The sequence below is a fragment of the Podarcis raffonei genome, chromosome 17 (assembly GCF_027172205.1).
Source record: "Podarcis raffonei isolate rPodRaf1 chromosome 17, rPodRaf1.pri, whole genome shotgun sequence".
Taxonomy (NCBI): Eukaryota; Metazoa; Chordata; class Lepidosauria; order Squamata; family Lacertidae; genus Podarcis; species Podarcis raffonei.
The window spans coordinates 30,772,595-31,057,518 of record NC_070618.1 but is presented as its reverse complement, the minus strand read 5'-3'; the positions used below and the strand labels follow the sequence as shown (position 1 = coordinate 31,057,518).

Below are 284,924 nucleotides of genomic sequence, written 5' to 3'. Positions count from 1 at the left end.
GAGCAGACTTGGTTTTTTTTGACTGAATGCCTTTTTCACTTGTCTTATAATTTTGGCCAGAGATTTAAATGCCTGTGTAGGAAAAACTCTGTTGTTCCCTATTTAATTCATATAAACTATGTCTTTTGTTTTATTATGATTTTATTAAACTGATTTATTTATATATCTATATCTCTTTTTTTTAGTATTGTTTGTGTTTCTTTATTGTAAGTTGCTTTGCGGGCCGCTAAGTGGGAGAAAAGTAGTCTAAAATAATGCTGTGATTACAATGATGCAATCTGAGAAGTGTTTTATTAGCTCGTAATATATAAGAAAGCCACTTGCCAGGTTTCTTGTATACCCTGAGGCCACCCCAGAATAGACTCCGGGTGGGAATATGTTCCAGGTCACCGATATAATGAAATCGTGAGTCTCCAACAACATTTTCACTTACTGAAACTTCTTTCGGATTCTGCCAGTTATTGGCGTTGCCCAAAAAACCATAACACACGTTGCTGATTTTTGTTAGTAAGAACACACATGAACCTTTTGGGAGGAAAATTCTGAGAACGCTCATCAGAAACAGCTGTGAACTGCATTTACAGCATGCCATGGCAGCGTGGGTGTCAAGTAGACCTCTATATTTTGGGCCTGTAAAGCGGCAGCCCTGTCTTCTACTGTGCCCCGGGATCAGTTTCACCAGCCTTTCACCAACGGTTCCTCCATGCAGTCTATTATGCACAAGGAACTCAGGGGTTGTTTGTTCTTGAGAAAGCAAGTCTCATAGGCAAGCACAAATCTCTCTGTATCTCAAGCTTCAGGTCCTCATTTAACTGCACAATCTTTCTCCATTCTGCAGAACAGCACATCTCACAAGAGCTGGACAGGAGGCACCTACATACATCTATATGAGCTACAATTTAGCATCACTCCCCCCCACCCCCACCCATGGTAATGGGTTTGCAGTCTGGGCTGGGAATCCTTGCATCTTGAGGCTCCAGAAATGTGCACTCTTTCTCTTCTGACAGATGCTTGTGTTATAAGCAATTCCCCATCCTTGGAAGATGCCACACTGTCCAAACTGGCCTGGGAAGGGTTGCCCCAGCCTGTGCAGCACCGAGAGAAGCCAACAAAAGGTTACAGATAAAAATAAGGCAGCTGAAAACATGGGGGGGGGGGAGAGAACCACAATCATTAAAAGACAATCCAACACTGATAGAATTAAAACATTGTTGTTGATCCTCTTAATTGAAGCATCATGTTTTAGGCCCTTGCAAGGGCCATCCATGCCAACAAAATCATAAAAGAAACGATTATAAAATAATAATAACATTATATAATAATAATTTATTATTTATACCCCACCCATCTGACTGGGTTTCCCCAGCCACTCTGGGCGGCTCTCAACAGAATTTTAAAAACACAATAAAACATCAGACATTAAGAACTTCCCTAAACAGGGAAATACACAGTAAAAATGTCAGAATCCTCAGTTCAGGAAAACTTTTATTTGGGACAAACCCAAATACTACCCAAGTGGCAAGTGTTTAAGTTCTCCAGGCAAGATTTCACATAAGGTATTTGGGGTGGGGGTGGAGAACAAGGAAAATAATAAATGCCAAGATTACATCAACCAGCTACAAGAATTTCTAAATAGGCCAATGTAAATTTGCTGCTACAGAACAAACAGAGCCACCTTTTTGAATATCCTTTTCCTGTTGGCAAGTGAAGGTTTTTGGTGTTGTTGATTGGGTCGGTAGCCTGATGCAAGCAAAATGTAAGCCAGGTATTTGGACTCCTCCAGTTCCACTTTTACTGTGGATGGAGAGATGGACCAGCATCTTGGCCCCCATAGCTAGGAGGATGTGGATCAGGGGTCAGCAAACTTTTTCAGCAAGGGGCCGGTCCACGTCCCTCAGACCTTGTGGAGGGCCGGACTATATTTTGAAAAAAAGAGAAAAAGAACAACTTCCTATGCCCCACAAATAACCCAGAGATGCATTTGAAATAAAAGGACATGTTCTACTCAAGTAAAAACACGCTGATTCCCAGACCGTCCACGGGCCAGATTTAGAAGGCAATTGGGCCGGATCCGGCCCCTGAGCCTTAGTTTGCCTACCCATGATGTGGATAATGACAAGGGGAAGGCATTCTGAGTTAAGCAAATCCTTGCTATTAGAAAAAGAAGCTTAGAGATACTTTTATGATAATATCTGAATGCCTGCACCAGTAGCATACTGGAGTAAATTTGGAAAGCATTTGTAGCTAATCATATGGTCAGTAAGATTTCCTTTCTCAAACATTTTGGCTCTTGTTCTTCCTTGTTCCCCATGTATTGTCAGCGCATTCCTGGGAGTCAAGCTGTTAAATCCAGTGATCAACTCATCAGAGAAGTCATCAATAGCGCTAAGCCTGGGTGAAAGGGGGGGGTGAGGCTCCTCCTCAATATATGTGCGTTATTTGGCAGGGAAAGAAAAGGTTTAGGGGTTTCAGCTTGGGTGACATAGCCTGATGGAAAACTGTATTTGTTTTTAATTACAAGTGCACAGAGTAAGAGAAGACACAAAAAAGAAGAAACAAGAAATAATACCCATGTCGAAAGCAAAAGAGATCAACAACAAGAAGATACTGTGTATATTTTAAAAAGGCGGAAATTGTTGTTTTAGTTAACCAGACATTAATCTAATATGGTATTTATAAAAAATGAACTTCAAATGTCCTTGAATTGGTCTGTGGGAGGGTTACCTGCCTTGGTTGGGTCCCATGAAGCGCTTCACATAAGTTGGGATTAAGGAGAGAGAGAGAGAGAGAGAGAGAGAGAGAGAGAGAGAGAGAGAGAGAGAAGGGGGGTCTGGGCCAATTGACTCGGAAGAAGGTGCCCCCTGAAAGGGACTGGGGGCAGGACTCTGATCTGTGGTTTGGGGCTGTGGATGGACTGGGCCAGGATGTAGAAAGATGGAGAGGACCCCCAGCAGCCCCTCCAAGTGTCCTTATTTTCCAGGGACAGTCCCAGATTTACAGAAGCCGTCCCGGTTTTTTATTTGATCCCGGAATGTCATGCTTTTCCTTAGGACGTCCCTATCTTCATCGAAGAAATATTGGAGGGTGTGGAGTTATGTGACCCCCGAGCCAAGGAGATAAGTAACTATACAGTACAACCTTTAGGAGACATTTGAAGGCAGCCCAGTATGTGGAAGTTTATAAATGTTTGTTTTATTATGTTTTTATATATGCTGGAAGCTGCCCAGAGTGGCTGGGTCAACCCAGTCAGACGGGCAGGGTATAAATAATAAAATGATTATTATGGAATAGGACATCACGTCTTTGTTTACAATAGAGAAATGTTGGAGGGTGTGCTAGTGAGAAAGCAGATTTGATCCTGGAATTGTGTCTTGATGTGGCTGCAGAGATTGTTTCAGAACTGGGGTGCGAGTTTAGAGCTTCTGACCCACAACCAGAGGGGAGGCCAAAGCAAAACAGATGAGGTCCAGGAAGATTAATTTACTTGGACCGAGAAATTTGTGACGATACCAAGACAAGGAGCTCTGTGGAGGCCCCAGGACAGAAGACCATGCAAGCAGCTGCCCCCCGGTGGAGCAGGGCAGAGGTTTGAGTCTGTTATCTGAGACTCTTTTACTTTTCCTGCTGGTCTTAGCAATGGATTTTGTAGCACAGTGCTTTTTTGCATGTTTATATTTTTTAACTATTTTTTAAAACACTATTGCGATTTTAAAAAAAGAATTGCTCTGGTAACTGTTAGTGTGTTTGAAATCCACCTTTGAGATGCAGCTCTGACTGAACTATGCACAAAGGAGGAGGAAGGAGGAAGCCTGGGGAATTCACGAGGGACTGGAAATTGCTGCGTGGGGCTAAAAGTATTGTATTATGATCTGCTTTGATTTGTTCTAAATGCCTCTACTTACATTTTCTTTTTACAGGAAAGTTGTGTACTGTGTTAGGAATTTTTAGGTCTTAGATATATGTTAAATGTTCATGAGCGTACCAACCAAGCAAGTACATAGATCAGCACAGGAAGACCGACCTGGAACTATTTTTGATTCCCAAACTGTCCCAAACTGACCAAATGTTTTCTCTGCAAGGTCAAAGGAAAATGGAAAAGCCTCCCCATTGTCTTTTCCTTCACAAATCCTGTCTTAAGGGTATGTCTCTTGTTTGAATAGGGTGAGCCTGTGACCTGACTCAGGAATTAAGTATTTATCATTACTAAGTATTTATCATTACAAAAGACTGGCCAGGCTCCCCAGGGTATCCAACCAAGTAACCTGCCAGACAGGAGATAAACAAGGACAGGAGAAAAACAACATTCAAATTTCTGTTTTAGACCGCCTTTTCTGTGATGTAGATATGATGTATCTGAGGGGTAGTCTTAGGTTACACCCCTTCTGTGATGTATGTATGATGTTTCTGGGGGTGGTCTTGATCTACAGGGTGGCAATTTCAAAATGTCTATATAAGGCCTTGCGCGCCATTGTTGTGGGTTCCTCCTCCCTCCTGTGTGTAGTGAGTGAGGACCCTGTTGCAACAGTTTGATAAAGATCAGGCCTACTAGCTGCTTTGCTTCTCAATATTCTCTTGTTGGCCTATGTTATTTTCTCCTACCAATAGGGAACCTATGTAAGGACTCTCTATGGGCTCTTGGATACCCCATAAAGGAAAAAGGGCAATTTTTGTTTACGACAGTACATTTCCTTTCCGTCGGCACATCTGGGTCAGATGTGTGCTTCAGGAAGAGGTTGATGTTATGGGGTTGTGGTGCCCTGATCCCCTCTAGATTCTTTAGTGATGGTTTTAGTTATGTACTGAGTTGAATAGTATCCAAAATGCAGCAGTCTGATTGGTCCTAGAACAATAGGATACAAAATGAAGCAGCCTGATTGGTCCTAGAACAATGCAGCAGTATGATTGGTCTGCAGGAGCCACCCAATCCAGCTCTAGATGGAAGTGAATCCACAACCTGATTGGCCTACAGGAGAATTCGGGAATTAGCCAATCACGTGCAGCCCATTGTGTAAATAATGTAGATAAAGCAGATACTTTGGGGAAACTTTCATTCCTCTTCACCATTATAAGCTGAATAAAGAGCATGAAATCCACTCTCGACTCAGAGTATATTTCAGTGTTTGATCAGTACTTTTGAGAATTAAGATGAGCTGACAGACATTTTATTCAGCCGTGTAAAAATGTGGGCCAACCTGGTTTTTCTGGACCTGGGCATCCTGGGGAGATAAGCCCTTAAGCCCAGTCTTCAACGCATCAGGGAAGTCATCAATTGACAGAGTGGAGTGGGGTTTCCCCAGCTTATGCTTGTTAGTGGGCAGGAAAAGAAAAGGTTGAGGGTTCCAGCTTGGATGATGTAGGCTGATGCAGAATTGTTTTCTTCAAGCTGTTTTCGAAGAGACACAGGACTGTTTGGCTGCCGCTGAATCCAGTGCTGCGCCTCTGTAGCAAGCAATCAAGCGCCTCCTGAGATGTGAATGCTGGGAATCCCTCCAATGTAGACTCAAGTTGCATATATACGTTAATAAATAATTGTCCAAAAGGGAGCATAGACCCTGTGTAAAGCATGCCCAGATCCCTGGACTCAGAGATTGGGGTGGCCTGTTATTTTTCTCTGAACAATAGAATCTTACGGTTTGCAGGAAGGGATTTTTGTGTTTTTTAAAAAATAAAGACAAACTGGAATACTTAGATCCAACAGTGAAACAAAAGAATTCAATGTTGTGGATCATTATTTGGAAAGGGGATGAAAACTAAAATGTGAATATCATAATATTGTTATACAAATTTCTGTTGCAACAACCACTTGGATGCTGCGTACAGTACTGGTTGCCTCATCTCACAGAATCGTAGAGTTGGAAGGGACCCCAAGAGTCATCTAGTCCAACCCCCTGCAGTGCAGGACTCTCAGTATAAAGCATACTGCAGACCTGGGGGCGGGGAGGGAATCAGAAACGGACAACCCAAATGAGCAAGGAATTGGAGCGACTTCCCTATGAGAAAAGGTTACAACACTGGGGGCTTTTTACTTCAGTGTAGATGGGAGGTTGCAGAACCCCTTGGTGGCATCTTTCCTGGAACAAATGTTTCTCCAGATCCCTTCCAGCGCTTCATTCTGCAATCACATCCACCCCAAGCGTGATAATCGGACCCCACAAATTTGTGGAGGATACTAGGCATGGGGCTATGTATTGCCCACAACAAGCCTCTAAACCAGCAAGCCTCTACAACACCCATCATCCCTAGCTAGCAGGACCAGTGGCCAGGGATTGATGGGAGATGTAGTCCAAAACAGCTGGAGACCCAAGTTTGGGAAACACTGGTCTAAAACATTACAATTTTGGTGAGGAGCACTCATGTCAAGCATGTGGGGTGATCTAACCTTAGTTAAATCAGATTGCCCTAATGCTTCCTTGGTTGCTAAGTAACTTATCCTCTATTACAGTATTCCAGCTTGATGCCATAGAGTCTTCCACAGGACAAACAAAAGTTCTCTCACCTTGGCAACGCTGGGCTACGACAAACAGGACCAGTCTAATGTGTGAGGGCAGGAAGGAGAATGGAGGCGACATTTGGATCTCATATTAGGGTGACCAAGGGGGCGGGGATGCCAACTTGAATAAAATATTGGGGGTGCGGAGCGAGGTAAGCCTATCCCTTTGATATACAACGGATAATGGAGCTCATGAGACAGAACAGAAAATCATTGGGCTGTTCCAATTTATTTGCTGCAGAGACTGATCCGCCAAAGACTGGATGACATCGATTTACAGCGAAATTATACGCTGGGGGGAGGTGTTTGTTCGCCCCAGAACATTGGTATCACTTTAACTTACTGCGTTCCATCATACCTCTCCTCCCTTTCGTCTGTCGCACATAGACTGGCCTTCACCAAAGCGAGGTTTAACGTTTTTCCCTCTAATGTCCTGAGACATAGGTTCTCAAAGGGCCAAGCCCCCGCCGTGTGCGAATGTGATAAGGTGACGCCGGAGTCGCTCCAGCACATTATGTTCACTTGCCCCTTGTTTAATGTGCCACGGGCAAATTTGTTGGGATCAATCATACAGAAACTAGAGGGTACCCCACCAAAATTCCACCTTGCCCAAATCTTGCAGGACAAGGATATCCACATGACCCTGAAGGTGGCTAGGTTCCTAGTTGCTGTCCTTTGCCAAAAGCGACGCCAAGGAGCTCTACAAGCTAATTAAGGCGTAGCATGCCTTTCCATTTTATAGTATTTTATTGTTATAGTGGTGTTTTAGCGATTGTTTTTTTTCTCCTTACGGCACAAGCTGTTATTTATGTGTTGTTTTTACCTGTATGGGCCTATGGCCGTAATAAATGATATTCTATTTGCTGCAGAGTCTCCATGTCTAAATCTGTGTGCGACAATACCATCTCCGCTCAATATTGTATTGAGAGATAGCAACACAGTCAAGAGCTTGCAGGGCAGCAGCTGAAGAAGGAGCAAAAAGGGTTTTCTTGTGTGTGTGTTTCTTTGTGGCTGATTAGCTGCTCTCCCTGTGCAAAGGTCAGAGGGGGCAGGGTTTCTGTTGAGGCAGGTGATTAGCTGTGGGAGGAGCTTATCAGAGCTTGCAGGGCAGCAGCTGAAGAAGGAGCAAAAAGGGTTTTCTTGTGTGTGTGTTTTCCTAGCGGCGCGCGCAGTTTGATCCATCTTTTAGATTTAGGGGAGCTAGTCTCAAACGTTTGTTGGGGGAGACCTAGGTTTTTTTGGGGGGGAGTTATTTGTCCTGTCTTCACTGTTTTTATGATGGAGGACCGCTGTAGCCACCCCCAACGACACGTTCTCAAGATGGAGGGTGAGGGAACAGCTGCCTGTGGTTCCTGCACAATGTTTGCCATCTTGCCAAAGGTTGCAGGCAGCTTTACCTGCAGCAATTGCATGTTGATTGCCCTCTTAGAAGACAAAGTCCAGCAACTGGAGGAACGCGTAGCTATGCTCCAAAGAATTAGAGAGCTGGAGCTCTTCTTGGAAGCAACAGAGCACACCGTCTCCACCAAGGAGGAGACAGGGGACTCCCCTGAGAAGGAGGCTAGTTCACCAACACAGGAGCCAGATATATGGAGAAACGTGACTCAAAGAAGTAGGAGGCCCAGGGTTTGCTCTGTTTAGAAATACACAATCGCTTTGAGGTCCTCTCCCCTAGCATGGAAGATGAAGAGCAGACTCCATTTGAGGATCTCTCCCTCATTACAGTCGATCAGGTATATGAAGACGAGCAGCAAAGTCAGTCCTCAGGGAATGTGCAGGCGACCTTGGAATGGACAGCTCACGGAAGAACCCCGACCAGACCTAAGAGGAGGTGTGTAGTGGTGATAGGGGATTCCCTACTGAGAGGAACAGAAGCAGTGATGTGTGGGCCTGACAAGATGTCTCGGGAAGTGTGCTGTCTCCCCAGGGCTAAGATCCAAGATGTAACTGAACGACTGCAAGGAATCATAAAACCCACTGACAAATACCCCTTCCTCTTGGTTCATGTGGGAACCAATGACACTGCAAGCAATAGCCTCCAGAAGATCAAAAGAGACTACGAGGCTCTGGGCAGGAAATTGAAGCAATTAAATGCACAAATTGTCATCTCATCTGTCCTCCCAGTTGAACGACGTGGCCCAGGGAGAGAGGGAAAATTAGTGGAAGTGAACAGCTGGCTTCGCAAATGGTGTAAACAGGAACGGTTTGGATTCTTAAATCACGGACTGCAGTTTCTTGAAGATGGACTTCTGGCAAGCGATGGGCTGCACCTCACAACGGTTGGGAGGAATGTTTTTGCCAAAAATCTCAGAAACCTCATCAGGAGGGCTTTAAACTGACTAATGTGGGGGAGGGAGACAGTGCTCCTGAAGGTAGGAGTCTATAAATTGATGAAGATGATCATCCAAATGTCATAGACCAAATGGAGCAAACAGCACGCAGACCTAGTGGTGGGAGGAAAAAATCCTTAAATAAGAGACACGGGGGAATGATTAATAGACTTCAATGTCTGTACACTAATGCGCAAAGCATGGGAAATAAACAAGATGAGCTTGAGCTCTTGGTACAGCAAACTAAATATGACATAATAGGCATCACTGAAACCTGGTGGGATAAGTCCCACGATTGGAATGTAATAATGGAGGGATACAATCTATTTCAGAGAAACAGACCATACAAGAAAGGAGGAGGAGTGGCGTTATATGTCAGGGATGTGTATACCTGTGAACAGATCCAAGATTTAGAACCTCAAAGCCAAAGTGAGAGCATTTGGGTCAAAATTAAGGGAGAGAAGAATAACAGTGACCTCATTGTGGGAGTTTACTATAGATCCCCAAGCCAAACGGAGGACATAGATGATGCCTTCCTGGAACAGATGGCCAAGCATGCAAAAGGAAGGGAGATAGTAGTAATGGGGGACTTCAATTACCCGGATATTTGTTGGATGTCAAACTCAGCCAAGAGCATAAGGTCAAACAGATTCCTCACTGGCCTTGCAGACAACTTCATTGTCCAGAAAGTGGGAGAAGCAACAAGAGGAACAGCCATTTTAGATCTGGTCCTAACCAATGTTGATGACCTGGTTAGTGGGGTAGAAGTGGAAGGATCATTAGGCGCGAGTGATCATGCTCTTCTGAAGTTTACTATACAGCGGAAAGGAGCAGCCAAGCATACTAGGACTCAATTTCTTGACTTTAAGAAAGCCGACTTCATAAAACTTAGGGAAGTGCTGGGTGAGATCCCATGGACAGTAATACTAAAAGGAAAGGGAGTTCATGATGGCTGGGAGTTTGTTAAGAGGGAGATAGTAAAAGCACAACTTCAGGCAATACCAATGAGACGGAAACATGGAAGGTGCCTAAAGAAGCCAGGGTGGCTATCTAAAGAACTTTTAACTGAGTTAAGATTAAAAAAGGATGTGTACAAAAAATGGAAAAGGGGGGAAACCACCAAAGAGGAATTCAAACAAATAGCCAGCACGTGTAGACACAAAGTCAGAAAAGCTAAAGCACAGAATGAACTCAGGCTTGCTAGAGAGGTTAAAAGCAACAAAAAAGGCTTTTATGGGTATGTTCGTAGCAAAAGGAAGAACAAAGAAACAGTGGGGTCACTCAGAGGAGAAGATGGTGAAATGCAAACAGGGGACACAGAAAGGGCTGAACTCCTCAATGCCTTCTTTGCCACAGTCTTCTCCGATAAAGAAAACAATGCCCGACCTGAAGAATTTGGAGCAAATGATTCAGCAGAGGAAACACAGCCCAGAATAACTAAGGAGATAGTACAAGAATACTTGGCTAGTTTAGATGTATTCAAGTCTCCAGGGCCAGATGAACTCCATCCAAGAGTATTAAAAGAACTGGCAGATGTGATCTCAGAACCACTGGCAGTCATCTTTGAGAATTCCTGGAGAACAGGCGAAGTCCCGGCAGACTGGAGGAGGGCAAATGTTGTCCCTATTTTCAAAAAGGGGAAAAGAGAGGACCCAAATAATTACCGCCCAGTCAGTCTGACATCAATACCAGGGAAGATTCTGGAGCAGATCATTAAGCAAACAGTCTGTGAGCACCTAGAAAGGAATGCTGTGATCACCAATAGTCAGCATGGATTTCTGAAAAATAAGTCATGTCAGACTAACCTGATCTCGTTTTTTGACAGAATTACAAGCCTGGTAGATGAAGGGAATGCAGTGGATGTAGCCTACCTTGATCTCAGCAAGGCATTTGACAAGGTGCCCCATGATATTCTTGTAAAGAAGATGGTAGAATGCCATCTTGACTATGCTACCACTCAGTGGATTTGTAACTGGCTGACTGACCGAACCCAAAGGGTGCTCATCAATGGTTCCTCTTCATCGTGGAGAAGAGTGACTAGTGGGGTGCCACAGGGTTCTGTCTTGGACCCGGTCTTATTCAACATCTTTATCAATGACTTGGATGATGGACTCAAGGGCATCCTGATCAAATTTGCAGATGACACCAAACTGGGAGGGGTGGCTAACACCCCAGAGGACAGGATCACACTTCAAAACGACCTTGACAGATTAGAGAACTGGGCCAAAACAAACAAGATGAATTTTAACAGGGAGAAATGTAAAGTATTGCACTTGGGCAAAAAAAAATATGAGAGGCACAAATACAAGATGGGTGACACCTGGCTTGAGAGCAGTACATGTGAAAAGGATCTAGGAGTCTTGGTTGACCACAAACTTGACATGAGCCAACAGTGTGACGCGGCAGCTAAAAAATCCAATGCAATTCTGGGCTGCATCAATAGGAGTAAAGCATCTAGATCAAGGGAAGTAATAGTGCCACTGTATTCTGCTCTGGTCAGACCTCACCTGGAGTACTGTGTCCAGTTCTGGGCACCACAGTTCAAGAAGGACACTGACAAACTGGAACGTGTCCAGAGGAGGGCAACCAAAATGGTCAAAGGCCTGGAAACGATGCCTTATGAGGAACGACTAAGGGAGCTGGGCATGTTTAGCCTGGAGAAGAGGAGGTTAAGGGGTGATATGATAGCCATGTTCAAATATATAAAAGGATGTCACATAGAGGAGGGAGAAAGGTTGTTTTCTGCTGCTCCAGAGAAGCGGACACGGAGCAATGGTTCCAAACTACAAGAAAGAAGATTCCACCTAAACATTAGGAAGAACTTCCTGACAGTAAGAGCTGTTCGACAGTGGAATTTGCTGCCAAGGAGTGTGGTGGAGTCTCCTCCTTTGGAGGTCTTTAAGCAGAGGCTTGACAACCATATGTCAGTAGTGCTCTGATGGTGTTTCCTGCTTGGCAGGGGGTTGGACTCGATGGCCCTTGTGGTCTCTTCCAACTCTATGATTCTATGATTCTATTCTAAGATAAATAAATAAAACCTATAAATATAGGTTTGTTTGATGGTGTTGTTTGTTTAGTCGTTTAGTCGTGTCTGACTCTTTGTGACCCCATAGACCAGAGCACGCCAGGCACTCCTGTCTTCCACTGCCTCCCGCAGTTTGGTCAGACTCACGTTAGTAGCTTCGAGAACACTGTCCAACCATCTCGTCCTCTGTCGTCCCCTTCTCCTTGTGCCCTCCATCTTTCCCAACATCAGGGTCTTTTCCAGGGAGTCTTCTCTTCTCATGAGGTGGCCAAAGTATTGGAGCCTCAGCTTCAGGATCTGTCCTTCCAGTGTGCACTCAGGGCTGATTTCCTTAAGAATGGAGAGGTTTGATCTTCTTGCAGTCCATGGGATTCTCAAGAGTCTCCTCCAGCACCATAATTCAAAAGCATCAATTCTTCGGCGATAAGCCTTCTTTATGGTCCAGCTCTCAGTTCCATACATCACTACTGGGAAAATCATAGCTTTAACTATACGGACCTTTGTTGGCAAGGTGATGTCTCTGCTTTTTAAGATGCTGTCTAGGTTTGTCACTGCTTTTCTCCCAAGAAGCAGGCGTCTTTTAATTTTGTGACTGCTGTCACCATCTGCAGTGATCATGGAGCCCAAGAAAGTAAAATCTCTCACTGCATCCATTTCTTCCCCTTCTATTTGCCAGGAGGTGATGGGCCCAGTGGCCATGATCTTTGTTTTTTCACCCTCATTAAAAGGTTCTTTAATTCCTCCTCACTTTCTGCCATCAAGGTTGTGTCATCTGCATATCTGAGGTTGTTGATATTTCTTCCGGCAATCTTAATTCTGGCTTGGGATTCATCCAGCCCAGCCTTTTGCATGATGAATTCTGCATATAAGTTAAATAAGCAGGGAGACAATATACAACCTTGTCGTACTCCTTTCCCAAATTTGAACCAGTTGTTCCATATCCAGTTCTAACTGTAGCTTCTTGTCCCACATAGAGATTTCTCAGGAGACAGATGAGGTGATCAGGCACTCCCATTTAAGAACTTGTCATAGTTTGCTGTGGGCGACACAGTCAAAGGCTTTTGCATAGTCAATGAAGCAGAAGTAGATGTCTTTCTGGAACTCTCTAGCTTTCTCCATAATCCAGCGCATGTTTGCAATTTGGTCTCTGGTTCCTCTGCCCCTTTGAAATCCAGCTTGCACTTCTGGGAGTTCTCGGTCCACATACTGCTTAAACCTGCCTTGTAGAATTTTAAGCATAACCTTGCTAGCGTGTGAAATGAGTGCAATTGTACGGTAGTTGGAGCATTCTTTGGCACTGCCCTTCTTTGGAATTGGGATGTAGACTGATCTTCTCCAATCCTTTGGCCACTGCTGAGTTTTCCAAATTCGCTGGCATATTGAGTGTAGCACCTTAACAGCATCATCTTTGAAAATTTTGCACCGCCTCAGCTCATAGCTGTCAACTTACAGATTTGAAAATAAGGGACCAGCAGCCTTGAAAATAAGGGACCTGCAGCCTCACCTGTTCTAGGCACTCCAGTCTTCCTGTCCTCCTGCAGCCTGGTCAAACTCATGCTGGGTAGCTTCAAGAACACTGTCCAACCAACTTTGTAACCAGAGGTTCAACTGAACAGAATCTGAATCACATGCACCACAAGGCCTATGCAGCCTCAGCTTAAGATGGCTCCCCGGCCTGGCTTTGCACTGCAAAGTTTGCAGCAGCACATGCAACAAAATGGCGTCCAGCATTCAAAAAACCCCTCAGCTTGCATTAACTAGCCACACACAAGGCATGCAAGCTCCACCCCCCAGTCATTCTTAGACTTCTTATTGGGTGAGCAACACAGCCAAGCAACACAGTTGGAGCCTCCCTCCTCCCTGGCCAGCAGGGAGGGAGGGAGAGGAGCTGCTTCCTTTGAAATTTAAGGGACATTTAAGGGACATCCATCAATAAGGGACAGCAGCGGGACATGGCGCTGGAATAAGGGACTGTCCCTTCAAATAAGGGACACTTGGCAGCTATGCCTCAGCTCAGTGCCCTTTACAGGGATACTGCTCATGCTGCCCTAAATCCGGCACTGCAGTTAGCATTACCGTATTGGCCAGTGATTCACCTGGTATGCACTGGCATGGATTGGATCCTTAGTTTAAGTTATGAGCACAAAGCTTGGACTTGCATGTGCCTTTTGCCTCTTCTTCCTCCTGAGAGTGAGGGGAGGCCACTGAAAGCTTCTACTTTTCTTTATGAATAAATCAAGCTTCCCATTACAGTGGTACCTTGGTTCTCAAACTTAATCCGTTACGGAAGTCTGTTCCAAAATCAAAGTGTTCCAAAACCAAGGCATGCTTTCCCATAGAAAGTAATGCAAAATGGATTAATCCGTTCCAGACTTTTAAAAACAACCCCTAAAACAGCAATTTAACATGAATTTTACTGTCTAACAAGACCATGAATCCATAAAATGAAAGTAATAAACAATGTACTGTACTATAAAATAAATAAAACAGTATTGTAGATGATAAAAAATTTTAAAAAAATATTCTTACCTGCACTGATGATAGTCACTGTATGAATGGGTGGCTTTTATCCATTTCCGCAATCACACAATCAATCAATCAATCAATCAATCAATCAGTAGTTGAACTGGGATCCACACAGTCACCAAAAAAAATTAGCTGAAGGGGCCTCAAAACAAAAAACGCAAAATAAATAGCAAAAACAAAAGCACCAAATATAACTCCAAATATCACCTCAGAACACTGCAATCAGAAACGGAAGGCTTGAATTACAATGGGAGGACGCAAATCAGCAGCGCAACAAGAAACACGGACTCAAAACGGAGGACGTTTAGCTTCCAAAAAAAAAAGTTCAAAAACTGGAACACCTACTTCCGATTTTGCAGCATTTGAGTTCCAAGTTGTTCATGAACTAAGTTGTTCAAAAACTGAGGTACCACTGTACATTGAAACTTCAGAAATTGTGGTCATTCTGACTCGTTATTTAAAAACAAACAAACACCTAGGAACAAGCCATGGTTTACCATCCCAGTGTGCTGTCTAACTGCAACAATCAGGTTTCCTGAGTGTGGGTTGCTGGGTTTCACATCTTTTTCCATTGTTGTCTGCACAGATGTTTTCCTCCATGCCTGCCAAGACAATTGCCACCATATAGTGGCTTCTGTGCTCCACCTTCTGGCCAAAAGACTTGCTGCTCATATAAATCAATATGCAGCTATTCTTCTGCCTCCTACACTTGGAACTACGGTACTTTTCTCAGCTCTCTTCCTTCAAATCCCTGCTCAACATTATGATTTCTTTGTGGACTCTCTTATCTGCATTGCAACAGTAGCAAAGCTGTAAGTCAGAGATGGAAAACATGTCCATGCCCTCCAATATGTTGCTGGGCTCGAGGTTCCATAATCTCCAGCCAGCATGGCCAATGGTCAGGGATGATGGAACAGTCCAGCACCTGTAGGATCACAAGTTCCCCATCTGTGCTTTAAATACATGCAATGCAACCTCACCTTCCCACATTTTCTCTCTCGCAATAAAGGAATGTAGGACTTCGATCTTAGAACAGTGCCTTGTTTTATTTGGCCATACTTGGCCACGTTCGTTGGTGCAGAGAGGGGGCAAAGGCTAAAAAATGTAGGCATCCAAGACAAACTGAAGTGAGTTGATGGAGGGCATTTTCCTAAAGGGGGAAACAGGGGAGAAGAGCAGTCCAGTTTCTGACGCCATAGCAACACCTAGTGCCAAAATCAGGCATTTTGAGTACCTTGACACTTTTGCCTTTTCTTTTACTGGAAAAAGGGAAGGGGTAATGCTGACTAGAGCTGGTGCAAATGCAAGCTAAGAGATTTAGTTAAAGTTAAACCAAAAAAAAGCTGCTTTTTGACAGTATGCCCTTCAAAATGGCTGAAAATATAGTAAATATAGTTTCGATTTTAAAAAATACATTGCACACATCTCAACAGCAATATTCCATCGTGTTTATAAAGAAACAGGTGCAACAGAAAACTTCAGTAATAATAATTTAATAATAATAATTTATTATTTATACTCCGCCCATCCGGCCAGGTTTCCCCAGCCACTCTGGGCAGCTTCCAACTGAATATTAAAGACAGTACAGCATCAGACATTAAAAACTTCCCTAAAGAGGGCTGCCTTCAGTTGTCTTTTAAAAGTAAGATAGTTGTTTATTGCTTTGACATCTGCTGGGAGGGCGTTCCACAGGGCAGGCGCCACTACCGAGAAGGCCCTCTGCCTGGTTCCCTGTAACCTTACTTCTCGCAATGAGGGAACCGCCAAAAGGCCCTCGGCGCTGGATCTCAGTGTCCGGGCTGAACGATGGGGGTGGAGACGCTCCTTCAGGTCTACAGGACCGAGGCCGTTTAGGACTTTAAAGGTCAGCACCAACACTTTGAATTGTGCTCGGAAACGTACTGGGAGTGGAGAACCTGTGGCCCTCCAGGTGTTGAATAATTGTATGTGTGACCGTTGATTCGGTAAGCTCCTCCCCCAAATCTAAAGCAATGGCTTGGATCAGAGAAACCTCTCCTTAGGATCAACAAAATTCACAAATAGGGTGGCCTGTGGTAGTAACGGCTAGGGTGGAAAATAGGTGGGAGCATGTTTACTTCTCTTCCATGACTGCCAATGTTTCTTTTCCTCAAGGAGCTTTCGAGTCTGTCACAATGTGTGAGAAGCTTCGTGCAACATCTTCAGCAGCAAATAATGATGCTAAACAGGGAAGCCAGAAAATGTTTCCATCTTCCTCTGTTTAGGTTGCTGAGTTGCAGCACTTCAAACAAAAGTGCAGTGACAGATATGCTCATGGATGTCCGCATGGGTATTTCAGGGAGAAGCTATGCCACAGCCATCTTTGGGACGTTGCAGGAACAAGTGAGGCAGGCACCTTCTCTGGGACAGAGACAACAGAAGGCATTTGCCTGGCAATCCTGGCTGATGGTTCCTATCAGGTCTAGAAAAGGAACGTGCGTTGCGCTGTGGTCTAAACCACTGAGCCTCTTGGGCTTGCCAGTCAGAAGGTTGGCAGTTTGAATGCACATGAAGGGGTGAGCTCCTGTTGCTCTGTTTTACTGAAGAGGCTCCTCATGAGGCCGGAGGAACATCGCCTGGCTGTGAGGCATGAAGGCTGCTCCCTACAAGGTCCTTTCCACATGGCCTAGGGGGCAGGGCCCATACTCACCAGCCATACTAAAGAGGCTAATAATAATAATCGTTATTATTATTATTATTATTATTATTATTATTTCTACACCGCCCATCTGGCTGGGTTTCCCCAGCCACTCTAAGCGGCTTCCAACAGAAGGTTAAAAATACAGTGGTACCTCGGGTTACATACGCTTCAGGTTACAGACTCCGCTAACCCAGAAATATTACCTCGGGTTAAGAACTTTGCTTCAGGATGAGAACAGAAATTGTGCTCCAGCGGTGCGGCAGCAGCAGGAGGCCCCATTGGCTAAAGTGGTGCTTCAGGTTAAGAACAGTTTCAGGTTAAGTACAAACCTCCAGAACGAATTAAGTACTTAACCTGAGGTCCCACTGTATATTAAAACATCCGTCATTAAAGAGTTCCCTAAAGAGGGCTGCCTTCATGTGGCCGGAGGAAAATTGCCCAACTGTGAGGCATGAAGGCCGCTTCCTGCAAGGCCCTTTCCACCTGGCCTAGGAGGTGAGGTCCACACTCACCAGCCCCACTGAAGAGGCTCTTCATGAGGCCGGAGGAACATTGCCCAGCTGTTGTTTTATTGATTTAATATGCTGTAAACCACTTTGAGATTTTTATTAAAAATATAAAGCGGTATAGAAATTAAATAAATCAATAAGGTTATCCACTATTATTTATTCTTTCCATTGAACCCTTAACATCACCAATAAAACACAATGTAAACTTTTGGAGTGTTGATATAAAAGGTTAAAGTCCAGATGATCACTTTGTTCTCACATGAAATTGTCTAACCCAGAGGAAATGATGCCTGAAGTTTGGGGAGAATTAGACTAATGAAGCAAAATCTGTTTTGCAACTTAGCTAGCTTCAACGTTTCCCTTTGATAACTAAAGTATTTGGGAACATGTAACTGTAAGGAAAATAAATTTTGCTCTCTTGCTCTGGCAGAGCAAACAGAAAATGAAAAGTAGGGGGAACCTAAAACTCTCATGCCTTGGATGCTTCACCACAGTGAAGATGTCAATTCTTGCAAGGTTTCTTCCTTTTTATTCCAAGTTTTACCAATTGTGATTGCTCCTCAGTGACAGGGTCCAATTCAGAAGTACCCTCAAGCTGTAGACCTGCTCCTTCCAGCAGTTTATAAAAATTATGCATAGCATAGAGAAAGCGTGGGTCTCCAGCTGTTTTTGGACTACAACTCCCATGAATCCCTGGCCACTGGTCCTGCTAGCTAGGGATGATGGGTGTTGTAGAGGCATGCTGGTTTAGAGGCTTGTTTTGGGTCCTAGTAAATTAATCTTCCTGGACCTCATCTGTTTTGCCTTGGCCTCCCCTCTGGTTGTGGGTCAGAAGCTCTAAACTCGCACCCCAGTCCCGAAACAATCTCTGCAGCCACATCAAGAAACAATACCAGGATCAAATCTGCTTTCTCACTAGCACACCCTCCAAGATTTCTCCATTGAAAATAGAGACGTGACATCCTATTCCATAATACAGTGGTACCATTGGCTGAATTTCAGGAAACCATCCATGCCCCCCGTCTCGCAAACTATCGTTGCCCATTATTACTCTATGCTGATGGTGCTGTGATTTTATCCTTCTCAAGAATTGGCCTCAGGAGAGCATTAAAACTCTTTGTTTCATAGTGCAAAACAAATTTCCTCACTATAAATCAATCTAAATCAAAAGTACTAATTTTCTCAAAAAGTCGGAAATCCTGTAAGTGGCAATTAGATGGAAAACCTATTGAACAGGTCTATAAATTTCAATACCTGGGAGTTTTTCTCCAATATAATCTGGGTTGGAAGGCGCATATTGCACATATTTTAAACAAGGCCAAGGCCCTATCCTTTGCGCTTTTGCGCTTTTTCTTTTCGGACGGGGCTCTTCATGTTCCATCCGCCTTGAAAGTATTCAAAGCTAAAGTAATTGCAACATTGGCATATGCTGTTCCTTTATGGGGGACCGCAGTAAACTTGATGCCCTTGGAGGTAATTCAAAATCAATTTCTAAGACGACTGCTAAAACTTCCTCAGTGCGTTAGTAACGCAGCTATTCGCTTAGAACTAAAAACTACATCTTTAGAAAATAGTCTTTGGAGGCGCAGCCTTTGTTACTGGTTGTCCTTAAGGCATAGGCTCCCGAATCTGTATTTGATCCAATGCCTCTGGAGAGATAATTTCCCCGTCCTAGGGGCAAAAGAGATCCATTCTAAAGTAGTGACCTATGGATTGTCTCCATCAGAAATATTGGAATTGGACCTAGCCACAGCAAAAAAAAACCTCACTCAAAAACTTGAGGAGATTGACCTACAACAAAACACCATTTTGGGTAGTGGCACTTGCTCACCATTAAATCTTGGCATAGTGCCCTCACAGCAGATACCATCTTATTTGACTTCTTTGTCTGTAGCGGCCCACAGATATGCCTTTATTAAGGCAAGATTCAACGCCTTTCCTTCCAATGTCTTGAATAATAGATTCTCCAATGGACAGATCTCAGCGGTGTGTGTATGTGATAATAGATCTATAGAATCTTTACAACTGTAATGGGAAAAGGTGTTGCTCATGCGTAAAACTCCAAACTGCCTCCAAGCAGGTTTGACAGCGCCTAGCAAATGCCACTGTCTTAATCACTGCTAGATTCCGTCAGTGGGCGTTTCCTGAACTTCTTCCAACATAAGAATTCCTTAACCGCCAGTCTCCGCCTAGCTTCTCTGCGCGGAAGCCTTCTGCGCAGAGTAGGCGTGCCAAGCGGAGGTCCTGCGCTCTCCCCACTGGTCTCACTGGCAGAGTCTCGGAGCCTTCCCTCCGAAGTACTCTCAGCCTCCCCTTTCTTCCTGGTGTCACCTTGGTTTCCTTCCCCAGCCGAAGCTCTCCCTCTCTCCTTGCTGGTCCCCTCCCCTGCATCCTCGGAGCGTCTTCCCTCTCCGTTGATTTCCGATGTCAGTTCCCTGACAACAACATATACTATTCTGTTGTTCACTACATTCAGTTTCTCGGATCAGATTTTGGTCCCCTTTATTATTGGAAATTTCAGGTGACTCCTTGGAAACACAGCTAATACATTTATTGCAAGATTCTGATCCGAGTAGGTCCCTTTCTGTTGCCAGATTTCTGATTACAGTATTAGCTTATAAGAGGAAAAATGGATTACTCTATGATTATTGATTTTGCCTAAATAATACTGATTTATACTGATAATCTGATATTTTAAGCGTTATATTGTTCTTATTTTAATGGAATTTAGAAACTTACAGTTTGAGATGTATTTGATTTAAACGTATTTTAATTAATTAATTTTATCTTGTTATACCTGTTTTACCTGTTTTGCTGTATGATGTATTGAATATGGGCTTATGGCCGTAATAAACTATCTATCTATCTATAAAGAAACAGGTGGAACAGAACATCTAAAAATTCAGTGGAGAACCTGTCGCCCTCCAGGTGTTGAATAATTGCATGTGTGACTGTTGACTCTGTAACCTCCTCCCCAAAATCTAAAGCAATGGCCTGGATCAGAGAAACCTCTCCTTAGGATCAACAAAATTCATGAATAGGGTGGTCTGTGGTAGTAACGGCTAGGGTGGAAGAGCTGAAAAACAGGTGGGAGCATGTTTACTTCTCTTCCATGACTGCCAATGTTTCTTTTCCTCAAGGAGCTTTCGAGTCTGTCACAATGTGTGAGAAGCTTCGTGCAACATCTTCAGCAGCAAATAATGATGCTAAACAGGGAATCCAGAAAATGTTTCCATCTTCCTCTGTTTAGGTTGCTGAGTTGCAGCACTTCAAACAAAAGTGCAGTGACAGATATGCTCATGGATGTCCGCATGGGTATTTCAGGGAGAAGCTATGCCACAGCCATCTTTGGGACGTTGCAGGAACAAGTGAGGCAGGCACCTTCTCTGGGACAGAGACAACAGAAGGCATTTGCCTGGCAATCCTGGCTGATGGTTCCTATCAGGTCTAGAAAAGGACCGTGCGTTGCGCTGTGGTCTAAACCACTGAGCCTCTTGGGCTTGCCAGTCAGAAGGTTGGCAGTTTGAATGCACATGAAGGGGTGAGCTCCTGTTGCTCTGTTTTACTGAAGAGGCTCCTCATGAGGCCAGAGGAACATCGCCCGGTTGTGAGGCATGAAGGCTGCTCCCCACAAGGCCCTTTCCACCTGGCCTAGGGGGTGAGGCCCACACTCACCCAGCCCTATAAAAGAGGCTCCTCATGGGGCCAGAGGAACATCGCTGTTATGTATTGGGTTTAACACTTTTTATGTTACAAGGCGCATTGTAGACGAACGTTCTAATGGCAAGTAAGCGCATGCACTTTCAACTGTCAACTGTCAGTTCATGTTGGGGCTTTTATTGTGTAGCCCTGTGAGTTTGGGTTTTGTTTTCCTATGAGTGAGTCATTATCACTGACAATGTTGAATAAACGTAGTTGAGGAACTTATACTGCCTTGGGCTTCTGACTTTTTCCGAACATTTATCCATTGGCAGTGACCCCTTCCATTGGCAGTGACCCCTTCGGAGCTGACCGCCCCACTCAGACCACGGGTACCGGAGGAACCTCCTGGGTACCCACTCAGGCACAGGAACTGCGACGGTCCCAGCGGGAGCGGAAAAGGCCGGCACACCTTGATGACTATGTTTGTTCCTTTCGTTAGGAAGTTGGGGGGGAGGAGTGTTATGTATTTGGTTTAACGCTTTTAATGTTACAAGGTTCGTTCTAACCGATTGTATAAGCGTTGGTAGACGAACGTTCTAATGGCAAGTAAGCGTATGCACTTTCAGCTGTCAACTGTCAACGGTCAGTTCATGTGGGGGCTTTTATTGTGTAGTCCTGTGCGTTTGGGTTTTGTTTTCCTATGAGTGAGCCATTGTCACTGACCATGTTGAATAAACGTTGTTAAGGATCTTATACTGTCTTGGGCTTCTGACTTTTTCCGAACGTTTAACTATCGCCTGGCTGTGAGACATGAAGGCCGCTCCCTGCAAGGCCCTTTCCACTTGGCCTAGGGGGCGAGGCCCAAACTCATCAGCCCTATTGAAGAGGCTAATAATAATAATAATAATAATAATAATAATAATAATAATAATTTATTATTTCTACCCTGCCCATCTGGCTGGGTAGAATTTATTTATTTATTTATTTATTTATTTATTTATTTATTTATTTATTTCTACCCCACCCATCTGGCTGAGTTGCCCAAGTCACTCTGAGCAGAAGGTTAAAAATATATTAAAACAACAGGCATGAAAAACTTCCCTAAACAAGGCTGCCTTCATGAGGCCGGAGGAACATCGCCTGGCTGTGAGGCGTGGAGGCCGTTCCCTGCAAGGCCCTGTCCATGTGGCCTAGGGGGTGAGGCCCACACTCACCAGCCCCACTGAAGAGGCTCCTCATGAAGCTGGAGCAACATCGCCTGGCTACTGTTTTATTGTTTATCCACTATTATTTGCTCTTCCCATCAAACCCTAAACAGCATCAATAAAACACAACGAAAAGTTTTGGAGTGTTGATATACAAGGTTGAAGTCCACACAATCACTTTGTTCCCACATGAAATTGTGCTTTTCTTGTCCAACCCAGAGGAAATGATGCCTGAAGTTTGGGGAGAATTAGACTAATGAAGCAAAATCTGATTTGCAACTTAGCTAGCTTCAACGTTTCCCTTTGATAACTGAAGTATCATGTATCTGTAAAGAAAATAAATTTTGCTCTCTTGCTCTGGTAGAGCAAACAGAAAATGAAAACTAGGGGGAATCTTTTTTTTTAAAAAATCCTTTTTATTGAATTTTCTATAACATATACAAACAAAATAAATACTCTAAAGTTCAAACAATCATATTTCTACTTATTTACTACACGCTCTATCCCACGCGGACTTCCCTCCCTCCCTTCATCCGGCTTTCATATTTAATTTTCTCTTTCACAGATTTTTAATTGCATTCTACAAGACTTATTTTAATCCTGCTACAGTCTTTAAACTTCTACAGTTATTACCTATATATTCAACAGATTTACTCCATTCCTTTTTGAACTTTGTTTCCTCTTGGTTACAGATCCTGTGGGTCAGTTTTCCTAATTCTACATATTCAACCATTTTTGTGTGCCACTCCATTAGTGTTGGTCTTTCCATTTTTGGGCTACTAAGATTCTGGCGGCAGTAGTAGTGTACATAAATAGTTTATGATCTGCCTTTCTTAATTCATCACCTATCATCCCCAGCAGAAAAGCTTATTGTTTCTTTGGGAAGGTATATTTAAATAATTTTTTCAATTCGTTATAAATCATATCCCTTTTTAATGTTTTTTAATGTTTAAAGGTAAAGGGACCCCTGACCATTAGGTCCAGTCATGGCCGACTCTGGGGTTGCGACGCTCATCTCGCTTTATTGGCCGAGGGAGCCGGCGTACAGCTTCCGGGTCATGTGGCCAGCATGACGAAGCTGCTTCTGGCAAACCAGAGCAGAGCATGGAAACGCCATTTACCTTCCCTCCGGAGCGGTACCTATTTATCTACTTGCACTTTGACGTGCTTTCGAACTGCTAGGTTGGCAGGAGCTGGGACCAAGCAACAGGAGCTCACCCCATCGCGGGGATTCGAACTGCCGACCTTCTCCCTATTTGGAGAAATGATGGAGGGTATGCATTATGATAACACCCATTGGCACATGTATATAATTTGTATAAAATAATCATTTATATAAAATACATTTATATAAAATAAATGTATCCCTTTCATCTTGTTCTTGTGCTTGGCTTTGGGTTCTGAGGGGCATGTTCTTCTTTTCTGGTGTGTGTGTGAGATTCAGCATGGGATTGGCATGCAGGTGGTGAGTCCTTCCAGGTGCTTCAATGGTCCTGGAAAAAAGACTCTCCTGGAAGCAGAGTCCCTGCTCCCTCCCCTCTGTGTTAGCTGGATGACGTAGGCGTTGTCTCTTCCCCTTGTGCCACACCCTCCCAGGGAAAGGTAAATTGCAGCTGACAAAGGCAGGTGGCAACCTTGAGTGAACAGCACCTCGGGCAGGTAAGTGCTCACCTGAGATGCCACAAAAAGCACCTCAGAGAAGAGAATGGGAGAGGGGTAGAAAGGCCCTCAAGGAGGGAGAGAACAAATACCTGGAGCACTGAATGAGATTTCCTTTGAAATTGATGATGGCAAAGCAGAGCAGGCATGTATTTATTTAACCATTTGCTTGGTCACCAAAGGTGACAAGCAGATGTATGCAGGTGAGTGAGCTGGGGGCTGAGCACTCTGTCTCTCATATGGCAGCCCCTTGTGTTTTTATACTGTCTCTGGAGGAGACCTAGTCTAAGGTTGCCATATTTCAAACAGTGAAAATCAGGACACAAAAGTTGCTGAAGTGGCTTTGGGGGGCGGCAGTTGTTGAATTTTTGGGGGCGGGGGCAGCTGCTGAATTTTTGTTGAGGGGAAGTTGCTTGTTGAGCTTTTTGGCAAAATTGCAAGAAAGAAAAAAGACGTGGAACCACCCAAAACAAGCGCAGGTGTGCCTGGACCATTTCTCCATATTCAGCAGAAAGCTGTTGCTTCTACTGGTGGAGAAGCAGAAAAGGCAAGTCAGCTCAATCTGTACTGGAGCCAAGACTGAAGTCTGGAGAAGGGCAATAGTAATAATTTATTTCTACCCCGCCCATCTGGCTGGGTTTCCCCAGCCACTCTGAGCGGCTTCCAACAGAAGGTTAAAAATATATTAAAACATCTGTCATTAAAAACTTTCCTAAACAGGGCTGCCTTCATGAGGCCAGAATAACATCGCCCGGCTGTGAGGCGTGAAGGTCGCTCCCTGCAAGGCCCTGTCCATCTGGCCTAGGGGGTTAGGCTGAGACTCACCAGCCCTACTGAAGAGGATCCTCATGATGCTGGAGGAACATCGCCCGGCTATTGTTTTGTTGTTTATCCACTATTATTTGCTCATTCCACCGCACAGCATCAATAAAACACAATGTAAGGTTTAGGAGTGTTGATGTACAAGGTTAAAGTCCACACGATCACTTTGTTCCCACATGAAATTGTGCTTCTATTGTCTAACCCAGAGGAAATGATGCCTGAAGTTTGGGGACAATTAGACTAATGAAGCAAAAACTGATTGGCAACTAGGGGGAATCTAAATCTCTCATGCCTTGGAGGCATCAACCACAGTGAAGATGTCAGTTCTTGCAAGGTTTCTTCCTTTTTATTCCAAGTTTTACCAATTGTGATTGCTCCTCAGTGACAGGGTCCAATTCAGAAGTACCCTCAAGCTGTAGACCTGCTCCTTCCAGCAGTTTATAAAACTTATGCATAGCATAGAGAAAGCAGATTCAGAAAGCCTTTTCTCCCTCTCTAATAACACTTGAACTTGTGGACTTTCAGTGAAGCTGAAGGTTGGAAGATTTAGGACAGATAACAGTAAGTACTTATTCACTTCAAACTATGGAACTCTCACCCCATTATGAGGCAGGACTCGGAATTGCTTCGTTTTTCATTAATGGTATTCTGAGGCCAAATATAGCCTATGTAGCCTGCTAATGAGAACAAGTACAGGAGGTTGTTGACATTTCTTCCAGCAATCTTAATTCCAGTTTGGGATTCATCCAGTCCAGCCTTTCGCATGATGAATTCTGCATATAAATTAAATAAGCAGGGAGACAATATACAGCCTTGTCGTACTCCTTTCCCAATTTGGAACCCATCAGTTGTTCCATATCCAGTTCTACCTGTAGCTTCTTCTCCCACATAGAGATTTCTCAGGAGACAGATCATTTATCAGTAATTAAATAGTTCCACCCAACATGTATAAAGTCTGCCATTTTAGCATCACATGTACAACATGTAAGCTATTCCTGTTTCAGATGAATAACGTAGCGCTCTAAACATGTTGAGACTTAGACTACCTGTATTGCTCAATTTGCCTCCTGCACCTCATGAATTTTTGTTTATGCTGCTGTTCTTTCAGCGCAGTCCAAATTTTACGGCCTAATTTGGAAGAATTCCATATAGCATAATGACAATTGTTCCATCAGTGCAAGCTCTTCAGCTTACCAGACACCCTGGCACACACCCAGCTGGGCCCTTTACCCAGAGTTTGTGTTTCCTTTTGGAAGTGAGGCACAGTGGAGACTGTGTGGTCTTTACATGGTTAATTGACACATACATATATACAACCTGAACCTATGATGGAGAGGGCCGGAGCATAATCACCTCAATAAGTTATTGTTTCTCCCGTAGCCACAGCTTGTGGATCCAAGCAGAAATCAAACATCATGCTCTGACTCTGTGCCTTTCCATCCTGCAGCTTTTCCTCTAGTTCACACCACAGTCCCCCAAAACGTTAACTTTGTCTTTCTAGCTGGGGGAGGCTGGGGGAGGGGCCCTATCCATTTGATGTCCCAGACAGAGCCCCTTCCCTTTGTTCTCCTTTAACACTTACTGGATCCAGTAGTTCAGGAGTCTGGCACCCACAAACTCATATAACAATTTATTCGGATTCCAATGGATCTGTAAATAGATGGGTTGAGTGAATAATGCCAATCCCTGAGAGTGTATATTTTCCTTCCAGAAACAGATAGCAAGGGCAAGAAGGCAGGTGTTATGAGCAGGTCCTGAGCGTGTCGGCAGACTGATTCTATGTGCGCCCAGCCTGATCCCCAAAGCTCCCCTTGTGTGCGTGTGCACACACACACACACACACAGAGAGAGAGAGAGAGAGAGAGAGAGAGAGAGAGAACAGAATTCACCTCCCTTTCACTGGGCTTCTCTTTTGCAGGTTGTCATTGAAAACAGGACAGAGCTGGCCAGGATCTCTCCCAGCTCACATACAGTCTGCAAGTGCCCTCCTCCTGCCCACCAAAAGTATGGAAGGTGCCAGGAAGATTCTCGTGACCAAGCTGCAGCATTTGCCCACCATGGTCCTCTTCTGCTCTATTTTCCTTTTCCTACTTGTTGCAAAGAACAAATGGGAATCTGCACTGGAGAGGACAAAGGAGACCAAGCCCTCTGGTCTGATTTCCCCACCACCACCAGTGGCCAAGCGGCATCCCTTGGAGGTTGTCTATTCCACTGATTATAAGTTCCTTCTCAACGAGCCAAAGACATGCCAGGAGAGGAGCCCTTTCTTGATCTTGCTGGTGATAACTGAGCCCCAGGATTTTGCCACGAGGCAGGCCATCCGGCAGACGTGGGGCAACGAGAGCTCGGTGCCTGGGGTTACCATTCTTCGTCTTTTTCTGACGGGTGTCCACCCAAAATTTGGATACCTGCTCCAGGCCCTTTTGGAAGAGGAGAGTTCCATCCACAAAGACATTATTCAGCAGGACTTCCTGGATACCTACAACAACCTTACCCTGAAGACTCTGATGGGCATGGAATGGATAAGCAAGTTCTGCCCCAATGCCACCTACGTGGTGAAGGCAGACAGTGACATCTTTCTCAATGTGAACTACATGGTGTCCCAGCTGCTGCAGCCTCACCTGCCACCCAAGAAGAACTACATGACAGGGTACATCTATTGGAAAACAAAGCCAGTGCGTGAAAAGGCCTACAAGTGGTATGTGCCACGGGAGGTGTACCCCAATGAGACCTACCCGCCCTTCTGCGCAGGCCCAGGGTATGTGTTCTCTGCGGATCTGGCCAAGAAGATCTACCAGGTAGCAAAGACCATCAGGGTCATTAACATGGAAGATGCCTTCATGGGAATCTGCCTGTATGAGCTGGGCATCAGTGTGACAGAAAGCCCCTGGCGTCTCTTCAACGTGAACAAAGTCAAGTATGAGAAGTGCAAGTTCTCCAAGGTGGTGGTGGTGCATCACTACGGGCCGGAGGAGCTGCTGCAGATTTGGCCTGGCTTTCAGGACCAGAACCAGCCTTGCAAGGACCTGCCTCTTTGGGTTGCTGCCAGTTGTGCAAAAGACGTATTCGTCATCTTCTGTTGCTTTTTCATATATATAAATATATATGCACACTCTGTTTTCAAAGAGCTTCTCTCAAGACACAACGCAGCATCATTTATACATGAATCACCATAAAGCTGTTAACCCAGCCATTCCCTGTTCTCTTTGAAGGATGAGATAAGGTTGAAAAGGTGAATCCTCAACCAGGGAAGAGCATTCAGAAAAAGCACCGTATTTTTCACTCTATAAGACACACCAGACCATAAGACGCACCTAGTTTTTGGAGGAGGAAGAACTGGGAATGCCCAGAACCCCCCCCCCAACCCTAAAACACTGCACCCTGCAAAACAAATAAAAAACATTAGAAAGCAGGCAGCACATATCAGCCAACCCCCCCCCAAGCCAAAAGAGCCTAGTTCATCATTAAAAATTGATAGGGGCAGGGGGGTCTTGATGGGCCTTGTAGTGCCCTTGGAGCTACGCTGGGGATCCCAAGAACAGACTTGTTTTTTTTGACTGAATTCCTTTTTCACTTGTCTTATAATTTTGGCCGGAGACTTAAATGCCTGTGTAAGAAAAACCCCGTTGTTCCCTATTTAATTCATATAAACTATGTCTTTTGTTTTATTATGATTTTATTAAACTGATTTCTTTATATATCTGTATCTTTTTTTTTTAGTATTGTTTGTGTTTCTTTAGTGTAAGTTGCTTTGCGGGCCGCTAAGTGGGAGGAAAAGTAGTGTCTAAAATAATGCTGTGGTTACGATGATACAATCTGAGAAGTGTTTTACTAGCTCGTAATATATAAGAAAGCCACTTGCCAGGTTTCTTGTATACCCTGAGGCCACCCCAGAATAGACTCCGGGTGGGAATATGTTCCAGGTCATGGATATAATGAAATTGTCAGTCTCCAACAACTTACTGAAACTTCTTCCTGAAACTTTCACTTACTGAAACTTCTTTTGGCTTCTGCCCAATTATACTCTGGTTGGCCTGTGTTATTTTCTCCTACCAATAGGGAACCCGCTTAAGGACTCTGGTGTTGCCCAAAAAAACAGTAACACACGTTGCTGATTTTTGTTAATAAGAACCCAAATGAACCTTTTGGGAGGAAAATTCTGAGAAAGCTCATCAGAAACAGCTGTGAACTGCATTTACAGCATGACATGGCAGCGTGGGTGTGAAGTAGACCTCTAGCATATATTTTGGGCCTGTAAAGCGGCAGCCCTGTCTTCTACTGTGCCCCGGGATCAGTTTCACCAGCCTTTCACCAACGGTTCCTCCATGCAGTCTATTATGCACAAGGAACTCTGGGGTTGTTTGTTCTTGAGAAAGCAAGTCTCATAGGCAAGCACAAATCTCTCTGTATCTCAAGCTTCAGGTCCTCATTTAACTGCACAATCTCTCTCTGTTCTGCAGAACAGCACATCTCACGAGAGCTGGACAGGAGGCACTTACATACATCTATATGAGCTACAATTTAGCATCACTTTCCCTCCTCATGGTAATGGGTTTGCAGTCTGGGCTGGGAATCCTTGTACCTTGAGGCTCCAGAAAAGTGCACTTTCTTTCTTCTGACAGATGCTTGTGTTATAGGCAAAAAAACTGCTCTCTTTCCCTTATGGGGTATTCCAGAGCCTGTATAGAGTCCTTAAGCAGGTTCCCTATTGGTAGGAGAAAATAACACAGGCCAACCAGAGTATATTGAGAAGCAAAGCAGCTAGTAAGCCTAGTCTTTATTAAAGAAAATAAACTGTTGTAACAGGGTCCCCACTCACCACACGCAGGAGGGAGGAGAACTCTGAACCATGGTGTGCAAGTCCCTCTAAAAACTTTGAAATTGCCCACCCTGTAGCCCAAGACCACCCCCCAAAACATTATATATACATCACAGGCGGCGGTCTCCAAAGAAATTTGGAAGTGTTGCTTCTCTCCTGCCTGCCGGGGTACCTGATAATGCCTTACCTGAAACTGTTCTTAACCTGAAGCACCACTTTAGCATTCTGAAATAAAAAATTTAAGGTCTTAGATATATAATAAATGTTCATAAATGTAACAACCAAGCACGTACATAGATATGTGGACCTCTTGTCTGGAGCAGCACAGGAAGACATCCTGAAACCATTTTGACTCCCAAACTGACCAAATTTTTTCTCTGCAAGGAGCGAGGGGGTGAGGGAACCTCCCGATTGTCTCAGGAATTGGGTAATCACCATCTCAAAGGAATGGCCAGACTACCAGGAAAGGCAATCAGATAAGGCATTCTCAGATAACCTGACAGACAGGAAAAACAAGAGCATTCAAATTTCTGTTGTAGACCACCTTTTCTGTGATATAGGTATGATGTTTGTGGGGGGGGGGTCTTGGGTTACACCCCTTCTGTGATGATGTATGATGTATGGAGGGGTGGCCTTGAGCTCCAGGGCAGGGAATTTAAAATGTCTATATAAGGGCGGGCACACCTTGATTCTGGGTCCTCCTCTTTTCCTGCATGTGAGGGGAGCACCCTGTTGCAACAGTTCTGAAATATACTCAGAGTCGCAAAGTGATTTCATGCTCTTTATTCAGCTCATAGTGGTGAGGAGGAATGAATGGAAGTCCCCTCAAAGTATCTGCTTTATATACATATTTACACAATGGGCTGCACATGATTGGCTAATTCCGGAATTCTACTGTAAGCCAATCAGGTTGTGGATTCACTTCTATCAGGAGCATGATCGGGTGGTTCCTGCCAACCAATCATACTGCTGCATTGTTCTAGGACCAATCAGACTGCTGCATTCTGAATCCTATTGTTCTAGGACCAATCAGACTCCTGCAGTTTGGATCCTATTCAACTCAGTACATAACAAGTTCAATAAAGATCAGACTTACGAGCTGCTTTGCTTCTCTGGTGGCCTCTGTTATTTTCTCCTACCGATGGAGAACCTACAAAGCAGATTTTGTTTACAAAAATTCCTGGGAGGTAAGCTGTAAAATCCCGTGATCAACTCATCAGGGAAGTCATCAATAGCGCTAAGCCTGTGTGAAACAGGGAGGGGTGAGGCTCCTCCTCAATATATGTGCCTTAGTTGGCAGGGAAAGAAAAGGTTTAGGGTTTCAGCTTGGGTGACATAGACTGAAGGAAAACTGCTTTTGTTTTAATTACAAGTGCACAGAGTAAGACAAGACACACAAAAAAAAGAAACAAGAAATAATATCCATGTCGAAAGCAAAAGAGATCAACAACAAGAAGATATTGTGTATATTAGAAAAAAGGGGGAAATTGTTGTTGTAGTTAACCAGACATTAATCTAATATGGTATTTATAAAAAATGAACTTCAAATGTCCTTGAATTGGTCCGTGGGAGGGTTACCTGCCTTGGTTGGGTCCCATGAAGCGCTTCACATAAGTTGGGATTAAGCAGAAAGAGAGAGAGAGAGAGAGAGAGAAGGGGGGGGTCTGGGCCAATGGACTCGGAAGAAGGTGCCCCCTGACAGGGACTGGGGGCAGGACTCTGATCTGTGGTTTGGGGCTGTGGATGGACTGGGCCAGGATGTAGAAAGATGGAGAGGACCCCCAGCAGCCCCTCCAAGTGTCCTTGTTTTCCAGGGACAGTCCCAGATTTACAGAAGCCGTCTCGGTTTTTGATTTGATCCAGGAATGTCATGCTTTTCCTTAGGACATCCCTATCTTCATCGAAGAAATATTGGAGGGTATGGAGTTATGCGACCTCCGAGCCAAGGAGATAAATAACTACAGTAGTACCTCGGGTTACCTACGCTTCAGGTTACAGACTCTGCTAACCCAGAAATAGTACCTCGGGTTAAGAACTTTGCTTCAGGATGAGAACAGAAATCACGCAGCAGCAATGCAAGGCCCCATTAGCTAAAGTGGTGCTTCAGGTTAAGAACAGTTTCAGGTTAAGTACGGACCTTGGGAACGAATTAAGTACTTAACCTGAGGTACCGCTGTATACAGTACAACCTTTAGAAGACATTGGAAGGCAGCCCAGTATGGGGAAGTTTTTAAATGTTTGTTTTATTATGTTTTTATATATGTTGGAAGCTGCCCAGAGTGGCTGGGACAACCCAGTCAGATGGGCAGGGTATAAATAATAAAATGATTACAGTCATACCTCGGGTTAAATATGCTTCGAGTTGAGCGCGTTCGAGTTGCGCTCCTCGGCAACCCGTAAGTAACGGAGCGCGTTATTTACGGGTTTCGCCGCTTGCGCATGCGCAGACGCTCAAAATGACGTCACGTGCATGCGCAGAAGCGGCGAAAAGCAACGCGCGCGTGCACAGACATGCTGTTGCTAGTTACATTTACCTCTAGATGCGAACGGGGCTCCGGAACGGATCCCGTTTGTATCTAGAGGTACCACTGTATTATGGAATAGGATGTCACATCTCTATTTTCAACGGAGAAATCTTGGAGGGTGTGCTAGTGAGAAAGCAGATTTGATCCTGGAATTGTGTCTTGATGTGGCTGCAGAGATTGTTTCGGGACTGGGGTGCGAGTTTAGAGCTTCTGACCCACAACCAGAGGGGAGGCCAAAGCAAAACAGATGAGGTCCAGGAAGATTAATTTACTAGGACCCAAAACAAGCCTCTAAACCAGCATGCCTCTGCAACACCCATCATCCCTAGCTAGCAGGACCAGTGGCCAGGGATTCATGGGAGTTGTAGTCCAAAAACAGCTGGAGACCCACGCTTTCTCTATGCTATGCATAATTTTTATAAACTGCTGGAAGGAGCAGGTCTACAGCTTGAGGGAACTTCTGAATTGGACCCTGTCACTGAGGAGCAATCACAATTGGTAAAACTTGGAATAAAAAGGAAGAAACCTTGCAAGAATTGACATCTTCACTGTGGTGAAGCATCCAAGGCATGAGAGATTTAGATTCCCCCTAGTTTTCATTTTCTGTTTGCCCTGCCAGAGCAGGAGAACAAAATTTATTTTCTTTATAGAAATACTTTCCCAAATACTTTAGTTATCAAAGGGAAACGTTGAAGCTAGCTAAGTTGCCAATCAGATTTTGCTTCAATAGTCTAATTCTCCCCAAACTTCAGGCATCGTTTCCTCTGGGTTAGACAATAAAAGCACAATTTCATTTGAGAACAAAGTGATCATCTGGACTTTAACCTTTCATATCAACACTCCAAAAGTTTACATTGTGTTTTATTGGTGATGTTAAGGGTTCAATGGAAAGAATAAATAATAGTGGATAACCTTATTGATTTATTTAATTTCTATACCGCTTTATATTTTTAATAAAAATCTCAAAGTGGTTTACAGCATATTAAATCAATAAAACAACAGCTGGGCAATGTTCCTCCGGCCTCATGAGGAGCCTCTTCAGTGGGGCTGGTGAGTGTGGACCTCACCTCCTAGGCCAAGTGGAAAGGGCCTTGCAGGGAGCGGCCTTCATGCCTCACAGTTGGGCAATTTTCCTCCGGCCACATGAAGGCAGCCCTCTTTAGGGAACTCTTTAATGACGGATGTTTTAATATACAGTGGGACCACAGGTTAAGTACTTAATTCGTTCTGGAGGTTTGTACTTAACCTGAAACTGTTCTTAACCTGAAGCACCACTTTAGCCAATGGGGCCTCCTGCTGCTGCCGCACCGCTGGAGCACAATTTCTGTTCTCATCCTGAAGCAAAGTTCTTAACCCAAGGTAATATTTCTGGGTTAGCGGAGTCTGTAGCCTGAAGCGTATGTAACCCGAGGTACCACTGTATTTTTAATCTTCTGTTGGAAGCCGCTTAGAGTGGCTGGGGAAACCAAGCCAGATGGGCGGTGTAGAAATAATAATAATAATAATAATAATAATAATAATAATAATAATAATTATGATTATTATTATTAGCCTCTTTAGTATGGCTGGTGAGTATGGGCCCTGCCCCCTAGGCCATGTGGAAAGGACCTTGTGGGGAGCAGCCTTCATGCCTCACAACTGGGCAATGTTCCTCCGGCCTCATGAGGAGCCTCTTCAGTAAAACAGCCCAAGAGGCTCAGTGGTTTAGACCACAGCGCAACACACGTTCCTTTTCTAGACCTGATAGGAACCATCAGCCAGCATTGCCAGGCAAATGCCTTCTGTTGTCTCTATCCCAGAGAAGGTGCCTGCCTCACTTGTTCCTGCAACGTCCCAAAGATGGCTGTGGCATAGCTTCTCCTTGAAATACCCATGCGGACATCCATGAGCATATCTGTCACTGCACTTTTGTTTGAAGTGCTGCAACTCAGCAACCTAAACAGAGGAAGATGGAAACATTTTCTGGATTCCCTGTTTAGCATCATTATTTGCTGCTGAAGATGTTGCACGAAGCTTCTCACACATTGTGACAGACTCGAAAGCTCCTTGAGGAAAAGAAACATTGGCAGTCATGGAAGAGAAGTAAACATGCTCCCACCTATTTTCCACCCTAGCCGTTACCGCCACAGACCACCCTATTTGTGAATTTTGTTGATCCTAAGGAGAGGTTTCTCTGATCCAAGCCATTGCTTTAGATTTGGGGGAGGAGATTACAAAGTCAACGGTCACACATGCAATTATTCAACACCTGGAGGGCCACAGGTTCTCCACTCCCAGTACGTTTCTGAGCACAATTCAAAGTGTTGGTGCTGACCTTTAAAGCCCTAAACGGCCTCGGTCCTGTAGACCTGAAGGAGCGTCTCCACCCCCATCGTTCAGCCCGGACACTGAGATCCAGCGCCGAGGGCCTTTTGGCGGTTCCCTCATTGCAAGAAGTAAGGTTACAGGGAACCAGGCAGAGGGCCTTCTCGGTAGTGGCGCCTGCCCTGTGGAACGCCCTCCCAGCAGATGTCAAAGCAATAAACAACTATCTTACTTTTAAAAGACAACTGAAGGCAGCCCTCTTTAGGGAAGTTTTTAATGTCTGATGCTGTACTGTCTTTAATATTCAGTTGGAAGTTGCCCAGAGTGGCTGGGGAAACCCGGCTGGATGGGTGGGGTATAAATAATAAATTATTATTATTAAATTATTATTACTGAAGTTTTCTGTTGCACCTGTTTCTTTATAAACACGATGGAATATTGCTGTTGAGATGTGTGCAATGTATTTTTTAAAATCGAAACTATATTTACTATATTTTCAGCCATTTTGAAGGGCATACTGCCAAAAAGCAGCTTTTTTTTGGTTTAACTTTAACTAAACCTCTTAGCTTGCATTTGCACCAGCTCTAGTCAGCATTACCCCTTCCCTTTTTCCAGTAAAAGAAAAGGCAAAAGTGTCAAGGTACTCAAAATGCCTGATTTTGGCACTAGGTGTTGCTATGGCGTCAGAAACTGGACTGCCCTTCTCCCCTCTTTCCCCCTTTAGGAAAATGCCCTCCATCAACTCACTTCAGTTTGTCTTGGATGCCTACATTTTTTAGCCTTTGCCCCCTCTCTGCACCAACGAACGTGGCCAAGTATGGCCAAATAAAACAAGGCACTGTTCTAAGATCGAAGTCCTACATTCCTTTATTGCGAGAGAGAAAATGTGGGAAGGTGAGGTTGCATTGCATGTATTTAAAGCACAGATGGGGAACTTGTGATCCTACAGGTGCTGGACTGTTCCATCATCCCTGACCATTGGCCATGCTGGCTGGAGATTATGGAACCTCGAGCCCAGCAACATATTGGAGGGCATGGACATGTTTTCCATCTCTGACTTACAGCTTTGCTACTGTTGCAATGCAGATAAGAGAGTCCACAAAGAAATCATAATGTTGAGCAGGGATTTGAAGGAAGAGAGCTGAGAAAAGTACCGTAGTTCCAAGTGTAGGAGGCAGAAGAATAGCTGCATATTGATTTATATGAGCAGCAAGTCTTTTGGCCAGAAGGTGGAGCACAGAAGCCACTATATGGTGGCAATTGTCTTGGCAGGCATGGAGGAAAACATCTGTGCAGACAACAATGGAAAAAGATGTGAAACCCAGCAACCCACACTCAGGAAACCTGATTGTTGCAGTTAGACAGCACACTGGGATGGTAAACCATGGCTTGTTCCTAGGTGTTTGTTTGTTTTTAAATAACGAGTCAGAATGACCACAATTTCTGAAGTTTCGATGTACAGTGGTACCTCAGTTTTTGAACAACTTAGTTCATGAACAGCTTGGAACTCAAATGCTGCAAAATCGGAAGTAGGTGTTCCAGTTTTTGAACTTTTTTTTTTTTGGAAGCTAAACGTCCTCCGTTTTGAGTCCGTGTTTCTTGTTGCGCTGCTGATTTGCGTCCTCCCATTGTAATTCAAGCCTTCCGTTTCTGATTGCAGTGTTCTGAGGTGATATTTGGAGTTATATTTGGTGCTTTTGTTTTTGCTATTTATTTTGCGTTTTTTGTTTTGAGGCCCCTTCAGTTAATTTTTTTTGGTGACTGTGTGGATCCCAGTTCAGCTACTGATTGATTGATTGTGTGATTGCGGAAATGGATAAAAGCCACCCATTCATACAGTGACTATCATCAGTGCAGGTAAGAATATTTTTTTAAAAAAATTATAATCTACAATACTGTTTTATTTATTTTATAGTACAGTACATTGTTTATTACTTTCATTTTATGGATTCATGGTCTTGTTAGACAGTAAAATTCATGTTAAATTGCTGTTTTAGGGGTTGCTTTTAAAAGTCTGGAACGGATTAATCCATTTTGCATTACTTTCTATGGGAAAGCATGCCTTGGTTTTGGAACACTTTGATTTTGGAACAGACTTCCGTAACGGATTAAGTTTGAGAACCAAGGTACCACTGTAATGGGAAGCTTGATTTATTCATAAAGAAAAGTAGAAGCTTTCAGTGCCCTCCCCTCACTCTCAGGAGGAAGAAGAGGCAAAAGGCACATGCAAGTCCAAGCTTTGTGCTCATAACTTAAACTGAGGATCCAATCCATGCCAGTGCATACCAGGTGAATCACTGGCCAATACGGTAATGCTAACTGCAGTGCCGGATTTAGGGCAGCATGAGCAGTATCCCTGTAAAGGGCACTGAGCTGAGGCATAGCTGTCAAGTGTCCCTTATTTGAAGGGACAGTCCCTTATTCCAGCGCCATGTCCCGCTGCTGTCCCTTATTGATGGATGTCCCTTAAATGCCCCTTAAATGATGTCCCTTAAATTTAAAAGGAAGCAGCTCCTCTCCCTCCCTCCCTGCTGGCCAGGGAGGAGGGAGGCTCCAACTGTGTTGCTTGGCTGTGTTGCTCACCCAATAAGAAGTCTAAGAATGACTGGGGGGTGGAGCTTGCATGCCTTGTGTGTGGCTAGTTAATGCAAGCTGAGGGGTTTTTTGAATGCTGGATGCCATTTTGTTGCATGTGCTGCTGCAAATTTTGCAGTGCAAAGCCAGGCCGGGGAGCCATCTTAAGCTGAGGCTGCATAGGCCTTGTGGTGCATGTGATTCAGATTCTGTTCAGTTGAACCTCTGGTTACAAAGTTGGTTGGACAGTGTTCTTGAAGCTACCCAGCATGAGTTTGACCAGACTGCAGGAGGTCAGGAAGACTGGAGTGCCTAGAACAGGTGAGGCTGCAGGTCCCTTATTTTCAAGGCTGCCGGTCCCTTATTTTCAAATCTGTAAGTTGACAGCTATGAGCTGAGGCGGTGCAAAATTTTCAAAGATGATGCTGTTAAGGTGCTACACTCAATATGCCAGCAAATTTGGAAAACTCAGCAGTGGCCAAAGGACTGGAGAAGATCAGTCTACATCCCAATTCCAAAGAAGGGCAGTGCCAAAGAATGCTCCAACTACGGTACAATTGCACTCATTTCACACGCTAGCAAGGTTATGCTTAAAATTCTACAAGGCAGGTTTAAGCAGTATGTGGACCGAGAACTCCCAGAAGTGCAAGCTGGATTTCAAAGGGGCAGAGGAACCAGAGACCAAATTGCAAACATGCGCTGGATTATGGAGAAAGCTAGAGAGTTCCAGAAAGACATCTACTTCTGCTTCATTGACTATGCAAAAGCCTTTGACTGTGTCGCCCACAGCAAACTATGACAAGTTCTTAAATGGGAGTGCCTGATCACCTCATCTGTCTCCTGAGAAATCTCTATGTGGGACAAGAAGCTACAGTTAGAACTGGATATGGAACAACTGGTTCAAATTTGGGAAAGGAGTACGACAAGGTTGTATATTGTCTCCCTGCTTATTTAACTTATATGCAGAATTCATAATGCAAAAGGCTGGGCTGGATGAATCCCAAGCCAGAATTAAGATTGCCGGAAGAAATATCAACAACCTCAGATATGCAGATGACACAACCTTGATGGCAGAAAGTGAGGAGGAATTAAAGAACCTTTTAATGAGGGTGAAAGAGGAGAACGCAAAATATGGCCTGAAGCACAGCATCAAAAAAACAAAGATCATGGCCACTGGGCCCATCACCTCCTGGCAAATAGAAGGGGAAGAAATGGATGCAGTGAGAGATTTTACTTTCTTGGGCTCCATGATCACTGCAGATGGTGACAGCAGTCACAAAATTAAAAGACGCCTGCTCCTTGGGAGAAAAGCAATGACAAACATAGACAGCATCTTAAAAAGCAGAGACATCACCTTGCCAACAAAGGTCCGTATAGTTAAAGCTATGGTTTTCCCAGTAGTGATGTATGGAAGTGAGAGCTGGACCATAAAGAAGGCTGATCGCCGAAGAATTGATGCTTTTGAATTATGGTGCTGGAGGAGACTCTTGAGAGTCCCATGGACTGCAAGAAGATCAAACCTCTCCATTCTTAAGGAAATCAGCCCTGAGTGCTCACTGGAAGGACAGATCCTGAAGCTGAGGCTCCAATACTTTGGCCACCTCATGAGAAGAGAAGACTCCCTGGAAAAGACCCTGATGTTGGGAAAGATGGAGGGCACAAGGAGAAGGGGACGACAGAGGACGAGATGGTTGGACAGTGTTCTCGAAGCTACTAACATGAGTCTGACCAAACTGTGGGAGGCAGTGGAAGACAGGAGTGCCTGGCGTGCTCTGGTCTATGGGGTCACAAAGAGTCAGACACGACTAAACGACTAAACAAACAACACCATCAAACAAACCTATATTTATAGGTTTTATTTATTTATCTTAGAATAGAATCATAGAATTGGAAGAGACCACAAGGGCCATCGAGTCCAACCCCCTGCCAAGCAGGAAACACCACCAGAGCACTCCTGACATATGGTTGTCAAGCCTCTGCTTAAAGACCTCCAAAGGAGGAGACTCCACCACACTCCTTGGCAGCAAATTCCACTGTCGAACAGCTCTTACTGTCAGGAAGTTCTTCCTAATGTTTAGGTGGAATCTTCTTTCTTGTAGTTTGGAACCATTGCTCCGTGTCCGCTTCTCTGGAGCAGCAGAAAACAACCTTTCTCCCTCCTCTATGTGACATCCTTTTATATATTTGAACATGGCTATCATATCACCCCTTAACCTCCTCTTCTCCAGGCTAAACATGCCCAGCTCCCTTAGTCGTTCCTCATAAGGCATCGTTTCCAGGCCTTTGACCATTTTGGTTGCCCTCCTCTGGACACGTTCCAGTTTGTCAGTGTCCTTCTTGAACTGTGGTGCCCAGAACTGGACACAGTACTCCAGGTGAGGTCTGACCAGAGCAGAATACAGTGGCACTATTACTTCCCTTGATCTAGATGCTTTACTCCTATTGATGCAGCCCAGAATTGCATTGGATTTTTTAGCTGCCGCGTCACACTGTTGGCTCATGTCAAGTTTGTGGTCAACCAAGACTCCTAGATCCTTTTCACATGTACTGCTCTCAAGCCAGGTGTCACCCATCTTGTATTTGTGCCTCTCATTTCCCCCCCCCCAAGTGCAATACTTTACATTTCTCCCTGTTAAAATTCATCTTGTTTGTTTTGGCCCAGTTCTCTAATCTGTCAAGGTCGTTTTGAAGTGTGATCCTGTCCTCTGGGGTGTTAGCCACCCCTCCCAGTTTGGTGTCATCTGCAAATTTGATCAGGATGCCCTTGAGTCCATCATCCAAGTCATTGATAAAGATGTTGAATAAGACCGGGTCCAAGACAGAACCCTGTGGCACCCCACTAGTCACTCTTCTCCACGATGAAGAGGAACCATTGATGAGCACCCTTTGGGTTCGGTCAGTCAGCCAGTTACAAATCCACTGAGTGGTAGCATAGTCAAGATGGCATTCTACCATCTTCTTTACAAGAATATCATGGGGCACCTTGTCAAATGCCTTGCTGAGATCAAGGTAGGCTACATCCACTGCATTCCCTTCATCTACCAGGCTTGTAATTCTGTCAAAAAACGAGATCAGGTTAGTCTGACATGACTTATTTTTCAGAAATCCATGCTGACTATTGGTGATCACAGCATTCCTTTCTAGGTGCTCACAGACTGTTTGCTTAATGATCTGCTCCAGAATCTTCCCTGGTATTGATGTCAGACTGACTGGGCGGTAATTATTTGGGTCCTCTCTTTTCCCCTTTTTGAAAATAGGGACAACATTTGCCCTCCTCCAGTCTGCCGGGACTTCGCCTGTTCTCCAGGAATTCTCAAAGATGACTGCCAGTGGTTCTGAGATCACATCTGCCAGTTCTTTTAATACTCTTGGATGGAGTTCATCTGGCCCTGGAGACTTGAATACATCTAAACTAGCCAAGTATTCTTGTACTATCTCCTTAGTTATTCTGGGCTGTGTTTCCTCTGCTGAATCATTTGCTCCAAATTCTTCAGGTCGGGCATTGTTTTCTTTATCGGAGAAGACTGTGGCAAAGAAGGCATTGAGGAGTTCAGCCCTTTCTGTGTCCCCTGTTTGCATTTCACCATCTTCTCCTCTGAGTGACCCCACTGTTTCTTTGTTCTTCCTTTTGCTACGAACATACCCATAAAAGCCTTTTTTGTTGCTTTTAACCTCTCTAGCAAGCCTGAGTTCATTCTGTGCTTTAGCTTTTCTGACTTTGTGTCTACACGTGCTGGCTATTTGTTTGAATTCCTCTTTGGTGGTTTCCCCCCTTTTCCATTTTTTGTACACATCCTTTTTTAATCTTAACTCAGTTAAAAGTTCTTTAGATAGCCACCCTGGCTTCTTTAGGCACCTTCCATGTTTCCGTCTCATTGGTATTGCCTGAAGTTGTGCTTTTACTATCTCCCTCTTAACAAACTCCCAGCCATCATGAACTCCCTTTCCTTTTAGTATTACTGTCCATGGGATCTCACCCAGCACTTCCCTAAGTTTTATGAAGTCGGCTTTCTTAAAGTCAAGAAATTGAGTCCTAGTATGCTTGGCTGCTCCTTTCCGCTGTATAGTAAACTTCAGAAGAGCATGATCACTCGCGCCTAATGATCCTTCCACTTCTACCCCACTAACCAGGTCATCAACATTGGTTAGGACCAGATCTAAAATGGCTGTTCCTCTTGTTGCTTCTCCCACTTTCTGGACAATGAAGTTGTCTGCAAGGCCAGTGAGGAATCTGTTTGACCTTATGCTCTTGGCTGAGTTTGACATCCAACAAATATCCGGGTAATTGAAGTCCCCCATTACTACTATCTCCCTTCCTTTTGCATGCTTGGCCATCTGTTCCAGGAAGGCATCATCTATGTCCTCCATTTGGCTTGGGGATCTATAGTAAACTCCCACAATGAGGTCACTGTTATTCTTCTCTCCCTTAATTTTGACCCAAATGCTCTCACTTTGGCTTTGAGGTTCTAAATCTTGGATCTCTTCACAGGTATACACATCCCTGACATATAACGCCACTCCTCTTCCTTTCTTGTCTGGTCTGTTTCTCTGAAATAGATTGTATCCCTCCATTATTACATTCCAATCGTGGGACTTATCCCACCAGGTTTCAGTGATGCCTATTATGTCATATTTAGTTTGCTGTACCAAGAGCTCAAGCTCATCTTGTTTATTTCCCATGCTTTGCGCATTAGTGTACAGACATTGAAGTCCATTAATCATTCCCCCGTGTCTCTTATTTAAGGATTTTTTCCTCCCACCACTAGGTCTGCGTGCTGTTTGCTCCATTTGGTCTATGACATTTGGATGATCATCTTCATCAATTGATAGACTCCTACCTTCAGGAGCACTGTCTCCCTCCCCCACATTAGTCAGTTTAAAGCCCTCCTGATGAGGTTTCTGAGATTTTTGGCAAAAACATTCCTCCCAACCGTTGTGAGGTGCAGCCCATCGCTTGCCAGAAGTCCATCTTCAAGAAACTGCAGTCCGTGATCTAAGAATCCAAACCGTTCCAGCTGTTCACAGCCTGCTGTTCACTTCCACTAATTTTCCCTCTCTCCCTGGGCCACGTCATTCAACTGGGAGGACAGATGAGATGACAATTAGTGCATTTAATTGCTTCAATTTCCTGCCCAGAGCCTCGTAGTCTCTTTTGATCTTCTGGAGGCTATTGCTTGCAGTGTCATTGGTTCCCACATGAACCAAGAGGAAGGGGTATTTGTCAGTGGGTTTTATGATTCCTTGCAGTCGTTCAGTTACATCTTGGATCTTAGCCCCGGGGAGACAGCACACTTCCCGAGACATCTTGTCAGGCCCACAGATCACTGCTTCTGTTCCTCTCAGTAGGGAATCCCCTATCACCACTACACGCCTCCTCTTAGGTTTGGTCGGGGTTCTTCCGTGAGCTGTCCATTCCTTTTTTTTTTTTTTAAATAATATTTATTAGCATTTTCAAAAAACAAACAAGAACGAAAAAAAACAAAAAAATAAACAGAACAAAAGAAAAATACAAAAATACGTAACAAAATTAAACAACAAAAGAAAGATAGAAAAAACACATAAATTTATCGTTCTTAACCTTATTTCTCAGACTTCCTCACACTTCCCCTTCTTGTATTCCAATTTAAATTGTCAGTTCAGCAAGTCCTTAACTTATTTCTTTACCTTAACTTATACATTTATTCTAACATACCATTTTTTACTTTACTTCCTTTTTTCCATTTCCTCCATTTATTTTTACCAATCTTATTTTCAATTTAATTTAAAAAAGAAGAAACCAATTTTACCTTATTTAAAACACACATCAATACTTATACCTCATTAACTATTCTTAGACCTTTTTCCTAAAGTCGACCAAAATTTCCCTTCCACGATTTACCCAATTTCCTTACCACTAATTAAAAGTAAAAAAAAGAAAACAAATTATCCTTATGTGCCCTTTGGATTCCCAACCTCCACCCACCCTTTTCCCGGTTCCAATCCCCGACCAATGTCCATCAGTCTTTGTGTTATTTATTTAACCTGGAGACCTCACATCTGAGGCCCTTTTATCTCTCTCAGTTCCTTTCTGCCGGCCTCTTTGATAGTCCTTAATGTTAGACCCCAAGTTTCGAAGGGGCTCCGGACCAGCAGAGTCTTTGTTACTTCCAGCCAGTCTTCCATACTTAAAAGTAAAGCCTATGGGGGACTCCAACTTTTGTTTCAAATTTCTTACAGATCCAAATATCCCCAAGGCTCCACCTTTCACCTTCCGCAGATTTATAATCCTCAGGTCTTCAGGTCTCCTCCAAGGGAGATCTCTCCTTTTTCCAGGCTCCCATTCAGACCAGGCTTTCCACATCCAATTTTTATTATCCTTTTTTATCATCATGTCAGGCCTCATATTGTAACTCTCCTTTAGCTCCTGCACGTCTCCTGCTTCTCCTTCATTTTCTTCAAAAACAGCACCTTGCTCCATCATTTCTGCACTTTCAGTTTCATTTATTTGTTCAGTTGAATAGGCTTCCTGTTTCAAATCTTTATCCAGCTCAACACTGTTGTTTACTGACCGGTGTAGTAGTGATATCTTTGTAGACATAACATTGTATTCATCTTTCAAGTTTCCCAAGAGAGCGAGCGTTCTGTCCAGTTCTGCTTGGAGTTTACATACTCCAGTCATTTTTGTAATGTAGTATCCCTATTACCCCTCTAGGGGGATTTTAGTTCCTTAATGCTCCTTTCAACTCGAAACCAAAAGTCCAGTTATTTTGTATCAGCCCTCGTTGTTTTCAACAAAGTTATACCAGATGAACCAACAAAAACAGCAGAAACAATGTTCTCTTTTTCCAGCTTGCAACTAGCTGACTAGCAGCTCTCTTGACAGCTGTCAAAATCTTCCATGCAACAGACTTTCTCTTGGGGCGTTCCCGGGTCTCGGGGGGGGGTGAAATTCCAGTCCCCAAATTCTTTTTATCCTCCAGTAAATCCTTATAATGTCAAAACCGTGAAATCAAGATCTTTTCACTAGAAAACAGGTTCTCTCGACCTTAGTTGCCCAGTCCTTTGCTTTAACTTGTTTACAAAGAGGGGGGGGGGGTGACTTCCTTTTTAGCCCCTTCCCGCTCGTTCCAAATTCAAGATTAATTTTTTTTTTTAAAGTCCCAATCTCCGTATTACTCACGGGTTAGTATTTTAGAGTCCAGTCGATCTTGGAAGAAGTTGGCGCTCTCTGTCAATGGCTTGCGGCTTCACTCCGTAGGCGAGGGAGTACTCTCAGCACCGCGCCTCACCCTGCCTCCGTTCCGAAGCCTTTAAAAAGGCTCCGTCGCGGATTGGGGGGGCGCAAATGGTGCCCGCCGAGTCTCTGTGTTCACAGGCATCCGCGCCTGTGATTTTAAGGGTCCCCGCTTCGCCGCAGCGGCCAGACCCAGACGCTACGGAGCCGATTCCCTCCGGAGCTCGGAGGGAATCCGCCATTAAACAATGGCGCCAACCCGGAAGTCTCCGTGAGCTGTCCATTCCAAGGTCGCCTGCACATTCCCTGAGGACTGACTTTGCAGCTCGTCTTCATATACCTGATCGACTGTAATGAGGGAGAGATCCTCAAATGGAGTCTGCTCTTCATCTAGGGGATGGACCTCAAAGCGACTGTGTATTTCTAAACAGAGTGAACCCTGGGCCTCCTACTTCTTTGAGTCACGTTTCTCCATATATCTGGCTCCTGTGTTGGTGAACTAGCCTCCTTCTCAGGGGAGTCCCCTGTCTCCTCCTTGGTGGAGACGGTGTGCTCTGTTGCTTCCAGGAAGAGCTCCAGCTCTCTAATTCTTTGGAGCGTAGCTACACGTTCCTCCAGTTGCTGGACTTTGTCTTCTAAGAGGGCAATCAACATGCAATTGCTGCAGGTAAAGCTGCCTGCAACCTTTGGCAAGATGGCAAACATTGCGCAGGAACCGCAGGCGACTGCAGCTGTTCCCTCACCCTCCATCTTGAGAACGTGTCGTTGGGGGTGGCTACAGCAGTCCTCCTTCATAAAAAGCGTGAAGACAGGACAAATAACTCCCCCCCAAAAAAACCTAGGTCTCCCCCAACAAACGTTTGAGACTAGCTCCCCTAAATCTAAAAGATGGATCAAACTGCAAGCTCTGATAAGCTCCTCCCACAGCTAATCACCTTCCTCAACAGAAACCCTGCCCCCTCTGACCTTTGCACAGGGAGAGCAGCTAATCAGCCACAAAGAAACACACGCACAAGAAAACCCTTTTTGCTCCTTCTTCAGCTGCTGCCCTGCAAGCTCTTGACTGTGTTGCTATCTCTCAATACAATATTGAGCGGAGATGGTATTGTTGCACACAGATTTAGACATGGAGACTCTGCAACAAATAAATTGGAACAGCCCAATGATTGTCTGTTCTGTCTCATGAGCTCCATTATCCATTGTATATCAAAGGGATAGGCTTACCTCGCTCCCCACCCCCAATATTTTATTCAAGTTGGCATCCCTGCCCCCTTGGTCACCCTAATATGAGATCCAAATGTCGCCTCCATTCTCCTTCCTGCCTCATACATTAGACTGGTCCTGTTTGTCGGTAGCCCAGCGTTGCCAAGGTGAGAGAACTTTTGTTTGTCCTGTGGAAGACTCTATGGCATCAAGCTGGAATAATAGAGGATAAGTTACTTAGCAACCAAGGAAGCATTAGGGCAATCAGATTTAACTAAGGTTAGATCACCCCACATGCTTGACATGAGTGCTCCTCACCAAAATTGTAATGTTTTAGACCAGTGTTTCCCAAACTTGGGTCTCCAGCTGTTTTGGACTACATCTCCCATCAATCCCTGGCCACTGGTCCTGCTAGCTAGGGATGATGGGTGTTGTAGAGGCTTGCTGGTTTAGAGGCTTGTTGTGGGCAATACATAGCCCCATGCCTAGTATCCTCCACAAATTTGTGGGGTCCGATTATCACTCTTGGGGTGGATGTGATTGCAGAATGAAGCGCTGGAAGTGATCTGGAGAAACATTTGTTCCAGGAAAGATGCCACCAAGGGGTTCTGCAACCTCCCATCTACACTGAAGTAAAAAGCCCCCAGTGTTGTAACCTTTTCTCATAGGGAAGTCACTCCAATTCCTTGCTCATTTGGGTTGTCCATTTCTGATTCCCTCCCCACCCCCCAGGTCTGCAGTCTGCTTTATACTGAGAGTCCTGCACTGCAGGGGGTTGGACTAGATGACTCGGGGTCCCTTCCAACTCTACGATTCTGTGAGGTGAGGCAACCAGTACTGTATGCAGTATTCCAAGTGGTTGTTGCAACAGAAATTTGTATAACAATATTATGATATTCACATTTTAGTTTTCATCCCCTTTCCTAATAATGATCCACAACATTGAATTCTTTTGTTTCACAGTTGTATCTAAGTATTCCAGTTTGTCTTTATTTTTTAAAAAACACAAAAATCCCTTCCTGCAAACCGTAAGATTCTATTGTTCAGAGAAAAATAACAGGCCACCCCAATCTCTGAGTCCAGGGATCTGGGCATGCTTTACACAGGGTCTGTGCTCCCTTTTGGACAATTATTTATTAACGTATATATGCAACTTGAGTCTACATTGGAGGGATTCCCAGCATTCACATCTCAGGAGGCGCTTGATTGCTTGCTACAGAGGCGCAGCACTGGATTCAGCGGCAGCCAAACAGTCCTGTGTCTCTTCGAAAACAGCTTGAAGAAAACAATTCTGCATCAGCCTACATCATCCAAGCTGGAACCCTCAACCTTTTCTTTTCCTGCCCACTAACACGCATAAGCTGGGGAAACCCCACTCCACTCTGTCAATTGATGACTTCCCTGATGCGTTGATGACTGGGCTTAAGGGCTTATCTCCCCAGGATGCCCAGGTCCAGAAAAACCAGGTTGGCCCACATTTTTACACGGCTGAATAAAATGTCTGTCAGCTCATCTTAATTCTCAAAAGTACTGATCAAACACTGAAATATACTCCGAGTCGAGAGTGGATTTCATGCTCTTTATTCAGCTCATAATGGTGAAGAGGAATGAAAGTTTCCCCAAAGTATCTGCTTTATCTACATTATTTACACAATGGGCTGCACGTGATTGGCTAATTCCCGAATTCTCCTGTAGGCCAATCAGGTTGTGGATTCACTTCCATCTAGAGCTGGATTGGGTGGCTCCTGCAGACCAATCATACTGCTGCATTGTTCTAGGACCAATCAGGCTGCTTCATTTTGTATCCTATTGTTCTAGGACCAATCAGACTGCTGCATTTTGGATCCTATTCAACTCAGTACATAACTAAAACCATCACTAAAGAATCTAGAGGGGATCAGGGCACCACAACCCCATAACATCAACCTCTTCCTGAAGCACACATCTGACCCAGATGTGCCGACGGAAAGGAAATGTACTGTCGTAAACAAAAATTGCCCTTTTTCCTTTATGGGGTATCCAAGAGCCCATAGAGAGTCCTTACATAGGTTCCCTATTGGTAGGAGAAAATAACATAGGCCAACAAGAGAATATTGAGAAGCAAAGCAGCTAGTAGGCCTGATCTTTATCAAACTGTTGCAACAGGGTCCTCACTCACTACACACAGGAGGGAGGAGGAACCCACAACAATGGCGCGCAAGGCCTTATATAGACATTTTGAAATTGCCACCCTGTAGATCAAGACCACCCCCAGAAACATCATACATACATCACAGAAGGGGTGTAACCTAAGACTACCCCTCAGATACATCATATCTACATCACAGAAAAGGCGGTCTTAAACAGAAATTAGAATGTTGTTTTTCTCCTGTCCTTGTTTATCTCCTGTCTGGCAGGTTACTTGGTTGGATTTCCTGGGGAGCCTGGCCAGTCTTTTGTTATGATAAATACTTAGTAATGATAAATACTTAATTCCTGAGTCAGGTCACAGGCTCACCCTATTCAAACAAGAGACATACCCTTAAGACAGGATTTGTGAAGGAAAAGACAATGGAGAGGCTTTTCCATTTTCCTTTGACCTTGCAGAGAAAACATTTGGTCAGTTTGGGACAGTTTGGGAATCAAAAATAGTTCCAGGTCGGTCTTCCTGTGCTGATCTATGTACTTGCTTGGTTGGTACGCTCATGAACATTTAACATATATCTAAGACCTAAAAATTCCTATCACAGTACACAACTTTCCTGTAAAAAGAAAATGTAAGTAGAGGCATTTAGAACAAATCAAAGCAGATCATAATACGATACTTTTAGCCCCACGCAGCAATTTCCAGTCCCTCGTGAATTCCCCAGGCTTCCTCCTTCCTCCTCCTTTGTGCATAGTTCAGTCAGAGCTGCATCTCAAAGGTGGATTTCAAACACACTAACAGTTACCAGAGCAATTCTTTTTTAAAAATCGCAATAGTGTTTTAAAAAATAGTTAAAAAATATAAACATGCAAAAAAGCACTGTGCTACAAAATCCATTGCTAAGACCAGCGGGAAAAGTAAAAGAGTCTCAGATAACAGACTCAAACCTCTGCCCTGCTCCACTGGGGGGGGGGGCAGCTGCTTGCATGGCCTTCTGTCTTGGGGCCTCCACAGAGTTCCTTGTCTTGGTATCGTCACAAATTTCTCGGTCCAAGTAAATTAATCGTCTTGGACCTCATCTGTTTTGCTTTGGCCTCCCCTCTGGTTGTGGGTCAGAAGCTCTAAACTCGCACCCCAGTTCTGAAACAATCTCTGCAGCCACATCAAGACACAATTCCAGTATCAAATCTGCTTTCTCACTAGCACACCCTCCAACATTTCTCCGTTGAAAATAGAGATGTGACGTCCTATTCCATAATAATCATTTTATTATTTATACCCTGCCCGTCTGACTGGGTTGACCCAGCCACTCTGGGCAGCTTCCAGCATATATAAAAACATAATAAAACAAACATTTATAAACTTCCGCATACTGGGCTGCCTTCAAATGTCTCCTAAAGGTTGTACTGTATAGTTACTTATCTCCTTGGCTCGGGGGTCACATAACTCCATACCCTCCAATATTTCTTCGATGAAGATAGGGACGTCCTAAGGAAAAGCATGACATTCCGGGATCAAATAAAAAACCAGGACGGCTTCTGTAAATCTGGGACTGTCCCTGGAAAATAAGGACACTTGGACCGGCTGCTGGGGGTCCTCTCCATCTTTCTACATCCTGGCCCAGTTCATCCACAGCCCCAAACCACAGATCAGAGTCCTGCCCCCAGTCCCTTTCAGGGGGCACCTTCTTCCGAGTCCATTGGCCCAGACCCCCCCTTCTCTCTCTCTCTCTCTCTCTCTCTCTCTCTCTCTCTCTCTCTCTCTTTCTGCTTAATCCCAACTTATGTGAAGCGCTTCATGGGACCCAACCAAGGCAGGTAACCCTCCCACAGACCAATTCAAGGACATTTGAAGTTCATTTTTTATAAATACCGTATTAGATTAATGTCTTGTTAACTAAAACAACAATTTCCGCCTTTTTAAAATATACACAGTATCTTCTTGTTGTTGATCTCTTTTGCTTTCGACATGGATATTATTTCTTGTTTCTTCTTTTTTGTGTCTTCTCTTACTCTGTGCACTTGTGATTAAAAACAAATACAGTTTTCCATCAGGCTATGTCACCCAAGCTGAAACCCCTAAACCTTTTCTTTCCCTGCCAAATAACGCACATATATTGAGGAGGAGCCTCGCCCCCCGTTTCACACAGGCTTAGCGCTATTGATGACTTCTCTGATGAGTTGATCACTGGATTTAACAGCTTGACTCCCAGGAATGCGCTGACAATACATGGGGAACAAGGAAGAACAAGAGCCAAAATGTTTGAGAAAGGAAATCTTACTGACCATATGATTAGCTACAAATGCTTTCCAAATTTACTCCAGTATGCTACTGGTGCAGGCATTCAGATATTATCATAAAAGTATCTCTAAGCTTCTTTTTCTAATAGCAAGGATTTGATTAACTCAGAATGCCTTCCCCTTGTCATTATCCACATCATGGGTAGGCAAACTAAGGCTCAGGGGCCGGATCCGGCCCAATTGCCTTCTAAATCTGGCCCGCGGACGGTCTGGGAATCAGCGTGTTTTTACTTGAGTAGAACGTGTGCTTTTATTTCAAATGCATCTCTGGGTTATTTGTGGGGCATAGGAAGTTGTTCTTTTTCTCTTTTTTTCAAAATATAGTCCGGCCCTCCACAAGGTCTGAGGGACAGTGGACCGGCCCCTTGCTGAAAAAGTTTGCTGACCCCTGATCCACATCCTCCTAGCTATGGGGGCCAAGATGCTGGTCCATCTCTCCATCCACAGTAAAAGTGGAACTGGAGGAGTCCAAATACCTGGCTTACATTTTGCTTGCATCAGGCTACCGACCCAATCAACAACACCAAAAACCTTCACTTGCCAACAGGAAAAGGATATTCAAAAAGGTGGCTCTGTTTGTTCTGTAGCAGCAAATTTACATTGGCCTATTTAGAAATTCTTGTAGCTGGTTGATGTAATCTTGGCATTTATTATTTTCCTTGTTCTCCACCCCCCACCCCAAATACCTTATGTGAAATCTTGCCTGGAGAACTTAAACACTTGCCACTTGGGTAGTATTAGGGTTTGTCCCAAATAAAAGTTTTGCTGAACTGAGGATTCTGACATTTTTACTGTGTATTTCCCTCTTTAGGAAAGTTCTTAATGTCTGATGTTTTATTGTGTTTTTAATATTCTGTTGAGAGCAGCCCAGAGTGGCTGGGGAAACCCAGTCAGATGGGTGGGGTATAAATAATAAATTATTATTATATAATGTTATTATTATTAATTTCATAATTGCTTCTTTCAAAATTTTGTTGGCATGGATGGCCCTTGCAAGGGCCTAAAACATGATGCTTCAATTAAGAGGATCAACAACGTTTTAATTCTATCAATGTTGGATTGTCTTTTAATGATTGTGGTTCTCCCCCCCCCCCCCCATGTTTTCAGCTGTCCTTATTTTTATCTGTAACCTTTTGTTGGCTTCTCTCGGTGCTGCACAGGCTGGGGCAACCCTTCCCAGGCCAGTTTGGACAGTGTGGCATCTTCCAAGGATGGGGAATTGCTTATAACACAAGCATCTGTCAGAAGAGAAAGAGTGCACATTTCTGGAGCCTCAAGATGCAAGGATTCCCAGCCCAGACTGCAAACCCATTACCATGGGCGGGGGTGGGGGGGAGTGATGCTAAATTGTAGCTCATATAGATGTATGTAGGTGCCTCATGTCCAGCTCTTGTGAGATGTGCTGTTCTGCAGAATGGAGAAAGATTGTGCAGTTAAATGAGGACCTGAAGCTTGAGATACAGAGAGATTTGTGCTTGCCTGTGAGACATGCTTTCTCAAGAACAAACAACCCCTGAGTTCCTTGTGCATATTAGACTGCATGGAGGAACCATCAGTGAAAGGCTGGTGAAATTGATCCCAGGGGCACAGTAGAAGACAGGGCTGCCGCTTTACAGGCCCAAAATATAGAGGTCTACTTGACACCCACGCTGCCATGGCATGCTGTAAATGCAGTTCACAGCTGTTTCTGATGAGCGTTCTCAGAATTTTCCTCCCAAAAGGTTCATGTGTGTTCTTACTAACAAAAATCAGCAACGTGTGTTATGGTATTTTGGGCAACGCCAATAACTGGCAGAATCCGAAAGAAGTTTCAGTAAGTGAAAATGTTGTTGGAGACTCACGATTTCATTATATCGGTGACCTGGAACATATTCCCACCCGGAGTCTATTCTGGGGTGGCCTCAGGGTATACAAGAAACCTGGCAAGTGTCTTTCTTATATATTACGAGCTAATAAAACACTTCTCATATTGTATCATTGTAATCACAGCATTATTTTAGACTACTTTTCTCCCACTTAGCGGCCCGCAAAGTAACTTACAATAAAGAAACACAAACAATACTAAAAAAAGAGATATAGATATATAAATAAATCAGTTTAATAAAATCATAATAAAAGAAAAGACATAGTTTATATGAATTAAATAGGGAACAACGGAGTTTTTCCTACACAGGCATTTAAATCTCCGGCCAAAATTATAAGACAAATGAAAAAGGCATTCAGTCAAAAAAACCCAAGTCTGTTCTTGGGATCCCCAGCGTAGCTCCAAGGGCACTACAAGGCCCATTAAGACCCCCCTGCCCCTACCAATTTTTAACAATGAACTAGGGTCTTTTGGCTTAGGGGAGGGTTGGCTGATACATGCTGCCTGCTTTTTAATGTTTTTTATTTGTTTTGCCGGATGTAGGTGTTTTAGGGTTGGGGGGAGGTTCTGGGCATTCCCAGTTTTACTTCTGTGAAGTGGGTTCAGTGGAGCATAAAAAATTTTTGGACTTGTATAATGATACTTCAGTTACTTTTTCTGAATCCTATTCCCTGGTTTAGGATTCACATTTTCCTTCCTTTTCATCCTTATCTCCCTCTTCCCTCCTTGTTCATTCCCCTTGAATGAGTGCAATCCAAACTCCTCAGAGCCCTTCTACAAGTTCCTAGATGCGTTTCAAATGCATGGGTCAGACTAGAAACAGGGATGATGAAAGTCGAAGCTCATGTTAGTCTAACATCGATATATAAGTGGCTAACTCTGAAACTGCTCCCCCAAGGAATAGCCCCATTGATTCTGAGCGACCAGTTTCAGTCTGGCTGAAGTTTAAGCAGTCTTAAACACTCCTCAGAAACTGGGCCTTGCTCCCCAAACCCTCATAACTATTGGCCTGGGCCAAGCTAGATCCATGGTTAGGCAAAGAATCATGGGCATAGAGAGACAACAGGACTGTACAACGGTCCCCAATTATAAAATCATAGAAAACGGGAGATACGTAGCCACTCCAGCAACATATCTCTATTGCATCACATCCAGAAACGCAAGAAGGGCTTTCACTCTTGCTAGAAGCTCAGCATTGCCCTCACCTGTTCTGGAAGGCTCCTATAGAAGAGTCCCATATGCACAGAGACTTTGCGCCTGCCCATTAGGAGAAATAGAAAGCCCCGAACATATATTTTTTAGATGTCCTTTTTATGCTGAGATTCGTAGAGACACCATTGACCTTTTGCTGAAGAGGCTCGCCGATCTTTCAGACAAGTCAAAAAGACTCTCCTCCCTGCAAGTAAGGGGAGTGGTTGTGGGCGGGAGCCGAGCACCGCCCCTAGCAGGGGGCGTTAGTCCCCTGCCTCCATCTCACCTGGCTGGCGCCCACGCCCCTCAGCAGGCATCCAACCAGGTGCCTGAGAGGGGGCGTGTTCAGCAGCCTTTTGCTGCGGCGCCAGCCTCTGCCCGGCCTCATTCTTCGTCGTCTCGCCGCGAGTCACCCACCCTCCACTCCCTTTGAGTTAGGGCTTAGGTCATTGGCCTTGCTATGGACCTTAGGTTGGTCGCCCTGGTTGTCTAGGGGGCCTGGTAGGAGTTTTTCCATTTGGCATTAGGCTTTTTGGTTTTTTCGCCTACCTCGTAGCAATCGTCACAACTTTTGTGGTATTGGTGGGTAGGTTAGGCATTGGAATAATGTGTTGTGGTGTGTCGAAGAGCTAGGTGTGGCCATCGCCTATGCCTTCAATTTAGGGGTATTCCGTTAAAGGAATCTGGCGGTCGTGTATTCCGTCCGATGCCTGCTTGGCGGGAGGCCATGGCACGACCCTCGGTGACATCAGGGGTGAGCCTATAGTTGGATTGGCATCAACAGGCTCCACCTACTGGTGAATAAACCCACTTGCTTGAGAGATCCAATGCCTAAGCCAATACCTTTTCACTGCTGTAATCAATAAAGTTGTGGCCTTTCATTGCCCATTAACCTTATATAACGTCTCCTTGTGTATTCTTTCCACATCGCGGGGGTCGGGTCCTCGAACCACAACTTAATTCTCTCCTCTTAGGCAAAGATCACAAGACGACCTGGCTGGTAGCCAGATTCTGCGCTCAGATCTGTAGGCACAGATCATCCTCTAGAATAATATAGTTTACAAGGGAAAAGCTGAAGCCGCCCTTTGGGGCGCCTCAGGGTCAGTTTTTATGGTAGCCCAAATCTCCGTTGTACATGTGTATGTATATATCTCAATTTTAACTCATGAGCTATTGCTGCAATCTGCTCTAATTGTATATTTTATCTTTATGAATGCTGCTTTTATTGTTTTTATTTATTATAAATTATCTATCTATCAACATCTCATCCTTCAAAGAGAACAGGGGATGGTTGTGTTAACGTCTTTATGGTGATTCATGTATAAATAATGCTGCGTTGTGTGTTGGGAGAAGCTTTCTGAAAACACAGTGTGTGTGTGTGTGTGTGTGTGTGTGTGTGTGTGTTTATATATATGAAAAAGCAACAGAAGATGGCAAATAAGTCTTTTGCACAACTGGCAACAACCTAAAGAGGCATATCCTATGTGGAGTATGGCTTCCTACTGTGGAGGAAACTTCTAATGATCTGCTTTAAATTATTCTGAAGATGACCAGCCTGCATTTCAATATGTTGGAGCAGGTGAACTCTGCATTGCCCTAGTGTAGGGTTTGCGGACACAAAAATTGTTGAGCTTTTTTTGGTTGCCATATTTCAAGAGGTAAACATGCAGAACATGTATATATATATTAAAACCCAAAATCCCGAACAATTGCTTTAAAATGTATAATTCCCCCTGGATGGGCATGTAGGACCCCAAAAAGAGGATATTTCTGGGAAATCTTGGATATATGGCAACCCTATGCCTAGTGCCACACCTGCATGGCCGAAGGGTTGCTCTCTTCCAGTAGGTGAGGTGGTGGCTGTGATGATCTCAAAACCCTGAGGTTGTCAATTTGGCGCATTAGTAGCACAATGGTCAGTTATGGGCAGCTGCAGAGATTCTACGGGGAGGAGAGCCGTATGAATGGCAACGAACCACATGGCACGATGAGCATGTTATGTGGGGCCAGCTCGCTTCTGAGGGCATAAATACCGATTTTGACAAGCACAGAATCTCCCTTCATCTCTGAGCCATCCTTCACTTTCCTCATTGCAATTTGTTGGCATGGATTTGTCCATTGTACAGGAACATGCCCGCATGTTGCCAGTCCTCTGTGCCAACTTCTCCACAAGAGGCTGTGTGTCTGTTCACCTCCCTCCCTTTTAACTCTTGCAAGTCTGGTTCTGGTCCTGAAAGCCGGGCCAAATCTGCAGCAGCTCCTCCGGCCCGTAGTGATGCACCACCACCACCTTGGAGAACTTGCACTTCTCATACTTGACTTTGTACACGCTGAAGAGACCCCCGGGGCTGTTTGTCACACTGATGCCCAGCTCATACAGGCAGATTCCCATGAAGACATCTTCATTGTTAATGACCCTGATGGTCTTTGCTACCTGATAGATCTTCTTGGCCAGATCCCCAGAGAACACATACCCTGGGCCTGCGCAGAAGGGCGGGTAGGTCTCATTGGGGTACACCTCCCGTGGCACATACCACTTGTAGGCCTTGTCACGCACTGGCTTTGAATTCCTGTAGATGTGACCTGTCATGTAGTTCTTCTTGGGTGGCAGGTGAGGCTGCAGCAGGTGGGACACCATGTAGTTCACATTGAGAAAGATGTCACTGTCTGCCTTCACCACGTAGGTGGCATTGGGGCAGAACTTGCTTATCCACTCCATGCCCATCAGAGTCTTCAGGGTAAGGTTGTTGTAGGTATCCAGGAAGTCCTGCTGAATAATGTCTTTGTGGATGGAACTCTCCTCTTCCAAAAGGGCCTGGAGCAAGTATCCAAATTTTGGGTGGACACCCGTCAGAAAGAGACGAAGAATGGAAACCCCAGACACCAAACTCTCATTGCCCCATGTCTGCCGGATGGCCTGCCTTGTGGCAAAATCCTGGGGCTCAGTTATCACCAGCAGGATCAAGAAAGGGCTCCTCTCCCAGCATTTCTTTGGCTCGTTGAGAAGGAACTTATAATCAGTGGAATAGACAACCTCCAAGGGATGCCGCTTGGCCACTGGTTGTGGTGGTGAAAGAAGACCAGAGGGCTTGGTCTCCTTTGTCCTCTCCAGTGCAGATTCCCATTCAAATACCATGGCACTTTTACGATCACCTGCGAAATTTGGGCTGCCCTTGAGCTTGATGTCGGGCGGTGAGGAAATCATCACAAGAGACTCCCATTTGTTCTTCGGAACAATTAGGAAAAGTAAAATAGAGCAGAAGAGGACCACAGTGGGCAAATTCTGCAGCTTGGTCATGAGCATCTTCCTGGCACCTTCACCTGCAGACTATGTGGGTGGGGGAGAGATCCTGGCCAGCTCTGTCCCGTTTCCAAAGGCAACCTGCAAAAGAGAAGCCCAGTGAAAGGGAGATGAATTCTGTTCTGTTGTGTGTGTGTGTGTGCGCGCGCACACACACACACACACACAAGGGGAGCTTTGGGGATCAGGCTGGGCGCACATAGAATCAGTCTGCCAACTGTCGACACACTCAAGACCTGCTAATAACACCTGCCTTCTTGCCCTTGCAATCTGTTTCTGGAAGGAAAATATGCACTCTCGGGGATTGGCATTATTCACTCAACCCATCTATTTACAGATCCATTGGAATCCAAATAAAGTGTTATATGAGTTTGTGGGTGCCAGACTCCTGAACTACTGGATCCAGTAAGTGTTAAAGGAAAACAAAGGGAAGGGGCTCTGTCTGGGACACCAAATGGATAGGCCCCCTCCCCCAGCCTCCCCCAGCTAGAAAGACAAAGTTAAAGTTTTGGGGGACTCTGGTGTGAACTAGAGGAAAAGCTGCAGGCTGGAAAGGCACAGAGGCAGAGCATGATGTTTGATTTCTGCTTGGATCCACAAGCTGTGGCTACGGGAGAAACAATAACTTATTGAGGTGATTATGCTCCGGCCCTCTCCATCATAGGCTCAGGTTGTATATATGTATGTGTCAATTAACCAAATAAAGACCACACAGTCTCCACTGTGCCTCACTTCCAAAAGGAAACACAAACTCTGGGTAAAGGGCCCAGCTGGGTGTGTGCCAGGGTGTCTGGTAAGCTGAAAAGCTTGCACTGATGGAACAATTGCCATTGTGCTACATGGAATTCCTCCCTGTATTTCCAAATTAGGCCAAATTACTATTACTATTACTATTACTATTACTATTCCTGTACAATTGTTATCCTGACATACACCTTCTTGGTGGGAAAAGGACCATTCTTAATTTTACTCGCACTGGCAAAGCCTGAAAGTGTATTAACATAGTGGTTCTACCATCCTTGTGCTGGTGGAGCCCCTATGTTGGTGGCTCAAAGGGGTGGAGGGGGAGACATGGTGGAGTTGGCACAAAGCTCAGTCATGGAGTTACATTTGCTCAGAGCTTTCTCCTTCCCCCTGCCTTGTTGGCATAAAGCTGCAAAAGGTCGGGTACCCATTAGAACATTCACTTTAAAATCAATGGGCTGCTCTCCTCTCCATCTCAGGACAGGAGTCCAAATAGTAATAGTTCAATCAAAACACCACCCCTTTCCCTTTTCTTTTTGGTTAATATCCACCCTGAGGAGAAGAATTCTGATGAACTTAGAAGCTTGCTCATTACTTTCAATCCATCTTAATAAAGGAGCTTTGCTGCTGTCTCTCTTTGGGTTTTATCCCATGGGCCGCCATGGACCAATAGGTGTGTCTGTATTGCTTTCAGATTCACAGTGATTAATATGTTCCCTTCTCTAGTTCTGTTATTCATGTTACTGTATTTGTTTAAAAGGTTGGGTTTTTTGCAGCTCAATAAACTGGAGACTCTCCTCTTGGTTCAAGAACTTGTTAACCCTATTGTTAAATATAGTTTTTGATAAACTACTTATAGGTCTTAATTAATTGTGAGGGTTTTGCTGAGATTCTTTGCTGCCCTTGCCCTTCTCCAGACTTCATTCTTGGCTCCAGTACTGATTGAGCTGACTTGCCTGTTCTGCTTCTGCACCAGAAGAAGCAACAGCTTTCTGGTGAATATGGAGAAATGGTCCAGGCACACCTGCGCTTTCTTTCGGGCAGTTCGGACGGTTTTTCTTTCTTGCAATTTTGCCAAAAAGCTCAAAAAAAAACTTCCCCTCAACAAAAACTCAACAACTTTTCCCTCCCCCCAAAATTCAACAACTGTCCCCCCGCCCCCAAAGCCACTTCAGCAACTTTTGTGTCCTGATTTTCACTGTTTGAAATATGGCAACCTTAGACTAGGTCTCCTCCAGAGACAGTATAAAAACACAAGGGGCAGCCATATGAGAGACAGAGTGCTCAGCCCCCAGCTCACTCACCTGCATACATGTCCTTGTCACCTTTGGTGACCAAGCAAATGGTTTAATAAATACAAGCCTGCTCTATGAAACACCTTTGCCATCATCTATTTCAAGGAAATCTCATTCAGTGCTCCAGGTATTTGTTCTCTCCCTCCTTGAGGGACCTCTTAGTGGTGCCTTTCTACCCCTCTCCCATTCTCTTCTCTCAGGTGAGCACTTACCTGCCTGAGGTGCTGTTCACTCAAGGTCACCAGCTGCCTTTGACAGAATACTCCAGCTGCATGTCAGCTGCAATTTACCTTTCCCCAGGGAGGGTGTGGCACAAGAGGAAGGGACAACGCCTACGTCATCCAGCTAAAACAGAAGGGAGGGAGGGAGCAGGGACTCTGCTTCCAGGAGAGTCTTTTTTCCAGGACCATTGAAGCACCTGGAAGGACTCACCACCTGCATGCCAATCCCATGCTGAATCTCACACACACACCAGAAAAGAAGAACATGCCCCTCAGAACCCAAAGCCAAGCACAAGAACAAGATGAAAGGGATACATTTATTTTATATAAATACTAAAAATCAATTAAGCACAACTTTCTGGAACAAAGAGCTGCCCAGCTTTTAAATATTGAGGATGAGAGTCTGTATCAAGTGGAGAAACTGGAGCATCACCTGAGTTTCTCAAACTCTCCAAGTGGCCCTATGTTCCAGGGACATCCCTGATTTAGAAAAGCCATACTGGTTTCTGATTTCATCCCAGAATGTCCTGCTTTTCCTTAGGATGTCCCTATTTTCATTGTAGAAATGTTGGAGGGGATGGAGTTATCTGACCACGGAGCCATCTGAAGGCATTTCTGTATAGGGAAGCTTTTTTGTGGGGTATAAATAGTAAAATAATCGTTATGGAATGGGACGTCCCTATTTTCATCAGAGAAATGTTGGAGGGTATGGTTTCTGCCAGTTTTCAACCTCTAGTCACCCCCACAAGTGTTAGGGCACACTTTCTCTGTGGCTTGGCTGAAAGAATAAAGAGACTAATGTGAGATGAAGTAAGATGTGATTCATTTAAACATATACCGTATTTTCCGCTCTATAAGACGCACCACACCACAAGACACACCTAGTTTTTGGAGGAGGAAAACAAGAAAAAAAATATTCCGAATCTCAGAAGCCAGAACAGCAAGAGGGATCGCTGCACAGTGAAAGCAGCAATCCCTCTTGCTGTTCTGGCTTCTGGGATAGCTGCGCAGCCTGTATTCGCTCCATAAGATGCACACACATTTCCCCTTACTTTTTAGGAGGGAAAAAGTGAGTCTTATAGAGCAAAAAATACGGTAATTCTCCCGGACCTGAACACATTCGTTTACCAATGTGAGGTTTATTATGCATACACCACATTCAAGGCAATAAAAATATAATAAAACAATTGTTGCTTTCTGTACTTGCCCTAATTGGCAGGCTATATTTGTCCACAGAATACCATTAATGCAAAAGGAAGCAATTCCGAGTCCTGCCTCATAATGGGGTGAGAGTTCCATAGTTTGAAGTGAATACGTACTTTCTTTTATCTGTCCTAAATCTTCCAACATTCAGCTTCACTGAAAGTCCACAAGTTCAAGTGTTATTAGAGAGGGAGAAAAGGCTTTCTGAATCTGCTTTCTCTATGCTATGCATAATTTTTATAAACTGCTGGAAGGAGCAGGTCTACAGCTTGAGGGCACTTCTGAATTGGACCCTGTCACTGAGGAGCAATCACAATTGGTAAAACTTGGAATAAAAAGGAAGAAACCTTGCAAGAACTGACATCTTCACTGTGGTGAAGCATCCAAGGCATGAGAGATTTAGATTCCCCCTAGTTGCCAATCAGTTTTTGCTTCATTAGTCTAATTGTCCCCAAACTTCAGGCATCATTTCCTCTGGGTTAGACAATAGAAGCACAATTTCATGTGGGAACAAAGTGATCGTGTGGACTTTAACCTTGTACATCAACACTCCTAAACCTTACATTGTGTTTTATTGATGCTGTGCGGTGGAATGAGCAAATAATAGTGGATAAACAACAAAACAATAGCCGGGCGATGTTCCTCCAGCATCATGAGGATCCTCTTCAGTAGGGCTGGTGAGTCTCAGCCTAACCCCCTAGGCCAGATGGACAGGGCCTTGCAGGGAGCGACCTTCACGTCTCACAGCCGGGCGATGTTATTCTGGCCTCATGAAGGCAGCCCTGTTTAGGAAAGTTTTTAATGACAGATGTTTTAATATATTTTTAACCTTCTGTTGGAAGCCGCTCAGAGTGGCTGGGGAAACCCAGCCAGATGGGCGGGGTAGAAATAAATTATTACTATTGCCCTTCTCCAGACTTCAGTCTTGGCTCCAGTACAGATTGAGCTGACTTGCCTTTTCTGCTTCTCCACCAGTAGAAGCAACAGCTTTCTGCTGAATATGGAGAAATGGTCCAGGCACACCTGCGCTTGTTTTGGGTGGTTCCACGTCTTTTTTCTTTCTTGCAATTTTGCCAAAAAGCTCAACAAGCAACTTCCCCTCAACAAAAATTCAGCAGCTGCCCCCGCCCCCAAAAATTCAACAACTGCCGCCCCCCAAAGCCACTTCAGCAACTTTTGTGTCCTGATTTTCACTGTTTGAAATATGGCAACCTTAGACTAGGTCTCCTCCAGAGACAGTATAAAAACACAAGGGGCTGCCATATGAGAGACAGAGTGCTCAGCCCCCAGCTCACTCACCTGCATACATCTGCTTGTCACCTTTGGTGACCAAGCAAATGGTTAAATAAATACATGCCTGCTCTGCTTTGCCATCATCAATTTCAAAGGAAATCTCATTCAGTGCTCCAGGTATTTGTTCTCTCCCTCCTTGAGGGCCTTTCTACCCCTCTCCCATTCTCTTCTCTGAGGTGCTTTTTGTGGCATCTCAGGTGAGCACTTACCTGCCCGAGGTGCTGTTCACTCAAGGTTGCCACCTGCCTTTGTCAGCTGCAATTTACCTTTCCCTGGGAGGGTGTGGCACAAGGGGAAGAGACAACGCCTACGTCATCCAGCTAACACAGAGGGGAGGGAGCAGGGACTCTGCTTCCAGGAGTCTTTTTTCCAGGACCATTGAAGCACCTGGAAGGACTCACCACCTGCATGCCAATCCCATGCTGAATCTCACACACACACCAGAAAAGAAGAACATGCCCCTCAGAACCCAAAGCCAAGCTCAAGAACAAGATGAAAGGGATACATTTATTTTATATAAACGTATTTTATATAAATGATTATTTTATACAAAATATATACATGTGCCAATGGGTGTTATCATAATGCATACCCTCCATCATTTCTCCAAATAGGGAGAAGGTCGGCAGTTCGAATCCCCGCGATGGGGTGAGCTCCTGTTGCTTGGTCCCAGCTCCTGCCAACCTAGCAGTTCGAAAGCACGTCAAAGTGCAAGTAGATAAATAGGTACCGCTCCGGAGGGAAGGTAAACGGCGTTTCCATGCTCTGCTCTGGTTTCCCAGAAGCAGCTTCGTCATGCTGGCCACATGACCTGGAAGCTGTGCGCCGGCTCCCTCGGCCAATAAAGTGAGATGAGCGTTGCAACCCCAGAGTCGGCCATGACTGGACCTAATGGTCAGGGGTCCCTTTACCTTTAAACATTAAAAAACCTCCCACTTCCAGGTCTCTGCAACATGGCAGGCAGACCACAAATCTGATAGCTATGTCAGATTCAGCTTTGTGGAGTGAAGGAGAAGAGTGCGAGGGTGATACGCCTACCCCCAAAACCCCAAGAGGAGCATTGGGGTGTCCCGGGATCCTGCGGCTCACTGATGGTGCTGCAGCAAAAGGAACGGAGTGGGGGGTGGGGGGAGCCAAAGGTTCCTGAAGCTACCAACATGAGTTTGACCAAGCTGCGGGAGGCAGTGGAAGACAGGAGTGCCTGGCGTGCTCTGGTCCATGGGGTCACGAAGAGTCGGAGACGACTAAACAACAAATTACTTCATAAGAGGTTTGTTGTGAACCAAATCCCTCCCCCCTCATTTAGGGCTTATTCTGGCTTGAAATGCATTGGGGCTCATCCGTCACACACCCCAGGCCTATTTTGCACACCTTTCTCAATTATTTTTTGAATCCGTACTTGTCTGCAAAACACTGCAGCATTCTTAGAGACCTTTGGAGGGTATTCCTCTAAGTGCTCTGGCACCTCAGAGGTCACTTGGTAAAAATGGGTTGGATGAGGGTTCAGCTGGAACCAACCCTACCTTGAAGCACACTAAAAATCAATTAACCACCACTTTCCGGAACAAAGAGCTGAAGGTTTTTTGTGGGGTATAAATAGTAAAATTATGTTGGAGGGTATGGTTTCTGCCAGTTTTCAACCTCTAGTCACCCCCACAAGTGTTAGGGTACACTTTCTCTGTGGCTTGGCTGAAAGAATAGACACTAATGTGATATGAAGTAAGATGTGATTAATTTAAACATATAATTCTTCCAGACCAGAACACATTGGTTTACCAATGTGAGGTTTATTATGCAGACACCACATCCAAGACAATAAAAATATAAAACATTTGTTCTTGCTTCCTGAATATATAATAGTAGATAAACAATAAAACAATAGCCGGGCGATGTTCCTCCGGCCTCATGAGGAGCCTCTTCAGTGGGGCTGGGTGAGTCTGGGCCCTGCCCCCTAGGCCAAGTGTAGTATCCAAACAAACCCCTGTCATGCAGAAGAGAACGTCAACAATATTTAGGCAACACGATGACCACATGCATACTTCATAGACAATCTTTATAGAATTCCTTCAAACAATAACAACTTTAAAATGGAATCTCAGTCTCAAAGTCTCTGAAAATCTTATTTCGAATGAATATACGTGAGTGAAAATATCAAACGCTGTGGAGCAGTGCTCATGTAATAATGTAGTCACTGTGACTAACAATATTTTTTGAGAAACATCTAAAGCCAACTCCAGGTGATGCTAATAACAATGAGTTTGAGTTTAAAGGTACAGTGCAAAGTAACAATACAAATACAAGGAGATTGAGATTAAAGAACCAGTACAAAGAAAATACAAATAATCAAATGAAACAATTAAGAAACAACTCAAGAGTTAAGAGTTAAGAGACATTATATTATGTGTGCGTCTTATGGAGCGAATGCAGGCTGTGCAGCTATCCCAGAAGCTGTGCTGGTCCCATGGGCTAACCAAATGGCGAGGTCCGAGTCCAGTCCGATGTTGAAGGTGCAGTATGGAGGCAGTCCGTCAAAGCTGATGCTGGGTCCAAGGCAGGGAGTCAGGTGAGGTCAGGAGCTCCGGCAGAGAGGCAGGACAGGGTGCAGTCAGCAACAGGCTACTAACAACGTTGCTTCCGCAACTTGGGACTGGGGCCAGCTGGCTTTTATCTGTCCCAATGCACAGGGTGGCCCCAGTCCACAGGTGACTCGCCTCTCCTGGCCTGGAGGTGAGCACTCCTCCTGCGGGAACTTAGTTCCCTCCGCCTCTCTGCCCTGAGCCTCAGCAGCTCAGGAGAGGCTGGAGGGTTACTGGACCCAGAGGCAACCTCAGCTTCCCCTAACAGGGCTGAGAGTGGAGCACCTGCAGGCAATGGGTCCTCCATCACCTCAGGAGCCAGAGCAGACTCAGCTGGTACCTGCACCTGAGGATCCAGCACAGGTGAGGACCCTTCAGGCTCAAGCCCCAGCCCCGGCTCAGCTGGTTCTGGAGGCGGGGAATCCTGTGCAGGCTGGGATTCCTCAGGTTCAGCATCCGAATCCCAGGCCATCACAGAAGCCAGAACAGCAAGGACTTTGTAGGACTTTGATTTTAGAACAGTGCTTGTTTTATTTGGCCATACTTGGCCACGTTCGTTGGTGCAGAGAGGGGGCAAAGGCTAAAAAATGTAGGCATCCAAGACAAACTGAAGTGAGTTGATGGAGGGCATTTTCCTAAAGGGGGAAAGAGGTGAGAAGAGCAGTCTAGCTTCTGACGCCATAGCAACACCTAGTGCCAAAATCAGGCATTTTGAGTACCTTGACACTTTTGCCTTTTCTTTTACTGAAAAAAGGGAAGGGGTAATGCTGACTAGAGCTGGTGCAAATGCAAGCTAAGAGATTTAGTTAAAGTTAAACCAAAAAAAAGCTGCTTTTTGGCAGTATGCCCTTCAAAATGGCTGAAAATATAATAAATATAGTTTCGATTTTAAAAAATACATTGCACACAGCTCAACAGCAATATTCCATTGTGTTTACAGCAATATTTCATCGTGTGAGAAGCTTCGTGCAACATCTTCAGCAGCAAATAATGATGCTAAACAGGGAAGCCAGAAAATGTTTCCATCTTCCTCTGTTTAGGTTGCTGAGTTGCAGCACTTCAAACAGAAGTGCAGTGACAGATATGCTCATGGATGTCCACATGGGTATTTCAAGGAGAAGCTATGCCACAGCCATCTTTGGGACGTTGCAGGAACAAGTGAGGCAGGCACCTTCTCTGGGATAGAGACAACAGAAGGCATTTGCCTGGCAATCCTGGCTGATGGTTCCTATCAGGTCTAGAAAAGGAACGTGCGTTGCGCTGTGGTCTAAACCACTGAGCCTCTTGGGCTTGCCAGTCAGAAGGTTGGCAGTTTGAATGCACATGAAGGGGTGAGCTCCTGTTGCTCTGTTTTACTGAAGAGGCTCCTCATGAGGCCAGAGGAACATCGCCCGGTTGTGAGGCATGAAGGCTGCTCCCCACAAGGCCCTTTCCACCTGGCCTAGGGGGTGAGGCCCACACTCACCAGCCCTACTGAAGAGGTGAATTATTATTATTAATTAATTTATTATTATTATATCTACCCTGCCTATCTGGTTGGGTTTCCCCAGCCACTCTGAGTGGCTTCCAACAGAAGGTTAAACATCAGTCATTAAAAACTTCCCTAAACAGGGCTGCCTTCATGATGCCGGAGGAATATCGCCCGGCCTTAAGTATGAAGGCCACTCCCTGCAAGGCCCTGTCCACCTGGCCTAGGGGGTGAGGCCCAGACTCACCCAGCCCCACTGAAGAGGCTCCTCATGAGGCCGGAGCAACATTGCCCAGCTGTGAGGCGTGAGGGCCTCTCCCTGCAAGGCCCTCACCAGCCCTACTGAAGAGGTGAACTATTATTATTATTACTATTATTATTATTAATTTAAACCCCGCCCACCTGGCTGGGTTTCCCCAGCCACTCTAAGCGGCTTCCAACATAAGGTTAGAAATACATTAAAACATCTGTCATTAAAAACTTCCCTAAAGAGGGCTGCCTTCATGAGGCCGGAGGAAAATCACCTGGCTGTGAGGCATGAAGGCCGCTCCCTGCAAGGCCCTTTCCACCTGGTCTAGGGTGTGAGGCCCACCAGCCATACTGAAGAGGTGAATTATTATTATTATTATTATATGGACACAGTGATCCATGCGGTGGTCACCTCCAGGCTTGACTACTGTAATTCACTCTACACGGGTCTGCCCTTGAAGCTGTCCCAGAAACTCCAGCGGGTGCAGAATGCTGCAGCGAGGCTCCTCACGGGGTCTCTGCCATGGGAGCATATTCACCCAGTGCTTTTCAAGCTGCACTGGCTCCCGGTGGAGTACAGGGTCAGATTTAAGGTGCTGCTTTTGACCTTTAAAGCCCTTCACGGCCTAGGACCCTCGTACCTACAGGACCGCCTCTCCTGGTATGCCCCACGGAGGACATTAAGGTCCATAAATAGCAACACCCTAGTGGTCCCGGGCCCTAAGGAATTTAGATTAGCCTCAACCAGAGCCAGGGCCTTTTCAACTCTGGCTCCGGCCTGGTGGAACGCTCTGCCTCATGAGACCAGGGCCCTGCAGGGTCTGATTTCTTTCCGCAGGGCCTGTAAGACAGAGTTGTTCCACCTTTGGCTCAGAATCAGTTTGATTCCCTCCCCCTCTTTCTTTTTCCCTTCTCCTCCCATGAAGAGATTGCTCCCTAATTGTTTTAATGTTGTATCTTAATCTTTTAAATTGTATTTTAATCAACTTGTTTTTATTATTGGTTGTTAGCCGCCCTGAGCCCGGTCTTGGCTGGGGAGGGCGGGGTATAAATAAATTGTTGTTGTTGTTGTTGTTGTTGTTCTTCTTCTTCTTCTTCTTCTTCTTTTTATTATTTATTATATCTACCCCGCCCATCTGGTTGGGTTTTTCCAGCCACTCTGAGTGGCTTCCAACAGAAGGTTAAAAATACATTGAAACATCAGTCATTAAAAACTTCCCTAAACAGGGCTGCATCATGAGGCCGGAGGAACATCGCCTGGCTGTTGTTTTATTGATTTATTGATTTAATATGCTGTAAACCACTTTGATATTTTTATTAAAAATATAAAGCGGTATAGAAATTAAATAAATAAATAAGGGTATCCACTATTATTTGCTCTTTCCGTCGAACCCTTAACAGCACCAAAAAAACACAATGTAAAGTATTGGAGTGTTGATATACAAGGTTAAAGTCCAGATGATCACTTTGTTCTCACATGAAATTGTGCTTTTATTGTCTAACCCAGAGGAAATGATGCCTGAAGTTTGGGGAGAATTAGACTACTGAAGCAAAATCTGATTTGCAACTTTGCTAGCTTCAACGTTTCCCTTTGATAACTAAAGCATTTGGGAACATGTAAGGCAGTGAGAGATTTTACTTTCTTGGGCTCCATGATCACTGCAGATATGTAATCACCTGATAGAATTAATTAGGCCTAGGATTAAATTGGAATTAAATATATAAATAAGAAAATGTATGAAAAGTTAGGGAATATGATTATGACTGTGATATGGTTTATGAAATAATGATATTGGAAACTGCTATATATAATTACTAAGAAATTCAGATGGAATAGATTTGAAGAAGTCAAATAATATATTTATGAAGATGGATCTTAATTGATTAAGTTTTAGTCAAGTGATGATTTGTTGTATTGTATGTTTTATATACTTTTTTCCTTGTCTTTTTTTTCTTTTTTCTGTTTCACTCATTTTTTCTTTTTTGTTATGTTCATATATGGAAAATAATAAATATTATTGTGAAAAAAAGAAAAGAAGTTATTGTTTCTCCCGTAGCCATGTAGCCTTATGAGGCTTCCTCACCTTCCTTCAGCCACAGCCAAGCAGAAATCAAACATCATGCTCTGCCTCTGTGCCTTTCCAGCCTGCAGCTTTCCCTCTAGTTCACACCACAGTCCCCCCAAACTTTAACTTTGTCTTTCTAGCTGGGGGAGGCGCCCCACCATTTTGCTGTCTCAGACAGAGCCCCTTCCCTTTCTTTTCCTTTAATGGCTCATCACCCAGGTGATTACCTCATCAGGAAGCTGGTCTGGCTTATAGTTTAACATTTACTGGATCCAGGAATTCAGGAGTCTGACACCCACAAACTCATCTAACACTTTATTCGGTTTCCAATGGATCTGTAAATAGATGGGTTGAGTGAATAATGCCAATCCCCGAGAGTGCATATTTTCCTTCCAGAAACAGATAGCAAGGGCAAGAAGGCAGGTGTTATGAGCAGGGTTTGAGTGTGTTGGCAGTTGGCAGACTGATTCTATGTGCGCCCAGCCTGATCCCCAAAGCTCCCCTTGTGTGCACGCACACAAACACACACACACACACACACACAGAGAGAGAGAGAGAGAACAGAATTCATCTCCCTTTCACTGGGCTTCTCTTTTGCAGGTTGCCTTTGGAAACACGATAGAGGTGGCCAGGATCTCTCCCCCACCCACATAGTCTGCAGGTGAAGGTGCCAGGAAGATGCTCATGACCAAGCTGCAGAATTTGCCCACTGTGGTCCTCTTCTGCTCTATTTTACTTTTCCTAATTGTTGCGAAGAACAAATGGGAGTCTTTTGTGATGATTTCCTCGCCGCCCAACATCAAGCTCAAGGGCAGCCCAAATTTCGCAGGCGATCGTAAAAGTGCCATGGTATTTGAATGGGAATCTGCACTGGAGAGGACAAAGGAGACCAAGCCCTCTGGTCTTCTTTCACCACCACAACCAGTGGCCAAGCGGCATCCCTTGGAGGTTGTCTATTCCACTGATTATAAGTTCCTTCTCAACGAGCCAAAGAAATGCTGGGAGAGGAGCCCTTTCTTGATCCTGCTGGTGATAACTGAGCCCCAGGATTTTGCCACAAGGCAGGCCATCCGGCAGACATGGGGCAACGAGAGCTCGGTGCCTGGGGTTACCATTCTTCGTCTCTTTCTGACGGGTGTCCACCAAAAATTTGGATACTTGCTCCAGGCCCTTTTGGAAGAGGAGAGTTCCATCCACAAAGATATTATTCAGCAGGACTTCCTGGATACCTACAACAACCTTACCTTGAAGTCTCTGATGGGCATGGAATGGATAAGCAAGTTCTGCCCCAATGCCACCTACGTGGTGAAGGCAGACAGTGACATCTTTCTCAATGTGAACTACATGGTGTCCCACCTGCTGCAGCCTCACCTGCCACCCAAGAAGAACTACATGACAGGTCACATCTATAGGAATGCAAAGCCTATGCGTGAAAAGGCCTACAAGTGGTATGTGCCACGGGAGGTGTACCCCAATGAGACCTACCCGCCCTACTGCGCAGGCCCAGGGTATGTGTTCTCTGGGGATCTGGCCAAGAAGATCTACCAGGTAGCAAAGACCATCAGGGTCATTAACATGGAAGATGCCTTCATGGGAATCTGCCTGTATGAGCTGGGCATCAGTGTGACAAACAGCTCCTTGGATCTCTTCAACGTGTACAAAGTCAAGTATGAGAAGTGCAAGTTCTCCAAGGTGGTGGTGGTGCATCACTACGGGCCGGAGGAGCTGCTGCAGATTTGGCCCGGCTTTCAGGACCAGAACCAGACTTGCAAGAGTTAAAAGGGAGGGAGGTGAACAGACACACAGCCTCTTGTGGAGAAGTTGGCGCAGAGGACTGGCAACATGCGGGCATGTTCCTGTACAATGGACAAATCCATGCCAACAAATTGCAATGAGGAAAGTGAAGGATGGCTCAGAGATGAAGGGAGATTCTGTGCTTGTCAAAATCGGTATTTATGCCCTCAGAAGCGAGCTGGTCCCACATAACATGCTCATCGTGCCATGTGGTTCGTTGCCATTCATACGGCTCTCCTCCCTGTAGAATCTATGCAGATGCCCATAGCAGCTTGTTTGGTCTGCTCTGAACTGACCACTGTGCTACTAATGTGCCAAATTGACAACCTCAGGGTTTTGAGATCATCACAGCCACCACCTCAACTACCGGAAGAGAGCAACCCTCAGACCATGCAGGTGTGGCATTACGTAGCCATGCGTAGGATTGGCACTACGTAGGATAGCCATACGTCCAGGAATTCCTCTTTTGGCGGTCCTAAATGCCCATCTGGGGGAATTTTACATTTTAAAGCAATTGTTCGGGATTTTGGGTTTTTTAATATATATACATTTTTTGTGTGCAAGCAGTTCTGTATGTTTACCTCTTGAAATATGGAAACCAAAAAAAGCTCAACAATTTTTGTGTCTGCAAACCCTACACTAGGGCAATGCAGAATTCACCTATTCCAACATGTTCACACTGCTCTCCTCCTCATAGAATCTCTGCAGCTTCCCATAGCAGCTTGTTTGGTCTGCTCTGAACTTACCATTGTGCTACTAATGTGCCAAATTGACAACCTCAGAGTTTTGAAATCATCACAGCCACCACCTCAACTACTGGAAGAGAGCAACCCTCGGGCCATGCAGATGTGGCACTACGTAGGGTTACCATATATCCAGGATTTCCCGGAAATATCCTCTTTTTGGGGTCCTACATGCCCATCCAGGGGGAATTTTACATTTTAAAGCAATTGTTCAGGATTTTGGGTATTTAAATATATATAATTTTTTTTGTGTGCAAGCAGTTCTGTATGTTTACCTCTTGAAATATGGCAACTAAAACAATTTTTGTGTCTGCAAACTCTACACTAGGGCAATGCAGAGTTCACCTTTTCCAACATGTTAAAGTGCAGCCTGGTCATCTTTAGAGTAATTTAAAGCAGATCAGTAGAAGTTTCCTTCACAGTAGGAAGCCATACTCCACATAGGACCTGCCTCTTTGGGTTGTTGCCAGTTGTGCAAAAGACTTATTTGTCATCTTCTGTTGCTTTTTCATATATATATATATATGCGCACACACACACACATACACTGTCTGTTTTCAAAGAGCTTCTCCCAAGACACAACGCAGCATTATTTATACATGAATCACCATAAAGACGTTAACCCAGCCATTCCCTGTTTCTTTGAAGGATGAGATAAGGTTGAAAAGGAGGCAAAAGGTAAATCCTCAACCAGGGAAGAGCATTCAGAAAAAGTACCGTATTTTTCGCTCTATAAGACGCACCAGACCATAAGATGCACACATATTTCCCCTTACTTTTTAGGAGGGAAAAAGTGCATCTTATAGAGCAAAAAATGCGGTATTTTCTAGTGCAGTACAGTGGTGCCTCGGGTTAAGTACTTAATTCGTTCCGGAGGTCCATTCTTAACCTGAAACTGTTCTTAATCTGAAGCACCACTTTAGCTAATGGGGCCTCCTGCTGCTGCCGCGCCGCCGGAGCACGATTTCTGTTCTCATCCTGAAGCAAAGTTCTTAACCCGAGGTACTATTTCTGGATTAGTGGAGTCTTTAACCTGAAGCGTATGTACCTGAAGCGTCTGTAACCCGAGGTACCAATGTACATTTCTTATTGCTTTCATTTTATGGATTCATGGTCTTGTTAGATAGCAAAATTCATGGTAAATTGCTGTTTTAGGGGTTGCTTTTAAAAGTCTGGAACGGATTAATCCATTTTGCATTACTTTCTATGGGGAAGCTTGCCTTGGTTTTGGAACACTTTGGTTTTTGAACAGACTTCCGGAACGGATTAAGTTTGAGAACCAAGGTACCACTGTAATTGGGAAGCTTGAATTATTCATAAACAAAAGCAGAAGCTTTCAGTGGCCTCCCCTCACTCTCAGGAGGAAGAAGAGGCAAAAGGCACATGCAAGTCCAAGCTTTGTGCTCATAACTTAAACTGAGGATCCAATCCATGCCAGTGCATACCAGGTCAATCACTGGCCAATACGGTAATGCTAACTGCAGTGCCGGATTTAGGGCAGCATGAGCAGTATCCCTGCACTGAGCTGAGGCGGTGCAAAATCCCCACCACCACCACTATCAAACAAACCTATATTTATAGGTTTTATTTATTTATCTTGACAGTGTTGCTATCTCTCAATACAGTATTGAATGGAGATGGTATTGTCGCACACAGATTTAGACTCCTCTGCAACAAATATATTGGAACAGTCCAATGTCTGTTCTGTCTCATGAGCTCCATTATCCATTGTATATCAAAGGGATAGGCTTACCTCACTCCCCACCCCCAATATTTTATTCAAGTTGGCATCCCCGCCCCCTTGGTCACAATAATATGAGATCCAAGTGTCGCCTCCCCTCTCCTTCCTGCCCTCATACATTAGACTGGTCCTGTTTGTCGGTAGCCCAGCGTTGCCAAGGTGAGAGAACTTTTGTTTGTCCTGTGGAAGACTCTATGGCATCAAGCTGGAATAATAGAGGATAAGTTACTTAGCAACCAAGGAAGCATTAGGGCAATCTGATTTAACTAAGGTGAGATCACCCCACATGCTTGACATGAGTGCTCCTCACCAAAACTGTAATGTTTTAGACCAGTGTTTCCCAAAGTTTTTGGACTACAACTCTCATGAATCCCTGGCCACTGGTCCTGCTAGCTAGGGATGATGGGTGTTGTAGAGGCTTGCTGGTTTAGAGGCGTGTTGTGGGCAATACATAGCCCCATGCCTAGTATCCTCCACAAATTTGTGGGGTCCGATTATCACGCTTGGGGTGGATGTGATTGCAGAATGAAGCGCTGGAAGGGATCTGGAGAAACATTTGTTCCAGGAAAGATGCCACCAAGGGGTTCTGCAACCTCCCATCTACACTGAAGTAAAAAGCCCCCAGTGTTGTAACCTTTTCTCATAGGGAAGTCGCTCCAATTCCTTGCTCATTTGGGTTGTCCGTTTCTGATTCCCTCCCCGCCCCCCAGGTCTGCAGTATGCTTTATACTGAGAGTCCTGTATTGTAGGGGGTTGGACTAGATGACTCTTGGGGTCCCTTCCAACTCTACAGTTCTATGAGGTGAGGCAACCAGTACTGTATGCAGTATTCCAAGTGGTTGTTGCAACAGAAATTTGTATAACAATATTATGATATTCACATTTTAGTTTTCATCCCCTTTCCAAATAATGATCCACAACATTGAATTCTTCTGTTTCACAGTTGCATCTAAGTATTCCAGAATGTCTTTATTTTTTAAAAAAAAACACAAAAATCCCTTCCTGTAAACCGTAAGATTCTATTGTTCAGAGAAAAATAACAGGCCACCCCAATCTCCGAGTCCAGGGATCTTGGCATGCTTTACACAAGGTCTGTGCTCCCTTTTGGACTATTAAGATGAGCTGACAGACATTTTATTCAGCCGTGTAAAAATGTGGGCCAACCTGGTTTTTCTGGACCTGGGCATCCTGGGGAGATGAGCCCTTAAGCCTAGTCATCAACGCATCAGGGAAGTCATCAATTGACAGAGTGGAGTGGGGTTTCTCCAGCTTATGCGTGTTAGTGGGCAGGAAAAGAAAAGGTTGAGGGTTCCAGCTTGGATGATGTAGGCTGATGCAGAATTGTTTCCTTCAAGCTGTTTTCGAAGAGAGACAGAGAGGACTGTTTGGCTGCCGCTGAATCCAGTGCTGCGCCTCTGTAGCAAGCAATCAAGCCCCTCCTGAGATGTGAATGCTGGGAATCCCTCCAATGTAGACTCAAGTTGCATATATACGTTAATAAATAATTCTCAAAAGTACTGATCAAACAGGGCACCCGCAACCCCATAACATCAACCTTCTCCCAAGGCACACATTTGACCCAGATGTGCCGACAGAAAGGAAAAGTACACAACTTTGCTGTAAAATGAAATAACAGAAAATGTAAGTAGAGGCATTTAGAACAAATCAAAACAGATAATATAATATTTTTAGCCCAACCCGGCAGTTTCCAGTTCCTCAGGAATTCTCCAGGCTTCCTCCTTCCTCCTTTGTGCATAGTTCAGCCAGAGCTGCATCTCAAAGGTAGCTTTCAAACACACCAACAGTTATCAGAGAAATTCTTTTTTAAAAAATCACATTAAATAGTAAAAGATCATAAACATGCAAAAAAGCATTGTGCTACAAAATCCATTGCTAAGACCAGCAGGAAAAGTAAAGAGTCTCCGATTAACAGACTCAAACCTCTGCCTTGCTCCCCCAGTGGGCAGCTGCTTGCATGGCCTTCTGTCTTGGGGCCTCCACAGAGCTCCTTGTCTTGGTATCGTCACAAATTTCTCGGTCCAAGTAAATTAATCTTCCTGGACCTCATCTGTTTTGCTTTGGCCTCCCCTCTGGTTGTGGGTCAGAAGCTCTAAACTCGCACCCCAGTCCCGAAACAATCTCTGCAGCCACATCAAGACACAATTCCAAGATCAAATCTGCTTTCTCACTAGCACACCCTCCAACATTTCTCCGTTGAAAATAGAGACATGACGTCCTATTCCATAATAATCATTTTATTATTTATACCCTGCCCATCTGACTGGGTTGACCCAGCCACTCTGGGCAGCTTCCAGCATATATAAAAACATAATAAAACATTTTAAAACTTCCCCATACTGGGCTGCCTTCAAATGTCTTCTAAAGGTTGTACTGTATACAGTGGTACCTCAGGTTAAGTACTTAATTCATTCTGGAAGTCCGTACTTAATCTGAAACTGTTCTTAACCTGAAGCACCACTTTAGCTAATGGAGCCTCCTGCTGCCACTGTGCCGCCGGAGCACGATTTCTGTTCTCATCCTAAAGCAAAGTTCTTAACCCGAGGTACTATTTCTGGGTTAGCAGAGTCTGTAACCTGAAGCATATGTAACCTGAGGTACCACTGTAGTTACTTATCTCCTTGGCTCGGGGGTCGCATAACTCCATACCCTCCAATATTTCTTCGATGAAGATAGGGACGTCCTAAGGAAAAGCATGACATTCCGGGATCAAATCAAAAACCGGGACGGCTTCTGTAAATCTGGGACTGTCCCTGGAAAACAAGGACACTTGGAGGGGCTGCTGGGGGTCCTCTCCATCTTTCTACATCCTGGCCCAGTCCATCCACAGCCCCAAACCACAGATCAGAGTCCTGCCCCCAGTCCCTTTCAGGGGGCACCTTCTTCCAAGTCCATTGGCCCAGACCCCCCTTCTCTCTCTCTCTCTGCTTAATCCCAATTTATCTGAAGCGCTTCATGGGACCCAACCAAGGCAGGTAACCCTCCCACAGACCAATTCAAGGACATTTGAAGTTCATTTTTTATAAATACTGTTATGTACTGAAGTTCTCACCCTGGGCCAGCAGGATCTTGGATGTGGTCGGGTGAAGGCTGGAGGCATCTATAAGATAGCCCAGGAACTCCACCCGACCACATCCAAGATCCACGCTATCTATAGTATCCCCCTGCTGGCCCAGGGTGAGAACTTCAGTACATAACAAATACCATATTAGATTAATGTATGGTTAACTACTACAACAATCCCCCCCCCCCTTTTAATATACACAATATCTTCTTGTTGTTGATCTCTTTTGCTTTCGACATGGGTATTATTTCTTGTTTCTTCTTTTTTGTGTGTCTCCTCTTACTCTGTGCACTTGTAATAAAAACAAAAACAGTTTTCCTTCAGTCTATGTCACCCAAGCTGAAACCCCTAAACCTTTTCTTTCCCTGCCAACTAACACACATATTAAGGAGGAGCCTCACCCCTCCCTGTTTCACACAGGCTTAGTCCTATTGATGACTTCCCTGATGAGTTGATCACTGGATTTAATAGCTTACCTCCCAGGAATTGTTGTAAACAAAATCTGCCCTTATGCCCTTATGCGGAGCACAAGAGCCCTTATAGAGTTCTTTATAGGTTCTCCATCAGTAGGAGAAAATAACGGAGGCCAACCAGAGAATATTGAGAAGCAAAGCAGCTAGTAAGCCTGATCTTTATTGAACTGTTGCAACAGGGTGCTCCCCTCACATGCAGGAAAAGAGGAGGACTAAGAATCAAGGTGTGCCTGCCCTTATATAGACATTTTAAATTCCCTGCCCTGGAAATCAAGACCACCCCTCCATACATCATACATACATCACAGAAGGGGTGTAACCCAAGACCACCCCCCACAAACATCATACCTATATCACAGAAAAGGTGGTCTACAACAGAAATTTGAATGCTCTTGTTTTTCCTGTCTGTCAGGTTATCTGATAATGCCTTATCTGATTGCCTTTCCCGGTAGTCTGGCCATTCCTTTGAGATGGTGATTACCCAATTCCTGAGACAATGGGAAGGTTCCCTCACCCCCCCCCCCTCCTTGCAGAGAAAACATTTGGTCAGTTTGGGAGTCAAAATGGTTTCAGGATGTCCTCTTGTGCTGCTCCAGACATGTGATTCACATATCTATGTACGTGCTTCATTGTTACATTTATGAACATTTATTATATATATAAGACCTTAAATTTTTTATTTCAGAATGCTCTGACAATACGTGAGGAATGAGGAAGAACAAGAAGCCTAAATGTTTAAGAAAGGAAATCTTACCGCATGATTAGCTCCAAATACTTTCCAGATCTACTCCAGTATGCTACTGGTGCAGGCATTCAGATATTATCATAAAAGTATCTCTAAGCTTCTTTTTCTAATAGCAAGGATTTACTTAACTCAAAATCCCTTCCCCTTGACATCCACATCATGGGTAGGCAAACTAAGGCCCGGGGGTTGGATCCGGCCTAATCGCCTTCTAAATCCAGCCCACGGACGGTCCGTGAATCAGTATGTTTTTACATGAGTAGAACGTGTCCTTTTATTTCAAATGCATCTCTGGGTTATTTGTGGGGCATAGGAAGTTGTTCTTTTTCTCTTTTTTTCAAAATATAGTCCAGCCCCCCACAAGGTCTGAGGGACTTGGACCGGCCCCTTGCTGAAAAAGTTTGCTGACCCCTGATCCACATCCTCCTAGCTATGGGGGCCAAGATGCTGGTCAATCTCTCCCTCCACAGTAGAAGTGGAACTGGAGGAGTCCAAATACCTGGCTTACATTTTGCTTGCATCAGGCTACCAATCCAATCAACAACACCAAAAAGCTTGCATTTTCACTTGCCAACAGAAAAAGGATATTCAAAAAGGTGGCTCTGATTGTTCTGTAGCAGCAAAATTACATTGGCCTATTTAGAAATTCTTGTAGCTGGTTGCTGTAATTTTTGTATTTATTATTTTCCTTGTTCTCCACCCCCCGCCCCAGATACCTTATTTGAAATCTTGCCTGGAGAACTTAAACACTTGCCACTTGGGTAGTATTTGGGTTTGTCCCAAATAAAAGTTTTGCTGAACTGAGGATTCTGACATTTTTACTGCGTATTTCCCTGTTTAGGGAAGTTCTTAATGTCTGATGTTTTATTGTGTTTTTAATATTCCTTTGAGAGCCGCCCAGAGTGGCTGGGGAAACCCAGTCAGATGGGTGGAGTATAAATAATAAATTATTATTATATAATGTTATTATTATTTTATAATCGTTTCTTTTATGATTTTGTTGGCATGGATGGCCCTTGCTAGGGCCTAAAACATGATGCTTCAATTAAGAGGATCAACAACAATGTTTTAATTCTATCAGTGTTGGATTGTCTTTTAATGATTGTGCTTCTCCCCCCACCCCATGTTTTCAGCTGTCCTTATTTTTATCTGTAAGCTTTTGTTGGCGTCTCTCGGTGCTGCACAGGCTGGGGCAACCTTTCCCAGGCCAATTTGGGCAGTGTGGCATCTTCCAAGGATGGGGAGACCTTCCAGAAGGCAACTCCAGGCAGTGCAGCAGAACAGAGAGAGATTGTGCAGTTAAATGAGGACCTGAAGCTTGAGATACAGAGAGATTTGTGCTTGCCTGTGAGACTTGCTTTCTCAAGAACAAACAACCCCAGAGTTCCTTGTGCATAATAGACTGCATGGAGGAACCGTTGGTGAAAGGCTGGTGAAACTGATCCCGGGGCACAGTAGAAGACATGGCTGCCGCTTTACAGGCCCAAAATATAGAGGTCTACTTGACACCCATGCTGCCATGGCATGCTGTAAATGCAGTTCACAGCTGTTTCTGATGAGCTTTCTCATCATTTTCCTCCCAAAAGGTTCATTTGGGTTCTTATTAACAAAAATCAGCAACGTGTGTTATGGGTTTTTGGGCAACACCAATAACTGGCAGAAGCCGAAAGAAGTTTCAGTACGTGAAAATGTTGTTGGAGACTGACAATTTCATTATATCCGTGACCTGGAACATATTCCTACCCGGAGTCTATTCTGGGGTGGCCTCAGGGTATACGAGAAACCTGGCAAGTGGCTTTCTTATATATTACGAGCTAGTAAAACACTTATCAGATTGTATCATCGTAATCACAGCATTATTTTAGACTCTACTTTTCTCCCACTTAGCGGCCCGCAAAGCAACTTACAATAAAGAAACACAAAAATACTAAAAAACAAGATATAGATATATAAATAAATCAGTTTAATAAAATCATACAAAATAAAACAAAAGACATAGTTTATATGAATTAAATAGGGAACAACGGAGTTTTTCTTACACAGGCATTTAAGTCTCCTACCAAAATTATAAGACAAGTGAAAAAGGTATTCAGTCAAAAAAAACAAGTCTGTTCTTGGGATCCCCAGCGTAGCTCCAAGGGCACTACAAGGCCCATTAAGACCCCCCAGCCCCTACAAATTTTTAATGATGAACTAGGCTCTTTTGGCTTAAGGGAGGGTTGGCTGATATGTGCTGCCTGCTTTTTAATGTTTTTTATTTGTTTTGGTGGTGTAGGTGCTTTAGGGTTGGGGGGGTTCTGGGCATTCCCAGTTCTTCCTCCTCCAAAAACTTAGTGCATCTTATGGTCTGGTGCATTTTATAGAGCAAAAAATATGGCACTTTTTCTGAATCCTCTTCCCTGGTTGAGGATTTACCTTTTCCCTCCTTTTCAACCTTATCTCATCCTTCAAAGAGAACAGGGAATGGCTGGGTTAACGTCTTTATGGTGATTCATGTATAAATAATGCTGCGTTGTGTCTTGGGAGAAGCTCTTTGAAAACAGACAGTGTATGTGTGTGTGTGTGCATATATATATATTTATATATATGAAAAAGCAACAGAAGATGACAAATAAGTCTTTTGAACAACTGGCAACAACCCAAAGGGGCAGGTCCTATGTGGAGTATGGCTTCCTACTGTGAAGGAAACTTCTACTGATCTGCTTTAAATTACTCTAAAGATGACCAGGCTGCACTTCAACATGTTGGAAAGGGTGAACTCTGCATTGCCCTAGTGTAGGATTTGCAGACACAAAAATTGTTTTAGTTGCCATATTTCAAGAGGTAAACATACAGAACTGCTTGCACACAAAAAAATTATATATATTTAAATACCCAAAATCCTGAACAATTGCTTTAAAAGGTAAAATTCCCCCTGGATGGGCATGTAGGACCCCAAAAAGAGGATATTTCCGGGAAATCCTGGATATATGGCAATCCTACGTAGTGCCACATCTGCATGGCCTGAGGGTTGCTCTCTTCCGGTAGGTGAGGTGGTGGCTGTGATGATCTCAAAACCCTGAGGTTGTCAATTTGGCACATTAGTAGCACAGTGGTCAGTTCAGAGCAGACCAAACAAGTTGCTATGGGCAGCTGCATAGATTCTACAGGGAGGAGAGCCGTATGAATGGCAACGAACCACACGGCACGATGAGCATGTTATGTGGGACCAGCTCGCTTCTGAGGGCATAAATACCGATTTTGACAAGCACAGAATCTTCCTTCATCTCTGAGCCATCCTTCCCTTTCCTCATCTCAATTTGTTGGCATGGATTTGTCCATTGTACAGGAACATGCCCGCATGTTGCCAGTCCTCTGTGCCAACTTCTCCACAAGAGGCTGTGTGTCTGTTCACCTCCCTCCCTTTTAACTCTTGCAAGTCTGGTTCTGGTCCTGAAAGCCGGGCCAAATCTGCAGCAGCTCCTCCGGCCCGTAGTGATGCACCACCACCACCTTGGAGAACTTGCACTTCTCATACTTGACTTTGTACACGTTGAAGAGACCCCAGGGGCTTTCTGTCACACTGATGCCCAGCTCATACAGGCAGATTCCCATGAAGGCATCTTCCATGTTAATGACCCTGATGGTCTTTGCTACCTGGTAGATCTTCTTGGCCAGATCCCCAGAGAGCACATACCCTGGGCCTGCGCAGTAGGGCGGGTAGGTCTCATTGGGGTACACTGCCTTTGGCACATACCACTTGTAGGCCTTGTCACGCAGTGGCTTTGTTTTCCAGTAGATGTACCCTGTCATGTAGTTCTTCTTGGGTGGCAGGTGAGGCTGCAGAAGGTGGGACACCATGTAGTTCACATTGAGAAAGATGTCACTGTCTGCCTTCACCACGTAGGTGGCATTGGGGCAGAACTTGCTTATCCACTCCATGCCCATCAGAGTCTTCAGGGTAAGGTTGTTGTAGGTATCCAGGAAGTCCTGCTGAATAATGTCTCTGTAGATGGAACTCTCCTCTTCCAAAAGGGCCTGGAGAGGATATCCAAATTTTGGGTGGACACCCGTCAGAAAAAGACGAAGAATGGAAACCCCAGGCACCGAGCTCTCATTGCCCCACGTCTGCCGGATGGCCTTCCTTGTGGCAAAATCCTGGGGCTCAGTTATCACCAGCAGGATCAAGAAAGGGCTCCTCTCCCAGCATTTCTTTGGCTCGTTGAGAAGGAACTTATAATCAGTGGAATAGACAACCTCTAAGGGATGCCGCTTGGCCACTGGTTGTGGTGGTGAAAGAAGACCAGAGGGCTTGGTCTCCTTTGTCCTCTCCAGTGCAGATTCCCATTCAAATACCATGGCACTTTTACGATCGCCTGCGGAATTTGGACCACCCTTGAGCTTGATGTCGGGCAGTGAGGAAAGCATCTCGAGAGACTCCCATTCGTTCTTCGCAACAAGTAGGAAAAGGAAAGCAGAGCAGGAAATGAAGAGGACCACGGTGGGCAAATTCTGCAGCTGGGTCATGAACTTCTTCCTGGCACCTTCCATACTTTTGGTGGGCAGGAGGAGGGCACTTGCAGACTGTATGTGAGCGGGGGAGAGATCCTGGCCAGCTCTGTCCCGTTTCCAAAGACAACCTGAAAAAGAGAAGCCCAGTGAAAGGGAGGTGAATTCTGTTCTCTCTCTCTCTCTCTCTCTCTCTCTCTCTCTCTCTCTCTCTCTCTGTGTGTGTGTGTGCGTGCACAAGGGGAGCTTTGGGGATCAGGCTGGGTGCACATAGAATCAGTCTGCCAACTGCAGACACACTCAAACCCTGCTCATAACACCTGCCTTCTTGCCCTTGCAATCTGTTTCTGGAAGGAAAATATGCACTCTCAGGGATTGGCATTATTCACTCAACCCATCTATTTACAGATCCATTGGAATCCGAATAAAGTGTTATATGAGTTTATGGGTGTCAGACTCCTGAATTCCTGGATCCAGTAAATGTTAAACTATAAGCCAGATCAGCTTCCTGATGAGGTAATCACCTGGGTGATGAGCCATTAAAGGAAAAGAAAGGGAAGGGGCTCTGTCCGAGACAGCAAATGGGTGGGGCCCCTCTCCCAGCCTCCCCCAGCTAGAAAGACAAAGTTAACGTTTTGGGGGACTGTGGTGTGAATTAGAGGAAAAGCTGCAGGCTGGAAAGGCACAGAGTCAGAGCATGATGTTTGATTTCTGCTTGGATCCACAAGCTGTGGCTACGGGAGAAACAATAACTTATTGAGGTGATTATGCTCCGGCCCTCTCCATCATAGGCTCAGGTTGTATATATGTATGTGTCAATTAACCATGTAAAGACCACACAGTCTCCACTGTGCCTCACTTCCAAAAGGAAACACAAACTCTGGGTAAAGGGCCCAGCTGGGTGTGTGCCAGGGTGTCTGGTAAGCTGAAAAGCCTGCACTGATGGAACAATTGCCATTGTGCTACATGGAATTCCTCCCTGTATTTCCAAATTAGGGCATAAAAAAGTTAGAATGCACCGAAAGAGCAGCAGCACAAACAAAAATTCAGCAGGTGCAGGAGGCAAATTGAGCAATACAGGTAGTCTCAACACGTTTAGAGCGCTAAGTTATTCTTCTGAAACAGGAATAGCTTACATGGTGTACATGTGATGCTAAAATGGCAGACTTTATACACGTTTGGTGGAATTGTTTAATGATTGCTAAATTCTATCTCAGAATCTTATGACAGCTTTTGTGTCTCTCTCAGAGGATGGGTTGGATCCAACCTTAGTAATACTCAGTGTAGACTCATTTTAATTAATGGACGCGACTATCTTAGGCCCCTTCATTTCAGTGGGTATACTCTATGTTGAACTTTGTTGAACACAACCCTAATGTTGTTGAAATTTATAGGGAGAAGGAGCTCTGTTTGGGGTATGTTGTTGGTTAAGCTATAAACCGCAGTTGTACAAGAGAGTATGGCATATTGCCCTTATGGAAGATTTGACTCACAAATGAAGGCTGGAAAGAACAAAGAACAAAGATACCTTTGTGGGAGACTGCTGGTGCTTCATTTCATTTAAGAGTTTTCCAGACAATCAAAGATCAATTCCAAAGGTTTATACTAACTTAATAATATCACTTAATAATAATAATGTGTTTTACAGATGTGTATAAGTTGGATGTATGGGTTGTTAGGGCAGGGGTAGTACCATGTCATGCTTCTTCTGGAATAGTTTGTCCACCATTGGTCCCCACCCTGCATTCAGGGTGGGTTCCTACAAGCTATCAGCATGCGACAGCAGCCACACCCCAGGAAAATACTTTGATTGCTGGCTAAACCAGTTGAGAGTTGTTGATGGGTCTCAAACCCTCAGCCCATCTAGGAGAAGGAAAACTCTGATCCTAAACCTCCACTGCATTGTGGGATATCTTTAGGAGAAGAAAAGGCTAAAGAGTAAACCCTATACAAATCCCAAGTGGAGTTCCTAAGGTGGTTGGATGGTGCCTTGTATGTCTCCTTCCGGCAACTGTGGTGTATGTATGGGAATACGGGTTTCCATAATGTATTTTGGGGAGTCTCTGGGGAAATTTTAAAAAAGCAGAGGGGAAATATTAACTACAAAGCCCTGATAACAAAATAATATGCCCTTTTACCCTTCAGTGGCTAATTAAAATATAGAGTACAGTGGTACCTCGGGTTACATACGCTTCAGGTTACATACGCTTCAGGTTACAGACTCCACTAACCCAGAAATAGTACCTCGGGTTAAAAACTTTGCCTCAGGATGAGAACAGAAATTGTGCTCCGGCGGCACAGCAGCAGCAGGAGGCCCCATTAGCTAAAGTGGTGCTTCAGGTTAAGAACAGTTTCAGGTTAAGAACGGACCTCTGGAACGAATTAAGTACTTAACCCGAGGTACCACTGTATTTGCAAGCATAAGTAAATTACTTTACTTGACAACTAGTACAAATCTCAAATTTAACCTGGGCCTAGGTGACCCTGGAATGGGAAAAGGAGTGTGTGTGTGTGTGTGTGTGTGTGTGCGCGCGCGCATGTGCGCGTGTGTGCGCGCGCACCAATATTAATATTTGTTCTCTTATCATGTCCAATAGCTTTATCTCAGTAGTATAAGATAAACATAAAAGGTCTGTTGCACTGCTGCCATCACCTTTTCGCTAAACAGTAAGTGCAATGTTCATAGTGCAACGACTGACTCAGCAACCACAGGATCCTGGAGTTCTGAGCCAGGATCCTGGAACACCAGAGATAACTAAGGAAGCTGAAGCAGCTTCAGAATCTTTGACCTCTCCTGCCCTGCAGTTACAGGAAACCAAGATTCCAGCAGAAGGTCAGGTGGGGACAGATCCTTTTCTTCTTTTTCCCGTCACTTACTCAGTCTCCATTAATAAGCAGTTTGACTGCCAATGGCAAGCTGCAATCACAATAGCAGCGGTCTGGTATTTCCTCAAGGAAAATGAATGACCCTGGAGGAAAGTGACCAGCCCAAGATAACATCGTCATAGGTATTTACCCAAGGAAGAGAAAGACACCTATAGGGTAAAGGTCTGGAATTTGGTGATGAAGAATTTAAGAATGAATGAAAAACACAAATCAGTCATGGTTACGCAGAAATTGTGTACAGTGGATCACTGCCAATGTCACTTACAGGAGCCACGTAATAGGTCTACGCATGGCAGGGCAAGAGGAAGGGAAGCCCAGAGGGGACTTTAAGCAAACTGGAACTGGTGCCTATCTGGTTCTGTCCCTCTGCACAAACATGGAATGCCCCCCTCCGAGCACAATTCAAAGTGTTGGTGCCGACCTTTGAAGCCCTAAACGGCCTCGGTCCTGTATACCTGAAATAGCGTCTCCACCCCCATCATTCAGCCCAGACACTGAGGTCCAGCGCCAAGGGCCTTCTGGCGGTTCCCTCACTTCGATAAGTGAAGCTACAGGGAACCAGGGAGAGGGCCTTCTTGGTAGTGGAGCCTGCCCTGTAGAACGGCCTCCCATCAGATGTCAAGGAAATAAACAACTATCTGACTTATTTAGAAGACATTTGAAGGCAGCCCTGTTTAGGGAAGTTTTTAATGTTTGATGTTTTATCGTGTTTTTAATATGCGTGGGGTATAAATAATAAATTATTATTATTATTATTATTATTATTATTATTATTATTATTATTATTATAGATGAAAGAGCCATCTGGAGATGGAGGGACATAACCCAAGATCTCTTCTTGTACAATTGTTCTCTTGACATACACCTTCTGACTGGGAATAGTACCATTCTTAATTCCACTGGCACCGGCAGAGCCTGAAAATGTATTAGCGCAGTGGTTCTACCATCGTTGTGCTGGTGGAGCCCCTATGTTGGTGGCTCAAAGGGGTGGAGGTGGAGACATGGTGGGGTTGGAGCAGAGCACGGCCACGGAGTTATGCTTGCTCAGAATGTGCTCCCTCCCCCTACCTTGTTGGGGTAAAGCTACAAAAGGTCTGGTACCCGTTGGAACATTCCCTTTGAAATCAATGGTCTGCTCTCCTCTCCATCACCATTGGAAGACAGGAATCTAACTAAAGCGAGCACCAATCACGGCACAGCGCCAGGGACGTAGAAGACCAACCAGGGGACACAGGAATTGATGACCTTGGGAGAGGGGAGGCTATGCCACTTTGCCTCAGAGCCCACGGGAACTCAAATGGACAGGCACCTTGAAGAAGAGCCAAGGCAACAACAAAATAGGCGAGGGGGTTGGGGGGAATAACACTTGGCTTCTTCTTCTTCTTGGCTTCTCCAAACCACTGCAGCTCTGTTTAAGTATGTTGCAGGCAGAGGTGCCTGCTAAGAACCTTGACTCCACTGCTGCAAATGAGGATTCCCACACATTTGTGACTCCTCCTAGAACTGCACCCAGGGAAACACCATTAGAACCAAGTGACTGCTCTTCCCAGATTGGTCAAGCCAGGAGAGTAGCCATCCCTAGTAAACCCAATATGAACCAAAGGGGATCCTCCATTAGAGGGCCTTTAACCTTCATATGTCCTAGTTGGTAAGGGAAGGATCCTGTCTCACTCTGGAATTATATTCGTCCTGGAGGGGGGATATGCATCTATCCCACTATTTAAGAGCACCAGCTATAGATGGAAGAGTCCCTGGCCTAGATTTGGGGGAGGATATTTAAACTGTTGCATGTAAAACCTGTTCCCAAAACCAAACAGGTACAGGCATTTTCATGCGGTCCAGTTAAAATAATAGAATCACGGAGCTGGAAGAGACCACAAGGGTCATCTAGTCCAACTCCCTGCGATGCAGGAATCTTTTTGCCCAGCGTGGGGCTCAAACCCACAACCTTGAGACTGGTTCAGCATCCCCACCCACTGGCTGCATGAAACTGCCTGTATCCTCTCACTTGACACCTGCTTGGTTTTCCTGGTCAACATCATTTCCCCAAGCACCCCTTTCCTTGACCTGATTTTCCTCTGGTTGGGCTCTGGTTGGGACCCAGAAGCCACCATAAAAAAGCAGCTGGGCGATGGTAGCTTTTTTGGGGAAAGGGCAGGTAGGCATGGTTCATCACTCTCTTCTTGCCCAAAGCTTTCCCCTTTTAATTTGCTCCTTTAGCGCTATACATGTTTGGCGTAGCCTGCGATCTGATCCGTGACATTGATCATCTAGCCTAGCACCCACCCACCTGGGCAGAGGAGAGAGAAGAGAAGATGTGGAGAAGGGGTCTTGGTCCAAGATGCATTCAGTAAACCCTCCTGGCCCTTCATATTCAGGCCATGTGAGGGCAAATTGGCTACCATATGCTTCACTTTGGGCTGCCCAGAATAATCAGCCAGGAGGTTTATATGGGCAATAGGAGCCCTAGATTCTCTGGTATCTGACTTCTGGTTCAATTCGCATTGCTGGACTGGCCAACGATAGGGCTGGGTTACCATCTTGCCCCATTCTTCTTTCCCATTAAGCTGGATCTCAGGAACTGTAAAGGTAAAGGGACCCCTGACCATTAGGTCCAGTCGTGACCGACTCTGGGGTTGCGGTGCTCATCTTGGCCAAGGGAGCCGGCATACAGCTTCCGGGTCATGTGGCCAGCATGACTAAGCCTCTTCTGGCGAACCAGAGCAGCGCACGGAAACACCATTTACCTTCCCTCCGGAGCGGTACCTATTTATCTACTTGCACTTTGACGTGCTTTCAAACTGCTAGGTTGGCAGGAGCAGGGACCGAGCAACGGGAGCTCACCCCCTCACGGGGATTCGAACCGCCGACCTTCTGATCGGCAAATCCTAGGCTCTGTGGTTTAACCCACAGCGCCACCTGCGTCCCTACCTCAGGAACTGTAGGCTTTTATTATTTCAAAGGGAAAGCAGTCATGATCCCTTCCATCTCTACAGTTCTCTGAGACTATTATTCTACTGCAACCTCTGAGGGCTTTTTGCAAAGTGCACAGCCTAACCAAATCAAGTGTGAAGAAAACATCCTCTGTTCCCTTTTAGGACTATTGCCTAGTCAGTGGTAGATTTGGGGGTCTCAAATTTCCGCAGTACCCTGTGTGATGCCAGTTTGGTGTCCCCTGCTTCTCGAGGCTCCATGCCCAGGGTGGCCGAACCTCTAAATCTGCCGCTGGCCTAGTAACAGTTCAATCACACACACCATTTCCCTTTTCTTTTTTGTTAACGTCTACCCTGAACAAGAATTCTGATGAACTTGGAAGCTTGCTCATTACTTTCAATCCATCTTAATAAAGGAACTTTGCTGCTGTCGCTCTTTGGATTTTATCTCGTGGGCCGCCATGGACCAATAGGTGTGCCTGTATTGCTCTCAGATTCACATTCCCCTTCTCTAGTTCTGTTCTTCATGTTATTTGTTTAAAAGGATCTCCTCTTGCTTTAGGAACTTGTTCACCCTATTGTTAAATATAGTTTTTGATAAACGATTTCCTTATCGGTCTTAATTACTTGTGAGCGTTTTGCTGAGATTTTTTTGCTGCCTTTGCCCTTTTCCACACTTCAGTCCTGGCTCCAGTACAACTTGAGCTAGCTGGCTTGCCTTTACTGCAGAAGAAGCAACAGCTGGACAACAAATCTAAGCCAACAACCACCTGCCCCATCAAGCCTCATCGTATTTCCCTTCCGTTGCTGCAGCTTTCTGCTGAATGTGGAGAAATGGTCCAGGCACACCTATTGTGCTTGTTTCGGGTGGTCCCACCTTGCACTGAAGCAGAATGGTGAAAAATCTGATTTTAGCCAAGTAACAGAGTAGGAGCAGGGAGCCCCGGAATGAAATCTCTGCACGTATTTCAGAAAGTGAAAATCCGGACACAAAAGTTGTTGAGTTGTTGAGCCACTTCTGATAGGGGTTGCCATATGTCCAGATTTCCCTGGACATTTCAGGGATTTCAGCCAGGACGCTGTCCCCAACAGCTGAATCCCCGATATGTGCAGAAACCCTCCCTAGCACAAGCCTCACACCCTCTGAGTTAGGGAACAATGTGGAATCACTCGCTTTCCTCCCTTTCCTTCCCTGTTTTGTGTTCCTGCAAGGGCAAACTTTATTATTATTATTATTATTATTATTATTATTATTATTATTAAATACAACTGCCTTGTGGAAGATCTCTTCTGCACAAGTGAGCTGTTTTAAAAATTATTTTTAAAATTCCAGGAACCTGCATCCTTTTCTATTGGCTAACAGAAGCAAAATGGAAAGGGGTGTGTGTGTGTGTGTGTGTGTGTGTGTGTGTAGGGATAGATGGGACCACAGAAATGGCACCAAAACCCACCCCACAATGCGATTTTTGTATTGGATTTACTTCCCATTTTTGGATTTTCCCTGTTGAAAATCCATTGGCTGCCAGTTGGATGGGGAAAATGTCATGTGCACAGCACCCAAAATATCAAGGCATGTGCCGAACCACACTAAACTCCCTTGTGGACGAGCCTCTCATGAAAGGCATAAGAAAGCAATGACACCCTCTAAAATGTTGAGCCTCTTAATAGCTGACATCTTGGTTCCCCTCCTCTAATATTAGGAGCCCAAGTTCTTTCAGAACTCGCCTCTATACATCCCTGGCTCAGTAAGCAGGCTTGACATGATGTGTGTCGCTTAGCAATAAAAGGAGCCCTCGGGGCCTCCATTTTTAGCACTGCCTTTCAAGGGATCACTAACTATGGCACCTTCCATCATAAATTGGAAAAACCAGTTTAACGGGATGAGGAAGGGATTAGCAGAAAGAAACTGAATACGAGGAGTTCAAAGCTAGGATGGTCATTTGAAAAGGGTTACAGGAAGAAAGGTTCAGTGACATTACTTTTTTAAAAAATAGACTCGTAAACCATTCAACAAAGGAAAGAGCGGGTGTTTTTTTTAACAATGAAGATACAGGAGCAAGTGTTTTGAAAAGAGGCTCTATTGATCTTCCAAAGTGGACTTTAGCTGCAGTGGTATAGCAGCGTTTGCTGGTGCCCGGGGCCACGGAGGATGAACAGAGCCTGTTGTGCCAGCCCAGCCCTCACCAGCAGCACCAAGTGGGACTGTGCTGCACTGCCTGCCTGCCTGCCTGTGCAGGGGGGAGCCCAGCAGCCCTTGGTGGGCAAATTCCCCTGATGCCCGTGGAGAGCAGGCCACTCTGGGGTCACCCCTTGCCCACCTCCCTATGTCCATGCCTGTGCCAGCTCACTGTCCAAGCAAGGAGTGGGTGAGCACTGGCCAATCAGCCATTCAGCGAGGGGGCCAGGGATCTGACAGTGAGACCATCCTGGAATTAGGAGCCCAGAGACCCCCAGCAGCAGGCAGTGTGAGACAGGGATCCCTGAATGGGGATGCCTGGTTTGCGCCCCCTCAAAATTGTGCTGCCAGGGCCATGCACCCCTGCCTCCCCCCACACTACACCTCTGTTTAGCTGACCAGGCTCTTAAAATGTATCAGCATCACCAGTTGCTATTGATATTTCTTTGCCCGAATCCTACACACCACCTGACCCTTCTTGCTGCTTCCATCGTGTGGCATCCCCGCACCATAAGACCCTTTCCTTCTGGGTCCTGCAGTTTGCACTGTTGTGTTTTGCACACGAGAGGGAGAAGGAAGACACAACAGTCAGCACTTCAGGGAGTGGAAAAGGCTAGCTTGGTCCCCAGCTTCCATCTATTTGCAGCTTTCCCCTGTGCATACTTTTACACTGTGAGCTCCTTGGGGCAGGTATCTTTGCATTTGCTTCTTATGCACCATGAATTAATTAACAGCCCCCCCCCTCAAGTTACTAGGTCACATAATAAACACATAAATTGCTAGGCTAGCTTTTTACTTGGAGGGGAGCAGGACAAATGAAGCATTTCATCCCATCTGTACCAAACCTGAGTAAAAATGTGGTAAGCAACCAGAACAGGGTTACCATACATCTAGAATTTCCAGGACATACCTGGAATACTGCAGTTGGAAGCAGTGTCTGGGCAGAAATGTAAAATTTGGACGTATGACAACCCACGTCGGCAGTGTCGTTTTTGGCGATTTTGCTTTAAAAAATCTCAAAAATGTCATTTTTTTGCAATTTTGCCAAAAAAACTCAACAAACAACTTTCCCCTCCAAAAACTCAACAACTTTGCCCTCCCCCCAAAATTCAACAACTACCCCCCCCAAAAAAAACCCACTTCAGCAACTTTTGTGTCCTGACTTTCACTGTTTAAAAGATGGCAACCTTAGACTAGGTCTCTTCCACAGTCAGTATAAAAACACAAGCGGCTGCCATATGACAGAGTGCTCAGCCCCCAGCAGTCATTTGTGTTTTTCATTTGGTTTTCTAATAACTTTATTTACTTTCTGTAGGGTAAGGGTGTAAAGAGTGTCTTTTTCCTTTTTCCTTTGTTTGTTCTCTCTATTTCTGTAATAATTCAATAATTATTTTTAAAAAAAAACAACAAGAAAAAAACCACAAGGGGCTGCCACATGAGAGAGTGTTCAGCCCCCAGTAGCCCCCAACTCACTCACCTGCATACATCTGCTTGTCACCTTTGGTGACCAAGAAAATGGTTTAATAAATACAAGCCTGCTCTACCTTTGCCATCATCAATTTCAAGGAAATCTCATTCAGTGCTCCAGGTATTTGTTCTCTCCCTCCTTGAGGGACCTCTTAGTTGTGCCTTTCTACCCCTCTCCCATTCTCTTCTCTGAGGTGCCTTTTGCCGCATCTCAGGTGAGCACTTACCTGCCCGAGGTGCTGTTCACTCAAGGTTGCCGCCTGCCTTTGACAGAATACTCCAGCTGCATGTCAGCTGCAATTTACCTTTCCCCAGGGAGGGTGTGGCACAAGAGGAAGGGACAATGCCCACGTCATATAGCTAAAACAGAGGGGAGGGAGCAGGGACTCTGCTTCCAGGAGAGTCTTTTTTCCAGGACCATTGAAGCACCTGGAAAGACTCACCACCTGCATGCCAATCCCATGCTGAATCTCACACACACACCAAAAAGAAGAACATGCCCCTCAGAACCTAAAGCCAAGCACAAGGACAAGATGAAAGGGATAAATTTATTTTATATAAATGTATTTTATATAAAGGGACACGGGTGGTGCTGTGGTCTAAACCACAGAGCCTAGGGCTTGCTGATCAGAAGGTTGGCAGTTCGAATCCCCGCGATGGGGTGAGCTCCCGTTGCTCGGTCCCTGCTCCTGCCAACCAGTTTGAAAGCACGTCAAAGCCCAAGTAGATAAATAGGTACCACTCCGGCGGGAAGGCAAATGGCGTTTCTGTGCGCTGCTCTGGTTTCACCAGAAGCGGCTTAGTCATGCTAGCCACATGACCCGGAAGCTGTCTGCGGACAAACACCAGCTCCCTCAGCCTATAGAGCGAGATGAGTGCACAACCCCAGAGTTGTCCGTGACTGGACCTAACGGTCTCCTTGGCTCAGGGGTCGCATAACTCCATACCCTCCAACATTTCTCTGATGAAAATAGGGATGTCTTAAGGAAAAGCGGGAGATTACAGGATCAAATCAGAAACCGGGATGGCTTCTGTAAATCTGGGACTGTCCCTGGAAAATATGGACATAGCTGAGGGTCTGCATAATGCTGTATCCCAAAGCAATCATAATATGAAATATACATTCCAAACAAGTGGAACTGGAAATGCCCATTACTCAGCAGCAAAACAAATATGAAAATTTCCCATGAAAATCAAGGGGCTTTTCTGCCTGAAGCAAAGGGCAAGAAGATGCCATCTTCCACTTCATGTATAAAAGCTCAGCAAACCACTGAATCTGATTTAAACATCCTCCATTGCACCTTGAGGTCAGTGGCCTAGTTTAGTGGGTGCAGGGCAGGCTGCCCAGCCTACAAACACAGAGAACTTTCTCCACTGACAGACCCTTCATATTTCCCGCCTGAGGCAGCTGCCTCACTCTTTCCTCATGGCAGGGCCGGCCTTGATTACTCTTGAGTCAGATGTGCAAAATACAACAAAGGAGTAAATAAGCCCACCCATTTATTTTTCCCCACAGTAGATTTTATTGAAGCTTAAAAGAACATATACAAATGTTAATATCAACTACAAAATCACTTTTTATAATGCAAAAAAGCATGAAAAACCCTAATCTAAATAAAAATAAAGGAAGAAGAAAGAAAGAAAAGAGAGAGAAAGAAAAGGGGATACTGATTCTTCATCTGTCAGCTATATACGGTATATATATAATATTCAAAACATGCACTCCAAGGTAACATCCAACTATTCCACTTATAAAACAATATTTTATTCGGTCCACAAACCCAGATATCACAAATTAAAGCCCACCAACTTCCAGCTAGAATAAGATCTTTATAATGGGGAACTTTACTTCATAAGAAGTTTGTTGTGAACCAAATCCCTCCCCCCTCATTTAGGGCTTATTCTGGCTTGAAATGCACTGGGGCTCATCCATCACACACCCCAGGCCTATTTTGCACACCTTTCTCAATTATTTTTTGAATCCGTACTTGTCTGCAAAACACTGCCGCATTCTTAGAGTCCTTTGGAGGGTATTCCTCTAAGTGCTCTGGCACCTCAGAGGTCACTTGGTAAAAATGGGTTGGATGAGGATTCAGCTGGAACCAATCACACCTTGAAGCACACTAAAAATCAATTAACCACCACTTTCCGGAACAAAGAGCTGCCCAGCTTTTAAATATTGAGAGACTGCATCAAGTGGAGAAACTGGAGCATCACCTGAGTTTCTCAGGCCCTCCAATTGTCCCTATTCCAGGGATGTCCCTGATTTAGAGAAGCCATCCCAGTTTCTGATTTCATCCTGGAATGTCCCACTTTTCCTTAGGATGTCGCTAGTTGGAGGGTATGGAGTTATCTGACCCCCAAGCCATCTGAAGGCAACCCAGTAAGATGTATGGGGTATAAATAGTAAAATTATTGTTATGGAATGGGACGTCCCTATTTTCATCAGAGAAATGTTGGAGGGTATGATTTCTGCAGTTTTCAATCTCTAGTCACCCCCACAAGAGTTAGGGTACACTTTCTCTGTGGCTTGGCTGAAAGAATAAAGACGCTAATGTGAGATGAAGTAAGATGAAATTAATTTAAACATATAATCCTTCTGGACCAGAACACATTGGTTTACCAACGTGAGGTTTATTATGCAGATTCCACATTCAACGCAATAAAAAGGAAATAAACATATAATAAAACATTTGTTTTTGCTTCCCGTACTTGACCCAATTGGCAGGCTACATAAGCTATTGTATTTTTCCGTGTATAACATGCCCCCATGTATAAGACAACCCCTATTTTTTTGGCTGGAGGAGACTCTTCAGAGTCTCATGGACTGCAAGAAGATCAAACCTATCTGTCAGGGAACTGCCATCGGAGAAGCAGGAGGTGAAAGGGCTCACAGAGGCTGAGAGAGACTATTCAGCTGAGGAGGGAACCAGCAGGGGGAGAGGTGGAGGAGTTCCAAGGGAAAGTGAGTCGGAGGGAGGGCTCAGAGACACTTCCAGCGAAAATAGGGGGGAGGTTTCAGGACCTCCCATAGGGACACCTACTCCTCGCCGGAAACTGTCACGCCGAGAGTCCAGAAGACGCGTTTCCGTTAAGGAGCTTTTATGCTGGAAGAAGTTCCGCAAACGCCCACTGTCCGATTCAACGAGCGACTGATGGAGCCATGCTTAAGGAGCTCCGTCACAGACAGAGGTTTGTGGACTTAGCCAAACTCTGAGGGACTAGGATTTTACGCACAAGCAGCTCACCATCCCATCACACTATCCATTCTTAAGGAAATCAGATCAAAGATCAAACCTATCATTCTTAAGGAAATCAGCCCTGAGTGCTCACTGGAAGGACAGATCCTGAAGCTGAGGCTCCAATACTTTGGCCACCAAAGACTCCCTGGAAAAGACCCTGATGTTGGGAAAGATGGAGGGCACGAGGAGAAGGGGACGACAGAGGACGAGATGGTTGGACAGTGTTCTCGAAGTTACCAGCATGAGTTTGACCAAACTGCGGGAGGCAGTGGAAGACAGGAGTGCCTGGCGTGCTCTGGCCCATGGGGTCACGAAGAAACAACAAAACAACAACAACTTTTTTTTGGCCCGAAACCAAAACGGGGGTGGGGGAGATTGCACAAAGTTGTTGAGCTACTTTTGGGCAGGAGTCTCCAATGCAAAAGGAAGCAATTCCGAGTCCTGCCTCATAATGGGGTGAGAGTTCCACAGTTTGATGTGAAGAAGTACTTTCTTTTATCGGTCCTAAATCTTCCAACCTTCAGCTTCACTGAACGTCCACAAGTTCAAATGTTATTAGAGAGGCATAAAAGGCTTTGTCAATCTGCTTTCTCTATGCTATGCATAATTTTTATAAACTGCTGGAAGGAGCAGGTCTACAGCTTGAGGGAACTTCTGAATTGGACCCTGTCACTGAGGAGCAATCACAATTGGTAAAACTTGGAATAAAAAGGAAGAAACCTTGCAAGAACTGACATCTTCACTGTGGTGAAGCATCCAAGGCATGAGAGATTTAGATTCCCCCTAGTTTTCAATTTCTTTTTGCTCCCCCAGAGCAACAGAGCAAAATTTATTTTCTTTACAGATACACGTGCCCAAATATTTTAGTTATCAAGGGGAACCGTTGACGCTAGCTAAGTTGCAAATCAGATTTTGCTTCATTCATCTTCAGATCAGCCACATTTCCATATCTCTCTAATTCTCCCCAAACTTCAGGCATCATTTCCTCTGGGTTAGACAATAAAAGCACAATTTCATGTGAGAACAAAGTGATCGTGTGGACTTTAACCTTGTATATCAACACTCCAAAACTTCACATTGTGTTTTATTTATGCTGTTAAGGGTTCAATGGAAAGAGCAAATAACAGTGGATAACCTTGCTTTATTCCTAGTCACCCTATTCATTTATACTTTAGCCAAAAAAGAAAAGAAAAAAAGTTCATACTGATGAAAAACTGTGTCAATAAACCACCTACCAATACGTATTACGTTTTACTACCAAAGCCTTTACACATTCAGCTCTGCCCTGTTGCAGCATAAGTCTCTATAGGACTGCTGCTCTTCCTGTATTCTTAAAGGGCAATATCCCTTATTAAAGTGGCTTCTTTCCAGAGCATTCAGACTGTTATGACCTTGGGGTGGGGAAGTTGGCTCCATGGCAAGGCCCTCCTGACTCCTGGATCCAGCAAGTGTTAAAATCTAAGCCAGGCTCGCTTTCTGTGTTGAGGTTGATGAACCATTAAGGGAAACAAAGGAAAGTTGATCAGTGTGAGACAGGGAATGAGTGGGGCACCTTCTCTCAGCTGGCTTGTGGGAATGGGTGGTAGAAAAACTATGGTAAAAATGGCTTCCCGGGCCCAGAGACAAGCCTTGACTGGCTGGCCGTTGCTCCGTCCCCTGGGATGTCTGCCGAGGCTAAAGGGCTCCCAGCTGGCCCTGGTTTGAATCAGCCAATTGGCGGTGGTCTGGGGGGTGGAGCCAGAGGCCAGGTAAGGATGCTCCTGCCGACGAAGCCCTCGCAGTCGTTTTTGGAGCATCACCCACCCAACCCTTGCTCTAATTGTTTATGGTTGTTGCAGGTCAATCTTTTCCTTTTCAGGTCTGCAGGCGTTGCTGTGGTCCCACGATGGTTGCTGTTTCCTAGAGCCGGGAAGAAATTCCCCTGCTCTGCAGGCTTTGCCTTCCCCGTAGCAATTGTCACAACTTTGGTCGTTTTAGGCCTGGGGTGGTATTCTTTAGTCCATCAGCAGAATGGAGGAGTAGCGTGGTTGCGCGGCCATGTTAGCAGGGCCCCGTTAGAGAGGTTTTGCTGTGAGACACTGGCCATGAGTGCTCGGCGTATGGTCAAACTGAGGCACTGGGGAGATCTGGGGGTCTGTAGGAGCCTCTTTGAATGAGACACTGGGGTTCTGTTAAAACCCTTGGCTCACCAAAGCTCCCTTTTGTTCATAAAAGACACAAACAGCCAAGTTGCTGCTTTGTTGCTGGAGACACCGAAGATAAGATACAGTGGTACCTCAGGTTAAGTACTTAATTCGTTCCGGAGGTCTGTACTTAACCTGAAACTGTTCTTAACCTGAAGCACCACTTTAGCTAATGGGGCCTCCCGCTGCTGCTGCACTGCCGGAGCATGATTTCTGTTCTCATCCTGAAGCAAAGTTCTTAACCTGAAGCAATATTTCTGGGTTAGCGGAGTCTGTAACCTGAAGCATATGTAACCTGAAGCGTATGTAACCCGAGGTACCACTGTAGTAAGATTCAGTTAGGAAGGACTGTGTCCAATGGGCATTCGCCAACAACCCTCTGCAGATGTTTGGGGCTTCCAATGGGACTGTGTGTGTATTCTTTGTTTTGTAAACCCTATAAAAAGTCTTAGTGGTTCAGTGTCAGGGACGAACCAGAGGTTTCAAGTCCCTGGGCAAGAAGTGGATGGGCTGCCTGAGGGGGAGGGAGAGAGTAAGGAGAGAGCAGTTGGAATAAGCCAAGAGCAGGAGGCAGAAAGGGCTGGTGAGCCGGGATTTGTCATTTTATGAGTTGTTGGAAGGGCAAACACAGGCCTCAGCAGAGATCTGAACTGAGTGACTCTGATGGATGATGCGATGTGCTAATAAGCCGCTGTAAAAACTGTAAATAGACTATAAAAACGTCAAGAGGCTCCCGTGGTGATTGTGGTGAAGAGAGAAGCCCTCAACTTTGACATTCAGCTTTTATGAAATATCCCGCTAAATCAGTTAGTTTGCACAAACTAATAAATGATGGACTTTCCTCTCAGTCTCCTGTGTCTCATTGGCAAGATCCAGGAAGAGCAGGTTTTTACCTGCAATAAAACTCCCAGAACTGGAGGGGGTGTCAGATGCATAAACATCCATTTTGCAGCGTCCTCCATATTGCCTACCTGCCCCTATTCAGCCTCAGTCCCCAGTTGGGGTCTGGGAGGGATACACGCCCAATGCCTAAGCCAAGGTTTCCTACCTCTGAAATTTAATAAAGTTGTGGCCTACTTTTAATTCCATAACTACTGGGTTGTGTCTTGTTTTATATGGGCCTGACTCCCGGGGGTGAGGGGTCCACAGCTGTCAACCTTCCCTTTTTTTGCGGGAAATTCCCTTATTCCAGAGCTGTTTCCCGCTGCTATCCCAGATTGTTAGACTGTCCCCGGGACAGGTGAGGCTGCTGATCCCTTATTTTCAAATTTGAAAGTTGACAGCTATGGAGGGGTCTGCAACTGGGCATGGAAAGTGGCAAGCTAGAGAGAGAGGGTGAGAGCAATGTTTGATTTCTGTTTGAATGCAAGGCTGCTGCCATGGGAGAAACAAGACCTTTTGAGGGTATTAATACTGTGAACATCGCAGGCTCAGGTTGTATATATGTGTAAATAAATAATATATCGCAAAGAAACCACAGTCTCCTCTGTGCCTCTTTTCCACACGGAAAGACGAACCTTAGGTAAGCATGCCTGAAATCCCTGGACTCTCACACTGCTCAGAGACTGGGGTGGCATGCAACAATATAGAATTGTAGAGTTGAAAGGGACCCCAAGGGTCTTCTAGTCTAACCCCCTGCAATGCTGGAATCTCAACTGATCTCAACAGATGGATAGCCAACCTCTGCTTGAAAACCTCCAACGAAAGAGAGTCCACAACCTTTCCACTGTCAAACAGCTCTCACTGTCAGAAAGCTATTTCTGATGTTCCGGCGCAATCTCCTTTCTTGTAACTTGAAGCCATGGGTTCGGGTCCTGCCCTCCAGAGTAGGAGAAAACAAGCTTGCTGCACCCTCCATGTGACAGCCTTTTAGATATTTGAAGGTGCCTATAATCTATCCTCTCAGTCTCCTGTTTTTCAGACTAAACATACCCAGCTCCTTCAACCATTCCTCATAAGGCTTGGTTTCTAGACCCTCCTCTGCACACATTCCAGCTTGTCAACATCCTTCTTAAATTGTAGTGCTCAGAATTGAGCACAATATTCCAGGCATGGTTTGAACAAGGCAGAATAGAGTGCTATTATTACTTTATTTGATTGGGACCCTATACATCTGTTGAAGCAGCTTCAGATTTATTTATTTATTTGCTGTTGCATCACACTGTTGACACATGTTAAGCTTGTAGTCCACTAAGACCCCTAGATACTTTTCATATGTACCGCTAGTAAGCCAGGTGTCCCCCATCTTATATTTGTGCATCTGTTTCTTCCTGCCTAAGCGCTGAACTTTACTTGAACTTTACTTGAATTGAAGTGCTGCTGAAAAAAAGTATTTTATATGAGTACTGCAGCATTCCAAATATTTGCCCAGTAGTAGCAGTACTACGTCATCTGCTAACATCATTTTGTAGACTTTACCCGTATCTCAAAACCACTGATATTCTTCAATGATATTAATAAGGAAACAGCACAGGCTGTAAGAGTTGGGAAAGTGAGTGACGTTCCTGAAATCCGTGTTTGATTTAAAATAAACCTGAACCTATGCCAGGTTATTTCAGAGACGAAGCCAGGCCAAAATGATTGCTTAACCAAGGAACAGCTGTCTTGTAAAAAGTAAGTTTGGCACAGCAGCTTGACTCACTGCTTCAGTTGGGACACTGCCACAGAAGAACAGTTAACTCATGGATAGGCAACCTAAGGCCCGGAGGCCAGATGCGGCCCAGGTAAAGGGACCCCTGACCAGTTCCAGTCGTGGCCGACTCTGGGGATGCGGCGCTCATCTCGCTTTATTGGCCAGCATGTGGTCATGCGGCCAGCATGACTAAGCCGCTTCTGGCGAACCAGAGCAGCGCACGGAAACGCCATTTACCTTCCCGCCAGAGCAGTACCTATTTATCTACTTGCACTTTTTTGTGTGCTTTCGAACTGTTAGGTTGGCAGGAGCAGGGACCGAGCAACGGGAGCTCACCCCATCGCGAGGATTCGAACCGCTGACCTTCTGATCGGCAAGTCCTAGGCTCTGTGGCCCACAGCGCCACCCGCATCCCTATCGCCTTCTAAATCCAGCCCGCGGATGGTCCAGGAATCAGTGTGTTTTTACACGAGTAGAATGTGTCCTTTTATTTAAAATGCATCTCTGGGTTATTTGTGGGGCATAGGAATTTGTTAATCCCGCCCCCCCAAAAATATAGTCCGCCCCCCACAAGGTCCGAGAGACAGTGGACAGGCCCCCTACTGAGAAAGTTTGCTGACCCCTGAGTTAACTTTACATCAAATCTCTCCCCATCCCCTTACTTTCAGTCCTTACTATAGTTCTACCAGTTGGGGGGGGGGACTGGGCTATATGCCAAGATCCTTCTAACTCTTGGGTCCAGCAAGGGTGAAAATCTAAGGAAGGATCCAAATTCCTGGAATAACCAAGCTAGCTTCCTGGTGTGATAATGGCTATCTAAATATGGGCTGTTAAGGTAAATAAAGGAAGTGGCTTGGTGCCAGAAGGCAGATGGGTGCCCCCCCACCTCAATTTGTTGGTAGTTAGAAAGACAAAAGATAGAGTTGAGAGTTGTGTGTCTGTGAGCAAGAAGCTGGAAGCAAAGCTGCAGTCCGGGAAGCCAGATTCAGATAGGTAGCCGTGTTGTTCTGACGCAGTCGAAATAAATTTAAAAAATTGTCCAGTAGCACCTTAGGTAGAGGTAAAGGGACTCCTGACCATTAGGTCCAGTTGTGGCCAACTCTGGGGTTGCGGCGCTCATCTCGCTTTATTGGCTGAGGGAGCCGATGTACAGCTTCCGGGTCATGTGGGCAGCATGACTAGGCCGCTTCTGGCGAACCAGAGCAGCTCACGGAAATGCCTTCCCGCCGGAGCGGTACCTATTTATCTACTTGCACTTTGACGTGCTTTTGAACTGCTAGGTTGGCAGGAGCAGGGACAGGAGCTTACCTGTCACGGGGATTTGAACCGCCGACCTTCTGATCGGCAAGTCCTAGGCTCTGTGGTTTAACCCACAGCGCCACCCTTAGAGACCAACTAAGTTTGCTAAGAATCTGTCAAGAATGTATAACTTGCTGTTGAAATGGAACACACAGGATGAAACGGTTAAATCTGTTATGATTAAATGGGCACAGGATGTTGGACACAACATTATGTTTGCTGACTGGGAACAGTTATGGACCACAGGTATGAAGTTTACGGCATGTAATGCCTTAAGAGAGAATATAATGAAAATGATTTACAGGTGGTACATGACTCCAGTCAAGCTTGCAAAAATTTATCACCTGCCCGATAATAAATGTTGGAAATGTAAAGAGATTGAATGTACCTTTTTTCACCTTTGGTGGACATGCCCAAAGATTAAGACCTTTTGGGAGATGATTTATAATGAAATGAAAAAGGTATTTAAATATACCTTCCAGAAGAAACCAGAGGCCTTTCTCTTGGGCATGGTTGGCCAGTTGGTGTTAAAAGAGGATAGAACTTTCTTTATGTATGCCATAACAGCAGCAAGAATACTTATCGCAAAGTACTGGAAAACACAATATCTACTCACCCGGGAAGAATGGCAGATGAAGGTGATGGACTTCATGGAATGGCTGAGATGACTGGCAGAATCCGAGACCAAGGAGAAGAGTCGGTGGAAGAAGAGTGGAAGAAATTGAAAGTTTATCTACAGAAATATTGTAAAATTAAGGAATGTTAGAAAGATGTTGAAATAAAACTATGTGGTTTTAGCAGAAAAGATATAAAGGATTAAGTAAAAATGAATTGTTAACAGGTGAAAATGTAAAGTTACAATATATTAAGATAAAATATTAAGATAAAAGCAAAAAGGGTAAGGACTTGCTGAAACAACTACTGAACTACAATACAAAAAAGGGAGGTGTGAGGAGGTCAGGGAAACAAGCAAATGAAAGATAAGACATGGAAAGACTGATTTGTTTTTAATTGTTTTTCATTTTTCTGTATTTTGTATTTTTGGGTTTTTTTATTTTTTGTTTTCTTTTTTCTATTTTTGTAATTTCTTTGAAACTTTAATAAATATTATTCAAAAAAAAAAAAAAAAGAGAGACCAACTAAGTTTGTTCTGGGTATAAGCTTTCGTGTGCATGTACATGAGAAGCCAGAGAGAGAGCCATGCCCGATTTCTGTTGGAGGTCTTAATGCTGTGAAGCCCCCTATCGTAGGTTCAGGTGGTGTATATATAAACCATATAGCATAAAGACACCACAATATCCACTGTGCCTCATTTCCAAAAGGAAACACGAACCCTAGAAAAGTGCCTGTACCCCTGGTATCTTGCACCGCTTGGAGTTAGGGGTGGCTTGCAACAATCTGTATCCCATGCTGGAAATAAAACAAATCCCTGGTTATCCATAGTCCTGAAAACAAAAAGAAAAAGGCTCCTGACAGCATATTGCGTGTTCTTTAAATGGATGATGTAATTTGGAAGTTTGGACCCACCATGCCAAATACTGGGTGAAGTCACACTAAAGTCACGTTTTGGTCCGACATCTTGTTTCAAAATGGGGTCTGAAGACCAAGCAGCGATTAAGACTGCCCCACCCCCGTCCACCCTCAGGCCAAATTTGGTGATATCCCAAGTGTGGGACGGATCTCTCAAAAGATGTCCAACATCACGCCAAAGTGACCTTTTGGTCTGCCGCCTTGATTCAAAACGGCACCCAGCATCCATACAGGACCACCTCGCATGTTATCGTCACCAGATGTGGCATGAGGATTCCTGAGGCAGGGCAGCAGGCTGCCATCATTTGGACACTGTGGCAGCTTCAGGCTGGCATAGCAATTTGCTCCCCCTGCCATGCACAAGAGGGTTGCAGATGCAGGAATTGTCCCACTGCTCTGTTAAGCCTCACCAGACAACAGCAGGGGTTCTGGACTGCAGCCAAGGTCACAAAAACTTACGCCATAATGATTGTTTTCGTCCCACCCACCCCCTCCATTTTTTGTTTTGACAAGTAACAATAATAAATAAGAATAAAAATGTGCATCCCACCCGCTGAGACCATTCCATTGTCTTAACAGTACAAATTCTACAAACACCTTCCATATCTCCTCAAAATCACTTCTCCTGCGTATTCCCCATCTTACTTTAATGGCACATGTCAATTTATGATTAATAGCTATATCTCACCTCTTTATACCATTCTCCCATTTTATATTCACTGTGCCCCTTTCCACTTCCTAGCTAGAACTCCTGCAGCTGTCAATAAATTTGCAAGCGAGTCCTTCATAATCTTCCACCCCATTGTAAATTGATAATAATGCTACCTCTGGACTTTCGGTCAGGTTTAATCCAGTTATTTCTGTTATCTCCTTAAACACCCTTTGCCAGTAAAATTGTACATATTTACAACCCCACCATGTGAACGTAATTCCTGGTTTCCTGGCATCCACTCCAACGTAACACGGAATATTTCCTGTTCATTTGATTTAATCTGACTGGTTTTAAATACTATCTCCAAACTAATTTATAATAATTTTCTTTTATTCTTATAGACATTTTCAGTGTATGATACTCCCATATTTCCCCCCAGCTTTGACTATCTGTCTTATTGTCTCCTTTTCCCACACCTCTTTTAATTGATCTTGATCCTCCATTTCTACTAATATTTTATAAATTTCACTGGTTTCCACTTTTATAACTATTTCTTTTCTTTATCTCCCCCTTTTATAATCATTTTTTTCAAATTTTGTATATTTTTTGCAGTTCTTGTTTCCCTTTAACCACTTCTTTGTCCATTGCTCCAGTTGTATACAGTGGTACCTCAGGTTAAGTACTTACTGTATTTTTCGCCCTATAGGACGCACTTTTTCCCCTCCAAAAATGAAGGGGAAATGTGTGTGCGTCCTATGGGGCAAATACAGGCTTTCACTGAAGCCTGGAGAGCGAGAGGCGTCGGTGCGCACCGACCCCTCTCGCTCTCCAGGCTTCTGGAAGCTATCTGCAAGCGTCACACGCCTGGCTTCCCCCGCACCAGCCCCGCACCTGGGGGGGGGGAAATAATTTTTTTCCCTTTATTTCCCCCCAAAAAAACTAGGTGTGTCCTATGGGGCGAAAAATACGGTAATTTGTTCCGGAGGTCCGTTCTTAACCTGATACTGTTCTTAACCTGAAGCACCATTTTAGCTTATGGGGCCTCCTGCTGTCACCGTGCCGCTGGAGCCCGATTTCTGTTCTTATCCTGAAGCAAAGTTCTTAACCTGAAGCACTATTTCCGGGTTAGCGGAGTGTGTAACCTGAAGTGTATGTAACCTGAAGCGTATGTAACCTGAGGTACCACTGTACAGTTAAACCAAGTTATTTCACTTCCTGTTAGAGCTTCCCTTATTTGTTCTTGGCTTCTCAATATCTCCGCCCAATCCTGTAAGTATTTTCTTCTTTTTCAATTTCCTTTTTAAAATTTACTGGGATGTCTTCTATCATCACCACCGGAGTTAGTGGGGAATTTGCTGGTCTGCCTGTTTTCTGGGCTTTATACCATCTTCTTTTATTAATTGTAGGTTTCTTGTTGTTTTGGTTTTTAAGGTTGCACAAGAAGACTCTTTTATGTTGAAATAAAGTTACTATTAAATGTTTTATAGGATTATAATTACCCAAGCTTGGTTTCCTTTCACATCTCCCCATTCTGTTATAAATAACCCAATTCTTTTCTAAAAAAAAAACTAGCTTCAGATTATATCCTTTTGTTATGGACCCTGCAGACCAAAGTTACTACTACTAACCCATAAGATACCTCCTATCTAGAATTTGTTGCAGACCATGTCATAGCCACCCTCGGCTTCAGTGAACACACAATTCAGCATCTACTGACCTCTGCTGGCACGCAAAGGAAAGCGTCAGCCAAGGTCAGTGACCATGGAATCATCTCCATTGCAATTTGGACATTCCCATTCATCTAACGTTTAGGGTCCAGAATCAAATGCCCAGCAGCACTCCCAAGGATAAACTCCGTCACTTCCCTGTAAGAAAGTGAAAGGCTTCTGGGAAAGGATATATAACGAATTGAAGAAGATTCTAAAATATACATTTATAAAGAAACCAGAGGCCTTTCTGTTAGGAATATTAGGAAATGAGATAAAGAGAAAGGATTGTAAATTTTTCCAATATGCAGTGACAGCTGCAAGAGTGTTACTGGCCCAGAAATGGAGACAACTGGAAATACCGACGGTGGAAGAATAGAGAATGAAGCTGTTAGACTATGCTGAGTTGGATAAATTGACTGGGAAGATTAGATATTTAAGAGACCAAAAGTTCATCGAGGACTGGGGGAAATTTGTGGAATATCTGGAAAGTATAAGTGAGGGACTGATAATGCTAGAGGGATTTAAAGAAGCACTGTGAAAAATTGAGAAGTATTGTTTAAAGGAAATAGAAAAGAAGGGTATAAACAATGACAATACAAACCTAAGGAATGCGTGACTTAAATAATGACTATGAATGATTTACGGAAAAGCTGAAGGAAGTCCAGAAAAGAAACAATATGTGAAAAATTGGATGTTAAATTAGTATGTGTTTTTGTTTTTGTTGTAAACTAATAAAAATTATTTCAAAAAAAAAAAAAACTCCATCACTTCCCCTGGGATCATCTCCCCACTCACTTATAAGCTGAGCCACAAGCCAAGCAACAGAGCTGCTCCAAAAGGTGGCTTGGCTGGATGACCCAGGAGTATTTGGTGGCTAAGCAGGAAATGCAAATAGTGTTTCACTTCCCACCCCTGTGATAAGCCAATACTAGCCCCTTGACAATAATTAGCTATTTGCTATCCTAGAAGAGCACCCCAAAAATATACTGCCCAGTGCAGGCTGTTTCACTACACAGGCTGGCATGGGACTGCATCAACCTCCTTGTATAGACAAGATGTTAATCATTACAATTAAATGGGGGATAACCTGATTGTTAATGTCTCATTTGAACATAAGTCACCCTGCTGTTTGACTTTGATATATTTGTGGCAAATAACATAGCAAGATTTGCGGTGGCTGCCCCCAAACTGAGAAGAATGTTCATTAAAGATAATATGGTGGACTGTAAAGAGATGGTCGGCAATGAAATAAAGTAACTGACGTTTGTATTTTAAGATATACCGTATTTTTCTGTGTATAACAAGAGCCCATCTATAAGAAGACCCCTATTTTTGGGAGTCCTCAATAGTTGTTGAGCTTCTTTTGTAAGTTCGCTGAGCTGTTGAGCAGCTTTTTGAGGATCCCCCCCTGTGGCTGACGGAACGGGTGCCATAATACACCACATACTGGCACTCACCAAATATTCTTCCTAAGCCGGGAAGAGTAAGCAGCCTCCTCTCCGACATTTCCCTGCTTCCACCGCAGCACCGGCACCCCTTACTTAGCATATTAACCCGTGTATAAGACGACCCTGAATTTATCACGAAAGTTCAGAAAAAAGGTTGTCTTATACATGGAAAATTATGGTATATGTATAAATTGGTTAACACTGTCTTTTAAAGGTGTATCTATGCACTTTCTGTATAGTATGGGTGGTATGTATATTTCTTTTTTAGTTATGGTCGAAATGGCCACGATGGTCACAACAACAAGAAAATTGAGTTGAATTAACACAATCATCCAGCTGCCTTCAATTTTCAAAACAGGGAGACCCAGATTTTGGGGTTGTACAAAAACGTGGAGGAAACAAAGAATGATCAAGCTTCTGACACAATTAAGGCCCCAAAGCACAGCTGATGGCAGAGAATGTCTCCAGGTAAAGCAGTTTTAAATAATAGCATGGCCTAAATCACCTGTGATTAAAATTTGAAACACTGGGGGCAAGGTATTAATACCGCCACACTTGGACTTTCAGAAGTGCCTGCACAAGCAAGGCTAGTCAACCTTGCCAAGTTCCAGCTCCATCAGTCTAGGAAGAGGAGATAATACCTGGATCTGAGGAACTAATGAGAAATCCCAGCCCCGATGACTTGATTGTGACTGGCCCAAGCTCACCCAGTGATCTTCATGGCTGAGTGAGGATATAAACCCTGGTATCCCAGGCCCAGACTGACTTTCAAACCACTACACCATACTGACTTAATTATGCTCCTCCTCTTTTGCCCCACGTATCCTTTCCTCTGATTCTGTACTGTTCATTGTCAAACAAACAAACAAGCACCTACAAACAGAGAATAAAAACTTTAAGGATGCACACAGTTTTCAGTTGTAGACTTTTATTTGGGCACAGAATAGGAATTGCTCCTCCAAGAATCTGCATAATGTGGACAGCTCTGCTCAATCTGCCAGCTCCACAAACATATTTTCTCGGTTCAGAGAAATCATGTAAAAATGCAAATAAAAAATAGGATTTTTCACATACTAAAAATATAAAAATAAGAAACTTTCAAGGTAGCTCCAGTTTAACCATGAAGACAAGAATGACCATTGCAATAAAAAACGTCAGCTCCTCTGATTCTTCCCAAGCACTCATTGAATAGAAAGAGGTATTCGGTGCTGCAAATACCTAGAGTACCGTTCTGGAAAGAAAACTGGCACAGCTATGCAAGTAAGGCAACCAATCACTGAGAGACCCGGATCCAGGAGACACATGCTGGTTCACAGGTGCTGGGCTCCAAGTTGGATTTTGCTTGCTCGGTGACGCTGGCAGCACAACTGAATCCCTCTCACTCCAGGATAATTCCAACAGAGGTCAGGGCATCTATGGCCCACTGTGGGTAGCTGCTGATGTTGCCATACATGGTCTTCATGAAGTCCTGAACAAACTGTGGGAACCTCTGTTCAATGATACTCTCCCGGATTGAATGCATCAGGTTGAGCTGAAAAGAGGGGGAAAGACAGAGCCGCCATCTCTTTAGCAGATGCGCTTCAAACACCATGCATGTAAACGTCGGCACAACTAGTCCCATGGAAGGCCCAACCGCAATCAACAGGGGAAAACATACAACAAAGATGACATTGTAAACTCACGAGACTGAAGACTGAAGAGCTACTGAACAGCCTAGTTTTCCCAGCGTCTTAGAGAATCTTTCCCACCACCTACAAATGGTGCCAGGCTTTACTACCTAATAGAAGAAAGCCTTGAGGCTACAAAAGGTGCACAAGATGGACCAACCTGGTATGCAATATTATGCACAGTAACATGGTGCATGGCAGCTGTGTCACTCCGGAAGAGAGCATTCAAGAACGCTCGGCTGTACCTGTCAAGAGACAAAATAAGGAACAAGAGAATGCTCTTGTGAGCCAAGGCCTAAGAAAGGTAATCTACACACCAATGCTAGGAAGAATAAGAGGAAATCACCAAATCTTTCCTACCAAAGTAAAAGCTAACAGCTACCCACTTTGCCACAGGACAACAAAAGCAGCACTGGGAATTTCTCTCTGAACACCAATCTTTTGGAAATAGCTGCCAGCATTGTTGTGCTAGGGAGATAGTTTTCCTAGGTCCCACAATCCCTTGTTCTATAAAAGCCTTGATGTCTACAAAGGAGATTGTTGAGCAGTACTTCTGGATTCAGCAGTTCATCAGAAGTGGGGGCATGTAAATATTGGAGTAGGCCAGGGAGAAATCAAAGAAACACTCAGGTAGAGAACAATAAAAGGCCTACGGTACTTTAAAGACAGACAAATATGTGTAGCATGAAGTTCACGGGCAAGGGCCTTGATGTGAGAAACCTCCTGGAGAATGTTAGCTCAGCCTTGTTAAGATCTTTTGAAAGAGGCAAGGGAGCAGTTCACACTTCCCCTGACAGCCTTCACCTCCCTGAGAACAATCAGAGCCTCCTTGTCTCATGAAAGTGTATCTAGCTCATCAGCTTCATATGAGACTTCTGCAATAATTCTAACATAGCAACTAATAGAAATTAGGCTGCCTCTGCATTCTACGGTACAGACAAATTATGCCCAATTATCTATTCAGTCTCCTTCAGGAATGGTCTACCCAATTTTCTCCAGGCCATTTTATCCTCCCTGTGGGGTGGCCTAAGAAACACAATTAATGTATCCGAGCTGAGTGAGGATCTGAACTTAAGTTGCCCTGGATCTAATCTGATCCCCCGACTACGATACAAGAAGTGTTCAGGAATGAGCATGGAATAAAACTACTGCTTCTCTTTCTTTCCATAGTTAAGTAACACTGAAGTAGACGAAGATACCATACTCAAATATTTTCTTCTTTGAAAGCACTAAAAGGTGATTAAGGTGTGCCCAGAGGTCATTGATCCATGCTATTATCTTGGGTATATGCTATGAAAGGGATCTGACACAAACTTCTTAAAATGTATCAGAGGAGGTATCTTCTTATTCTTTGGTGATCACACGTAGCCGAGCAAGATTGTCTTCCATAAACAGGGTTTTAACAGTGAGTCCGTGGAGGTCAATTCTGGATCCACACAACCTTCCACAGTGGGGATATAGGTTTCTGGGTGGGAGTTGATCATGAGGGTTTGCCAAGCATGCCTTCCTCTTAGCACATTTCTCCCTTCTGTCCTGAGTTTGAACGTCTTCAAAGCCCATGACACCTTTGGTAAAGGCTGTTCTCGAATTGGAGCAATCACAGGCCAATGTTTCCCAGTTGTTTGTGTTTATACTACATTTTTAAAGATGTGCCTTGATGTGCCTTTAAACCTCTTTTGTTGACCACTAACATTAAGCTTTCCATTGTTAAGTTTGGAATAGAGTAGTTGCTTTGGAAGACAATAATCAGGCATCCACACAACATGATCAGTCCAATGAAGTTGATGTTGAAGAATCATTGTTTTGACGCTGGTGATCTTTGCTTCTTCCAATACACTGGCATTAGTTCGCCTGTCTTCCCAAGTGATATAATCTTATACTGGCTGTACTGGTTTACTTACACAACTGGTCATGGGCCAATATATTGTGATTCCCGCACCCATTCCTCCCATCCCTGTCAATCCAATGCCTGAGGATGACTGCTCTGCTCAGAGTTGCACTGACAAAACTCAGCAAGAAAGCTGCAGCACAGATATCTTTTCTACGACTCTGCTTCCCTGACTCCACCTTTAAAATTATACCTCAGGCCCTCAGCAATAGATGAAAAATAGTCTGCCTTCCAACAAAGGAATCTGTCTTTGCAAAGGGCAAATCTGTGAGTTTTTTTAAAAAAACAACCACCATCCCTGAAGCTCACCAACCTCTGGCATGTGGGACAATCACAGTTCTCATCAATGGGCCGAAAATCCTTGGCATATTGCTTGTTCTTCAACTGCAGGGAGCCCCAGGGGACCAAGGCTGAACCAAAGCGCTGGAAGTTGAAAGTGCAAAGATGTCAGCAGCCAGGAGATTCAGCGGAACACAAAAAGCACTCATCAGTCTTTCCAGGTTTAGTGGGGGTTTCAAAACACTTCACTGCTTTGAATAGTGCTCCCACCCCAGGTTATATGTTCTTCCACCGTGTGGTGAAGTGGCCCTCCTCCTCCCCCACCCCCTAGCCACTGGGCCCACTACCAGTTTCCCCCACAGCCGACACAGCTACTTACTGCAGTTCTCGTAGGGAAGACACAGTCAAACATATCGCAGCCCAGAGCCACACACACCACCAGGTCAGTAGCATAACTTCATGAGAAATGGAAAGACACACATCAGGTGATGAAGATGCTGCAAGTGTATCCACCGTCTATGACACAGCCTGGCCCAATCAAGAATGCGCAGCCTTCTAATGGCAGAGATGAGAACATTTTCGTGGTAAGCTTGTGCCCAGAAATTGTCAGGGTGAGCACAACTGCCAAGGGGACTGACTTGAAACGGTCAAGTCATTCTGGTTGAAGGAGAAAGAGGGATGGTTGTAATGGTTTGAGAATATAGTACAGGCAACAACCGTTTTGCAGTTCCCAGCGTGTTGGCAGAGCCCCCACCCCCGTTCCAACCTTTTAGTGACGTGTTTAGTGATGTTTACGGATCACTTTCAGGTTTGGAGCCATGAATGCAATTGTGCATCATTCAGGTGCATGTTAATTGGTCGTTTCCTCTAGCTGGTCACATTACCAGCAGCAATCCATTTTGACATGTTCCTCCTGGAGTCTAAAGGACAATTATGACCCAGGCACCAATATGCTTTGCCTGAATTGTGGCAATTGCTCTTACCCCACTCCCATGAGATAGCGAGGCTTGTTCCTGGGGAGATGATTCGTACTGAGATCTACCATCCTCCAGAAGTGATCTTTGGCCTCACCACCACTCAGGCCCCCAATGGCAAAGCCCGGCACGTCTCGTTTAGTCATTTCTAGCCGATAGGGAGGAGAAGAGAGAAACAGAGAGACAGAGAGAGGGGAAAGGGAAATAGCTGTAAGAACTGTGAACTTCTACTTCTAGGGAAGCATCATCCTAAGGAAACTCAAGACAAGAATGCCAACAGACCACCCCCTCCACAGTTGTTGATGTGAATGTTTGAAGTATTATTTATTTACTAGCAATCTCGAACCCAGTGCTGCTCAGGAATTCTGTACCATTTTTAAAAGTTCAATTCACCATCTTGATTCAAAATGGTCTCCAATTATATCGAAACATAGACAAAAACCTCTTCCTTGGTCTCAAGACCATGATGCAAAATCAAGTTACAATGTCTGAGAAGGTGCCCAAATGTACAGTGAACAGACGAACAACTTTCCAAAATATATAGCAGATTCTCGGCTTGGGAAATAAGCCACAAATACACTATCTTCTTCCTTTTCCAAATGCATGATGGAAGTATAAAAGCGGTTCTTGGAATCGTTGTATTTGTAGAAAATTATCCTAGCCTGAGGCTCCTAGAATAACGTAAGTTATAATAGGAATAAGGAATACTACGTAAGAACCCTTCTGCAATGCCCCTGGTGTCTTTTTAGGCTTTTATAAACAAAGCAACTGATCATTCTTAGGAGGAAAGGCCATATTTAATATTTCCTCTTCCATTTCTTATTGTTAACACCACACCAGAACCAAAATAGCCTAAACAAGCATGTGAGCAATTTCGTCATGAATTTACAATCTCTCTGGGTAAAATTTTCACCACTGCGAGTGAAACTTTACCTAATTAGCCGATCAATTAATGTCTGCAACTCTGGTTTGCAACTTTAGCAATCAGTGACTGAAGCTTTGCAAATTGAATTGGTAGACTAGTGGCCAGAAACTGAAAAACTTCAGGGCTGGGAAACTGAGATCAACAGAAGGGGACTGCCCTCATGAGGCTCCCTGCAGATATGAATTTCAGCAAAACTCTCTTTGGTCTTGCCCTCAAATATGAATAGCTTCAAACTGGAACCAGAAGTTGCTTGTGGACAAAGCCCATACAAAAAAAATGAATTTACCTTCCAGACACTTAGATCGGAGAGAAGGATCCAGTCCACCCTGGATAATAGCAAATAAATTCTGCTGGCCAGGCTTGGTATGTGCAGCAATACATCTGTCCAGCCAGCGAATGGACCTGCAATAGACAGATCTCCTGGTCAGTTAAGAAAAGGTAGCATTTGTCATTGACATCTTTCCGCAGGGCCTGCAAGACAGAGCTGTTCCGCCTGGCCTTCGGTTTGGACTCAGTCTGACCCTTATGTTTCCCGACCCTTATGGTTTTGATCTATGGGCTACTATTAAAATGAGGCCGCATTTTAAATTGTATTTTAACCCGTGTTTTAAATTGGTTCTCCCCCCCCCCATTGTGTTTTTATTGTAATTTTACTGGTGTTAGCCGCCCTGAGCCTTGCTCTGGTCGGGGAGGGTGGGGTATAAATAAAAATTTATTATTATTATCATCATTCCACAGTCACACATTATGTTACTCAGGGAGTTGCAAATGTAGGTGCATCAAACTTCCAGCATTAGTCATTCCAGAGGAGGCACCAAAGCTCAATGTTTCTTACTATCCCTCAAGCATGTATTCCAAGTTGGCAGCTCAGCAGAGAGGCAATGAGCCATGCTGACTTGAAATCCCACAATCCGGACTTGTAGTCTTATCCTTGGATATGTGCAGTAGTTGATTTTTTGGGGTGAGGGAGGGATACAGGGCTTAACCTAGCACAAATTTGGCATTAACTCAGATGACTTCTACCTGCGCAGAATGAAGTTTGTGTTTAAAACAAATCAGAGGAGCTTTTACAGTCATATGACATTTGTATAATTTCATCTGCTCATGCTTAACATACAGAATTGAGATGCTTCACTGGTAGTAAACAAAGATTCCATGCCTAGAAAAGCAAGGCAGGGCAAAAGACTGTGTGAGTAAGAACCACAGAAGTCAATGGCGCAGAGAAGCCGAGTTGGGATCAAAAGGCAGATTGACACAACACACAAAGCAAACCTGAACATGGCTTCTTCTACCCGGGGGCCGCTAACTGTGCTGCTGACCACATCATCTAACTGCATCATGATGTCAGAGCCTAGGGAAGAAAAATGCAACGTATGTCAGCAAAAGCAGATGAGATCAGTCCACACCACAGATTTCAAATTTATTAATTTAAAACAAGACATTCTCTCAATTTTTGTCCTAAAGGCTAATTAAAATATTTAACACAGAAGTAGCATAGAGCCAATTGTCCAACCGGCTGTCCCACTGTACTTTTACTAAAAATAAGCAAGCTCATCTCAGTTAACACTGAGCAGAGGCAGGCGTCTCTAAGATATTAGTGAAAATTTTGTAATACTGTAAACTCAAACACTTCTTAATACTCAAAGAAACTAAGGTACTTTTCTTTTAGGAAAGCCAATCGTATACAAATTGGTTTTTTTAATTTCAATGAATTTAAAAATAATTCAGGAATTTAGGGTCTTTTTTCATCTTCTATTTCAGAAAAGTCTTAAGTAGATGTTAAAATTCTGAAAATCAGTACAAGCGGCTCTACATTTTGCTAACTGAAAAGCCTCCCTGCCTCTCTCTCTCCCAACAGGATTTTTAAAAACCCTTGATATGGTATGGTGCTGTTCTATAGAACTGGGATGAAGTTAACCATAATAGTTTTTTTGAGATCCCTGCTCCACTTTCTGACCTCCACCCAGTAATAAATGCCAGGATGGAGCTAAAGAAGGCGCTCAGAATCATCTCATTATTTACAACATGGATTTCTGATTTCTGGGCTCTTTAGCTGAATTTTAATAGCCCATTGTGGATTATTACCCAAAGTTACTCAGGTCACAAAATGCTTTCATCTCATTGGTGCCTCATTTGAGACCTTCAGTGAAGATTCACCATTAACTCAAACAGAAGGGTCACCACCAGAGTGACTGGTTGCCTCCCTCTGAAGTTCTATGTCTATGTGGAATTTCAAAGCAGGGAAACAGCTGTGGCAAGAGAAGAATGTCCGTGGTATGAAGCACCAGTCAATTCAGCAGTTGGCATTATGCAAGACAGAATAGTTACCAAGAGCATTTTGTATTTCAATGGATTTCTCTGGAGTCAGCAGAATCTCCTTGCCATCATAAGGAGAACGGAAGCACACTCCCTCCTCTGTCACCTTAGACAGCTCCACCAGAGAGACCATCTGGAACCCACCGCTGTCCTGCAGGAAAACAGTGACACTATGAACAGACCTGAAATAAGCAAAATTATTCTGTTCTGGTGCTCTGCTCCCATAATTGCCAGAAGAGCGAAGCGTTCATTTGACTACAAAGGCCTGAGAAGAACTGGGATGGATTAAAGAAAAAACCCTTTGTGCTTCAGCTATAGTTATTTAGTGTTCTGAACTTCTGTGTTTGAACACATCCTTTCAACACTCCGGCAGCAACTGGTACACTCACTTCTATTCCTGGTGAGGTGAACAGTTCAAAACAATTTGTGCAAAACCACACAGAGAATCTGTGGCAGAAAAAGAGTCACTGCTTTCTCCCAACAAGAAGCTCAGGCATATATTGCTTACTAGAAGAATGAATAAGTGAAGAACATTCATTTTCTCTCAATCTCTCCAGCTATGGAAAATATTCAAAATGAAAGTGTATCTGCTTTGCGTGTTCTAAACTAACATTCAACTGAGCAGCGAGTCTCCCAAGTGCTTGAAGTGTTTCTGTAAGACATGTGCCCCAGCTGCCACAATGCCTAGATTCCTGCCATCTCTCATTAGCCACGGCTTCTTATTTTTGCCAACAGCCGATGGTTGGTTTTCCAGTGGCAAGTGCTTTAATTAGTCCCTTCAATACTCACCGTGAGCAGGTTTCGTGACCAGTTCATAAAGCCATGGAGCCCATTGGCTTTTTGGATAAGCTCTGGTCCCTAGAGAAGGATAAAAGGTTATAATCAGTGCCTAACATAGCTAGTGCCAAAGACCCCCACCACTGATGCCAGGCATTGAAACTTTCCTCTCATAATCTGGCATATGACCAAGCTAAAAACAGCAACAGCACAAGGTCAGACCCTTAACATTCAGACACTGTGCCTGCAGCAATATTCAGAGCAGGATGCTCCCAACAAAAGGGCACATAGGGGAGAACAAACCAAAATACAGGAGAGATGCTGCAATAAATTGGCTATCAGACTACACCATGAATCAGAAAGTGCTTGGTTGGAATCTCACATCTGCTTTTCTTTCTCTCTTTGTAGCTACCCATCTGCAATGTGTAGATCTCACCTAACAGGGCTGTCGAAGGAATACAATAAGACCAAGTGTGTGAAGTATTTTTAAAACCTAAAATACCATGTAAACATTAATTATCTTCCTTCTCATTTGTTCTGCAAGACCTTCTCCGTTTTGCTTTTGGCTGGAGCGTGAAAAAGGAGTATCTGAAAAGAGAGCTGAGAAAAGGGTATCCTTTGGCTTGTTCCAACCCTGGGATCTCACTTGCCTGGCTTCCAAGGAGAGCAGGAACCACCTCAGCAAACATCCCTCAGTATAGGCCTGTACTCTGTACTAGATTTCTTAAAAACCGGTACCGTGGCCAAGCTTACGCAAAAGGTTTGTCCTTTGGGGCTCTGATTACTTAATACTAAGAGAAAGACATGCTCAGAGCTATTCCTGTATTGAACGAAGCATTGTGTCCGCTGATTAACAGAGAGTGTCAAAGAAATAAGAAAAAATGAGAGGGTATCTCACAGTCCTGTTGGATTCTATTGACCAGATTTACTGGTTCAGATAAAAACCATTTTTGAATTTGGAATAGCTTAGAAATGATAACTACTCATAGAAATAAAAGACTTCAATAAAGCTGTGGCTAGACACCAGCACGTCTGTCCCCATATAAAAGGCAGCAGTAGAGAAATTCATGCTCTTTTTAATCCAAGTATTCTTCTGTGTGAAGCTTTTTAATTTAAACATTTAAAAACCAACCCAACCTAGGCAGATTTCCAATGCTCATGCATTATTGCAAGGCTGTGGGGAGCTGAAGTTCAATGGTTCACAACAACCCTGCAATATAGTCCCATGTTTATATCAACATTGCAAATCAAAGCTGGGCATGTACAAGGCTGGTTTGGATTCTGAGGCCAAAAACTTCCCAAACAAAAAACACCTCTCAGGCTTTAGGAACGGCCAACCTACTTAAAACTTCCAGGCTTCTCTGTTCAGTCTGGTGGGAATTTGCAGGCTCAAAAACATTTGCAGATTTAAAAACATCCACTTTTCCCTCTGGCAGCTGTAAATCTCTGGGACAAATAACTTTTTAAATATTCATCTCAGCCCAGAAAGAAACACAACCAAAATCCTCCTCCTCATTTGACCCTCAACTTTTGTTACTTATAACTTAAAACATTCCAATCATTTATATAACAGCATAGAATAGCAACTAATAAAATGAATTTCAATAGTGACAAATGTAAGGTTCAATACTTAGGCAACAAGAACCAGCTGCTGCACAAATATAAGATGGGGGACACCTGGCTTGCCAGTACTGAAAGGACCTAGGGCTCTTAGTAGAACACAAGCTTAACATGAGTCATTAGTGTGATGCCGCAGAAAAAAACGCTAATGCTATTGTAAGGCTTCATCAACAGTGTCACGATCAAGGGAAGGAATAGTACCTTTCTATTCTGCCTTTGCCAGACTACATCTGGAGTACTGAGTCCAGTTCTGGGTGCCACAGTTTAAGAAGAATATTGACAAGCTGGAATGTATGCAAAGGAGGGCAACCAAGATGATAAACAGGGTGTGGAAACCAAGCCTTATGGGGATGGGTTGAAGGAGTATGTTTAGTGGAGACCGAGTGGAGTTATGAAAACCACCTTCAACCGCCTAAAGGGCTGTCCTATGGAAGATAGAGCAAGCTTGTTTTCTTCTGCTCTGGAGGCTAGAACCCGAACCAGTGGTTTCAAATTATAAGAAAGGAGATTCTGACTGAACATCAGAAAGAACTTTCTGACAGTCAAGAGCTGCTTGACAGTGGAACGGACTCCTGCAGGGGGTAGTGGACTTTCATTCTTTGGAGGTTTTTAAGCAGAGACTGGATTGGCACCTGTCTTGTATGATTAAGCTAAGATTCCTGCGTTGCAGGGGGTTGAAATAGAGGACCCTTGGGGTCTCTTCCAACTCTACAATTCCACGATTCTCTGTTATCAGCAACTGTTACGGCCTTGTGTTTTGCACTTACAAAATATTTGTTTTGAAACTCTTAATTCTAATAAACGGCTCAGGACCACAGTATCTGAAGGACCGCCTCTTTCCATATGAACCTACCCAGAACCTGAGATCATCTTCTGAGGCCCTCCTTCATATGCCTCCTTCTCAAGAGGTCCAGAGGGTGGCAACACAAGAACGGGCCTTTTCTGCAGTGGCTCCCTGCCTGTGGAATGCTCTCCCCAGGGAAGTTCATCTAACGCTTTCATTATACACCTTTAGGCGCCAGGCAAAAACGTTTCTTTTTAACCAGGCCTTTGGTTGACCTGATGGACAACCTATACCATTTTAAAATGTGGCTCTTTTTTGGGAGGGTGTTATTGGGTTATTGTTTTTATTTTTATTTTATATAATGTATTGTGATATTTTCTGTGAGCCACCCTGAGACCTCTGGGTACAGTGGTACCTCGGGTTAAGTACTTAATTCGTTCCGGAGGACCGTTCTTAACCTGAAATTGTTCTTGACCTGAAGCACCACTTTAGCTAATGGGGCCTCCTGCTGCCGCCGCAATGCCGAAGCACGATTTCTGTTCTCATCCTGAAGCAAAGTTCTTAACCCGAGGTACTATTTCTGGGTTAGCGGAGTCTGTAACCTGAAACGTCTGAAACCTGAAGCGTCTGTAACCCGAGGTGCCACTGTATAGGGAGGTATATAAATTCAATAAATAATAAATAATAAAAATAATAAAAAGTATCTATTTTTTAAATTTAAAAACCCCAAATATAGCAATCACTGTAATTAAACTGAATATTGGGTTTCTTCCCCCCTGAAAATAGGATGGGGGGGGGGAGAGAGAATTCCACTGAGAGTAGGAAACGTCCCCACCGTCTCTAGTAGAAATACAGTAAATGGCAAGTCAAGGTTTGGGGAGGGGGATGTTGGGGGGGGTCGTCTTACTCACGGGGCGCATGCCCAGATGGTAGGTGTTCCCCAAGCACAGGCGGCACCCGAGCGCGTCCAGCTGCGTAGCGGTGAGGCCCTTCATGGTTCCCTGAGTACCGACTGGCATGAAGACCGGGCAGTTGACGGAGCCGTGCGGCAGCCGCAGCTCGCACGCGCGGGCCTTGCTTCGCCCGCATTCCGCCACCACGCGCAGAGACAAGGCCGGCGCCGCCGCCATGGCAACCGAGCCGCCCTCTTCCCGCGCCAACGCGGCCTGTCATGTGACGCGGCGTTTTGAGGGGCGGGGCTAAAGGATGGGTTTGTAACCCTTCTACGTACCCCGACGTTTAGAGATTACAAAGGCTCTCGGTTTCTGAGGGGCCCGACGCTGTTCATTGGACTCTTCGCAGCGCCCGCCCCTTGACGCCGGAACGTTATTGGCCGCGCCTGCATTAATGCCCCTAGAGATACGAAAATGCAGAGAGTAGAGGTGGATAACTGCGGAGGCGAGTCTGTAGGAGCCAGTGGCAGCAAAAAACAACAACGAACAGGCCCGATTGATATCTTTAGATTGGCAAAGATTTGTGGTATATAAACATATAAATAAGAGGAACAAAAATAAGAACCGCTAAAAACATATATGTGTGTGTGTGTGTGTGTGTGTTATTATCGTTATAATAATCACTTAAAACATACAGTATAATATATCTATAATCTATTAAAATATTAGTTAATTGGTTTTATTAATTAGTTATATTAAATGTTTAAAAATATATGCACAATCAATAATAGTAGTAATAATTTTATTATTTATACCCCGCCCATCTGACTGTGTTTCTACACAAACCATACAAAGAATTACAATGAAAACACAACGGCCCCAGCCCTTTCAAAGGTGACAAAAGAGGATGCAAATTTGTAAGCCAATTTGTGATTCATTTGCACAAAAAGCGGCACAGAAATAGAATCAATCAATCAATCAATCAATTTGCATAAAATTTCCTTATTTACACATATTGATGCGTTACTATAATTTACATGGAAATACCCTACATCTCACTAAAGTGGAGGGACATGTGAACAGTTGACTTATATTTTGAACAGCAAGAAAGAGGACACATTTGCCAACTTCTACTTTTAACTACGGACGCGGGTGGCGCTGTGGGTAAAAGCCTCAGCGCCTAGGGCTTGCCGATCGAAAGGTCGGCGGTTTGAATCCCCGCAGCGGGGTGCGCTCCCGTTGCTCGGTCCCAGCGCCTGCCAACCTAGCAGTTCGAAAGCACCCCCGGGTGCAAGTAGATAAATAGGGACCGTTTACTGGCGGGAAGGTAAACGGCGTTTCCGTGTGCGGCTCTGGCTCGCCAGAGCAGCGATGTCACACTGGCCACGTGACCCGGAAGTGTCTCCGCTGGCCTCTGGCCTCTTGAGTGAGATGGGCGCACAACCCTAGAGTCTGTCAAGACTGGCCCGTACGGGCAGGGGGTACCTTTACCTTTACCTTACTTTTAACTATGGATCGCTATGACAACTCTCATTTTATGTACCCATGAAAAAGAAGATGTGTCCTGGAAAAAGAGGATGTATGGCAAACATAAATTCCTGCTCAGTCTGCCATCTAGCTGCTGGTGATGAGCAATTTCAAGGCCTCCGCTCTCCTTGTTTAAGCTTCTTTACCTTTAAACCAAACTTAAACTGAACAGCTCTTCAAACAGAAGATTGTACTTCAAAGAGAGAACTGGAAAATAGAGCACACAAGCCATCCGACTAAGAGTGTGCCCCTCATAATAATAATAATAATAATAATAATAATAATAATAATAATAATAATAATTTATTATTATCATCATTTTCTGTATGCACAGTTTTTCATCTAGGCAAGCAAGAGGCACTCAGAGTTACATTTCAGACAGGAGAGAAATCACTTGAGAAGAGTGTAAAGCAGGATTGGTGAGAGATGTGCCTGGGAAGAGTCCCGAGGGCCAAGTAGAGGCATGAAGGGCCATATTCCCCACTCACCAGCCCTGAGGTCACTACCCCTGATTTATATGAATCCAACCATCTGAGTGACCTTGTGAAAGTGACATGTAGAATAGGGCCCCACCCAAACTTTTCTGAACAGTGGGAACATCTGAAATCTTGAAAAAGTATTGTAGGCAACACCACAACATTGCTGCTATGCAGGCAACAGTAGTCACAAAATGGCTGCTGTGGGGTTGTAGGCAATTACAAAATTTACTACTGTGACAGATCCCTTATTCCACACAAGGGAGACAGGTGGCTGATTTTTCCATGAAACTGAATATCAGACAGAGGCTGGCTAAGCCCAAATAACAAAACATCCATTTCACGCAAGTGAACTGCTCTGCTATCCATTTCATTGCTGCTTTAACAAAATAACACTGATTTCACCTAATGTTTTGGAGAGGGTAAATTTTTAGCAAAGTGCACAAAAGTATGTCAAATGTTATGCAGATGTTGTGGTAATACAGCATTGGTTTCAAAAAACTTGGAATGGTGTCGGGGGGTAAGGTTATTGGTTTGTTTCGTTGTCTTATGATGTATTTTGTCTTCTCATTTTGTTGTTGTTGTTATGAACGGCCCTGGCATCTTTGAACATTAACAGAGATCTTTTAAGAATCCGACACCCGCCCCCCTTCTCTGTGACTATTATGTGTTTTTTGTTTGTTTGTTTTTCAGTATGTTTTCAGTATGTTTTTTCAGTTTGTTTTACTACTTCTGTGTCGTGTGTTTCTCTTCTCTCTCTCCCACCCACCTTGGCCGAGTGGGAAATACATATGGTAGCTGTTCATCTGCATAGCAGCTATGTATCTCCACTCCCATTATAATTGGCATATAGGACTGCTTGGTAAGTGTACATAATGGAAAATAAGAAGGGAATAATGACTCAGCTGTATCCAGCAACATAACTGTGCAACTGTAACAACTTCCACTAGTGCAGGGGAATTTATCCCACCTGTGCACCACGCCCAAAATCAGCTCTGGGGTCACCCCCACTTTGTGGCAGATTTGGTGGGTGTGGGTAGTGCCCGGTGACTGGGGAGTTTCTATTATGCAAGCAGAAATTGTCCTCCTTGCGCAATGTCTTGGTTGAATTCAGCCCACTTAGCACCCTGCCCAAGAGTCAACACAGAGCAATATAAAAGAAAGATTGGAAACTTCTTGATTTGCCAGAAATGTATGCTCAGCTTGAAGGCTTTTTGTGCTGCCATGTATTGGATGTCAAACTTTTAGAAACAAACAATCAAAGAAACAAAAACACATGCCTCATGATACTTACAAAAGATTGTCACAGAAACTGGGAATGGTTTTGTGGTTGATTCTGATAAATGATATATGTAAATGCTTTTGTCTCAGGTAGTCACAAGTAAATCAGTAACTGAACACAGCAAAACTATATTTATATGGGGTTTTTACAAGAGAGCAAGTAACCGCACCCTTTCATCTGCTCATTAAATTTCAAAATGCTTGCAAAGAAATGGACTTTGCTCGCACTGTATCAGGTCCATTCTTTTCTCAGTTCATAATATGTTATACTGTAAAGAGGAGTCTGAATTAATCTACTTGAGATGTTGCAGCCATTACTAGAATGCATATGTTCCACATTTTCCACATACCACACCAGCCCCATATTTTGTACCTGTTTGTTCTGTGTTTTTTCATGTATTTTTTTTTAAAGGTGATAATGATACACATTTTGTTATTGTGCTATGTACTACTGCTTGTACTATTTTGTAGCTTCACTATAGTATCACGGTCATAAAACGTCCAAATTTTTGCAAGTTTGCTATCCTTTACTGTAACCTTTCACCAGTAGAAGTGGCTTCTTGGATCCACCAGTCTCATTCCTGATTCTCCATTTTGTGGCCGTCAGCAAGCAGTGGAAAAGGCAAGCATTTATAGCATGACCCGCTGCAAAAAGCGTAAATGCAGAAGCAAAGATGTATAGTTGTGTTGCCATGCAATTGTTAAGTACCACGAAGTACAGTACTTTTAATATTTTTATCCCACTACCCTCCACCCCGTGCTGTGGTGCAGCTGTGTAGTGCATTATTTTGAAAATGTTCAATTGTAGCGTCTCATGAAGGCACTGTAGGATATTTGTGGGTGGCCAGGGTGGTGATAACTCACAACTTTTAATGGGGAAATGTCTAAGAAGCAGACCATATATCTCAATACCATTGTTACAACCACAGTTGATAAAAAGTGTACATACACCTTGCTCCTCTCCTCTATATTGTGCAGCAAAAAGACCTGTTATCCTGGGGATAGAAGCAGCCCCAGTGTGATTGCATTTGTCCCTGGACCCCTAATTGGGAACCACTGGTCTAGAGAAACGACAGAGATCTGTAGAACAGTAAAATATGCGCTCCCGTCGTTCGGTCCCAGCGCCTGCCAACCTAGCAGTTTGAAAGCACCCCCGGGTGCAAGTAGATAAATAGGGACCGCTTACCAGCGGGAAGGTAAACGGCGTTCCGTGTGCTGCGCTGGCTCGCCAGATGCAGCTTGTCACGCTGGCCACGTGACTCGGAAGTGTCTGCGGACAGCGCTGGCTCCCGGCCTATAGAGTGAGATGAGTGCACAACCCTAGAGTCTGTCAAGACTGGCCCGTACGGGCAGGGGTACCTTTACCTTTACCTTTAAGAATGCTGGTATGCCTACAGCAGGTGCAGACAGAATAAATTAAATTACTGAAGTGAGAATTCAGAGGTTGTGGATAATTGGATTCTTGTGACTACATGAAGGCAGAGTGATAAGACAACCTATTAGGTAATGTAACGTTTTTTAAAGAACAAGTTTTTGTATCGGGGAGAAATGTAAAATAACAGCAAGAAATCGAAACTGTTTAGTAGCATTTTTGAGATAACTTGTAGTAAGAATTGTACAGTTTTAAACTGACTTTTACTATGTGACAAAAATTTGCAGTACTAAAATAGAACAAATTATGTCAGGGGCAAGTTGTATAGGAACACAAATGGGTTAAAGTGCAACTGGATGGGAATGCTTTCCTGGCCCTGAACCTGTGACTGCTCATGAAGAGTGGAAGCACTGCACTTATTTGGAACTCTTGATCTTATCCCCCATCCCTGCTGCCATCAAGTATTGATCGCAGTACTCACTTCCTGGTGAGTGTGCCTATAGCACTTGAGTGGACAGTACAATCCTATGCACACTAACATTGGAGTAAGGCCTACTCCCTGCTGCCACACTGTTTTTATTGTAATTATCTGCATGTTTTTTAATAGGTGTTAGGGTATATATCAGCCATGTCCAACCGGTTGATCATGATCTACTGGTCAATCGCGTGGTGTCCCTGGTCGATCCCTGTCGACCGCGTGATCCTGGTTGATCTCTGCCCCCCCAAAAAGCTCAACAACTTTGGGTAGATCACTGCCAGTTTTTTATAGTGGGAGTAGATTGCAGTCTTTTGGGAGTTGGATATGCCTGGTATACATAGAATCAAAAATTGTAGAGTGGGAAGGAAGCCTGGGGGGGGGCGTCATCTGGTCTAACCCCCTGCAATGCAGGAATCCTTTGCCCAACATGGGGCAAATAAATATGTAGCAATAGCAACGCAGTGGAATTTACTACCGAGTACACGGGTGGCGCTGTGGGTTAAACCACAGAGCCTAGGGCTTGCCGATCAGAAGGTTGGCGGTTTGAATCCCTGCAACAGGGTGAGTTCCTGTTGCTTGGTCCCTGCTCCTGCCAACCTAGCAGTTTGAAATCACGTCAAAGTGCAAGTAGATAAATAGGTACCGCTCCAGTGGGAAGGTAAACGGCGTTTCCGTGCGCTGCTCTGGTTCGCCAGAAGCAGCTTAGTCATGCTGGCCACATGACCTGGAAGCTGTACGCCGGCTTCTTCGGCCAATAAAGCAAGATGAGCGGCGCAACCCCAGAGTCGGCCACAACTGGATCTAATGGTCAGGGGTCCCTTTACCTTTAAATAAGAATAGAATTGCACTGAATCTGATTATTCTCTACAATTATTCTACAATATTGCAGCCTTTAATGCTGATAGCTGAATGGAAACTTTCTGAATCACAGAATATTTTGAATTGACAAGAATACTTTTTAAAATAAGAAAAGAAAATCTGGGAAATTCTGGTTTTCTGTTTTTTAAAAAAGTATTGCAAATGAAAATGCACAAATTCCTCGCAAGATGCCCTCGTCAGCTGCAGCCACCAGAAAGGTAGAATAATGTCTGCCAGGTAAAATCATTTCCCCCTGGAAGGTGTGAAAAAGATTTGGGGACCTGCGATTTCTGTAGAGGTAAGAGAAAGCTGAGGTACCTTTCGATCTGTTTTAGTATTTTAATTTTTGTATGTTTTAAAGTATGGCTGCAAAACATTTCCCCCTTGGCTTTATTGTTTTATCCGCTTTTGAGGTTTTCTTCACTCAAGCGGTATATACATTTTACTACAAAATGAATGAATGAATATGAGCAGGGACCAATAATTGTTTAGCGGCAAAAGAACGACCGAGGTGGAAAAATACACATTTCATCTCATTGTTCATGCCCCTTAAAAAGGAAGAAGAAAAGTTCTCTTTACTGGTGCGATTGGCTTATTCACAGAGTGTGACGCAAACACTGGCCAATAAAAAGCGAATGTAGTGAGGCGGGTGGCCCGGTTCTTTTGACAGCTTATTCGTTTCTTTACGTGATGGACAGGAAACGTGACCAGTAAAAAGAAAAAAAGAAAAAAGCAACTAATGAGCTGCGGGGCGGGGACCGAGCTCCTCAGGTCACCATTGGTTGTGAGGAGAGCAGAGGCGGGCGCCGAATGACAGGGAAGGCTACCAGTTAGAACACCGACCGGAAATGGGCGGAGCGGGCCAACGCTGCCCCTACCACTGACCGCGGGCGACGGTTTTGCTTTTCTTATTGGTTCTGACCGATGAATGACAGGCCCTCCGAGCAATAGCCGGCAATGGCCGGCAGAAATAGGGCGGGGCGGGGCGTCGCCTCGCCGAGGCCGGATGAGGAGAATCCGAGGGGGGAAGTTTTGGTGGTTGTTGCCTGGGGTTGTGAGAGGAAGCGGGGAGGTGCGCGCGCCGGGGGGAGGAGGAGGGGATCTGTCCCCCTCCCACCTTAGGCCGTTGCTATGGGCAACCGAGGAATGGAGGAGCTCATCCCGCTGGTGAACAAGCTGCAGGACGCCTTCAGCTCTATCGGGCAGAGCTGCCACCTCGACCTGCCGCAGATCGCCGTGGTGGGCGGCCAGAGCGCGGGCAAGAGCTCCGTCCTCGAGAACTTCGTCGGCCGGTCAGTCAGTCAGTCAGTGAATCGTGCGTGTGGGGGGAGGGGGGCTTTGCGGGGAGGAAGAGGGGGAAACGCAAACTGCGCAAGGGAGGCTCCCTAAGGCAGACCAGCGGCGCGCGGCGCTGTTTGCGGAAATGAGTTCCGAGAATGCCGGGCTCGCGCTCTCCTCAGCTCGCTGCTGCCGTAGGGGCGGCCTCGGCCCGGGAAGAGCCGCCGCCGCCCGCCCGCCAAAAACCAGCCCCTCTCCGCTGGTGAGGCGAAGCGGAGAGGAAAGGGTCTCTTCCCCGCTCCGAGACCCCTCTCTGCCCCATGGAGCCGAAAGGGGTGGCGCGCGGGACTGGCCCTCGTGAAAGGTGGCTTTGCGACTGGCGCCATGGCCGGCGTGTGGGCCACCTGCCTTCTCGCCTCCCGCTCTGCTGGGCGAGTGTGGGGAGGGGTCATACCCGCGAGGCCTCGCGCTGCCCTTCGCCCCACACACCTTTCCGGGTTGTCCCGGGTAAACTCTGTCGCGTGTGCTCCGGTGACCTCTATGGGGAAGCTTGCCTGCTCTTAACGGGGTTACACTCCCTCTAAAGGAGCAGGTACACAGCTCGGGGGGTTTTCTGGGTCCTTTGCTGTCGATTGAGACTCAGGTGGTCTCAGTGCCTTCCATCAGCTTCGGCTGGAGGCCCAGCAGTGCCCCTGGATCTGGACAGGGATAGCCTAACTTCTATCGTTTATTCTGTGGTAACCTCCAGGTTAGATTACTGCAATGCATCCCACGTAGGGCTGCCAATGAAGACTGTCTGGAAACTTCAGCTGGTGCAGAAATCGGCGGCCAGGTTGCTCATCAGGGCAAGACTGTTTGAGAGTATTACATCGATCCTGGCCCAACTGCACCGGCTGCCAGTTAGTTTACCAATTCAAAGTGCTGGTTTTGACCTATGAAGCCTGAAACGATTCAGGAATGCAATACCTCAAGGACCACCTCTCCCCACATGAACCTACCTGTACCGTGCAATCATGAGGCCATTCTTTGTGTGCCTTCCAACATGAGAATGGGCCTTTTTTGCAGTGGCTCCCCACTTATGGAATGATCTCTCCAAGGAAGCTTGCCTGGCACCATTGTTACATATTTTAGGTGCCGGGCAAAAACTTTCTTCTACCAAGCCTCTTGCTATTTAAACAATCCATGGCCTTTTAAACTGTGGGTGGGAGGTATAGCTTTTGTTACTATGTTGTATATATATAATATATATACACACACACTGCCCTGTGATCTTCGGATGAAGGGTGGTATATAAATTTAATAAATAAAATAAAATAAACTGCAGGGTGGTACTTGAAATGGGCGGAACAATCTTGGTGATTCTGCTCTTGTTGCCGTTATTATTATTGTGTACCTGCCCTTCATAGGGTCGGAGGGCTGGTTACATAAATACAAGATAATAAAATAAGTTTAAAAAACAATAGCAACAAATTTACAACTTAGCATCTTTCCTAGGAGATCTTTGCCTGGTTTGTTACATCCATCAGCCCCTCTTGCATGACCCATCAGATTCCAGGTTTCTTTGGGGTATTGCTAAATGTAAAAAAATTCAAGCTGCTAGGCAGCTTATGACTTGCAAGGGTGGGGGAGGTTACACCTGTCTTTCTGCTTTCTGTGTAATGGTCTCGCAGATAAGGATGTAACACAATATTATGTCAGCCTTCTACCTGTGCACTTTTGTGCCATAAAGAACAGTTAGCAATAAGTCTTGCAGACCACACTTTTGCTTTCTGCTGTTGTTTAGTTTTACACATAGCTAACAAGTTTCCCTCTTTTGCTCTTGCATAATACATTTGGAATTCAGAACATGAATGCTGTTCCTTATTTTTGTGTGCAAGATACATAAAAATGATCCACAGTTTCAGAAATAAATGCACAGTATCTTATTAACCACTAGCTAAGCCATTACATAGTAGGCCTGCTATGGACTGAGATGTAATGGATATATTTTAGCAAAGTTATATACTCTCTACCTTGGGTTGCACAGAGCCGTGCCATTTGGGTTAAATGTTCTGTCCTGAGCTCTGTCTCACAGCTGTCTTGATAGGATAGTTATTTGAAGAATAGAATTACTTTGCTCAGAGTAATCTGAAACATAAATTATAAAATGAAATAGGGAAAATAAGACGTGTCATCAAAAACAATTATTTGACAGCTGATTCCTCCTTCCATGTCCCTGAGCATTGATTAATCCACTGCCGATTGCACACCCTATGGATGTGGCATGGCATGGTGCTGTCAAATAGACTACTGTGCTAGACAGTCTGTTACACAAAATGATCTAAACAAAATCACCTCTAAGCAATAGACTTCTTAGTCTGTTGCAGCAAGCAACACAATTTTCAATGTACCGCAAAACACAAACAGGTCTATTGTGATGTAATATTCTACTCTAGACATTTTTACCTATCCTTGAAACATGTTTCCATGGTACATGAGGATTAGCAGTGACAATGAGTGTCTGCTTTTAGTCGAAACAAAATAAAAAAATTCCTTCCAGTAGCACCTCAGAGATCAACTAAGTTTGTTATTGGTATGAGCTTTCGTGTGCATGCACACTTTTTCAGAAATCTGAAGAAACAAACTTAGTTGGTCTCTAAGGTGCTACTGGAAGGAATTTTTTTATTTTGTTTCGACTACGGCAGACCAACACGGCTACCTACCTGTAACTAGTCTGCTTTTAACCCCTGATAAGCAGCAGAGCAGCCTATGCTAAGAAAGAGTTTCTTATGCTTGTCTTTGCTACCCCGCCCAACATATAATTGGGTGTTTTGCTTGCATTAAATATTAGTGACCGATAGCTCTATGTACAAATTCATAGTGTATATTATTGCTCAATAGCATTTCTGTAACAAATAAGATGAGATATACCTTCTCATATGATGATACCAATAGTAATGACTGTGATTTGTTTTGTCCTGCAACTAATTTTAATGTGCAGTATCTACCTGAGGACCCAGAGATAACCCGCCTCACACCTTGGAGGATTCTACCATTGAAACTTTATGCTAAAAAATTTTCTGCCTTGGGGTTTCTTAGCTGCTTTTCATTTGCTTTGTCTTCACAATTTGCCATTTAGGAATTGCTTTAAAGTGTGATTAGGGAGCTATATCTCAGGGATTGTTTCCCCCTCACTCCCATTCATATGTAGAGAAAAAAAAGTCCAGTAGCACCTTAGAGACCAACTAAGTATGTTCTGGGTATAAGCTTTCCGTGTGCATGCACACTTCTTCAGATACCTGCAAGCACACTTCTTAGTTGGTCTCTAAGGTGCTACTGGACTTTATTTATTTATTTATTTATTTATTTATTTATTTATTTCAACTGCATCACACCAACATGGCTACCTACCTGAATATGTAGAAAATGTTACTGAAATGTGATTGTGACAGAAAGGGAGCACACATTGGTCTGAATGTGCTTGGTGAACACTGATTTGAACAGCCTTAAGTGATGGTGGGGAACTTCCGCCCAGGTCCTCCAGGCTTCTCTAGCCAGATTGAACTCTCCCTCCTAGGCCATCTCTCTCCCCAATCCATGTCTCCAGTCCACTCACTAGTGCTGTTATGCATTTTCCTTGAGTGTTTTGCTGTCTAGAATGTGTCCTCGAAGTATGATAATTACCGTATTTTTCATCCCATAGGACGCTCCGTCCTATAGGACACACCTAGTTTTTTTGGGAGGAAATAAAGGAAATTTCCCCCCCAAAACCAGGTCGAGGAAACCAAACCAGGTCGGGGAACAGCGGTATGGCAGCGCTCCGCCTCCCCGCTGTCCCCTGAGCTTGGGCTGGCGCTGGGGAGAAGCGCGCTTCTCCCCAGCGCCAGCCTCCAAACCAGGTCGGGGAACAGCGGGATGGCGGCGCTGCACCTCCCCACTGTCGCCTGAGCTTGTGGGGCTGGCCGATGTCTGCCCGAAGCGTGGGGCGCTCTGCTTCAGCGCGCCCCACACTCCGTGCAGCAGGCTGCTATCCGTAGCCTAGGGAGCCCTGCGGGAACTCCCGCAGGGCTCCCCAGGCTGTGGATGTCTGCCCGGCGCGCGGGGCGCTCTGCTTCAGGGTGTGTGCGCGCCGGCTGGCAGGCTGCTATCCACAGCCTAGGGAGCCCTGCGGGAACTCCCACGACCTCCCCAGGCTTGCTGATAGCTTCCTGAAGCCTGGAGAGCGAGAGGGGTCGGTGCGCACCGACCCCTCTCGCTGTCCAAGCTTCAGAGAAAGCCTGTATTCACCCCATAGGACGCACACAGATTTCCCCTTCATTTTTGGAGGGGGAAAAGTGCGTCCTATAGGGCGAAAAATACGGTACTCTTGTTTGCCTTGATGTAGGTGCATGTGTAGAAACCTGGCTTTAGTATGGACGGAGTGTAGCATACTGTAAAAATTACATGCATTGCCCTCCTACTTCTGCATTTTGCCCATGAGGAAATGCAGTGATCAAACTATTTTAAACATTTTTCAGTGGAATTGGTGTTCTAATATACTGTACATCAGTCGCTACCAATGACTAAACAGCTGTAATCCTGGGTGTATATCTTGATCCTGTAGTGAATTCCTTGCCATAATCATTGCAAGTAAGACATTTTTTGTTGACATGAGACCAGTATCTGGTTTTCTGAAAGATGTGGAGCAAGCATCTGCACCTACTTGAGTCTTTAGAAAACCAGCTTGGTGTGAATTTTTATCACAGAGTTCACCACATGTACTCTTCTGTGAACAGTTGTGAGGGATGCAGCCTAATGAGTGAGATTGCATGTATTAATGCTGTATTTCAACAGTGATGCTAAAAACTGCAATAACTAAACTTCAGTCAGACTCATGAAGGTGGAGCATGAAGTCGAAGTAGAACAAAGCCTCAAATCCCCACCTGCTTTTGAAAAAGTACATCTTATCAGATATGTCTTCCCTCTCCTGCAATAAAACATTTCAGTTTACTAAAGTCATTTCAGTTTACTAAAGCTATTGTATGTGCTAGCTTAGGTTATCCTTTACCCAAGCATGTTTATAACACGTGTTGTATCTATGGAAATTTCTGATGGTTGCAGGCTTGGGTTGTCTTTGATGTTTCCATGAATAGGTGTCATTGTCAGAGTGCATATTGATGCTGACAAACAGGAGAGCCTCTTCTGCTTTCAGTTGATCTGATGCAACACAGTTAGAGATCTGGGAAAATGTATTGCATAAAGGGACTATTTCATGGTACGGGATACTTTGGGGGCTCTATAGTGCTTTCCCCATACGTATCTGAATCCAAATTTTAAGTGTGCGCTAAATTTTCGTAACATTTTCTTGTTTATATACTTGCCACAAAAGTTCTTATTCCTATTACTCCTTGCTAGTGACCGTTTTGCTGGAGGTTTTCCCAAAAGTTCAATACAGCTTTTGACATACAAATTAAAAACAATGGGAAAACACAATAAAACAATTGAATAGGGTCAACAAGAATATCTTATTCTGGGAAGCAGGTCATTACTAGTAAGTAGCATTGTTGATATAACTGTCAACAATGGAAAATCATTCTTTTGTATTTTAAGTACCCTGCTATTCTGTGGTTGGTTATTTAAAGTAAAACGGTAGCTGGGAGGGTGGGAAGCTTGGCCATGTGCACTAACTGGCTTTCAGCCTCCATTAAGTTTTTCCATTTTGTAGAATGTAATTTGTGTTGTTGGATGCTGAATGATTTGGACAACAAATACATAGCAAATGTTTTGAATTTTCAAAGAGAATGTCTTCGTAGAATCTTCATCTTAAAAGTGTCAGACCTCAGTTTTTTCCAGCAGGTTTTGTAATGGTTTTATCTGGAAGCTACTGTTGACAAGTGTTTCATCACTTCCTTTCTTTTTGTCTATCATGTAGAAAATTGTTCCTTGATAACAGACTGGTGTTGTTGGTTTGCTTTTTTGCTTAATTGACTGGGTAAGAAATATAAATCTTTATGTAGTTTTACCTTAGGACTTGGCTGTAGACCAGGTGGTGGAACCCTTTTCTGCCCAGGGCCGTATTCCCTGCTGGACAGCCTTCCAAGGGCCATGTACTGATAGTGGCAGGCCAAAGTAGACAAAACAACAAATGTGAATCGTTTTTACACTAGGCTTCTTCACACTCTCCTCCTAACATTTCACCTAGACAAGAGGCATTTTCAGAGTTCAAGGACACATTCCAGCCAATGATGGCTGTGATTTGGGGAGACTTTTGAGATCCAAATAGAGAGGCCTGGAGGGCCACATGTGGCCCTTACATCTGAGGTCCTCCACCCCTCCTGTAGATAGTGGATTTTATGGTGTGTTCTTGGTGGAAGCAGGAAGCATGTGTAGTGATGTGTAGCAGTCCATAGATTTCTAATGTAAATCAGTATCATTATATATCTACATAACAGTGTTCAGAAAGTGCCCCTGTTGCATGGGCCAGTGATGAATCATTGAACCAATGATGCTTTCAGAGGCTGTAACTAGTGGCTGGGCATAAGATTAATGGTACCATTATGGTAATTGCCATTTGAGACAGTGCACATTTTCTTTAAATCAGGGGTGGCAAGTCTACAACTGCTTCCATTGACTCACCAACCCTTTCCCTAATAAGACATCCCTTTCTTTCCCTCTCAACTTACCCTGCAAAAACCATGTTGTCATTTTCTGACATGGTGGCATTGCATGAAGGTCTTTTGTCTCTACTAGCAGTGGTGCCATGCCTGAGGAAGAAGAGATGATTTTGAAGCATAAGTTGAGAGTTTTGCTTTTTATTTGCAGTGCTGCACTTGGTCACATCCACACTGCTATGCAGCTTTTAGAGGGTTAGCTAAACTTCACTGTGACTTTGAGCTGAAAACAGTGAACCACTCATGCTGCACACAGTCAGCAGTGCTATTACTTGATAACACTTTGGCAGATGATTACTGCTTAATACTTGGCACCTTCATTTGTAATCTTTTAAGAGCCTAGTTGCTACAGATAAAACTTGTAAATCGTGTTTGTGTTCATGCTTTGGTGACTATACCAGAGCTGTTAGTATTTCATGTTTCTTAGGTCGTGGATACACCATTGGTATGACTCTGCATAAGGCAGCTTCGTATGTTCGATTTCCTGAAAGTCTGCCTTTCTTAAGAGGATTGGTCACTTCCTCTAGGAAGTGGAACTGCATAATAAGCAATAATTGTGTGTGATAGGGTGGCAAGTGCTGCTAGGGCAGACTAGTCAGGAATTATTAGGGCTGAGAAAAACTGTTCACTGTCCTTCAGAACATTTTTGCCAGTGCCAGATGTTCCCTTTTGTCTGTTTGTATGAGAAAGTTCACCTGTTTATTTACATTGCCCCTCTTGCTCTGTTCTTTCAATTAGTGTGCCAGCTCTCATAACATCAAATGTACCTACACCTGATAGGCTGCAGAGTGTTGTGATATCATCTTATAAAAACTATTTCATGATTTGGCTAGGATTGCCAGGTAGCTAAACTAAGAAGGAAGAAGCAGTAACCAGGTGAGAGAGAAATAAACTTGTGGTAAAGCATCAACAGTTACAGAATAATGGTTCCACTGGGCCAAAAAAGATGAATATTTGAGTTTTTGGCAAATATTACTGAACTTCCCAGAATGACTTTACTATGGTTAGTGACTGCCTGCTGAGCACAATGCTGCACAGCCCACCAGCAGAGACCTCTACAGCACATTGGTGCTCTAACAGCACATTTGTGCACCACAAGAAGATGCCTCTGCCCATCCTTGGATAGGAACAGACAGTGGGCCAGGTCCAAGGGATTTAAGTCAGAGCTTTGGCTAACTTTTGAAGAAGCTTACCTAGGTCAATGTAAGTAGGGATAACCTAAGTTTCAATTTCAGTCAATTTGGCTCTTTTGTATTACTTTATTCCACGGGTAGGCAAACTAAGGCCTGGGGGCTGTATCCAGCCCAATCGCCTTCTAAATCCGGCCTGCGGATGGTCCGGGAATCAGTGTGTTTTTATTTGAGTAGACTGTGTCATTTTATTTAAAATGCATCTCTGGGTTGTTTGTGGGGCATAGGAATTTGTTCATTTCCCTCCCAAAATATAGTCTGGCCCCCCCACAAGGTCTGAGGGACAGTGGACTGCCCCCCTGCTGAAAAAGCTTGCTGACCCCTGCATTCCCTTCTTTATCACGTTGTATGGTGGAGCTCGCCCCTGTTGTACCTAGTATGCTTGATGTCAGGATAGTGATATGAGAAATGCTGGGCAGGTATTTAACCTGTGTGCCACCATCTAGCTCTGGCTGAAGAAAAGAATAGCTAGGAGACCAGGTCTTGCTGGCTACAGGCTATCTTTGCCACTGTTTCCTGGAGCCAGGTCTGACACCTAGGCCCAAGTTCTGCTTGCATCACAACACCCAGTGCCTCGGGATCAGCTGTAATCTTTCAACCAAACTGCAGATAGTGGTATTAACTTACACATGGTCACACGGAAGGTTACTGCTTCCCTGGTCTGTCTTCTTGTCTAGGAAGGGTACAAATGCCCACCAAGGATCCCTGAAATAGTGAATTCCCAAGAGTCTACAAATCATGCCTGCATTGGACTTGATGACCCCTGGGATCCCTTCCAGTTTTATGATTTGGGGTGTGTGTGTGATACATCTAGAATCTCTCAGACATTTGTACCCAGGTTTTGGTAGTGACTAAAGATACTTTGCTGGGTTGAGGCTGGGATGCCAACTACGTTGGTTCTTGGAGGTATCAGATCATGGCACGTACACCGTGGGTTCATCTCTTTTGGATCAATGCAGCACAGATTATGTGGGGCTTGCCTTTGTATTTGGAAACTGCAGCTGCAGAAAGGCTTATGGCTAGGGCCAGTTATGGAGAGCATGTGAATGAATCCTTGGCAACAACAGCTAGATTAGCTGGTGGTTCTAATTATTTTGAAATGTGCCGCTGCAAATATTGAGTTGCTTTGTATGTGCTTGCCTCATGGAGCCATTTCAGTAGTGGAACTTTGGGTGAGGAAATGACCTTTTGACAAGTTTGCTCAACTGAAGTTTTCTAGGGATAAGTGGAACCTGCAACAAATTGCAAACACTTTTAAGAGGCCAGCCAACTATGCCCTCTTTCATTGCACCTCTTCTGTTTTTCATTTCTCTTCCCCCAGTACGCCCCCTTCACCAGTCAGTAAGCACTCTGTGCCCACTGAGTATATTACATCCTTGTTGGGCCTACTTTTGTTTTTCTCCCCCATCATTACCGTATTTTTCGCCCTATAGGACACACTTTTTCCCCTCCAAAAATGAAGGGGAAATGTGTGTGCGTCCTATGGGGCGAATGCAGGCTTTTGCTGAAGCCTGGACAGCGAGAGGCATCGGTGCGCATCGACCCCTCTCGCTCTCCACGCTTCAGGAAGCTATCTGCAAGCCTTGCCCTCCAGAGGACGCCCCGTGCTTCGGGCAGATGTCCGCAAGCCTTGTGCGCCCGGCGGGAGGTCCCGCCGGGCGTGCAAGGCTTGGGGCGGCAGCCTGTGGCCCGAAGCACGGGGCGCCCTCCGGAGGACGCCCCGTGCTTCGGGCAGGTGTCCGCAAGCCTTTTCTATGGGCTGGGATCAGGGGAAGCTTGGGCTTCCCCCGCCCCAGCCCCACGGCTGGGGGGGGAAATATTTTTTTTTATTCATTTCCCCCCTGCCCCCAAAAAAGGAGGTGCGTCCTATGGGCCAGTGTGCCTTATAGGGCGAAAAATACGGTACTTTTGTTTTTCTCCCCCAAGTTTATTTTATGCTTTTGAGTGTCTTGGGGTTTCTTAAGCCAGTTAAGTGTATTGAAACCTTCCTTATCTGCATGGATGGTGACATTTTTGGCTATGTAGAGTGCCAAGCTCAGAGAATGAGTTTGTTATAGGATAACACTCCTGTTTGGTGCTCTGAGTGAGATATGAGTGCCTGGACTGCATCAATGGTAGAAACGCCCTTGGCTTGTCAACGCTGCCATTTGTGTTTAGTGTAGGGACAGCCTGGCTTCAGTGCTACATGCAGCTTTGTTTATTTCTTATTTGCAGCGTGCTTCCTTCTATCTCCATTAAATAGCCACTTGTTAAAGCCACTGCATAATGTGCTTTGAAGCTTTGTTTAATACATATGTATTTCAGCATTCTCCTTCATGACCAAACCAAGTTTCCCTTTGACCTCCATTGAAGTTGTCTGTCAGTAATGTTGTAAGGCTCAATTGTTTTGGCATTATGCAACAGAGGACTCTGGGCCTCTTCCTCTGACTCACTGTGGTTGTACTTCCTGTCTTGTAATGTATGTCCTTTGGTGTCCGCTTGCTAAAAGCTTGTCTCTTTTTATCAAATGGTTTCCAGTAGGACTTCAAGTTTTAATTAGAAGATCAATCAATTAAAGTTGATAGGGGAAGGAATAACAGGTGTTTGTGAGTATGAATGGAGTATGTATGTGTTTAAGTGTGTAGGGTGGAAGGGAGATGCTTGTCCTGGCCCCACCTTCCACAGCACCTAGTCCAACCCCCTGCAATGAAGGAATCTTTTGGGGGGGCTCAAACCCACAACCCTGAGACTAAGAGAGTCGTGCTGAGCCTGTTCTTGTTTTAAATGGATGTAGTTTTTACCAGAAGGACTGTGAACTGTTGTGGAAATCATGTTTTTAGGACAGCAACAACTACTTAGGGTTTTTTTCAGTGGAGCTTGGTACAAGGGATGTATGTGTCCTAGGCTGTCAGAGATGGCTTTAAAAAGAACTGCTTCTGCTGTTGTGGCAGATGCTCTGTTGGATGCTTTTCAGTAGGGCACCTGGTCCATGGCCTCCACTGTGGTTTCCCAGAGAAACATCTCATTGAGACAGTGGCTCATTGATTCTAGTTTGGAAGCACAGTTGGCCAGCCTCCTTTTCTCAGGGGCAATGATAATGATGATGATGATGATGATAATAATAATTTTATTATTTATATGAAACTCATCAGACTAGGTTACCCTAGTCACTCTAAGTGGCTCCCAACAAAATATATATATACAAAAAACATCAAACATTAAAAACGTCCCCTACACTTTTTGGGAGCCTCTGCAGGTTCACTTGGTGGGAATAAGAAAACCAAGGTACTGCCTTTTGCTAAAATAGACGAATTCAAGGGATGACAGTCTTCCTTTTTTCATCCCCCCATGCAGCTTTCCCAATCTACCTAAATGAGAGCCTTGGTTGAAAGTTTCCAAGTGACTGGAGAAGACCACTGTTGTGACTGAAGCAACTCAGATGTTTTTCCTTGTCCATAATGTTGAAATAATTCATTTCTATGCAGACTGCAGTTAAGTATGTAGTCATTCTCATAGAGAAGACTTGTATAAAGCTGCTCTAAAGTTTTATATCTTGATAACGGGGTGGCTCATTGGAGGTCTGCTTGGTACTAGTTCTTCAGACTGCAGATCTGTGAGCTCTGGCTTCCGTCATGGTGTCCTGTTGTGCCAGAAGCAGTTTAGTCATGCTGGCCACATGACTTGGAAAGTTATCTGTGGACAAATGCTGGCTCCCTCAGCCTGAATGCAGAGATGAGCGCAGCACCCCAAAGTTGAATTCGACTGGATTTAACCATCCAGGGGTCCTTTACCTTACTAAGCTAACAACTTTGAAGGTTAAATGGGATGAGAATAACATAAAAAAATTAAAGTAATATAATAAAGTATCAACAAAATATTATTTGTTTATTATTAATAATAATAGCCAGAAACCAAGCAGCATAATCTGTCTACACAGATATGTATTTGATTGCCTCTTGAAACCCAACACAACTGATGCATTCCTACAGAGAACCAGATTTGCTAACCCACATCAGATCACAGAGAAACATATTTGTACCTACAAGCCACCTTCTTTTACAACTAGCTGTCAGCCATCTCTGCTTTTATGTTTCTCGGTCTCTGTTGCAAAATTTCCATTTCTTACCTACACACACCATCAGCCCCTTCCCTTTAGGTGGCAGAGGTGTACCATCTTTTCCAATTTTTGATGGGTTTCTTCTTCCAGACATCCCAGAGAGATCTCTGTATATTTCCCAACCATTTGTCACCATTAAATAAAACATTGTCAGACATTCCTGGCCATCAATAAGCATTTTTCTTTTAACTTGAATGAAACCAAGAATTATCAGAACATTCCACAAAAACCTAATTTAAGTTTGGATTACTTGGGATTTCCTGACAAAGGAACATTGCCCAGTCAGTATAACAGTATTGTGGTTTGCACCTTGTGGCAAGCCAGGCTATGGTTTATCATGAACAAACACAAATGCTAATATTGTGTCCAGCCTGTTCCTTTCCCCCCAAAAGCGGGGAGAAAGTGAACTGGTGTGCCAGCTTAACCTTATAAACCAGTGCTTGTGGTTTGTTTGTTTTTCCAAGAAGATGACTTACCACAGCCATCACCAACTTGGTTATGTTGGATTTCTAGAAGAAGAAGAAAAGAATTGGAAACTTTTCTGTAGCTGCAAATTAATTGAGATCTGATTTCCCAAGTTTATTGAATTATTGTTTACTTGTAAATGTTTAAAGATTTATTTTGATTAGTGTAAAATTTATACACTGCTTGATTGAAAAAACAGCAACCTCAAAGCAGCTTACAAACGATAAAATAGTAAAACTGAGAAAAATTCACAGCCGTACTTAAACATTCAAAAGTTAAAATACTAAAATAAAACACTTAGTAAAGAAAGCTTAAATATATAAAGGGGGGAAATTAGTAAGGTGTACTTAGTGTGATTTAAATGTTATATTCAAACATATAGCTTTACTTAGAATTTTTTATTGGATTCCTTGAAAATATTTGGAGAAATGACAACTCTGTAGCATCTTACTTCCTTTACCTTTAGATTTAAATAAAATTTTAGGATGCCTGAATTGCTATGCGCATAAAAAAATCGGCTTCCTGGGGGTAGCCATCTGAGAATTTAAGTACAGCCTTGATTTAAACCGTTATTATTGTATCCATTCTAGTTCACCAGTTTGATGGTGGCTATGCTTTCATGTCTCAGTAAACCTTAATTATCATGAATATGTAAATGGAGCAAAAAAACACAACCCATGACTAGTGCTGTATCTGGGGATCGCAGTTTGTTTTGCTACAAACAAACCATGATTGTTCTTGGGTTGCCAATTGTGTTTTGTTTGAAATGAAACAAACCATGATCCTTAGTTCAGAAGTAATGCTAAGCCAAGGCTCATGGTTTGTTGCACCCGCTCATGCTAGGGGAGGATCTAAGTAGGAGTGATTTGTGCATTTATTTTGCACTTACTCTGATGTGCAGACTGAGCAAATTTATATCCATTTATATCCATTCATTGCTGCCAAGTGATTTTAGAAAATGATGCATTTTAAAAAGTGCCTTCACTATCTAGGATCCCGTAAAGGTAAAGGGACCCCTGACCATTAGGTCCAGTCGTGGCCAACTCTGGGGTTGCAGTGCTCATCTCACTTTATTGGCCGAGGGAGCCGGCGTACAGCTTCTGGGTCATGTGGCCAGCATGACTAAGTCGCTTCTGGCGAACCAGAGCAGCACATGGAAACGCCGTTTACCTTCCCGTTTACCTTACCTTTACCTACCTTACCTATTTATCTACTTGCACTTTGAATGTGCTTTTGAGCTGCTAGGTTGGCGGGAGCAGGGACCAAGCAATGGGAGCTCACCCTGTTGTGGGGATTCAAACCGCCAACCTTCTGATTGGCAAGTCCTAGGCTCTGTGGTTTAATCCACAGCGCCACCCGCGCTAGGATCCCATGCTCATGGTCAAATGAAGATCATACATCATAGAACCTTTTCAGTCTTGGTTCCTGTTTCCTATGAATACGGTAGTCTCGTCAGCATGACTAGAAAGCAACAGGAACATGTGTTTCTAGGTAACGAAGTCTCACACAATGGATCTGCATAGGACACTATGCACTTAGTGGGAGAGGATTGGGAGTGACTCTCAAGGCAAGTTGCCAAGTGCTTTGTTCTTGTTTTTGTAATTGGAGATTCTATTATCTTGGGGGAAAGTCTCAAAACACTTTGGGGTTTAAAGCAAAATATGCTTTCATGGGGCCTTACCAGGTTCTGTGTCCTGAATTCATGGGTGTAACAACAACAAGGAAACTGCAGTGGTCCATTCAGCATTCATTTATTTGTACAGGGCTATTATAGCCTATGTTTCCTGCAGTCTTAAGTGCAAGGTGGCTAATAGATGCAACATAATTTAAAAACACTGCTTTATTAGGAAACGAAAGACCAGCAGGGAATAATGACTAAAATCAAATGTTTTTATTTCTTTATCCTGAATTTTTAAAAAATTCTTCTGATTTGAGTTTGTGTGGATTTTGGGAGGCTTCAACAAACTGAGCTGTAGTTACCCAAAAAGCAAGTGGTTTTAAGACTGGGAAATGCTTTTCAAAGCATTGTGAAAGTAGCGTTCTGCTAGCTAGGAAGACAAACATTTCCAGAGCTTTGGGGCATGTACTTCTTGATAAACACATGGATTCTTAGTCTCTCTCCCCACTCCAAGAGTATCAAATCTATTTTATTAACATATTAAGAGCTTAATTTCAGTGTGGGAAAAGAGATGGAATTATGATAATGTTTTAATAGCATCACAAGTGTTTGGGGAGTATTTCTGTGACTCCTGTATATAGTAGCAGCTGTTAGCTGAGGTGGCAGGAGAAAATTGAGTTTGCATACCACAAAAGGAAGGCAGGAAATAGAAAGCTTGATGTTTGTACACTGGTGCCTTTTTTGTATTTTTACAAATGATTGAAGACTTGTCCAAAATTCTTTACCAGCATCCATTTAGAAATCTGTATGTATCTAATTTGGTAAAGTTGCTAGGAATCCTCAGTTGCTACCAGAGACTTCTGTTTTTTTTTTTATAAGATATTTATTAAGATTTTTTAAAATATTACAATAAAATAAAAGAGAGAAAAAACAGATAAATAACAAAAATACAGAATAAAGAAAATTTAAGAACACATAAATTTTCAATTGCTTATTTTCCTTTAACTTGTTTCCCGGACCTCCTCATACCTCCCTTTTTTGTATTCCACCACAAATTGTTAGTTCAGCAAATCCTTACCATTATCTTATTACCTATTTATAATCCTTTTTTTCATATTCTCTTAAAGCATTACAGCTGGAAACCACTTAATTTCAATCCAACATCATTCTAACATTCATTGATTTTACAATATTTCTGTAGATAGTCTTTAAATTTCTTCCAATCTTCTTCCACTGACTCTTCTCCCTGGTCTTGGATTCTGCCAGTCATTTCTGCCAATCCCATACAGTCAATCAGTTTCATCTGTCATTCTTCCAAAGTGGGTAGATCTTGTGTCTTCCAATACTTTGCAATAAGTATTCTTGCTGCTGTTGTAGTGTACATAAAAAAAGTTCTGTCCTTCTTTGGCACCAATTGGCCGACAATGCCCAGAAGAAAGGCCTCTGGTTTCTTCAGGAAGGTATATTTAAATACCTTTTTCATTTCATTATAGATCATTTCCCAGAAAGCCTTAATTCTTGGGCACGTCCACCAAAGGTGAAAGAATGTACCTTCAGTTTCTTTGCATTTCCAACATTTATTATCGGGCAAATGATATATTTTTGCGAGCTTGACTGGGGTCATGTACCACCTGTATATCATTTTCATAATATTCTCTCTTAAGGCATTGCATGCCGTGAATTTCATACCTGTGGTCCACAACTGTTCCCAGTCAGCAAACATAATGTTATGTCCAACATCTTGTGCCCATTTAATCATAGCAGATTTCACCATTTCATCACGAGTATTCCATTTCAACAGCAAGTTATACATCTTTGACAAAATCTTAGTTTTGGGTTCTAACAGTTGTTTCTAATTTTGATTTTTCCACCTGGAAGCCAATTTCCTTGTCCAAATTATATGCCTCCATTATCTGATAATAATGAAGCCAATCTCGCACTTTGTTTTTTAATTTCTCAAAGCTCTGAAGTTTTAGTCTATCTCCCTCATGTTCCAAAATTTCCCAATATTTCGGCCATTTGGCCTCCATATTGAGCTTTTTCTGAGCCTTCGCTTCCATTGGTGACAACCACCTTGGGGTTTTATTTTCCAATAAATCTTTGTATCTTATCCAGACATTGAACAATGCTTTCCTGACAATATGGTTTTTAAATGCTTTATGTTCTTTAACCTTGTCGTACAACAAATATGCATGCCAACCAAAAACATTGTTAAAACCTTCTAGGTCCAAAATGTGTTCTCAAGAAGCAGCCAGTCTTTCAGCCAGCAGAATGCTGCTGATTCATAGTAAAGTTTAAAGTCTGGCACGGCAAATCCGCCTCTTTCCTTTGCATCAGTTAATATCTTAAATTTTATTCTGGGCTTCTTGCCCTGCCAGACAAATCTAGAAATATCTTTCTGTCACTTCTTGAAACAATCCATTTTGTCCACAATCTGCAATGTTTGAAACAAAAACAACATTCTAGGCAAAACATTCATCTTTATAGCTGCAATTCGACCCAACAAGGAAAGCTTCAAGTTTGACCAAATTTCTAAATCTTTTTTCACTTCCGTCCAACATTTTTCATAATTATCTTTAAATAAGTTCCCATTTTTTGCTGTCATATTAATCCCCAAATATTTCACTTTCTTAACCACAGTTAGACCTGTCTCATTCTGAAACCTCTCTCTTTCGATCGGTGTTAAATTTTTCTCTAAAACCTTAGTTTTTGACTTGTTCAGTTTAAATCCTGCCACTTGACCAAATTCTTGAATTAGTTCTAAAACCCTTTTGGTACTAGATTCTGGCTCCTGTAACGTCAATACTAAATCATCTGCAAATGCTCTCAATTTGTACTGTTTGGCTCCGACCTGTATACCTTTAACCAACCGGTCCCTTCTAATCATGTTCAGCAGAACCTCCAGGACCGATATAAAAAGCAATGGAGAGATTGGGCACCCCTGTCGTGTCCCTTTTTCTATCTTAAATTCTTCCGTCACCACATTGTTTACAATTAATTTTGCCTTTTGTTCAGAATATATTGCACCTATACCATTTTCAAAACCTTGGCCTACCCCCATCCCCTGTAAGTTCTTCTTCATAAAACTCCAAGAGATGTTGTCAAAAGCTTTCTCCGCATCCACAAATATCAGAACTGCTTTAGTGTTTATATTCACTTCTAGTTTTTCCAATATATCAATTATATTCCTCAAATTATCAGACAAGTGTCTTCCCAGGAGAAAGCTCGCTTGATCTTTATGAATCTCTTCCATCAATACTTTTTTCAATCTCTTGGCCAGAATGTCAGCAAAAATTTTGTAATCCACATTAAGTAACGATATAGGGCGGTAGTTCTTAAGCTGAGTCTTTTCAGTCTCTGTTTTCGGTATAAGTGTAATATACGCCTCTTTCCACGACTCTGGTGCCCTTTTCCCTTCCAAAATTTCATTGCAGACTTCCTTCAAAGGTTGTAATAGCCACTCTTTCAAAGATCTATAATATCTAGAAGTCAGCCCGTCCGGTCCTGGAGATTTGCCCAATTGCATATTTTGAATGGCACCTTCTACTTCCTGTTCAGATATTTTATAGTTCAACATTAATTTGCTTTCTTGGGAGATTTTCTGTAATCCATTTATTTTCAAAAATCGGTCTATGTCCATTTCTTTCTGAGGCCCTTGTAAATATAATTGTTTAAAGTACTTCTGGAAACAATTTCTAATCTCAGTTGGGTTATGTATGTTCTTTCCTTCCACTTCTAAATTTGTAATAGTATTTAGTTTTTGTCTTTTTTTCATTTGCCAAGCCAGCAGTTTCCCACATTTGTTGGCTGATTCAAATGTCTTTTGTCTCATTTGTTTAATTTTCCATTCTATTTCCTGATTCATCATTTCCATATATTGTACTTGATATAATTTTATTTCTCTCAAAATCTCCTGCGACTTTGGTTTTGCCCTCAATTTCTTCTCACTTTCTTTTATTTTCTCCAAAATTTTATCTTTCTTCTCATTTTGACTTCTCTTCTTTATTGCATTCTGTTGTATCAGAAACCCTCTCATAACAGCTTTACTTGCGTCCCAGATTACTCTTTTTTCTACATTGGTGTTCATATTTATTTCAAAATAGTCTCTCAAAGTTTTTTGGGCCTTTTTGTACACTTCTTCATCTCCAAATAAGGTGTCATTCATCCTCCATCTGAAGGAGCCAGTTGATATTTGCTTCATCTCCATCCTTAGAGCGTTATGGTCAGAGCAAGTTTTTGGGCAGATTTCTTTTGGGCAGATTTCCACTTTCTTTATCTTTGGTGCCATTCCTCTAGTTACCCATATTTGGTCAATTCTAGTCCATGTCATCTTGGCTTCAGAAAAGGAGGTTCCCTCTCTTCCCAAGGGATTCTTTGTTCTCCAAATGCCCACTAAGTCCATATTGTCTATCATCTCAAAAAAGGTTTTTGGTAGTCTACCATCCTTGGTGACTACCTGCCTTTGTGCCTTGTCCATGTTTGTAGATACTACTCCATTCATGTCCCCCATCAAAATCAGGTTATAATCTAAATAGTCCAATAAGATCTCATGCAACTTTTTAAAGAATTCAGATCTCCCCTCATTTGGTGCATAAATTCCTACAATCAGAAATTTCTCTCCTTGAACTTGAATTTCAATTGCCAGGAATCTTCCTTGTTCATCTTTAAAGATTAGTTTCGGTAGTAGTCTCTCCTTTGCATATATCACAACTCCTCTTTTTTTGACTTTATCAGATGAAATAAACTCCTGTCCCAATCTCTTGTTAATGAGTAGTTTCCTGTGTAACCTTGTTACATGCGTTTCTTGTAGACAAATCAAGTCCAATTGTTCCTTTTTTAGTAGGTGAAAAACACTTTTTCTCTTCCGAGGGGAGTTAAGGCCATTACAATTCCAACTTAAAAGTTGCAGAACCATGGTGGGGTTACTTCACTTTACCTCCAACTGCTCCGAGTGTCTGTTCTTGTTCTGTCAGTGGTGTCTCTTTCTCTGGGCCGTGTAATCCAAAGGATAGGTTTGCTATATCTAGTATTCCTTTTTCCAGTGCTCTTGGCTCTTCTCCGGATTCCGCTTCTTTCTGTAGATCTTCTTCGTGGTCTTTCAAAAACCTGTCTTTGTCGTTAACTGATCTTATTTTTATCTTTCTTCCTTTATATTTAAAGGATAGTCCTTGGGGAAATTCCCACCTAAAGAGAATTCTATTTCTTCTCAGCAGGGCAACTAGGTCACCGTAGTTAAGCCTTAAGTCCAAAAGATGTTTTGGAATATCCTTAAATATCTCCACTCTTGAGTCGTCAATTTCCAGAGTCCTTTGATAGTGCAGATTCAAAATTTTATCTCTCTCCTCTTTTGTTCGGAAAGTAATCAAACAGTCCCTCACCTTGTTCCTCCTTTGTCCTCTTCCAAGTCTAAATGCACTCACTATCTTGAATTCTTCCTTCCCCAAGTCCTGTTGCCAAAAATCTGTAAATTCCTGTGTAAGAAAGTCAGCCAGATTGTCTTTCTCACGTTCTGGTACAGCCCTAATTCTTAAATTCTTTTGTTTCTCTTTCAATTCAATCATGGACAATGTCAAACCGTGGTCCTCCAATTGCTTGTATACTGGTGGTATCTTCTCTTGAGTAGCAGTTGCAATGTCTTTTGCTTCTTCAGCTATCTTTCTGGTCGAAGCAGATTCCTGCAGTAATTTTTCAATGGATTGTATATTGGTAGTGACCTTCTGTCCCAAATTATTAATGCTTGTAGTATTCAGGTCAATTTTAACTGATGCTTCAGCTACTTGTTTATTTGTCTCAGCTACCTGCTTGGCTAAATTTTCCAAGGATTCATTAATTTTTCCAAGTGCATGGGCCAAAACGTCTTCGGATGACATAACTTTTGGTTTGACCTGTGGAGGGGCAGCCCCTGGTATTCCAGATGCTCCAGATGTTGAAGCCCTTCGCTGCTGCGCAGTGTCTGTCCGATAGTGTCTGCCAGACCTAGTAGTCTTTTCCTGTGCCAGCTCTAACTTTCCTCTTCCATCTGCCATAACACTCTCATGGGAATCCAAAGTCAATCCCACCGTTTGAGGGTTTGTTTTGAAAAGGAATTTTCCAACCCAGTTGTTATTGTAACAATGTCAAGCCTCCTCTAGGGGGACACAGTAACAGCCAGAACTTGCAACTTTTAAAATACAAATATAGTCCTTATAAGTCCCCCAATTCACTTAAAAAACAACAGTTTCAGTCCACTTAAAGAGTTACTTTAAAGCCAGGAGAAGTCCAGAAACACTGTATCTCTTTTTGCAGAGCTAAGTCAAAAATCCTCTGCTTACCGATAAGCTTTCCACTGAGCGGCTTTCCTTGTCTGGGGGCAGTCCGTTCCCAGGTTTTAGGCAGCAGATTTTAGCTTCCTTTTCCTCTTGTTTTTGCAGGTAAATAAACCTCAAACTTTCCCCCCTCCACTCCTGCAATCTGGAGGAGAGACCGCTTTCCAGATGTTAGGATTTAAGTCTTTTTCAAACGTCTTTCCAAGTTTCTGCTTTACAGTCTCTTTGCTTTGATCCATTTACAAGAAGGGAAGGCAGACTTCCTGTTTATACCTTCCTGCTTCGGTATCAAATTAGCTTGTTCTTACTCCTTTTAAATCCAATTTAATCCTACTCACGAGTAGTTACTTTAGAATCCAATAGTCCCAGGAAAAAGTCAGCGCTCTCCGATCACGGCTGTGCGGCTTCACTCCGCGGAAGAAGCAGTCGACTCTCAGCACCGCGCCGCTCACCCCGTCCCGCTCCGGAGCCCTTAAAAGGGTCCCTTCGCCGATTGGGGGGGGCGCAAATGGTGCCCGCCGAGTCCCCACGTTCACAGGCTTCCCCCGCCTGTGATTTTTAAAGGGTCCCCGCTTTGCCGCAGCGGCAAGACCCGATCCCGCGGAGCTGGTCCCTCCGAGACTCAGAGGGAATCCGCCATTAATCGATGGCGCTGACCCGGAAGTCCCGCTACCAGAGACTTCTGAAAGTCTTTCCATGTCTATCAGATACCTCAAGGTCTCACTTAGACCTTCCAGATCCACTTGCTTCATCCAAGAAAGCTCTTTATGCTTCTGAGCCTCCATGTGTACTAGCTATATAGTTGAGGAAGCAGCAGCAATTGCGCCAACTCTTAATATTTGCTAATTTAAAATATAAATCTAAGCACAATATGTCATTAGCAGTGGAAACCATGAACAACATGTTGAACTGTACAGTATTTAACATTATCATTCCCATACATCAGGGTGGCCATATTGATGTTCTTGAGATACTTTTGGACTCCACTTCTGATGGTGGAGCCAGCCAGCATGATTGATAGTCAAGGATTATGGGACTTGTAGTTCACCAACATATGGAGGACACCACATTGACTACTTCATAAAACTGTCATTGTCTTCCTTTGTATGCTATTAAAAAATGTGCCAGCTTTCTCATTAAGGTGGCCATTAGATCCTATGGACATAATTTTGGAACAGTGCGGTGTTCCAGAATAGGATTTTAAAAGTATTGTTTGTCGGTCCTCATAATTGCAGTATCTTTTTTTATGCCATTGAAGTAACATTATTTTGTAAAAATACTCTACAGAGATTTCCTGCCCCGTGGATCTGGAATTGTTACCAGACGTCCCCTCATTCTTCAGCTTATCTTTTCTAAAACAGGTATGTGGTTTTTTCATTGTATTTGAAGAGTGACCCAAGTCCTTGTGTGAATACTGATATGTCCGTGTGCAGTTTCTTCTTTGACTGTGACTACTCTAGAATGCAGAAATCTTTATTTGCTCTGGTTAACTAGCATTGTTTATGTCTTTGTGGGACTATATTTCAATGTTCTTAACATGTTTCCAAGCCAGTGTCTTTATTAAGTAATTTACTATGCTTTGGTAAAAAACATGGACATGCTTTTTCTGAATACGTTGACTTGACTTGTAAAACAAATAGGGATAATGAATCAATCAGTTTTGTAGAGTATTAGAATTATATTCTTAAATCTGAGTGAGGGGAGACTGTGTACAAGTTGAACCAAGGCCCTGCTGCACTTGTGGGCCAATAAGCTGAAATTGAATCCTCCTAAGACAGAAATTGTGAGTGAGGTCTAAGAATTAGGAACTTTGCCTATTCTAGATGGGATTGCACTTCCTCTGAATGAATATTAGGGGGCAGTGGGGTGGCGAAGTAACCTTGGGATGTCATGCAGCAGTCAAGACTAAGCTGCTGCCTGGGCCACCCTGTTCTAAGGGATTGACCTAAGACAAACAGCAACAACAGTTTGTTGGTCACTGTGCCCAACAAACAGTGCATAGCACGACTATGATAGCATCTCTCCTCACGCTGCCCAGGGTTGGCTACTCAGTTCATCATTCACAGGAACTGCACTCAACACCTTGGCACCACCTACCTGAGCCAGTGTGCTAAGCAAAAACCAACTTGCAACACAGCTGTAGCAGCCTCCCCTTTCTTGTGCACTGTGCACTGACTGCCTAGTTTGGTGGAGGTGCACAGGAGCAACTGTGGCGGTCTATTGAAGGCTTTCTGTCGGGTTTTTAAAGAGCTTTCTTATGGTTATGGCAGGCAGACACACTGGATAGCAGAACATCATGTGTCATGGGGTGGTGATAGGCTCTTCTGAGAGTATGATTCTTAGCAGTTGACCAACCATCCGGGAGTTGCCAACCATTTGGGGCTTTGGGGCACACATTTGCAAACTGGGCAAATTGCTGTGGGCATCTTGCACATCCCACAAGCAAGCACACTCCACAGCCTATTGTACGGGCTTCTGTATAATGCTTGTTTCAAACCCAGTTTCAGCAGGGAAAGGATAAGGGAAAGGGACCATGTGGGCACCGTGGAAGACCTCTCTGGGCACATCCCTTGGGACCAAAGCAGCAGCACTTTGGTAACATAATACAACACAGTAAATGGACAATGGATATTTGCATAATTTAGGAAATACAGTGTGTCTCCCCCTCCCCTCATAATTTCATCTCACAAAATGAAACTGCTGAGCATGCTGTGCAGCCCTACTAAATCAGGCATGCAGTATAAAGCATTTGGTATAGTTAAAAGTGGTTTTCGGTGACAGCTCCTGATTGAGCCCTCAAAAGCTTTTCCAGAGGTGTGAATTCCAATCTGACAAAGTGATTTCTCTCTTTCAGAATATGCAGAATTTTTGCACTGCAAATCTAAGAAGTTTACAGATTTTGATGAAGTCCGACAGGAGATTGAAGCGGAAACAGACAGGGTTACAGGAACAAATAAAGGCATCTCTCCTGTTCCCATTAACCTGAGGGTGTATTCACCACATGGTAGGTATGGTTTTGTGCTCTGGATGAACATTTTAAAAGCACATATTACTGAACTGAATACATATATTTGAGTGCTACTGGACTACTCAAGTACCCTGTACTGGAAATATTCAGTAAAATGGAAAGCTATATCTTTCTTTGGTACTTAGGGAGTAAAAGTCTGTATATAGATGAAGCTGTAGGAGGATGTGAAGTCATTAGATGCATTATCATGGTTAAAAAAGGCTTTAGGGTCTTATTGTTGTGAGAATAACTAGCTAGATCTCCCTAATGGCTTCCCTCCATCCTTGTATGAAAAGACTTTGGCAAAGTTCCTTGAGGTCACAAAGCAAAACTTGATGACCTTCTCAAAAGGAAGTTCTTAACATTGTGCTCACTTTTCTTTTCAGTATTGAATCTGACTTTGATTGACCTTCCGGGTATCACTAAGGTGCCAGTCGGTGACCAACCCCAGGACATTGAGTACCAGATAAAAGATATGATTTTGCAATTCATCAGCAGAGAGAGTAGCCTGATTCTTGCTGTGACTCCAGCCAACATGGATTTGGCCAACTCAGATGCTCTCAAAATGGCCAAAGAAGTTGACCCACAAGGTAAAAAAAAATCCTGATTTTTTTTCTCTTTCACCTGTTGCACTGATAAATTCCACACAGTTCCATGGCAGAATACTGTAGGGTCTCCAAAATCTCACTCTGAGCTTCACAGCTAAAATAATTGGGAAGCCCCAAATCATTCTAGGTAGAATAGTCCAGTGCCAATGTGCTTTTTCTATGGTCCTGTGCCAGATACCTTTCTCTGCTAAAATGCTGGTCTTTGAAAGGAATTTTCTAGAGGATCCTGGGAACAGAATGATAGTAGCAGAACCATAAGGTTAGGACAACTGGAACTTAAAATTGCAGGGCAGAACAAGATTGAATAATTCATGCCCTTGGTGGCAATAATTAGTTCTGTGCATTATGAAGTAAAATAAAGAGCTGTACGAAAGCCCTAATCACAGTGATGTGCAAAGTTGCTGTGCTAAGCTTATCATTTATTATAATATGTAGTGTAGTTCCTGAGAACTTGTTTAATCTCACACCTGAATATTTGTATCATCTGTTGATCAGTCGTTCTGTTTTTCCCCCTCAGGCTTACGGACAATTGGGGTAATAACCAAACTAGACCTGATGGATGAAGGCACTGATGCAAGAGATGTTCTGGAGAACAAACTTTTACCTCTGCGGAGAGGTAGAAAGCTATTAAAACTTATAACTGATGGATATTTGTGTGAATGAACTCAAGTACTGTAGCATTGGTCAGATTCATAGACTTGAATAAAATGAGTGTTTGCTAATCAGGCTTGAGGGAAGGAAGTACCTGGGCTCCAAACCATCATGCAATGTGCATTTAATGTGCACTCTGGGTACGAAGGAGCAAATGAAAGTAGCTACCGTATTTTTTGCTCTATAAGACTCACTTTTTCCCTCCTAAAAAGTAAGGGGAAATGTGTGTGTGTTTTATGGAGCAAATGCAGGCTGCGCAGCTATCCCAGAAGCCAGAACAGCAAGAGGGATTGCTGCTTTCACTGCGCAGTGATCCCTCTTGCTGTTCTGGCTTCTGAGATTCAGAATATTTTTTTTCTTGTTTTCCTCCTCCAAAAACTAGGTGCGTCTTGTGGTCTGGTGCTTCTTATAGAGTGAAAAATACGGTAGTTTTGAAGTCTGCTTGCTGTTTATCTTGTCCCTTTGTCATCCAGAGCATTCCTAAAGCACACAGATGTACAGGGCTTCTGGCAATCAGCTTTCTTTTCTTCCTAGCATCTTTGGGTGCAAAATGTCAGCAGGATGCATATGGGACGTGATCTGCGACCAAGCTTCATGACAAAGCCCAATATATTTGACATGAAGTTGTCAGATTCTTTCTTCCATCCACTCTTTTGGCAGGAAGCAGTCAGTGGTTGGAGCCATATATTTTCGTATACCTGTTGGAAACTTCCAATTTGCACAGTAGAAGGGACCTTAGTGATGATCCTAGCTGAGTGTTGTGCATTTAGAGCCAATTTGTGATCTTGATGAATTATTCTGGCTCTTGTGTAGCTTTTAACTTGATTAGCTTTGTCCAGATTTGATCTCTGTATAGGTCTGTATACTGTATAGTAGGAGATGACTCATCTCACCAGCATGAGCTCAGAGTCTGACAAGAGTGGGTTCTTGATTACCCCTTCAATGAATATACTTGCTATATTGCTCAATATCACAGTTCTGCATTTGAAATAAACAGTGCAAAATAGGCACATTTTCATATTTTATATTTGGGCTGTACCACTTGGTTTTCTGTAAATTTCTGAGTCACAGTGCTTTCATGTACTAAGGAAGACAACTTGTGACATCAGGGTGTGAGGCCAAGTTCCATGGGAAAGAACTATCCCGAGTGTAAAAATTCCAGCCAATGACTGTTGAATGTCCCAATTCATGGCTTCTTGTCTTTTTAATTAAAATAGGAGCAATAGGCCCTTCTTAATTTTAAGTGTAGATTGTTGTAGAAGCTAGGATTCCCCACTTCTTTTGTACCATTGCAACTATGTGGCTTTCTGCAGGGGTTCCCTGTTGTGTCCTAACTGCTTTCTCTGCATTTGTACTGGGGTCCTGTGCAAAACTATAAGGCAAAAACTAATATATGGAGCTGTCCACTCATAGGCTACATTGGAGTTGTGAACCGGAGCCAGAAGGATATTGATGGTAAGAAGGACATCAGAGCAGCATTGGCAGCTGAGCGCAAGTTCTTCCTTTCCCATCCTGCTTACAGACACATGGCAGACCGCATGGGAACCCCCCATTTGCAGAAGCTGCTCAACCAGGTAGGCTGTTCCTGTGGCATCCTGGCTCTTTTGCCTGGCTCTTTAAAGTTGGCTGAACATCACTGTTTCCCCTTAAACCTTGCAGAGATGTTACAGTATGTAGGAAGGTGGCTGGTACCTCTCACCCCAGTGTGATTCTCCCCCCTCACTTTTTCTTACTGAAAAAATAATAATCTGCTGTTCTTCATTTTATAGCTGGTTTAAACATTTGAAAGAAACAGGGGAGAACAGAAATAAGGGTCTTTGGTTTTTAGCTTATTTCTTTTTCAGGTATCAGCTTGTTGCTGACATGAAATAAGTATGTAGTTCTGCTAATCTCCCATCATACACAGTTTTCTCCGTGGAATTATTCCAAATGAATATGGATTAAACTTGTTGAAGCAGGAAAAGACCTGTAGATGGTTTCCATAAGCCAGTGCCTGTTTTGGAAGTGTTGAAAGGGCTATGCTGGGAGCAGCCAAGTTTTCTTTTAACTTCATCCCCAGCAAGGGCAACAAGGAAAGGATTTTGGTGCTAGAAAGAAGGATAAGGTGTTCACCTAGGTGGTGGGCTTGCAGCTTTGTTAGGCCGAGATGGGGATTTAGGCATTCTTGGGCCATATACCAAAGAATCACAGCCTACTCCAGTTTAGAGTTCCATCACACCACAAAGGAGCAGCTGATGGATAAGAATTTTGGTAAATTTTGGAGGATGTTAAGTAGAGATTAATTGAGAACAAAAAGCAATAGGGATTCATCTTGGACATATCATATATGGAGAATGGGAAGCCAGTTTTGGAAAATTGTATTAAATTGAATTAATTCGGCAATGATTTGGAAAATCAATAAAAATAACTGGCAAAAAACAACAACAGTTCCATCACACCACAACTCACCCCTGATCAAGAGCTAAAGAGACAGCCCTCGACCTAGCTGGCTTGAAAGGGAAAGCTGCTTTTATTCAGCACTAAGCAACACTACTTATAATGATGTTGTTATAAAATGACCGCTCTCTTTTTTCCATAGCAATTGACAAACCATATCCGGGAGACTCTGCCATCACTGCGTAGCAAACTCCAGAGCCAGCTTTTGTCCCTTGAAAAAGAAGTGGAGGAATACAAGAACTTCCGCCCTGATGACCCTACGCGGAAAACGAAAGCCTTGCTCCAGTAGGTCAAATCTACATTTAGCTGTGCCTCTCACAAGGGGAACTTCCTTCCTTTGTTGTGTTGTGCTTTCAGAGGCTAGCTTTCATCTTGAGAAGCATGAAAATGTAGGGTGGTATCCAACTAAGTTTTACTCAGCGCAGACCTGTTGAAATTAATGGACCTAACTAGTTATGCTTATTAATTTCAGTAAGTTTATCCTGGGTAAAACTTAGTTGAATATCTGTGTTGTGGCAAACATCCAGTGTGCTTCCTCTGCTCATTTTTTACTTGTACGGCATCATTTATGTGTAAGTTGCAGTTCACAATGTTGCATAAGGAAAAAGGTATGCATACTACAGAGCATCCTTTTGGATCTATAGGATGCACAAATTACATGTGACTTTTGCATTCTTTTACATTCCACATTTGGTCGTAAAGTGCATGTGGAGCGGTATTTTTGTGTAGCATGGTTGTGGAGCAGCAAATCTTTTTTGAAACATTGTCCATAGTTTGAACTTGATCATCTTGACAAGGTTGGTGTCCAGAGTTTGAGTATTTTAACATCTTACATTTTTATAATGGAATATATTATGATCAAATCTATTGTTTTTCAGCCTAATTGTATGCTTTGATTTTTCTAAGCAGTTTTCAGATGGCAGCATAAAAAGTTTTATTGTTGTGATAGTGATAGCGTAGTGTGTGCCGAAGTAGTGTACCAAATAAAGTCATCTCCTACTACAGTCATACCTCGGGTTAAAGTTGCTTCAGGTTGAGTGTTTTTGGGTTGCACTCCGCGGTGACCTGGAAGTAATGGAACGTGTTACTTCCAGGTTTCGCTGCTCACGCATGCGCAGACGCTCAAAATAATGTCATGCGCAGAAGCGGCGAATCGCAACCCGCACACACACAGACATGGGTTGCGTTCTCTTCAGGATGCAAACGGGGCTCCGGAACGGATCCCGTTCACATCCAGAGGTACCACCGTATGTGTTTTTTGAAAGCTTCCTAGCAAAGAATTAGATTTCATACGTACATGCCAAAAGAAGTTGATCTAGTAAAAAGTGTTACCTTTCACTCTACATTCCTGATTGACTGATAATGGCTTCTGCTCACTCAACAGACTGTGGCATTATATAAACTTATATAAAAATTTGGTTTTAATTTATATCTGCATAGGATGGTCCAGCAGTTTGCTGTGGACTTTGAGAAGCGGATTGAAGGCTCTGGGGACCAAGTAGACACGTTAGAACTATCAGGCGGAGCCCGAATAAACCGCATCTTCCATGAAAGGTTCCCTTTTGAACTTGTCAAGGTAAAAGACATGGGATATTATGTCCTGGGGTGATTTGCGAGCTGCTGTTGGAGGACATTCCTGATAGGGACAATGCCCCCTACTGGAAGGATCAGTCAGGTTCCTCTTAAGCCTTCTGCCACCTCTCCTGGGGGAAGAGTCATCCCTCTCTTGAGACTGACTGATTGCTGTTGGTGACAGTTGGACCTTTCTTTTCTCTGAAAAAAGTATTCTCATCTATAGCCTTTTTAATGTTTACTTTGTGCCAGTTTGTGAGTTTGGTGATTAAGTATGGTGTTTATTCAGGCTATAGCTGTGCATATGAGAGTACTGCTGTATTTTCAACCCACCGTTGACAATCAGTAAGACACATTTCCCCCTCTTAGCAGTGTTCTGTTGCTTGCTAGGAAAGAGCAAAGTCACAAGTGTCTGCTTTGGGCTGATGATCCAGACCCCTTTGGAAGATCTTATCTAATCATCCAAAGTTAAAGAGGCACAATTGGGGTCCCATCCCATAGAAGCAGTTTTATCCTTCCAGAACAATATGGAAGAAGGCCATGCATCATGCACCTGCAGACCTAATTTCATTCAAGTGTAGGACACATAATGGGGCTTACTGAACATGTCTTTATGGCAAAAGGCAGTCCTTAAGGTTAAAATCTCTTAACTTTGCACTCACATTTGTTAGCTGATCATTGGTACTGACCTTGAGGTGTACTAAGGCAAACAAATGCCTCTTCTCCATTCTCCATGTTTAAAAGATAACAAGAGGCAAGTTTAGTTTTACTTACATAGCCTGTTGACCTGCTCCCGGCCAGAGTGTTATTTCCAAAGCACATCCAACAGAAAAAAGGGAAGATTTCAGCTATTACTTTATATTGTTGAGTATCTGCTATGATGTGTTGATTTTTGTTATTATATTATGTTGCTTTGTGTATTTGTGGGCTGGTGAGAGTTGCAGTCCACAACACCTGGAGGGTACCAGCCTGAAGGCTGCTGTAGTGTGTTACATCTCTATTACCAGCCTGATGTCAGCACATTTTTGCTGAAAAACTGACGTTTTAGTTGGCATCTTACTTGGCACCCAAAAATATCAAAGCAATACAATGTGAACAACAAAATAAAACAGTACAAAATACACTTCAGGTTTCACAGTGAAAATTGCCATTACAAACGGGAGAGGGTTTCAAGAACAGTTGCTTAGCTGCTCTGGTGCTGGCGGTCACTGCTGTTGTGTGTTAAATGGCCTTTGAGGTCTGGAGAACAGTTGACTATTCCCTGTAGTAGGGAAAATGTAGCAACAGACACTAGCAGGAACAGCAATCTTAAGGTTAAAAAACAGTTATGTTCCTGGGAAAGTTAAGTACCCCACCCACACACCCCATCACTCGACAAAGTGTTATGTTTACCAGTGAGTAGTCAATTGACAGTTCACACAGATGTCAGTTTTGTCCCAGGGTGAAATTCAGGGGCTCTACTTGCACTAGACCAAGACAGAGCTTGCCCTTGGGTTGAATCACAGGGGATGCATGATCCAGAATGCACTCCTTGTATTGAGGAGAATGGTCTTTGGCAAGTATGCTGTTCTTGGCTACTACATAATTTGTATCCTGGATCTTTGCATAAGTTCTCTCTAAGGTGTTTGGAAAGTATGGCTTCTCTAAGGTGCAAGTGTCTGAAGAAGAAAGGAGGGCCCCTCTTTGTGATCAACCAGCAATTTTGTTTCTCCCGTTTCTACCAGCTTTAGCATTGGGGGCTTTTTGTCTTCTAGATGGAGTTTGATGAGAAGGATTTGAGACGAGAAATCAGCTATGCAATCAAAAACATCCATGGTGTAAGGCAAGTATAGGAACAGTAGCTGATTCAATGCAGCACAGTGTTATCTTGTTCTCCACTGATAAACTGTGTGTAATGATAACTATCTGGGATGCTAAGGCAAGCTGGTATTTGGTCTGAGATGCCTTCTACTGATGGGGGTTCCCATTCTGCCGAAGTCAAAACAAAGAATGTCACCCAGAAGATGAAAGGAAACAGAATGATGATCACCCTGTCACTGTGCCTGGTACTTTACCAAGCCTAAAGGGAGGACCCTTCCTCTGCTTGGAGGAATTGGAGTGAGAGGCAATGAAAGAGAAAGTCCAGGGCTATACATCCATTTGCAAATACTTCTAGCACAGCTCATCTGTCAGGCAAAACAGCACAGCATTTCTTATTGGTGGCTTTTTCTTCCCCTCTCCTCCAATTTCAGCACCCTTTATTTCATTTTGTTTATAGATGCAGCAATGGGAGACAAACTTGAACTCTTGTTAGGACCAAAGGCTTTTAATGCCCATATGAAATGGGCTCAGGATAGGATGTATAGGCCAGGAGTTTCTGTAGTTCTGTTGAGGAATGAACAGTTCCATTTAGACACTATCCTTTTGGGGCAATAGCACTCAAGATCCATTGCTTCAAGTGTAATCAACTTCTGTTTATCTCCTTCCCCCTCCCACTATCCTTTATCTGTAATGTCTTTGCCCTGGCCAGCTTTTATTCTATCCTTTTTCTTGTCGAGGCCCTTGGTTTCTTAATTATTATCTGGGTGTGTGTGTTATTTTCCCTAAAACCCATATCCTCGCGATTTCCTTTCTTGCCTATCTGCCTCCTGTCTCATATTTTGATCTAGAATACAAAGCTTCTTAGAAAGAAGAAAGCCTCTGTAAACACCTACAGTTTAGAATTCAGTTTGCAAAACTGTCTTTCTGTAGCAAAGACTAGAGTTCATTCCCCTCTTTTGTCTTATCAACATTTTTTTCATTTTATGATGCCCTTATTCTACCTTTTGAACTTTATTATTTAAATGGGAGAGGGCTGGATGCAGTGGAAGGTTTTAATAGTTGCAGGAGGGAATTGTGTTCTAGAATGTTGACAGTCTTTAAACCTGTTCTCTTCCCCCTCCTTGTTTTTCTTCTCTGCCATGTCTTGCCTTCCTTTCTCCTGCGTGTGGATGACTAGGACGGGGCTGTTCACACCAGACTTGGCATTTGAGGCCATTGTGAAAAAACAGTTGGTGAAGCTGAAAGAGCCTTGTCTGAAATGTGTCGACCTGGTTATTCAGGAGTTAATCAATACATTTAGACAGTGTACCAGTAAGGTATTGAACTAGCTGGAGGCAGCCTAGCCCTTACTGAGTGGGCTGGGAAAACCTGCCAAAACTGCACTGTTCTAATCTGCTCAACTTGCCTAACACAACCTCCAGGAAGAGCTACAAGCATCTTCTAAAATTCTGATTGGCTGGTGTTAAGATGGGATTGGGGTTTACTCTGCAGGGGAGACTATCAAGTTTCATAGGCTTTTACAAAAATGTTAAACTGTCTTATAACATGGTCCAGATTGCAGTCTTGAAATTGTGGCTCACTGCAAGCAGGATTGGTCTGTGCTTTAAGCTTCTCCTGCTTTTATCCTCTGCCTGCAAATAGAAGCTGCTGTTAGCTCTCTGGAGGTTGGCTAGGTCTGTGGGTAGATTCTTCTTGGATCTTGGCCCTTCTCTAAGTGCATGGCTTCTTGATCTGCCATTTAAACCGCTCCCTCAGGTTTTTTGCAAAGTCATGGCTGTTAGAAGGTCATGCTGCTGTTTGGGCAAATTAGCTTCAAATGCACTGATTGGCATAATGAACCATTTCCAGTCTAAAGGCCATCTGTTGGGAATTCATTTCACTGTTTCAGTGTGGTTGTCCCATCTACATGCATATTGAAAAACTGACCTGTCAAAGAGCTAGCTTCTCCCCTGCTTAATTTGCTGAAATCGACAGCAGGGTGTACAAACTGAGGCTCCAGGATCATGCTGCCTAATTGTGTGCCCTCTGGACAAGAACTTTGATCTTCAGCAGAGTAGCGAAGGTGCTGCTCTTAAGAGCGGTTTACATTGCTTGCTTGTTACAGTGGTGTATGCTGTAGGACTCCGGGTCCATTTCTGACAAAGGAGTTGTGTGCTTTTGTTGTTATGTGAAGAAGCCAGCACTTGCTCTCCAAGGTCCTTCAAATCCCGACTATCCTGATGCAGCAGAATCTGCATCTGTCTTCTGGCCCACAAGGTATCTGAGTAGAGTTTGGGCAGCTTTCTTGAATTCAGATTCCAAAGGATTTTGTACAGGAGTCATTCCCCAAAGAAGTGCTCCTAGTCTGAGCAGCAACTGATGAAGCGGGGGGCAGGGAAGTGGCAGAACTGTGAAACAGGGAGCAATTTTGGACACCATCATGAGAGGATTGACTCTAAATCAAGGTTTTCCAAGACCTGAAGGTCAATTGCCAGGGGAAATATCATTCCTTGCAGGCAAAATGATCCAGTGAAACAGAAATGAAAGGTTAAATGCTGATTGCTGAGGCAGGCCTCATTCTTATGGATATGACCAGTCTTTGTTGACTGTACCACTTCAGATGATGGAATGCTCCTTATTACAGAACATTTTCCCCTTATAGAGAAGTAGCATGCTAGAGAGAAGGGTGCTAGGCTTCCAGTTTTTCTGACACATTAGTAGAGATACTGTTTTTATGTATGGAGGAACATTGATTCATGTGAGCCCCATTCCTAGTATTCCCATTCCAGGCACAAGTTGACTACAACAGTCACAGTGTGGCATTCTAGCATCTTAGGCTCAAAGCTTCAGTAGAAGTGCTAATTATATCAGGTTGCAAGGTCAATAATATGTTAATTGAAAATAGCAACCATCACCAAATACTGTAAGTATGCAGCCCTTCTCCCTCCTTCCATCTGCTAACAGATGCCTTCCAAGTACTGTTTCGGAACATGGAAGACTCTAGCGCAATGGTAGCCAACATTTTTGCCAAGTTTGCCACAAATGGGATCACTCCAGTTGTGTTCTGTCGTTCTGTAGCCCCCCAAACCCATGCCTGAGAGAGTTTTGATTGTGGTCAAACATGGTGGCGAGCAGGCTGCAGAGTAGCACTAGAGGTGGGCAGGGCATACCTGACTTGACACAGCCTGACCCTGAGGCCTTTCTGCCTCACTTTAGGAGTGCAACAAATTACTTGCGGCATCCTTGCCATAGGTTAGCCATTCATACTCTAGAATCAAACGGGGCACAGTAAGAAGCAAGCATGACCTGTTTTTTCAGTCTTGGGGAGCCATTTAAAAAAACAGGTTTTTATCCACTTTGCCAAGCACACTCATACTGCAAGGGGCAGGCAGGACATAGTCCCTTTGCAGAAATACTTGAAGCTAATTTGAAGCCTGCTGAGCAGCTCAGCTCCTGGAAGGGAGTAGTTCCTTGTCAAGAGTTTGGCAATGCAAGAAGGATCTTCCTGAGGAAGTGCTGCTGCTTTTTCCTTTGCACATTACTAACCTTTTGAATCTCTTTCTTCCCCTCTCTGTCACTTTTTTTATTTTCCTGCTTTTCTTCGGAATCTCTCCTTTCTGTTCGCGCTTTCTGCATGGCGCAGGACGGGGCTCTTCACACCTGACATGGCTTTTGAAGCTATAGTGAAAAAACAGATTATAAAGCTCAAAGAGCCCAGTTTGAAGTGTGTTGATCTGGTGGTCTCAGAGCTGGCCATGGTCATTAAAAAGTGTGCAGAGAAGGTAATGAGTCTCTACTCTTTTATTTCCCCTCCCCATCTCCCTGTCACCTGGAATATGGCTACTTGCGGTGCCCAGCTAAAAGGAAGTTTGATTGCTTTCAGTGAGGGCAGTCTGTGCCTGAGCAGAGCCAGAGCCACAGCAGCTGCCATTCTTTTTTCATTATTTGAATACTGCTTTTATGTTTCAAGAAATCTCAAAGCAGTTTACATCTCAGTAGAAATCACTTAATTGTATAAAAATATAAAAAATAATAATAATTTTGGGGCAGCTACATCCTCTCTGAGGAATGCCCATCAGACTGTTGAATTGTCCAGTTTGGCTTCACAGCAGGGTCCCACAGAGACATTGCACTGGTGTTGCTTGGACCGTAGCAGCTGTAGTCGAACATGCTTTGAAAAGTGGCTAAATCTCAGGAGCACTTCCTGTAATACAAGGCTGCGTTTTTCAGCTGCCCTGTGCCAAAAGAAGCTTGTTTCAGCGCTGAAGCGTGAAAAGAGCTCTGGCATTTATCTGTTCTAAGAGTATCTTGGTAATATGTAATCGCCATCTTCCACAGTGACTTGTGGGTAGGCCTATCATTTAATCAAAAAGAAAGCAGCTCTCATTCTTTTTCCTGTGGCACTAAGAAGCCAGTCTCATGTGTTCCTTCTGCTAAACTCCACAGAGGTCTTGGGCTGTTTCCCAGACAAAAGCCACGGGGAGCATAGGGTGCACATCAAACACCCAGAAAAGCGTTTTGTATCTTTATTGAACTGGCAAAAGAAAACCCACCCCAAATCCCTCTTACTTTGTGCTTTAGCTCTGCCCCAGTGGTAAAATTGAGAAATAGCCCAGCCTCTTCTCTTCTGCTCTCTATATGTGTGTCTATAATTGATGCTTAAGACTGCGGTGATCTGATCTCTTCTCCGCTTGTCCTCAGCTTGGTTCTTACCCTAGGCTTCGAGAAGAAACAGAGAGAATTGTTACGACATACATCAGAGAACGAGAAGGGAAAACTAAGGACCAGGTGAGCAGGTTTTTTGTTTACTCACCAAATAACCTCTGGGCTGACTGAGAATAGCAGAATCAGAATCTACAATGACTTTCTCAACTGACAATCACAGCAAAGCGAACCCCTTCTTTGCTCAGCTTTCTCAGGGTTTCCGTTGAGCTGGAATTGCTTGTTATAGCAGTGCAGAAAGTACCGAGCTCTTGTGTGGCTATGCATAAGCAGATAATCGAGGCAAGGTCCTTTTCACAGGCTTCAGTGTGCAGAAGAGTAGGCTAAATGGGCTCTTTCTCATGATGTTGTCATGCAGCTGAGCTGGTTTTGTCTTCTCTCCAGATTCTCCTGCTGATTGACATAGAGCTGTCCTACATCAACACTAACCACGAAGACTTCATTGGATTTGCCAAGTGAGTATCTGCTACCAAATAAACCCCAAGAGATGCTTGGCTCACATGTCACAGTAAACTGCAGTTAAATGTTTAACTACGGTCTAATGTGAATGGGCAGTGTGGAGTTACATACTATTCTAAGTCGCCGCTCAGTGAATAGCAAGCCAATGCTTGTAGTTTGTTGTTCCTAGCATTGAGTCGAGAAGAAGCAAAGCAGCATGCATTAGTACACTGCTCATTCATTGCAATTCAGAGTTAACTAGAGTTGCCCCCACCCCTTAAGCAGGGGTTCTGTTCTGAGTCCCCACGTGCGTAAGGGGAAATCGTGTAACTGGGGAGCACCCTCTAAACACCCTTCAGGCTCCCTCTCTGCTGCTCTCTCTCCTACCCTTATGAAAATTACTGTATCCCGAGACATCCACAACTAGAATTGAAGCTGTGGGGCTGGCTGGAGGATGTGTGGGAAATTGGCTGCTTCTGTGCTACCACTCACACCAGCTGTTAGGCAGGGAAGCTGAGCAGTGTAAACAAAGCCCTGCTGTGCCTCCAATCTCTTTGGGGCTTCCTCCGCTCTCACTGACTTTGGGCTCCAGGGAGGGTCTCCTCATGAGCCAAGAGGACTCTCCAGCTCTCTCCCACCAGGGTTTGAATTAAATTATTTATTTCCCAGTGCTGTGCATATACAGTTGCACGTAAATCTGTTGTTGGGGGGGGGGCGCTTCTGTATTAATTATGGTTTAACATTGCATGTGAATCAGGCTACTGGGAAACATTATACGGCCCAAATAGTACTGCTGATGTAGGAAATGAGGAATTTTTTAAAAAAAATTTTTGCCAAGCAGAAGAGAGCATCTTGTGATTGGATGGATGCCTGGTAGTACAGATCTTGTGACTTGGGTTAACCGAAATCAAATAACTAGAAGCTGAAACTAGGCATGTGTGGTTGAGATCAAACTTGCATTTTGGAGAAGTTAATGAACTTTAATCTCAAATGCTTGAGTGAAAAGGTAACAATGAGTGATATACGTGTGTGTGAGAGAGAGGGAGGGAGAAAACTTATTTTTGGCTTTCCTTTGTGACCTATCCTATTTTTGGAGCAAGCAACTTGGGTGCTTTTTTAAAAAAAAAAAGCCAGTTAAATGAAAACAATTATTAGATCTTTATCACTTACAGTAACTTTAACCTGCCCTGTCACAAAGACATGTCTAACTAGCAAAAGCCAGCCAAAATAGGAAGGTCTTACGCCACTTCAGAAATACTATTTGGCAAGTCTCCCAGGAAAGTGCCTCTGTGTAATGAGTAGCCTGACGTTCTGCACTAATAATATTGAGGGTAACCTCATGTGAGCTATTGTAAGTTGTGTTGGGACATAGGAAAGGAGAATTGCTTGCAGGCATGTAAGGCTCCAGGGCTTTGTAGGAGAAAAACACTTTGCATGGTGCTCTGAGGGACATAGGGAGTTATGGAAGATGATGGAGGACTGATGCATTGTTTTCAGGGTGCCTGCCATCACTGCTGTGATGAAGTTTGAAGTAAGCAATTGCAGTCCTAACGTTACAGTAATCTTATCTTAGGCTTTCAAATTCAAAAATAATGGTTGCAGAATCTAAATATGACAAAAGGGAGTACATATTTTTTTCCCATGTGGAAAACACGCTTGACTTAGAAGTACAATCTGGACTTCAACATGCAGCAGCCAATTCAGAAGCCCCTTGGGTTCTGATGATTACTTTTTAAAATTTTCATCTTGTCACCTCTGATGCAAACAGGTCTTTAGATAAAGGACTCAAGGGTGGGTACCCTTCAACACTGATGACAATATATATCAGTTGTCTGCAGTTACCCTGACTTCCCCCAGTACTATTTTTATCCAGCTGCTGCACACCCTTTCTAGTTAGCTTTCTCCTTCTGCTTTTTTCCCCATTAGCTCTTACTTGTTTCTTCATGGCTTGCCTCATTGTACATTTACATTTGGTTCCCTGAGTCTGTGTCTCCTTTTCCTCTGTGATTGGACAGACACTTCCAGTTTTTAAAGGAAGTGTCTTGCTTTTTCTAGCCGCCTTGACTCTGTAGACATGTTGGCATCTAGTTTTGACAGGTTTATGTGCTTTCTAACATACGGGATGTTTGGATTGATCCTGTTTAAAGCAATTATAAACTCCAGCTTCCCAAAGAACCAGACCTTCCTAGTGATACATTTTAGTCTTTTAAATTCTCATTCATAACTTTCCCACTAGTTGAGAACGCAAGTGTGTTGATAGCATTACGTCTAATAAATAAATCATCCCAAATCAAAATGCCAGTGACCATTGTGAACATTACTTTACAACCATTTTGTTGTCAAATGAGCCTCACCAACTAGGGAAACGACCAAAATGTTCCTGCAGATTATATCACCTTCAGATGATTAGTAGCCTCTCCCTATAGTTCTACTTGTCTTGGAGGTGGCAGTGTTTCTTAAAAAGCTATTTTGGTGGTCATGAACCTACGGCTTACCTAAATCCTAGGTTCCAGTATCTTTTGACTGTTTCCCAGTGCCATTCTTCTAGCTGACTCCTGATTTCTTTATAGTGGTCTGATTTTTTTTGTAGGGGCCTGTAAGCAGAATTTTCAGGACATCAAGACCAAATGATCTCAGTAGAAGGTCCCTGAACCCTTACCACTTATTTCACTTTTACTCTGTAATGCTGCTCCTAGAACTTCTGTTATTGGATGACTTAGAAACACCCTAAATGCATTTTACGAAATGCTGTTTGGCATCAGCCCAGCAAGCAACTCAGGCATAGTGTCCTGTTCACATACTCCTTCCATTCCCCATCTCTCTCTCTCTCGTGTAATTTGTGTGCAGTCTATTTATGTATCCTTTCACACTTAATTTACAGTTCCTTCTTTTTCCTTCATCTCACTTTTCTCTCTCTCTTTGACTCATCTTGCTCTTCCCTCTGGATGCCTCAAACCTCTCCCAAATCTCCCCAGCTGTTACACTGAGCAGCGCATGGTGGCTGGGTGCGTATCTGCCTGTGAGAGTTTATCCTTATTAGGTCTAGAGTGTAGCTTGCCTAACCCTTTGGAGAACTTGTTGAAGGGGCTTTATGAAGACTGTGGTGAGGATTGGTCAGTAGAGACGTGTTCCCATAAATCTGCTCTCCAATGGCAAGTGCCCCTCACCCTCTGGCAAGCAGAGTGGCCGGTAGCGTGTAGGTCCTCTCACTTGAAATTTCATTTGTGCTGCATATTAGACAAAGTAAGCAACAGCAGGAATTTGTTTTGAGAAGAAATTAAAAAGAGTGGAAGAGATTCTTTCCTTTCTCTGGGTGGCACAATCCAGAAATAGCCTTTCCCTTTCCTGAGCCTTTTGCATGTCTGAGGCAACTAGGGAGGAGAGAGAGGCATAGTGGTAAGCATCGTAATGGTTGGCTAGTAAGATATATCAACATGAGTGGCTAGCCTTGGGACACATAGTAAATGTGCATGTTCTGTGTACATGTGCATGTAACTGGTAGGAGGCAAGCTGCATCCAGCCAGCAGAGGACCCCAGAATTATTCCACTAATTAGTTGTGAAAATTGACAATCCCGCAAGACAGTCTAACATCCCATTGATTGAAACACTAGGGTGTTCTCTCCATATGCTACCAGGCAGGTTCTTTCAAGAAAAGATTCACTGGGGCCTGGAGTAGGCAGTGTCTTTCGCTTCCTCCCTAAAGTCTTTTGCCTCTGTAGCGTGCAGTCACAGGTTCAAGACCCTGTCTCCCTCTGGTTTATATCTGAAGTGGAATGTTTCAGAACCACTGTGAATGTATAGAGTGTCTTTGTGGTGGAAAAATCTGTCGTATGGCATGTATCACTTCAGCTCCATTGCTGGTGAACTTTCTCCTTCGAGGGTTGGCATTTCCCTATCTGCATCTCTAATTTTGCTTGACTTGAACAGGAATGAATGTGTTGGTGATTCTGTGTATCTAACATGCAAGTTTACCTTTTTTCACACCCAGTAGGCATGTTTAAATGTAAAACCATCTCTTTTCTTTCAGTGCACAGCAAAGGAGCACCCAAGCAAATAAGAAAAGAGCAATCCCAAATCAGGTACTGATGCATGTCTCCTTCCTTTAGCCAAGTAGAACATAGTGTCAGCATACTAAGTCCAGCCTGTTGGGCACACTATGTAGTTGCGCAGAGTTGAACAGGCTTGTGAGCATGGCATAGTTTTATAAGAAGAGGTGCCACCCTTGCCTTATGTCATTTGAAGACAGAAAAGGACTTGGAGCTGGCCACAAGGTGCAGAAAGTACAGTGCCTCCACCAAAATAAATCATTTATCCTTCAGTTGTGACCACAAATCTATGCCAATATGAACACAAGTAGAAGAGAGAAACTTCAAGGCAGAAGAATGAAACAATAAAGGAACATTTTCAGTCTTAAGTCCCTTTTGTTTCTGAGCAGCAAGACTTGAGCAAAGGACTGGAAACAAAATTGGTACATAAAGTTAGTCTCTATATAATGTATCTGCGTATGTTAATTCTTGTTTGGAAAGACTGTAATGGAACATTAACACTGAACAATTATAATTAATTGCATGTAACTTTTTTCTTTTACTGTTTTTTTCTGCTTTCCCTTTTTTCCAACCATTTTTGTGCTTCCTGCTTCTCCCTTCCCCTTCTACTCTCATTATTTGATTTTCTTCACTGTTCTGTCCCCTCATCCTGCTTTTCCTTATTTTACCTGCACCACTAATTTTGCCAACCTGTAAAGGGTGAGATACTGGTAAGTACCTGTATAATGTGCTAGTGACTGATATGTAAACTTTGGTGATGGAGACTTCCTTGCCCAGCAAAAGTAAAGGTCCCCAAGTTGGGTAACCTCTTTGCCTCAAACAAAGTGCACTTAATTGTACAGAAAAGCAAGTAACTTCAAATGGCATTCCAGGAGATCCAGGCATGGGAACCATCTTTCTAAATTTAGTTGCTACTGTTGAATTCTTGGACTTACCAAGTGGGCAATGAATGAAACTGTAAGTAGAAAAGGTAGCTTTCTGAACCCTTCATTTTAGCCTGAGGAGGTTTGATTTTAGCCCCAACCCTCCTTGGATCAGAAATCAGGTGAGACATCGTCCTTATTTAATATCCCATCTTCATGCCTTTTCTTCAAGCTGACATATACGGCTGAAGGGAGATCCACTAAGCTGGAGTCCAGTGACACTCAAGCAACTGAGACTTGTGAGTCTTAGCTATAAAAGTAATCATGAGGCTGCCAGACTTGGGTATGACACCCACCATACTAACAGAGCACAATGGAAGGATAAAGGTGCCAGTGAACCTTGACTGGTAACTGCAGCATTCTGAGCTTCTGCTCTGTCTGCTAGCATTCCTGGTTATTTTCTCCCTTGAGACCTTGTGTTCTTCCTACCTGGTGAGACTCAAGTGGCCAGCATCATGTACTGTACCATGTTCTACATCCATACACCCAGCTTGGTCGGCAATTGTCACAAACATATTCCATGTTAGTTTTCATCTTGATGTGTTCATATCTCCATCTAAAATCTCAGCTGCTGCTGCCTTCTCTATAATTATTGAGGCACAGAGAGATTTGTTTGCCCTATCATTACTACGTGGCCCTTTCCCTTGTCTGGTGAGACCAGTGTTGCTCTATGCTTTTCCTTTAAGTGCACTAGATTCTCAGAAATGTGGGTGGATCGGTTGCTCCATGATTAAACAAACTGATAAAGCCCTTTGAACTCATAGTCCCTGAAGGATGTGTTGTGGATGGGAATCTTGGAGTTGGAAATCAAATGGTTACATTGCTTACTCTACAAGAAAATGGAATCGCCAGAAACTTTTGGGTGTAAGTGAGAAGAACAATTCTTAATAAAACAGATGCAGAGGTGCTCCTCCTCTCATGCTGTCCTGGAAATAATTTTCACATGTACTTGGTGCAAGAATATTGCACTATGTACTATTGTACATCTGTGACACATATGCTAGCTTTGATGCATATGTGTTAACTTTGCTCAGATCGGAGGTATAGGAGGTTTCCTATTCAAGTGCTATTTCTACTGGGCAAGGAATCTCCTCTCAATTCCATATTCTGATCCAGTGGACTAGAATGCTGAGAGAGTTTAAAATCAGTGGCATAGCATTCCCCTGGAATCCCAGGCATCCTGCCAGTTCTCATCATTATATCCTGTGTTTCAAAGAGTCTGAAAGTGCTGACGCATCCATTTTCATGATATTCTAAGGATAACTGCAGACCTCAGAGCAGTAATTCTCAAATAGTGTGCTGAAAGTAATTAGAGGTTCATATGAACTCAAATCAACCTTCCATGGAGAATGCTGTCCATGTGCTTGCATGAGCTACAGGAAGCAACCTGTGAACAGTAACTCATTCTAGATGGGCTCCTTTGAAGGCAGTTAATTCTTACTCTTACACTCCAAATTTTAATTTGGCAAACCTAGCAAGAGTTTGAGAAACACTGCCATAATACCTCCTGAGGGTCTGCATATTTGCCATGTCTCCAATTCCAATGCAATCCCTGGTCTTCAATTCCCAATCTTCAATCCCTGGCTTTGAAAATGTGGTTTGTGCTTCAGTAAGAGGAAGGTGGAGATCTGACTGGCTGGGCTGTGTTTGATTTTACTAAAAGTAGAAGGTGAAACTTACTTTTCAGGCAACACTTTGGATCGAACTCATCCTCCTGCGTTTGAGAGGCAGTTTGGAGCTTTAAATGAACATTATGTTCTTCCTTCCTCAGCTTCTTGTAGGCCTGTCTGGGTGGTGGTGGTAAAATAGCAGGCTAAAGAATAAGGAGATTGATTCCAGGAACATTTTTTTTTTGTCCATACTGCCCAAAACTTGCCCTGCTGTACACTTTTTGCCCCCAACTTATCCTCTAACTCAACATAGCTCTTTAAAAACACCAATTTAGACAAGTCTCTTTTTTCCAGTTGGCAGCAGAATTGGCTTCCCTTGGGCTATTGCCCCTTGACTGGGCTCCTCAAACTCAGTTACAGCCCTGTGTGTCTTTTTCGGGCTCTTTGGTTTCTTCTTCCACATCTGTCTCAAGGTCTCTCTCCTTCTCTACTGCCTTCTGGCCACTCTTTGCCTCCATTCTTTTAAAAGCTAATTGTATTTAAAATGTGACTGACTTCTGATCCTGAATCTTTTTAATTAAGAGAAATGCTTCACAGAGAGGAAATCTGACCTGACTCCCTTTCCTATGTCTGGACTTGACAACACCTTCCATTCCTCTGCCAAGTTAATTTAAATTAAAATACAGTTTGCAACAGCCCATGCCCACCAGTGCTCCACTCCTTCTGTGTGTCTGCCACCTTGGTATTTATGTTAGCAAGAAGCTGAGCAGGTCTGAAAAGATGAGGATGCCTGATATGTATTTCTTTGCCCTCATGCTTTTTCAGTGCTGGTTTTGAAAACTTAAGCACAGGCCAAGCCAGATTCTCTGTCCCTTTCCAGAGCTGCTCAGCAATCCTGCCTCTAACATCTGTAGCTTTCGTATCTAACAGTTGAATCATCACCATTAGGTTTGCTCTCTTTCTCCAAAGTATACTTTAGCCTGGCTATATTTAAATGATTTAACATATAGACTACTTCCTTTCCAGTCTGCTCATTACTAATATTTATGGTGGTACTAACTTGGGTAGAAAACGTTTTACATGTTTTGCTGTTTTCCTTTCCTTCTGAAAGGAAAAGTATAGTTCAGACATAAAAACGAATAAATGACAGAGCAAAGTGTGTTTGTTGCTGTGTCTTTCCTCCAAAGGCCCACACAGGAGGTGGGGTCTTGATCAGGTATCCTAAAGAGATACTTTTCATCCTAGCAGAGAGAAAAAGTAAAACTCATCTGTTTTGTGTTGGGTTTAAATTAAAGCAGCTTGTTGAACTATCTAGCGTTCTCAAGGTTATTGCAGGCTTGGTGAGTCTTGCAGGATATTCTCAGCAGCCCATCGACCACCATAAAAAATCTACAGGTCTTGGCTATTCCCACATGAAATTAAGAGCGGTTCTGTCCAGTTGCTTGGCTGTAAATGATCGTTCTTTGCTTAAATGTACACAGCTACTCAGATGTTCAAAGCATAGTTCTGAGGGCAAGTGGTTCATCCGTAATACTTTGCAAGCCCTATGAAGTGAATTGATCCTGGCCATTCTTAGTGAACAGAGGTGTAGAAACTCAGGGCTGAACAGGGGGCTAGATGCCGGACCTAGGACTGGCTCGCCAATTGCTTTGCTGGCTTTTATTCCAATAAATTTATAATGAGCTCAATGACTTGGCACCAACATATTCAGTGGAAGGGCTAAAATCCTTCCAGCATTGGGGATTTGATTGTTGGGCAGATTTTGGGATGCCTTACAGGCAATGCTAGGTGTTACTTTTGGCTTGTGCCAGGCAATTAGAATTCCTAGCGTGGCACGGTGGCTAGACTAGTACATTCCAATGTGGAAGTACTCGCTCAAGTTAACACAACTGTTTAAAATATGGTACTCTTTGGGCAAGTATTAACTTAATCTGTTTGCAGGATACTTTTATTCTGAGCTCTTCAGAGCAGTGGTTTTCAGACTTCCTTTCTCCAGGGCATCCTTTCTACATCATTTGTCTGAGGAGATCCAGTGTGCTATGGAAGATTCTAGGGTACTTACTAGGCAAGGGTGGGCTTGTGGGATCTACTCGTATTTTTTTACTGAAACCCAGTAGTCTGCCAATCAGAGCTCAGGTTCAGAGTAGCAGCTAGTGAGCAGTTGGAGTTTGATACATAATAGTGACTCAGTGGGTGAAGCAAATTGTCTACTACACCCCGTGAGTCATTCACTGGGACAGCTTGCGTTGTCTGCCTCTGAGTTGCAACAGATCAGGGGTTCTGACACACTACTCTAATACTGTCCTAGCAGAGCTGCACAAAGACATATTTAAAAGCAACCAGTTAATACATGTATGTTGCATTATTATTTATTTGATTTCTTACATTCCCTTCACTATAAGGTCCCAGTACAGATCACAGCAATATAAAAAAAAATAGTATTAAAGCCAGTTCAAACAGCTCTAGGTAAAAGAACATAGAGGCTGAGAGAGATTTCCAGCCATGCCAATGATACTTTTACTTGCAGTTTTGCTTACTATAGTTGTTGTTGTTGATGATGATGATATTAAAATGCTGGGTGGCTTCCAACAAATGAAAACACAGTAAGTCATCAAACATTAAAAACTTTCCTATACATGGCTGCCTTCAGATGTCTTCTAAAAGTTTGTTGTTTATTGTAGTGAAAACTATTGGAAATCAGAAAACTGCTGATGTACCGTAAATGGTTCAGATCTACTAGTAGATACCTAGCTACGTGTTTGCACAGAGATCATAGGCCTATTAGGTTTCCTCGTTGCTATTGAAGGATGCTTTGTCTGGCTGTCCATTGCAGGAAAGACTGGAAGTGATGGGCAAGCTGCCTTTCAAAGTAGCTTGTTCATCACTTTTCATCAGGGAAAGCTTCTGAAAAACTCCAGAATTCCCTGCAACACTAAATGAAAACCACTACTTTAGAGAGAGGATAGGATGCAAATGTAACTAATTAACATAAACATTTCTTGTTGTTGCCCAATTGGAAAAGCCAAGCCTTGGAGCTTCCTTCAGGATAAAGGAATGTCGTCATCCTAGAGCCAAATGTCTTGAGGACAAATTATCCCACCAAGAGGCAGACAAGCATCAGTACTGGCATTTCAACCGTTAACCTTGTTTATGTTTTCATTTTGTGACTTGGTGGTTAGCCAGGCTGTAGCAAAGAAACATTTTGCTTGTAGCTCTGGCGGAGTCACCTGTGAGACTGGTGTGACTTCATCAGGTGGGGAGCTGCCCCTTCAGGCAAACTGAGAGTGTGTCATTAGTGTGAAATGCAAGACGAAGTGCATAACTGAGTGGTTGTGTGCAAATAGGAGTAAAGGTGGTTGGAAACAACTGGCTGCAAGCAGAGTTGTGGCCTGCACAAATCAGTGCAGCTTTGTTCAGGAGACTCCTTTTTCATCCTATTAAGTTTCACTAGGTCTGCGGCTGCTTTGTAAGTTGCAGACATGGATACTTGAGGGTTGCCACCAACGTACTCTGGCTCCTGCCTGCATCTTTTCAGGGGGTTCTTGTGAATGCTACAAGCGGCTATAAGCTGATGGGTTTCACTGCCATGTACTGTATCATTATATATTTATGAGGGACCTCATAGACATCTATAAGCAATGTTTTTTCTGTAAAGAGAAGGAGCTCCTGTCCTGTTTTTATTTCTGGCAATACCCGTTCATCTGTCAGTGAGTACTGGACTGCTACACAGAGTTCCTTTCCTGATTTTACCTGCTGCTGCAGAGCGCTAGTCATGGCATGTTGAAAATTCTGCTTTACAGGTTTATCACTTGTATCTAGCATTCTCTAGATTTAATTTTGGGTACACTAAGTGTCAATGGGTGCTTTAGGGTTGCTTATTGGTGAGAATGGTTCATTGCTTAACATTGATCACACGGTGGAATTTTGCAATCATGAGCCAGGCTGCTATTTCAGAGGCAATCAATGTCCACGTGTAACAGTAATGCTGTAGGTGGGAATCTTCAGAGGGCTTTGGGTCTTGCCAACAACACCCTGGTGCTGTAAACTGAAGGTTTAATGCTTTCCCTGTTGAGTGTCACAGAGTCATAGAATGGTATCGGTGGAAGTGACTGCTGAAGGTCATCTAGTCCAACCCCCCGCAATACAGAAATCACAGCTAAAGAATCCCAGACGGATGGCCATCCAACTTCTGCTTAAAAACCTCCCACTCCCTCCGTCTGCCACTTTCCTCCTCCAATGTCCTCCTTTTTTTCATGGGACCCATCATCCTCCACTGGGCCCTCCAAGCTGCTAACTTTGGAAGCAGGCCTTTCCTCCCCTCCTGATTGCCATGAGGGCTAGAATCCTAAGCCATTGCACCAAATCTCTTGAACATAAAGCAATCCCATCCATCTTACGTTCCCCAAGATAGCCTGTAACCTGTTCTTCCTTCCTCACCTACTCCTTGATTTCCTCCAGGTCATCCGGCGAGGCTGGCTGACTATCAACAACATTAGCATCATGAAAGGTGGCTCCAAGGAGTATTGGTTCGTCCTGACGGCGGAAAGTTTGTCTTGGTACAAGGATGAAGAGGTGGGTATTTATGCATGCCATATTGTTGCAGTGAGAAGTCACCTGGGTGGCGCTGTAGATACTCAGATTGAGTCCTTGAAATCACACACATGGAAATATGGGGTACTGTCTACACCTCTAAAACTGCCCACTTGCTACCAAGGATGCCATGCAAAAGTAAATTTGTAAAATGGTAAAAAGTCCTCACGTGCACAAGCCTTGTTCTGTTAACAACCTGACAGCAAAGTGCCTTGCAGCAGTCCATGTTTATGGCATGACCTGCTGTGGGCAAGGGTTTGTGTGGACCATGATAATATATCGAGGGTGTGATCACAGAAACAAAGTAGGAGCTGCAATGCATTGTAATGGTGGTGAGGAGGAAAATATGTTGTCCTTCCCTTTCCGCCCCTGTCCCTTCCTTCCCACCTGCCCATTTGCCTCCTCTGCCCTCTTCCCCTTCCCAACTCTCTGCTAACTTTCCTTTCACCTCCTTTACCTTCTCCACTGAGCTCAGGGCAAAGGTTGGCTGAATAGGGGGAGACTGATGAAAGTTATCAATAACTGAAGATTATTAAATTAATTAAACTGATGATCATTACATTATCATTATCTGGTGTATGTGAGTTACGTTGCCGAAAGGGCACCCAGTGGGAAGGTATCAGCAGGCTTGGGGAAATTCCAAAGTTAGAAGTAAAAAAAAAATTATTCAGGAAAAAGGGGGGGCGGTTTTCCCAGCCCAATGAGGACTAAGCATGTTCAGTGGCCAGTGAATACCAATTGACTGGGGAATGTGGGTGGTTGAAATGTAGTACAGCATTGTGAAAGAGGATATGACTGGCTGGCTAGAACTCTTAAAGAGGAGTGATCCACATTACAACATTTGTTTCCTATCCGTTAGGAGAACCAATTTTGAAACAGGGAAGTGTCTTCCTTGATGCTGGCAATAAGTTCCAGGAGTCTTGGCTCCAAGTTTATCACAACCAGATTCCATATAGGACTGGCTTCTGTGTTATGACTTATGCAGAAGGGAGAATCTCTAGCAAGTGATCCTTTTTTCTCGTGGTTCTACTGCCAGTTTTTCCTCCCACATAGCTATGTAGTGGCTGAAGAGCCTTGTTTTGTAAAAAGTGGCAACTGGATACGTTTTCTCTGGAATTCCCTACCCAGACTGGAGTGCCACAGACTACAGGAAGGAATGCTTTGCCTCCCTTTGTCCCTGCTTAGTTTTGGTGCGGGGAAAGAGGTTGTGCATTTCATGACTATTTCCTTCATCTAGGGTTGCCATATTTCAAAAAGTAAAATTCCTGACACTCGCAAAGTTGTTGAACTTTTCTTAGGAAGACCCCAAAATCCCTGACGTATGGCAAGCCTAACTTCCTCTTTCTTAGCTTTGGGGGCAGTGGGAGGCAGTATATTTTTTGTTGCTTTTCCATCTACCATCCTCCAGACACAGATTTGGGGAATGCTTTCCTTTCTGTTTCTTTCTACCAATGCTAGATCCCAAGTAAGGAAGAAGGGATGCATTCAAGCTTGGGGAAAACTTCCTGGTTTTCAGCAAAAGGTGGATTTGCACAGTGCTGGTTGTCTGGCCCATATGTCAGTCACAAAACCACCTCCACTAGTAAATTATTTGAGTTGATAAACATGCAGAGTGATTTTGCAAATAAAAACAAGGTTCCCTACCCATTTGAGCCATGGAAGCGGGCACAAACAGGAAGAAACACTCAGAATTCAGAATGGAGGCTGTTCATTTGTCATTAAAGAAGCAAAAAAGGGAGTCACTTCACTCAGAAAAGCCCACACCACTTCCTGTTTCAGATACATATGTATGCACGTTGAGATGCACTGCCACCCCCCATTCTTGCCCCCCCCCTCAGTTGTGTGTGCCTCACAGTTTGGTTTCTTGGAAACAAAACTCAACACCGGGTGTTGCAAATTGGAATTATGCTTTATGAACAGGAGGTGACTCAAGTAGAGAGTAGGGGCCATCCCATATTCCAAAGGTATCCCTGAGTTCATCTCTTACCTTTCCTTAGTGTCATATTACAGAAAGCAAAATAGTTGCAATTTGGGATATCTTGGAAGCCTCAGTAAAGCCTGCCTTCCATCCCTGACACTGGGTGGCCTGGTCTTTGCTGGCAGGGATAATCCTGTGCACTCCATCTCCATGCCAGGTCTTTTCAAGATTTAAACTCTACATCTACATATTCCTTGCATATCTTGATGACAGACCTTCCATTTTACTTAATATAAACAATGAGCGCACCAGGCAAGCCTGTAAGGGAGAGAGCAACCCATAATTAGGGCACTGTCAGGTACTTCTTGTGTGCAGTTGGACTCAGAGTCAGGTAAGTGACATTGCAGGCTCTGGTGGGAGTCAATTTAGTAGGCCAGGTTGATGCAAATACAGTCGTACCTCAGCTCCCAAACACCTTGGAAGTTGAATGTTCCAGCTCCTGAACGATCAAAAACCGGAAGTGAGTGTTCTGGTTTTTGAACTTTCTTTTGGAAGCCGAACATCCAACGGGGCTTCTGTGGCTTCTAATTGGCTGCAGGAGCTTCCTGCAGCCAATCAGAAGCTACGTTTTGGAAGTCAAACAGACTTCCGGAACTGATTCTGTTCGACTTCTGCGGTACGACTGTATTGGGATTGTGGGATCTATATACCATGGGAGGCATGATGTTTGATTTCAAGGAATCTTGGACTGCATTATATCACCTTTGTAAACAACTCTCTGGCAGCTTCTTGCTGGACCCTTTTTCCACCTTCTGTGGCCTGAGATGAAGAAGAAGAATCTTCTTGCACTCTGAAGCGTAAAACATTTATGGTATATGCTTTTGTGAGCTACAGTTCACTTCATCAGACGCTTGAAGTGTTATATTGAGTTACAGGTGTATATACATATATGATTTAGGGGAATTCTATACAGGGAGGTGAGATGGAAAAGAAATGTGGGAAAATACAGGCAGCGACTTAGACTCTACCTGAGAAGAAATGGACAAGGAGCACTTTGTTCTTCTTGCTACAATAGAAATGGCTACCTCTCTCCAAATCCTCTAGAACAGAGTAGTGCAGTTAAACAAAGGTTGATATTTTTAAAAATTGCTAGGTAGCTACGTTTTTGCTTTTTCTTCTGCATCTTGGTTATTGTAGATTACCACTGATGTGCCAGCTTTAAAATTTTATTGCTTTTGGCAATTTGGTTAAACAGGAGTTCTCCCCCCTCACCCAGTCTAACTGCCTTGGTGGTTTGTTTTCCTTTTCCTAACTACTGAACTCTCTGATTTGCTTTTAAACGGTTCGTGTCCTGCTCTTGGTTCATACATGAGCCTTTGTAGTTTGGAAATTCCCTGCTAGATTGCTTGCTTCAGCTGGGGACATAGAAGCCCAAAGTATCATTCTGTAATTTTTTCAAACTTCATGTCAGCTTCAACTATCAGCAAATGTACTGCAACATCCAACGTAGCTGCCCTTCTGAGTACCTAGCTGGAGAAATGCAGACTCTGGAGGCATGAAAGAAACAGATAACTACCCCCTTATTAAGACGGAAGGAGCTTGCCTGAAAATGTATTTGTTTATTCGTTGTGCGTGGGTTTTCCTAGACCTTCTGTGTCATTGCTTGGAAATTCGAAGTTAGAGCACTCGCCTTATCTTCTGTGCCGTGTAAATAGCGAACATATTCTACAGTCTCACATACAGTGTTGTGCTTTCACCCACTTCCCTTTGGTCTTTCAGCCCCAATCCTTTTCTTCTTCTTCTGCAGATTGGGGCAGCAGTGGAGATGGGCTCAGTGGTATGTCCGTGTTTGGAAGCGCTAAACTTTTAATTCTGACTGCCAGCCTCTGTGCTCTAAAGCTTAAGGAAATATTTGCAAATCTTAATGCATGTTTAACCAAAAGTAAAAGCAACAAGTGGAGCTTAACCTTCCCCTTTTGCTTGCTGGCTTGTGTGCCTTCTCGTGATACAGATATTTGTCCCAATAGCCTCCTTCACCCAATTTTAGGTCCCCCTCCATGTGTTCTTCATCTCCCTTGTGACCCCACCCCTCCCATTTGCAGCTGTCCACTGCTAACATGTACCAATCTTCCCCTTTGTCACCATTCAGTGGCCCAGAACTCTGGTGGTGTGCTCTGCAACAGGGCATAAGCTGTTGTTCTGCGAGAAACATGGGCACGGGCTGCTTCCCTTGCATTGTGGCATGCCGTGTCAGGAATAGGCATGTGAACTAATTGGGGTCTCTGGCATGATATGTGTATGTTAGACTTATTTTGCTGACCCATACTTATTTTTCCCTCTCTGGGTCTCTCTTGTGGCTGTCGCTCCACTCAGGTTGGCAGCAGCCCACATTCTCCTTTCTCAGATTGCCTCTAGAGCCTCCTGCCCCATCATCCCATTGGATCCTGAGATATGGCTATGCTTTTTGTTCTCTTTCTGGGAAGAGAAGCCTTAGTCTGCCAGGTGGGCACTTCTTTGCCTGCAGATTGCCCTGGGGACTGACCAGTGATTCATTAGGAGACTCTTCTGTCATCCTGGTATCTTGTGTCACATCCACCCCACCCCATGCTGTGATGTGCAGCCCATCACAACTAACATAGACAATTTCCTGGAACTCAGATGAATACTTATAAGGAATGCAGGTGTTTTTGTGCAGTTTAGTGGTCAAGGCCCCCATGGGTATCATGAGTTTTGGTGTTCCCTTGAGCTGCAGAGGAAAAGACTGGGGCTGAAAAACCAAAGGAAAGTGTGGGTGCATGGAAGATAAGTCATGAGCTAGCACAATAAGTGTGAGAGATATTTACAGCTTATGTGGCACAGAAGTTAAGGTGGACACCTTAACTTAGAATTTCTGTGTGTTTTGATGCATGAGTGAATTTGTAAACATCTCAACTTTTCTTTTCAAAGCAGAGGTTTCTCAATCATGGAAAATTAATTAATAGTCTGACTGCTTAGGTGTGACATCGATACTATTCAGCGGTGCGTCTTCTGGAATGAAGATTGATCAGTGGAACCTATTGTGGTATTGCCACTTAAAAATATGAAAGAATTCATTTACACATTTTAACTATAAAGCATTTTTAATACACTTTTTAAATACAAGGTTTGCTTTGGCTCTCTTTTGTCAGTGATCTTAAAGAATGCCAATGTGAGCACTGATCACTGACAGGCAAGCTATATATTTAAAACAGCCAACCGTGAGTTCATTCAGCAAATCTCAGCAAAAGTTGGTGTGTTTGGATTAAAGCCTCCCCCCCCCCATCTTTCCTTGAGAACAATAAACCTCATGAGTTTGTGTAGAGCTGGCTGCATCTTAAGGCAGACATTATAGGGAGAAGTGTGGCGGTCTTTTGTTTTGGTGCCCATACTTAGCTTTTGTTTAACTGCAACTAGTGTACATGCAGTCTTTAGAAATGGATTCTCGTTTGGAAGCAAGTCAGTACTTCCACCCCTGCAATTTTGTTCTTTTCTGCTATTGCATCCTACCCTTGGGGAGAATATTTCAAGTTTTAAAGACCGCTTGCCTGGTAAAACATGGTGCTTTTGAATACCTGGTGGCAGCAGGCTCAGTTGAACGACTGCAGTACAAAACAGACATGTATTTCTTGAGCCGTTTTGTTCCCCTGCCAAGGTATTCTTTTGTGCTCACAGTCCACAGCCACCCACGCCTCAAAGCTAGCCAGACCCATATCTCATTTAACTTCCAAGCAAGGCTACTGGCAGATATTACCTTCAACAGGGGTGCTTCACAAGCAGAGGCTGTTTTTCCTAAAATAAAAAGTAAAACAGGTTGAGCAAACAAAAATAATAATAAATTTTAAAAAAACCTCTTCCAAATCACTGGCAAACCATTTACTGGGTGAGAAGCCCCTCTGGGAGAGTTCTTGTCTGGAAGGTGACAACCGACAGGCCCAGCATGAACAAAGCTCTCCAGCAGAGACAAAGCCTGGGAAGCTAAACTGCTCGTTGAATTTATATCTGTCCACTTCCCTAGAAAATTCATCTTTAAAGCACACATTCCTGAAATAAGCAGGGGATTAAGAAGTTTGTTTAGTTATCAACGCAAGCTGCATTTAAAGCCCGACTCTCAAGTCATCCTGTCTTGTGACTGTCGAAGGAAGGCATAAACCCTTTATGCACGATTAGCCAGCTTCTTTATAGGTCCGGAATCTCAGTAGCAGGGAAACTCAGAATAAAGTCGCTTCCCCAAAGCAGAAGCTTACCTGAACAGCCAACACCCCTGAAGTGATGCTTATCCAAACCCAGTCTAACCAATGTGCAGACTACTGTACACCTTTATAGCTTCCTGAACAGGTAGTCTGAACACTGGGCAGGCGGGGCTGGAATCCAGAAGCTTCTCTTCCATGTAATCCCGTTTTGTTCTCCTTTTGTAGGGTTTGTTAAGTAGAGCAGTTCCAGGGGAAAAAACCTACTTTGTCTCCTCTGACGTGGCAAAGTCTGCGGCTGAATCCAGTCTGGAAAATGGTTGGGGCTGTTCAGGAAATCATAGAGGGGGGGCGGGTGTGAGGTTTGTGGCCTCTGTATAAAGGAAAACGTCACTTTTGGGATTCTGCGTGTGCATGGAGGGAGGGAGGCAGGCAGGCAGGCAGCATCTGGAGCTATAAACAATTCCAGATGTGGGGTTTTTGCAGAGAGGCTGCTCTGTGTGACTCATATGGGGGCCCCTCACCAGTGCTAGCCTGCAACTTGTTAAAGAAAGCAGGGTTCTACAGCAAAAAGATTGAGGGAGCCTGCTTTTTGCTTTTTCAAGTCTATTCTATGCTACCTCTTCCTTCCCAAAGTCCTGTATGGTGGATGTGGGGCTGCAATAGATTTCCACTGGCAAAGCCCTGTCCTTTTTCTAGTAAATGTTTGAACGACAGAACTCTAACATTTATACACTCAAAACAAGCAAGAACTGATTGCAGTAAGTGGCAGTAGCAAGAGCCTTATAAAAAAGAGACTAGCTCTGACTTTTAAATAACATTTCCAATGTTATTTAACGGTGGAATGAAGCATGCTGGGTTAACGTACTTGTGGATGGAATACCTTACTAAGGGTTTATATGAGCACAGTGTGTGAACTTTGAACCAGACTCTTTAGGCCTCAATTAGAAGCTTGAAGCCTGGTGTGGGCATGCCAAATCTAAAACAGTTTACATTTAATCATCATTTTGGATGTCAGCAAATATTGTAAGATCAGATTTTCTTACTGGACTATTGAATGCCAGAACAAACCAACATGTATGACGTTTTGGGCTTTTCACCCTTCTTTATCCTCATAGGAAAAGGAGAAGAAATACATGCTCCCTCTGGACAACCTAAAAATTAGAGATGTGGAAAAAGGCTTCATGTCCAACAAGCACGTCTTTGGTATCTTTAACACAGAACAAAGGTAAGAGAAGTATGTCTCAGTGCTTTCTGATTCATGAGAAGCCATTTTAGGACCTTAGGCTGAATTCAAATCTGGTAAAATTGCTGTGCTGATCTGTCCTAAACCCCTAGCCTGCCTGGTCTCAAGTCAGTATGTCAAGTCTGAAGTTCAATCCATGCAAGGAAAGTCCGAGGTCCAAAGGTCAAGAAACACAGTCCAGGGTCAATCCAAGTAGGCCAAGTCTGAAGTCCAGCAGTCAAGATACAGTCCAGGGTCAAACCCAAAGCTCGGTTCAGGAGCAGCCAAGCCCAAGGTCTACCAACATAGGCAGTTGAGCAGACACAGCACCTCAGCTCTGCTTCCGTTTTGTTCTTTGCATGCTGATTGCAGCTTGATGAGGCATGTGATCCTCACCTGTTCTAAGCCTACTCCAGCTGAGGAATCACACACCTCCTCCCAGAGCTCGCAAGCCTCACCTGGCCAGTTAGTGAGCTGGGTTGTGAGCCCTTGGCTGCCTCAGCCTCCTACAGTGCCCCTCCTACTGCTCCCTATGCCTCAGAGCCCGTCGTGTTCAGGGAAACAGGGGTCCCTCTGGCTCTGGTGATGGGTCCTGCTGCTCTGATTTCTGTGCACTGACCCCCATCCCCTTGCCATCCTTCGTCACTCTATGAGTACTTTCTTCCCCATCCCCTGCTTGCCCTGGTGTGTCGCAGTCCTGGCTACACCCCTCACTGGGATCCTCTTCCTTCTCTCCGTCATCCTGCCAGTTCATGACATGATCTCACAGAAGGAGAGAGACTTTGTATGTTTCTTAAATATCTCTCTCTCTCTCTCTCTCTCTCTCTCTCTCACACACACACACACACACACACACACACACACGGGAAGTGTGCTGCATGTTCTGTCCAGGCTTAGCAAGTCCTGAGGTCACATGTACACCAGAGGTTGATGGTACTTGGGTGAATTGCTTGTTGCACATGTCCTATTCAGAAAGACTAAATCTTGACACAGAAAGTATTGACTGACACTTTCTGCACTGCTGTCAGTTATCTTTAACATCTTTGCTCATTGCTGCTTAAGTATTCAAGCTTAAAGAGTTTGACTTTACTCTCCTGTTCACATTATGTGATGGGGTTGGAGCTGCCTGAGCTAGGATTTTTCAAGGGACTGGATCACGGTGGAAAGACTTGGCTCTTTAAAAGACGATATTGTAAAGTATCTTCCTTGTCTTGGCTCAGTAGGTGATTTGCCAAAAAATCTCCTTAAGAAAAGATATGGCAGGCATCTCTTACTAGGTCCAGCAGAAAGGAAAACCAAGGGAGGTGAGGAGTAGCAAAGTGATGAAGGTCTTGAGCACAGTTAGGGAATCCTGGGCCCACAGACAACAATAGGCCTGTTGGGCCTCCTAATTTGACCGGCAAGGCTGTTTCTTCCTAGGCACACCCGCCTGCCACTCACCTGGTGTCACGTGTGGGATAGTAAAGTCATGCTTGCAAAGGAATAGGCAGTCTTAGAGTGCCCTCTTGAGTGTTCTGTTTTCAAGCACAGCATGCATGTGGTGCTGCTGAAACTTGGTGCTGCCCACAGTTTTGGCCAGGGCTCAGAACTGCAACTGTCAAATGTCACTAGCAGAGTATTGGCCACAATTGCATCTGGCCGCCTAGCCAAAGTGGTTCCCCATGTCTGCTTCGGAGTGTATGCCAAGACATTTAAGTGGAAGCCAAAAGCCAATGGAGATCATACTTCACTCAGTACATGCAACTATTATGGGCACCATTTGGCTAAGTAGAGTAGCACTCTATTCCATCTGTTGGGTGTTCCTACAGTGTCACATTCTATTGTGGCAATAGAGATTAGAACTTCAAGGTACTTAGAAAATAAAGGAATATATCTATAACCTTCCTATTACAGGTTTCCTGTTGTCTGATGTGGACTTTCTTTCACTAGCCCAATGACATCTGTCCTTCCACTCTTCTCTTTTCTCCTGCACCCCTAAACTAGGAATGTGTACAAAGACCTGCGTCAGATTGAGCTTGCGTGTGACTCCCAGGAAGACGTGGACAGCTGGAAGGCCTCCTTCCTCCGTGCTGGTGTTTACCCTGAGAAAGACCAAGTAAACATTTTTTTCCTTCAGCAGGAAAGGGGGGGGGGTGTGCTGAAGGCCCAGTAGTGGTACTGTTGTACTAAGGATCTCCCAGCAGCTGCTGTTGCCTCTGGCTGGGAGCTACACTCGCCAGTTAGAGGTTCCATCAAGTTGGGCACCGTACCTTTGACTGGCGGTAGTTTGCTGTCCAAAATCTTGGTAGGGTTTTCTTAGAAAGAGAGAAAGTTTGTAGAAACTTCAGCTGTCTTCCACCCATACCCACCTCCTGAAGTTGTGTGGATAAGGCAGTGCCATTCTAGATGTGGAAAGTAGTATCTATGTAAGAGCTGTGAAGGATTCAAGAGAATGAGCTCAAAGCCCAATGAGCAAAGAAGGAATCCCTTTGTGCTTCTCCCAAAGCTATATAGGAAATGATCATCTCCAAAGACTTGTGAGGGAAGCTGGGCATGCTCAGCCTAGGGAAGAGAAAGCTGATTCAAAGCACAAATTTTGAGGTTCTGGATCAGGTGCGCAAGAGGCTGCTGTGATTTTAGCTGTATCAGCAAGAGCAAACCATACAGTGCAAGAATTAAACCCAATAATAAGGAAATAATTGTTCATTGCCAGCAGAGGGTAGGGAGAGAGCACTTTGAATTCTCATTAAAATGCCAGTCAGCTAATAAGCACTGCAGATCTGAGTTAGTCCAAACTAAACCCATGCTATGATTACTGGGATATTTGGGGAAGCAGAGATCAATTTATGACTTGAAGGCCTGAACTGGTGCTCTTCCTGTGCTGATTCTTCCATAGGTCACCTAATGCTGTCCAATTTTCTTGTGTGCAGGTGGAGAATGAAGAGGGATCCCAGGAAAACACCTTCTCCATGGATCCTCAGCTAGAGCGCCAAGTGGAAACTATCCGCAATCTTGTTGATTCATATGTTGGGATCATCAACAAGTCGATCCGGGATCTTATGCCAAAGACAATAATGCACCTAATGATAAACAATGTGAGTCATAGTTGGATATTTATTTGTTTATTGTCAGGGGCTAAGCAGATGTTGTTCCACCACTCTGCTGATGCACCATTTTTATTTTTATTTTTATTTTATTTTGCAAACTTAACAAAGAATGTAAGGGGAAGAAAGATCGGGGGAGAATAATTGTTTAAAAAATAAAATAATAAATATAAAGTAAAAATAATACTGATAGTAACAGAAAAACACCATCAGGTCACATAATGGATAAATTTGCCAGCAGTGCATGCATCTTAAATTAAACTTATAAGTTAATATAAGCCTTCTAGATGTCCAAAATAGGTAGCCACATAAAATTGACATCTATATGAAATATCTTCATATAGATGTCAATTTTAAATGGATACCTATGGTCAGAGTCGTGAGGTCCTCAGACCATTGTGTAATAAATGGTGGGGATTTATCCTTCCAGGCTGAGTCTAAGTCTCTTAGCAAACATTAGGGAAGGCATAGGCAAACTCTGGCCCTCCAGATGTTTGGGACTACAATTCCCACCATCCCTAGCTAACAGGACCAGTGGTCAGGAATGATGGGAATTGTAGTGCCAAACATCTGGAGGGCTGGAGTTTGCCTATGCCTGCATTAGAGCTTTCAAAGTCCACTTGCCCTGCTGTTAATCCCCATGCTATAACACTTTAACAAGTTGTTCTCGGCAGTATACCTCCAACACCTGCCAATATTAGACAATGCCTTCCCATAGAAACATTGTGGAGTCCAATACAGCAGTGGCAGAGGCAAGGGTGTCTCCCCCCCCCAACCTCACTGCAGGTAAAACTCATGACCAGGGTTAAGAAACTAGCCAGGCTCATGGTGTTACTCCAGTCTGAATATACCATTTCCAGACCCGTCACATTTGGACAGCGTCACCTCTTCTTTGTGCTTTCCTTCCCCCATCCTCACAGACCAAGGATTTCATCCACTCAGAGCTGCTGGCCTACCTGTACTCCTCCGCAGACCAAAACAGCTTGATGGAGGAGTCTGCAGACCAAGCACAGCGCAGGGACGACATGCTGCGAATGTACCACGCCCTGAAGGAGGCCTTGAACATAATTGGAGACATTAGTACCAGCACCATTTCCACACCGGTTCCTCCTCCTGTGGATGACACATGGCTGCAGTCAGGGAGTAGTGGGCATAGGTGAGTTGGGGTGGTGGGTTATCTGCTTCTGGTGTGCTTTATTTTTTTGTTAGGCACATGGGATGGAAGCATAGAAACCAGCAAGGCCAGAAGTTTCAAGTGACCTACTGCCAGAACTCCAGGAAGAGCCCAAGCACCTGTATTTGGCCTACCGGCAATGTGATTTCAATACTTAACAACAAACTTGAACTTTGATCTATGCTTGTTGGTAGCCTTAAATCTTCAGTTGTCATTCTGCAGGGTCTTCATATAACACTGTTTGGTTCTGGGGCTGGTTGAACAAAATAACTCTTGTACAGAATGTGAAGCAGACAGTTCATACTTTAGCGTATAGGGTTTGGGGTTGAACCTGATTGCATTGGCTTCATTTTGCTGTATTGTATGACACTAACTTACCTTCCCCGTCCTGGTGGTTTCTTTTTCTCTCTTTGGCAGCCCGACACCACAGCGCAGGCCTGCTTCGACTGTGTTGCCACCAGGGAGACCGCCAGCAGTGAGGGGCCCTATGCCAGGCCCCCCCTTGATCCCAATGCCAGCCGCAGGCCCTTCCTCTTTTGTGGCACCACCCATTCCGTCACGCCCTGGACCGCAAGGTGCATTTGTTGCTAATAATGACCCTTTCTCAGCTCCTCCTCTGATTCCTTCACGACCAGCACGTGTTCCACCCGGCATCCCTCCAGGTGTGCCCAGGTAAGGCATCCTTCAGGTTCTCCTCTCTTTGCTGCTAGAGCAGATACTATAGCAGCAGCTCTAGAGCTGGGATGATGAACCTGTTGCTGCCCAGTTGTTGGGCTGTAGATCCCATCATCCCTGATCATTTGCCATGATGGCAGGGACTGATGGGAACCGGAGTGCAGCAGCATCTGGACTCTAGAGCTTATGAGTCTTAATTTCTTTAACCCTGTATAACAATTTCTCTATTATCAAAATGGAATGGGAGAATTCAGACCTGAAAACTGGAACATGGACCATGCAATATGTTAGCGTGGTACAAGTGCCTTAAAACAACTGCCTTAGAACAGAGGAAATATGTGAAAGCAGGATCTGGTGTAACCTTTCCCTTCAGGGCCAAAGAGCTGCTTCTGCATTTTTCTCTCACCTTTTTTTATTATATGCTTTATTGAGTTTAAAAAGAAGTAAGAAACAGAAGTTTATCCAGAAAAGAGAAATAAAAATGGTAACATTTGTTACATCACATCACCTTACGTTCTTCCTGAGTTTCTAGCAACTTCCCATCACCCCATTATGTAGCTACCACTTACTCTATCTAGTGCACTGTTTATTTTTGTTTCCTTTTGTTAATTTTCATCAATATAATATTCTCTTATAATTATCCATCATACTACAGAAGTCATTCTAGACCTGCCACTGGTGTCATGTTATTACAGTAATCCTTGATATATTTTTTTATACATGTCCCATTTCCTAGTAAATGTTTGATCAGTATGACCTCTCAGTTTTTCTGTCATTTTTGCCAGCTCGGCGTATTCCAACAGTTTACTTTGCCACTCCAGCTTTGATGGAATTTTCTGTCCATTCCAATTCATAGCGATTAATATTCTTGCAGCTACCGTGATATACAAGAATATTTCTCTCGCATTTTTAGGGATGTCTGGGCCTAGTATCCCCAGGAGGAAAGCCTCCCGGTTTTTTTATGAAGGGTACCTTAATCATTCTTTTGAGCTCATTATAAATTACCTCCCCAAATTCCTTTATTCTCTTACATGTCCATCACATAGGTAACATTGAGCCTTCCGCTTCCCCACATCTCCAGCATTTACTTGACATGTCCTTGTACATTTTAGATAGTTTTAGTGGTGTCAAATACCAGCGGAATTGCATCTTCATAAAATTATCTTTCAAGATGTAGCATGCGGTGGTTTCATTTTAATCTTCCATAGATTTTCCCAGGCACTCATTGGGATGCTATAGCCAAAAACTTGGGCCCACTTGACCATTACAGATTTTACCTCCTCCTCCATGAGGAGAGAGTTTTCACTTTAGAGTTAATCAGTTCTTTTTCTAATCTGGAGGGTTCTGTCGCAAAGCCATTTCTTTTGTCTAATTTGAAGTTTTTTAGTTTCAACTGGATTTCTTCCTCTTTTAATAATACTTTGTATATTGGCCAATTCCCTTTCATATTTTTTCTTCACTGCTAATGCTTCAAAGGGAGATATCCACCATGGAGTTCGATCTTTGTATTTTGCCCAAACCTTTGCCCAGATCTTTGTATTTTCCCCAAACCATGTAGAGAAATTTCCTTATATGATTTAATTTTTTTGTGGATCTTAACTTTATCATAACCTAAGTAGACATGCCAGCCATGCCAGTTGTCATGTTCTTCCAGGTCTAGAAGGCCTGTGTGCTGTAGTATACATCATTCCCTGATCCAGCAGAGACAGGCTGCCTTGTAATATAATGTCAGATCTGGCAGGGAAAATCCCCCTCTTTCTTTGATATCAATTAACAGTTTATGTGTAATCCTGGGCTTTCCCCCCTGCCAAATATGTAGAGATGTCTCGTTGCAAGTTTTTGAGGCAGCCTGTCACTCCAATCCCAGGGATTGTCTGAAATAGGAAAAGCATTTTTGGTAAGACATTCATTTTAATGATGGATATTCTCCCCCCAAAATATAAATTTAACCTGCTCCATATTTTTAAATTTCTTTTAATCTCAATCCAGGTCTTAGCATAATTATCTTAGAATAAATTGATGTTTTTCGGCATAATCCATATTCCCAGATATTTTGCCTTTTGGCAGATCTTCAAGTTTGAGGCTTTTTCTAGTTCATCTCTGTCCTGTGTTGTCAGATTATTGACCAAGAGCTTTGTTTTGGAACGGTTTAATTTGAATCCCACTACCTGCCCAAAGTTCTTACTTATTTCTAATACCTTTAATAAACTTCCTTTTGTATTCTCTGTCATAATAATAAGATCATCGGCAAACACCTTTCATTTATAAGCTTTCTCTCCTAGTGTTATTTCTTTTATGTTTTTGTCTTCCCTTATTTTTTTATTCAACACTTCCATTACCAAAATTAATATTAGCAGGGATAGCGGACATCCTTGCCTTGTCCCTTTTCTTATTACACATCTTCTGTAATGTTGCCATTGATGATGATCTTGGCCCGTTGATCAGAGTATATAGCCTCTATTCCTTTACAAAACTGTTCACCGGACTCCATTTGTTGCATCATTCTTTTTATAAATCTCCACGAGATGTTGTCAAAGGCTTTCTCTGCATCCACCAGCATTAGTGCTGCTGGTTTGTCACTTCTGATTTCTAAATATTCCAACACGTTAATGATATTTCTGATGTTATTTTGCACTAGGCGTCCAGGGAGAAAGCCGGCCTGGTCTTCGTGAATGATGTCTTTAAGAATCGTCTTTAATCTTTTTGAAAGTATGTCGGCAAATAATTTATAATCATTCTTTAAAAGGGATATTGGCTGATAATTTGAAACAATTGTTAAATCAGTTCCCTTCTTTGGAATTAAGGTTATAAAGCTTTCTATCCATGATTCCGGTAGTTTCCCAGTCTTTACTATGTCATTCATTGTGTCCTTCAGTGGTTCAAATAGCGGTTCTTCTAGCTTTTTATAATAATTTGCGGAGGCCTTCCCTGATTTCGCTTTATTGATTGCCTGTTGAACTTCAATGCAGAAATAGGAGAATGTAAGAGACAGAGTCTCTCTTTTGAGATCTTTGATAAATTGTTCTGCCCTAAGTATTCTTCGATTTTATAATGATTTTCTGTTCCTTCCCTGTATAGTTCTCCATAAAAAATTACAAAGCTTCTATTAATTTCCTTTGGGTCGTCAGTTATCTTTTCTCCAATTTTAATTTTATTTGTTATCCTGTCATTCTGGTTGTTTTTAACTGCCAAGCTAAGAGTTTGCCAGGTTGATTTGCAAATTCAAAGTGTCTATGTTTTAATATCTTAATTTTTCATTCAATCTCTTGGTTAATAATCATTGAAAATTGTGTCTGGAGCATTTTAATATTCTCTGGTTTCACCTCAGATCATATAAATCTTTTGCCATTTTTTCCTCTCCTTTGGTGCTCAAGAGTCGTCATGTTTCTTGAAACTGCATATTCTTCCTTGAGTGGAATTTCTTTTCTTTCCCTGTTGCAGGCTTTGCAGAGGAGGAAGCACTCTCCATTTTGAAGCTCATATGAGATTTAGTGGAGTGTATTATGGGAATATGTCTAGTTTTGAATTAGAGACTCATCTAAGACAGCAGTGCTAGCAAGCAGACTGGTTTCTGTAGCCAGTGCTGTGTTTATTTCTCAAGACAACAGAAAAGAAGCAGAATTTAGCTCCTTGAGAATTTCAAGTTTCATCTTGAAACTGCTAGCTCTTACGACTTCAGAGATGTGTGTGTGTGTAAAAAATAAAGAGAGGAAAAAAGGAGGAAAGCCTTGTAGCCCCCTGTGTAGCCAGCCACCTCCACAAAGTTAGCAGAAGCAGAATAAACTAATCTACACAGTAATCTACACACTTTGCAGAAGTTAGTGTTTCTTGTTGCAGAATTTAGTTTATCTTCACACAGGATTTTTTTAATATAGAAATAGATTACACCCTGAATATTTTATTATATCAGTATATTGGGCAGTCTCAAAATCATATGGTGTTTGGGGGGGTGGGGCAGGGACAGACAGAATACAGTGCCCTGGTACTAGTCATTGTGTTACTGAGCTGACCTGTTCTCTGAAGGAGCTGTACAATCCAGTCTCTCGCATACCCTGCATAATGTTCACCCAGAACCACACCTTCAGAGTCAAGCAAATTGGATTTTGGTGTCTATCCAAGTCACCCCTACTAGTCATACCAAAGGCAGACTTTTTCCCCCCAGACAGGTGAAATATTGGGAGGTTGAGTGGTTCTAAGCTGTCTAAATAATAGTGATAAATGATGGCTTCTACCACTTCTATTTGTTGGCTAAATGTGCCACAAAATGTATTATTCTGGGCATAGAATTTCCCAGCTTAAGTGGGATAGAGAAGTGGGCATGAGAGTTGTGGGCATTAGCTTCACTTAACAATATTTCACAGTGACGCCTGTCCAGTTCTCCCTTTTCCGGTGTTCATTTCTCTCCGTTTTGTTCTCTCTACAGCAGAAGACCCCCTGCAGCACCGAACCGGCCCACGATTATCAGGCCTGCTGAGCCCTCCTTATTAGATTAACTACAACCACTACCAGGGAGAGCTGTTGCTTGTTAACTATATTGTGGAGAGAACTCATGCCTAATCTCTTGTGTAAAAGAGCTCTTTGCAATTGTGATCAACTGTAGCCAAGGCCCGTTTCCCGCTTCCTTCCTGTCTCCTTCCCTCCAGTAGCAGCCACCATGGGATGGGTGCTGTGGGTTGATTACTTGTAAATAGCTCTGAGAGGCCAAGCATTCCTTGTAGTAGTTCCCTCTCTGTCCTTGGGTCTTGGCTGGGGGGGGATTTGGTGACCTGAATCTTCTCTGGAAAATTGCAGGGGAGGGGTAGTTTCTTCACCCTCCTCTTGGTGGCCACACCAGACCCATTCCACATGGGAACATGGAGTATTCTGTTTTGTGGAGTTGTTTTGCACTTTGTTGAAAATACAGAAAGGATCCCCTAGTTGAGGGATTGGCAAGGGATTGCCTGTGAATGTGTGAAAGTGGCGAGTTTGCATTTCCACCAACACTTGTGCATTCAACACGTAGAATCTCCCTTCGCCATTCACATTAATTGGGTTTGTCCAACTCCTCAACCTCCCCACCCGGCTATGGATTTATTTGTATTATAATATATATATATATAATCTCCCCCCCTCCCCACTTTGATTGCCTTTCCTTTCTCCCTATAAATTTCAATGCAAGATTTGATCAGTTTATTTCCATTTTATAACTCTGAAAGGGGTAAAAACCAAAACAAAATGATGGGACTGCAGATAGCAAATTGCTTATAAATTCAGTTCACTGAACTAGAGCAAGATTTTGCCAAGCAGAATAATTGGAAAGAAGGTGGCACTGGGTTGCTATTAAGCCTCAGGTATAGAGTTGATTTGAATGCCCTGCCACTCTCTGCACAACCAGTGTTCATGCTTAAACAGAGGCAGCTCAGCTGTAACCTAGATAAGCATGGCTGTTGGTCCCTCCTAATTTACACCAGGGAGGCATCCAGGTGGCAGGGATGTCTTAGTCACTTGGAGCTGTAATACCAACTGACTGTTCCCCGATTGGCTATGACCATTTGTCACCTGCCCAGTCCATATGGAGAAGTGTGTGTGTGTGTGTACCAGGGTTTCGAAGTGTTTTATCAGGATTGTGATCCTCTGCACGGATTGTGGTCTCTGTTGGAAAGCCTTCCCCTCCCTAATCAGAAGAGTGACTTTGTCCCGTGAAAGAAATGCCCTGTGCTTGAGATCAGCTGTACTGCAGCTTACCTCTGTGCCTCTAGGCTGAGGCAGATTCTTCATGGCAAACTGTGTCCATAATAGATCTTACGACACTTGTGCCACAAGGTCCTACAGAAGCTCCTGGTAGTGTCTGTGGTCTTTCGGAGTGGGGCGTTTGTGTGTTTGGGTTGGCTGCTCCATCTGTAGAGCCTCGGAGTTTGGAGTAACACTGGAGCCTTCTCAACAGCAGTAGTAAAGCACTCTGCCCTCCCTGGGCTGTGGTTGTATATATTTCTTACGAAAGACAGACTGTATTAATACTTGTATAAATTCTAGATTTTTTAAAAAGAGAAATCATCAGTTAAGCCCAGCCCTCATTATACAAGGCTATCAGGGATACCTCAGCCCTTCCTGAGATAAGATAAAAGGAACAGCCACACATACACCACCTGCCTTAAATGTTTCTTCCCTTTCTGCCTACCTACAGCAGTAGTTCCTTGCTTCGTGTCCTGGAGGATATGACACTTCCATAGACGGTGCTAATTTTGTGCCTTTACTGCTTGAATTACATGCTGACTGCCCTAATAACCAGTGTTGCCTTCCTATAAATGTCCCTCTACTTCCAACATCACTATCATGGACTTTTGACCCTCTCTTGCAGTGCATTTCATAACCTCGTGCCACCTACTGCCCACTGGTCACTTCTCCGAAAGCTGGCATTTGCTTGGTAGCATGGACCTCTACTTTTAATTCATTGTGTTCATATTTGCTTCCTCTTGACTCTTCCTGTTACCATGTGTGAAGGGGCTGTGGGACCTTCTCTCCCTCTTCTTTAGATGGAAAAAAAAGATCCCAACAGTTTGAGATAAGTGCCTCCATTATGTATCCTATTAATAAACTAAAATAAAGGGAAATTTTGCTGGTGGAAAATCTCTGGCAGCCAGTGGTGTTGGGGTTTGTGTGTGAGTGTGTGTTGTCTTTCATTGGTTCTCAAAATTTCTACACTCGGGAGGTAGTGAGCAGAAGAAACTAAAGCTCAAATTGAGTTTCCTTGAGGAGCTTCTGTTTACTAGCCTCCAAGCCAAATGGCTGATTGTTTGGCCCTGCTCAGTTTGACTTTTCGATGGGAGGCAGTTGTACAATATCTCAATAAAACAAGCTAAACGTAACCCCAGTTAATAAGGCTTAAGGACATTTAGCTATGGCTAATAAATTAATCTTATATGTTTATGGCTGCCCACAGCCACTGATTCCCTTACATATGGGTGCTGTTTAAGTGCCATTTCCTGCCCCTTTCTCAGGCGATCATGCTCAATGTGATAACATCACAGTGCTTCATATTCGGGCAGATTTGGCTGTGTGCTGGTATCACTAAGGGCAAATGAAGTCTATTTACAGTGGGGGAAATGTTTTCTGTTACTGGTCACACAGGGTGTCCTAGACCATGAGGGATCACATACCAATTGAACAGCATTCGCAGAAAAGGATTAACCCCTTGTTGTTTTTAAGTGCCTCCTCACCCAGAGGACAGGTACCCCTATGGCTCTCCTCCCTCTCAAATTAAAACAAGTGATCATGGAACAACCAAATACAAATGAGCAAGCTTTTGCAGACAGCCTTTTCAGGGCACAATGGGATATCTTTTTGCAGCTGCTGCCTGCTATAGTAGTTTCATCATGGCCAGTCCCTGTAGAAAAATGTACGTTGTGGACAGGGGTGATCAAGCACTCAGAAGGGCTGTTACATGCTCAGCAATTGCACCTACCTGGGGACGTCTCAATACAAACAGTGTACCAGTTAGAAGATCTTGTTGACTAGCAATGAAGAATGTGTTCATACTGAAATACTTGCAAGGAGATCCATGCTGTCAGTCTTGTGACAACTTCAGTTCTTGAGGAAAGGTACATATGCCATACTTTATAAAGCACCTAATTAGCATGACCTATAAGATTTGACCAAAATGCATAATACTTTCATTATATAGTAATTATTATTATTATTATTATTATTATTATTATTATTACCCCAGCCACTCTGGGCAGCTTCCAGCAAAATATTAAAATACAATGATTCATCCAATATTAAAAGCTTCCCTAAACAGGGCTGCCTTCAGATGTCTTCTAAAAGTCAGATAGTGGTTTATTTCCTTGAAATCTGATGGGAGGGTGTTCCACAGGGCGGGCGCCACTACTGAGAAGGTCCTCTGCCTGGTTCCCTGTAACTTCGCTTCTCGCAGGGAGGGAACCGCCAGAAGGCCCTCGGCACTGGATCTCAGTGTCCAGGATTACATTATATAGCAATGGTGAATAACTACAAGTATGTTCACATTTTCCACTATACTTATTTTAAAAATTTTAAGCTTGCAGTTTATTATAATTCTGGAGTTATCTCTCGCAAACATGAAGAGCAGAATAACGAAGGATGAACAACCATCAGTCCACCTCAAGAATGAATTTCAAAGCTACCTGCTAGCTACAAAGTTATGTTCAACCTTCACTGTTGCAGGCAGCATGTCTCAGACTTCCCATAAGCATCTGGTTGGCCACTGTGAGTGTAGCATGCAGGACCCAGAAGCTCTTACGTAGCATATTTTTGTTTTACAACAAATGCGTTTTTCAATTCCGTCTCTTAAAAAAGTTATTTACACTTTTTATGGATTGTTTTGTGTGCATCTGTCTTGCTAGCATCACTAATTTGGCTGTAAATCACAGCACAGCATTCTATTACTATACAAGTCCATTTAGAGACAATTCAATTTTTTGGTTATAAAAATAGTTTAGTCAGCTAATTGTAAATTTGATGATTTTAAAAAACCTGGTTTAAGATGAGAGTAAAGGCTCTCATATACTGGCTCATGCTCCACAAAGTTCAAATACCAGAAGTGGAGACTTGATAACAGGTATACCCTGAAGTCAGGAAAGGGTCACAAATTGTGCTTGCTTGCAACTTTCCATCCATGTCTCCACATTTTTCCTTGGTCCTTCAGCTCCAAATCAAGATATGGGGGGGCGGGGAGTGCCTGGGACCAGCAGAAGTGTCCCACCTTCTCCTTGTCTTGTTTTGACTTGTGAAGTATCTGGGCCCAACTCTCTTGCTAGAGGGATCATCTTGTAGCCTTGCTCATGCCTCTTTGAGGCTTACATCAATAACTGGTGGCATATATTCAAAGAGTTGGAGACAGAGGCCCTCTTTAAGCACCTTTCACAATCCTGCTGGTGCTGCTCAGAGGAGGTTTTTGTGTCACTAAGTGACATGAAGGTTCAAAGTTCATGCTATGGATTTTGTATTGCAACCTGAAGAATGAGAGAAAAATAATACATTCGCTCCTGTAGTGACGTTCCCACCAGTAGGTGTGCTGCAAGACATCAAAATGCTTTGGAATCAGAGATGCTTGGGGCAGGAGAATAAAAGGCTGAGTGGTTTGGCATCACAGTTTAAATGAAATGAAAAGTGGGAAGGGTTCAGGGCACAGCTGTCAACGTTTCCCTTTTTTAAAAAGGGAAATTCCCTTATTTTGAATAGGATTCCTCGCAAGAAAAGGGAAAAGTATGTTACCAATCTTCTTGTAACCCAAGACCAATGACAGACTCAGGAGAGGACAAGCTCCAATTCAAAGACCATTTATTGAACCACAAGACAATGGCCTACACAATCTTAGAAAAGGGGTGAACACTGGCAGCCTCCCATTGTTATGCCAGGCATTCTCTGACATCAGGAAGCCCAAACAAAGTCTTTTTATAGTGTGAGCGTACACACAGCTGTTTCTTGCCGCCAGAATCCAGCTGATCTGGGATGCAGCTATGGGAACTGGCAGCATCCTGCCCTGAAGAGCAGCCAGTGGAATAGCGTTGAACAGTTAGCTCGGGCTAATGCACTGCCACATCCAGGGAAATTTTAACGTACTAACTATGTGAAGTGAAATGCAGCAGCCCATCTGAAAGGCTATTTGGGGTTGGGGGTATCAATTACTCTTGAACGTTCAACTTTAATCTCCAGTGAAAGTACCAGGAGTGTATTTCAGAAGTCCCTCAATAATGTCTATAGTGAGGGCACAAAGTAAACTGCCAGGGCAGTGCTAAATTCTTCCTTTGCCCACTTGTTCTGCACAGCCCTCTCCCAGCCTGTCTCACTACTGATATCAGAGCTGAGCAGTCTGCTGCCGTACCTGTGGCAGGAAGAAGAGAAGATGCACCACCCGCGCCCACTTTAAATGCAAATGTGCTTCAATCACAGCATGTAACAACACTAATCTGCCACCATTGTGTAATTTAGGCCCAAGTTATACTTGTGAAATTTCTCATATCCTAAATCCAGTAAGGAATTCCCAAGGTGCTCAAGTCCTGAGCAGAAGAGAAACAGAGAAGAATTCCACCAGATGTATTCAAGAGCTCATGTGCTCTGCAGGTCAGCCTTCTATAATCAGGAATTTACTTGTTCACAGTTCCTAACATTTAAAGATACTTGAAGAGTCTTGGAAAGGCAATAATTTCCTCCCAAGGGAATAAACTCAACCACATTCTGCTTGCTTTCTGCTGAAAATCGGAATGCTAGATCGGGGACACGCTAGCACCAAATGAGTGCAAAACCAGGCCTTTTCACCCTTTGCAGACTGCTGACCATGGGAGTCTTTAGCAGTGACGATACTCCTCATGTAGTCATGCCTGAGGAAAATCAAACGCAGACGCCTGGGTGGTAAAGATTACCAATGCCACTAGGAGAGTTTTCTTAATGCCCTTAAGTATTGTGGGGCTTCTTAGGGCAGGGAGATTCCATGGAAAAAGCAGAGGCTAGGAACCTCTCAACAGCTAAAGTGGCCGGGGCGTTGCTGCTTCCAGGCAGACCAGCGACTTTTGCTAAGGCACATGTTGATGACGTCTGATGCAGAATATCAAAGTTTTAAGGCCAAGAGGCAAACTCCGCTGCAAGCTGTAGTACATTGAGAAGCACCGGCCCTTCATTGTAAACAGAGGAGCTATTGAAATGTATGAAGAACAGCTGTTTTTGCTTGTGTACTGCCTAACAACTCCAATTCTTGCACGCCCTCATCCTGCTCTCAATTTCGACAGGTTGCCACCATCGCACAAGATGTGGGGGTGTTCAGTCCCCACCCCAAATCCCTCCCTTACCTTGGCTGTGATATTTTAACCCCTTCTGTAAAGAGACTCATGACAGAAATGGCAGCTACACTTGGGACAGTACTGAGCTTTGGCAATATGGGTGCTGGCATTCTTCTGGACACCTGCCCCGTATAGGTAAAAAGGGGGTGCCATTTCTCCTCCTGCTACGTCCAGACTCTCCTCTTGTCCTCAAAGAGGCTTTTCAACATGTACACCTGGAGAAATGACACCACCAGGAGCACAGTGAGATTGACAGCTGACCAGAAGTTGACTCGGCTCAGGTTGCTTTCCTGTAAATTGCGGTCTCGAGCTTCAAAGGCTCGCAGCAGGGCCTGCATCTGAATGCTTCTCTCCAAGCGGCTCTTCATCGTTTCAATAGATTCCTACAATGGTGAGAACAAAGGAGAATAGATGTGTTTGGAGCAAAGATGTGTTTGGGGGCAAAGGAAACCATTGTAGCCAAATTCAAATCACATGGAGTCAGATTCTTCACCCAACAAATGATCAGGCACCATGTCTATTATTGTTAACCAAAAAATTTTTTATCGTGACCATCTGAACTCAAGCACAAGTATTTCAACATCCATTAAAAGGCCATGAAGAATCACTGTGCATTCATGTACCACAACCCCAGAGATATTCCTGACAGATCTGTACCTTCCCTTTATGCTGACCCAAATAATTTTAAGATATTGAAAAACCTTTCCTGGCTGGATTAAAAAATTACTCCTTCTGTTGCCTTTGCACTGTTTCAAAGCAGTGAAAATGCAGGTTTGCAATGATTGCCAAAACCTATTAAGAGTAACAGCTAGTTTCATTTTCTTCTTTAACCGGAGTACTAAGCCACAAAGGCGGTAACAAGAAGACACCTGCTGTCTGCATTTCTGGTCTCAAAGTCCACGTGTACCAAAGTGCCTGGCAAGTACTGCCGCTACCAACGAGACCCAGAGCTGCTTAGCTTCAGCAGGGTGATTGCACATCATGTGCCTTCGGACCACACCCTGCGCACCATGAGTTGGACACAGCATTTCCCCCTGATGTGCAGCTGAGGAGGAATTTTGTTAGATATACCTTTTTAAAAAAAACAACAACAACCAAGATTCCTGGTTTAAAACAAATACTGTTCAGTTAAACAAGTCAGCTTTGTAACCTTATTGACTTGAAATTGGCTAGTTGACCGACTTTCACTGTTAATATTAATCAGGAGCCTTCCTTGAACCAAGTCACCCTCTGGTTTTTATCTTGGGGAGCTGAAAAGATTTCTGTCATATAGGTAATGTTGTAAAATAAAATAAATGGGTCTTGAAACAACAGGGAGCTGCTTTCTGAACACAATTTCTGGAACACAGTGGAAGGGCTTTGATTAACAACTACCTCTAGTATTAACCCAAAATTACTCATGAGTCTATTTCAAATTTATGTACCTATGTAGTTGATGGATTGTTTAATTTCTATACTGCTTAATATATAAAAAATGTATCTATGTGGTGTACAAAAAACTGAAGGCACAACAGATTTTTTTTAAAAAAAAACGATCGCGAAACTACAGTGTTACATATAAAAATGCTACATTAATACAAAGTTACACACACAAACAGACACTAACCCACACAAGTGTGTCAATTACCATGTTCACCTCTTCAGCAAAGCCTTAATGGTAGGTCTCTTAGGGGCAAAGCCACAAATGTGAACATCCTAATTTATTAAGCCACTAGCCACGTACTGACATTAATGATGGGAAGATCCATTCCACCCATAGGACTTGGGTTGATTTGCAGGGCTTTGGCCAGCGCTTCAGAAATGCAGGGGCTCTTTCCCACCCATCCCCATCAGGCATGGGGCATTTGGAAAAGGGGAGTGAAGATCCAGGAAAGGAACTAATTGTTAGGCTCCCATTGTGGAGCATTCCTCCTGCATCAGCTAAATACCTGGAAGCCCAGGCAGCAGCTGACCTCGTCTGCTATTGGCTGACCCCATCTGCTTTGTCTGGCAATGTTACTCTGTGCACAGTTGCAGGAGACTGGAGCTATCCTGGTCTCTTTCCCATCGAATGCCACTGTTACTCTGCCTAACTCCACCATATCTCAGCACTAGGCATTTCTCCTGCAGCCTCTTTGCCCACCTTAATGTCTTCTATCTTTATGTCAAGCATCTCTTCTGGTTCGGCGACTTCTGCCCAATTGTTCAAGTCCTCATCTTCCTGGGCGCTGTCAAAGATCAGTTCAAAGAACACCAACTTCTCCGATATAGTGCTGAAGGAGTTGTCAAAGCACAGCTTGTAATCCCCTCCCTCCGTAGGCTCAATGCTGAAAGATACCAACAAAGAGGGTGATGACGGCAGATATATCCTGCAAAGCTGGACTAGCCAAAGCGCATTAAAAAATAATAATCAGATACACAAATTCTTCATACTTTTGCTACTTGTAAAAGTACCTGGACCATGGGCAAGCAATGGATTTCTCGTGAGTATCCCAGCAGGTATGCACGCCTGGGGGAGAGGGCGTGGAGGGTGAATGGAGCCCACTTCCAGCCCTCGCATATGCTGCTGGAGTGACCCCCACTGCCCACCAGAACCAAGCAGTGGCGCAGGGCTGGCAGGGAGGCGAGGAGCAAAATGCACCCCCCCAAATGCACCCAGAGCCACTGCCCCTCTGGCCCTCCCCACTCAGTGCCACTGAAGTATCCTTCACTCCAAAGCATAAAAGCAGCATGACTCACGTGTGAACCCCATCGGATCTCCGGTATTCATCAACCAGCAATGTGCCTGAAGGACTTTCCAAGGAGAAGTCAACGTCCAGCCCTGCTCCACCAATAACCTAAATGGCAACAGCAAGAGTTGGATGATGGAAAGAGCCACTATGCCCAGAAAAGCCACCAATGATACAAGAGAAGTGGCAAATGGCTACAAATCTTTATTTGAATATCAGGCAACCTGCTGGGGCTGAGCAACTTTTTAAAAACCCAGCCCGCTTTGCAAGACTGTTCTGAGGGTAACTATGCTGGGCAACTAGGAAGGAAACAATAAAAACTTCAAATTTTTTTTTTAATTAGTTTTCACAACATTATAAACAAACAAACACATAAGACAAACAAACATAAATCATAGCCTTATTAAAAATTACACTTATTGACATTGTTAAGTGACTTCCTCGCTTCCCCTTGGTTGAATTTCAATGCATGTCCTATTAACGGTTTTCCAAATCACAGTTCTTATAAAATTTAACTTAAACATTAACATCCTTAGATCTTCACATTATGAAATTAAACATATTAATTCATCACTTAACTTAAATAAAAGTTAAGTTAAGGAAACAATAAAAACTTGGCACGGCAATGGCAAACGGCGTTTAAGAGGGATCTGTCAGATACATTGGCTGCTCAAACTGTCTCGAAAAGTTACACGGTTTTGTTTTACTAAGTACCATTTCCCCTCTGAAGAAAAAACATGCGAGTCATCTGGCTGCTGATAAATCCACACAGAACGCAATACTTAAAGGCTCCATGGTTCTGCTGGCTTAAAACGCAGCCAGGTCATTCATTCCCACCCAATTCGGATCAAAGCTGGGTTGGTGGTGGCGCTGGGGGGGGACACGTGTAGGGGAAGTGCATAAAAATGCAGCGTTTCCTAAGAGATACGGATCGCGACTAACGTCCTCCTGGATGCGGAGCAAAGGGCAGCGCTGTGCGCGCACAGTCTCCGTCGCGGTAGCCAAGGGGGAACTCCACCTTCGGGGGCAGTCTACCCCCCCCCGGTCCCCTCTGCCACCACCACCACCAGGGGCTGAGCAGGAAGAAGAGGGCCGGTTGCCCCCCCCCCCAGTCCCCATGCGCCTGGTTTGGGGGCCGGATTGTGGACCCCTACCCAGCTTCACCTGGTACTCCAGCTCCATGGAGCCGTTGCCCGGCGCGCCCTGGTAGAAGCACTCCCGGCGCCCGGCCGGCAGCAGGAAGGTGAACTCGGCGTCCTGCGGGGCGGGCGGCGGCGGCGGGTGGGCCTGGCCGGGGACCCCTCGGGGCGCCCCCAGGAGCAGCAGCGGCAGCCCGAGCGCAAGGGCCGCGGCCGCCGCCATCGTCGGGGTCCTTCCTGGCGCCGGAAGGAGAGCGGGGCCGGGCCGCCTCCTTGGAGAGGAAGAGGCGGCCGCGCTCGGGCGGGACGCCGGCACCGGAGGGCGCGCACAGAGCAGCTGCAGCCTCGCGCTCCGACGGGGCCCGGGGCCGCATTTTTCTTTCTCTCTCCCTTCTACTTAATCGTTATTCGATTTGTCCATCGCTTTGTCTTTATCAGGGCAAGCCGAAGCGGCTGACCAGACAAACTCGGCGGGCAGGAAGCCGCGCGTAAAGGAGGCAGCGTGGCTCGTGTTATCCGCTGCATGGAGCCCATCCTCTTACAAAAATATTTCCGGGGTCCTTGGCCCATTGCAGAATTGGTTCCTCTGACTGGCCACGGGGGCAAGACACCCGACAAGGGCCCTTGTCCTCAGGCATATCCTCCAACATTGAATAGAGACGTTCTTTCTTTCTTTCTTTCTTTCTCTCTCTCTCTCTCTCTCTCTCTCTCTTTCTCTCTCTCTCTTTCTCTCTTTCTCTCTCTCTCTTTTTCTTTGCTAAATTTTTATATATTTTTTTCTGTTTTACATTTTAGAATATTCATTTAAACAACCTTAAATCAGTGATTTCCCTTCTTCTCTTTCCGTGGTTCAATTTACATACCATAAATCCCTGCGTATTTTACATAAGCTAAACCATTCAGTATTCCATTCTTACATCCATCAAAACTTATCTACACTGTTGAATTTATTTTGAATAATGCCAGCGTTTTTAAATGTGCACAATTTTCACCCATATATTCAATAAACATTTTCCAATCTTCTTTAAATGTATGTTCTCCTTGTTCTCTTATTCTATACATTGTTGTTATAACCCAACCATCTGACTGGCCTGCTCCAGCCATTCTATGAGTGGCTTCCAACATATATAAAGACATAATAAAACATTAAAACAACTTCCCTATACAGGGCTGCCTTCAGATAGTTACTTATCTCCTTGGTTCCGGGTGTTAGAAGAATTCAGAGGTCTCAAATACAGAATAAAAGTAAAGGTAAAGGTACCCCTGAGCGTTAGGTCCAGTCGTGGATGACTCTGGGGTTGCGGCGCTCATCTCGCTTTATTGGCCGAGGGAGCCAGCGTACAGCTTCTGGGTCGTGGCCAGCATGACTAAGCCGCTTCTGGCGAACCAGAGCAGTGCACAGAAACACCGTTTACCTTCCCGCCAGAGCGGTACCTATTTATCTACTTGCACTTGGACGTACTTTCGAACTGCTAGGTTGGCAGGAGCTGGGACCGAGCAACGGGAGCTCACTCCATTGTGGGGATTCGAATCGCCAACCTTCTGATCGGCAAGTCCTAGGCTCTGTGGTTTAACCCACACAAATATTCATAAATGCACACATATCTAAATATATAGCCCATGTGTCTGAAATAGTACAGGAGAGCAATCCTGAAGTCATTTTGACTCTCCCAATGACCTGAAATATTCCTCTGCAGTAAGGGAGGCAAATAGGGAAAGCCTTCCCATTGTCTTTTCGCTTACAAATCCTGTCATTAATGCCACATGGGAGGTATAGTTGCGTATTCTAAACAGTGCTGGATCTCTGCCCCTGGCACCCTGTTTCATTGTCACTCTGGGTTCTGCAGGGCTAGACAGGACACTCATTACAATAGGGAAGCTATTACAGTAGTTACAAAGCAACCAGTGATTGTGCATTTGTTGTGGCAATGGATTTGAGAGGGAAACAGTAAAGTCATATTCGACACAGGAAGTTGAAAGGTCTTGTAACTTTGGACAGATTGCAATTTCCTCCTTAGGTGGCGAAACTCCACATTAAGCAAATTGTCTTCTCTTTTTTTTGTTCTTTCACATCTTGAAAGGAATTTGCAATGAACAGTTGGCTTTTTCCATCTCTGTTTACAAAAGATACAAAATGCTCCACAAAACCATGGATCTGAAAATTCTCTTTCTTCTGCTAGCTGGTATGTTTTCTGCTATTTTTTTACGCCTTCTTTTGTGCAAGGACTTTCTGATGGCTACCCCAAAGGGAGAGGGGAGAAAATGAAGGGAGGGAAAACTAACCAGGTGTTAGTTTGTACGGTAGGCAACTTACTGTCAATGTTACACTGAGATGTTGACTTTTCGAGTAGGCTTTGGCCTTACTAAACCATTGGATGGGATTCTAAGAAGACCTGTTACAAAGAGGAGGGCTGAAGGTGAGGAAACATTCTTTGGTGTTAAACAGCCTGGAATGCTCAATTAAAAAAAAAAAAAAGATTAGAAGAGGAAACGAGGCTACGCGAAAACACGGGTAGTCACAATTGTGGCCTAAATAACAAATTCATATCTGACAAGGAAAGAGGTCATCAGTAAACAAAGCAGGCTGGAATTTTTGATAGTGTTCTATAATATTCAGTTTTGGCTAGTGCCCTGTTGCACACTTTCAGGGAATTTTGTAAGGTGTGTGTGCAAGAGCACAAAACCAAACATTACCATCTCTATCATGTTTCATATGATTCTTGTTTATATATTACAGCTAATTCCTGTTTATATAATTTTGATGATAATTTTGATGATAATTTTGATGATGATGTTTTGCCCAAGCATTAATGCAAAACATCAGTACTTTTTCTTTTATTTTTAAAAAGCTTTCTAAATAACTAAAGCATTTTATAAATATTAAAAAGCCTTAGGGAAGGCTTTTCCCTAAGGCCAAAATTTGGATAGGTTCTTAAAATGACGTTAGAAGCACAAGAAGGGCAAAGTAGGTTCACTGCTCATTTCAGAAGCTGAGAAGCTTGCAAGCATAGTGTGAATTTTGCTCTGGCATTCGCAATGTAAGGGGAAGAATTATGAATTGGCCCCCAGGGGCCCAACAACATCATACGTAGCCAATTTTGTGGTGGAGCTGAACGGATTCTGCTGTGCAGTTACATTATAGAATGGTTAGAATAATATAATTGTAGAATTGGGACCCTAAAGGTAAAGGGACCCCTGACCGTTAGGTCCAGTCACGAATGACTCTGGAGTTGCGGCGCTCATCTCGCTTTACTGGCCGAGGGAGCCGGCGTACAGCTTCTAGGTCATGTGGTCAGCATGACTAAGCCGCTTCTGGCGAACCAGAACAGCTCACAGAAATGCCGTTTACCTTCCCGCCGGAGTGGTACCTATTTATCTACTTGCACTTTGACGTGCTTTTGAACTGCTAGGTTGGCAGGAGCAGGGACTGAGCAACGGGAGCTCACCCCATCATGGGGATTAGAACCGCCAACCTTCTGCTTGGCAAGCCCTAGGCTCTGTGGGTCATCTATTCCAACCCCCTGTAATGCAGGAATCTCAGCTAAAGCATCCCTGACAGATGGCCATCCAAACTGTCCTTAAAAACCTCCAATGAAGGAGAGGCCATCACCTTCCGCTGTCGAACAGCTCTTACCGCCAGAAAGTTCTTCCTGATATTTGGTCAGAATCCCCTTTCTTGTAACTTGAAGCTATTGGTTCCAGTCTTACCATCTGGAGCAGGAGAAAACAAGCTTGCTCCATCCTCCATGTGACAGCCCTTGAAGATGGCTGTCCTATTTTCTCTCAGTCTTCTCTTATCCAGGCTAAACATACGCACTCCCTCAACCGTTTCTCATAAAGCTTGGTTTCCAGGCCCTTCATCATCTTGGTCGCCCTCCTCTGCACACATTCCAGCATGGCAATATCCTGCTTAAATTGTGGCGCCCAGAACTGGATGCAGGACTCCAGGTGGGGTCCATTGGTTTGCTGTACTGCTTCTTTAACTTGAAGACCTGAGCAGAAAAGGAGGGCAAGCACAGGCCCCTCTTATGTAGTAATTGTTGGAAAGGGGAAGTTACAGCATTCAGAGCAAAGGGCAGGAAAAAGGCTTGAGTGGCAGGCAATTCCAAACATTTATATTTTATTGAAAATTTTCAGTGGACAGATACAGTGAAAGCATTTGAACAAGAAGGGAAAAGAAACAGATTTTCATCGATACATGAAAGTTGGGTTTTCTGAGCTTGGAGACAGGGTGACAACAGAAGCTTGACAGGAAAAATATTGGGGCAGGGTGTTTTGATCATTATGTTATGTCCTCTTAAAAGGCTGGTTTTTCCACAGTAATTGCCCAAGGTGGAAACAGCCTTAACTAGACAGCCAGTCTGAAAGCACCCAAAGAACACCCCACCCCACCCACCCAGTCTAAGAACACCAGCTCTTAATTTTCTGAAAATTTGACCATAATACTTATGCCTGTTTTTTTTCTTCATGATTTGAGAGCTCAAAAAAACTGATCAAGACAAGGTGGACATCTATACCACATCTGCTGTAGGAAAGACTAGCATTGCTTCAGCAGATTCCTACTTGTACAATCACTTGGCTGTGCCTTTTGAAAGTACACCCTTTTTACTGATGAAACTAGGTAAAGGTACCCCTGCCCGTACGGGCCAGTCTTGACAGACTCTGGGGTTGTGCGCCCATCTCACTCAAGAGGCCGGGGGCCAGCGCTGTCCGGAGACACTTCCGGGTCACGTGGCCAGAGTGACAAAGCTGCATCTGGCGAGCCAGCGCAGCACACGGAACGCCGTTTACCTTCCCGCTGGTAAGCGGTCCCTATTTATCTACTTGCACCCGGGGGTGCTTTCGAACTGCTAGGTTGGCAGGCGCTGGGACCGAGCAGCGGGAGCTCACCCCGCCGCGGGGATTCGAACCGCCGACCTTTTGATCGGCAAGCCCTAGGCGCTGAGGCTTTTGCCTCGTATTTTTTTTCCCCATGTAACATTTTTACAAATCCGTTTCATTTGTTGAGGCATTAGGGGGAGAAGAAAAAAGAAAGAAAAGAGAAAGGGGGGTGGCGCTGAGGCTTTTACCCAGAGCGCCACCCGCGTCCCATACTGATGAAACTGCATTATTATTATTATTATTATTATTATTATTATTATTATTACCTCACTCTTTCCATTGTGCTGTTTCAGGCTCTTGGGTGGCTTCCAGCCTTCTTCCCTCTCCACTTATTTTTCTGGATGTGCTTTCCGACACACTCAACGAAGGAGACTCCATTAAGATTGCTTGTTTGGCACCCAGGCAGTACAAGGATGCCTTGTTTTATTTGTTCAAGGTGAGCCACGGGGAGCCCCTGCAGGTTGTGCATGCCGCAGAAGCACAGCACCAAGTTATTTTCCTTCTGGAGAACATCACTCGCAGTGACGGAGGGCAGTACAAGTGCCAGTTTGGCGTCTACAATGGAAGTGCGTTGAAACCGTCTGAGTTTAGCAACCTCCTTGAGATTACAGTGGAAGGTGAGTGCTACCAAAGCTAGATGAGCTCATTTTGGGGGATTGGTCGCACCCGCACTGCTTGCAAGCCATGACCAGCATCATACCCCATTGTAGAGGCTACACTAGAGCTTTTCAAACTGTGTGTCGTGACATGTTAGAGTGTCAGCTGCAGTGTTTAGGTGTGTTGTGTGAACACTCCCTGTGCTCCTCCCGGGGCTGGAAAGGGGTTAGTTTAACCTCCGGTTTGCTAGGAAAACGGAATGATGCATGTCTAAAAAGTGTCATTGGCATGAAAAGGTTGGAAAGCCCTGGTCTACATAGTATGGTGAGAGTCTTGACTTTTGGATTCTAGGGCAGAGGTTCCCAAACTTTTCCCCGCTCTGGGTCACACTTTTAAAATAAAAATTTGCTCGCGTCACAACAAATATATATATGAATGAAATACACTGGGGGGGGGCGGGGGACAATTCCTAGCACTGCTTGATTTATAACACAGAACACAAGTAAAATAATTAAAAATATGTTCCAGCGGTGTCCAAACTTTTTTCAAATAGGGCCAGATTTGATGAAGTGATGGGCCATGAGGGCCGACCAAAGTTGTGCTTTTAAGATTGAAGTTGTTGACCTTTTTATGATTTTATCCCAGCCCCCCAAACAGACTTTGGACATGCCTGGTTACTATACTGCACTGAAGTGTTAAAATGCTTCTTTGATTATCCTTGAATCTTCCCCACCACACTTGCCATCCTCTTCTGCCACATCAGTGTTGTGTGCCACAACCTTGGAGAACCACTGCTATAGGGAAAAGGTTGGGAATATGTTAACAGAATCACAGACTCATGGAAGGGACCATAAGGGCCATCTAGTCCAACCCCCTGCAATGCAGGAATCTTTCAATCAACATGGGTCTCAAAACCATGACCTAGAGATTAAGAGTCTCATGCTCTACCAACTGAGCTATACCTTGGTAGGGATATCCCTTGCTCTGGCAGGGTTTTCACAATATTGGTCAGGACCTGCAATTGGCACCTGACAAACTTGGAAACCTGTTGGCCACCACCACTGATTCATTTCCTAAGCCCTCCTCTTAAAAACAAACAAACCCTGGCCTGGTATTCTTAGAAGTGCTGGGCAGTCTAGATAGTATGCAGAGGATCGTGATTTCTCTCCCTGGAAGGTGATGGGACATAAAGGAAATACAAACAAGCTGTAAAGAAAGATTAAATTGATCTATGAAACCCAGTGAGCTTTGTGGCTGAATGGGTCCTAGATCAACACTTTAACCATTGCACCACAACAGTGTATGTATAAATTTTGTATAAATTTTAATTGGTAGTGCAGGTCCAGGGTGGACTGACTTTGAGGATGGGCAGGAAAACGCAACCTGGAGACATTCTGTCAAGCTCTGCCCACTGGTGTGACTCACGAGCAGTGGAATGGCAATCAATACCCATGTCACGTGGCTCACCAGGGCGCAGGGGAAGAGTCAGGCTCAGAAACTGAGCTAAGTGAGAGAGAGAGAGAGACTCTGCAGATGAGAGCTGGCTGACAGAGCCGAGAAGGGGCAGTTTGACTCCCGCTTCCAGAAGAAGACACTGTTAGCTCTCAAGAAGCGGGAGAGTTAGGAGGCAGCCAGAGTGTTGCTAGGCAATCAGCAGATAAGCAGAGGACTGAGAGTGTATCAAGTGAAAGTCAAGTGAAAGATTAGATCAGAAGACAACAGAAGGGCAAGAGGGGAAGGGCGGGAGTTTGGCATCCTTCCTGCTGTGGGAGGGGCAAAGATTCAGACTGACCAACTATCGTCAATGTGAGCAGGCGAGAAGCCATGCTCTGGATGTGTGTTTTTTGTAAATAAACATACATAAAACTGCCGGAGACTCATTACTTCTTATCAGGACTTGCTTGCCTGCCTGAGATCATTGCAATCCATGTCTGGAAAAAAAGCCAGAATATGTAGAAGCTGATGTACCAAATGTGCCCACAGAAAAACTGGATCTTTTAATTATCTTGAAGCACCCATTTTTCTGTTCCTGGAGACCATGTTTGGCTCTTGTAGGGGTGGGGAGATGACTGATTTTAGCAAACCACTTTTTCTTTTACATTTATACATTCCTCTCAAAAAGGAAAAACTGCCCGGTCATCTCTTCTTTTTCTTTTTTGTTTCAGCATCCAGCTTGACCACTTTCCCTCCAACAGCTCAGCCGAGATCTGATTCAAAAGGTAGGCGCTAAAGGGAAGATAAGCAGTGAGTGTTTGGGAAACGTGTCAGAGGGCTGCTAGGGAAATGTTTGGGGAAAGATGCACGGAAGTGCAGCCGAAAGGCCTTTTGGAGCTTACCTGGGGCAGGATAGGGGAGAGAAAGAGGACAAAATACACACACACACACTGATCCACACTCCAGAAAAGTAGATTTGTATTTTCTTGCTTTGTTCTCTTGCATTAACTGTAGCTGACTTGCTGCCTCCATTTCCAGGTCCATTCTGGGTTCTCCCCGTTGTCCTGAGTGTAGTTGGAGTACTGCTCCTGGCTGTGATCCTGCTGGTGGCCGCAGTTGCATTGAGACGCTGTATGTGGAATTCAGAAAATGAATATGTCTAATCTTCCTGTTTAAGGGCACTGGCCAATAAGGGTGATGCCTAGCCTAGGTTGGAAACCTCTAGGACTTTCTTACAGACCCTGTTTCAGCTTGTGGCCTTTTGGTATATTACTTGACGACAAACAGTCCCTAACCGTGAGTGCACGATACGCGACAGTGATGGAAAACTGGATGGGGGTTAGACTGCTAGGCAAGCTTTAGCTGTAAAATATCTGAAAGATTTATATTCTCTCTGCTCTGAAAGGTAATTACTTTCTTAAATGGAGAATCCAGATGACATCATTATCAGCCCATTGCAGACCAATGTTTTTCTTTAGTAATATACAATATGAGCAGGAACAGCACTATTATGGCTTTCTAGGGCTACTGTGTCTTTAATTAGAAGTTTCCTCCTTGTAACCTCTGTAGTTAGTTCCTTCCCATTCACTGTGAGATTGGCCTTGAATTAATCAGTTACCGTACTGTTTTTATGCAGAGAGGCAGAATATTTTAATTACTGGTTTCCTCTTTGCAGCCAAAGAAATATCTCATTTTTTAAAAAACACTGTTTCATCTAATTGCAACTGTGTGTTTAAAAAGAAAATGAATATTAGTATCATCCTCCTCATCCCTTGCTTCCTGTAATATCTCTCCTGATTAAAAGCTTGCCACCAGATTGTGACATTTTGGTTGGTCCTAATAAAGATATCATCCAACGATAGATTTCTGAGGTTTTTTTCTTATGGACCAACACTGCTACTTGTCTGTGTATGTGTGTAGAATATGTGAATACTTATTTTTGCATCTTTTTTTTCTTTATTGTGTATTTTCCCCATATTTGTTTCAATCAAAAACAAATTTCAATTAAAAAAAACTTTAGCTGCAGAGAGGAGACCAGTAATTAGCCCCCACTCCAGCAGCGAACAGGAACTAAGGAACAATTTAGCTGAACGGGGCTAATATAGGGACAGAAGACGCAAAGAGGAAGCTTCTAGTTAAAGGGAAAACTGAAGAGGACCTTTGCTGAATGGGACTTACTTCTGAGTAAATATTATAGCAGTGTTCTGGCCATGGGGCTAAGCATTACTAAATAATAAAGTTATATTCTTAATTGCCATGTAGAAACACCATTTTAAAGCCACTTCCAGCTGATTATGGAAAGCAATGCCTCATAAATGCTAAAGGGTCCTATGGTGTTGCAGGAAACACTAGGTACAGTTTCTTACTAGTGGTGGTGCGCGGTCAGTGAACATGGCAGACTAGGCCAGTCCCCCAAATGTTCCTGGTAAATTAGAGTATTTAAGTCTTAAAGCCTGGTGCCTCCTTCCCAAAGCCTGGGAAACTTCTACCTTGCTTAGGGAGGGAGGCATGATGCTTCAGACAGGGTCCAAGAGCCCTCCTGCCACCTTCCCACAGCCTGACTGATTTTGGGAAGGAGGCAGGCGGTCTTCAGCATCCTGTCAGAGGCGTGGCTCCTCCTTCCCAAAGCCTGGAAAGATGCTCGCATGTGTGACATTTCTCCACCCGCCCCATTGCCCTTGCAAGCTGGTGCCTGAGGCCCTATCTGTTCTCCTATGAAAAATTTCACCACACACTACGTCTGAGTAGTTTCACCTCAGTATTCACATTGTTGACACAGTTCTGGTTCATAGCTGTCAACATTTCCCTTTTTTAAAGGGAAATTCCCTTATTCAGAATAGGATTCCTCGCAAGTAAAGGGAAAAGTTGACAGCTATGTATCCGGTTAGTTAATCCTTGTCAAGGTAAAAATGCCCCCATCCCCACACCTTGCCATTTCCACATCTGGCCAGTGTGTGAAGTGGATTGCCAAAGCGTGCGCAGATGGCAGGGAAGCATGGCTGCTGCACACATCAACAACCCCTCTCGTTGGGTGCATGCACTTGAAACTCCCGGATCTCTGTTGGGAATAAGGCCTAGAGCTGGCAATGAAGGGGACCGCGAGGACAGAGCAATGTGTGCCCAGGTATCTGCAGAGCGGTAAGAGAAGCCATTGTTATGCATGGGGGTAAAAGGCAGGAAATTTAGGGTCACAAGCTGGGTGATGTATGCCATAAGTGTGGCATGCATCTCCACCCCCACCGGCCATCCCAGACACTGAGGTCCAGCTCTGAGGGCCTTCTGATGGTTCCCTCACTGCAAGAAGCGGAGTTACAGGGAACCAGGCAGAGGGCCTTTGGGGTGGTTGCACCCACTCTGTGGAACGCCCTCTCAGCTGATGTCAAACAGATAAACAGCTAGGTGATTTTTAAAAGACATCTGAAGGCAGCCCTGTTCAGCGAAGTTTTTAGTGTGTGATGTTGTATTGTGCTTTTACTATTTTCTGTTTGGAGCTGTCCAAAGTGGCTGGGGCAACCCAGTCAGATGGGGGGCATATAAAGTTGTTGTCGTTGTAGTTGTTGTTGTTAAATTTGCAGCCCTCAACTGGACACAAGGAGTAGGGACTTTGCACCCTCAGAGTGCCTAATAATGTCAGGACTGCATTTCCTTTTCTGATGCTTCCCTCTTGTTTCTTCCCATTTTACTAGTTAAAGAGAGAAGAAAGAAGCAAAGGTGAGAGGAGCTCACCCCCCATTTATGCAGTTTCAAAAAACTCTGGTCGAGGTGAAATATTTCCGATGTGTCCTGAAAGTCGGGGGGTGCAGAGGGGCAGCCCTGTGCCCGGCTGGAGTAGGGAATTATTGGGGCAGAGACAGAGAGTAGCTTTTCCCCTTGTGGATGTTTCTCCTGAGGGGCTTGCTTGAATACAGTTTTCCCCAGCTAAGGGGTGACTATCAAAGAATTGTAGAGTTGGAAGGGACCCTGAGGATCATCTAGTCCAGCCCCCTGCAATGCAGGAATATGCAGCTGTGTTTCACTGTGTTTTTATTGTTCTATTCCTCTATTGTTAAACTTAATAAAATATTATTTTTTAAAAAAAATATATGCAGCTGTCCAGGGATTGAACCTGCAACCTTGGCATTATCAGCACCACGTTCTAACCAACTGAGCTATCCTGGCACAATAGAAAAGCAACATGGAACACAAAGGGGTTATATTGTCCTACAAAGTGTGAAGGGCGATCAAGCAGCCTTGCTTATAGTGCTCACCACACTCCATGCAGTAGAGGGCAGAGCTTGCTCCAGTTGAAATCCACTTGTCTATACAACAGACCCAGGAAACGGGGTCTTGTCCTTGTGCCTGAAAGGATAAATCAAACCTGATAAATTAGGATAAATTAGCCAGGTGGGAAACTAATGTAGGCAGTAACTCTCAGCAGCTTTCTTTGGGAGAGCTAACAAGTACTGCAGAATTGCAGAATATTCCCGTTAGTTATATATATTTTTATTTGCTTAGGGTACTGGACTCCTGCTGGACAGAAACAAGCTACCCCACCACAGGTATGTTAAGTGTAAGTGCCAAGGACGTGTGACTGCACATTTTCCGTGGCTGCTTCTGTTTGCATTTGTGTATCAGAGGCAGGTGAAGCATCAGCCTAGAGAGATCAGTGGTCACAAATACCACCTGAATGCTGAGCTTGGGACAAGACCCAGCAATGGGGTCAAGGATATCGGTTGTGCTCTTATTCCTGAGCAGGGCTATGCAGCTTTATATTCATTGGCACGCAAAAGAGAGGAGCCCATTCACTTCGCATCACAACCCAGATTTTGCAAGTGATGGTTTGCTTATCATTGGCAACGTATTATTTACATCAGGAATTGAAGAAATACAGGTGAAAAATGAGTCTGGCCCAGTTAAAAGCAGACAAAGCCAGGAACAGAGGAGGAAAGGACTACTGCTCATGTTGGTGGCCCAATGCCCAGAAAAAAGAAAGCTTTGCCTTAGCAAAACAAGTTCTCTCCAGGCCAAAGCCATACTCTACAAACAGGGGGAGATGCAGGCATATTACATACTGTGTTCCATTCCTATTATTGGCATCTCTAGACTACTGTAGGGACGCGGGTGGCGCTGTGGGTTAAACCACAGAGCCTAGGACTTGCCGATCAGAAGGTCGGCGGTTCGAATCCCCTTGACGGGGTGAGCTCCCGTTGCTCGGTCCCAGCTCCTGCCAACCTAGCAGTTCAAAAGCACGTCAAAGTGCAAGTAGATAAATAGGTACCGCTCCGGCGGGAAGGTAAACGGCGTTTCCGTGTGCTGCTCTGGTTCGCCAGAAGCGGCTTAGTCATGCTGGCCACATGACCTGGAAGCTGTACGCCGGCTCCCTCGGCCAATAAAGTGAGATGAGCGCCGCAGCCCCAGAGTCGGCCACGACTGGACCTAATGGTCAGGGGTCCCTTTACCTTTAGACTACTGTAAGAGAAATCTTGTTCCTATGTTATGTTGCTGTGCTGACAGTGGAAAGTTCCAGAGGGAAGGGAGGGACAGAAAGTAAAGTAGCAGAATAACTTTTTAATTCATTTGTACTGAATGCTTTCCACCCCCTTTCCTTTTTTTTTCACTGAAAGAACAAAGATTACACCCATCAGTTCACTGAAAAGGAATTAGAGCTGGTGTTGATAATCTTACCACTACATGTCATAACTTCCTTGATTCTGTGTGATCCCACATGATCAATGAAAAGAAGATATTACAAGTGCTGTTTGGTTGCTTTTAGATGTTAAGACATTTGTGTAACTAAAGTTTATTCAGTTATCAAGTAACCTTGTTCACGCTGCTTCTTCCGCAGAGACATCCTTTGATAACTCCATGTACACTATTACAATGGTAAGTTGTTAACATGGGAGCCAGAACTTGGAATCTAGTTGCTTTTAGGAATTGAGATCAGAGAGTTCTGTGGGCTATTATAAAGCAGTCTCTCCATGGCTAGGAATAACCCTAAGGCAGTCACAAAAAGAGCTGGGTAGCAAGGATATATGTTATGGCATCTAACGTATCATGAGAGAGAGAAATTTAATGGTGATTTGGCTGTTATGTAGAGCTCATCCCCATGGTTTAGCTCTCTCCATTCTAGTCTTTTTTGTCTCCTTAATTTGTCTCCATCTTGGCATTTTTATCTCGCAAGAAAACGGACCAGGAAGCTATAGAGAACAACGGTGCTTGGATCTCGTCAGCTACAAGTACAAGACTTTCATCCCGCTGCTCTGTGGAAAAGCCAGATTTTTGTACTTTTAGAGGATCAGAATGACCTTTCACTTGATCACACGGCTCAGGATCTCTCTGATAATCTTCCTCCCTGACATCAATACCCTGCAAGTTGTTCCTCTCAGATCATCAACAGAAACAGAGTTCATCGACCGTTTTTGGCCAGAGTCTCCTGGTCCCTGCCATCACAAAGTTCCATCTTCACCTTTCTAAGTTCTCTTCCACCGCCAATCAAACATTCGGAACTTGGGTCATGTGGAGGTGGGGAAGATGTTGCCGATTCCATCCATTTCTGGAATTCCTGATTTGGGAAAAGTAGGAACAATGAGGATGAACTTTGAGAGTTCTTCAGCTCTGGGACTGTGGCAAGACTGGAAGGAGATGAATAAAAACTGGGTGATTTAACCTTCAAAAAGAATGCCATTCCCGGCACATTTGCATGTTTGAGACAAAAAGAACAGTTTTTGTTTTTATTCTGCTGAAAACAGCAGCATTTGTATCGCATATCCTCAGACTTTCTTTAAGTGCCTGCAACCAAGTGTTTTGCTCTACCTTCCAAAAACACTGGGAAATTCAGAATAACTTTCCTGGATCAAAAGCAATAGTGAATTCTGGGGCACCTTAAAGACTAATGAACATATCTGTTGTGGCATAAGCTCTTACTGAGAAGAAACTGGTATCTGCAGTGGCTTGCATAATATTTTCCAACTGTTCCTCTGCCAGGCAAACTGGTCCATCAGGCAGGCTGCTCTTTTGGTCCGGCTAAGATGGTTACTACTGATCCTTCACTTGCATACATGTAAATTAGTCAGTTGCCTTCCCTCAACAGGCAACAACATGAACAACACTGTGGGGTGGGGTGACTGCAGCGGGTGGGGTGATGGCAGGGTGGGGTATGCTCTGGATTTGGGTGAGAAAACGTTGGAGAGTATGCTTCCCCCTACTGCCAATCTGCTGCAATACCCTATTGCAGCCTTTCTCAACCTTGGGTCCCCAGACGTTGTTGGACTACAACTCCCATCATCCCTAGTCCTGGTAGCTAGGGATGATGGGAGTTGTAGTCCAGCAGCGCACAGGAAATGCCAGCAGTGGCTAAGGAATTCTGGGGACAAATTTGTGGAAGGTGTAGCTATCAATTACTCCTGCCAACCTAGCAGCTCGAAAGCATGCCAGTGCAAGTAGATAAATAGGTACTGCTGTGGTAGGAAGGGAAACGGTGTTTCCATGTGCTCTGGTTTCCGTCACAGTGTCCCGTTGCGCCAGAAGTGGTTTAGTCCTGCTGGCCACATGACCCGGAAAGCTGTCTGTGGGCAAACGCCGGCTCCCTCGGCCTGAAAGCGAGATGAGCACCGCAAAACCCATAGTCGCCTTTGACTGGACTTAACCGTCCGGGGTCCTTTACCTTTTTACCTTTCACCAGTCGCCACTGCGGTGCTCTACTTCCACTATCAGAGGCAGCCCACCTCTGAATGCCAGTTGCTGGCAATTGTAGGATTCCTGTATGCACCTTGTTGGCCGCTATGAAAAGAGTTCTGGGCTACATGGGCCTTTGGCTTAATTCAGCAGGCCTCTTATACTGCCCAGGGCCCCTCTGGGAGGAAGGGTGGGGTATTAAATAAATAAATGCAAATGTTCTCAGACAGCATGCACTTCTTGAGAGAGTCACATGGAGAGGCATACACACCTAACTGCAAGAAATTTTCAGGATGCAGCGCAACATTGCAGCACCCTAAAGCAAGGAGCTCCACAAAATCTGGGCTGCAAGGACCATGGAGAGTCCTCTCTTTCCCAGTTTGCAGTCTGCAGCATCCAGTTTTGAATCCAGATAGAAGGTGCCATTCTTTTGGAATGTTTCTGGATTTCAACTTCTGTTTGTTTGCCTTGCTAGGAAGTGAGCGAGGTCTAGGACATCTGATGCCAAGAACGGGGGCTCTGGGCTCTGGTGACAACAGCAGCGGTGACTCTGCGTTCTTCAGCTGTGCTTCTCCTTCCTCTGCATCTTAGATTCCCTTTCCAGTGTAAAACCTACTTTTTTAACCTGTATGGGGGCAGAAGATGGACCAAGCAGCTTGGCAGACGTATTTGGCTTCAGCATAATCTCTTGAAGCTGTTTTCTGTCTCAGTGAAAATGAGAAGCATATTCTAACGCACACAAACACCCCAAAAAGAAAGTGGAGCTCATCTGTGTGTCACACTGAGCATTTCTATTTAAGCAGCTATGTTTGAGGAAAGTCTACTGACCACTGCCAAGGAATGTACCAGCTCACTAAGGAGTGACTATGGTGTTATAATGGGATGCGGGTGGCGCTGTGGTCTAAACCACTAAGCCTAGGGCTTGCTGATCAAAAGGTTCAAATCCCCGCAATGGGGTGAGCTCTGTCCCAGCTCCTGCCAACCTAGCAGTTCGAAAGCACACCAAAAAGTGCAAGTAGATAAATAGAGACTGCTCCGGTGGGAAGGCAAAAGGCGTTTCCGTGCGCTGCTCTGGTTTTGCCAGAAGCGGCTTAGTCATGCTGGCCACATGACCCAGAAAAACTGTCTGTGGAGCGGACAAACGCTGCAACCCCAGAGTCGTTCGCAACTGAACTGTCAGGGGTCCCTTGACCTTTTTATGGTGTTATAAGTTGGTATTTCAGGAAGTGGGTGGCGCTGTGGTCTAAACCACTGAGTCTCTTGGGCTTGCCGATTGGAAGGTCGGCGGTTCGAATCTCATTGACGGGGTGAGCTCCCATTGCTCTGTCCCAGCTCCTGCCAACCTAGCAGTTCGAAAGCACACCAGTGCAAGTAGATAAATAGGTACCACTTTGGTGGGAAGGTAAACGGCGTTTCTGTGCTGGTGTCCGTCACGGTGTCCCGTTGCACCAGAAACGGTTTAGTCATGCTGGCCACATGACCCGGAAAGCTGTCTGTGGACAAATGCTGGCTCCCTCGGCCTGAAAGCGCGATGAGTGCCGCAACTCCATAGTCGCCTTTGACTGGACTTAACCATCCAGGGGTCCTTTAACATACCTTTACCTTTTACCTATAAGTTGGCTTTCAGGTCTCATGTTGCAAGGAGGAATTATCTTGAAATTCAGCCTAAGCGAGGTCCACAAATGGAGACAGATACCAAGAATGATGCTGGTCAGTTAATTTGCACAGGTGAATGGGCTCAATCCCTTTACTTGTTTATTTTCTTTATTTTTACCCTGCCCTTCCTCCAAGGAACTCAGAGTGGCATACACACTGTTTTCCCTCTCACAACAGCCTTGTGAGGCAGCTTAGGCTGAGAGACAACTGACTTGGTCAGGGTTGCCCTGAGAGTTTCATTGCAGTTGGGATTTGAACCACGAGTCCATGTCTCACATTCTAAACCACTACAGATTTCCCTGCTATGGCGCTGCAAACTTTGGTGCAACAGGAAGTGAGTGAAGTGGGGTATGACCAATATTTCTCAACACTGGGCAATTCAGACCTCAACCCCCTGGTCTCAGAACAGCTGCTGCTCTCAGTTCTCTGCTGCTATTTCCAGAACTGCTCTCCTCCACACAGTGCAACTTTATTTCTGCTCACACCATACTCGGTTCCTTTGTTCTGCTACAAACATCTCCTTGAAGCTTTGGTGGCCACGTCAACCACTTTGCAGAATGAAGCTGCGCAGGGACTGTACCACTTCAGTGGGGGATTTGTATGTTTGTGTGCTCTTCCTTGCAGGGGCAAGGGGGGGGGGGGACTCATTGCATACAGGCAAAGCAGCATGTCAGAAGGGGTTGGTTTTAGCTTCCTGGCAACACTGTTTTTAAATTTTGATTGTCCCACCCGTCCACCCGTTCTTCCAGAGGGAAAAGCTCCCCTGTTGCCTCTGCGTTCTGTTATGCTTCTTCGGGGGGGGGGGGAGAGTGTGAACCTTGTCAGTAAGTAAGTACATACATACATACATACATACATAAATAAATAAATAAATAAATAAATAAATAAATAAAATCTTTGTCTATCTTTTTTGTTGAACATTATTATTATTATTATTATTATTTTATTATTATTATTATTATTATTATTATTATTATTATTATTAAGTGCAGAGAATAATTAAGATTAAGAAAACCAAAATGCAAAGCGGCCCCTTGCGCATATGCCCTATATGGCCTCTGAACCTGGAGGTCCCATTGCAGTCGATGACAAGACTTCTCAAAAGAACTTGTTTAGGGAAGTTTTTAATGTTGAATGTGTCATTGTGTTTGTAATATTCTGTTGGGAGCCGTCTAGAGTGGCTGTGGCAACCCAGCCAGAAGCGCGGCATGTAAATAAGAAATAATAATAATAATAATAATTATTATTATTATTATTATTATTATTATTATTCAATCCCCCGGCTGCTGCCTCCACTTTTTTATGGCTGTGCAGTTTATCTGAAAAGCACTGTAAGGGAAAGCAACCTCTTCTGCGCTCCTACTTGCTTGACTAGTTTTTTATTTAGTTTTTTATATTTATATATGATTTTAATTTTATTAATGATTAAAAGGTTTTTTATGATAGTTGTTTTCTTTTCTATGTTTTTAGCTGTTCCCATTTTATCTACAAGCTGCCTTGAGTCCCTGTCAGGGAAAAGCGGGGGGGGGGGGAGATAAATAAATCAACAAGAACAACTACAGAGTTTGCCATTTCAATGCATACCCACTGTGTTTTTGCCCCGCAGGATGTAATAATAATAATAATAATAATAATAATAATAATAATAATAATAATAATAATAATAAATAATAATTAATAATAATAATTACTAGTTTGCCAATGAATGCCAACTGCATCCTTGCTCCGTACAATGCAGGATTTTGCCGCCGCGCTTGGGATCCGGAAATGCCGCGCACAATCGCTTCGGCCCTTTAACCTCTCCTCTTTCCCCTTCGCCCGCTTTTTCCCCGCGGGCGCTGTCCCCGCTGGCGGCCGGCAGGGGTCGCCCTCCTCCGCCCTTGTCCCTCGCCTGTCCCCAGCTTGCCCACTGGCTCCTTCGGGGCGAGCTCCTTCCACCGCCGCCCGCACGGGGCGCTGTCCCACTCGCTGAGCGGCAGCGCTCAGGAGGCGCGGCTTCCGGCCTCTCCTCCTCCTGCTGCTGCGCCTCCTCCTCGGCGCCCCTCACAGCAGCAGCAGCGGCGGCCACGGGTCGGGCCTGGGATGCCAAGATGGCGTCGGCGGCGTCGGTGTCGGTCTTCCCCGGCGTGCGGCTCCTGACCATCGGCGACGCCAACGGCGAGATTCAGCGGCACCAGGAGCAGCAGGCGCTCCGCCTCGAGGCCCGCACCGGGCCCGACGCCGCCTGCCTCGCCCTCTATAGCCGTGAGTGGAGGCCCGCGAGTGAGGGCGAGAGACGGGGCAGGTGGCCGGGCGGAGGGAAGGGGCCTGCTCGGGCTGAGGGACGGGTGGGTGGATGGATGGATGGCTGGCTGGGGCGCGGAAGGGCCTGCGCCGGTGCCTCTGGGCATGTGGAGAGTGCCGCACCTCCGCCACGCTTCCAGTGACGGGGGCCGGCACTTCGGTTCCCCCCGGGCTGGCGCCGCCTCACTCTTCCTCCAACTCTCCCCGTACCGAGGAGGAAGGGGGTCAGGGAAGAGGTGCCTCAGGAACGGGGTTGGGATGAAATGCCGACATTGGGATCCTGCCGCCTGAGGCAGTCGCCTTGCCTCGTGGGTGAGCCGGCCCTGTATCCCAGGGATAGTCTGCATGTTTTGTGCCACGATGGACATGTGCTGAGGTGCCGGGCAGTGCTTTTTTCTGGGGGGACGCAGGGGTATGCATACCCCTAAACATTTTGTGAATCTTTGTACTTTTGTCCCTTTACTATATTAATTTAGCAGGATTTGAACTATAAAATGGTGATTTCCTTGAGTCAAAATGAGAGTACAGTGGTACCTCGGGTTAAGTACTTAATTCATTCCGGAGGTCTGTACTTAACCTGAAACTTTTCTTAACCTGAAGCACCACTTTAGCTAATGGGGCTTCCCGCTGCCGCCGGAGCACGATTTCTGTTCTCATCCTGAAGCAAAGTTCTTAACCCGAGGTATTATTTCTGGTTTAGTGGAGTCTGTAACCTGAAGTGTATGTAACCTGAAGCATATGTAACTCGAGGTACCACTGTACCCCTAAACATTTTTCAGGGGGGAAAAGCACTGGTGCTGGGCCAGGTAGACAGGCTTGAATTGTCCCAATACATCAGGGGTGATCCTTAAGTTCGTTAGATGGGGCAGGCAGGTATCGTCCTTTGAAGGAATGGGGCGGGGTGACCGCTCATTATTCTTGCCATCAATTGCATTTGTATTCCGCCTTTTCTTTAGAGAGCTCAAGACAGAATACAGAAATTCTGCTCCTCCACATTTTTTGCTTGCAACAACCCTGTTAGGTTGAGAGGCAGCGGCTGGCCCAAGGTCACCCATTGAATTTTGTGGCCAAGTAAGCCACAAGCTTACTTGCAAGCAGGTGGAGTGGGAGGCTATCCCATGCCTATCCAGATTCCTGCCTGGTCCGTGCTGAGTGGCTGTCTCTGCTTCTTGCTCTTAAACACAAACTGACAGGTTTCTTGGAATACTTCACCTGCTGGATGATTAGTTCTGTGTTGCCTTGAAAGGCTTTCATAGTCTTATGGAAAACTTGCAGGGAGTCCAGTTGGTTCTTCAAAAAGTGATGCAGATGCCTGCCTAGCATCTGAAGTACCTTAACTAAAGTAGTAGAAGTTGATTCCCCCCTCCCCCAAGCCATCTCTCAAATTATCACATCAATAGATGATTTCAAAAAAGTTTTTTTGAGGGGGACACATAGTGGTTAAAGCTGAATGTGAAATGTCTGTTGTGATTCTAGAAGACAAAAAAGTAAATGGGTTGAAAGGCCAGGTAAGTAAAGATTTTAAAAGATTTTTTTCGGTCATACTGAGATTAAAACTGGAATAGGGCATTTTAAAATTCGGCTAATGTAGAGAAGATCCTTAAGTTTATTTTTAGCCTGGAAGCCAAACAGGTCCAAAATCTGACAGGTTTTTTTGAAACTGGGTTAAGAGGTTGTTTTGAGTATCAGAAGAAAGAACTGTCAAGTCAGTCATCAAACTATAGAAGCATATGTAATGAGGTTCATTTGTCCTGGATACAAATGGCATTTTAAGTGTTTTCATATACTGGTGCAACGGCTACTCAGAAGTATTTACACCATTGTAATAACAATACTTAGTGACTGTATAGTACTTTAAAGTTTCTGTTCATTATCTTAGTAATCCAGTTCAGTAAAATAGACCAGTTTTATCATCCCAGGTTGAGGCTGGGGTTGTCAAAGGTTGCCTAATGAGCTTATGTCTGCATAAGATCTGAATTGGATCTTCCTAGTTCACAGCTCCCAGTTTAAGCTACTCTGCAACACCACTGGCAGATTCCGCTGCAGTTGTGACATCCTAATGCTGTGCTTTGTGTATGTTTAGTTAGCTAGGTCCTTCAAAAGGACCTGCTAATGTGTACAGGATTGTAGTTCCAGGTTCCCAAGTAACAATGCAATGCTGAACCAAGTCTACTCAGAAGTAAGTACTATTCAATTCAGTAGGGCTTCTAGGTAAGTGGAGTTAAGATTGCAGCCCAAGTCAGTCATACGTAGCAGAGTAGTGCAAGCGGCTTTTAGCTTCTGGGACAGAAACACTTCTATCAAGTGCATCATTCTCTGAATGATTGGTGGAAAGGATTCCTAGTATTAGGAAGAAAATGGGAAAGTGCAATGAAACTGGAGTAAGGTGAAGGGACCCCTGACCATTAGGTCCAGTCGTGGCCGACTCTGTGGTTGCGGCGCTCATCTTGCTTTATTGGCCGAGGGAGCCGGCATACAGCTTCCGGGTCATGTGGCCAGCATGATTAAGCCGCTTCTGGTGAATCAGAGCAGCACACGGAAACACCGTTTACCTTCCCGCCAGCGCGGTACCTATTTATCTACTTGCACTTTGACGTGCTTTTGAACTGCTAGGTGGGCAGGAGCAGGGACCGAGCAACGGGAGCTCACCCCGTCGCGGGGATTTGAACCACAGACTTTCTGATCAGCAAGTCCTAGGCTCTGTGGTTTAACCCACAGCGCCACCCAGGGTGTGGTTCAAAAGGGGACCAAATTGTTACCATGGAATTTATCCAAAGATGCTGTCATTCTAAAGGCTTTTAATGTTCTCACATCAATGAAGGAAGGAGCAGGCTGCAGCCAATGGGTGTGCATATATTGACAACAGAATCAGCCTTGAATTGGGCGCCCTAGTAAAGTGTCTGCATTTAGACCTGCAGAGAACATAGTCACTTACTAGGTTTAGCCAGTAAGTGCCTCACAGAGTGGACTGTGTGTGCTTTTAGCTGTCATACTTGCTTGATGATGATGCCTCTTACGGAGACAACTGCAGGGAGACTTGAAAGACTTGAAGCTGTGGAAAGAAGCCACTGACTTTATTAGAATGAAAGCACTGCAATCCTGTGTGTTGCAACACAATGCATCATGACTCCTCAGTAGGGTGACTACAACTCAGCGCTGGACTTGACACGTTCAGAATATTTCGTATACATGATCTCTAATCCTTTCTAGCTTGCATACCAAGTGAGCTCTTGGTGTTCCGGGCCTGCAATAGCAGGGTCAGGGGATACAGCTGCAGTAGAACTGACCACTCTGTTGCCCAACAGGCACCCTGTTCAGGCCTAGTTGGTCTGACAAGTGATGTGGAAATTTTGGTAAACTTCAGCATACATGATGACTCTTTAGTGCTGGCTTAGGAGTTTATGGCCTCCATGACAATCGACCTGTTAACTGGTTGAAATTGAAACAAAAGCCCCCATGAAGCTGGCCACATACTTCTCTCGTGTAGCAGGGAACAGCAAGAAACCACCAAGCTAATATATGAGACAGGTTTCTCTAGGGAAGGTTGCGGGACTCAGGAGTGCAAATGCTGCCAAGTGAATAGGTTTTTGTCTTTCAAAAGGCCTGCTTTCTTTTTTGCTTGACTCTGGAAGATTCACTCCTTGCAAGGCTGTCCAACAAGGCGAGACCCAACAATGGGTGGGCATTTTTCCAGTGCTTTTATTTTTCTGCAGAAAAATGATTGCTCCATAAGGTCATTAGTAACAATGAATGAATGCAATTGCAAATACAATATTAGACAAGCATGGCAGTTTCAGTTTTTAGATTTATTTATTAAATGCAAGTAAAATAAATTGCAATAAATAGGTTGCTGTCTGGGGTATGATAAAACTTTCTTTTGCAACTTACCCAAATTGGAATAGGGAAGTTACCCTAGATTGAATAGGGTTTCCCCCTCTTGAAAACTTACACCATTAATAGAACCCATCAGCCAAACACACAAAATTGCTGTTTCAGTAGATTACTCTCACCATCTTGAAGGAATTGTATAATTCTGACAAATCCAGTGTGGTGGTTGAGAATCTATAACTTCCCTTAGGTGTTCATCAGCTTTACTGAATTGTTGCTAGTTTAGGTTAAATATGAGGAAAATATTTTGACATCTGCTTTCATGTACTAGTGTAACAAACTCATTGGTAGATGTGAATTTGTAGAGCAATTGTTTGTTGCTTTTGTTTAAAACATTTGAGAACTCAACATGGGTCCTCCTTAATCCTCTCTTTAGGCTACACATAGGTCTTTCCAGCTGTCTTCTGAACGCTTTCAGCTTCTCAAAATCCAGTTTGAAGGGAATCTAAAACTCCAGAGAAGGTTGTTGTTATTATTATTATTAATTAAATTTGTATACTGGTTGGTATATCTACTACCAGCACTGAGCAGTGTGACAGCCATTTTAGAAGCAGCTGTCTCAAGGAGTTCAGCCTAAAACAGAAGTGATTTCTGCTATGGGAGGTGCTTTCTCTTGCAAGTGCCACTGTCCTGCTTGCTGTTTTTGGCCCCTTAACTAGGCATTTTTAGTGCCTACATTGTATTGGACACAAGCCTCACAAAACTTTACTTCAAATAACTCTGAGATTTGGTGTTGTCTTCTAACAAGAGAGAGCACAAAGAAATAAGATAATGCGCTATACTCTAGTGCTTGGTTTTAGTATGCTGAAACACACTGTGCAAACTGCAACCTCCATTACCAGTATTTTCTTTTTAATAATATAGCGTTACTGATTTTTTCTGTGAAGTATGCAAACAAATGCAAAACAAACAGCAACAGTCATTTTGCATTAACCAAAACAAACACACGCTTGGTGTCCACCAGCAAATTCTGGTATCACATAAAAAAGAAGAGAGTTTGATATTATCCCTCCAGACCCATTACCAGCATTCTTGAAAGTATACCTTGTATACTTCCCCCATCTCATCTCTTGTAGAAGTTAATTGCTAGCTGACATTTAGATACACCTTGCAAACCTCAGACTGGACTTTTGGTAACTTAATGAATAGATACAAGTTATTTCTTTTCCTCAACAAGAAGATCTCCAGAATGGCTGTAGTCAAATATAAAAAAAACACATTAAAATATGTAAAAGAATAAAAGATGACAAAAATCTGAATTACATCAACAACTCCAGAAAATATAAAAAAACCTGGAAAGAGCATGGAATATAAACCTTCAAACCATGTCACAAAAGTGAATTCTTTAAGCTTTGCTGCTGCTCCAGATTACCAGGAGACAAAGCTTCACTTCTGAAGCAGCAGCTTTCAGAACATTCTTCTAGAGCAGTGGTTCCCATTTGGGTTATGTGGACCTGTTGGGTCTACAGACCACTAATTGGGAACCACTCTTCTAGGGTAAGTGACCTGATGCTTGGGCCTGTAGTTTCTCAGGTTTAATCTGTTGTGAGGGAAATCTTAATGTTAAAAGCCAAGAAAGACCTCCGTCCATAGTGTATTGTTGGTGGGCATGTGGGCAAACTACTAACCCCACGTCTTGGGGAAGGGATACTATAGCTTGTTTATCAAGCAACAGTTTTCGCTATGTTGAGTCCTATGCTTTCTCTTGCGACTTTGATTTCAGTGGATGCTCGGCAAATGATTTGAAGGGAAATTGACAGCTCTTTCTTTCCAGGTTTCTTTCTAAGCCCTAACAAGTTTCTTGTTTTCCTTCTACCGCTTACTTTTTTCTTTTTCTTTTTTCTAATTACCAAAAGGAATAATACCAGGTGAACTATTGGATCTTCTTTAAACGGTATTTCCTACCAAATTATGGCTCCTATCCAAAATAATGCTGGAGAACAGGGGTTCCCAATGTCTCTTTTCTCAGGGCCACTCTGCTGACAGTAGTTCAGGGACTAGAAGTATATTTTTATACACAAACTGATCCCCTTAAAGATGCCCTAAGCACAAACATAATACGTTGGCATCACCTAGTAGAAAGGGCTTGACAGGGATTGGGCACCTACGACCCATCACAGCCATGACAACTGCATGCAAAATCTAAAAGAGATGTCACTGTCCTGACTGCCACCCAAAATATGTAAACAGAGGCTCTTACTTGTAAGTAAGTGACTCATATTCAGGCAAGTAACAGGGCTCGTGATAATAGTGAAGTGTGGGGCACCTCTTATGCCTCGAAAACATTTCCCTTATGAGTAAAATACTGGGTCAGCTTCTTACAATACCTTGATTAAAATATGGTAAGGCCAGCCAGGACTGAAAAAATTGCTTTGGAATCCCAGTCCGGTCAGCCATATTTTCTTGGTTGCTTGGGGTTGAATGAAAGTGACAGCTGATTGATTTGACACATCCTTTCCGGTTGTATGGGGTAAAGTTAGGAATGTGAGAGCTGGCTAGAGGTCCATTTACCATGTTCCTGGTAGTTTCAGAAAAGAAAGGAATGGCGTTTAGTTAGATCTGATCACTGGAAAGTTTCTTCTAATGCCTGACAGTTATCAGGCAAAGTTTCCAGTTGCTAACAAAATACATTACGACTTTATGCAGATGATAGTCCTGCTTCACTATTTAAGCTAAGTGCTACTTGAAAATCCAGCAGCACTCAGATCCTTAGTATCCATTGATCATATAGCTGAGGGAGCGTTTGTATAACTAAGGTGTGACCATATTTTTAGTATTCTGTTAGCTGAGCTTTCTATTAGTGAATAATAAGCTATTTAAATTTCACAGAAATCAGATAAAAATTGATATTTTTTCATTCATCTACCAGAGAGTTTCAAAAAATGAAGGTGCAGCCCTGAATTTCTCTTTCAGCAATATGGTAGTTGAATATAGTTGAATACTACAATATGCATGCAAAATGATGAGAACTTCACATACGATTGCTTTCAAACATAAACTGGAACTCAGATTTGTTAGTTTTCTGATATATAGAGGGAGGGGGATTTCTGCCTTCATGATTTGAACATGCATTTTCCACTTGATTTTTCTGAAATTTTGAACTTTTCTATCCCTCAACCAAGAGATACTCTATGTAAATTTTACACCGAGAACACAGATTGTATCAGTATTACAAGAAAAGTAAAGATAGCGAGTCCCCCAGTAGAAATTCAGCACAGCAGCAAGCAAGTGTAATAGAAACCCTGGCAGACATCCAGCAGGTACTCCCTTCCAAATAACTTGCCACATATGTAGCTAATGAACTTCAACTAGACAGGAACATAAGGTTGCTTGATTGTTCCTTGTGAACATTATTGGTTTGGAGTTTAGCTCTAAATGACTGGGTAGACATTAGACTAATGTGTGTTCCCCGCCCATGCACTATTTAGTATTTAAGAATTACAGTAATGACTCCTGTACAATTTTAATGCTTCTGCAGATTTTAGCTAAATTCTGTTGTTCTTTACTGGGACTGTTTAAGTAATGTTATGCATTATAAAGGCCCACTGTTGCCTAGCACAACTAAGGACTTAACCAGTTCTTCAGAGGAGAAGGGAATTTTAGGGACTGTATACCTCTTACACATTTGCATCTTATGTAGCTGGGTTGTAGAACTTGTGTATGTGTCGCTGTAGTATACAAAGTTGGAGAATGCAGACCTGGAAGAGCTAGAGAGCTAGTGTAGTGTAGACTCCAGACTGGACTGTGAAGATGGGAGACCTTGTGCAAATCTTGTTTCCGTCATGGGTTGCAAGGTAAAACGTGAAATCCTTTGACTCCTCCAAAGCATCATATAAATGCTAAGTATTGGTGAGGATGTTGTTTCTGCTAAAGAGGAGGATATACATGGATATTAGAGGGAAACAGAGCACCCTGAGCACACTCTGCTTGGTATTGGGTCTTGGCCTAAAGGCTAAAAAACAATGCCTGCTCTGAGCCCACAAACCTGAAGTATTATGTGTTTATATTTGTTAGCCAAGTAAATGGAGCAATAGCCAGAATCCAGCTCATCCTGTAGTGGTGGAGCCAAACCTGGGAAGAAATCAAGTACCTTATCCACTATTCAGTTATCGAATGAGATACAGATGTAATAGTTAAGGTGCTTCATGTCATTTCATTTCACTTTGGTCCCAACTTCTGTGGCCTACTATCTGGGCTCTGGATATTGCTTCCTTTACTTGGCTAACACATTAAACTCATATGTCTGAAGATGTTCAGACAGGCATCAATCTTTTCTGTTTCCTTCTAGTTTTCAAGGTATCTCCTTTGTATTCAGTTCGCCATACATTTGCTTCGCTATTCCTCTTGAAAGATAATGACTTGGCCTAGTAGAAAATTGAAGCTGAATCTCTTTGATCCATATACAACATGGATCCACTACACCACGCTGTCAGGTGGAGTAATCACTGCATAACTGCTATCAGTAAGGGAATTTTTGTTGTGATACATTCATAGTTAGAATCCCTGTTATAATTGAATTCTACCCATTTAACTCATTGTAGTGGTCTCAGGGTCTATAAGCAAGAGTGAAAGCAATATGGTTGGCCATAAAAAAACCTTGTCACTTGATATTTTTTTTTACGTCTTTAGGTATTGCATTTAATTATTTTAGTAGAATTGTATTACTACAAAACCCAAGTTAAGTTGTGACTGAAATCCAGTGGAGAAATAGGTATGCTTAATTCCATTTCTTTCAGTTGGCTTAAGCATGCCTCGCTTTTTGTTGGATTTATGCATATTAATTTAAATTCTAAGCTAGTAACAGTGTTCAAATATATGTCATTGATCAAAGGATTGCATAGTTCTTGGCATTTATTTAGAACCCTGGGGGAGCTCAGACAAGGTCTGTGTAGCCATAATCCAGGATGGCTAGGGAGCAAGGAGTTACCTCTCTGGCTTTTTCAAATTCAGACGACACCATGATGCAAAGAAAGGCAGCCTGCCAATCTGCAGAAGGGCTTTCTTGGTTTCATGCAGTAATTGACCACAGCTGTCCAGTACCCCAGCACTGATCCTATTACTCATTAACATTAGCAAAGTATCCTTTGTAGAAAATCCCCGTAATTCTGTTCTGTGAAATGAAACTACTGAATACTAATGCTTTTAACTTTTAAACAAAGCGTTTTAAATGCAGTGTGTTATATCCAATTCTCTGTGAGTGACGTCATGCTTGTGCAGTATGATACCCCCACCATCTGCTCCAGCCTGTCCCCCAACCCTCTGGAACACATTTTAGCGGTGCGCTGTGGGGCAGGGGGTGCTGCCAGGGAGATGGGTCAAGGGAGACGTCCTGTTGTGCAAGCAGAAGTCTGTTGTGTGAGCAGAGCGAGCAGCACTGGAATCAACCCAGTACATTGGCGTGTAAGTCATGGGTGTTTTGTACCAGAGTAATGATTTCATGATTGAAGTCTCTACATGTGTAAATCTACATATTTTGCATACACTCAAAATATTAACTGAAGTTTCTGCATAGCCTTTTTTCATTTGTACAGAGAAGTGGCAAGGGGAAAGGGATGAATGTGTGACTGACATTTGTGGTGGGTTGGGTGTGCTAGTGACAGACAGCCTTGATTGGGCTCTGCCCTCTGTACATCTAGGATAAATACACTGTCTGCAAGTGTTTTAAGTAAAAGTCATAGGTTATGTAAAAAGCACTGGCTAGGGTAGTGTTGTGTGCACTATCATATCCTTTCTCCTTATTTAGTATTCTTTGTACCTTTACAGCAAGATCCACAAAGAGCCTTGTGGCACCTAAAAGGGCTATTGTGTTTTTTATTGTTGTTGTTTAGTCGTTTCTGACTCTTTGTGACCCCATGGACCAGAGCACGCCAGGCACTCCTGTCTTCCACTGCCTCCCACAGTTTGGGCAGACTCATGTTAGTAGCTTTGAGAACATTGTCCAACCATCTCATCCTCTGTCATCCCCTTCTCCTTGTGCCCTCAATCTTTCCCAACATCAGGATCTTCTCCAAGGAGTCTTCTCTTCTCATGAGGTGGCCAAAGTATTGGAGCCTCAGCTTCAGGATCTGTCCTTCCAGTGAGCACTCAGGGCTGATTTTCTTAATAATGGATGTTTGATCTTATTGCAGTCTCAAGGACTCTCAAGAGTCTCCTCCAGCACCGTAATTCAAAAGCATCAATTCTTTGCAAACAGCCTTCTTTATGGTCCAGCTCTCACTTCCATACATCGCTACTGTGAAAACCATAGCTTTAACTATAGAGACCTTGGTTGGCAAGGTGATGTCTCTGCTTTTTAAGATGCTGTCTAGGTTTGTCATCGCTTTTCTCCCAAGAAGCAGGCGTCTTTTAATTTCGTGACTGCTGTCACCATCTGCTTTTTTGAGGACTAAAATTCCTTGGTGCTTCTCAAACTGTGGGTCGTACAAAAAGGAGGTTCCCCCCCACTTTCCCAGGACAAGTAGCCACCTTAAGAAACATGCTTACTCTCTTGCTTGCTCCATATATGCCCTACTTAAATCATATTCAGAACATGATTACAGATTGTGTTTGAACTAAGTACAACCATGTTGGTTCTCTGGTGACATCCACACATTCCTGGTTGCTGGGATTGGTGTAGTGGTGTGTGAGGCACCTAGCTACTAATCTTTATTTAGGGAAAGGATTATTGGGGTGTAACAGAGCGGGTGTGGATCAGCCTTTGGTTTCATGGACTGTTCTGCTTGCAACTCTCTGGATTGCTTGGGAAAATGGTGCCTGAGGCATACCACAATATAATGTGTCTGAGGCATACAACTACCATTGTAAGACAAGTTGAAAGTATTTTATTTCGTTTCACAGCAGTAAGGGAGATGAGCCTAAACGGTGGGAAATGTAAAATCTAAATTGGCCGCATTTGGATTGCTTATGCTTATTCCAGATGCTTCTCCTGTTTTGTGAACAACAATCACATAATCACATAAACAGTCTTTGATTTTTCCTCTTCTGTATTTAAGCCTGGCACTTGCTGGGAGTACACAGAGAAAGTACCTAAGGAGAAATGTCTTCCAATGCAGCAACTTTTTCTGGCTTTGCAGTACTAGCATTGGAGCTTAGCATAGATAAAATCTTGGGAGGTGGGTGAGACACAAGCTGCACCCTTGGAATAAGCCTGCTATTGGAAGAAGAAAGCTGGACTCTGGAGTGGAAGCAAGGCAAGCATCTCATCTCATGAATCCAGCTCTGATGTGACAAGCTCTGGCGGCCTTTTTGAATTCACCAAGCATTCAGCCCTTTTGTGCTCAGTGTATGGAAGCCCAGGGCACATCTGCTGTGCCCCTTTTATCACTCACAAAGAACTTGGAGGCCCAGCTTGACAGCTTAATTAATGTGCATGAGAGACATTTACATTGAATAGCTTTCAAAAGCAGAATCTTGAAAAGGCAGGGCTCTCTTTTCTAGGATCTGAATTGTGTTCTTTGCAAGGCACACAACTGCTCTGGGATTTTTATCCCCTCCCTGTCTTGGGCTAACCCTTGCCTTTCCAGTCAATTTCAGTCTGAAGCATTGTTCATATCCTATCCTGGCTGCTTATGTCTTCAGGGGGACCAAGCCTCATTGTGTTAATTTTACTACATTGTGCAGTAAAATGACTCCAACTGAGCTCATGGCCTTGTCTCTGACCTGTCATTGAATTGGCAGCTCTTGGTGTTGCAGGGAGATTGCTTGGTGGAACTCTTGATTTTCTTCCTCTTCACCTCCATCCTGTCCTCTCGGTTTTTTGTCCCAGCACAACATGCCATAATCTGTCCAGGGGAATGAGCAGAGCTTTAGAATAAAAAACAAACAAAAGGAAAAAAAACCACCTCAAAATTGTCAGGTCCCTCTCTGAACTCTTAGTTTAAAAATTGCACAATGCCTTTACACCTCAATTTCAGACAGTTTTGCACTGGTTGTTGCATTCATTTATTATACAGGAGCCAAGAGGGCAGTTTGATGCTTGGGATAAACTAAAATTAATTACAAGAGTGCCCACTGGTGTTACCAAAAGGATGCTGTGTTTGTATTCTGTGACATTCTGTGCTTGTATTCTGAATGCTTACCTTGTGAATGCTTGCCTGTGGGGCAATCTGAGGTTGTGAGGGTGAATGTGTGTGGTGCCCACAGCCTGGTGCTCCTTTCCAACTGAGGAAATGAATGTTCATTTCCAGGAAGCACTCTTTTTTGTACTATAGGAATAACTAAGATTGATGTGGTCCCAGAATTATATTATTTAGAAGCCCCAGCATTCGGAATCTTGTTCTTTATGGAAAGTGTGCTATGTTTGATCTTGTCACTTGAGTAACCACTTATATTCAACCTCATATTAAAAGGAGAGGGCCTTCTTTTCTGAACCACTCAGGGTAGGATTCTGGGCCTTCTATGGTATAGTATGTTGAGCTCTTGAATTCAAGATAAGCCTTGAAATATTAGAATGGGATTTGGTACATTGCTCAAGGCCCAGTTTAAAAGAACAAACCCACCTTGATCCCTGCATCTATTTCCCTGTCAAAAGATGTGAGACAGAAAGCCGTGTGCTGTCTCTGATGACTCAGGCATGCGACTTTTTATTCTGGAGTGTTCTGAACACTATTGAGCATTTTGAATGTGAACCCCAGTTTAACCCAGCACCTGTCTTCAAAAGGAAGGGAATGCAAGATGCATTGCATCATGATATGTTTCAACGTATATTTAGACCCTGTCAAGTGAACTTTCCAGGTCATGGAAAAACGTTGTTCTTTCCAGTAACTACCAGCCCTTGTTTCTGGAAAATTCTGATACTTTTCAAGTTTTACGTGTGAATATAGAACAAAATAGAAATTTCACAGTTGTGCACCTAAATTGGCAACGATTCAGTAGCGCAAAAAGACATGTAGGCCTTGACTACTGGCTTTCAACTGCATTCCGGGCTTGTGTTTTATGACATTGCTCAGCTATTGCATTTATTCTCACTGATTCCTGAAATATATTTATGAAATCTTAGTCAGATTTCTTTGAATACTGCATATAAGTCAGCTTGCTCTGCCACAAGAGTGCTGTCATAAAAATAACAGGACATTTAGCTAAAACCAACATCAGCATTTGCTGAAACAGTTGAGTTTTCTCCTGCTGCCTCGTGAATTCAGTTGTGGTTCTGCAACATCCTTGGTGGGCATGGATGTAGCCTTCCGATAGTTACCTGGGACAGAGGTTCTCCATATGTTTTAAGGGTTTGGAGAGAGCCCTACTGGAGAAGGCACTTTGACATCAAAATAATTTCTTAGACTCTCAGACATTATGATCGACAGCAGATGCAAACACTGCTGAATAGATGCTGCAAGACAGAGGTGAACCCTCTTCCTTCCTTTCCCCCTTTCCTTTTGACAAGCCATCCTGACTCAAAAGATGCTCAGGGCTGCTTTTCCTCAGGCCATGATTAAGTGGACTAGCGTCTGAACAGAGTATTGCCAAAACTGTTAAACTTAAACTGTTGACTGAATAAATTATTCTGCTTGTTAACCTTTGCCAGCATGTGATTAACTTGTTCAGCCCACAGTGCACCCTGAATGGATTGTTAAGATGCTTAGGAAGAGTTTGGATTGACTTGGAATCTACAGTGGGTTATTCATTTTATCTTGTTTATATAAGATTAATTAGTATTAGGGGCTAGGCACTGTTCTCCAAAATTTCTCATAGCTGATGCACATCTTTTTCCTGAATTAATATTGAGAACACATTTTACAGCCTCAAAAGTTTACCTTTAAGAGTGCAAGAGTAAGAACTACCTACTTTTAGAGGAGCCCACTGTGATGTTGCTGTATAGGGTATATAACCATTGAATCCATTGTGCAAAACATATGTAAAAAAGCAAATCATGAATATAGGTAGTTGGGACAACATATACTTTTGCAAACATCCTTATACATTATCATTTGAAAACTAAATATGACAAATGGCTGAAACAGCTTTCACAAATACTAACTAGCTGCCTAACTGCCACCTTAAGGAGGGCTGAATATGAGAGAAGATTGCTGACAAACCACAACTTGAGAATTAAGCAATACATCTGCCAGGGAGATAATATAATTTACCATGTGGGGAAAATTTCTCATGAGTGAACATACGCAAGCATAAGAGATTAAAAAAAAATAGGTTGGAGGAATTCCCTCACTGTAGCATATGTGCAAAACAAAGAAAACCGAAATGCAAATCTATTGCAAGGTTTGCTGTTGCAAACCTTGCACATGCTAGGCACTGAGTGCATGAAAGGTAAATGAAGCAAAAGCCTGTCACTGGTTAGGGTTCAGTTTCCTATAATCCAAACAAAAAAAATCTTGACTGCATATGAACTTTCTTCAAAGTGACCCACCAAAGGGGACTGTGGGGCAATAATTACTAGAAATATGGTTGATGTGAATTAACAGATGCCTACTCACCTTACTGAATATCAGTAGGGAATGGCTACAGGTAGTGAGGCATTTCATTGCTGTAATGAAGATTAGGAAGTTCTTGAAATTCAGGTTCTTGCTTCTGCAGAAGTCCCTGTTCTGCTGAAGTCACAAATCTGCTCCAGAGGGCTAGAGGAAACCCCACAACAGATTTAGGGTGTGTGTGGTGGAGGGAGGGGGAGGAGAGTTCAGTTACACAAGGGTAACTTGTGCTGCTCAAATGAGATATCTGGATATTTGCCCTTGTGTCCCATCTTTTAGGAGACATATGTTTTCAACATTTGATGGAGTCACTGATTCTATTTTCTTCTTTTCTTCCTTTCTCTCCACAGAAGATGATGTTTGCGTGTTCAAGTGTTCTGTGTCGAAGGAGACGGAATGCAGTCGAGTGGGCAAGCAGTCTTTCATTATTACACTGGGGTGTAATAGCGTCCTTATACAGTTCGCAACGCCAAGTGGTACGTACCACCAGATTTGTGTTTGATTTATGTACGTCTGCTGCTCAAGGGGCTGTGAAACTCCAGATTGCTTCCTTAAAAACAACTTCAGAAGAAAACAACCTTCCTGGGTTCAAGATGGCACCAGATACATTTTATATGGTCTGATCTGCAATGCTAGTGCCTTGACTGTAGGGTGCTATGTGGTCTCTGACTTGCTTGCTGCTGAGGCTGTGAAACTTTATACAGTCAGAGGGCTAGATACTATGTTAATAGCCCATATAGGTTCAACATAGCATATGAGACAATTGCCCCTCTCATTTCGCTGCCATCCTAGTCTCCATCCCCCAGAAAGTGTGTTCCCTGTTCGTTCTCCAAGTTCTGTGTTGGGTCTGAACAGTGACATTTGAATACTAAACAGGCCGTGTTTGACTTTTCTTTTAGACTTCTGCTCATTTTATAATATCTTGAAAAACTGTCGGGGCCACAACATTGAGCAGTCTGTGTTCAGTGAGCGTACAGAAGAGTCTTCTGCTGTGCAGTACTTTCAGGTAGGTGGGTGAGTTCAACAGCTGATGCTTTTTTTTGGTGTGTCACCATAAGTTCCTTGTGTTCATTTCCAAATGTATGTCTCTTGCAAGTTGGAGATTTTTAAAGCCCCTTATTGGTAAACAAGGGACTTCTGCTAATTGAGTGTGTATGCTTGTTTGTTACTCACTCATTAACTTTTTCAGCTGTTGAGGTAGGGATTTGGGGAGGAGGCTTGGAATTCTGGGAAACAAAGCAAAAGTTGTATGTTAAGGGCTGAATGATAGGAGGATGAGCAGAACTTTGTCTACTGGAATCCTCCATAGATTCTCAGTGTGCTGTAAAGCATTCAAAGAACTGGCCAAACTGTGGGCACAGCTTTCTTCAAAATCATGAGGTCATGGGCCTTAATTGCAACTGTGCAGATTGCTGGATGCATGTCCTGGTCGTTGTCGGAAACTGGGACAGTGTAGTGTCAAGAGTAGTTCTGCAAACTAAAATTGCCAGGGCTTGCGCACTGGCAATATCTGTGCATTTAATATTTCCAAGTGGCTTCCACAGCACTGCCGCATGGAGAGAGAGTGAGTGAAAGAAGTGAGTTCTTCTGGTAGCAGTTACTCGTAAGCATTGTCATTTTGGATACTGAATGCTTATATCGAGTGAGGTGCTTCTTTCTTTGAGTTAAATGTTTACCGGCTTTAGCAGAGGCTTTTTGTTTCCCTTTAGTTTTATGGATACTTATCTCAGCAGCAAAATATGATGCAGGATTATGTCAGAACAGGCACGTACCAGCGAGCAATCCTGCAGAACCACAGTGACTTTAAAGACAAGGTAAGGGGGTGGAGTCTATTGGCACTTTTTGAGTGCATCCTGTATTTGTGATGCAAGCAGTACAGGCACCTCCTAATAATGCAGAGTTTGTGAAAGGCAAGACCAAATGTCTGCAAGTTTCACACCCAGGCTGCATTTCTTCTGTGTTCAAAATAAATGTTATCTATTTCGCATATTTGAAAAGTGGTATAACATGTGAGCATTTGAAAAGCAGTTTATAACATTAAATTTAAAAATAGATGTGGCCTGACGCCCATGGCAAGGGTCCTGAACTGAATCCTAAGAAATTCTGTCTGTACACCACCGCTGGGCAGTGGAATTCCAGGGTCAGTGAAGAAATGTTGACTAGGTCAGGACAAGTCATAGAATGAAGTCTTATGCTTAAATGCTTCTAGCTGGCTGGCTTGTTCTCTAATATGAGGACACTGCCACTTAAAATCTCTGGGCACTGGAGCTGCCTCCTTCAAAGATGGAAATATTCCACACTTTAGAATTTTGCAGTTGGTTTGGTTAGAATTTGTGTTACATACTAACTTCCTGTTATACAAATATTTAATGAATTTACAAAGTCATTTGGGAGATGAGAGAATTTGCTTATGCTTAGTGACTTGACTATATGTGTTGTCTATTCACTTTCCCCACCAGATTGTATTAGATGTTGGCTGTGGTTCTGGCATCCTGTCGTTTTTCGCAGCACAGGCCGGAGCAAGAAAAATCTATGCAGTGGAAGCCAGTACAATGGCTCAACATGCAGAGGTCAGTGATGTTTCAAGGCTTATGGAAAAGCCTCTGGGGATCCACCCATACTCAGGTCACAAACGCTGACATTTTGCAGCTGACAGGACAGTTTCCCTTCTCTTCCTTGTGCTGCTCTATGCTTATAAAGAGAAAGTGGTGTTGATTTAGGCATTGAGAAGAAACTAGGCTTCGATGCAAGGGTGGAATTAATAATCTCCCCCCCCCCAATACAATCAGTTTGCTCGTGTGCATTTTATTTATTTATTTTAAATAATATTTATGAAGTTTTCCAAATTAACAATCCAATAATGCCCACATTAAAAACAGTCCAAATATTAAGCCAAATCATAAATCTTTGACTTCCCATGCTCTTAGCTCCTCCGGTTTGTGTGCGTTTTATATGATGATCTGGCTCGGATTATCTCGAAGGTCAAGATGGGGAGAAGTCCAGAGGAAAGTTTTTGAGCACACGTATGAAATTCACTTTGGACCAGCCTAACCTACTTCACAGTCTGGTTGTGAATATATTGTAGGGAACGTCTCATGTTTCTAGTATTGAGTTTTGGGGAGGCATTTCCAAATTTCCCACGTTTCCAAATTTTCTCCACAGCCATTTTGTGAAGGTGGGATTGTTATTTCTGACTTAGCGTTGGAAGTGATGTCTCATCGGAACAGGGCTAAACCCAAATTAGGCTGATTCTGCATATGTCTAAAATGGTGGTGGGCCTCTAGTTCATTACTTCCCCTGAGACATTTTAATCCTTGCTGCAAGTTTGCAAATAATAATAATTAATAATTAATAATAATAAATTATGCCCCGCCCATCTGGCTGGGTTTCCCCAGCCACTCTGGGCGGCTTCCAACAGAATATTAAAATACAATAGTCTATGAAACATTTAAAGCTTCCCTAAACAGGGCTGCCTTCAGATGTCTTCTAAAAGTCTGGTAGTTGTTTTTCTCTTTAACATCTGGTGGGAGGGCGTTCCACAGGGCGGGTGCCACTACCAAGAAGGCCCTCTGCCTGGTTCCCTGTAACTTGGCTTCTCGTAGTGAGGGAACCGCCAGAAGGCCCTCGGCACTAGACCTCAGTGTCCGGGCAGAATGATGGGGGTTGAGACGCTTCTAAAAGTCTGACAGTTGTTTTTCTCTTTGACATCTGGTGGAGGGCGTTCCACAGGGCGGGTGGCAAATGTTGCATTCTGTTCCATGGAAGATACTCAGGATCCCTTTAAGCTGTTCAACAGAGTTATTTGGAACTATTTTAGCATTTAGGAATGCTCCTTATATTTTGCACACATGGCAGGAACCTGCATCCCATCTGATGCACTGATGCTCAGTTGGTAGAGCATGAGGCTCTTAATCCCAGGGGATTGAAGCCCCATGTTGGTCAAAAGATTCCTGCATCGCAGGGGGTTGAACTAAATGACCCTCGAGGTCCCTTAAATCTACAGTTCTATGGTTCTACTTTTTGATTTTATTTACAGGAGAAAATGGCAAATTGTTCACATGTTGATCCTTCAACTTTTGCTCCAGGCACAGGTGGCGCTTTAAAGCTCCATATCCGAGCATTGGTGTTTTTTTGTTTTTTTTTGTCCTGGCACTTTCCCTAGGAAAGCCCACATTTTGCCTGAAATGAAAAACCCGATCACCATTTGCTCCGATTCAGCAGTAAAACATGGGTTTTCCCAGGGAAAGTACTGGGACAAAAGAGCACACGCTGGGATACAGAGCTTTAAATCTTGGACAAAAGAAAGTGTGGATAAGCCCACAGATACTACATATGTTTTTTGTATCGGGATATCTCTACCCAAGTATAAAACATATCTGTAAGATGCCAAGTGTCTGAAACTGGGGACTCTTATCATGGGGTCCCAGGTGCCCTGTACATGCTGTCAATGTTTGAAACTCCCATTGTTCTAGGTTCATTTTGCGACAGGGAATTTCATTAGCGCGAGCAGTTTCTGAGCTCTGGTTGCAGTACCTTGCCTAAGATTTTAGAGTAAAACTGCAGAGTGGAAAGAAAGGAGGACCTTTTTCTGCCTCCCCACTTCCAACTACTCCCAGAAGAGCAGAGAAGAGACCCTCTTAAGACTATTAGGGGGATGGGCACTAGAGCATATGAAAAGTGAACATAATATTTTAGCTGCAGTTCATTCATTTTCAGCTTTGTATTCTTGTTATTAAAAAGTGTGCCTAGACATTCTGTTGCTGCACCCATAACCTAGGTTTAAGGTGCCATTTAGCTCCTAGCTTTTATATCTCAGTTTCTAACACTGCAACCTGTGGCAGCTGTCTGGAACTGCAGCACCACCTCCACTGCTGGTCCAAAAGATTGAACTGCAGCTGCTACCAGTCCAACAGGGAGCAGATGACAAAAAGAGTCAACAAAGCATCTGATTCTGGCCTGACATCTCAGTGTGAGGAATTCATTGCTTAAGTTCAAGATGAACTGCTTAGCCTCCTGCTGAACTTGTTTCCATGTCCCCAGTCCTGACAATGACATAAGCAGCAACCCTGAGTATCTATCTATCTGTCTGGGATAATATTGTTTTTGGTATACAGCGGATGCTCGGGTTGCAAACGTGATCCATGGGGGAGGCACGTTTGCAACCCGCAGCTTTCGCAACCTGCGATCTGCGCGTCTTCGCATGTGCGGGTTGTGATTCAGCGCTTCTGCGCATGCGCCGAAACCCGGAAGTAACTGTTTCGGTACCTTCTGGTTCAGTGCGGTGCACAACCTGAAATTGTGCAACCCGAGGTATGACTGTACTGTTAGAGAAGCCCTTAAAAGTATCCACCCCTTTCTCACAACAGATATCTAAGGACCAAACAGGCGGGGAATTTTTGTGAGTGATTGGTCTCTTTCTGATTTCCTCCCATGATTTCCTCCTGAACAGGTTTTAGTAAAGAGTAATAACCTCACTGACCGGATCGTGGTCATTCCTGGGAAGGTAGAGGAGGTCTCCCTTCCAGAACAGGTGGACATCATTATCTCTGAGCCAATGGGGTACATGCTGTTCAATGAACGTATGCTGGAGAGCTATCTGCATGCCAAGAAGTATTTAAAGCCCAGTGGTAAGTGACTTCCTCTTGCGCCAGTGGTGCAGTGATGGGGCTTGGGTGGGCAGAAGAGCTTTTGTCAAGGCTTCTTCTGGCACACTAAGCCAAAATGGCACTGGGTTACTCAATAAGTAAGTGGTGCTTCAAGTACCTGCAGAATAATATGCAGAATAATATTTTAATATGAGGGGAGTGCATTTTAATACGGCAATAATCTTGCAGGCTGCAGGAGGTGACCCTACTCTGTTTTGCTCAATGTGACTCTCCTCTGTCTGCCTTAGATGCTGGTGAAGGAAGAGTTGGGGACGACCTGGTTTCCTGTTCATGGTTTAAAACGGGTTCACTCACCTTTTGATGCTAGTATAAAGTAGAGGTGGGCCAAAGAGTGAAGGATTAGGAAGCCATGCGAAGCTTCTGTATGCCAGTGTTTATAGTAGGGGCTCTGATCAAAAAGCCTTTGGTTTAAGAGAAAGCTGTTCCAAATTCACCCATGCAGCAGAAAGCATGAAAACTGGCAGGTTAATGCACCTGCCTCAATTTCTGCGGTTTGTAAGCCCTAAACATGTTCTGTCATCTTGCATGTGGTGCTCACTTACAGCATAGGCTTCATGCACTCAAGTCTTTTCTGTTAGTCTTTCAGCCCTGATTCACTTGTTTTGCAGGCTGGGGCAGCAGTGAATCTGACGTCAGTGGTGTTAAGTCAGTATTTAATAAGATACCTACCGTAGTTGTTTAAGGGCAGGACAGAATTCAGCAAAAATAAAACTTGCATGCAAAGCCTCAAATCCCTTCATTCTCACAACCGGTCCCTTGCAAAGCTTATTTTACGAAAACTTGATCCTTTGTTGTAATTTCTAAGCTTTTTAAAGTTCTGACATCATAGTGTGCATCCAGTTCCATGCATTGCAGGGTGGAGGGATGTTGAAGCCCTACCCTTCCTGTAATGTAGTGGATTGGCTTTAGTGGACTGCAGGGAGTACAGCAAGGTGCACATTGAGACCTGAAACTTCTCTACAGTGTGTGTGTATATGGGAGGGAATGTGTGCTGGGGGGGGGAGGGAGTTTCCCCCCAACCCCAATCCATCTTGAGGAAGAGGAATTTGGTTTGGATGATGCCTAACGGCACACATCCGCCAAGCCCAATTTCCTCCACTTTGCCCCACCAGACTAAAGGGAAGCAAGCGGCAGGCTCCACTATGCCGATGCAGCTCTTCCCTCTCCAAGCAGGCTTCAGTAGCACAACGGAGCGTTCACTAGGTAAGTCGCCCACAATTCTCTCTTCGTTGAGTAAGATGGAAACGTTTTAACTTAGCAAGTTTGATCCTACACAATGTTCGAAACCAACAAGGGGCGCCCCCTAGCAACGTAAACATGCATTTTGGGAATTCTTTCAACTTCCAAAAACGACAACATCTAAGTAGCCAGAAGCAAAGGGCCTTCATTTCTGTATCCAAATTCCTAAACTGCTCAAACTCACCCTTTGTCATCTGGTGTTTTTAACATTCAGCTAACTTGTACACCTGAGCTAAAAAAAAAGAACCCCCTCCCCCAAATAAGACATATCATAATTCAATCCTATAAGGAACTCGTGGAACCTGCAAGAAGGTGTTGCAGTATATTACTCTTCCCTTTTTTGATCCTGAGGGCCATGTGGAATGCGGGGCTGGAGCCAGTGATAAGTGGGGCTTGGATCCAATCTTCCCTAAAGCAGGCACAGCTTTCCCTTCTCTTGTGCACTCTCTCTCCCCTTTCCCTCACCCTATTCTCAGAGTATCAGGGTGGGAGGAGGGAGGTTTAAACCTTTCCTCCCAGCATGTTGAGATCCCATTGTGTGAGGAGTATTCCATTTGGTGAGCAGGAGTGCAGTGTGCAAGGCGATCTCAGCATTCCTATTGTGTGCCTTCCCCTGCCCCCCCACTCCCTCACTGACTTACACACAAAGCAGCATGCTGAGCAAAGTGCTCTTTGGCACCAGTCAACTGCTGGGCAGTGAAGAGGGAGCCTCTGGGCTGCAGGCTGCATGGGTTTCCCATATGTGCCCTAGAGCAGTTGTTCCCAATTGGTGGTCCCTGCTGTGAATGCCGGGGGGGTCCGTGTAACCCACCCAGGGAGTCTGTGGTACCATTCACAAAACAAAAACTACCGTAGAGATAGGAGAATTTTCAAAAACTTAGCTTTTGAAAAACGGGGAACCCACAATTGAGAACCACTGCCCTAGATCAAGCGTGGGCAGACTTCGGGTTTGACAGATCTACTTTGTGGGTCTTTTACTTGATTCCCGAAGTTTGTCCATTCGAGCTAGATACAAAAGACATGCTGTTAGAATTGAACAACAAGATTCATCTGAGCACATTCAGATCCTGGGAATTCGTTTTCAGTATTTTTATTAATTATTATTATTATTATTTAAATTTCTATACTACCCTTCATCTGAGGATCACAGGGAGGCTATAAAAACACAAAAATACGTAACCTAGTAACAAACAAAAACAATACCACCCCCCTCTCCAATACCTGAACTAAACTGACCTCTCGGTAATTTAGCACAAAAGTTACTCCAGTTTAGTGTTCTTCATTTTGGCCACTGGTAAGGTAAAACAGCTGGGAGTCAGGAATGCTTGCTAATCTATTGCAAATCACCCAGCGATCTTCTGCCCACCCCTGCCCTCAAACACTGCAGTTCAGGGTCCAGCCAGCCTTAAGTAGGAGCCTCCTATTGTTCTCTGTAGTGCTATAGAGGGGTTAGGTTCATGGCTAGCTTCCTGTTCTAAACCTGAGCATCTGAGTTGTATTAGCTGGGGTGGCAGTGGCTCTGGAGAGAGTGAAAGGGAAAAGGCTTTCTCCATTCCTTCCTTCTGAAATGTCCCCATATAGACAGGGAGAGGAGTTCCATTAACCGCACAGCACCTCTGTCCAGTGAGCTTCAGCAGGCCAGTTTCCTCTCTCTTTCCTCTGCCCTCCATTTTCCTCCCTTTTTACTCAGTTGACATCCTAACATTCTGTGTTTCAGATGTTTCCAATCCACCAGCCATTTTCTCCCCTCTTTTTTTTTGTGGTGGGCACCATAACTGCTCTCAGTCATAGACTGCATTGATAAGCACTCAGCCTGCTCCATTTCTAGTTCAAAATGGCAAAATCCAGGTTATTTACATAGTCATGGTCCTTCCACCCTGCTCCCTAAAAAGCAACAAAGACCAGGAGGTCTTGTTGCTGTTCAGTGCAAATCTGGAAGTTCACTCTTCAGATAATGAATTACTATTTTCTTACCTCTAAGCCATCGGTCCCAGAGGCTCACAGGTGCTTGTTGTGCACTTTGACTTAAAAAAATTATTTTTGTTAAATTTACAAATTAAGTCGCTCAGGTGTATTGTATCCACTGCCTTTTTCTTGGATGACCCCATTTTGCTTCCAGACTGATCTGCACTCAACCAGCCAATTTTGCTACTGGAAGGAATTGCAAAATTGTCATGCCTTATAATAGTAGAACAATTAAAAGTGGTCACGCCTTGATTTATAGAGACGCTCCCTCTATTGGTTCTATAATTAGCAAGGCATCATTGCTGGTGTTCATCAGAAGCTTGGTAGAGGCCGAAGGATGATGCTGACAATGGTAGCATTCCCCATAAAAAGAGTAGATCAAATAAAAACCAGTTTTAAAGAGGAGAAGCTATGCGGAAAGTGAATAATAAATGCACCGCGAGGAACAACCGCCATCATTTGAAACAGACACAGTGGGCTCCTGGTGAGGTGATACAGTGGGGCAATGGTCAGGATTGAACTCGGTCAATTCTGTGGGAAGGTTTTGGCTGAGGTGCTGTTGATTTCCTTCAAATCCTTGTGGCAGTGACTCAAGGTGCAGCAGTGTTAAGGAAATTAGTGGTTTGAAGGCATTCATGGTGCCAGTTTAAATAAATAAAGATTTGATTAAATAAATCAAGAACAGATTTATTATTAATGACAGTTTTGTTGTGTAAATCTCACTCTACTTTTACCTGCTGCTCCTATCTCTTTTAACTTGTTTTTATTTTACTGTCTTCCCAATTTCTTTTTAACCTGATCAATCCTAGCTGCCATTCTGTCTGATTTTTAACCTGTTCGTTAATTTTTTTTCCAGATCCCTCCTCCTCCAAATCCTGAAGTTATCCACCTTGGGGTTTTAAAATTGGAAGGGGACCATAAGTATATTTCTGTAAATAAATAAACTATGTCCATCTTCCATTCAATTTCAGGGAATATGTTTCCAACCATTGGGGATGTCCACTTAGCACCATTCACAGATGAGCAGCTCTACATGGAACAATTCACAAAAGCTAACTTTTGGTAAGCCACTTTTCCTAGGAAGCAATGCTCTCAGCCCAGTTCCACAACTGCTGCAGTTTATCCAACAGAAAACTAGCTGCTCATGTAACAAACTGCAGTGTTGATCTGTGCCAGACAGACTCAGGTTTGGGTAAACCTTAGCAGTCTCATCTTTCCTAGATAGCAGTGAAGAACCTCCATGGTACTCTGCAGTGTAACTGCTATCTTTCCAGTATAGGTTCTTTGGGAAGAGACTGATATTTGGAACCTCACATTGGTGCATCCTTGGATACCCGGACTCACCCAAGTCACCCAGCCTGCTGTGTTTTGTCTTGCAGGTATCAGCCATCCTTCCATGGGGTAGACTTGTCAGCACTTCGGGGTGCAGCAGTAGATGAATATTTCAGGCAGCCTGTTGTGGTAAGTCTGTCCTATAACGCTGACATATGGCAAAAGTTGACATTCTTCCTGATGGTGGGAACATGGTGAGGGGAAAGGATGAAATGTGATTGAAAGAAAGCTGTCTCTAGTCCTCGGAGCCTTCCTAAGGGAGCTTCTGTCAGAAGAAATTGGGGAGAGAAAGACTCCAGCTTTTGGAGTCTAATCACCAAAGCCTGTGTGTGTTCATTAGAGACTAATACCATGTGCTAGCTTGGTTACTTGCTCACAAGTAACACAACCAGTAATCAGCCCAGTTGATGAGAACCCACAAGCTTCCAGCCTCCTCTTGATGGCTTGAACACCTGTTATACTTCAATTTTGAAAAACATAGTGCACCTGACATGATAATTTTTCTTATATAGAGAGCCATCAGTTTTATGCCTTTGCTGTTGGACACATTTAAACAAAGATGAGATTGGGTGGCCTGTAACTTCTCCCAGGTCTGACTTCTTCAAATGGAGCAAGTAAACACCAGGGAACTGGTATTGCCATCTGAAGGAAGCAGTGAGCACTGGGGGAGTAGAGTGTCTTGGTTCATGCCACTGTTTTGCATGGAAAAGAGCAAGGCTGGCAACCATGATGCTCATCTCTGCTTACCTCTTAGGGTGGCAGGGAAGAAAGGCGTTGTTCTGTTGTATGGCATAATATTCACAAGCATCTTCTGGCCCTCAGAGTAAGTTAGTATGTTGTCTGTCTTCTTTACATTTGCCTGGGAGTGGAAGTGAGTGAAGAGCAGCTCGGACTTGTACTTTTCCACTTCCTGACCCAACCAGAAGTTTTCATTTATGTGCTTCTCTTCCCAAGGACACCTTTGATATCAGGATTCTAATGGCCAAATCTGTTAAATACACAGTGAACTTCTTAGACGCCAAAGAAGCGGATTTGCACAGGTATGTTATCCCCTTTATAGGAGACAGAGGGATAATCCAGTCTGGCTCCCAGCTGTCTGTTATACAGGGTTGGGAGAAGCCAAAGTTATACTGTTTCTGTCCTTAAAAAAGAAAAGAGAAAAAGAAATTGTGTCTGCAGTACATGCCAGTGTATGAGTCTTCATGAGTGTATTGTTACTGTTGTGTGGCAGAGCCAGATGAAAGTAGCCTGGCAGTCTTTCCTGAGCCATATTTTGGTCCTGCATAGGAGCCCAGTCTTCTTCCCTTGATCCTTTAACCAATTAAGGTTCGCTAGAAACAGACTGGTGGCTTGATGCCTGCTTTGCTTGCAGGAGACCTCAGACTCAGGGGTCAGGATAAACAAAAATGGGCTGAGATGGTATAAGAATTCCAAAATCAAGAGGGCCAACGTTTAAGAACTGTTCGAATTGACTTCCTGTTCTTTGTGTTTTCTACCATCCATCACTCTGCTTGTTGAGGTTTCAGGCCATGTCTGCTGAGGCTATTTATGGTTCATTCAAAAAATTACAACCTGTTTTTGAGGGCACACTGTCCAACGAAGGGAATTTTAAGTAAGGTTTTAAAATAAATCAAAATAACAACAGTTTAATCATTAACTTAAAACCACCAGCAGCTAAAATTCTTCTAGCATAGTAAATAGATCAGACACAGATTAGAATAAAAATCTCTTCAGAGTTTTCCTAAAAATCAGCAGTGACAAAGCCATACATATTTCTCTGGGAGTTTCAAACATGGAGAACTCTCAGTCTCTGGTTTCCAACAGTCTAACCAGTCTTACAAGATGGTTAGAGAGCAGGGCCTCTGGTCTTAATTCTGGTACTGTCTCACGGGGAGTCTCTTGTTTTGCCACTTCCTATACAAAAAAAAAAACAAAGTAAAAAAACCTTCCTCAAGTCAATGGAGTCTTGTCTTAACTATTTCCCACCCACATCCAGGTTGGGCTTGTTTCCAGAAGAAGGCTGTTGAGCAATGACAAGATACAATCGTCTAGTGTAGAATGACTATGCATAGTTCTTGCATGTCTCCAGTCTGCATCAGCGAGGTGGTTCTTATCTTTTGACCTTCTGAAAATGCGAATGTCCAAAATTTATATTCAGGTTAGAATGAAAAAAGCAAAAAAAACAGTACCCTTAAGAAAGCAGCCACACGCTATTGATTAGTACAGCTGGAGAAAGTGGGAGCCACAGCCTGATAAGACCCAACTTAAAGGAAGATCTTAGATGGCCTCTATATGAGACAGAGGCAGTCTCAGATCTCCAGCTACATACATACATACATGCATGCATGTGGGTGGCGCTGTGGTCTAAACCACTGAGCCTCTTGGGCTTGATGATCAGAAGGTCGGCAGTTCGAATCCCTGCGACGGGGCGAGCTCCTGTTGCTCTGTCCCAACTCCTGCCAACCTAGCAGTTCAAAAGCACGCCAGTGCAAGTAGATAAATAGGTACCACTGTGGTGGGAAGATAAACAGCGTTTCCATGCGCTCTGGCTTCTGTCACAGTGTTCCATTGCACCAGAAGCAGTTTAGTCATGCTGGCCACATGACTTGGAAAGCTGTCTGTGGACAAATGCCGGCTCCCTCTGTCTGAAAAGCGAGATGAGCATCGCAACTCCATAGTCACCTTTGACTGGACTTAACCGTCCAGGGGTCCTTTACCTTTACCTTTTACTTTGTGCTGACTAAGAAGAAACCATGTGACTGCGAGGGAGAGGGTGAATTCATGTGGCATCTCCTCTTGTTTTCCAGGATAGAAATCCCGTTCAAATTCCACATGCTGCATTCAGGTCTAGTCCATGGGTTGGCTTTCTGGTTTGATGTAGCCTTCATCGGTTCAATGTAAGTGGTGGCAAAAGTGCTCTTTCCTCCCATCAGAACTTGGATTTTATAAAACAGATAACTGATTATCACTCCTACACTGCAGTAAACTGGCAAGTTCAAATTAAATTATCTTTTGACTTGTGTCCTTCGGTAGATGAATGTAAATATGTTTGTTTAACTTGGCAGCAGGGAAACATATTTAGAAAAAAACAGCCCTCGGGATAGTAAATGGAAGCTTGCATTTCTTCACAACGCTAGATTTGCTCTTGGCTGCACAGTTTGATAGAGCGAACGCTTGCTTGCCAATTCTGATTTTGTTTCTTTATTTAATTCCAAGTCCAATTAAGGTACTGGTTGGTTTTAAAGCTCTTTAATTTTTAAAACCCTGGCTATCTTGGGAGAATGCTGACTCCCATGTGAGATTTTGAGATTATCTAATGAGGTCCTATTGCAGCGACTACCTTTTATGGATGCCATATTAGTTTCAAAACATAGCTAAATTGTTTCTGTAATTGTCTCAAAGCACTAGAAAGAACTCCCTTGGGATATCTGCTTGTCTTGCTGTGTCACTGTTCTGCAAGCAGACTAAGGTGGCCCTGTTCTGTTGGGTGTTTTGGAGGAGATACTCTCTTATTACACTATTTTTATAGTGTTTTAGCTGTATTTACTTCGTGTGTTTTGTGATTGAATTTTATAGTGCTTTGAGAATTGTTGTTTTCAACAACCACTAGTCCACAAAAGTGACTATAATGATTAGAAGGAAAGCATATCTTCAGTTTCCTGTTTCTGCTAACATAACAGAACCAAAATATCCTCAAAAAGTAACAAGTCTTCTATTAATTGTGGCCTTTCTAATTAAAGTTGGCCCTCATTAATCAAGTGAAGCTTCAGCTGGTTAAAATTTAATCAATTTAAAATTAATTTAAGCACTAATAAAAGTTGACTAAAAGGACTGTACTAACCATTAAAAGCAAGATCAAGCAGGAAAGCATTGACAGGTGCTTCCAAAATGCGCACCTGCCACCAAACTGAACTTTCAAGAGGGACTGACTTGGAAGAGGAAAAACAGGAGCCTTGGTTTCTCTGTGGAGAGTGAAAACAGATTGGTATATGACAAGCCAGGCCTGAGTGCAGCTACTTTGCAGCTGGGGATATGCTGACAGTTGGGAAACAGAGCAATCTGAGAGGGGTAGGATGTGGATTTGTGAAAACTCAAGTCCTTGTGTCTAAACATGACTCCCTTGCCTCTCTCCTTCCGCTAGAATGACCGTTTGGCTTTCAACCGCTCCAACAGAGCCTCTAACCCACTGGTACCAAGTTCGGTGCCTCTTTCAGTCTCCACTTTTTGCTAAGGCTGGTGACACCCTCTCAGGGACATGCCTGCTCATCGCAAACAAGAGGTAAGCTGAGAGGGGCCAGCTCAGCCGCATGGAAAAACAAGCCCTCTTGCAGCTAGGTCAGATTCTGCAGTGGCAGTGTCGTCTAGGGTGTTGTGTGCTGGACTTGAACCAGAGAAAGATGAGTTCAAAGCTATGTGCCAGGCTGATTAAGTTGTTACCAGGGTGGGGGAAAAATGATGATTTAAAAAATAAAATTAAAAAAATCAGATTTTTTTTTATATAAATCAGATTTTTTGATTTATATCAAATTTTTAAAATAAAATGCCTTTGGAGGAAAAATATTTCTAAGGCTAGTTTTCTATTTAAGTTACATTATAGCCCAAAGGCTATTCATCAGGAAATAAGGATTTGTTTTAAGTTTTTCATGTGTGCTAAAATTCAGTCTCGGTTTTAAAAAATTTTTTGTTTAACTACATCAGTTAACAAACATGGATACGTATGCTATAATGTTATTGTTTTAGTTAAATAAATTGTTTAACGTAAAGCAGAAAAGTTGTCCAAATATAAACAGTTAACTTATTAAACTTCACAATAATTTCATAATTATCTGTCTATGTATTTATACTAGTATAACCAAATCAGTGATTTTTGATATAACTGTAAAAACTTTTTTTTTAGTTTTTTTAGTCTGAAAATTTTTTATTCCAAAAATGAAACCTTCATCTGGTTGTAAATATTAAGATTTACCAACAAGAATGAGTTTTTCTGTAAAAAATGATTTAAATCAAGTCTTACTGACTAGTGATTTAAATAGTTATTTAAATCGATTTGATTTAAATCAAATTCAACCTGGTTGTTACCTTCTCATCAATAAATAGGGATAATAGTTACTTTCCCAACAGGAAGATGCAACTTACTTCTGGGCTTGTGTAACTTGAATCCAAGCTCAGCCTTCTTGGCTGCTAGCTGTTTTTTTGCACTTCAGAAAGGTCTTGTGAGCAATATTTGCCTGTCTTCCCTTTGCACAGCTCACTTCGGTCACAGCTGTCATTTTGGTGTTTCACTCTGCTTCGTAGAACCCAGCAGTATGAGCAAGCCCGTTGCACTCCTGACATTTTGGGATTTGCCCCAACTTCTCCTGTGACTCACACTATGAAAGAGCCTGAGTTTTAGGCCTTATCTGAGTCCAGTTACACTCCTTCGTGTCTGCTGGCTTATTGCCATTGCAAAGACTTCTGAAAGTATAGAATCAGGGAGGCCTTCAGTTAAAATGAAGAGGCTTATGGATCCATTCATGCTGGTGGCTGCCCCCAAATTATCCTTTTTTGTGATGGTCCCCCAAGTTCTGAAATCACTTCCGTGTGATATATCCAGGAAACAGGCCCTCTTAAATGAGCTATTAAAACATTTCTCTTCAGGCAAACTGCTGCCAAGATGTTGTTTTTAATGTTTTATCATTGTCACTCTAATTTTATTTACACTGTTATTCTTTAGCTCTAACCCGCTTAAGGAACAACTGTTGAAAAGTAGGCTAAAGATCAATAAATTAAGATATCCCCCGTCCAGGTAGAACTGGTAGCACAGAAGGGGAGCTGGCTTTGTTTGAGCTTTGAAGCTTTCTGCAACACTTCGGAAGTGTATGTTGCCGGACTTCTTGCCGGTGTCTCCATCTCCTTTCCCAATAAGCAAGATTCTCTCACCCTCCTGCAAAGTCCTGGTCTCCATTAGAAATGGCCCTGCTGAATTGTCAGAAGGAACTGGGGATTCCTTTACCAGTATCTCTTCCCCTTCTCTTTCAGGCAAAGTTACGACATCAGTATTGTTGCTCAAGTTGATCAGACAGGCTCCAAGTCCAGCAACCTCCTTGACCTGAAAAACCCATTTTTCAGGTACGTCACGGTGAATCTTACAAGGGTTTTTTCCCCACCTCTATAATAAAGTTGTTGCTTTTTTAAATGTGTGCTTGTGTGAGTGAGGATGCAGTGTGTTTGAGGAACCGCTTTTCAGGGAACTACTTCTGCCTAACTCAAAAGCAAGTCTTCACTGGGCAGACTGGCAGGGGAAGCAAGCTAACTCTTCCTGATTGAATCGTTTTGCTTTCATGACCTGTGTTGGGAGGGATCGGGGGCTGGGTTGGAAAGACACACAGCGATTTCAGGCAAAGGGGGTAGGAAAGGAGCAGAAATGCATTCCTTTCTTACTAGTATAGTCAGATAGCTTTTTGCTGGTGAGAGGAAAGCAAGGGGACAGAAAGATGCATATTCCTTCTATTCCTCCTTTATCTTCTGAGGTGAGCCCCCCAATAAATGTGAACCACTAGAATGTGGGCCCTTTCAGCAAGGCTAAGAGTATAAGAAGCCCCTCTGGATTACCCCACATAATCATCTCAGTGCCCAGTATCTGGGTTTCTCTCAGTGGCCAGCCAGATTTTGAATAACTTGCCATCTTCCACAAACCAGGCTACTTCACTGCTCACACTTCGGGAATCTAAGCATGAGTCAATTTCTTTGATGAGAAGAAGGGGGACATCTCCTCATTTGGGTCCTGGTTTGTTGTAAATCAGATTCTATTGCCTTAAAATATTCACATCTAGTTAGTCCTTGTTTTTATTTCCAACAGCATCTTGCTAATTTATGTTGTGATCTACCTTGAGTGGGTGAGGAAAGGTTAGTGTGCAGATATTTAAAGACATTTGCTCCTGGCCAGTGACTGCTGGAGCCCTAGAAATCCAGCGGCATAGTTGCCTCTCTGCATCTTGCGTTTTGGACAGAGGAGCCCTTAAAACGGTGGCAAGCAGAATAGTTGCTTTCTACTGGTGGGATGTGATGGCAAAGTCTCTGTGTTGTACAACATGCATCGCCACCACTTCTCAAATACTTGATTTAGTTTGAGAGGGTGGCTAAGCTGTGGCCTTCCAGATGATGTCGAACTACAACTCCTATAATCCTTGATCACTGACCCACACTGTTTTGGGATGATGGGATGGCACTTCGTGGGCTGTCCTTGGATTAAAGTGTGGCAGAGGAATTCTGGCACCAACTTCTTACTGACAATAGCTTTTTGGAGACACAGTATTGTAGAGAGGGTTTGGGGTTTTTTTATGTGTCCTGCCATGTGTGTGTTCAAATTTTCAAAGTGCTTCAAACTCTACCCTGCAAGAAAGTGAAAGTAGCAGGAACAGCACTGCTGCAATAGGCAACTGAACATTTTGGAATGATTGTCATGGCTATCTATTGGGCAGTGCTCAATACATTCGTGTGTGTGTGTGTGTGTGTGTGTGTGAGAGAGAGAGAGAGAGAGAGAGAGAGTGTGATAGAGATTTTCTGTATTTTACTACTTGAAACATCAGTTCTATATCTGCATAAACATTCGGTAAGCTATTCCCCTGCCTCCTCTTTTTAAAGCTAAAAGCAGAATTTTGCTTTGGTGTGTGTTCTTCTCTTAAACCAAAGGTGGATGTTTTTATAAAATCCTAGAATGCATTTGAATGCATATGGAAATGTCATATACTTTCATTCAGTGGTCTCTTGGCCCCACAGTATTAGCTTCTCTCTCTATGCCAGTTTGTGTAACCCACTTCATGGATTCCACAAAAGCTTATGCCGCAATAAATTTATTGTGCTTTTAAGTTGCCACAAGACTCTCCTGCTCCTCTGGATGATGGTTGGAAATGGCCCACGATGTCTAGAATGATGAGCCACTGGGGCGTTTGATCTCCAGACTATTGACGTTGGCGCTGGTGTTTGTGTGTGTGAGTGAGGGTGTGTGTGTCTGCCTTCCAGGTACACAGGTACAACTCCTTCACCCCCGCCAGGCTCGCACTACACCTCTCCTTCAGAGAACATGTGGAACACAGGTGGCGCCTACAACATGAGCACAGGGATGGCTGTTGCTGGTACTGTACCTTCTTCACTGTCACTCCTGGGCAAAGCTGATGGGTCATCTATGTTCCTCAGTCATTTTGGGTCTGGACAGTCAGGACATCAGCCAGGAGTGCTGGATGCCACAGGGCTCGAGCTTTGCCTTCAGTTTGAAGGTTCACTGAATGGTTTTGGCTGTAAAGCTTTCTCATACAGTAACGTGAGGGCCTGCGGCAAGCAATCTGGTTTTGTTTGCAGCCGTATCTCATCCAATCCTGGTGGTTCAAAGTCCTTTCTGCAGCGGAGCATAGGAACATCTTAGACCCATGTAATCAAAATTGAGCAGTCTGCAGAGGCAAGCATAACAAGTGGGAGGATTTTCTAGCTAATGTCACAGAGTTTAGATTTTGAGTAGCTATGGGGTGATGAAGAGCAAATTTTCTCCTCCAAGGGCAAGCCCTATTGATGACACTGTGTCCATAGCATTAATCAAGCAAATCATTTGCAACTAGAACAGTATTCTTGGGATGTGGCAACTGCCTTTCTCTCTCTCTGTAGAGTTGGCACATGTGTGATGCAGAATATCATATTTCTATATAATCACTATCCTTACAAGAGCCTTGGGGTGTTCGTGCCGCTGCCCTTATCTTCCTGCTGGTGGTTCTGCAGTAGATCATTGTGTGGCATGTACACCCTCAGTCTGTTGGAGATTATACCAGAGCAGAAAGAAGCTGGCTTCCTTGCCCCGAGCTCACACATGAAGATGCTCGTACTTACACAGCAGACATGAATTTTCCTTCTCCAGTTGACTGTTTTGATGTTGACTACTATTTGCTGACTGGAGCACTGAGACTGAGGAGTACCTGTTGCACTGGTGCTGTCGACATTTTTCTGTTCGCGTTTCTTGCTGTCACCTGCAGACAGCTGCCTGTAACCCCTCAGCAGCTTGCTCAATGTTGTGTCTCATTCTGCTGAGCACCTAATGTTGTAACCTTTTAGCACTGGTAAAGCTAAGCAGATGTGGATGAGAGATTGCTGGGAGCCCTGTGTCAGCTGCTTTTTTCAAGGAAGAGTGGACTTGGAGTGTGATTAAGATAAATCTCCTATTGTCCCAGGGGGTACAGCAGCCTGGTGTATGTTTGATGTCTACCCAGCTTCTGTTGGGAGAAAATTTCCCTTTCCCCCAACCATTCTCCTATTGGGCTTCTCTCCGCTGGCCACTGCTGTTCACCCCCTTTGTACCTGTCTGAGTTGAGTTGGCCAACACCTATGTCCCCTCTCCCAGGCACAGCAAATGCTGTAGCCTCCGTCAGTTGCTGAGATGGTTCCAACAAGGCTGCTAGCCTTCCTTGACAGAAAAGATCCAGATTCCATCCACTTCTGTTCAGCTAGTTCTCAAGCAACAACTCCTTCCTCCTCCAAAGGCAATTTTGGCAAGGCATCTCTTTCTCAGGCAACCCAGCCAGACATATAGAAGGGAAGAGAGAACTTCCAAGTACCGTGGAGTGGAGTGGAGTGAGGAAGCCCCTCTCTTACTTTTCTGTAAGAACCAGATTACGGCCCAGCTTCACTGCAGCTTTTGCCCAGGAGAGCTTCTGCATGAAAAACCCTATCCCTGCCTGGAACAGCCTGCCCCCTTTTGAAAATCAGCTTATGGGAGGAGGGGTGGTGCAGTGTGTGTGGCTTGGAGAGGCTCATGTGTCTGTAACACTTACCTTGTAATGGCCTCTCCTGCTACAACGGTGCTGGGCAGGATGCTTGAAGGTCTAGGTGTGTGTGTCTTGGTTAGTGCCTTCCTCGTTTCTCACCCTCTTCCCTTCTACCCCGTGCTGCAGGGATGCCCACAGCCTATGATCTCAGCAGCGTGATTGCTGGTGGCACCAATGTTGGCCACAACAACCTTATTCCTCTAGGTGAGTTTATCTGCAATGTGGAGCAGATTATATCTAAATGGGAGGATCCTAGGAAACATGAGAGTCAGTGTCTGATATGAAGGCCCCAGGTCTCAGATCTCCTGAGCGTCTGATCTTTTGGGTTTTACTCCTGGCTCAGAGGTCATGAGGAGATCCTTTGCCCTACTTCATCCAAGTACTGGGCTTGTGAATGTTCAACAGGGTATACATGCCTTTGGCCACAGAATTATCTTCCTGCTCATTGTCCTTGAGTTTACCATGTGCACTAAGCCCAATTGCGGGAGAAGAGTGTCTCTGCTGGTTTTAGGAAGTTGGGTTGAATAATTAGAATTTTGGGTTCAGTTCCAGTTTATTTGTATTTCTCTGGTTCAGACACTTAAGTTTTACAAAATGGTTTTAAATAGAACTCATAAGACTATCATAACTCATTTGCTTACAGTGTAATTCCTATGAAGAGTACGCTTGACATTTAACATTATTATTTGTTCTTATAACTGTTGCCTGCACTGCCATCCCTCAGAACTCATCAGTCATGTTTGATTCCTGATGGAACAGAAAGGCTGCCCTCTCTGTGTTGGGTTATATGCTCAAATAGTTTGAACTGTGCCAGGTTCCAAAAGCAGAAGTAGGGTCCATACCTGATATTCTTTAGGCCTAGTCTGTGCTGTCGTGCATACACATGGGTTTGGGGGCCTGTGCAGAGCCAGTTTCAGGAACAAGTTAGAGAACTAGCTTGAGAATTGGGGCCTGCTCTGTGTCCCTTTGAAAAGAAGCTAACAAGGGATGTGCAGAAGAGGGTGAGGTGGGAACTTTGCAACTGCCACATAGATGTCAAGTGTAAATCACAAAGAAAAGGCACCTGGCATGGGGAAGGAAAGAAGGAAGGCAGGAAGGCAGATTGTGTGACTGCACTGATAGCAGTTGTTATAGTTAAGCAACCTGCAGCACCAGTTGTGATCTCTGTGCATTCACACATGCATAACTGGCAAGCTGACATCCCTGAAGGTGGATGTCAATGTTCTTATAAAAACAGAATGCAGAACCGCCTTGCCACAGTTGACTCCTGGGATCATTGATGAGATGGTCATGATGTAGTCCTCTGTGGGATCCCTTGCTTTTGAGCATCAGGACACCCATTATCAGTAGATAGTAGACTTTACCCTCCCTGCAGTCTTGGCTCCGAGTATTGTACTTTGTTTTCTCATAGGAATGAATGGCAAATGATTACCTTTATGGGCAAACACACCAATTGGCATATTCTGGACAGATAAAAACTACTCCATGCCCCTTGTGGCAAATGTGTCTACTCCCATCTGTAACCCCATCCTGGCTTGTTTCTTGGTCACCCTGAATATGAAGGAACTAAGGAAGTTATGAGAAGATGTGAGCAGGCTTAGCTAAACAAGTGCTGGCATTATACTTAAGCAATAGGCATGTACCTGCCCCAGGAAGCTTACACACTAAATGGTGATGGAAGGGGGAGAATGAATGAGAATAAATGTCAGTCACAGCCGGTTCATCATTGGAATATGAAACTTTAGAAATTTAGCTATGCACACTTTATTTAAATTTGCTGTTTCTTTGCCCTGAGAGAAGTGGTTTGGGGTCAAAGTAAATGCAGAACAACCAATCTTAGAATCTCCCTGTCTCTCTTGGCCTACTTTTCTAGTGGGTGAATTATAGGTTTTTCACCACTTCAGCCCTAGAGAGGTTGGCCAAGAAAGACAGGAAGCAGGATTCTGGGACTGGCACATCTGCATTTATTTTGTATCTAGTTAAGCTACTTCTCTCAGACCTCGATAATTGAGATACTCATTTTGAACTGGTTATGGTTTGGGGTGGCTCAAGTTGAGTCCAAGGCATCTTAGGCTCGGGTAGTTCTGGCGTCACGAATCAAAATGCCTCTGAATTTGAGATCATACTTGTTTGGAGGTCCAGGTGTTTTATCTCTGCTTAGTAGTTAGCAGCCAGAGGCAGAGTGGGAGAAGCAGTCAGAGAGGGGGATTCACTATGTGTACAGCCTATTTTTCAGATGCTGTTGGGAATGGTCCATCTGTGGTGCATGCTTACAGCTTGGGAGGTGGGGGTTAAGGTAAAGTGAAGTAGCCTAGTGCAGATTGAACCTGTCTGTGTTTTTCCTCCTCCTTTTATTTCTTCCTGAGCAGCCAACACTGGGATTGTCAATCACACCCATTCCCGGATGGGATCCATCATGAGTACAGGGATTGTTCAAGGTAAACCTGGTCTGGGCTTTCTTGGAGTTGAGGGGAAAGGGTGTGTGTGCCTCTGTTGAGCCTTCTCTTCTTTGGGGGTTTGAGCTGTATGGCCACAAAGGGATCAGGTACTTCATTGGGAATGAGAAAGGTCAAAGGCTGTCATGTTAATTGCGGAATGCAGTCAAACCTCAGTTGTCGAACGTAATCTGTTCAGGAAGACGGTTCGACTTCCAAAACATTCGACACCCGAGGCACGGCTTCCGATCGGTCGCAAGAGCTTCTTGCACTCAAGCAGAAGCCATGTTGGATGTTTGGGTTCTGAAAAATGTTTGAAAACCAGAGCATTTACTTCCGGGTTTTCGGCATTCAGGAACAGAGCTGTTAGAGAACTGAGGTTTGACTATACTATATCACCCCTGAAGCTTAGATATCCCCAAAATGCCAGTAATGTGAACACTGAACATTTATAGCATCCCATTTTGGCATCAAATTACTTTGCTTCGTGATGGGTGAATTAATAGCTGAATTGGGTAGGTGAAGAGATTGACTTGGCTTATTGTGACAGAGGCTTCCCTAAAGAAGCATTCACCGTCTCAGATGCATGGACCGAGAAGCTAGTGGGCTATATCATGACAGCTTCAGTCTCCTATCAACTTCAGCAAGCTACTGCCTACAGAATTTCATGCCATATCACTTTGCCTCTTGTTTCTGCAGAGTGTGGTGGCCCAAGCTGGTTGAATTTCATTTTTCAACCATGTATGCAGACCATGTAACGCCCAAAAGTAAGAATCTGAATTTATATTGAAACCTGTCAGTTTAGAGTTGCTTTAGCTCCCTCATAGAGGTTCCCAGTGTGTATACATACATACATACATACATACATACATATATATATATATATATATATACACACACACACACACACACAGTCATACCTCTTGTTACGTTTGCTTCAGGTTAAATCTTTTCGGGTTGCATCCTGTGACGACACGGAAGTACCGGAAAGGGTTACTTCCGGGTTTCGCTGCTTGCACATGTGCATACACTCAAAATGATGTCATATGCATGCGCAGAAGCAGCGAATCACGACCTGCACACGCGCAGACGCGGGTTGCGTTCTGTTCATGTTGCGAACGGGGCTCCGGAACGGATCCCGTTTGCAACCAGAGGTACCACTGTATAAAGCTAGTGGTCTAGTGCTCAGGATTTCTATTTCTGCTAGAAACCTGACTTGATTCCTTACATATGAGACTTCTGAACTTTTTTCTTTTTTTCCTGCAGGTTCATCTAGTGGTCAGAGTGGAGGAACATCAAGTGCTCACTATCCTGTCAACAGTCAGTTCACTATGGGAGGCCCGGCCATTTCCATGGCATCTCCCATGTCCATCACAACCAACACAATGCATTATGGGAGCTAAGAGACCCTCACCCCTGATCCTCTGAACTGACAGCACCAGGAAACCAAATGAAGAAGAAAAAATTCCGCCCTGCCCACCTGCCTTCTGCACCTCAGTTTGGCAATTGCTTCTCTGGATTTCTTCCACCCCCTGCCTCCCCCCCCAAAAAAAAAAATTAGGCTTGCCAGAGATGTTCTGACCCTTGTACAATAGAAGACACCCCCCACTCGTTCTTTGATAGCAGACTTGTACACTTTTTTATGAAATGTTGGAAACTTCAACTTGCTCAACCATGACTGAGTTCCTGCGCTCACTGTGTCTTACAACCAATCATGTCGCTAGTGGTATCATTCTTCAAATCTTCCATGACTGATCAGCATTAGGCACAGGTTGTAGAGCAAAGCTGCAAGAGGGCTTCTCAGCAGTACTGTGGACAGCCCAGCAGCAGTGCTAGTAACCTGAGCCTTCATCCTTGCTCCCAGTGTTTTGAACGAAGGGGCTGCAGCTGGCTGTAGAGTGGGCACAGGCGAAAATCCAGCTGCTCATCCTTCCATCTATGCGTTGGTTTCTTCCACCCAACCCAACCTCCGGGTTCATTGCTTTGCTAAGACTTAGGAGGAGGAAGTGTTTCCTGCCGCGAGGGAAAAGCGAAGGCCGACAAGCCCTCCTGGCTGGCTTTGTGAGGAGTTCTGGCAACTTACTGCTGTAGATCTTTGGGCTTCCGGAAGAACATCTGAGATGAGATGGACTGTTGTGCCACGAGTATTTTATCAGCCGGTCTGATGATTGCCTGTCTCGGGGGGGAATCTCGATGTAGCATCAAAGGGTTAAAAAATTTTAAAACATGAATGTACCAAAAAGAAAAAAAAGGTTGCTGGCTGAAAGTGAACAGTTTGTGTATCAGTTTCCTGTTGCTCAGCTCATCTTGACGGCTATGCCCAGTTCTGGCTCCATTTCCACCCTGTTTTCTAGGCTGTTGCAGCTGCTGTCTCTAGTCCATTTTTCTCTTCAGCTGGGCAGGCAGTGGGTACTGGGTGCCAAGTGGCTTAGTATATAGACTTGCCTGCTCCCTGCAGTAGCCACCAGGGACTCTTAGAGTAGATGGTTCTGGCATCTGTTATGGAAGCCCCTTTGTAGTCTTTGTATGTGTAACCTGTAACCATTTATGGTATTTTCTTTCTTTTGTTCCTTTCAGAGCCACCAGTTGGCATGTTCGAAAGGAATTGGCAGGGACCCGTTTTATGGAGGGGGGGGAGTGTGTTTTACTTAGGCAGTTTCCTTTGGCTCCCAACCGGGGCTTGGTGGGCTGAATTTGGGGGGGGGGAGGGAGGAGGGGTCTTGTGCAGAAGCTCCATAGTGGCTGAATTGTGGGGTCTACACAGTCAATTGTTAGGTCTGGCTGATCAATGATTTTGTGACTATTGAATAAAACTGGGAGGGTTTTGAAGACTTGTTTATAGTGGCTGGTTTCCCCCACCTCAGGTTTTGATGTGACTCCACAAAGCTCATTTCCCTTTCGCTCACATCTTCAAAAGACAAGCATCTATTTTTGACATACAGTTAAGAGACTCTCACTCTGTGCAATGGCTGCCTTTAGGACCTCAGACTTGGGTACAAAATTCTCAAGGAGGAAACCCAGTAGTTTTCCACCCATGCCATTAGGTGCTTCTTTCTACCAGATTTTCGGTCACCCTTTTTCACAGACAAAGACAGCATGTTACATGGCTACTTTCGCTGATCCTGTGTTACACAATGTGGCCACAGAGGACGACAGTGTTGGCTGGGAAAGAAGCTGGGAAAGAGCCACATTCCTCTTAAAAGGCAGTTTAATTTAAATTAGCTTTCCATAGAAAACAAAATCAAGTAGCTAAACTAAATCAAAGTAATCGGAAGTGCTCAACCTCCCTATCATTCAAGCTTCCCTCCAAAGAAGCTCTTACTTCTATTCCTGATCATCCACCCTTACTCACCGAGGATCTAAAAAGTCTCAGCCATCAGCTGACTCTGCTACATCCCGCCGTTACCAAAGATTTAACTGGAAGGGGAACAACAATCACTCCATGCAGTCGCTTTCTGCAGCCCTGTCAGGACTGCAGGCCCATTCTGTGATGAAGGAGCAAAAGGCAGCTGCATCCACCGCAAGTAACGTTTTGTGATGTTAACAGCCAGGCCTTTAAATTTGTTTCCAAAAGTGGGGTTCTTTGCAAATCGGGCACCTTAGTGACACGGCTGGCTGAAGTAGGACAACAAAAGTCTTGACATGTTGAGGTGATGCAGCTTGGTCCCTTTTCCAGCTCAGGTGTCTCCTTGCCTCTTGAATGAGTGTGCACCTTCCTTCGCCCATGGGCTTTCCCTGAGGCCAGACATTCATGATGAAAGTGTCTGCAACAGAGATTTTAGGTCTTGTAAGTAGGGCATGCACTAAGGGAGAAAGATGAGAGATGCCAACCCCTTGTTACCTCTCCCAGAAGCACATTAGTTCCTATGCTTCCATTGGTAGGGGTGGGGATTGGGGAGCAGTGGGCGCTTTGACAAAGAATATTTGACACCCAGCGGCATTTTTAGCATCTGTTTCATGCCATACGGGATGGCCAGAAGTTCTTACCAGCTGCCTTTCACATATGTGGATTGGAGTGGTTGGCCGGGTGAGGCGGTGTGCTTCTGCCGAAATGAGCAGCTGGCGTGGGATGAGAAGGTGTGCCGGTTGCACTCTGGAAGAAATACAGCTTCAAAGAGAAGAAAATTAATCAGCTGTAGAAATCAAGCAGGCTCGCCTTCCTCCACCTAGAATCAATAAGTTAATTTGAAAACTCAGTGACTGCACTTTGAAGAATACTCTGGTTTAATCAAAACCTGAACGCAAACAAGCAAAAGCAAAACCTGCGTGTCTAAAACTGAATACATGACCCACAGCAAATTGTTTTTGGGCTACTTGCCTGCTACCAAGTTAACGGCAAAAAAGGTCCTATATTAAGGGCTAGAGATGCCATATATTCTCTAGAGTAGCCCACTGGATGTGCCTGCTTCCCTGTTCTGCAAGTTGCCGAGGGAGCAAGCATTACCATTTATTTTACGTTTCACAGAGAAACTGTTCAGTACCTGTTTCTTCAAGGCTTAGCTGCACACGCCAAAAATACATAGATTTGTCAGTATGCCGGAGCCGGGGGAATCAGGTTTGGAAACATTGTGTAACTGTTTCTCTTGTTACCATCCTAATCCAGTTTGGCAAATGGCAGAAGAAGTATAAATAATACTCCATTCTCTAGAGCACAAAGTTTTCTTTAAGAAACTGAATTTTCCTAGGGTAGCATAGTGAGACAGTAAATCTGTACATTTGCAATCGGCATGTACTAATACTTGAAATGTAAGTGGGAAAACTGGATTCACTTTAGCTGGGTAATTTAATCCACCCCATCCCACGTTAGGCTGGATATCCAGCTATAACTGTTTCCCCGTTTATTAGACGAGAGCTTTGTACAGGATGTCCAAGCCAGCCCTGAGGCATGTGCGTAAGAACAATAATCCACATCCTTGTTGGATCTTGGCTGTGGAGTTTGTATTGACACTACCAAGGTGGGGCCATAGAGTTTGCTTAAGAGTTCTCATTTAAGTTCAGTGTTGCAGGCAGAATGTGACTAATCCTGAGCACATTGCACTCCTCTGTCTCAGCCTACAGTGTCATTTCCGAACCTTGAAATGCATGCATGTGAAAAGTCCACACTGTAACGCCAACTGTATTTTTTTATAACATGCCTAAAACTATATGAAAACCCAAGACAAAAGTGAAGGGAGTTTAACAAAGGAAAAAACGGATTTGGGGGGGGGGCTAGCTGCAAAACAGCTCATTTATTTTTCTTATGTTGCACTTAATAGACTTTGAGGTTTAAAAATATAAAACGAAAAGACAGCAAAAAGCAAATAAACCAAGCTTTTAAGGAATGTTAGAATATTAATACTAATATTTATTAACGTTTGTCTCTCTTCGAAACCCAAAGTATTCTCAAAGCAGCTCACAATCAAGGAAGTATAAAATGTTTAAAAACCTATTAAAATCCTACAAATTAAGACTAAAAATATGAAACTAGCAAAAAACAAATAATCACAGACAGTCAACAATCCCAATACTACACTGAGTGTAATATTCAATTAAAAACTCCCCCCAGTTTTCTTGGGTGGACTGAAAATATATTTAGGGCCTGCTTAAGACGAGGAGGGAGCAAAATGTATCTCTTGAGGAAGGGAGTTCCATAGTTGAGAGGCTGTCGCTGAAAAAAACCATCTTTTGCACCCTCCAGCCTGACTAGCTTGTGGTGAATCTGCAGGCACAGGCTCTGTAGCTGATTTCAAGGCCCAGCAGCCCCATACAGGTAAAATGGCCCAAACTTGGTCCCAAACTGTTCTGGGCTTTAGAAGTTATGATCCGTACTTTGAATTGGGTTTGGAAGCCAACAAGCAGCCAGTGCAATTCATGGAACCTATTACTCTGATATAAGAGCCCAGCCCCTGCAGGTACCCAGTCTGCTGCATTTTGCACAAGGGCAAGGGTCTGAGCCAGGGGAAAGCAACCTAAGGCCCATGGGCCACAAACGGCCCATGGGGGTTGTTTAACTGGCCCATGACCTGCCCCTAAACCAAGTCCCTGTGTGCTGTGCTAAACTGGCGCAGGAACTCACTTCCGTGGTGCTGAAAATAGTGCCTGTGCATGCTCAGGCGCTGAAAATCACATCTGCACAGGCGCCGGAAATCGCGACCCCATGCGCGCAATCCAGCCCTCGGAGGGAACTCTGCTGGAGTGAACCGGCCCAGGCGAGGTAAACCTTGCCGACTCCTGGTCTGAGCCCTATTCAGAGGCAGCCTCACATAAACAGCATTGCAGTAGTCTGGTCTAGATGTATACAAGTAACACTCTGGGATCTTACACACTTCATCAACTTCACTGTTCCAGCCATATTCCGTCATCTACAAATTCGGCTTCTGCTGACACAGCATATACATTTCCCACTGTGCTGCAAATTAGCGAGCAGCACCAGTATATGCATTAATTACATTAAAATCCACATCAAAGGTGTAGCTTACACCCCAGGGTTCAGGGACCTTCCAGGCTTCTCCTTGCTGCCTCCTTCCTTGACCATTTCCCTCCCCGGATCACGACCCTCACCAATCTTGCTGCATAATCTCAGTGCATATTCCTGTCTGGATTTAACTGGGTTGATGCTTCTAGCCTGCCTGGATAGAGATGTGTCGCATAAATCCGATTTACGTTGTGCTATGGCAAGTCCCACTCACTACCAGCATGCAGCTTTCATACAGAGAAAGCCCCCCCCCCGCCCCCCCAGCTCTGGTTTGCAGGTACACCAGCGGAAAAACCAAATGGCTGCTATCTTCAAAGTGAGAGCAATTGTTACTCCTCCATTCACCTCAGGATGTCGTCACAAGCGAAGGTCTTTTTGCACCAGAAATGTCGTTCCTGTTATATCTGGCAGCATTTCCCCCACCCCTGGTGGTCCAACCAGTCTGAAGAAAAGTTCTGATGAGCTCAAAGTCTTGCTCCCGACCAACATTTAGTTGGGCCTTAAAAGTGCTGGAAGAGTTGCTAGAAAGGTTTCAACGGTAAATCACAGCCTTAATCAAATGCCTGTTCCATTCCTCTTAATTTGGGCACAATGAGCACTATGATAGAATTAGAATTACTTTATCTATACAGTGGAACCTGAGAAGCCGAACACCTGTAAACCTGAACCTTTCGGCTCCTGAGCAATCAAAAACCGGAAGTAATTGTTCTGGTTTGTGAATGACTTTTGGAAGCCGAATGTCCAGCGCGGCTTCCGATTGACTGCAGGGTGCTCCTGCAGCTAACTGGAAGCCGTGCCTTGGAAGTCGAACGGACTTCTGGAATGGATTTCATTCGACTTCCAAGGTACGTCTGTACTTCCACTATGCAATGTTTACATCATATTCTAACAATTTTTTCAGGGGTCCAGTATAAAGCTACCTCAAATACTGTAAGTTCAGAGCAGATTTTGTCAACCTGTTGCCTTCCAGTCAACTCCCTGCCTGCATGACCAGATGGGCAAAGGCTGGTTTAGAGATGTTCATAATACTAAATTGCCACAGGGTACCCAGAATTATATAGTAAAATCATGCAATGACATCATCATGTTTCCAGCCGAGTACTTTTGCTGCTGTAAAATCTCTGCAACTTCCGAGGCTAAAAACTCATTTGAAATATCTGACTTTCTAGCGGCTGCATCGTACACAGCTTATTTCCCTCTACTTTTCCTTCCCCTCTTGGCACAAGTAGCATTTTGCTCTCCAAACCTTGCCCTAGCTTAGTGGGAAGAGAAGAGAACATACCTTGCAACCAATAGCCAGAAGAACATGGAGAGAAACAATGACAGCCAACAGGGCGCAAGCTGCCAGCCTGGTGTCTGAGCGGATAACTGGCCAGAAGGTAAGAACCAGAACTGAGCCGGAGAGACCCACTGCAAAGATGAGCAGCAGCCACTGCAGCCAGGATATAGGAATCAGCCACAGCATCTGTGAATGAAGGAAGTGGAAGTTGAGTATGATCTCATGCACTCTACATGAGAAACAGGACCTCATCCAGTGGCAGCTCTGAGTTTTAATTCAGGTCCTTATTGCTGAAATCCCACTGCACAAAACTAGCAGTGCTTGAGGAATGTGTGAATGTCTGGAGGTGGTTGGAGAATGGATGGCGGCTAAGAGATTAAGGCTGAAGCCTGACAAGACAGAAGTACAGTTTTGGGGGAAACGGGGCGGGTGGGTGTGGGGGACTCCCTGGTCCTGAATGGGGTAACTGTGCCCCTGAAAGACCAGATGCACAGCCTGGGAGTCATTTTGGACTCACAGCTGTCCATGGAAGTGCAGGTCAATTCTGTGTCCAGGGCAGCTGTCTACCAGCTCCATCTGGTACGCAGGCTGAGACCCTACCTGCCCGCAGACTGTCTCGCCAGAGTGGTGCATGCTCTAGTTATCTCCCACTTGGGACTACTGCAATGAAGGTGACCCGGAAACTACAATTAATCCAGAATGTGGCAGCTAGACTGGTGACTGGGAGTGGCTGCCGAGACCACATAACAGCGGTCCTGAAAGACCTACATTGGCTCCCAGTATATTTCTGAGCACAATTCAAAGTGTTTGTGCTGACTTTTAAAGTCCTAAATGACCTTGGCCCAGTATACCTGAAGGAGCATCTCCACCCCCAACGTTCAGCCCAGACACTGAGGTCCAGCTCCAAGGGCCTTCTGGCAGTTGCCTCACTGTGAGAAGTATGGTTACAGGCAACCAGGCAGAGGGCCTTCTCAGTAGTGGCACCAGCCCTATGGAACACCCTCTCATCAGATGTCAAGGAAATAAACAACTATCTGACTTTTAGAAGACATCTGAAGGCAACCCTGTTTAGGGAAGTTTTTAATGTTTGATGTTTTATCGGGTTTTTAATATTCTGTTGGGAGCCGCCCAGAGTAGCTGGGGAAACCCAGCCAGATGGGCAGGGAATGAATGAATATAATACTACTACTACTAATAATAATAATGGAAAGCACAACGGAGCAGGACTTTTGAGCACTTTCTACTGGAACGTTACGCTCTGCAAACTGAAAAGAAACAACATATGAACCAGTCTTTTCCCTGCCACCCCATTTGCCTTACTCACCGCAGTGGGGATGTATACAAATAGGGAATAACCATAGACGCACACCATCTCCAGGAAGCTGTAGGAGTCCACATGGACCTGGACCCCCTTTCGCCACTGCAAATAGCCCCACAGGGCAAGGGGTACCAGCCAGGCATAGCAGTAGATAATTATTCCGGCAATGGACACTATGGAAGAAAAGGAAAACAATATTAAGAGCAGCATTCGCTCCAAGGCAAAAGCACTGGCAGGGTCAGTAACCAGGGCTTACCCTACCAGGAACAAGCCTCCACATATTTGCCTTCTGCCTGCCCCCCCGCAGGGGCAAAGAGGAGCAGAAGCTCCTTAGAATAACTTAGTCATAAAATGAATGGAAGCTTTAAAAGTAGTTCTCAGTTATGATAAGTAAACACAAGAAGGAGGGAGGGAAGGAGTTTTGTGCATGTGTACACACACACACACACACACACACACACACACACACTTCCCTCTCTCTTGTGTTTACTATCATAACAGAGAACTACTTTTAAAGCTTCCATTCATTTTATGACTAAGTTATGCTAAGGAGCTTCTGCTCCTCTGCGAGAAGTTAAGGATATCTGGGAGCTAAAATTTAGGCATTCTGAATACTGTCCATTTACCAATCTCACACATCCCCAGTAGGAAAGAAAGGAGTCATTACTACAGCTCTTGTTTCCTGCTTTTTTGTAGGCCGCATGCCACCTTGCTCAAAAGCTTTTGCAGGTAACGAGCAACTTATTTTTTACCTCCCCCCCCCAAAAAATCTCTATTTTGCCCATTCTTTGTGTGCCTTCAACAATACCCAATATATAAAAGGGTTATGATTGCATAAAGCTTAAATTGCAAGAGACACTCCCCCGTCGACTGCTCACCTTTGTGGAACTGAGGACTGCCCTTTTTCTCCTGGAAGCTGGACAAGTTGCCGCTGATAGCCAGTGTGAAGACCAACGTGGCACAGATCCAGAACGGGCCTGTGAGAGGCAGAAATACAACATTAGAAGACCAAAAAAGACGGGCAGACTTCTTGTCTCAGCATGGGGCAAAGAATGGAGCCGACTGTGAACTCATTTACCAAATACAGAACAAGGAAGCAACTAAAGAGCTGGGGCTCAGGGGAGGTGTCTCAGCACAACACTGGAGGCCACCTGGTAGAGCAGGCCTTAGAGGGAAATCTACATTCCCCAAGAATAAACCTTAGACACACAAAAGTGTAACACATTGCTAGGCTACCAGTCGATCTAGTGCAGCCTCCCCCACAACTTGCTGTTCTCCAGATGTTTGGGGCTTAACTCCTATCATCCCAGCAAGCTTGGCCCAAGGGTCAAGGGTGATAGGAGCTATAGTCCAAATAGTCTGTAAGAAAGAATCGGAATCAATGAAGAATCTTTTTTAACATCAACTTCGTTTGGAGTGGTCATGTTGGGAACTTCCGGGTTGGCGCCATCGTCTAATGGCGGATTCCCTCCGAGCTCCGGAGGGAATCTGCTCAACAGGGGTCGGGTTCTGCCGCGGCGGCGAAGCGGGGACCCTTAGAAACCACAGGCGCTGAAGCCTGTGGACCTGGTGACTCGGCGGGCACCATTTGCGCCCCCCCGACCCGCAAAGGAGCCTTTTTAAAGGCTCTGGAACGGGGGACGGAGAGCGGCGTGGTGCTGAGAGTTCAATTGCTTCCCCTGCTGAGTGAAGCCGCATGCCATGGACGGAGAGCGCTAACTTCTTCCTTTGAAGATTTGGATCAAAAGTAACGACCCGTGAGTAACACGGTAATTGGACTTAAAAGGGAAATTTATTTCTGGGAATTCGGCACGATCGGGCAAGGTGTTTAAAAGGAAGTCAGCCTACCCGCCTTGTAAACATCGTAAAGCAAGGATTTTATTACTAAGGTTGTGAGAATACCTTTCTTTTTGTGGAAAAAAGCAATTAACTTTATATTGGGCCAATTTAAGTGACTGCGCTGGAGGATAAGAGCTAACATTGAGAATGGAATTCACCCCTCCCCCAAAACCCGGGAGCGATCGGGGAGAGAGCCTGCGGAAGAGGCTTATAGATTTTGACAGCTGTCAAATTAGCTGTCAAAGTTGGGGAAAAAAAGGAGAACTTTGTCTCTGCTGTCTTTGCTGGTTACATTTGATACAATTTGGTAACAAATTGTTAAAAATAAAGAAGAAAAGGTTAACTATTGGAAGACATTAAGTAACTAGAATCCCTCTAGAGGGGGTTCAGGACATTACAAAAATGGCTGTAAGTGGAAAAATACTGGCTGAATTGGAAAAGACCTTCCTTCTCTTGGGAAAACTACAGGAGCAAACAAATGTTTTGACTGTGAATGTAATAACAATGAAGGGAACAGTAAATAAAGTTGCTGAGTCTGGAAAGGATACGACTCAAGCTCCTGCAGATGAACAGGGAAGTGTTGTTGCTGATCCAAAAATCCTTACAGCCAAAGAGGAGAAGGAATCTGAGTCATTTGAGGAGGTGTTTAAAGAGGAACATGATAAAGAAGGAGGCGCTGTGATGCTGCAGACGAATAAAGAGAGCCAGAGGCCTATTAAGCTGGATATAAAGGAAAATAAGAACATGACGATGAAAATCTGGTTGGAAGTGAAGAATGGAAATTGGAGAGATCTCCTTTTATGGGGATCTGAAGACATATGGAATGTAAATATGGCCAATGCAGAATTTGGAGCCTTTGGGACATTTGGACTTATGAGAAGTAAGAAACAAGATTTTGGCTCCATTGTTAAATATGGAGGTCTGGCTGGAAGAAATATGGACCTTATTGGAATAGAGCCTCTTCGAGATTCGGAATTTAAAATAAAGGACTATCAAGAAAACCGGCAGAGAGAAATTGAGAGAGGGTTAAGTGCCTCGGATGTGAGATCGCCAGGCTGATTTCGGATGGACTGATGGACTTTGGTTGGGGATCGAAACCGGGAAAGGGGGTGGTAGGGCTTCGGGAATCCAAAGGGTGTATAAATATATTCTGTTTTAATTAAGTTGGTTTTGCCACTAACATAAAAATGGGGATTTTGGGGAGGGATTTGGGGCCGACCTTAGCAAAAGATTGTTAAGAATAAGTGTAGGTGTATAAAGACTGAGATTTTTAAGTTAAAATAGGTTAATTAAATTGATGGGGGGAATTTAGGAAAAGTATTTTAAGAATAAGTTTTGAAATATAAAGATTGAGGTTTAGAAGTTAAAATTGATTAAGCAAATTGAATTTGAGGAAACAAGGTAAAGTGGGGGGACAAAAATTGCTGAACTAAAAATTGGAATTGGAATACAAGAAGGGCAGGTGTGGGGAAGTCAAGGAAATTGGGTATGGAATGTAATTAAGGTAAACTTTTTCAACTGTTGCTTTTTCTTTTTCTTTTCTTTCTTCTTTCTTTTTTTTTATTCTCTGTTTTTCTTTTATACTTTTTTGAAAATTTTAATAAACATATTTAAAAATAAATAAATGGAGTGGTCATGTTGTTCGGATGCCCGATTATCGTCTCCCAAAGCAACTACTCTATTCCGAACTTAAAAATGGAAAGCATAGTGCCGGTGGTCAACAAAAGAGGTTTAAATACTGTCTCAAGGCAAATTTTAAAAATGTACTATAAACACCGACAAGTGGGAAACACTGGCCTGTGAGCGCTCCAATTGGAGAACAGCCTTTACCAAAGGTGTCATGGGTTTTAAAGATGCTCAAACATGGGACGAAAGGGAGAAATGTGCTAAGAGGAAGGCATGCTTGGCAAACCCTCAACGTGATCGACTCCCACCCGGAAACCTATGTCCCCACTGTGGAAGGATGTGTTGATCCAGAATTGACCTCCACAATCACTTACGGACTCACTGTTAAAACCGTGTTCATGGAAGACAATCTTACTCGGCTATGAGTGATCGCCAAAGAAGAAGAAGCAGAATCTGTAGGGCACCAAGCTGGGGAAGTCTGATCTAGTTCTAATTCCCCATGGCTTTTCCCGGGGTCAGACACCCATTGCCTGATGATGCCCAGGGTTGACCTGGGACCTTCCACTTGCAAGGTATGTACTTAGGGATGACAGAGCAAGGAAATGAAGACTGCACTTCTGGAAGATGACTAGCAAGCTTCACCCCCGTTGTAAACAAAAATTGCCCTTTTCCCTTATGGGGTATCCAAGAGCCCATATAGAGTCTTTACATAGGTTCCCTATTGGTAGGAGAAAATAACAGAGGTCAACCAGAGAATATTGAGAAGCAAAGCAGCTAGTAAGCCTGATCTTTATTGATCTGTTGCAACAGGGTCCTCACTCACCACACGAAGGAGGGAGGAGGAACCCGGAACAATGGCGCGCAAGGCCTTATAAAGACTTTTGAAATTGCCACCCTGTAGATCAAGACCACCCCCAGAAACATCATACATACATCACAGAAAATGCGGTCTAAAACAGAAATTTGAATGTTGTTTTTCCTCCTCCCCCCCCCCCCCCCGGTTATCTGATTGCCTTTCCTGATTGCCTTTCCTGATAGTCTGTCACCCATTAAAATGCTGATTACTCAATTCCTGAGACAATGGGAAGGCTCCTTCCTTGCAGGGAAAACATTTGGTCAGTTTGGGAATCAAAATGGTTTCAGGTGAGTCATCCTGTGCTGATCTATGTACGCGCTTGGTTGGTACACTTATGAACACTACCATATATCTAAGACCTCAAAATTCCTATCACCCCCCTCCCCGGTTAATCAGGACTTAGAATCACAGAATCATAGAGTTGGAATAGACCACAAGGGCCATCGAGTCCAACCCCCTGCCAAGCAGGAAACACCATCAGAGCACTCCTGACATATGGTTGTCAAGCCTCTGCTTAAAGACCTCCAAAGAAGGAGAATCCACCACACTCCTTGGCAGCAAATTCCACTGTCGAACAGCTCTTACTGTCAGGAAGTTCTTCCTAATGTTTAGGTGGACTCTTCCTTCCACCGGATCCATTGCTCCGTGTCCGCTTCTCTGGAGCAGCAGAAAACAACCTTTCTCCCTCCTCTATGTGACATCCTTTTATATATTTGAACATGGCTATCATATCACCCCTTAACCTCCTCTTCTCCAGGCTAAACATGCCCAGCTCCCTTAGCCGTTCCTCATAAGGCATCGTTTCCAGGCCTTTGACCATTTTGGTTGCCCAAAGAAGGACTTGCTTCTCAGGATGCTGAGCAAGCTGCATTCTCTGTCCTGGGCATAGTATGCTACATCACAGTTTACAGTTCAATCCAGACTTTGCAAAGCAGGAGGCAGTGCTCTGCATCAGTCTGAGCCTCTCTGTACTCACCATACAGGTCAGGGTTATTCCGTAGATGGTGCCATACAAAGTTTTTCCCTGGCAGCGGAAGCAGCGACCCCTTTATCCTGTCCAACACCTGATAAACAAGAAATAGGCCTTGCCTCAGCAAAATGGACCCCATGGGGACGTGCAAGGATGTAGGGCTTTTTGCTTCCCATCTCAGGAGGTGCAGGAACTACTAGAAATATTGTACAGGCATTTCTATGCCTTGCACTAGACCCCATTGTCAGGGTATGGAGAGAAGACCTATAATATGGTTGCCCAAAGCCAAGCAAGCAAGCTTGTGGTGGAGGGAAGACTGAACTCAATTCGTTATTCTAACTTCATGGTTTGGAAATCTCCATCCCCATAGTCAGAACATCACCGCTGTGGATTTCAGCTCCTGAAAATATTAGTCGATCAGGAAGATCTTCAATTTATACCCAACAAAATAATGGTGGTAATTTAGCCACAGAAGAATCCTGGAGCCAAATTAGGCTCAAAGCACAATACAAATGTGCCAGCCATGAGGTTGTACCTCCAGCCATGAAACAGAACTGGACCCTATGGGTGATCTAGCCCAGTGGTAGCCAAACTTGGCCCTCCAGCTGTTTTGGGACTACAATTCCCATCATCCCTGACCACTGGTCCTGTTAGCTAGGGATGATGGGAGTTGTAGTCCAAAAACAGCTGGAGGGCCAAGTGCAAACTGTATGGCAGGTCTTGCGCTTGTTACTTACAAGCTGAGTTACTACACTCCCTCGTCTTGTCAACTGTGGCTGATTCTTGGCTGCGCCTATGAAGCTAGAACTACACAAATTCCCTTACCTGGTATGTGTCAACATCGAAGAAAGCCTGGTAATATTCAAAGGTCCAGAAACTGGATTGCTTCTTCTGGGAACTCAAGAGCTGCAGGGATGAGAATGCAGGTTACTGCTTTGCCCTCGGCCAGGAAAGATATTTTGGGTGAGACAAACCAACCCCTGGGCCTCTTGTGAAGATAGAACGCCTGACCTCGTGCCCTAAGCATTCTTACTTTAATAAAGAAAAGAAAAAGAGGCAGAGTGCTTCATTCCAAATAATGATCCAAGAAGAAGACCTCTTTTTTTCATGGATGCTTCTCCTCCCAGGAACTCCTTTCAGCAAGCTTTGAGGAAACTCCATAGGCGGCAGTTCTGTGTGTTAAGAGGTGGGGGGTGAAACTTATGGGAGGGCCTATAATTACTAGGGAACATTATTTTTATGGAAATTCTTCCAGTTACTCTTCACACAAGGAACAATAGGAATTTTGGCTGCTCAAGAGTGAATTTGGTAGGGTGACACAACAAAGTGCTTCCCCCCTCTGTGTGTGTGTGTGTGTGTATGTGCGCATTGTGTTGTTATTTATTGTTTTTCTTACCCACCCTTCACAATAAGGTTCCAGGGTGGGTTACAGCATATTAAAAACACACAGAGAGTACATTTAAAACATCAACAAACAAAAAGCACACCCATTACCTGAGAACACGAATTCCACGTGACAGGCAGGACACAAAACTAAATTTTTCCCTTTTCAAAGTAAACAATGGAAGCTAGACAAACTTCTGTGGAAAGGGAGGTCCACATTCTTGGAGATACCACCAAGAAGGTAATCTCACAAGCTCCCCCAAACCTGTAAGAGCAGGAGAACTACCAGGAGGGCCTCCTCTGCTGATCTTAAGCCCCAAGCTGGTCTATACAGGGAATAACACAAATGCGAGAGAGCACCTTAAATTGGGCTGGGAAGCTATGAGGGAACCAGTGCAACTGCTACAGACCAGGAGTAATATGCATTCTATGCCTCCTATCCTCCTTATCTATGTAAATCACTGTGCTTTACATCAAAGCTCCCATTTGACCTGTTATCTCCTTCCCACTCTCTTCCAGGTCCATAGGAAGTAGCCCCTTGGCTAGGCTAATGTTTCCTTCCTGCCGCAAAGCAGCTACTTCTCCAGCTGGCTATAAATCAACATTCAGGACAGAATTTGAAACAGCAGCACCTCTGTTTTATCATCCTCCTCTTCTGCCTCAGGCTCTTCATTGTAGCCGGAAGACATGTTTACGGTTGTGTGGCTTTGCCGCTCACTGATGCTAGGAGTGGTGGCATCCGCATTCTCAGCCAGCAAATCTATGGCTTCATCAAATTCTGCAAAAAATAAAATAAAATACGCCAGGCAGTCAGGACAGAAATACTAGCACAATCAGATTTTGCTCTAGAGCCCCTGTAGATCATAGCTAGGACAGCACTTCCATAGCGTGACAATGAAAGCAGTTTTGCAGGTGAGCAGAAGTAGATTTTTGCTCTGCCTATTGCAGAGCTGCCAAGTTACTTGTCTGGAATAAATTGTTAGCCAAGCCAGTCGCTGCACCATTTTCTCATCTGGTGCTTAAAACCCCAGGATGCCACCAACAGAGGAGGTGAAAAAACCTGGACGGCTTTTTCCTCTAGTTTTAACATACTTTGCTTTGCTTTATTACATTTATATCCCAGCGTACATAGTTCTCCCTCACCCTCATTTTATTTTCACAACAACCCTATGAGGTAAGTCCGGCTGCGAGTGAGCGACTGGCCCAGGGTGACCCTGGGAGCTTTGTGGCTAAGTGGGGATTTGAACCCTGGTCTCCCAGGTCCTAGGCTGGCACTCTAACCATCACACCACACTGGTGTTTCAGGTACAATTTCATGTGTATGTGGTACCAGAGGCAATGTTTGAAATTCTGAAAGACCCCACTGTTTAGTGAGTAGAACTTCTGCATTTCTCCCTCCTAGTTTCAACCTGTGTTTTTGGGAGGTTTTCCCCAAGAAAAGCTCAACAACTTTCAAGGTGTCCGGGTTTCTACTTTTTGAAATATGGCAACCCTAGCTGTTAAGGTAGAAACAAAACTTGGATACTTCCAAAGAACTTGTGTTTCCTTGAGAAATAAGGTAGGTTTACCTAACTTCAGAGGCAGCTGGAGCAATCTACACCAAAGAAAAATCAGTACACACGTACCCCCCCAAAACCCAGCCTGCGCACAACACATTGTTTGGGTTTTTGTTTGCACTAAGCAAAAATTCTCCACAAGTATAAAAACTGTTCATTATATTCTTCTGAGCCTAAGAGAGAGATGCTGTATATGATGGTTTGTGGGCCAGGAAAGCCCCAATTCAAGTCCCACCACAGCTATTCCTATGCATGATTACTCAGAAATAATCCCATTGTGTTCCATGGGGATTACTTCCTACTGTGTGTTTAGGATTACTACTGAACAGACATGCATAGGCTTCCACTGTAAATCCCGTTGCCTTCAATGGATTCTGCTCCCATGACAAGGTTCAATCTTTGCTCCTTCAACCCTCTTTTAACAGCAGGCAAGTTCTCAGCAACTGGACAAAAGTTATCTTATGAGGTGGGTACTCTCTAATAGCCAGAGTTCGAAATTAGCAGGGCGCCAGGCACATTTTGCACCTAAAGTTTCTGCAATTGCGAACACCTCTGCAAGTCTGGGTGCTGTTTTCTGCGCCTGGCTGACACCTGAGGATTACTGAAATGTATGTGCTCTGAAGCCTTGAGGATAGACAATATATTAAGGAGTTTAACAATAAAGAGTAGAATGTTTTGAAAACTGAAGTATGGTAGCAATATTTTTATTGTAAACACCAAATGAAGCACGTATTAACAATTTTTGCTAAAAAATGTGACATTAACAATCTGTCACTTATGTGAATTGCTTATCACTTAGTTCATGCTTATCAAAATAATAAATAAAAAGTATTGTCAAACCACACCCACACACCCAGTAGCAACTAGACAGCCGATTTTGGCGCCCACAACCCAAGTCCCAGAGGCCATTTGGCTCCTAGCTTTTCTATCCCTGTTTCTAACACTGCCAAGAGCTGTAGACTGACTATTCCTGGTATAGAAGACTAATGAGATAGGAAAGGTAGATAATCCAACAAAAGGTTATGCTCTTGTAAGTGGGGCACGTATGAACAGGGAAGTTTTGAGGTGGGTAGAGAAAGAACACTGCACAGCCTAGTGCCCAAATCCATAACTCACTCAGGAGAATTAAAATACTCACCATGAAACTTGAGCTCATCTGGGGCAGCCATGATGCAACTGGATTATCCTGGAAAAGATAACAAACTGCGTTGGCAGAAACATCAAAGAGCTTTGAAGCACCTTAAAGGCTGAAACTGTATTATGGCATCAGTCTTCATGTACCGCAGCCCACTTCTTCAGATGCATGAAGCATAATCATAAACTGGCAGGTGCATATATTATAGACATACAGATGTGTACATTTAGATGGTTGGGTTGGGATGTATGGACAGGAGGCAGTTAAAGGCAGCTTCAAAACAGACGTGGGGGTAACCTGTGGCTTTCCGTTTGTTGCTGGACACTTATCAGGCCCAGGTCAGCACAACCAACAGTCAGGGACGTTGGCAGTTAGAATCATAGAACTGTAGAGTTGGAAGGGATCCTGAGAGTCACTGAGCCCAACCCTCTGCAATGCAGGAATCTCAACTAGATCATCCACGGCAGATGGCCACCCAACCGCTGCTTAAAAACCTCCAAGGAAGGTGAGTCCGCTGCCTTCCGAGAGAGTCCTTTTCACCGTTGAACAGCTCCTAGTTGTAGTATGACAACATCTGGGGTGGGGGGCAGATACACCGCTAGGCCTCTGACTTAAAAATGGCTGGGGCGAAACCAGGGCTGGATTTAGGTTTGCTGAGGCCCTAAGCTACTGAAGGTAATGGGGCCCTTGAGATGTCAACAACAAAGTTTTGCTGTTTTTGGTGTTGAATATATGCTATATGGTAATTTATGTACCTAATAGGTATCTAAAGCCATTTGCACATGACAAATGTATTTTATCAAAGTAATTGATACAGAAATGAGCAAACCAGTGATATTTTATGGAGCAGGCTAGCAGGCAGGGCCCAATACACAACATGTAGGTTTTGTTTTATTTATCATCTTATATTTTGGAAATGTACATCCAGGTTTTTCCCCTTTAAATTTTTGGGGGCTCCCAAGGGAGTGGGGCCCTAAAGCGATAGCTTGTTTAGCTTATATGTAAATCTGGCACTGGCTGCGAAACGGTTCCCAGCTGCTGCAGCTCAAATGCCCTCAGTAAGCCTTCTAGTGGTGTAGATAAAAACATCGGGCACATTTTGCAAAGCTAAGCAGGGTCTGGTATGGGGTGGGAGGACTGGCGTCGAGAATCCTGCCTCGCAGGGGGTTGAGCTAGATGACCGTCTGGGTGTCCCCATCCAACTCTAGGATATTCCAGGAAGCCCCTCTCCTCCCTCTGCCATGACAAGCCTGCGCCACGGAAGGGAACAGCCCTGGACCCTGAGCATCACAGTCCCTTGTCCAATGGGGGGGGCGGGGAGAGGAGGCACTCTGCACATGCTCAGAGACCGGACGTGCTTTCCAGGCCTGAGAGAGAGCACAGGTCGGCCTCTTGCCACGCGTAACTTGCGACACCCGCCCCCCAACCTTAGCCCACCCTTGGCAGCCAGAAGCCCCTTACCCGGGCGAGGCTCTCGTCACCAGCGGAGGGGCTTAGCAGGCAGAGCCCGCCCCACGAGGGTCCCTCAGCGGCGGTGGGGGGGGGGAAGAAGCTCGGCCAGCCTCACCAGGAGCTCAGAGGAGCCTCGGACGGCGACGAGGGCGCAGCTTCCAGCAAGGCACCGCCGCCGCCCCTTCCCGGCTTCCGGCGCGCGTCAAAAGTGCCTCTGGCGCTCATAGACTCGGAAACGCCGAGACTGGAGGCCCACGTGACGGATTTTCCACACGGACACGGATGCTTTGGGGCTGCACTTGTAATTTCGCCTGCGAGGGAGGGAGCCCGTAAAGCGACCCGGAGGGAATTAAAACTGCGCGTTTTTCTGCTCGAAGGCAGAAGCAAGAAAGCAGGGCAGGCTTGTGAAATGTCCGAAGAATCCCAGAATTGGGGAGTTGGAAGGGACCCCGAGGGTCATCTAGCCCAACCCTCTGCAATGCAGAAATTTTCACTAATTCTCGCCTTTTTTATTAGCCGCTTCGAGGTGTTTTGTTTGCTTTTTTTTAAACAATCAAGCGGTGTCTGGATGTTATGAAATAACTCAGTAATTTAAAATTTAATATATATACCGCCCTTTTGTCCTAGGATCACACGGCGCTTTTTTGTATAAACTACACAGAGAACAAAACAATACTAAAAAAAAGCTAGTCTAGAGGTTTCCTATCTCTATGAGCTCCTGCGCCTCACCTCTTCCTTCTTCCGGTCTCCGCTGAGCTGGTCCGTCGCGCTTTAGCGTCCGGCTTCGCGGTCCTGCCAGAAAAGGCCGGCGATGGCGGATCCTCCGAGCCCGGAGAAGAGGCGGCTTTGGGGGCGGCTCCGCACCGGCCGCATAGGTGAGGCGGGCAGGCGAGCGGGTGGCTGGAGGGGAGGCCCGGGCTCGAGCCCTGAGCGCCGCCCGCTTCCTCAGACCTCACCCCGAGGGGCGGGCGGGGTTCGCCGCCGCCTCCCTGCATGCTTCCCTGGGAGGAGGAGGTGGCGGGTGCCCTTCTGTGGCGCGCTTTGCCTCGGCCTGGGGCCGCCTTCTTTTCCTTCCTCCCGGCGCGGAGCTCACGCAGCGGCAGGTTCCTCCTAACCAGAGTCAGGCTTATGGAACTCTTTCCCTAAAATGATTAGAGACAATCAAGGATTAAAGGGGGTGCGGACTGTTGTCCCGCACAGAGCGCTGAGACGAGGGCAGTGCTGGATTTACGTTTAAGCTAAACAAGCTCTAGCTTAGGGCCCCCCAAAAAGTTAAAGGAAAAAAACCCTGAATGTACATTTCCAAAATAGAAGATTAAAAACAAATAAAATAAAACCTACATACAGCAACTGTGGTTTGTGTTATGTAGGCTCCTATGATGTAAGTCATGGGCCCCGCCTGCTCCCTAAAATATCACTGGTTTGCTCATTTCTATATATAGGGTGCCTACATTCTGCATGGACTGGTTGCATGGCAACATGTGCAAATGGCTTTAGATACTTATTGGGTCCATAAATTACCATATAGCATATATTGGGAGTCATTTTGGACTCACAGCTGTCCATGGAGGCGCAGGTTAATTCTGTGTCCAGGGCAGCTGTCTACCAGCTCCACCTGGTACGCAGGCTAAGACCCTACCTGCCCGCGAACTGTCTCGCCAGAGTGGTGCATGCTCTAGTTATCTCACGCTTGGACTACTGCAACGCGCTCTACGTGGGGCTACCTTTGAAGGTGACCCGGAAACTGCAATTAATCCAGAATGCGGCAGCTAGACTGGTGACTGGGAGTGGCCGCTGGGACCACATAACACCGGTTCTGAGAGATCTGCATTGGCTCCCAGTACGTTTCCGAGCACGATTCAAAGTGTTGGTGCTGACCTTTAAAGCCCTAAACGGCCTCGGCCCAGTATACCTGAAGGAGCGTCTCCACCCCCATCGTTCAGCCCGGACACTGAGATCCAGCGCCGAGGGCCTTCTGGCGGTTACCTCATTGCGAGAAGTGAGGCTACAGGGAACCAGACAGAGGGCCTTCTCGGTAGTGGCGCCCGCCCTGTGGAACGCCCTCCCATCAGATGTCAAAGAGATAAATAATTACCTGACATTCAGAAGACATCTTAAGGCAGCCCTGTTCAGGGAAGTTTTTAATATGTAACGCTGTACTGTTTTTAACACTGATTGGGAGCCGCCCAGAGTGGCTGGGGAAACTCAGCCAGATGGGCGGGGTATAAATAATAAATTATTATTATTATTATATGTAACACAAAAACAGCGACAATTTGTTGTTGACAAAGGACAGCTGGACATATAAAGGGCCCATTAGCTTAGGGCCTCATCAAACCTAAATCTGGCCCCGGACGAGGGGGACACAAAATGACCACAATAATAATCCCTGTAATCATAATGAAACCTATACAGTGGTACCTCAGGTTTCATACGTTTCAGGTTACAGACTCCGCTAACCCAGAAATAGTACCTCAGGTTAAGAACTTTGCTTCAGGATGAGAACAGAAATCGTGCTCCGGCAGCGCGGCAGCAGCAGGAGGCTCCATTAGCTAAAGTGGTGCTTCAGTGGTGCTCCAGAACGAATTAAGTACTTAACCTGAGGTACCACTGTATTCATATAGGTACCAATTCAAAGTCATGAAGGATGCCAAATTTTGGCCTGCTTCACGATTCACTATATGACCTGCATGGCATGGAGGAGCATCAGTGCTCAGGAGGTTTGCGCTGGTTGCTGATCGGCTGCCAGGCCAGGTTCAAGGTGTTGCTATTAGCATATAAAATCCATAACAAGTTGGGGGCGCTTTACCTACAGATCGCCTTACCCCACAGATGTCCACTCTGCATTTCAGTCAGTGGAACTGGCACTCCTTCAAGGTGCCACGTAATGCCTGTTCTGTATTCGTAAGAACACGGTCGTTCAGTGTGGCAGCACCTGTGCTTTGGAACTCCCTGCCTATTGAGATCACTGTACTCTCTTATTATTATTATTATTTTTGGACATGCTAAAAACATTCCTGTTGAGACATCCAGGTGGTTAGAAAGTCAAATCAACTCATCTCTTTTAGTACAGTGGTACCTTGGGTTAAGAACTTAATTTGTTCTGGAGGTCTGTTCTTAACCTGAAACTGTTCTTTACCTGAGGTACCACTTTAGCTAATGGGGTCTCCTGCTGCTGCTGTGCTGCAGCGGTGTGATTTCTGTTCTCATCCTGAAGCAAAGTTCCTAACCCAAGGTACTATTTCTGGGTTAGCGGAGTCTGTAACCTGAAGCGTCTTTAATCTAAAGTGTCTGTAACCCGAGGTACCACTGTACTTCCGTTTTTGCATGTTTTAAAGTAGGGTTGTGAATTTTTCTCAATTTTACTGTTTTGTTTTTTCGCAAAGTGAGGGTTTTTACAATCAAGAGGTGTATAAACCTTACGAAATAAATACATAAATAAAACAACCACAAGGCTATCAGCCAAGGTTACTAGCTATGCCCATGCAGAGTGTTTCAGAGGCCTGGAGTGGGAGCCCCCAGTAATCTGGGAGGCATGGGGTGTTCTTGCCATGACAGCATGAGACCAGCAGGCCCCTGAGGGGCTCCTCTGGCCAGCTTAGCCCACCGAGTCCCAAGGCAAGTGCACCTGATTGCCCCCCCCCCCTGTGTAGGCCAGGTACTAGCAATGGTGGTTGTGCTGTACCTCCACAGCTGGAAACCTTGGCATGGGGATAGTGGTTCTTGTTCTCAAATCCTAGTCACTGGTTTCCCACAAGAGACATCTAGTTTAGCCACTGTGAGAACAAGATGCAGGACTAGTTGAGCAAGCCATTGGCCTGATCCAGCAGGCTCTTCGTCTGTTCTTACCATCCCTATTTTCTTCTTTCCCGCCTCTCCCCTCTCCCCCCCGTCCACAGCTTTGTGGTGCAAGAGCCTCCTGCACGACTATGCCGAAGCCTGCAAAGAGGTTGTTCTGGGTGTCAGGCAGCGGCCGGGGAAAGCTGGGCTCTACCTCTCACTGCTGGCCGGAGCAGTGGGCTGCAGCCTCCGCAGCCCCTGTGAGTCTTCCTTCGAGGCCAGCCTCCTGGAAGCCTCGGGCACCCTCCTCTTGCTCTCGCCCTGGACCCGCAGCAGCAGCTCGGAAGGGCACGTCCAGCGGCTGACGAAGCTGAGGAACCGGGGCCAGCTGCGCTTCCAGAGCCTGCTCTTCTTCTCCCTCGTCTACGAGGCTCCTTTTGACGCGGGAGCAGATCTCTACCAGGCGCACTGCAAGTACCTGAAGCCACGCTGGATGGAGGTTCCCAGCCAAGTCCTCGATGTGGGCTTCTGGGGGCGCTGGTGGGTTCTGCACTCCAAAATGCGGGATCCGGACATTAACGAGGAGGAGTTTCAACACCTGCCAGAGCATCTCAGGACAATTTCTTTCCATAACCTCCATTCGGAAGCCAACGAGAAACTTTTTGACGAGAAATACAAGCCTGTTGTCCTGACAGAGGAGCAGATCCAGCAAACAGAAAGGGAGAGTCAGGGAAATTGACATCATTGATGTGCCTTGGTGGCTGTGGTTTATCACCTCCCTTTGGAGATGGTGGAACAAAGAAAAAGATCCATTAGGAACATGGTCTGTTTTCTTCTAGGATCCTGATTTTCACTGTATTGTTCATGTAGACTCAGCCAGGTATGGTGAATAAATGAGTAAAAAGAAGAAGCACCCCTTCTCTTGAAATTTTCTTTGATTCCTTCTCCCTTTCAGTTCTTCACATTTAATTTCTCAGGAGCTGTACCTCCACAGGAGCTCTGTCCAAAACTTATTCTGAAGATGTACAGTGGTACCTCGGGCTAAGTACTTAATTCGTTCCGGAGGTCTGTACTTAACCTGAAACTGTTCTTAACCTGAAGCACCACTTTAGCTAATGGGTCCTCCTGCTGCCGCCGCGCCGCCAGAGGCCAATTTCTGTTCTTATCCTGAAGCAAAGTTCTTAAGCTGAAGCACTATTTCTGGCTTAGTGGAGTGTGTAACCTGAGGCGTATGTAACCTGAAGCGTATGTAACCCGAGGTACCACTGTATAGAGTTTGTTATTCTCTTGACTTTTCCCCAAGCCTCCCCTTTCCTACAGTACATGTGCTTGAATAAGTATTTTGTAATACTGTTAGTGAGAAGCTGGGTTATTACAGTTATTACAGTTACTTCAGTTATTACAGTGCTGCCTAGTTTAATATTTTGTGGAAATCTTCCATCTGAGGTGAAAAATAGCTCATAGCATCTTCCCATGTGTGTCTGTTCAGAAGTAAGCCCCACCGAGACGAGTGCCGACGACCCCAAAGTCGTCCGCGACTGGACCTAATGGTCAGGGGTCCCTTTACCTTTGTATAGTGTTACAGTCTTCAATTTTGCTGTGGGATTTTGGGGGCAGAGGGTCAAACGGAAAACTTATCAGAAGCGGAATGGGAGAACCCCCAGTCACCTTAACCTTTGCTTTCTCTGACTTTTAAATGCTTTCTTCTTTTTTACAAGCCACAGTGGTGCCACTAGCACGGCCCTGGAACATGCCAATTTATGTCCAGTGTGTTCCACTACTAGTCAGATGTGCTAGGATGGTTTTTTAAATTTGTGTTCATCTTTGCATTCTCATAAGCTCCTGTAAGCAGGGCAGTCCATTGAGCAGCAAAGAGCAAAAGAGCTGGTGCAATTGCATTATTAAGTGCAGTGGAGAGAAAAGTCTTAGAATGCAGGAATCTCAGCTAAAGTATCCATGACAGATGGTTATCCAACCTCTGCTTAGAAACCTCCAAGGAAGGAGAGTCCACCACCTCTTGTGGGAGTCTTGAAAAGGTTCAGACTGGAGTGGCTGTTTGGTTCCATTCACCAGACGGCAGCGAACAGGGAGTGGGAAGAAAGAGGCAGTAATTACAGGATTTTGTCACCAGGTGGCAGAAGCAGAGTGGCAGGCAAGGGAGCAGGGAGTTTATTTTTTTTTTAATATAATATTTTATTAGGTTTAACAATAGAAAGATAGAACAATAAAAACACAGAGAAAATATAAAACACAACAATACAAACTTTCACAATACATAAAATACAAACATTTAACAAGGGGAAAAAAAGAACAATCGACACACAAAAAATAGAATAAGAGAAACACAAATCACTCTTTTCTAATTATTCATCTTCAATTAACTTATTTTCCTGACTTCCTCACGCCTCCCTTTTTTATATCTCTTTTTAACAATTAGTTCAGCAAATTCGTATCCTACTACTTTATCCTTATATATTTTACCTCCCAAATTTATAATTTCAAATTTTTATTTCTAATTACTAGAACCCCTTCATTTTATTTCAATGTCATCAGCATTCATACATTTTACAGCACTTCTGTAAGTAAATTTTAAATTTCCTCCAATCTTCTTCCACCAACTCTTCTCCCTGGTCTCGGATTCTGCCAGTCATCTCAGCCATTTCCATATAGCCAATTACTTGCATCTGCCATTCTTCCAAGGTGGGTAATTCTTGTGTCTTCCAATACTTTGCGATGAGTATTCTTGCTGCTGCTGTAGCATACATAAAAAAAGTTCTATCCTTCTTTGGCACCAATTGGCCAACTATGCCCAGGAGAAAGGCCTCTGGTTTCGGGAGCAGGGAGTTTAAAGCAAGGCTCAGTTGTCAAGGGGGATCCAGACTCTCCATTTTTTAATAAAAGCAACAATAAAAAGGCCTTTTCCTCTTCTAAATTGTGCACCTTTCTAAGGCTGGTCTATTTTTGTAAAAGATGTGATGGATTTTCCCCACCTCAATTTCTCTTCCTATTTTTAATGCACTATGCACACTGCGGGAGGCAGTGGAGGACAAAGGTGCCTGGCGTTCTCTGGTCCATGGGGTCACGAAGAGTCGGACACGACTAAACGACTAAACAACAACAACAACAATGCACACACAACTATTCCTTATTTCAACGAGGGTCCCTGTGGTTCGAAGAGTGTGGGGTTGCTTTTACTGCAAGGAAGTAATGACTAATGAAGTCATGCTTTTACTGAAAAAGTAACTCCATGCACTGAGGCTAGTTTGGATTTCCAGCCCAAAATACTCTTTGAGATGCAGCAAAGTCAAGTTACTTGTAAATTGCCCCTTTGGATCTCACAGCCCAAATTCGGTGCTCAGCTGAATGTAGAAGCCTTCTGTTGCTCTTTTAAATGTGTTGCATTTTAAATTAATCACATTGTTGACAAAAAACAATACTGGCTTAGAGAAAGGTAATAGATCCTGTCCTCTTTGTTTCTGATGGGGTGATGGGGCACTTTTGCCCTTTCACAGTTGGGCTATATTCCTGCATTTCTCTATTACGTTCTATGAGCAGCTCTCACTTCTGCACAGTGAGAAGACCAAAAAAAGAGAGCATTAATCTAAGTAAAGCTGGAGGGGGCAGGGGGTAAGCAAATTTGTGTACCTGACGGTATAGTTCCGTTCACTAGATGGCAGCAAACGGGGAGTGGGAAGAAAGAAGCTGTAATTTCAGGATTTTGTCACCAGGTGAAGGTAAGCGTTTTAGTCCATTTGGGAAAATAATAGATAACAAGAGCCATCGATAATGTAGAAAACAAAAGAAAGTCCTAATTATTTGGATTTGGAAACAGTTTTTTCCCCGTTTCAGGATAATAGTTTTTTAAAAATGAATTTTTTGCAAGTTACACTCTTGCATATGTGAAATACTGTAGGGTGTGCATCTCTCGAATCCTACCCTAACAGACTCAAGCAGTTATAATGTGCTCTCTCTCACTTTGTATGTCTCTCTCTGCTGTAGTAATATACTATATCCATTCACTGGCAATGATGTGTCCTGCACTGCACTGAAAGCAGAGCGGATTACCAGTGAATTACCACGGAAGGTTGTCTTGTGTTAGGATTCCAAATTGCAGCTGCAAACTGTGTTGCATTGCAAATGCATGCAGCTACCATTTGGAATCAACGCAAGACAACCTTCAGTATTGCTAGTGTTTCCTAGACACGACACAGTGGGAGGGGTCAGTAGGAACGAAAATAGGAAACTCATCATTATTATTATTTTTATGTTTTATTTTTACCAAAGGCTGAATTCTCTCGAGTAACCTGCTGATGATTGGCATGATAGTGGAACCAGAGACAGAAGTCTTCTGATTTGACTAATCTGCAATAAAGACCATCCTTCAGTTTCAACTAGGGCTCTGTCAGATAAGAATTCCTATCCAGGTTTACTCGAAGGAAAGGGTTGCTCTCAAATATGTATGCAGAATAATAATAGTAATAATAATAATAATAATAATAGTGTGTATGTGTGTATATTTACTGCAACAGCTATAGTTGTAGAAATCAAGTGAAAGTAATTCCTTTCTGTTACACACACACACACACACACACACACACGGCTAAAATTTATGAATTTGGAGAAACCCAGATTTCATATATAACAAAACGTTGCCTCTCTATTCTGTCAGATCGATTTCTACAAAATTCAGAAAACTGCATATTTCCCAGGGTGTCTCTGTGGTGAAGTTAAGTGTGCAAACCTCTCTGGAATTTATTTTTTAGCACACATTTGATTGCAACCAAGTTCTGTCTTACCTTAGAAACAATCCTTTTTTTAAAAAACAACACCACATACAGGTGTTAAAACTGTGATATCTTAGAAGCTCCCTGGTGAAAGCTGGGAGGCTTCACCCCCTTCTGTGTGAGATAAGGATTAATATTCACCCCTCTGTATTTTATTTCCCTTTCTCCTTTCTCCTATTTTCTCTCTTTGTTTTTTCTTTCTTTTTTTGTTTTATTTCCTTTTCTTCTCTATTTTTATTTGTATTAGTTTGGTTTTAATTATGTGTTGAAAACTTTCAATGAAAATGCATATATAAAAAAGTGTGGTTTCTACACAAAGGTGGCTGTATAATTTGCAGGTGTTTGCTCTTAGAATGCACCCTAGAATGGTGTTTCTTGTCACTTTTGCAAAGTACACTGCTCAGATATTTTAAAATCATACTTGGCATTTATATAGTGTCAGAAGTTCCCTACATACATCATCATGTTGGCTATATAGTATTATCCCCATATTTTGGGGGTTGAGGGTGAGACAGAAAAGAGCAAGGTCTAAGGCACCCCCTGTAGAGTTGATAGGTAAGGTTATCTAGATGCCAAGGAAGGAGAGGAACTTACTGGAGCTGAAGCCCTGAAGTGATATCTCCCAAATTTAAGTCAGGGATTTTGCCATTTATCATGCAAAATTTCATCCCCTAATGCAGGAGGACAGAAAAGTGCCAAAGAATTAGCATAGGCTGCCCTCTTGTTGACAACAAGGCAAGCAAGATGACTGGCGATTCATTCAATCAACATCTTTGGTCCAAGGTTTCCTGAAAGAGCAGACATAGCCGGAGGGGGCAATGCCCCTTCCTGAGCCCTGAGAGAAGAAATGCAAAATTTTCTTCCCCTGCAGTGAAACAATTTGCACTGGGAGGTGAATTTCATTGCACACAGTTTGTCTCTGGTTTGGTCTTGGGGGTTTACAGTTAATTTTCCTCTTGCATATTGTAAGGTGGGGCAACGTTACCTGCAAAACCGGCGGCAATTTGTGGAGCAGGTGGGCAAGCGAAAGGAGCATCATTAGACTAAGAGGTTAAACTATTTTATTTATTGTACAATATTTATATACCACTTGGCTGTACTAAAACCTCAGATGGGTTTACAAAAAATACACACAAACCCACCATAAAATTATCAGGGGAAACAAGTTGTGTTCTCTGCCCAAGTAGCGCTCCAAGTGAGATAAAGTCACTACAGTAAACATCGTAATGGATAATAAAAAATAAATCATGTTCAGATTTAAGAGGCCTGCCAAATTCTGCATTTACAGCTTGGCCAATTCTGGAGTCAACCATTGCGGTTCTGTGACATGGAGCAATGCAGCAGCAAGAGGGAGGAGGCATTACGTAGAACAATGGGATAGAATCATATATTTGTAGAAGGGGCCACAAGGCTCACCTAGTCCAACCCCCTGCAAGGCAGGAATATTTTGCCCAATGTGGGGCTTGAACCCACAACCCTGAAATTAAGAGTCTCATGCATTGCAGGGGGTTGGACTAGATGACCCGTGACCCTCCCAACTCTAATTCTATGCTCTGCTGACTGAGCTATCCCAGCAAGATGTGGGAGATTGGCAAGTATGGGGAAATGTTGCCTTCCTGACCTTCTCATTTGCAATGGTCATGTTCTCCTGCACTTCTCCAAAGATGGTTGGCTAGATAAAGTAACTTCTGACGGCAGCTGTAGTATCACCACAGAGCAACCGGGCTTCTTCCTTCTGTGCAGGACTAACGTATCCAAGGATCTTCTTCTACTGAGCCTCATCCAACTGAGGCCCCTATAGCGCTGCTTGGGAGGGAGTGGATTCTTGAACCTATTTCTGTTCCTTCTCGCGCATGAACCTTTGGCAAGATTGCCCAGCCATGTTACTGAGGATACTTTTCAGCTTGTGAGGCCTGTGGAGGTGGATGAGGGTCCATCACTGCTACCTGAAGTGAAACCTGATTGGTATTGTTGGCTTCCATCTGTCTCGAGACAATGGAGTGTGCCTCCAGGGGTGAAGCCAAACCGCTGTGTTAAAAGCACCAAATTCACCTCCCTAAGATGCAAGTCTGGGCAGATTGTATGGAGGTCCTGGGCTGCCCAGACACCAAGATCCCCCTCTCGGCCTTGCTGTGACATATTTCCTCTTTTCTTGGCTATGATACCAGTTGCCATCCTAGTGGCTCTGGTCCTATCTAGAATGAGGGTTAATGTGACATGTAGACACTATGCAGCTCTGCCTTTCCTTTTCCATCTATCTGTCCCAGAAGGCTTTCCTGTTTAAGGAAAACATTCGGTAAGGCAGGCTTTTCTAAAACCTGCTTTGCTTCCAACATGTTTCCCCCACTGCTGTCCTGACACCCATATTAAGGTGCTTAATATTAACACTTAATTGTACAGGACATTGCTGTATTTGGCTTTGACGCCACTCCCAAAAACATTGATTGCCCTGGGTTTTAGTGCAGCAATGCTTCTGGTTCGGCACCATGAGGAAAGGATCCACTCCCAGCCTATAGAAGTTACCCCAGGGAAGGCAAAAGCAGGACACTATTTTTATTATTGTAACAAGAATCCCTTCCTGGCCTCCAGAAGGTCATAAGCTGAATATTAGGGTTGTTCTTGCACCACCTTGCCTTCCCTCCATCACCCAAGTTGCTGACTCCTAAAGAAAACTTCCTTAGTTTTACCAATTGCTGTTGCCTATCTGAAGCTGAGGCTCCAATACTTGGCCACCTCATGAGAAGAGAAGACTCCCTGGAAAAGACCCTGATGTTGGGAAAGATGGAGGGCACAAGGAGAAGGGGATGACAGAGGACGAGATGGTTGGACAGTGTTCTCAAAGCTACTAACACAAGTCTGATCAAACTGTGGGAGGCAGTGGAAGACAGGAGTGCCTGGCATGCTCTGGTCCATGGGTCGGACACAACTAAACAACATCCCAAGAAACCTGCCTCATGTTAGGTTGTCATTATGTGTGTCCCCATGTATGTTCTTTAATGGCTCTATTTGCATCTATGTACAATTTCAGCCCAGGCATTGCGTACCACACCCAAAACAAGGTGTATTTTTTATTGTTCTTATTGAAAGATTTTCATGGATAACAAAGGTACATATAACATCTCTCGTTTTCAGTTTACAAGAATCCTATGTACAGGTTAGTTACATTTGGTGTGAGACATTGCTATCATAGGCATTGTAAGGTTGGGGGTGGGGAGAAAGATGTGGGCAGGGGCGGGAGAAAGGGGGGGGGCAATGATTTTTCCTTTTGCATAGTGCATGTACAGCATTCGGTTGCTTGCAGTGAGTTTTGTCTGAGAGAGGGGTTTGTTATGCTGTTGTCTTGTTGGGCTGTGTGTGTAATGAACGGGAGCCACACAGGGTGAAGGCATCCCCTTCATTCGTCCCTGTAATCATTTCAATTAGTTGCTTAGCTTTTCTAGTAGCTGTTTCCCATATGGTTTGGTACCAGTGGCCCATGTTCACTCCTGACAGGTCCCTCTCCAGTGTCTAGTTATGATGTGCCTAACTGCTGAGTAGGTGGCTTAGGGATTCTTTGTAGTTTGAGTGCATGTTGTTCTCTATATTTAATAGGGCCAGTTTTGGAGTTGCTTCTAATACCTCTTTTTGTTGT

General features: G+C 44.1%; 11 protein-coding genes and 1 long non-coding RNA gene across 33 annotated transcripts; 6 read left to right on the top strand and 6 right to left on the bottom strand.

Annotated features, from left to right (window-relative positions):
- Positions 1-24,003: 24,003 nt before the first annotated feature.
- LOC128404806 (beta-1,3-galactosyltransferase 2-like) lies at positions 24,004-69,864 on the top strand. 3 transcript variants are annotated; one of them, XM_053370750.1, is made up of 2 exons: positions 24,004-24,045; positions 68,002-69,864. In XM_053370750.1, exon 2 carries the CDS (start codon positions 68,080-68,082, stop codon positions 69,178-69,180), a length of 1,101 nt encoding a protein of 366 aa, XP_053226725.1. In that variant the 5' UTR covers positions 24,004-24,045; positions 68,002-68,079; the 3' UTR covers positions 69,181-69,864. The 3 variants fall into 3 exon arrangements, with proteins under 3 accessions (XP_053226725.1, XP_053226723.1, XP_053226724.1); XM_053370748.1 differs by lacking the exon at positions 24,004-24,045 and adding an exon at positions 64,496-65,099; XM_053370749.1 differs by lacking the exon at positions 24,004-24,045 and adding an exon at positions 65,228-65,436.
- On the top strand, positions 26,859-28,568 carry LOC128404803 (beta-1,3-galactosyltransferase 1-like). The gene has a single exon (XM_053370745.1). The coding sequence runs from the start codon at positions 26,874-26,876 to the stop codon at positions 28,041-28,043; it is 1,170 nt and encodes a 389-aa protein (XP_053226720.1). The 5' UTR covers positions 26,859-26,873; the 3' UTR covers positions 28,044-28,568.
- On the bottom strand, positions 54,913-80,652 carry LOC128404807 (beta-1,3-galactosyltransferase 2-like). Of its 2 annotated transcripts, none has more exons than XM_053370752.1 (2): positions 80,533-80,652; positions 54,913-56,306 (listed from the first exon to the last, which is right to left on the bottom strand). In XM_053370752.1, exon 2 carries the CDS (start codon positions 56,287-56,289, stop codon positions 55,189-55,191), a length of 1,101 nt encoding a protein of 366 aa, XP_053226727.1. In that variant the 5' UTR covers positions 56,290-56,306; positions 80,533-80,652; the 3' UTR covers positions 54,913-55,188. The 2 variants fall into 2 exon arrangements, with proteins under 2 accessions (XP_053226727.1, XP_053226726.1); XM_053370751.1 differs by lacking the exon at positions 80,533-80,652 and adding an exon at positions 58,538-58,610 and having other exon boundaries at positions 54,913-56,367.
- On the bottom strand, positions 78,511-90,244 carry LOC128404804 (beta-1,3-galactosyltransferase 1-like). The gene is made up of 2 exons (XM_053370746.1): positions 90,154-90,244; positions 78,511-80,595 (listed from the first exon to the last, which is right to left on the bottom strand). The coding sequence occupies exon 2, from the start codon at positions 80,504-80,506 to the stop codon at positions 79,382-79,384; it is 1,125 nt and encodes a 374-aa protein (XP_053226721.1). The 5' UTR covers positions 80,507-80,595; positions 90,154-90,244; the 3' UTR covers positions 78,511-79,381.
- Positions 90,245-105,532: 15,288 nt separating this feature from the next.
- On the bottom strand, positions 105,533-117,038 carry QTRT1 (queuine tRNA-ribosyltransferase catalytic subunit 1). 2 transcript variants are annotated; one of them, XM_053370788.1, is made up of 10 exons: positions 116,763-117,036; positions 113,460-113,528; positions 112,683-112,821; positions 111,627-111,705; positions 110,641-110,756; positions 109,439-109,577; positions 108,835-108,910; positions 108,490-108,599; positions 106,449-106,533; positions 105,533-106,152 (listed from the first exon to the last, which is right to left on the bottom strand). In XM_053370788.1, the coding sequence occupies exons 1-10, from the start codon at positions 116,979-116,981 to the stop codon at positions 106,000-106,002; spliced, it is 1,185 nt and encodes a 394-aa protein (XP_053226763.1). In that variant the 5' UTR covers positions 116,982-117,036; the 3' UTR covers positions 105,533-105,999. The 2 variants fall into 2 exon arrangements, with proteins under 2 accessions (XP_053226763.1, XP_053226764.1); XM_053370789.1 differs by lacking the exons at positions 108,490-108,599; positions 108,835-108,910 and having other exon boundaries at positions 116,763-117,038.
- Positions 117,039-122,732: 5,694 nt separating this feature from the next.
- Positions 122,733-123,647, bottom strand: LOC128404787 (uncharacterized). Its single transcript, XR_008328175.1, has 2 exons — positions 123,186-123,647; positions 122,733-123,054 (listed from the first exon to the last, which is right to left on the bottom strand). It is a non-coding gene; the product is annotated as an uncharacterized LOC128404787 (long non-coding RNA).
- A 110-nt stretch (positions 123,648-123,757) lies between these two features.
- DNM2 (dynamin 2) lies at positions 123,758-189,586 on the top strand. 11 transcript variants are annotated; one of them, XM_053370683.1, is made up of 21 exons: positions 123,758-124,028; positions 145,605-145,678; positions 147,172-147,321; positions 147,711-147,914; positions 148,450-148,548; positions 149,997-150,157; positions 151,162-151,304; positions 152,460-152,595; positions 154,346-154,413; positions 158,014-158,152; positions 159,072-159,158; positions 159,477-159,547; positions 163,559-163,610; positions 164,276-164,287; positions 170,569-170,682; positions 177,942-178,051; positions 180,032-180,143; positions 180,958-181,122; positions 182,052-182,287; positions 182,723-182,977; positions 187,407-189,586. In XM_053370683.1, exons 1-21 carry the CDS (start codon positions 123,868-123,870, stop codon positions 187,471-187,473), a joined length of 2,616 nt encoding a protein of 871 aa, XP_053226658.1. In that variant the 5' UTR covers positions 123,758-123,867; the 3' UTR covers positions 187,474-189,586. The 11 variants fall into 11 exon arrangements, with proteins under 11 accessions (XP_053226658.1, XP_053226654.1, XP_053226663.1 ...); XM_053370679.1 differs by having other exon boundaries at positions 187,404-189,586; XM_053370688.1 differs by lacking the exon at positions 164,276-164,287 and adding an exon at positions 185,619-185,689 and having other exon boundaries at positions 163,559-163,622; positions 187,404-189,586.
- A 2,674-nt stretch (positions 189,587-192,260) lies between these two features.
- TMED1 (transmembrane p24 trafficking protein 1) lies at positions 192,261-198,063 on the bottom strand. Its single transcript, XM_053370701.1, has 4 exons — positions 197,646-198,063; positions 196,492-196,589; positions 195,896-196,079; positions 192,261-194,156 (listed from the first exon to the last, which is right to left on the bottom strand). Exons 1-4 carry the CDS (start codon positions 197,841-197,843, stop codon positions 193,938-193,940), a joined length of 699 nt encoding a protein of 232 aa, XP_053226676.1. The 5' UTR covers positions 197,844-198,063; the 3' UTR covers positions 192,261-193,937.
- An 850-nt stretch (positions 198,064-198,913) lies between these two features.
- Positions 198,914-211,190, top strand: C17H19orf38 (chromosome 17 C19orf38 homolog). 2 transcript variants are annotated; one of them, XM_053370698.1, is made up of 8 exons: positions 198,914-199,803; positions 202,795-203,118; positions 205,264-205,317; positions 205,571-205,663; positions 208,219-208,243; positions 209,027-209,070; positions 210,357-210,394; positions 210,693-211,190. In XM_053370698.1, exons 1-8 carry the CDS (start codon positions 199,755-199,757, stop codon positions 210,813-210,815), a joined length of 750 nt encoding a protein of 249 aa, XP_053226673.1. In that variant the 5' UTR covers positions 198,914-199,754; the 3' UTR covers positions 210,816-211,190. The 2 variants fall into 2 exon arrangements, with proteins under 2 accessions (XP_053226673.1, XP_053226674.1); XM_053370699.1 differs by lacking the exon at positions 210,357-210,394.
- Positions 211,191-215,726: 4,536 nt separating this feature from the next.
- Positions 215,727-255,690, top strand: CARM1 (coactivator associated arginine methyltransferase 1). Of its 6 annotated transcripts, XM_053370692.1 has the most exons (17): positions 215,727-216,085; positions 230,787-230,912; positions 231,336-231,442; positions 232,146-232,250; positions 232,896-233,006; positions 235,886-236,063; positions 240,278-240,368; positions 240,686-240,767; positions 241,593-241,678; positions 243,446-243,535; positions 244,780-244,917; positions 246,657-246,746; positions 248,640-248,752; positions 250,553-250,630; positions 252,796-252,864; positions 253,561-253,628; positions 254,128-254,312. In XM_053370692.1, the coding sequence occupies exons 1-16, from the start codon at positions 215,932-215,934 to the stop codon at positions 253,617-253,619; spliced, it is 1,677 nt and encodes a 558-aa protein (XP_053226667.1). In that variant the 5' UTR covers positions 215,727-215,931; the 3' UTR covers positions 253,620-253,628; positions 254,128-254,312. The 6 variants fall into 6 exon arrangements, 5 of the variants coding, with proteins under 5 accessions (XP_053226667.1, XP_053226668.1, XP_053226669.1 ...); XM_053370691.1 differs by lacking the exon at positions 253,561-253,628 and having other exon boundaries at positions 215,878-216,085; positions 254,128-255,690; XM_053370693.1 differs by lacking the exons at positions 232,146-232,250; positions 253,561-253,628 and having other exon boundaries at positions 254,128-255,690.
- Positions 255,691-256,051: 361 nt separating this feature from the next.
- YIPF2 (Yip1 domain family member 2) lies at positions 256,052-272,965 on the bottom strand. 2 transcript variants are annotated; one of them, XM_053370697.1, is made up of 10 exons: positions 272,845-272,965; positions 271,281-271,328; positions 269,219-269,364; positions 268,029-268,109; positions 267,210-267,297; positions 262,791-262,889; positions 261,919-262,085; positions 260,598-260,780; positions 256,849-256,969; positions 256,052-256,625 (listed from the first exon to the last, which is right to left on the bottom strand). In XM_053370697.1, exons 2-9 carry the CDS (start codon positions 271,309-271,311, stop codon positions 256,859-256,861), a joined length of 906 nt encoding a protein of 301 aa, XP_053226672.1. In that variant the 5' UTR covers positions 271,312-271,328; positions 272,845-272,965; the 3' UTR covers positions 256,052-256,625; positions 256,849-256,858. The 2 variants fall into 2 exon arrangements, with proteins under 2 accessions (XP_053226672.1, XP_053226671.1); XM_053370696.1 differs by having other exon boundaries at positions 272,739-272,964.
- A 503-nt stretch (positions 272,966-273,468) lies between these two features.
- TIMM29 (translocase of inner mitochondrial membrane 29) lies at positions 273,469-277,419 on the top strand. The gene is made up of 2 exons (XM_053370702.1): positions 273,469-273,604; positions 276,629-277,419. The coding sequence occupies exons 1-2, from the start codon at positions 273,541-273,543 to the stop codon at positions 277,246-277,248; spliced, it is 684 nt and encodes a 227-aa protein (XP_053226677.1). The 5' UTR covers positions 273,469-273,540; the 3' UTR covers positions 277,249-277,419.
- Positions 277,420-284,924: the final 7,505 nt, after the last annotated feature.

Bases quoted from the DNA above. Each gene is read 5' to 3' on its own strand.
- LOC128404803 (XM_053370745.1), top strand. From the start codon at position 26,874: ATGGAAGGTGCCAGGAAGATTCTCGTGACCAAGCTGCAGCATTTGCCC.
- LOC128404807 (XM_053370752.1), bottom strand. From the start codon at position 56,289: ATGCTCATGACCAAGCTGCAGAATTTGCCCACTGTGGTCCTCTTCTGC.
- LOC128404806 (XM_053370750.1), top strand. From the start codon at position 68,080: ATGCTCATGACCAAGCTGCAGAATTTGCCCACTGTGGTCCTCTTCTGC.
- LOC128404804 (XM_053370746.1), bottom strand. From the start codon at position 80,506: ATGGAAGGTGCCAGGAAGAAGTTCATGACCCAGCTGCAGAATTTGCCC.
- QTRT1 (XM_053370788.1), bottom strand. From the start codon at position 116,981: ATGGCGGCGGCGCCGGCCTTGTCTCTGCGCGTGGTGGCGGAATGCGGG. The intron at 112,822-113,459 runs GTGAGTATTGAA...GTTTTCCTGCAG, and splicing joins GGTCACGAAACCTGCTCACG to GACAGCGGTGGGTTCCAGAT. The intron at 108,911-109,438 runs GTAAGAGCAATT...TTTCTCATGAAG, and splicing joins CGCTATCTCATGGGAGTGGG to TTATGCTACTGACCTGGTGG.
- DNM2 (XM_053370679.1), top strand. From the start codon at position 123,868: ATGGGCAACCGAGGAATGGAGGAGCTCATCCCGCTGGTGAACAAGCTG. The intron at 145,679-147,171 runs GTATGTGGTTTT...TCTCTCTTTCAG, and splicing joins GCTTATCTTTTCTAAAACAG to AATATGCAGAATTTTTGCAC. The intron at 152,596-154,345 runs GTAAAAGACATG...TTTGTCTTCTAG, and splicing joins TCCCTTTTGAACTTGTCAAG to ATGGAGTTTGATGAGAAGGA.
- TMED1 (XM_053370701.1), bottom strand. From the start codon at position 197,843: ATGGCGGCGGCCGCGGCCCTTGCGCTCGGGCTGCCGCTGCTGCTCCTG. The intron at 196,590-197,645 runs GTGAAGCTGGGT...GTTGCCATTTAG, and splicing joins CCATGGAGCTGGAGTACCAG to GTTATTGGTGGAGCAGGGCT. The intron at 196,080-196,491 runs GTGAGTCATGCT...GGTATCTTTCAG, and splicing joins AGATCCGATGGGGTTCACAC to CATTGAGCCTACGGAGGGAG.
- C17H19orf38 (XM_053370698.1), top strand. From the start codon at position 199,755: ATGCTCCACAAAACCATGGATCTGAAAATTCTCTTTCTTCTGCTAGCT. The intron at 199,804-202,794 runs GTATGTTTTCTG...GTGCTGTTTCAG, and splicing joins TCTCTTTCTTCTGCTAGCTG to GCTCTTGGGTGGCTTCCAGC. The intron at 205,664-208,218 runs GTATGTGGAATT...CCATTTTACTAG, and splicing joins CGCAGTTGCATTGAGACGCT to TTAAAGAGAGAAGAAAGAAG.
- CARM1 (XM_053370691.1), top strand. From the start codon at position 215,932: ATGGCGTCGGCGGCGTCGGTGTCGGTCTTCCCCGGCGTGCGGCTCCTG. The intron at 240,768-241,592 runs GTAAGTCTGTCC...TCTCTTCCCAAG, and splicing joins ATTTCAGGCAGCCTGTTGTG to GACACCTTTGATATCAGGAT. The intron at 241,679-243,445 runs GTATGTTATCCC...CTTGTTTTCCAG, and splicing joins AAAGAAGCGGATTTGCACAG to GATAGAAATCCCGTTCAAAT.
- YIPF2 (XM_053370697.1), bottom strand. From the start codon at position 271,311: ATGGCTGCCCCAGATGAGCTCAAGTTTCATG. The intron at 269,365-271,280 runs GTGAGTATTTTA...TATTTTTTGCAG, and splicing joins AGATGAGCTCAAGTTTCATG to AATTTGATGAAGCCATAGAT. The intron at 268,110-269,218 runs GTGCTGCTGTTT...TCATCCCTGCAG, and splicing joins AGGAGGATGATAAAACAGAG to CTCTTGAGTTCCCAGAAGAA.
- TIMM29 (XM_053370702.1), top strand. From the start codon at position 273,541: ATGGCGGATCCTCCGAGCCCGGAGAAGAGGCGGCTTTGGGGGCGGCTC. The intron at 273,605-276,628 runs GTGAGGCGGGCA...CCCCGTCCACAG, and splicing joins GCTCCGCACCGGCCGCATAG to CTTTGTGGTGCAAGAGCCTC.